A 283,775-nucleotide genomic window follows, 5' to 3' on the forward strand; every position below is an offset into this window, starting at 1 on the left:
CCACCCAGCTGCAGCTTCCCCCTTCCTGTCTGGGCATCTGCTCCCGGGCAAATGTCCCCATGACTTCTCCATGTTTACTGCTGCCCAGAAAAGCATAGCAGAGGCAGGAGGAGGAGGAGCTTCTGGATATGGGGGGGGTTGGGGGTGGAAAAGGGGGGAACCAGGCAGTACCTGAGTAGCTGTAGCAGCAGCCCCCCCTGGAAGCTGTGCATGCTGGTTGAGGCTGGCACCAGGATGGTGTTGTCTGGCAGGCACAGGGTGGGTGTGGACAGGAGCACTGTGTGCGCTACCCCAGGTGGGAGTGGGCAGGGCTCAGCTCCATTTGGAAAGCTATGGGGGCAGCCAAGGGCCAGCTGGAGGATTGGGGGGGGGGGGTGCACTGCACCACATCACACCACCCAAGTGAACTCTGCTGCACACATCCCTGGCTGCCCTCCCTCATCCCACCCCTGGTTGGCTCTTGGGACCTAGCACATGGACAGCCCCCCCCCATCTCGTCACGTGCCCAACCCCCCACATGCATCCATGTGCCCACCCCTATACACACCCTCCCTGACACATGATATACAAGAGTAAGACTTTATTTTGAGCTATTATGCAATTGCCTCTATATACACTACTTAAAAAACATAAATGAGGACAGAAAGTATTTTTTGGAAAAAAAAATTAAAATGTTATAATAGATGTACGATTTTTACTATATGATTTTTTTAAAATGTATAATTTGTTAAATTGATAACTTCTGAAAGCTTTTGTGTGTGTAGCCCCCCGACAGCTCACCAAAACTCTTAAGTGTCCCTCCAGCCAAAATAATTGCCCAACCCTGGTGTACAGACATGACATCTATGCTAGCTAATATGGTGCTTGTTGGAAGCTTGCCAATGGAACCCAGTTTCTTTAAGAAATCTGTAGTGTAAATCTGTAGTGTCTTTCAAATAGCTGGCAACTCCAAGGGCATATGGGAACACAGTAGAGTAAATGTAGCCAGAAACTACCTCTGTGATGGTGCCAGTGCTGGAGACAATGGGTGTTCTGGGTTGCCAGATTTGTGGATCTTGGGTAATGAGTAAAAGTTGCCTGGATTAAGTCCCTGGCAGGTGGAAGTATTAATCCTCTCTTGTAGTTCCATGGGGCAATGTCATTTAGAGGTCATTTAGTTCCCTTTGGTATTGTGCTGTGTGGTCCTTGGTCAGTGGTTTGTAAAACTCTACATTGGAAATCTCTCAGCTTCCTGTAGATATGCTGTTTTGTCTGTGAAAACAGTGGCATTCCCCTTATCAGCTTGCACAATAATATCAGGGTTATTTATGGGCTGAGTATGGACTCCTGTTCCACAAGACTGAGGTTGTAGTGGAAGTGGGGGGTGGGGGGTAAGGAGGGATGCTAACATGCATGTCCATGCACAACAGCTCAACAGTAGTCCTGTGCGAGCAGGCACTTATTCGATCCAGCTTTGGAGCCAGCCACTTCAGATGCCAGCAATCTGATCCAGAGCTCGGTACCGGGTTCCCGCTTCGATCCAGCCAAAGCGGCTCCGAAGCTTCGGAGCCACCTTGGAGATCCGGCCGTAGGGTATAATGGGGAATCAATGAAATATCTATAACTTGGTTGGTATATGTCTGATTTGAATGAAATTTGCAGGGTTGGTAGCCTCTGCTGAGAGCATGAAGCCTGCCAAGTTTCAAGAAGATCAGTGCAGGGGTTGGGGGGGAGCTGTCCCCCAAATTCTTGAAAGCAAAACTAGTGTCACGTGTATGTGTTACACCGCAGGGGGATGAAAACTGCTGGGGTGGTGGCCGCTGCTCAGGCCACGAAGCCTGCCAAGTGTCTAGAAGATAGGTGCAGGGGCTTGGGGGGAACTGCACCTCAAGCTGCAAACAAGCAAAACTCGTGACATGGGTGACCGGGTGTAAAGGCGCAGCAGAGTGAAAGCTGCAGGGATGCTAGCCCCTGCTGTGGCCACAAAGCCTGCCAGCTGTCAAGGAAATAGGTGCAGGGGGGTTCTGGGTTCAGGGGCCTCCCATCCATGGGAGCGTAATGGGCCTGTGGTGGCCTGGGCACCCCCATCCATGGGAATGTGATGGACCCATGGGGCCCTGCACCTCTAGCTGCTGACAGGCAAAACTCATGCCGTGGCTGCTTGTGCAACTGACTGTGTCTGTCTTGGGGCAGCTGATTGTCTGTATTGATTCTTTCCTCTCAGCCTGTGGTTTTGTAGGTGTTAATCCTTGCTAATTAACTTGTTAACACCTAATTAACACCTACAAAACCAGAGACTAAGGAGGGGAAAGAATCAATACAGACAATCAACTGCCCCAAGACAGAGACAGTCAGTTGCACAAGCACCCATGGCACGAGTTCTGCCTGTCAGCAGCTAGGGGTGCAGGGCTTCTGGGTTCTGGGGCCCTGCTCCTATCTCCTCCACAGCTGGCAAGCATCGTGGCCACCATCCCTGCAGCTTTCACTCTGCTGCGCCTTAACACACACAGTGTCACCCATGTCACGAGTTTTGCTTGTCTGCAGCTTGAGGTGCAGTTCCCCCCAAACCCCTGCACCTATCTTCTTGACACTTGGCAGGCTTCATGGCTTCACCAGGGGCCACCACCCCTGCAGTTTTCACCCCCCCGTGGTGTAACACATACACGACATGGGTTTTGGTTTCAAGAATTTGGGGTACAGTTCCCCCCCAACCCCTTCACTGATCTTCTTGAAACTTGGCAGGCTTCATGCTCTCAGCAGAGGCTACCAACCCTGCAAGATTCATTCAGATCAGACAAAAAAACCAATAAAATTATAGATGTTTCATTGATTTCCCATTATACCCTATGGCCAGATCTCCGAAGCGGCTCCAAAGCTTTTCCAAAGCGGTTCAAAAGCGCCGAACCACTTTGGAAAGCCTAACAAAGCCAGCGCTTCAATTCAGACATGCTGCTTTGGACGCCGAAGCATCCGAAGCTTCTCTGGATCCGAAGCACGGTCTGAAGCCTCGCACAGCCCTAGTCAGCAGGATAAGAGGGGACTTGTTCCCCGGTGCCCAGCATGGGGGCCAACATTTCCAACCCCCCCTGGCTGCACCTGACAGCTGGTAGGGCTGGGGACAGAGGTTTTTTCTGCTAGTCTCAAGGGCAGAGCCAGCTCGGTACTCAGCTGGAGCAGCAAAACACCACCCAAGTTCCAGTGCACCTTCCTGGGAGGAGAGAGAGCAGGGGGCTACAAAGGCACCTGGGATGCCAGAGGACAGCGACCTAACTTGAGTCGGTAGGGGATCTGGTACAGAAATTTGATAAACAGTCTAACCTAAATTGCTTAAGTCTGATATCCCATTGATTCAGATCCATCTTAGACTGGGTGCTGCCATTTTAAAACCAGTCTATATGTGCACGGAATGGGAGTAGACTGCTTTCTGATGCGCTTATACTGGTATAAGTGTAATGTCTGTACCTGGCCTTAATCTTAGGTGGCAGGAAAAAAGCCTTAACGTTTCCATTCAGCTGTGCCTTATTGAATTGTGTAGTGGGATAAAAATAGAGTGAGAGTGGTAGGATAGCTTGATGCTATCACCATGGATAATCATGTTGTTGGAGCATATAACATTAGGGTGAAAGGGGGAGCAAGAATAAACTTGATAATATCATGTTGAAGTTACAGCAGTTCATGCATTGACTCTCTAAAGGCTTATTTAAATTAGGTAATCAATCAGCTGTCCCCAGCTGGCGCACACAATAACCATCTCTGGTTGCCTGGTTTTTGTAGCTGTTGTATGTCCATAATGTCCCTCTTGCCCTGCTTCCAGCTTCTTACCACTGTTTTGCAGATCCGGTCATCATGTAGGCCAAAGATGTCATTTACATTTGGTTTAAATACAAAAAAATGAAAGAAAATATTTGTGTGGCTGTACAGCACGTGGTTGCATTTGTATTTGGAATGTGGAACATGCGGTTGATATTTTTCTTCCAAGAATAGATAAAAACAATATGACTTTTAAAAGTATGCATATTTGCTTCAGTACAACAGAACTTTTGGGTCTGGTATGTAAAATGGTAGTTTTTGACATGTATCTCCTTTATTTTAAATTCTGGAAAACTTCTGAAGTATTTCCTAAGAGGAATCAGTAGCAGCTATTTCTCCCAGGGACTTTTCTCTCTTTCCTTTAGATAATATAAAGGAACAGGTCTTCCATACACCTCCAAATCACCTGCAGATCACTCTTCAGTCTCTTGGGCTTTGATCTGACTCCTGTTGAAATTAATGGGAGATTTTCCATTGGCTTTACAAGGAGCTATTCCAGTCCCTTATAAAATTCAGTGTGTTTCTTTCTAGAGAATATAAAAGAAGTTATTGTGAGTTCAGTAAAATGCAAACATTTTTATATTGAAATGGTAATGACAAATTGGGAGAAAAATGAATAATGTTTTAGGTGCCCGATGATTTTTTTAAAAAAATCACTACAAATTTTGTATATGCAACTGCCTTTCTCATTCCCATTCCATGCCTACATACAGTTTCTATTTGCTTGTATTTGGATTCCCTGTATTATGAAGAAACAAACCAACAAACAAAACGAATAGACATTTAAAGTTTGTGTTTGACTTGCAATATGCAGATTTTGCTGTTATTTCCCAAATGTATCTTTTTTTTTTTTTTTTTTAATGGTGAAGATCTACTCATTTTGTAGCTATGTACAGTAGTCATTTGAGCCCCCGGTAATTACTGGGAACCTTGACTAGCACATACTGATTAAAAATGAGTATGGAAAAATTGAAAATATCAAACAACTCTGCTCCTAATAAACACTGTTTGGAAAATCCAAATTTGCCCCAATAGACTGCTCCTGAAAGATTATCATAATTTAGATTTTGGACTGTAGACAGAAAGTCTGCTTAGAATCTTTGTTTTAGACCATACAAAATCTTTGTATAAAAAAAGAAAATTAAAAAATGGCATAATCTGTCAACACTAAATATAACAGAGCCAACAGTGCTGACTGGAGAATGTTTTCTAATCCTCCCCAGCCCCATTTTTTAAATTACTTGCTAAAATGATCCTGTAAGAGCTGTTGATTCCTCCATCTTAAAAAGAAAAAAAGAAAAAGAAAAAAAAAAAAGTGCTGAGAAACTAGTGGCATGACACCTTTAAAAAAAAGCAACCAAAACTGCTGCTTTGTAAAATCAAGGGAGCAACTTTATAAATGTATCCCACCAGTCTCAAACAATTGGCACCATTGCTTCCTAATTCACTTCTGAGCAGCACAGCTACACTTGGCTGTTGCATGTTGGAGCACTGTAGACCTCTCCATAGGAAAAGGGAATTTTTCTTCTGCTTAATACACAGAGAAATGCCTCATTCTCTGGGATACCTGCAAACAGAGTTTAGAGTAGCAGCATTTTAGCACCAAAGTACCGTTTTAGGACGTGGAAACAATGCAGCTGTTACACCCGACAGATGCTATAAATAATTCCTGTTCCAGACAAAGTTTCTTCAGTTATTTCTATCACATAATCTCTGGGGTAGAGAAGCGAAGCCTCTACAGAAGACAGCTTGTCCATGTTGCTGACTGGATCTTGCTGCAAAAAAACCCAGAAAAATCTGCTCTTAATTTTGCTCCTTAATCTACCCATTTTTTGAGGGTTGGAAGGAACTTCAGGAGGTTGTCTAGTCTAGCGTTTCTCAACTGGTGGGTCGCGACCTAAAAGTGGGTCATGAGCAGGATCCCAGAAAAACCCATTGAAGCATGGCTTTTCCCCCTGCAAGGCTGGCAGCATTCCAGCCTGCAAGCGGCTGCTTGGGATGATTGGAGGCAGCGGGTACACATGCGTCTGCGTGCAGATGTACGTGTCCAGCATAGAGCAGGGCCAGGTAATGGGAGCAGCCCCAGCTGCTGGACACAAGTAAGTGAATGGGAAGTGAGGGATGGAAGTCCAAGGGACTGTCCAGAGGGTGGGGGGGGGGGGTGTCTGTCTGTCTGCGTGCATACCCACCTGCTGGCACTCAGGATGGTGGCAGGGCGAGGGTGGTGGGGCAGGGGACTGTGGATCAGGAGTGAGAGGCACCAGCACGGTCCAAGGGGCCAGGGGCTGTGACTGGGGGGTGAGGGACACGAGGAGGACCGGGGGGTGGGGGCAGGGGACTGTGGATTGGGCACCGGCAGGGCCAGGGAGTTGCGGGTCGGGGCAAGCCACTGATTTTGGCAAATGGGTCCCGGTACAAAAAAGGTTGAGAACCACTAATCTAGTCCAACCCCCTGCTCATAGTAGGACCATCCCCAACTAGATCATTTCAACCAGGGCTTTCCCTTTCTGGGCCTTAAAAACCTCCATGGATGGAGCTTCCATCACCTCTCTGGGTAACCTGTCCCAGTGCTTCACTACCCTCCTAGTGAGAGAGTTTTTCCCTAATATCTAACCCAAACTTCCCTTGCTGCAACTTGAGCCCATTGCTCCTTGCTCTGTCATCTGCCACCACTGAGAACAGCCCAGCTCCATCCTCTTTGGAAATACCTTTCATATAGTTAAATGCTTTTTATCTAACCCCCCTCTTGGTCTTCTCTTCTGCAGACTAAATAATCCCAGTTCCCTCAGCCTCTCCTCACAAGAGAGGCTGTCCCCCAGCTCCCGGACCATTTTCACTGCCCTCCTACTGGACTCTCTCCAGTTTGTCCACATCCTTTCTGTAGTGGGGGGCCCAAAACTGGACACAGTACTCCAGATGTGGCCTCACCAGTACCAAATGAAGGGGAAGAATCACTTCCCTCGATCTGCTGGCAATGCTCCTACCAATGCAGCCCAGTATACTATCAGCCTTCTTGGCAACAAGGCACATTGCTGGCTCATATTCAGCTTATCGTTCACTGTCACCCCCAGGTCCTTTTCTGCAGAGCTGCCGCCCAGCCAGTCAGCCCCCAGCCTGTATTGCTGCATGGGATTCTTCTGTCCTAAGTGCAGGACTTTGTACTTGTCCTTGTTGAACCTCATGAGATTCGTTTTGGCTCAATCCTTCAATTTGTCTAGGTCTCTCTGGATCCTAGCCCCACCCTTCAGTGTATCTACTATAGCCCCTATTTCCTTCTCTCCCGAAGTAATACATACTTTCTCTGGTGCAAAATCTTGTCTGCAGATGTGTGCTATGATACCAGCAGCCAATGCATCACCTAGGACATTGGTCACTGTTCGAAATCGATCCCTAGAAGGAAATAAATGTAAGGAGAGCCCGTCAGTTTTGCTGAAAGAAATATAGTAACAGATGTTAGGATGATTAACCTAATATTTCTCTGTGTGAACAGATTTTGATTATAACTTGATATAACTCTTTTTATTATTATTATAATTCCTTTCCCCCCTCAAAATCCCCTATAAAATTACACTCAACTTTTATGCTGGGTTGACCAATAATCATATCCTTTATGATCTTAACTATTGTACTTGCAGTATTTTTGTGCATGTAGTAAAAGTACCAAATAAAAAAAATGCACTAGTTTTATTTTAGTGCATTAACCCATTAGGTCCATTCCTTAGTTATTTGATTCTCCTGTTGTATCTTGTGAAGGTCTTTACAAGTAGTGATTGGCATATGTTCAAGGAACTGTTGGGGGTTTTTTCTAAATTTGAGCTTGAAAATGTGAGATTGATCTGATTATAATTCATACAATCAATCAATGTGGCAAATCACATTTTGCATTTCAATGGTACCTTTCCTATAGTGGGTATTCTAAGTAGTTTAAAGTATTTTTTACACAATACCACAAATGTTTTCACCCACTTTGGCATGCAGATACCTTTGCAGTAAATTTTGGTAGGTATTCAAAGGAGCAATAGCGGGTGATTCAGTTCTAAATTGTCTATTTACAAAAATGTTAATTACAATACTTTTGAAATCTAATCATAAAAAGATTTTATAATTATTTTAATTCAGAGAGATCGATATTAACTTTTGTGTATAGTACTACTGAGACTACTGCTACTGAAAAGCTGTCTCCAGTTTGAGTGTCCATGCTTTTAAAAAAATGTTCAAGAATTGAAGGCACAGAACAGAAAGAAAGATCTGGAATTGAAGGTTGATTTAAAAAAAAAAAAAAGAAATTAAAGGTCTGGAAAATGCATTTTGCAACAAAGATCCTTGAAATGCTTAAAGAGTAATTTGCAATGAAAGTCAGTGAGATTTTTGTAACAGTCTGTCCCCTTAAGGGAGGGGAGCCAGCCCTGTTGAGGAAGCCCAGCTGTGGGACATTTGGGTAATGAGGGAATGTCCTACTGGGAGTTTTAAAAGCTCCTGGAAGAGAAAGTGAGGAGGAGAAGGAAGCAAGCTGTGAAGGAGAGGAGAGGACAGAGTGACTTTGTTGTAGCTGTTTATGGAAGGACTGAATTCTGTTCTGAACAACTGGCTGAGGAGCTTCTAACAGGGCACATTTTCTTGGACAAGGCAGCAGGCTAAACAACTGACTTATAGACTTGTTCGTGTTATCCCGTAAGCTAAAGGAATCATTTTCAAGAAACGCCCATCACAAAGGAGATTAAGATGCATCCTTATCACAGGTTTACTTGTGCAGTCACAATCTTACACGTCCCATAGGTCCGTCTAGATAACTATCCTTTTTCACACAGTGGCAGAGAACAGGTTTGACAGATACTCGGCTGGGATGGTTTGTTCAGGGTTGATCTTGCTTTGAGGAGGGGGTTAGATTAGATGACCTCCTGAGAGGTCCCTTATATCCCATTACTATGATTTTGTAATACTACTGAATTTTTAGTCTAGCAGACAAATGCGTAATAAGATTCAACGCTTGAAAATCAAATTGAGGAAAATTTAAAAAAGAAATAATATACAATTTTTAAATATAACTAAACATTAGTACAGTTTATCAAGGGATGTGCTGGAGTCTTCATCACTCAGTCAGCCAATCTCGATTTAAAGGTCCCAAGACTTTAAAGGTCAGACTTGATGATCTACTTAGGTCCCTTCTGACCCTACATCTATGAAACTAAGAAAGATGTTTTAATTTTACCGCCAATTATTGTATTTGACGCAAAAAATATTTTGAAGAACATCTTTACCTCCTAGTATGCCAAAGGTCACCATTGTGGTCCTTTCTGGCCTTGAAAAAAAAACATGACACATTCATACTCTCTGTATACATCTGTCATGTTTCCTTTTTATTTGTCATTTTTGTAAATAGGCCCATTCTCTTCTTGTGATGCTCCATGTGGATTTGACATATATACCAAATCTCATGCTTTGGGTCAGTATTGTCCAGTGTGGCTGCACCTATACCTCAGATATCCTCATACTTTCACCTAAAAGCATAAAAGGATAAACAGGCCCAACCCTTCCTCAGTTTGTTTGCCAGTACAGATCCTAGACTGGCTGCCTATACACTTGGTCAGCAGTGGTGGGGGAGTTTTAATTAGGGTGGTTCCCGGACACTTGACAAGGTTCAGTTAAAGTACCCCCATGGCCATTTTGGGGAGGGTTTAATACAGATGACGGTGAGGCAACGCTGGAGCATTCTAATCGTAACAAAGAGAAGGCATAATTAATCGATTCGTTGATTAAAGGAGTCTGCTCTGATGCATTCTAATTAGAACCCAAACGAGCATGTCTATAGGCCTACGACTCTACAGTAATATAGAGGGCATGTCGTAGAATTCACATCAAGATATCTCAAAGAACCCCAATCCTGTAATGCACTGGTTGTCAACCAGGGATATGCGTACCCATAAGGGTACTTAAGTGTCACAGGGGGTATGCAAAACTCCGTGTGCATGAGCACAGCCACAGCGCAGCACACAGGCAGCCAGGATCTGAGCCGGGCTTTGTGGAGAGCAGCTGGGCCCAGCTAGGAAGTGTGTTGTGGGGAGAGGGAGTGGGGCTGAGGCAGGGGCTGCCCAGCTGGGGTGGGCATGGGACTAAGCCATGCTGGGGGGGCAGCTCCCGCTGCTACGTGCACCCCAGGAGGCTATGAGGGGCATGTGCCCCTGAATCTGCATGTGGGGCAGGGCGGGCTGGGGCTGGGACTGTGCTGGGCTCTTCTCAGCAGGCGGCTGGGCCAAGCTGAACTTGGGGCAGGCAGCGGTGGCACTGGGAGGTGGGCTGCAGGGGGCTCCAGTGAATTCTGAAGTTGCTGCATCTCCCTGCCATATCCCCGCTCTCACAGGCCCCTGCGGTGAGGGAGGGAGTAGGGCTGGGGCAGGTGCTGCCCAGCTAGAGCACAGCATGGGATGGAGCTGTGAGCGGCTCATCTGGGGGGGCATGGGGAGGTGCATGGCCTCGGATCTGCATGCAGGGCATGGTGGGCTGCAGGCCTCTGGGCTGGGGCCAGGGCAGCACTGGGCTGTTCCCAGTGGGAGTGTTGGGTTGGACTGTGCTAGGAGGGAGGGTCAGGGGGTTACAGCAAATTCTGGGGTGGCTGCAGCCCCTCCCCCCCCCCAACCCATAGCTCTGTCCTAGCAGTGCTGCCACCCACCCTAAGCACAGCCTGGCACAGCCCTAGCTTGCCTGCACCCTGTGCACAGATCTGGGGGCATGTGCCCCCATGCCCTCCTGGGGTGCATGCAGTGGCAGGAGCTGCCACTCCCTGCACCCCCCTGGATGAGCTGCTCACAGCTCTGTCCTGCACTAAGCCCCTACTCCAGCCCCAGCCCCACTTCCTCCCTCACAATGGGGGCCTATGGGAGCAGGGCTATGTGGGGCAAGGATACAACCACTCCAGAATTCACCATAGCCCCCTCCCAGCACTGCTGCAGCCCACCACGAGCGCAGTCCAGCCCAGTCCCCCACTGGGAAGAACCCAGTGCCTCAGCCCACAGCAGCAGCCTGCCCACCCTGCCATGCACAGATCTGGGGGTGCACACCCCCCATGCCCTCCCAGGGTGCATGCAGTGGCGGGAGCTGCCCACCCTCCCCTCATCCCCTGGACAAGCCACTTGCAGCTCTGTCCTGCGACCCGCCGCACCCTACTCCAGCTGAGCAGTGCCTGCCCCCGTCCCACTCCCTCACCACAGGGCGTTGATCTTCCCCCTCCCTTAAAAACAAGAAAAAAAAAGGAATACATGAGCTGAAACTTAGAGATAGAAGGAGCATACTTGTTTTAAAAGGTTGAAAACCCCTCCTGTAATGCAAATAACCATTTTTTGAGGACCTGTCCATGTGAATCCTAATGAGCACTAGCCTGTTTGGAGATTGTTGTGAGAAGTCTTGCTTAAACTTGGGCATTGCTGCTGAGGTTTGTCCTCTGCCCTCCAGGCATGATGCTTTCATATTATGACTTAGTTCTATTAAGATAGCGTCACCCCAGCTACTACCTATATTCATGAAAGACACGTGTCCCCGGAGGCTGGGGGCGCGCAGCAGCGGTGTTGGTGGCAGGGGCATGACACAAGCTAGCGAGGACTGCCCACAGGCAGCCACAGTGGTGTCAGTGGGAGGGGGGAGGAGGGGTTGGCGAGCGGGGACTGCCTGCAGCAAGCCACCATCTACGCTGTCCGCAATGGAGAGCGGGGACTGCCCGCAACTGTCAGCAGCCACATCGGCGGTGAGGGAGGGGGGCGGTGACTGCCCACAGAAGCCAGTGGCAGCTTCGATGGCAGCCAATCTCGGGGGGGAGGGGGGCATGTGCCCCCCCCCCCCCCATGCCACCCCTAGGTATCGCCTATGCCTATAATAGTAGTTACACAGTCAACAATAAAGGCTGCCATAAGAAGTGAAGAAGTGGTATCATAGCTGTGGCAGTCCAGGAAATGTGAGAGGCAAGGATTTTTTTGTGGGTGAGATCTTTTATTGGACCAACTATGAGGTTGGGATGGACTTAGTCTATCCCAGGAGCTGCAGTAATTAATACTACCACCATTCAACATGCTGCCAAATTTCCAGACTTGGGGTGGGCCTGCAGGCTGGTTGATGTGGCTTCCAGGCTTAGTCATTAGGCCTGTGCAAAGCGGCTAGTATTCGCTTTGGATTTGGTTTTGGCTGATTCGGGGGAGAGTGATTCAATTCAGTGATTCGAATCACTGTCCCAATTCAATTCGACTTTCTCTGAATAAGGCAGGCCAGGTCCAACGGCTGCCCCAGCTCCCAGCACTTTGTGGGGAAAGAAGCCCTGGCGCGCCAGGTACTGCTGGGTACGGGGGTGATCCCTGCTGTCCTCTACTGCTCCACGCTGCATGGGGGCTCTGCACGAGCCCCCCCACTCCCCCAGGCCCCCCACGGGTGCCCTGCCCGGGCCAGCTCCGGCTGGCCATTTAAGAAAAAAAAACCCCAACCCTGAACAACCCTCCCCCCCCCCCCCTCCCAAGACTCGCTGCTCCTGGTGGTGGCCCTCCTTTAAAGATGTATTCAATTTTTTCTCAAGTATCCTGGTTGGGCAAGAATCTGATAGGAGGTCAGTCATTGGACCTACATTTTGGCTTCCCGGGGACTGAGGGGTGGCATAATGAAGGGCTGCAGTTAAGCAGGGAATGAGTACACAGCTGGCTATTAGAAAGATAGCTTTAACTGAGCAAACAGTGCAAGGGAGCTCAATAGAAATTGCTAACACGCAGGCCACAGATGTGATCAGTGACTGACAGTGGCATATGGACGGGATGGGGGGCGGGATGGGGCCATGCTGGCTGGGCCCTCCAGGGGGTACTCGGAAGTGGTGTGGAGAAGCCTCTGGTGTTTCTAGGCTTGGACCCCCCTCCCCACTAGGCTTGGCGATTGGCTGCGGATGGGGCGGGGGGGCGGCACAAATGCAAGCATTGACCCCCGAGCACCAGAGACCCATGGTACGCCACTGGTGACTGAAATACAACAGTGACAAGTACAGCCTCTGGAATTAACATAAGCCTAATTATTATAACGTGTGCTTAAGTTTGCATTATTAGCCATTAGTGAACTGTCAAATGGAGTATGCTTTCGGGGCACACCAGAGAAGCAGTACAAGGACACCCTAAAGATATTCCTAAAGAGTTTCGGCATTGACCCGGAGTCATGGAAGCAAATCGCTCATGCCCATCCACCTTGGAGGTCATCGGTCCAGAGCGGAGCACTGGCCTTCGAGCAACGGTGCACAGCAGAGGCAGTGAGGAAGTGTGTGGCCAGGAAAACAAGGACCTCTCATGTCCAGTCCTTGTCGCTTCCCATGTCCCTGCTGCAGAAGATTGTTCAGGCCAAAGATTGGGTTTATAAGTCACCTGCGTACCTATGCAACTTAGCCTCCACCCCCACCCTCTCTCTTTCCTCTCTTTTTTCTCCTTTTTCCTTTCCTTCTCCCTTTCTCTTTTCTCCCTCCCTTTTTTTCCCTGATTCCTTTCTCTCTTCTCCCCCCAAACCCTGCTGGACACGGTCATCTTTAATTGTGAAGGACAAACAAACATTAGCCATAAGTAGTAGCATTGGGAAGTAAACCTTGGAGATCTTCAAAAGGAGACTAGACACGCACCTTGCTGGGGTTATTTGACCCCAGCAGTCTTTCCTGCCTGGAGCAGGGGGGCTGGACCCAATGATTTCATGAGGTTCCTTCCAGCCCTAAACTTCTGTGAATAAAATTTGCTGGTCGGGGGCACTAATATCAGACGAGACTGGCCACGTCCAGACTAGGTGGCCGTGTGGTACCTAGTACATGCAGCTGTTCTCCTATGATAAAAGGGAGCAGTGTGGCATGGGGAGTTTTGACCCCTGGATATTCCAGAATAAAAAAAAAAAAGCAGAGTAGTGCATGCAGAGGGAGCACACTGCTCAAAAGAAGAGCTGGCCAGCTGGAGCCATGCTCCAGCTGCCAGCCATGCTCCAAGTGGCAGGGCCCCTGCTACTGCAGCCCCAGGAGGCCCACAGGACCCCAGGTAAGGCTGCTGAGGCCAGCCCAGTGCTGGCCCCAGCCTCCTTTACCCCACCAGGGGTAACTTGCCATGCACCAGAAGGCACGTGACACAGATGTTCCCCAGGGACAACTAGCAGCAGCATGAGGTGTGCTTCAGCTTCTTGTCCCTGGGGAACCAAATGTCCATGCTCGTGTGGATGTGGCCATCAGGTTCAAACAACTGCTTTTTGAAACACCTTAATATTACTTAGAAGTAACAGCTGTAATAATGTTTTTTGTTTTGATGGGAAGAACTGACTTGTGTAGATAATGTGTTCTTGTTGACTGAAGGTGGTAGGGAGGAAATGTATAATTGCTTGTCACCAGTATTGAACAAGGATGCCAAGGATGCTCCAAAAGGCAGTTTCTGAGTGATAACTAACTTGGTCAGCAAAGGAAAGAAAGCAATTCGTACACCCAACTGAGCCACATCAGACTACATAGAGCACAAGCCCTGAAAAAAACACATTATAAAAGACAGACCTTAAATTCAATAATCCGACTATACTAGTTCATAGCTTTAGCTGATAGTAATAATTAGTGCAGCCAAACGTACTGAATATAGCTTTATAAAAGATGTTTGCAAGGGGGGATCCAAGGGAGGTGCACTGGTGCACCCCATTTAATTCTGCTACAGGCAATCCTCAACTTGTGACTTTTCAAGTTGCAATGAATGACACTTAACGACCTTTAAAATTTACATCCTGTTTCAAGGTTTCGACTTTACGAGGCTCAACACAGTTGCCAACAGGTGGTAAGTCCACTGTGGTGGAAGAGGAGCGGGGAGGGAAGGGGCATGGATGGGAAGATCAACGCCCCCGCAGTGAGGGAGGCACTGGGGCTGGGATAAGCACTGCCCAGCTGGGGCAGGGAGGGTGCAGGGAGGATGTGGGGCTGCTGTGTGCTGCCAGTCTGGAGAGGGCATGGGAGGGGTGCCCCCAATCTGCACAGGGCAGGTGGGGCTGGTGCTGGACTGGGCTGCGCTCCAGGCAAGTGGCAGAAGGTGCTGGGAGTGGGGGCTATGCCCTCCCACCGCTTGCCCAGCTGGGGTGGGGTGGGTGCTGGATGGAGCCACTGCGCTGCCTCTGGACAAGTGGTGGACAGCAGGAAGAGCTGCCCCAGTCTCCCAGATGAGCTGCGGCTTTGTCCCGCACCCCCTCACCCCGGGTGGGTGAGCAGTGGCAGGGCATGGGGAGGGTGTCTCCAGATCGGGGTGGGGCGGGTGGAAGAGTGGGGGCTATGGGAGGGCTGCAGCCACCCTAAAATTCACCATAGCCTCTTCATAACCCTTGCCACCACCAGGAGTGCAGCCTGGTGCAGCCTCCACCCTGCCCACCTTGCCCCAATCCAGGAGCACACGCCCCCAGCCCATGCCCTGCCACTGCTGTGCCTCACCCATTTGGGGTGGGGGGCAGGACAAAGCCGTAGCTTGTCTGGGACATGTGGGGAGGCCGGGGCAACTCCTACTGCTGTGTGCCACCTGTCTTGAGGCAGCACAGCAGCTCTATCCAGAGCCTGCCCCACCCGGGCTGGGTGAGCAATGGGAGGGCATAGCCCCTGCTCTCAGTGCCTTCCACTGCCCACCTGGAGTGCAGCCCCGGCCCTGCCCATGCCGCACGGATCCAGTGGCACATGGCCCCCATGCCTCCCAGACCAGTGGCACGCAACAGCAGGAGCCACCTCGCCCCCTACCTGCACCGCCCTAGCCCCTCCCTCACTGTGGGGGTGTTGATCTGCCCCCCCCATGCCCCTTCCCCCCACAACAACAGACTTACCAGCTGGACTCAGCTGTATCGAATGTCGTAAAGGAACCAATCCTCCATTTATAACATTGTTCCTATGGGAAAACTGGTTCCGAGTTACGTCTTTTTGACTTAAGATGTGGTTTTCAGGATCCAATTGCATCGTAAGCGTGAGGACTGCCTGCATACCCACAGTTTAAAAACAACTGCCTGATAGTGGCAGCAGCATTTCTGGTTAGGCAGTGCTGAGGGAATCAACTGACTTCATTGTTCATTATAATCTACCTGATCCTTCTTCCACAATTATTATCTACCTGATCCTCTTCATTCCACAGGTGTTAACGACCTTCTCTTCTTTTTGATGGTCTTGATGTTCCACCAATCAAGCTATCCTTCATTCTGCAATTCTGCTGTCTGTTAGCTGCTCCTGGTAATGAAACCCTGCAGATTGTGTTCAACTTCATTGAAAGAAGTTATAGTTGTTTTTGCTTCAATCTTAAACAGAATAATACAGCCCAGGGCCCTAGGATCAAGTTCTAGATCTGCTCATGGATATAAGTGTGAAGTTTCTTAGAAGTTGTGAGAACAAAGCGGTCTTGTTGATGAAGACTCTAAATAAGGCGAAGGGAAAACAGGACACTGTAGAGAAGTACTCCATGAGGTTGAAGGGAAGGCGGTAGAAATAACCTTCACAAGAGCATACGTTCAAACTACTGGACATCTTCTAGGTCCATAAGAGAGCTCGTTCAGTTTCATTTCCAAGATTTCAGTGAAACAAAGACATTTGACTAGAACTAGTCAAAGAACGATTATTAGACTATTAGAACAAGCCCTCTTTAAACAGAGGGCATTGCCTGAAGAGGAAAGGAGAGGAACTGCCAGTCTGTGCGCCACCTCCCCACACCTCAACTGGTGAGAAACTCTATTATGCTGTATTATGAGCTAGATGGGCATTGGAGTAAGTATTTGTTTTTGTGCGCATGGGGTGTGACGATCAAAGATGAGGCTGTATATTTGTCACTTCCCCTTTTCTGACTGGATAGTGATAAGGGAATTGTAACTACTTTGCTTTTGTGTTTAAAAGTGTAATCATTAAGGGATTTGTAGTTGTACTTTAATCTTGGGGCCAAGCTTGCAAAAGGCATCCTGTTCACAGATGGGCTGTAGTCTTGTCTCTCTAAAGGCTGAATGGTAATAAGTTTTTGGTAACAAACACAACAAAAAAGGGGGTGGAGGGTGGGGAGTAGAGTTCTGCCTATGTGGCAGAGTGGTCAGTACAGCTGTTGGGTGGGAGGAGTGACATAGCATGGAATGCCTGGAGGACTGACCAGATCTGTCATGGACATGGGCGACTAGTGTCGCCTTAGACAGGGGGGGCATGTGTCCCCCCACCTCCACGGCCAATTTTATTGACTGCAGGGCGGGGTTCTCCTGTGGCCAATCACAAGATGGCTGATTGTTGAGGCTTCTGGGAGTGGCTGCAGCTGCTTTTGGGAGCACAATGGCACTCCACTCCCTGGCCAGTGCTTGTAGGGGTGGCACCAGCACTCCCACCTGCCACCCCTGCCTATTGCCTAAATGGCAAGCACTGCCAGTCAGAGAGTGCACCAGTGCTCTCGGGGTGCACGTGCACCCTCTATGCATTGCCGCTGGTCACAGATCTGAGGAAGGTCATTGATATCCAGAAGCTTGTCCAACAGCTCACTCAAGTAGACAGTTTATCTAATAAAAGATATCACAAAAAATCCTTGCCCCTTGTTGGGTAAAGGCAGTTTTGGATTGAGGTGGGAATCGCAAGTATTCTTCTCAGAGCAGATAGAGTAGTACCAGAAGTCCTGGAAAATTTTAATCATGACTCTTTTTTTTTCTCTCTCAGGTCATTGATAAAAATGTTAAATAGGATTTGGTTCTTAGCCCTATACTATTGGGCCCCTCAAGAGACAGCTGCTCAGCACAGATTTCCTGTTTATTATTATAATGTTGTGACCTGTCGTTTACTCATTTTGCAATATATTTTGTTTGCATCCTATAGATCTTTTATGATTCTAATTTATTATGACATCTTGTGGTACTACATCAAGTAACTCAAAAACCTATTCACTTTATGGACCAAATTTTGCGTTCTCAGAGAAGGAAAAAAAATGGTGGCAAGTTAGTTTGAGAACATCCATTTTCTGTAAACATTTTGATTTATAGTATAATGCCTAGCCTTTTGCTTCTCAATCCAAAGAACCAAAGACCTTGCCTAATAATTTTGCCTACGACTGAAGTCAGGCTAACAGACCTGTTATATGGGTCATTTCAGATACGCATCTGCAAGTATTTGCACAGTGTTAACTTTTTTTTCCAGTTCTCTGGAACTTCCTGGGTGCGCTAAGACTTGTAGCAAATAAATTTGACAAGATTGCACCCTGGCTGCTCTTTTTGCGCTTCAGTATACAGGTTTCTTTTGCTTTATGCGGGTTCTGTATGTGCAAATTTGCTCTTATGTACAAGTTGTATGCACCTGCTGATATTAGAAAGCGCTGTGTAGTAACTGCTCAGCATCCACTGATCATTGCTGGAAGGGAAAGCATTTTCCCATCATACAACAGGAGTGCATCAGAACATTTTTTGTTTCCTGCTTCGTTAATGGCCAGTCTAAAAGTCAGTGCCATTGTGTAGGGTTCTCTTTTAGGATTTGCTTTTTTTCTTGATAAACTGTATCATTTCCTTTGACTCAACTGGCCAGAGATTTCTCCTTGTATTGTAGGGTGGCTTTTAAATTGTAGCAGGCTTACCTTTCAGAGCTTGGGTTGAATCCCAGGCTTGAGATCCTGCTGTTTTGATTGGTGGAGCCCATCCACCAATCAGGAGGCAGCAAGAGAAAGAACATCATGCCCCTTTCCTGAGGGGAGGGGGAGAAGAGCTCCCTGGACCTGATTGAAGACTGCAACACTGTCAGGTCCGGAAGACTTCAGGGGCGGAGCCCTGGAGCGTATAAAAGGAGCTGCATGCCCATCACAAGGGGCAAATGCATTGGGGACAGAGAAGAGAGAAGACTGGGGCTTAGAAATGCTGAGGAGAGCTGCTCAGCAGGGAAAACAGTAGCCCAGGAAGAGCCCCTGAAGACTTCTATCAGTGGGGAGCGTGGCACGGCTCCAGCGGTTAGGCTCTCGGTGCGCAGCATGGCGCACGGTGTCCAGACCCTGGGAGTTGCGGGAGGTGGCTTGGGTCTGCAACATCTGGCATGTGGCCAGAGACACGATGCACAGGCCAGTGCACGGAGCAGGATCTTTGGAGCCCCTGGGGCGGCTCAGGTCCTCAACCCCCAGAACAAGGCTGGGAGCTCGGTGCAGGAGGCGCTGCACGGAGGGTGAGAGACCTTGGGAACCGCTTGAGGTGGCTCGGGTCTACAGCTGCTGACAGAGGGCAGCAGCTCAATGCAGATGATTACTGCCCATTGGGTCCGGGAACAGACCGAGCACTGGTGCTGCACAAGGCTGTCTAGGCCTCCAACCCCTAGCACAAGGCGAAGGGCCTACTACACACAGCGGTGCCTGTGACCCTAAGCCAGGACGGTGACAGCAGAGTCAGGGAGCAGGACAACCCGGCAGGGACAGAGCTTGACCTGGAGACCAAGAGGCAACCCTCCAGGACTGCGGAGTAGTAAGTTACCCTGGAGAGAGAGTCCCCACAGGGGAGTGACCCCCCCGAGGGTTGCAAAGGGGCACCTCATGGGCCGCTCCTGGGTGATAGTGGGGGAGCTTAGGAGTCTTTGGGGTCTTCCTCCCCTTTTTCTTTTCCCCCCCATCTCCTTTCCTGTAGTGGTACCTTGGGAGTGGGGCCCCTGCCCTGGAGGGCACCCAGGTAGTCTAAGGACTGCTGATTATATTTGTGGACTGTGCCTTGCAGTTTATGTGAATAATTTGAAGTAATAGTTTGTATATGAGTAGAGTTGTAAGGTTTCCCAATCAATATATCAATATCTTTTGGTCTGATTTGTTCTATTTCTCATCTGTATTTTAAATGATAACTGGGTGTGTATATCTGTGTGTATGTGCACATATGTGTATGTGTGTATTTGTGCGTGTGTGTAGGGTTTATTGTTTTGTAAATTTGTACATATATATATATATTTATGTCCTTGCCCTTTAATGGTTTTTTTGTAATAATAAATCTGTATATAGTTAAGTAATAGATTGACTGGACCTGACTCTATAGGGGATGGAGGCTGCTGCTGGCCTGTTGTGTCCCTCCACAGCACACTGCCCTGCCAATAATTCCCTCAATTGGAGAGGGAAGTATAAACCCATGTACACCCAGGCTACAAAATCGATCCTAGGCCTGCCAGTTAGATCCAGCCCACAGAGCCGTGTCATCCTGCCCACAGGGGGTCCCCATGGATCTGAAAATTTGGTGGCAGGGGAGCAATGGCAGTATTGCAGCTCCCCTGCTGCCAAATTTCCAGACCTGTGGGGAGAGACATGGCCCAGATAGTATGCTAGTTTGGTCCACAGAGGTGGCCCAGATAGAAGTGTTGTGGGGCTGATTCTGCGGTACGGGGCTGAGCAGAGGCAGCATGGGGCCCTGGGAGATGGCATGGGGCCCTCATTTGGCAGCATGGGGCTGAGGCAGGTGGCATGGGTTTAATCCTGGCAGGCAGAATCCAATCCAGCCCACAGATCAGCCCCATGCCAGTCATCTGGTCCACAAAACCAAAAGGTTGAGCACTGATGTCCTAGTGCAGTGCTCCTTCTTGAGCCAAATGCCCCTCAGCTGAGCGTTCTTAACAGGGTTGACTGTTCCTCCTTAAATGGGCAGCCTGGCCTGTCATGTACATATTTGGAAATAACAAGAATTTTATATATAAAATTGGCATATTGTATTTGCTTCTAAATTAGACTGTATATTTTGTTTTAAACCAGTAAAAGAAGGCAGATTTAGATCTAGATCAGGAAAATCTTTTAAGAACAGCAGAACAATGGAACAAGCTGCCAAAGCAATTTATGGAATCTCCTTAGTTGCCTGTCCAGTCTTTTCTTAAAACATCCATCTGGGATTAGTTTAGTTTAGGAATGACAAATCCTGCTTCTGTGAAGGGGGTAGACTAAAACCCATAACATCTCTTCCAAGTTTGATTCTAAATGCCTGGAAACAGCCAGTACAACTTTCAATATAAATTATTATTTGTCCCACTTTTGACCATTTAAACCATTCCAGTCAGGCCATAATAAGTAATTTTAACTTATTCATGCAGCCCTTTCTACGATATTTCTCTACTAACAGCTAGGTTGAATTGTTGCTTATAAATGAACTATTCCAATCCTTAGGGTAATATCTCTTATCAGACCAGCCATGTTGGCGTGCCTTTATTGCCAAGAAGGCTAACAGCATAATGTACGTATAACAGCATATATGTGAAAAACACTTAATTTAATGATTTTCAGGAAAAATACAAAATGGCAATTTAAACCAGGCCCTAGTTATACCTTGGCTTTGGCAAGGCTTTTGATATGGTCTCCCACTACATTCTTGCAAGCAAGCTAAGGGAGTATGGGTTGGATGAATAGGCTGTAAGGTAGATAGAAAACTGGCTGGATCATTGGGCTTAGAGGGTGCTAATTAAAGGCTCTCTGTCTAGTTGGCAGCTGGTCTCAAGTTGAGTGCCCCAGGGGTCAGTCAGACCAGGGGCTGGTTTTGTGCAATATCTTCATCAAGGACCTGGAAGATGGCGTAGAGTGCACCCTCAGCAGGTTTGCAGATGACAAAAAGCTGGAGGGAGTAGTAGATACCAGGGCTGTGCGAAGTGTTGGTCCCTGACTTGATTTGGCCTGATACAGTGGCCGAACCTCTGAATCCAAATCGAATCAGGAGACCCTTTAATCTCTCCGAATCAATTAGGAGAGATTCGGAAAGATTTGGTGATTCGGACATAGACACAGCTTTAAATGTTTTTCCTGCATACCTCAAAGTAGCAGGTGGCTTGTGATGCTGGGGCGTGTGGAGTGTCCCACAGAAGCAGGGGGGGCTCCCCAGCATGCTTGGCAGCAGACCTGGAAGTGGACCAGAAGCACTTCTGGTCCACTTCTGGGTTTGCCGGAGAGCATGCAGGGGGCCCTGCTGTGCCCCTTCTCCTGGCTCAGTGACTGGTGCCTCCCAGGTCTGTGGGAGTACCCGGGGTCCCTCCATGGCCAATCGCTGAGCCAGGGGGGTGCAAGGAAGGGCCCCTGCATGCTCCCTGGTGGACCTGGAAGTGGACCAGAAGTACTTCTCATCCACTTCCAGGTACGCCGCTGAACATGCAGGGGGCCCCCCATGCTTCTGTGGGACACTCCATCCGCCCCAGCATCGCATCATTCATGAGCCATGCTGGTACCTCAAGGTATATAGAAAAAACATTTAAAGCTGTGTCTATGTCCGAATCACTGATTCTCTGAATTTCAGATTCGGCCAAATTGAATCAGGGACAGCGATCTGAATCAACGAACTGAATCACTGTCCCCAATTTAGGAATCTGAATAGGGCTCACTTTGCACACCCCTAGTAGATGCATTGGGGAGGGCAGGGCTAGGATTCAGAGAGACCTAGACAAATTGGAGGATTAGGCCAAAAGAAATCTCACGAGAGTTGATAAGGACCTGCACGAAGTCCTGCACTTATGACCGAACAATCCCATGCACCAGCACAGACTAGGGATTGACAGGGGGGTTGCAGTGGACAAGAAGCTGAATATGAGCCAACAGTATGCCCTTGTTACACAGAAGGCTTACAGCATACTGGGCTGCATTAGTAGAAGCATTGCCAGCAGATCGAGGGAAGTGATTCTTCTCTTCCATTCAATATTGGTGAGGCCACGTCTGGAGTATCATGTCCAGTTTTGGGCCCCCTCACTACAGAAAGGATGTGGACAAATTGGAGAGAGTCCAGCAGAGGATAACAAAAATGATTCAGGGGCAGGGGGACATGACTGATGAGGAGAGGCTGAGGGAACTGGGCTTATTTAGTCTGTAGAAGAGAAGACTATGGGGGGATTTAATAGCAGCCTTTAACTCCCTGAAGGGGGTTCCAAAGAGGATGGAGCTGGGCTGTTCTCAGTGGTGGCAGGTGACAGAACAAGGAGCAGTGGGCTCAAGTTGCAGCAAGGAAAGTTTAGGTTATATATAAGGAAAACTTTCTCATTATAAGAGTGGTTATGCACTGGAACAGATTAGCCAGAGAGATTGTGGACTCTCCATCCTTGAAGGTGTTTAAGACCTGACTAGACAAAGCTTTGGCTGGGATGATGTAGTTGGGGAGGATGCTGCTTTGAGCAGGGGGTTGGACTAGATGACCTCCTGAGGTTCCTTCCAACCCTAGTTTTCTATGAGTCTATGTAGTTGAGATACATTTTGTGCCTCTTGCATGATTTGTGGACCATTACAGCTATAACTTCACTATTTCAATTTCTCATTTATTATCCAGACTTGGAATTCCTGTGTATAGGCAGTTAAAGAATTTCTTTTCCAAGTCCCAGAGTGTCTTGACTAGTTTTATATTTGACATCTTGATTTTGTGCTCAATAAAGCTCCGTTGCTGTTTGACTCTTCCATTTTTTATTAATTATCCTTCTGATTAGCTTAGCTGTGTGACTGTTCTCTAGAAGACTGGTTTGCCTTCTGCTGAGATGGAGGCCATCCAAAATGCGCTGTCTCTTTCCCTGTGGAAGTTGCAGAGAATCCTGTACCTTATACTACTTGCTTAGCCTGCAGTTCAGTTCCAAAATCTTCTGCTTTTGCCCACAGGATAGCAAGGAGAAGACCTGGACTTACGAAAGTATTTTTGGAGCATGGAAGAGCCAGGTGCCTTGCTCATATCAAGTTTCACAGAGGAAAAAGCACCCTTCCGATGTCCACTATTTTCCTCCCTTCCACACGAGGCAATTTTCTTCTCAGCTTGTTTCCCCACACTCAGAAGAAGAATATTTGGCATGCTTTCAACATCAGGGGGGGCTTGGAAAATATACCTGGATAAGACGAAGCTGTGTCATCACTACCTGCATCAAAGCCTAGATCAGAGAAGTGTGTATGTGATATATTTTCAGAATCAGATACTGAGATGCAAGACCCAGCTTCAAATATATTGGCTGACTTTCATCAATACAGAGCCCTAGAGGTATGAGAAGCTTTGGTCCCTGATTCAATTCAGTGGAGATTCGGCCTGATTTGGTGGCCGAATCTCCAAATTGAATCAGGAGACCCTTTAAACTCTCCAAATCGAATCGGAACCCTCCGAATTGATTCAGAAAGATTCGGTGATTCAGACATAGAGTCATAGATGTAGGGTCAGAGGGGACCTGAGCAGATCATTTAGTCTGACCCCCTGCCCTGGGCAGGAATGAATACAGGGCTCATATGATCCCTACTAAATTTAAGCTCATATGATCCCAACTAGGTAGTTATCAAGCCTCCTTTTAAAGACCCCCAGGGTAGGAGCCAGCACCACTTCTCTTGGAAGTTGGTTCCAGCTCTTAGCCACCCTGACTGTGAAGTAACGCCTGCTGATGTCTAGCCTGAACCTATTCTCAATCAACTTGTGGCCGTTGTTCCTTGTTACTCCAGGAGGTGCTCGGGGAGCAGGGTCTCACCCATTCCCCTCTGGTCCCCCCAGGTAAGTTTATAGACGGCCACTAGATCCTCTCTCAGCCTTCTCTTGTGGAGGCTGAACAGGTCCAGGTCCCATAGCCTCTCCTCGTAGGGCCTGCCCTGCTGCCCCCTGATCATATGAGTGGGCATCCTCTGGACCTTCTCAATGCTGGCCACATCCCTCCTGAAGTGCGGCGCCCAGAACTGGATACAATATACCAACTGCGGCCTGACCAGTGTCACATAGAGGGGGAGGATCACCTCCTTGGACCTGCTCATGGTGCATCTGTGGATGCATGAAAAAGTGTGGTTAACCTTCCTGATTGCGTCCTCACATTGGCAGCTCATGTTCATCTTGGCATCAGTAATGACTCCAAGAACCTTTTCTGCCTCTGTGCATTCAAGAAGGGAGTTCCCCAGCCTGTAGGTATGCTGCTGGTTCTCCCCCCCCCCCGGTGCAGCACCTTGCACTTGTCAGTATCAGACGTAGACACAGCTTTAAATGGTTTTTCTACGTACCCCTAGGTAGCAGGTGGCTCGTGAGCACTGCGATGCTGGGGCAGATGCAGCATCCCACAGGAGCGTGGGGAGCTCCCTGGTGTACTCGGCAGCAGACCCAGAAGTGGACCAGAAGCACTTCCGGTGCACTTCTGCGTCTGCCGGGCAGTGAGCAGGGGGGTCCCCCTGTGCCCCTCCGGCTCAGTGACTGGTGCCTCCTGGGTATAGGGGGGGCACCCAGGGTCCCCCCACGGCCAATGGCTGAGCCGGAGAGGCATGGGGGTTGGGCCCCTGTGTGCTCTCCGGCGGACCTGGAAGTGGACTGGAAGTAGATTCATAGATTTCATAGACATTAGGGCTGGAAGGGATCTTAGAAGATCATCGAGTCCAGCCCCCTACCCCAGGGGCAGGAAGTCAGCAGGGGTCAAAGGATCCCAGCAAGATAAGCATCCAAATGTGTCTTGAAGGCATTCAGAGTAGGTGCTTGAACCACCTCCGGCGGCAGGCTATTCCAGTTCTTGGGGGCTCGGACAGTAAAGAAGTTTTTCCTTATGTGCAGCCTGAAACGTTCATGGAGGAGTTTGTGACCATTCAACCTCATCATCCCTTGGGGTGCTCTGGTGAACAGACGTTCCCCCAGATCCTGGTGAGCACCCCTGATAACCTCATTGGTGGCCACCAGATCACCCCTGAGCCTGCGCTTTTCCAGGCTAAAGAGCCCCAGGGCTCTCAGCCTGTTGTCGTAAGGCCTGTTTTCCTGACCTCTGATCATGCACGTGGCTCTCCTCTGCACCCTCTCAAGCTTCTCCACATCCTTTTTGAATCGTGGAGCCCAAAACTAGATGCAATATTCCAGCTGCGGCCTCGCCAAGGCCGAGTACAACGGGCTAACGACGTCCTGGGATTTGCTTGAGAAGCATCTATGGATGCAAACCAGCGTTTTGCTCTCTTTACTAGCCGCAGCATCACATTCAAGGCTCATGTTCATTTTGTGGTCAATCATGACCCCCAAGTCCCTTTAGTCCATAGTACTAGCCAACATAGCACTGCTGAGCCTATAAGGATGCTGCAGGTTTTTCTTCCCAAGGTGGAGAACCTTGTATCTTTCAGTGTTAAACACCATCAGGTTATCATCCGCCCATTTCCTGAGCCTGTCAAGGTCTGCCTGGATTGTTCTCCTGCCCTCAGATGTGAATGCTTTACCCCAGAGTTTGGTGTCATCAGTGAACTTGACCAGTCCACTATTGATACCAATGTCTACATCATTAATGAAGATGTTGAACAATATAGGTCCAAGGACAGAGCCTTGGGGAACCCCACTGGTCACAGGGCACCATGACGATTGACTTCTGTCAACCACCACCCTCTGGGTCCGACCACGGAGCCAATTCCCCAGCCAGTGGATTGTGGTGGGGCTGAGGCCGCAGTTTGCCAGTTTTGCCAAGAGGTGATCATGGGATACCAGATCGAAGGCTTTTTTAAAGTCAAGATATATGACATCAATCTGTTCTCCCTTGTCCAGGTGATAGGTCAACTGGTCTTAAAAGGAAATGAGATTGGTCAAGCAAGACCTACCCTCAACAAACCCATGCTGGCTGTCCCTCAGGATGTTGCTGTCAGCCAGTCTGTTGAGAACGGCCTCTTTGCTAATGTTTTCTAGGATCTTTCCCGGGATAGAGATCAGGCTGATGGGCCTGTAGTTTGCTGGATCCACTTTCCTCCCTTTCTTGAAGATAGGCACCACATTGGCCTTCTTCCAATCTTCGGACACTTCACCAGAGCACCAGGAGCTCTTGAAGATCCGTGCCGGGGGCTGAGCTATGATGCTCGCCAGCTCCTTGAGTACCCTGGGGTGTAAACTGTCAAGGCCGGCTGACTTGAAGGTGTCCAGCCTCTCAAGCTGTTCCTTCACAAGGTCAGCATTGATGGAGGGAAAGGAATCTCCCTCTCCCAGGCCTCCCTGCCCCATAGTGGGCAGGGGCATCCCATGGGACTGGTGAAAAACTGACTGAAAATACTTCCAGTCCACTTCGGGGTTCACCACTGAGCACATGGAGGGCCCCCCCCCGTGCTCCTGTGGGACACTCCATCCACCCTAGCATCGAGCATTCACGAGCCATGCTGGTACCTGGAGGTATGTAGAAAAAACTTTTAAAGCTGTGTCTGTGTCCAAATCACTGATTCTCCAAATCAGCAGTGAATCTTCAGATTTGGATTCAGCCGAATGAAATCGGGGACAGTGATCTGAATCAACAAATCGAATTTGTTCCTGATTCGGGCCGAATCCCCATTGAATAGGGCCCGCTTCGCACACCCCTACTGAGCACCCACAAATCCATGGAACTTTTGAAAGTCAATCCCACAGTGTTAAGTTCAGCCCTCAAAAATGGAAGCCCCCTAAATAAACAGTCCCTGAAAAATGTTCTGTGATTTCTTCAGGGTGTTGTTTCTTCAGAAGTTGGTGGCAGAACCAAGAAATCTGGAAGCTTGAGCTCCTGACTCCCATGCTTGTTTTACAAACTCTCCAATTCATGTCTATTTTTTTTTAACTACTGTCATTACTTCTGTAAAGTTAGAACATGCCGCATTTACTATTCTGAACATCAGAAACTAAAAACAGACTATGGAAAAGTACTTACAAAGCCCAGTCTACTGCAATGATCAGGGTGATTTCATCAGTTGGAAGGCCAACAGAGGTCAGTACAATGACCATTGTAATGAGTCCTGATTGGGGGATTCCTGCGGCACCTATGCTCGCTGCTGTTGCTGTTATGCTGCAAAAATAAAGGGCCACAGCGCCATCGTCATTTAAAGCTCTCAACTGGTTTTAAATGTATGGCAAGGTAAATGTTAAACATAGTTAAAGATCAGTGCATTTGTCACTCAGCCACCATCTAGGACAGAGGTGGGCAAAATGCGGGCCCCTAAAAAATTTAGAAAATTAATATTTATCTGCCCCGACTGCTTGTCACGTGGCCCTTGACAGCTTGCCAAAACTCTGTAAGTGGCCTTCCGCCCAAAATAATTGCCCACCCCTGATCTAGGAGATCTGAATGGTGACTTGGAGCGATTTGTTGGCCAGGCAGGGTTTCCCCAGGGAAATCAGTAACATTGCAGTTTGGGGACTGTAGCAAGGGATAAGGTTCAGTGTTTGCCAAGGACCAGCATCTCCCACTTAGCTGCCTACCTCAACTAGTCAGCTCTCCTTTTAGATTATAGAGATATTTTTGCTTTTGTGTCATTTCCCTCCCCCCCCCCCCCCTTTTTCTACAGGAAAGTTCCTTTGTGCTGGTTAGAGTTGAAGAAAAAAGTTATAATTAAGCAGAGTTTTAGTAAATATTTTGCTATGGTTGATATCAATGGGATATTTTGCTGTTGAGAGAGCATATGCCTACATAGTGCCTTCTGTTACAGGCAAGTGTCAGGACATTTATGTAGCTCTCAGCTAATAAACCTCTGCCTTGAATGAAAAAGTCTGCATTTTTGGAATGGAAGGTCAAGTTACTGTGGGCAGGCATGGTTGCAACCAGAGCCCCATTATAATGTGATTTACAAGGCAGTTTGAAAGAGAATAAAAACCTTTCCTCTTGCCTTTCATATGGCTTGGGTTTAGTTTGACAGCTAGAGTGAATTCTCGAGTCTCTTTTTAAAAGAGCCTGGTTATTCATGCAGAGAATGAGAGAGAGTTGCAGAACACAAGTCGCATCTGGATATTAATGGCCCCGTTATGTGGTCTGAGACCAAGAGGACTCAGTTCCATTCCCCTCGCTGCCACAGACTGCTTTAGATGCATTGCTAGTGCCAGTGTCTGGCAAGAAACTTCTCTCCTTCCCAATTTTTGGTTGCCCAGCTTTGAGATGCTTGGTGTTTCTGGGTGAGCAGGTCCTCCCCAGATGAGTAGCTGCTTTTGAGAAATTGGGCCTAGATCTGTACCTCAGTTCCATATTTGTAAATAAGGTGACATGCACCTCATAGAATTGTGCAGCAGATGAATTAATTGAGTTGTGCACGTACACTTTGATAATTAGCACATCTAGGCCCAGGTTGGATAGCATAGAAGAAATAATCATGGAGTTGAATGAGGGTATGCAGATGCTGAATACAGAATATAGCTGCCTCATTCCCTGAACAGCAATGAACCTCTCCACTGAATGATTTAATTGCTGAAGAAGAGCAAATGATCAGGTTACTGAAGAATCTTTATGCCATATGCACAAAGGGTGTCATTAAGGTTGTATGACACATAATGAAGTCCAATCAGTACGGGGTTTCTTGTGCTTGTCTTTTAGTATAAATTATTTTTGTCACTTCTCTAATGGTCCAAATTTAAAATGTGGCACAGGATTTTATACTGACATTTCCTAGCTCTATTTTATAAATTGTCAGAGGAGAACTGGAGATTTTAGGAACTGCTTATGGGATATTTAGGACACTTAGGCCCAGGCAAAGACATGAGTGGTACTGTAGCATAAGCACACTAGCTGGATATAGTTATGCTGAATTGATCAGCAGTGAAATACCAGTCTTGATACTTAAAATGCTGTTCATCAGGTTGCATTGAGAAGTCTGGGATGTGTCTCACCTTTTCCATAAGGTTTTGTTCCAGCTGTCTGCACACTTGGGAGGTAACACTGCATCAGGTTAAAAGTATTTATTTTAATGAAAATTTAGCCAGGACTTCAACAGCTTTTGTGCTGGTATAACAATTTTGGGTAGAGGTGTGGTATTTTAATGGAAATGTTTATGCCAGTACAAAGGGATTTCACATTAAGTTTGTTCCCTTTCCAGAACAGAAATGTTCTGCACCAAAATAACCATCAACACTACAGGAGAAAACAGGACAGATTTTCTGTAAATAAAAAAAAAAAAAAAGGAAGAGTTTCATTTACCTTATAGTTATAATTTGTCCCAAGTCCAAGTCGTAATCGTTAACCTGAGCAATGAAGATAGCAGCAACAGCTTCATACAGGGCAGTGCCATCCATATTGATGGTTGCACCGACAGGAAGAACAAATCGTGCCACTCTTCTGTCTATCCCATTGTTTTCCAAAAGACACTTAAGGGTGATGGGGAGGGTTGCTGAGCTGCATTGCAAAGAAATAACTGAAGATCATACATTTATCTCCAATATCACTTTTTGCACTGAACACTGCAGATGTGCGCTAAGGATTTTGCAAAGAAGGTGTGGGAGCATTTTAACCGCCTACTCCCAGCCTCTTCCCCCACCACGTGGGCTGGCAAACTGAATCACAGGTGCAGCCGTTGGGGACTGTTTAAATGCTCTGAATCAAGTAAGATTTTCCCTCTTCTCCTCTCTGCTCAGAAGCATGTCCCTTTCCCTCTCCTTCATTGGCTGCTGCTGCTGTCCCCGCTGTCCCAGGAGCAAGGGAGCTCCTGTACTACTCCAGCTATGCTGCATGGGGGCGTGGGCTCAGCCTGGGACAGCGGCAGTAGTGGGGATGTGCCACACACCGTTCTTGTCATCAGCCTTCTCTTGGTACATCGGCACTGTCCCATTTACCTTCCTCAGGGTAACCAACCTTGAGGCAAGGGAATGTTGCAGCAGGCCTGCTCTGCTCTGCTGGAGTGATCCACCTAGAGAAAGCTACCTCTGGCATTCATGGGGACTTGAAAAGCCTGGGACATCCGGCCATTTGAGAATGACCATTGCAAGCCTGAAAGTTGCTTCCTACTAAGAACTTCTACTTAGAGCTTCATTCAGTTCAATCAGTCCACAGCAATAGTCTGTAATGAGTTGAAGATTGAGTGGCTTTGACTAAAGAGAAGAGTGCCCAATGCTGTTTCCCCTACAACTTTCAGGGATAGTCTCTCTTACAAGCGCCAAGAAGAGGGCCCAAGTTGATTTGAGAAAGGCCAACAGCAGTGTGCAGTTTGGCAGTTTCTGCATTTAAGTCACAGAATCAGAAATGATCCTATCCAGGGCAGGCATGCAAAATCCTGCTTGGAGGCAAAGAAACTTGATGCCCCCCTGGTTTTCACAGCCACCAGCTGATTGCTCCATGATGGGACCTTTAGTTAATCTGGAGTAAGGTAATTGTTCCCAGAATGCCTCATTTCTAAGGGTGCAGTTTTAATTGCTTCTGTGGTGAGAGGGCTGAGGTTTCTTCTTCTCTGTCTTTTCTACCTTGGTGATTTTCCTGCATCAAGCAGCACTCCATCTGCCTTTGAATTGGATATTAACATTTCAGAACCGTTGTGTTAAGGAACCCATTGCTTTCCAATCAATGTAGTGAGACGGGTTTTTTACCTAACAGAGAGAGCTTTGTGCCCTGGATATATAAACAGGCACTCACTCTGTCAGAAAAATGTAGGCAGCTATTCATTTGCTTTGAAGCCTATAGCAAGGGCAAGGAAGCATGCAAAATTGGCCCCTGTCTGGCTAAAGGACTGTATCCTATCATTGTGCTGCTGTGCCTAAACTACTTCTCCAAAAGCTGCCATCTAAATAAATGTTTGCTGATGAGGGACAGAAAAAATGCTGCTGTCCTTCAAATCAATGCATTTTGGGGGTAAGCTATTGCTCTGCTGCCCTCCGTGAGATCCCAAGTTTGTCTTGTGTAAATTTTTCAGTTTTGCCCAGCTCCAGGTCAGATTAAAAGGGTAAAACGTGTACTGTTGTCAAATGGGATCAGTTTGCATTTGGTCCTTCTAGAAATCTCTCGAGGTGACTTGAACGTGTGTGGTGTGGAGGGGAGGCTTCCTTATATTTGCTTCTTTCCTGTTTATGACGCCTGCAATCCCAAACCATGGAAAGACTCTAATCGTCACAGCAAGCTGTGCCAAGACAATTGCTGTGCTGTGGTCTCATTCAGAATGACTGGATTACTTTAATAATGGGAAAAGTATCTTCTCTTGGAGCTCAAATTTCTAAAGGCGTTTGCATAATCATTTTTCTTTTACATTCAGATCTTGAAAAGAACACCTGATTTCACTACTTAGGAAACAACAGTGGGTTAAACTCCGGTTTAAAGCATTTATATGTAGCCTAGATTTCTATAATTAAACCAGCTGTAATTTTGGAACGTTTGGGAAATACCTGGATGACGTAGCCAAGGCAATCAGCAAGGCTTGCAGGATCCCCCGGATGAAAACAAAGGGATTTTTTCTGGTAACGATTATGAAAAGCAAAGGCAAGAGGACAAGTCCATGGATCACTAGCCCTGATACCACTGTTATGGCATACAGTCCCAATTTCTTTCCAATCACAGATGGATCTTCCATCTCCAAGATCTTTCCAGCAATGAGAAAAACAATGCCAAATGGAAAGTACCTGCAAGTAATCATAGGAAATATTCACCCATTTGGAACAGAGCCTGATACAGAAAGGATGACCTTTCATTCAGAGAAGAGATTTTTTTCAACGACGCTAGTTATCCTGAATGAGGCATTTGAGAAACCTGACTTAACACATGCCATTCCAAAGGGCCAGGACAGTGTTAAAAATTACAACAAATGGAAAATTTTGGACTATTCTTTTGGAGGCTAAAGGGGAAATGAGATCATCAATAACCTTTTTATATACTTAAGAAGTTTCAGGGGAATTTTAAACAGTGCATGTCAGTGCTTGAAAGCTTTAGAAAGCAGGCACCAGCCTCAAAGAAGCATTCTAGTTGCAAAGCTAGATATTACAAAACTCGCTTACTCTTGCTATGTATATGCGTATGTAATATATATTACATACAAAAAGTTATGTAAAGTTGTACAAGGTCAAATGCTCAAAGTTTCATAGATTTCATAGACATTAGGGCTGGAAGGGACCTCGGAAGATCATCGAGTCCAGCCCCCTGCCCAAAGGGCAGGAAATCAGCTGGGGTCATAGGATCCCAGCAAGATAAGCATCCAGTTTCAACTTGAAGGTTTTCAATGAAGGCGCTTGAACCACCTCCGGTGGCAGGCTGTTCCAGACCTTGGGGGCTCGGACAGTAAAGAAATTCTTCCTTATGTCCAGCCTGAAATGGTCTTGAAGTAGTTTGTGACCATTTGACCTCGTCATCCCTTGGGGCGCTCTGGTGAACAAACGTTCCCCTAGATACTGGTGGTCACCCCTGATAAACTTGTAGGTGGCCATCAGATCACCCCTGAGCCTGCGCTTTTCCAGGCTAAAGAGCCCCATAGCTCTCAGCCTGTCATCGTAGGGTCTGCTCCCCTGACCTCTGATCATGTGCGTGGCTCTTCTCTGGACTCTCTCAAGCTTCTCCACATCCTTTTTGAATTGTGGAGCCCAAAACTGGACGCAGTACTTCAGCTGTGGCCTCACTAAGGCCGAGTACAGGGGGAGAATGACGTCCCGGGATTTGCTTGAGAAGCATCTATGGATGCAAGCCAGCATTTTGGTCGCTTTACTAGCCACTGCATCGCATTGCAGGCTTATGTTCATCTTGTGGTCAATGATGACCCCCAAGTCTCTTTCTTCCATAGTGCTAACCAACATAGCACTGCCGAGCCTATAAGGATGCTGCAGGTTTTTCTTTCCAAGGTGGAGAACCTTGCATTTATCGACGTTGAACACCATCAGATTCTCATCCGCCCACTTGCTGAGCCTGTCCAGGTCAGTCTGGATCACCCACCTGTCTTCTGGTGTGGATGCTTTGCCCCAAAGTTTGGTGTCATCGGCGAACTTGGCCAGTCCGCTTCTGACTCCAGTGTCCACATCATTAATGAAGATGTTGAACAGTATGGGTCCAAGGATAGAGCCTTGGGGACCCCACTGGGGGTTTCTAAATTAGAAAAGGCCAGACTTGATTGCCTGCACCACCTCATTGTAGCCTCTGTATGCATGTACCTTAAGATGCAGTCTCTGACTGCATGGTCATTAGGGCTGTGCCAAGCTTTGGTCCCTGATTCAATTGGGCGGAGATTTGGCCCAATTTGGTGGCTGAATCTCCAAATCCGAATCGAATTAGAGGATCCTTTAACCTCTCCAAATCGAATCGGAACCCTCTGAATATATTTGGAGAGATTCAGAAAGATTTGGTGATTAGGACATAGAGACAGCTTTAAATGTTTTTTCTACATACCTCTAGGTAGCAGGGGCTCGTGAGTGCTGCAATGCTGGGATGTATGGAGTGTCCCACAGAAGCGCGGCGGGCTCCCCACTGCACTCAGCAGCAGACCCAGAAGTAGAGCAGAAGCACTTCCAGTCCTCTTCTGGGTCTGCCAGGGAGTACGCTGGACCCCCTGCATCCTCCAGCTCAGCAACTTGTGCCGCCTGCGTCTGGGGGGCACCCAGGGTCCCCCTGTGACCAATTGCCGAGCTGGGGGTCCAGTGTGCTCCCCAGCGGACCTGGAAGTGGACTGGAAGTACTTCTGCTTCACTTCTGGGTTCACCACTGAGCACACAGGGCCCCCCCCCCTCACTCCTGTGGGGCACTCAGTGCACCCCAGCATTGCAGTGATCATAAGCCGCACTGGTACCTGGAGGCATGTAGAAAAAAACTTTTAAAGCTGTGTCTGTGTCCTATCACTGATTCACTGAATCAGCATCAAGTTTTTTCAGATTCAGCTGAATCGAATCGGGACCGTGATCTGAATCAACTAATCGAATCACTGTCCCTGATTTCAGGCCGAATTCAAATCCAAATCAAATAGGGCCTGTTTTGCACACCCCTAATGGTCACGTATCACTTTTTTTCCCCATAGGACTTCGTTTTATTTGACATGTAGGACTTGTAGAGAGAACCAGTAGGCTGAGTTCTTGTTCAGAAACTTGAAGAGCACCAAGACACCATCTCGGAGTTCACTGACCATGCTCTGTGAGGCAGGAAACATAGGCAACTAAGGATGGTTTCGTTGGGAACAATCCTGCCTTGAACAGGGGCTGTAGTGGATGACCTCTTAATATCTCTTCTAGCCCTACTTTCCTGTAATCCTATGAACGGGGCTGAAGATTTTCTAACCTCTTCTTTTATAGTTGATTGTAGAAGAGGGGATGTTTTAGCATCCTGAACTTGAAATTCCTGGCGTTTCTTTTCTGTAGGAATATGACTGATATTGCACTCAGTGCATATAAGAAAAGACATTTACTTACCAAACAGCCATGGAGACGATCCTCATCACTGCTTCATTGAGGCACTGGCACACATTGACTAATGGAATGCCTCGCTCACCCATCTTCCCCAAAAGGAGACCTGTAATCAAGCATGTCATCTCAAGTTATTAAACAGTTGCAATGTGTTGACATGTGATATGCAAAGGACTTCAGGCCTTTGTGGCCATGGTATGAGGCTCAACACACAAACTTCCAAAAGATCCAACTTTCACTGAAATAAACTACATCTTTTTTATTATTATTTCTATTGCACTAGTTCCTGTGCTCCTCCGTGAACAGTACCTCATTGCACTTGGCACTGTACACAACAGAGCTATAGATAATTTGAGTTATCTACTAGGCTTGTGCAAAGCGGCTAGTATTTGCTTCAGATTTGGCTGATGCAGGGGACAGTGATTCGATTTGGTGATTCGAATCACTGTCCCGATTCGATTTGGCCGAATTTCCAAATCGGCCAGGCCAGGCCCATTGCTTGCCCCCTCTTTTTAAAAAAAGCAAGCCCCGGATCACCAGGTCCTACAGGCGGGGGGCAATCCCCACTGCCCCACACTGCATGGGGAGCCCCTCATGGGTCAGCTCCAGCAATTTAAGAAAAAAAAACAAAAACAAACCCCCCCCAGGACTCTCTGCTCCTGCTGGCGGGGGGGTGATCCCAGCTGCCCCGTGCCACATGGGGGGCTTTGCATGAGTCCCCAAAGCCCTGAGGCTGTACCAGTGAGTCCTGGGGCTTTTCTTGGATTTTTTTTCTTAAGAGGCCAGAGTTGGCCCATACAGGGCACCCGTGGGGGGCTGGAGGAGGTGGAGGGGTCAGGGGGCTCATGGCAGAGCCCCCCATTCAGCATTGGGCAGTGGGGGGCAGCAGGGATCGCTCCCCACCCAGCAGAACCCGGTGAGCACCAGGGCTTTTCTTTGAAGTACCGAGCTGGGGTGGGGGTGGGGAGTGGGTAGGGGTCGGGGGATTGACAGGGGTCCCCCCATGATCCCCTCCCCCAGCCCCCCTTCCCTGCCCCTAGTACTTACCAGCTCAGAGTGGGTGCAGCTCCCTGCTGCAGCCGCTGGGGACTGTCTGAATCATCAAAACTCTCCAAATCTTTTCTGGAGATTCGGAGAGCTTTGAATCGATTCGGACCTTTAGATTGGTCCCCTGATTCAATTCGGATTTGGAGATTCGGTCACCAAATCAGGTCTATTAGCTACACTTGGAATAACTCCTCTTGCCTTCACTTTTCCTGAGTGAGATTGGCCACACTGCAAACAGTATCTGAGCTGCAGTTGAGCACCCCAACATGCACCCCACCTGTGGCCCCCGCTACACTCAAGTTGGACAGCCTGGGGTTAAAGCACCACCCAACTTGAGCTAGGGATTGTTGTGTGAGAACAGTGATCAGCCTAGGGGCAACGCTGACACTAGAACCTGAGTTAACAACACCCCAGCAAAGAAAGACCAGAGTAGATAAAGTAGGCAAAATGCTTGGGGGAGGATGTTATGCACTGTGGAGAGGGTCAAATTAGTTGACCTAGTTTGGCCATCATCTCTCCCATTAGGGCCATGTGACCTTCCCCAATAAACCAGCTCCATGATTGAAACCCTTCTGAGCAGTAGTTGATGGGTATGCCTCCCACCTCCGATAACAAACTGGTAACCTTTAGGCAGTATTTCAACACTTTCTACGTTGCAACTCCTTTTACAGTGGGAGCACTTTTGTGCCACCACGCTTAGGCACTGTTCATATACATGCAGTTCAGAGAGGGGCAGGGGCCTGCAGCATGTCCTGTGGACCAAAGACATCATCCCTGTGTCCTTCACCCACAGTGAGAGCTAAGTTGGGACAGGCTACTGGAGAAAATGAAACCTGGGGCAACTGGAACTGGACAGAATGAAACCTGGGGCAACTTGGCTCTTACTTGTCATGAGGCATCTGGGACACAGGGACAGTTACTGCAGGGCAGCTGAGGTGTGGTAAAGCCCTGTCTCCTGTTAATTATGAGCACAGGGGTTGATTACAGGTTTGGAGCATGAAGGGCTCTGGGACTTGCGACCCCTACTTCTAACTGCTATGGCCCGATTTAGGATTATGACCCTTAGCTTAGGACGCAGTTTTCTAGAGCAGTGGTTTTCAACCTGTGGTCTACAGACCCCTGGGGGAACACTGACTATGTCTAAGGGATCCACAAAAAATGACTGATCAATCAAAAGTATGTGAATACTAGACCCGTGTGAAGCAGCTAGTATTCACTTTGGATTCAGATTTGGCCGATTTGGGGGACAGTGATTCATTTTGGTGATTCAAATCACTGTCCTGATTCGATTTGGCTGAATCTGATTCAGAGATTCAGCAGCAGCCGAATCTCCGAATCAGCCAGGCCCATCCCCTGCCCCTCTCCCAGCCCACCCCAGCTCTGGCAATTGTTAAAAAACAAAACAAAACCCTGACTTAGCAGGTGCTGCCAGGTGGGGGGCAATCCCCACCGCCCCCCACTACCCCGCACTGTGTGGGTGGCTCTGCATGAGCCCCCTGACCCCCCCGCTCCCCCAAGGGTGCTCCACCCAGGTCAGCTTGAGCCCTTTAAGAAAAAAAAAAAACAACCCCAAAGCCCCCCGGACTCACTGCTCCTGCCAGCGGGGGCAATCCCTGTCGCCCTGCACCATGGGGGGCTCTGCACAAGCCCCTGAAGCCCCGAGGCTGTTGCAGGAGTGGTGAGTCTCCGGGGTTTTTTTGGCTTTTTTTTTCTTAAAGGGCCAGAGTTGGCCTGGGTGGGGCACTAGTGGGGGGGGTCAGGGGGCTCATGCAGAGCCCCCCATGCAGCATGGGGCAGTGGGGATCACCCCCTGCTCAGCAGCACCCAATGGGCCGGGGCTTTTTTTTAAAGTACTGGGAGCTAGGGTGGGCGGAGGCAGCCGTGGGGGGGCTGGGGGAGCGGGGGGGGGCTTGGGGGGCTGGCAGGGGCCCCCCCATGGTCCCCCAGCACCCTCCTGGCCCCTAGTACTTACCAACTCAGAGTCAGTTGCAGCTCCTTGCTGCAGCCACCCGGGACTGCCCGAATCATCAAAGCTCTCTGAATCTTTGCCGAAGATTCGGAGAGCTTTGCATTGATTCGGACCTTTAAATCAGTTCCCTCATTCAATTCGGAGATTCGGCCACCGAATCGGGCCAAATCTCCTCCGAATCAAATCACCACCCGAAGCTTTGCACAGCCCTAGTGAATATTTACACCTACAATTCAAACAGGTTTGCACCTCTGTTCAAAATTTTTTAGGGGTCTGCAAATGAAAGATTGAAAACCACTGTCCTAGAGGCAGGTGAAGTGTGGTGGTTGTCCCCTCTCCTCACTCCCACCCCCTTTTGATCACAACAAAATGAGCTGTTCTTTGCGATATCATTGACCTTTAAAAGTTAAAGAGTGGTGATATCAATACAACTCAGAATAAAGCATAGTTAACCCTGTCCCTGTCCTAGCAGGGAAAGGACTGCACTTTGTTTCTACCATATTACTATATTTGTCTAATAGCACATGATAATGCCTGCTGTTGTATGATTATGTAAAAATGTCCCTCTCATTGCTTATATACAGGAGTAAAGAGTGCTGCAGAAGGTTTACCTTTGAATTTTCTGATGTCTGTAAACTTAAAAGCTCAGATTTATTGTTACATTAACTGAAAACCAATTATTTTTGCTAGTGAGGGAAGTTCCCAGTAAACTTTTTCTTTTTTTTTTAAGCCTGTATTTTGTTCAGTATTTGTCCACATAGTACCCACACTCTATGTGTATAGTCTTTCTCCATGTGCTTTGGACAGCTAGGATACTTGCATAGAGGTTTCTCTGTTGGAGAACCTCAGGAAGATGTCCTTGGACCTGGAGAAGAAGGGTTGTGCTAAAAGTCAGTCCTCCATCCAGTCCCTCTCAACTAGCACCGCTGTGAGCAGCAATTCTGCTCTGAGTTTGAGCTTTCCCACTGAATGCAGTTACTTTCAAGCCATGTGCCAATTGCCTCAAGAAGGGATTAAAAGGAGTATAGCCCTAAAGAAAAGACTAGAGAGAATTCTTCCTCTCCAGAGCCTTTATACTTAGCACACGAAAGCTAATGGATTAGGACTGTCACACACTCTACATGTGAAGCGCACCCAGCAGCAAAGGCCTTCTGGCATCTCTATACTGCTATAAGAATAACCACCCTACCAGCATTATTTGATTCTTTCCTCCATCTTTCTTACTATGCAGTCCACTGTTGTTGTCCTCTTTTGGCACCTATGCTTTGTTCAGCGCCAAGTGACCAGATTGTGGATCAGTGCTGCTGTCACCCTGGCTGGATCTTACAATGTCAGCTAACAAGATCTTCAGCCACTAAACCACAATACTGCAAATAGTAGACTCACTATCATCTATTTCCTCTACCTGAACAGGAGGGCTACAGCACATCCAAAAGGCAGACCCATCACAAGAGGGCTTTCACCATTTCATTGTCCGTATCTTGGACATCACACTAGAAAGCAAGGAGGGATACAGAAGATTGCTTTCTGAGCAGGAAAGGCATGCTTTCACATGGAGTGAATGCTCTGGCTTCCTCATCTCTGTCTGCTAGTCGGGTATGGAGAAGCTTACCAGTGATGGGCCTACTGGGTGCCGTGGGGATTGCTGTCCTATTCACATAAGCAACTGTCCCCAGGATTAAATCCCCTTTCCCTAAAAGGCAGAATAGATCTTCCCAACCAGGTTAGTTAGTGTGAGTACAGATTGTAGAGCAAAAGGAAGTGGAGAGTGAGGACGATCAACATAGAAAGTTGGCCTTTAAGGGCTTAAATGCCCTTTTGCACTGCTTTAATGGTGCAGCTGTTTACACTGTCGGCAGCGTAATGCGCATTAAATGACTTTGGGATGCAGCCAAATAAAACATGTCTAAGGTGTTTTAGTTTGCTACCTTACAGCTGCAGAGGGAAGCATCTTGTGCAGCCCAAGGGCTGTGCAGGCAGCCCATGCAGGCAGGCTTCACCGAAGGGGAGAAAAAGGCGGTGAGCCTGATCTTTTTTTTTCTTTCCCTCCCTGGAGCCGGCCGGCCTGCCCAAGCTGCACGCGGGCCCGGTGCTTCCCTCCGCCCTGGTGCTTCGGTCTAGGCTGACCTCCTTGTGAGGGAATTTGAATTCCCACATCCCAGGACACTGCCCTACCCAAGCTTTGCTGGCTAAGCAGCCTGAGAGCACCCATCTGGCAAAGCTAGACTATGCTACCAGCACTCTTCGTGCATTTTGCATTAGTCAGTGGAAACAACGAACAAGCCCAATTAGGAGCTGCTCCACTAGCCTGAAACTCAGTCCCATTTGGGTTGGACTATGTGCCCACACTGTACTTTCTGGAAAGCTTTTAATAGTAATTTCCATTCCAGTGCTTCTATGTGCAGAAAGTGCCTGTTGGAAGACATTGTCCCGAATCTTTAACAGGAAGGAATGCAGCTGGGTTTGGAAAAAAAGGAAAATAAAGCCCATACATGTACATTATTGTTGAGCTCCAGTTCTCTGTCACTACAGGACACTGGCTGATTTCTCTACTTGGGGCCTGAGTCCAACTAAGACATTTATGCCTCACAAAGCCAAAAGGAAGCAGAATTGCAACAAGGCAGGCATGTTTAGCACTGATTATAACTCCCCATTGAAAGAATGGAAAGTTCTGTGTCCCCTGGGTAAAATATAAAATTTAGCCCTGGAAAAGCCTAAATGTTGCTTCTCGCCTTTTAGGCCAATTGTCTAGATGTTAGGGCACTTGGAGAGTTTATAATTATAGGCCCTCAGCACCTGGGGGGCAGGGGGGGCTGGAACTTGCATCACCTGCTTGGCAGCAATGTACTGTAACCAGCAGGTTACAGGTTAGCCATTTCCCAGGCCCCTTCCAAGCACTTTCCTTGATGCTGGCTGATGGCATTGCATGAAAAAGGTCTTTCTACCAATTTAATGAGAAGAATTTGGGGGGTTAGTGACTATCAGTCTATGTGGTGTGTTCTGGAGAGATACCTTGATTTCAATCATCTTTGCATCAAATGTAGGTAAAGCCTGGTAACCCACATCATCTAGGAGCATAAGACTACCAGTATGTGTCCCAGAAGCCTGCAACACGCTCTTACTAATACCTTTTAGTGAACTTCAAGTTTCTGAATGTGGTCCCCTAGACTTTGGAGTATTTTAAATGATAACATCCCACTGCCCTGCAATCTAACAGTGGCTCCTAGGACTTCGTGCTTTGAGCCAGAGTAAGCATGGCTGCTTCTCCACTGATTTTGAAATCTAGTGTGGCAAAGAGCTTTATTATTGCTTCATTCATCACATTTTCTGGACTAATTTTCCCCATATCAGTCAGTAATGAAGACCTGGATAGAACTCAATCCCTTATCTCTTTTAAATGAGCTTCTATAATGATCAGACACTTGGTAAACACCACTGGTGCTGAGGAATGACCAAAAGGTTTATATTGACAATAAAATCGTCCCTGGGCAGATGCAGTGCATTTTTACCCCCCCCTTTGATTCCTGCTCTGCTCAAAGTATAACACCAACTCGGTGGCGTACTGTGGGTCTCCGGCACCTGGGGCCCGATGCTTCCATTGGCGCCCCCCATCTGTGGCCGATCGCCGAGCAGGGGGAAGGGGTGGGGAGTCCCCCGGCGGCTGATCGCCAAGCCCAGAACTGCCAGCAGCAAAACCGGAAGTGCCATCAGGGGACCGAGTACCCCTGGAGGCTCTGGCCAGGACCCCCCCAGGCTGACGCCCAGGGGCATGCCCCCCACATTGGTATGCCACTCAACCAACTGCCTGGCAGTAGCAGCAGCATTTCTAATCAGGCGGTGCCAAGGGAGTCAATTGACTTAATGGCTTATTATAATCTACCTGATCCTTTTTCAACTCTTCATTCCACAAGTGTTCATCGCACTCTCTTCTTTCTAATGGTCCTGATGGTCCACCAGTCAAGCTATCCTTCATGCTGCAATTCTGTTGGCTGTTGGCTGCTCCTGGTAATGAAGCTTCTGTTTCATAGTCCCTCATTTCAATGAAGTTATATTTGTTTTTGCTTCAGCCTTAAACTGAATAATATAGCCCTAGCCCACCAGCATATTAGTAAAGTTCTCCAGTACTTTGTTTTTAACCGGAGAAAAATATATGTTGTGTTGCATGTGATGAGGCACCACACTGCCCTTTTCAAAATCCTAGATCCATCCAGGGATAGTCCTACTACAGAACCTGAGGTGTCCCCAGGACAGTTGCATATAGAAAGGTGAAAAGAGGCAGCTCAATGGCTGATGGATGTGAAACCAGTCCTGGGGATATAACAAGGGCATTACAGAAGTCAAAGTCACCGTCCAGAACTTGAAATGACAGAGAAGCTTGTTGAGAGGTTTCAAGTCCATAAGATGTCCACTCCTATAACCACCATTCAGAAGAAGAAAATAACAAGTATAAAACTCCTTGCTCGTGAAGATGTTTTTCCACTGCTCGGAGATGCAGATGGACGTCCACCTCTTGCTTCTCATCAATAGAGCCTTCAGAGAGCGCAGGGTAAGAAAGGGCTGGAATTGCGTGCAGTACCTGTTACTCACAATACGTCAGGACTGCTAGGCTATGAGGGCTCCAGCTTAGGCTTCCTGAAACAAATAAAAGCCACTGGCAAACAAAGGGGGAAAATGGGTAAAGAAATGGTCTGCTTAGTTTTCAATTGTGGCAACGTAGTTCTTTTTGAGAGGAAGACTCAGAATATCAGTTACATTGGAAAATCTGCTTTGTCCTTAGTGACTCCAATGCTGTCTTTTGGTTATTGAAATATGAAGCAGAGGGATGCTGTCTGATGGAGATCTCAGGTTTGGAACAAACAAAGCCAGAGAATATAAACTGGCTCCTGTGTCTTTAATGAGAAAAAGGCTTGCCATTTTCAACTGAAGAGGTGACAGCCATCAAATGGAAGATCCTTTATCATGTTTTGGATACCACTGGATACCCTGGAAATTGTAGAAAGGAAGTTTCTTTACTTCACCATTCATATTGGCTGCCATGGTCCCCCTGCTTTACCTGTAGCAGGTTAGGATGTTACGTCTTGTGGTTGTTAATAGTTACGACTATGTAGTTTGCTAATAGTTTAGACAATGGATTTGTATAGGACGGTTTGGATAGAGATGAACCTGCCTAAGGCAGGGGGTTGGACTAGATGCCCAGTTGCAGTGCCTTTCAGCCCTACTTCTGTATAATTGTATGGCATGGTACAGGTAGTTGCATAAGATGAATCTAGAACATATAGAGAAGCTCTGGTTATTGGCTGCCCCTTTGGCATGCTTAATTTCAACTGCGCTCCTGTCTTTCTGTAAATGGAGACTTCTTTGTCCTAGAGCAGATAATCAGATTTTTCCAGAAGTATCTAGAAGTTGGTAATACACATCTGGAGTCGGGCAAGGAAAAGTCTTTTCTACTGAACACATGCAGCCTTTTAAAACACATTAGGGTGCACCTGCTGCTTGAATCTTTCCTGAACAGCTGTTACAAGTAATCCTGCCACTAAAAGCACTCAAAGTCTTTGGTATCCTCTATTTACCATCCTGGAAATGGCAGATACTATTGTCAGTGATTGCTGCAAGTTCTTTGAAGACTCAAACAACCCCTCATTAACATGCCTGACACATTTGCCGGGCAGGTGAGCGTGCAGACTATCTAGTAGCTGGTGGAAATGAACTTGTACTACTTATAACAGGGTATCAGAGTGTAGAGAGATCATCTGCATCCTTATGGGAAGACAATGAAGTGCCACCAAGATTAACTGGTCCTCTAAAGCTGCTTGTACACACCAAGCTGGAACCACTGCAGCACGTTGGAGCTCGTTGTGCTAGAGCTCAGACAGCCTCAGCTGCCTGGTTGAAGAGGCTCCCTAGTTCCACATTGGTGGACAACTGCATGCAGCTTTACAGGATCCTTTTCTTTAGTAGAGGCTTCCAGATCTGGTGCCCACTTTTATATGTGTCTGTGATGTGGCACCCCCAGCACCCATTTTCTAGTAAATGGAAAACCACTTTTTAGTTACTTAGGGTGGTGCCCCTGGGGACAAATACCAGGACAGCCATCAGCTGGCTTTTTACCTTCTAGTAACTGTGCTGCTCATAGGTGATGTGTAGAGGGGGCATGTACCCTCCCTGAGATTGGCTGCCACCCCCGCTGCTGCTGGTGTCTGTGGGCAGTTGCCGCTTCCCTACCCCCGCTGCCAACACCGCCGCAGCCACCTGTGGGCTGTCCCCACTTGGCCCGCCCTCACCACCAACGTCACTGCAGCCACCTGCAGGTGGTCCCTGCTCACCGCTGCCACGCCCATGCTCCCAACACTGCTGCTGCCGCCTGCGGGCAGTCACCATGCCCCCCAGCCTCAGGAGGCATGAGTCGTTCATGATGCTGCTTATTGATAGTTTGTCCTCAGGGATTTCCACAACTTCCCCTCCTTCCTTATTACTATAGAGAGCTGCTTTTTGGTCTTCTGTATTGACAATGCACCTGTGTGATGGCTATGCCCACTCCATCCTTTGAGGGATGTGTGTGCAAGAGTGGAGTGGGCACACCTAATGGGTACAGCTAGTCAAACAGGTGTGGTCCTATGCACACAGGCCGTGTGTGCATAGGACATCAAACATAGCCTCTGGCAGATGCTCCAAATTATATTTAGGGCCTTATTACACATTTAATTTTAGGCAGCTCCTGGAGCTCTTAACTCCTGGGTTGTCCACACATTAACACCTGAAACTAGTTTTAAGCACACTTTAGGTGGTTTAAAGTTACACCGCTCCAGCCCAGGTTTCTCTCTGCTCCATGTTACCCAGCTTGTGTTCCATTAATGCAGGGGTGGGCAATTATTTCAGGTGGAGGGCCACTTACTGAGTTTTGGCAAGCCATCATGAGCCGTATGATAGGCAGCCAGGGGTAGATAAATATTAATTTTCTAAATTTTTTAGGGGCCCTGCAGGCTGGATAGAATGGCTTGGTGGGTCGCATCCGGCTCCCAGGCTGCATTTTGCCCACCCCTACATTAATGTGTGGTTACTCTCCTCAGATGAACTGCCCAAGTTGCAGTCCTCCAGTACCCCAGGATGTATCCCCTCACCCACCCTGATGTTCTGTGTGGACAAACTTTCCAATCCCTGAATGCTACTGCTCAGGGTCGTGCAACCCCTTGCAAAGAGCCTGCAAAGCACATGCCATCTGGCCAGGTCACAGGGCATGGATGGGTCCAGGAATAGGGGTATGGTGGTGGGGAACAAGGTAGGGAGCTGCAGTGGGTCCCTATGTGACATGCACATGCACGCATTTGGGTTGTATATTGTGGGGGGTTTTATACATGGGCAAGAGGGCCCCTAGAGGTTACTGAACAGTGAAGTGTCCTCCAAGGGAGAAGGAGTTTGCAGATAGTGAAAAGGGAAGCTCAGGCAGAGGCAGGCGAGAGGGAGAATTGTGCTAGTGTCTGGGGACGCCTCTCTCCTCTTCTTCCCCTTTTTTTCCTTTTGAGGTTTTAAGGGAGTAATACTGAGGAAAAGAGTATTCGTTCTTTGGGTTTGCTGGCCAGGAGTTAGGCCTGGCAATTTAAACAGGGTTAAAACCTGAGAGTTTCTAATCCTGCAAATTTTGGGCTGGGTTGAGGTTTGCAACTTTCTGTTCCCAGTGGAGCTGTGACCCCAACTACCTGCAGCCCAAGCGGCAAGCAGGGAGCTCCCGCAGGCGGCCATGGCGCTGTCGCTGGCGGGGCTGGAGGGGGCGATGAGCACCGGCTGGTGGTCGGTGACCACCTGCAGACACCGCGGGCAGTGTTGGCGGCAGCCAGCAGTGATTGTGGACTGCCCGCAGACAGTGTCAGTAGTGAGGGGGTGGTGAGCGGTGATCGCCTGCAGGCGCCACCAGCAGTGTTGGCAGGTGAACCCCCTACATGTTGCCAGTGCTAGAGGGTGAGCCTGGTCTTTCCCCTTGTTTCTTTTGATGGTTCTTTGCTCTAGTCAAGCTGGGTGGTTGGGCTGGCTGTAGTCATTAATCAGCCTGGCTCCTTTTGGAGTTTTTCCTGCAGTTTCATTTCAGCAGGCCATATAGTCTAGCCTAGAAGTTTTGGGGTACGTGCATGCTGTCTGGAGCCACAGTCACTCCCCACAGACACACACAGCCTCTCTGTGGGAGCAAAGACTGCCATGCTACCGTTCCTCCACGAGCAATGAGGGGCCTCTTGCACTGCAGAAGGACCCGTGCTCTCTAGCAGCTTCCCCTGGCACAGTGCAACCTATAGACTATGTCTTGTAGTCAGGGCTGTCCCTATGGGGGATGAATCAGGGTGACCGCTCTCATGTCCAGGGACGGGGCCTCTCAGGCTGATTTGCCCTAGGCCCCGCACCCTGCTCAGGTCATCTCTGCTTGTAGTTAGTAGTGTTTTAAATTGCATTTGGTGTTTTCCCCTGTTTTCTGTAATAAATCTGTCTTTTGTGTTTACACTGCTTGCAAGGAGGAGGTTTTGCTTATGCAGAACACTCTAGTGATTCATTTAGTGTTTCCCAAGTGGTCTGGGTGGGGGCTCGAGCCACAGTAAAATATATTTAGTACCCCAAAATTGAACCCGGCCCTTGTTGCTGCCCACTGGTGCCCAGCAGAAGGGCACCTATGAGCTGGGGCAGTAGCTCCCCCAAAAGTGCCTTCGCTCACTGCTCCCATCTCCCAGCCACCCTGGGAAGCATGATCAGCGCCCCCCACACCCCAATCTCAAATCCCAATTTATTAAAATGTGAGATTTCTTTAAGGTACTTCCTCTTTTGTTTCTTTTAAATTCTTTCTTTACTTTTTATTTTATCCTTCAGTAGCTGACTTCCTTCATTTCACCACTCTTCCCCCACCCCCATTTCCTTTCTACCTCCCATTTCATTACCCACCCCACCCCCCTCCCATTAACTCTATGCTTCCCAGATTCATGTCTCTGCCTTGCCCCCCACATTTCATCTCTTACCCCCTCCCCTCCGCCCACCTAGAGCAGGATAAAAACCTGTCCTGGCTCACCAGCCCTGTAGGGGCAACTCACAGCTGTGCAGGTGGGGGAGACAGTCAGAGAAGATTTTTAGCCTTAAGGTATGAATGCTCAAAACTGGATTTAGCACTAAAACCGATCAACATTAGAGCAGCTCAACGTGCAACATGAACAAGGCCCTTAGTTGTTGAAGTGAGACTCCATAAAACTCATTTGAAAAGCCACAGAGGAACAGGGCGTCTATTGAGCTATGAGGTCAGCCAAAGTAAAAAGGAAGATGTAGAGTTGCTCTAACAGAGGACCTCAACCCAGGGAGTTGAGGGCTGTGGTACTGGTAGGCAGCAAAAGTGGTTCTCTCTTTTCCTTGGGTTGTCTAAGTGGCATGCTTGGAACTTGCACACAGCTAGGGATTCAGTTTCCTGGCAGTGTGGATGCGAGCACCATGCATGCAGACCGAGCACATGCAATAGGCTACTTACTAGCCAAGCACATATGCAGCTATGCGTACGCAGGTATAGTAGGGCTGTGTGAAATGTTCATGGCTGTTTCGTTTTGAAGCTGTTTCGACTTGTTTCGAGCTCGAAACAGTGAAATTGAAACAAAGCGAAGGGCTTCGAAACAGCCTCGAAACAAAATGACCAGGTCAGTCGAAATGTTTCAAATTTCAAAGCAACCAGCCAGGTGGTGGGGGACGGGGAGGGGACAGCCAGGGCTGCAGCCCCATGTGGTTCAAACTGGCAGGGGGTGCAGCCATGGCGCTCTCTGCTTCCCACTGCTGGGCTGCGCTTCGTGGGGCTGACAGAGCCAATCAGAGTGCAGAGCTGGCTCTGCCTGCCTCCTGCCACCGGGCTGCGCTCTGGCAGCTCCGCCAGCCCCATGGAGCTCAGCCCGGTGGCAGAAGGTGGGTAGAGCCGGCACCCTCTGCCACCAGACTGAGTTCCATGGGGCTGCAAGCTGCTGGGAGCTGGGCCCGGTGGCGGGAGGCACTTCCCCACACTGGGCTCAGTTCCACAGGGCTGGGGTAAATGTCTCCTGCCACCAGGCTCAGTTCCCGGCAGCTCGCAGCGCTGGGGAACTCAGCTGAGCTTCAGGAAGCACTTCCCCCAGCCAGGCTGAGTTCCCCAGTGCTGAGTCCCAGGCGGCAGGAGCAGTGACCTGTGATCCGGAAGGCAGATCCAGGCCCTCCAGCATACCCAGGAGGGCTATGGGGGCTCTGCCAGACTCCTCCCAGGGATGTGGGCCCCCAGTGTGTCTGCCGGATCCAAGGATGCTGCTCCTGCTCCCCACCTTCTACTTGTCAGCAGCCTGAGGTGCAGTTTCCTAGAAACCCCTACACCGATCTCCTTGAAACTTGGCAGGCTTCATCCCCTCAAAAGGGGCTGTCATCCCTGCAAGTTTCATCAGAATCAGGCAAGAAATGATAAAGTTATAGGCAGTTTCGTGCTTCCCCATTATAGCCTCTTGGCGAAACCTCGAAACAGCGTCGAAACGGTGAAACCATTTTGACGAAACGGAATGGAACGGGGATTTCAAAACGAAACAAAGCTCGAAATGAAACACTGTCCCGTTGAAATGGAAGTCAAAGCAGAACACTGCTGTTTCGCACAGCCCTAATGTATAGCTATCTAAGGCCCAAAGCCATGGTTAGCAACTTTTAGACATGCAAAGAGGAAAGTCCTCGCATGTTTTAGCCCCGATAACTTGCCTAAGAAGCTGCAGACTTCTTAGGCACCATTGCTACTACCATTGTCATCTATGCACACAGGATTACACATCAGAAACAGTATTGGCAAAGACCTGGTACAGTCTTAACAAGTGTGGGCCTTTTAACTGATTCTGAAGCTATGTGACAGATGTTAAATGTGGGACCTAATTTAGCAGTGGAGGGGAAGAAGGCAGGGGGCTACATTTACATTTCAAAATGGAAACTGTAAGGGGTGAGAGACTTAAATACCTGAAAAGAGACAAGAGACCAACACTGAATGTGTGAGAGTCGTGAGAGGCATGGAAAAGCGTGCCATTGTCAAGGCACCCAAGGGAGAGAAGGGGGTGTAGATCGCCTACAACCCAGGCAAAGATGAGGCCTGTGGGACCATCCTCATCACAGAAGACTTGCAGATCCCCCCCAAAAACACCTTCCAAATACCTGGCTATAAGGAGAAACTCTGCCCTCAGGATTATATAAGATCTATGCGAGGCTTTCTGTTGTCATTTTAGCTTACATTGCATTTTAAGGTAGGCTAATTTGTGTGTTATCACTGTGTCTATCTGGCTGTGTCTTAATTTAGGCAGAGCTTTTCTGTTGGTTTTTTGTCCCATGCTTGAAATTGCAAATTGCTGTGATCAATAAACACTATCTTCAGAGAAAGGACTCTTTTTGTCCAAGCATTTTATGACTTCAGTGCCACTACCTGAAGGCTGATATTAAGTCTAGTAACAACACAAGAGCCAGAAATGCCACTTAGACACCTAAAAAGTTGCCATTTAGATGACCAAAGAGAAACAGAACTCCATGCAAGTGTCCTCCTTCACATCCACCTACCCAACTGCCCCGGCTAACAAGCGTGTGCTTTGGAGTAGCCTGTAATTAGACACCATCTTAACAGTTGAAAACGTTTTTCCTAACATCCAAAGAAAATCTTTGCTGCAAATTAAACTAATTTCTTCTTGGTCTTCTTGCAGCACGCCAGACCCCAATGGAAAGTGGAGAGGATATCGCTTTCTAACGACCTTGCTCAGCTGTTTCCCTATTCCCATGTGCACTGGCGATGCATAAGGGGTGAATGCGGGTGCATGTGCACCCCCTGAGATTGGCAGTGCACCCCATGTGAGAAGCACCGCTGATGCTGCCAGCAGCGTCTGCGGGAGCTCGCTGCTCACCACCACCCACCCTTGCTGTTGACACTGCTGGCGGCGTCTGCAGGCGGTTGCTGATTGCTGGTCTGCACTCGCCCCCCACAAATGCCGACACCACCACGACCACCTGAAGGAGCTCCCCGCTTACCACCGCTGCCTAGGGGCAGTCGCTGTGCCCCCCCCAGCCTCCAAGGGCACACATTCATGCCTATATGACAGCACTTAGGCACCCAGGTGAAGTAATATAATCACTCCTACACTAGTTGGGCAACTCAAAGTTAGTGTGAAAGCACTTTGGTCGTCCACTAGGTGAAACAGGGTACGACTACACAAGACGCTTTACTGAGAAGAAGCATAGGAGGATGTCAGTCAAACACCCCATCTGGCAAACAACTAAAGGGAAAGAAGCTTCCTGTGCCCAATCCAGTACCTTCTCAGAGCGTGTTGAAAGGCTCCACTGCTTGCAGGAGGCTTCCAACAATATTTGAACACCAGGAATTACAATGAAAAAGTCGTCAGGGAACATAAATGTTGGTGATCGTCCAGAAAACATGTTCTATTATAATGAACCCTTTCAGTTTTTAAGGAGCTGCTGCAGATCTGCCTCTGTCCCATCACATCCTTTTTCTCCTTTCAAAGGTCCACTTGCCCCATCACAATCATTACATACCGGCACCGCCCTTCCTGCCTGCTGGGGCCTCTGGTACCTCGCTCTGTCACTGATGACAACTCAATTCCCTTCCCCACCTCCCAGCTTCATTTCCTTCCTGTGATCTTCAGCACCTTCCTTTGTTTCTTGCCTCCACTCCCACGGCCAGTCCGTGTGCCAAGCCCTGTCAATTCTTCCCCTTTATGATAACCAGATACACTATTTCCTTATCTCTGCTGTGCTCCGCCTTGTCCACTGGCTTCCTGGTAGGCCTGTGCGAAGTGGCTAGTATTCGCTTCAGATTCGGTTGATTCGGGGGACAGTGATTTGATTCGGTGATTTGAATCACTGTCCCAAATTGATTCAGCCGAATTTGGCTGATTCACTGCCAAATCTCCAAATCGGGCCCCATCCTCCACCCACTCTCAACAGTCGCTCTCCCAGCTCCTGTCTCAAAAAAAAAAAAAGCCCCTATTCACTGGCTGCTGCCAGGTGGGGGGGTGACCCCCGACGCCCTGCATCCCGCACCCACTGTCCCAACCCCCCCATGGCTGTCCCGCCTGCCCCAGCTCTTGGCCCTTGAAAAAAAAGCCCCAACTCACCGGGTCCTGCCAGGCAGGGGGTGATCCCCACTGCCCCATGCTGCGTGGGGGGCTCTATCACAAGCCCCCAGAAGCCCTGAGGCCACTGCAGCAGCCAGCGAGTGGGGTCTTTTTTGGTTTTGGTTTTTTTTAAGGGCCGGGAGCTGGGGCTGGGTGGGGCAGCCATGGGGGGGGGTGCTGGGAGAGCGGATGAGGGTCGGGGGCACTCAGGGGGCAGGGGGAGCAGGCAGGGGTCCCCCCCCATGGTCCCCCTCCCCTGCCCCTGACTTACCAGCATGGAGTCCAGGTCCAGCTCCCTGCGGTAGCAAGCAGGGACTGCCCGAATCGCCAAAGCTCGCCACATCTTTTCCAAATTGATTCAGAGAGCTTTGAATCAATTCAGACCTTTTAATTGGTCTCCTGATTCAATACGGATTTGGAGATTCAGCCACCGAAGCGAGCCAAATCTCCTCCGAATCGAATCGGCACCCAAAGCTTCGCATAGCTCTACTTCCTGGTCACTGCTACCTTCTTTTCTTTTGTGCCTGCCCTTTTCTTCTCCCCTTCTGGTCTATTTAAAGCACCTTTGTACCTCCTTCAACTTTCTCCCCTACTGCTCTGACCATGCCCCCTAATCCCTTAACTGCTTTCTGTTTGTTACCACATCGAGTTCAAGCTCCTTGTCTTGACCTCCACCTTCACATAATCTCCCCCAGTTTTATAATCTTCTTTTCTCCCACTCTCATCTCCTTACTTCTTCATTCTTCTTTTTTTCCTTCCCAGTTTTGCACCTATCGTCGATTTATCCCCTGCGCTTGGAACAGTCTCTAAATTCCTGTCTTCATCAATTCATCTGATCTTCACTTTCCTCCTTGATAGCTTCTTTTCAGAACCTTCCTTTCTTGTTCTGTTCACCCATAATTTTTCCCCTTCTCTGAATTGCTAGCCTTTGTCTTGTCCTAGTTCAGCGGAGGGGAGTGGTTGCTATTCCTTATTCATATGCAAATTTCCAGAGAAATGGCCGAAAATGATTTCTGTTGATAACTGTTCAGCTATAACCTAATATGTTTTCAAATGTAGCCTGTTTGCCAATTTTCCACGAGCTTCAACTAAGGAAAAATTTGAATCATACGTGCATTTGCTGTGTATTTGCTAGAAGACCCTAAAAATATTGCAGATATTTTACTGAACTTCATATAAGGTCTCTTTAAAAACAGTTGCTTATATTTACTTAGAAATGATCAGGAAATGCACTCTGCACTGAGAGAATGTGCTGAAAATTTGAAGGGGACACATTACTTTGCTCATTACCGTCAATGTAATCTGAGCAATGGCCCCATTATTGTAACCCACAAGTAAAGGGTACAAGATGCCTTTTATGCCCAATCCACAGAGGACACGAGTTGTTACAGCTCCAACTATATAGCCTGATAGCTCAAGCTGAAGCAGTTCATGCATTTAGCTTTGGAGATCTCCATATTTCCTGTGAGTAATCGCACTATCCTGCCTCCATTATTAAGTAACCAGCATAAAGTTGGGTCACTTTACAGCATGAACGCTCATTCTGTATTTAGCGAGTACCTATTGTAGCTGAGAAGATAACAATCCCCAAGACATTCATTTCATTGCTGGTACCGGGCAGGGTCTGGTAGGTCATTTCAGGAGATGGGGTGATCTCAAGAAGCACGAGCCTGTTGATTTCAGGATTTTCCCCATCTGGCACAAAGTAAACAAAACTGAGAGATTTCCCTGGGCTGTTTGGAAAGCCCGAAGTCTTCACCACGGGGACGAGAACTGTTCGATACTGGAACCAAATCAAAGAAATGCAAAGTCAATGTCCTACTGGCAAACGGCTCGATCCTGCTGCCACTGAAGTCAGCCACAAAAGTTCCACTGACTTGACTGGACAGGATCATGCCCTGAATCTGCAAGGAGGAGCTTGAGGTATGTTTTGTACGAGTCTTGATAGCAGCCACAACTATACAATAAACCAGTGAAGGTATCATGTCCTTCAAATTGCAGCCCAGGCTTTCTCACATGCGCTTTTGAGACTGCCCTTCTCGAAGGGACAGACACAGCACTTGCCACTAGTGTGTGACCCTGTAGGCCACGACAGACATTACACTTTACAACCCGATTAATGTGTTGCAACCTGTAACATGATACACATGCATGGGGTTATATCTCATGTAAGACTGTTGGATGACACAAGAGCAGATGGATTCACCTTTTGTGTTCAGCCCCGGCAGGGGCTCCCAGTGTAGACGTGTTTACCACTGCCTCTGGCTAGGAGAGTGGCCCACTTCGCTGGGCACAAAGTATCTTGCATTTTCTTCGTTGCTCTCAAGCCTCTCTTTTTCTCTCCCTTTTTCCATTCCTTTTTTCCTTTCTTCCATTTATTATGGAGCTCATCATCATCTCCTCTCATTTTCTAAGTCTATTTGTGCCTTCCTTTTCTAACTTTGTCATTTCACGCATGCTTGTCTCTCCCTCATCAGCCTCTGCCCTCAAAACCTTGCACACGCGGCCTGCTTTACAGCTTCCCAGTGCAAATCCAGCAAATGCAAAACACACACTCACCTGGAATCTGGTGGGCTGCGCAGACCCTCCGATCCTCACTGTGCTTGCTGCACAGACCCCCCCTTACAAAGCATCCAGCCATTGCCCTTCCCTCCCCCTACCAGCTTCTCTCCTTCCTTTGATTTCCACCACGAGCAGCCTTCACTCCCCCCAGCCCTCCAAACACACAGGCTCACGCTGCCATCCCCCTTCACTCACCTCTTTTCTCCCCCTTCTCCCCAGGCTTGCTCACCTTTCCCTCCCTCTGTCCCAGCATCTTGCTCTTGGTGTCCTTTGCTTGACTTTCTCCCTTTACCAGCTCCCCCTGGTGACTCCCTCTCCACACCTGGATGTGCCCTGTGCTGCCCTTCTCTGGGGAATGGTGACCATGGCAGGGAAGGGGAGGAAGGGCTGCTTGGGGGCCTTACCATCTGGTACCAGCAAGAGCTGGAGGAGGGGAGGAAGGATGGCTTGGTCTAGGCAAATGTTAACACCCAGATTTTCAAAGGCCTGGAGCCCCTTTGAGCTTTTGAAAACCCAGCCCTATGCACAGATGAAGGTGGCACGTTTTGTGGGAAAAGGGAGGAACCTTCTTGTTCTTAGCAGGCAAAATTGGGGGGTGTCACCTCCAGGCCCACTATGCAGTCATGGCCACCAAAGCCACGAGCATAGTTAGGCATGTGTGCATCTCCAACAGATGTTGCTGGCCAGAAGCTTCAGTCCCAGCACCCCACGCCCCAGGAAAGGCTCTCTTCTCCTTTTGAAGAGCCACAGTCCCTGTGAGTCTGCACGTGGTGAGTGTAGCCCCAAAAGTAGGTAGAGCCAGCAGGGAGGGAGGGAGTGGGGAGGAGGGAATCATGACCAAGCTTGCGCAGGGAAAGGTGCTGTTCTCCCCTCCTCAGGAAACCGTGAGACCCAACAAAACTGCTGGCAGCTACCCTATCCTGTGCACCATGTAGCTCTTCTGATTTCTCCCAGCAGCCCTGAGCTGGCTGAGGGGCTCGGGAGGAGGTGAACTCACCTGCTGGAATGAAGCCTCAATCAGGTTGGAAGGAAACATATTTCTGCAAGAGAGTAATGATACAGGAATTGAACAGCCTTGTGTGCCTGAAAGTCCCTGAAACTGGAAAGGCTCTGCTTGCGATTAAAGCAAATAAAGGCATAATGACTCAGGCTTCTGCAGTTCCTCTAAATCTGCTACCCCCTGTCACAGTCTGAAACAGGAAGGGAACTGAGACTGAAAAGTGACAAAGGGGCCATGGATCCAGTGGTGTAAATCCAGAGCTGCAAAGCCACAGTAGTGTGTTTTGAGGACTCAGCTGTCATAGACTTCACTTTGTGTTTTAATTTGCTATTGGACCAACCCAAGGGCAATCCCTAGGGAAGACAGCAGGGAGTCCTACAGGAGTGGGGGCTTTGGTCTCTGGCTGTGCCTGGCATCGCAAACCTCGAGGTGAGCACAAACTACTTGGCATCCCCCTTGTTGCATTAGGAGGGCTGCATGTGGCAAATCCAGTCCAGACCCTGGGAAAGGTAGATAGCGGTGGCAGGGTAGAAAGGGGGGGTCACAGCCAGAATGCCAGGAGATGCACTCATGATTCGCTCCACTTGCAGTTCTGGCAGTGACGCTCCTGTGAAATGCGGCTGGCACTCAAAGCTGCCCTCTGCAAGCGTGACTCAGGGAGCAGCAGGAGAGAGTGGGCAGCATCTCCCAGACTGGGCAGCTGGCTCAGGTGCCTGCAGAGTACTCCCACCTCTGACAGCTGATACCAGTGTGTTTTCTAAAGGGAGTTTTCTCTGACTAGCTGCCGCTTTGTAAAGGGAATGGCACAGCAGCGAGCAAACACTGGGCATCTAACCAGTCATGCCTTGGTAAGGAAATTACTTTGGAAAATCACATTTTTCAAATGCTTCATGACATGCCTCTGCATGCACACCCTCCCCCGCTGAAGTCTGCCAGCTCTGGAGGGAGAGAGCTGCATGACCCAGCAACAAGTGGGCAACAGGGCACGGCCACCAGAACAACTTCAAAGCTAAGTACGGTCAGTCAAAAAGCTAAATCAATTCAGTCTTCACAGGTTAGTCTAAGATGAGTAGATTGACCTGATAAGCAAGTGAACAGACATTTATTTTTAATTCAGGAAATGCAGCTACATGCCTGCAGTGGCCCAGACCAGAAGCCAGGGGATGCTAAATCATACCTCCCTGCTCGACTGGGTCAAGGCTAGTCCACGTATCCTACAAGAAGAGGATTGCTGGGGAGGTGCAAAGCATCCTGGGATGCTGGGGGACTGTGAGTTAACTTGAATCTGGAAGGGATTTGGGACAGAAGTTCAAAAAACCAGTTTAGCCTAAATCAGTTAAGGCTGATACTACATCCTTTCATAGTTTCATAGTTGGTAGGGTCAGAAGGGACCTTGACAGATCATCAAGTCCGACCCCCTGCCATGGCAGGAAAGAGCACTGGGGTCAAACAGGTGCTTTTTGACACCTAAATGTGATCCTTTCCCACCCTTTGGATAAATTCAGATTTATCTTAAACTGGTTTCAGCCTTTTAAAAAGTGGTTTATGTGCAATGAACTACTGTTGTGTTAAAGATTTGAACTGGTTTACAATCACTTATACCAATTTATGCATTCGATTCAGTGATTCGAATCACTGTCCTGACTCGATTCGGCTGAATCTGATTTAGAGATTCAGCTGCTGCCAAATCAGCTGAATCTTTGAATCACGCAGGCCCCAGCCCCTGCTTGCTCTCCCAGGCTGCCCCACCCACCCCTGCTCCCGACCCTTTAAAAAAAAACAAACAAAAACCCCTGAACTCATTGGGTGCTGCCAGGTGGGGGGGAATCCCTGCTGCTCCCCACTGCCCCACGCTGGTGGGGTGCTCTTCCACAAGCCCCCAGAAGCCCCGAGGCCATTGCAGCAGCTGGTGAGTCCAGGGTTGTTGGGTTTTTTAAGGGCTGGAAGCTGGGGTGGGCAGGGCAGCCATGGGGGGGGGCTGGGGGAGCGGGCAGGAATCAGGGGACTCGTGGCAGAGTCCCCCCATGTGCGTGGGGCAGTAGGGGGCAATGGGGATTGCCCCCCCACCTGGCAGCACCCGGTGAGTATGGGCTGTTTTTTAAACAACTGGGAGCTGGGGCAGCTTTGGGGTTGGGGCTAGGAGAATGGGCAGGGGTCAGGGGGCGCTCGGGGGGCCTGGCAGAGGTCCCCCCCATGGACCCCTCCCCCCTGCTCCAGTCCCTCCTCCCCCGCCCCTTACTTATCAGCATGGAGTCCGGGTCCAGCTCCCTGCTGCAGCCAGCGGGGACTGCCCAAATCGCCAAAACTCTCTGAATCTTTTCCAAATCGATTCAGAGAGCTTCGAATCAATTTGGATCTTTTAATTGGTCCCCTGATTCAATTCAGATTTGGAGAGTTGGCCATCGAATCAGGCTGAATCTCCTCTGAATCAAATCGGCACCCGAAGCTTCGCACAGCCCTAGTAATTTCTGTTCCTAGTCCAAAGGAACGCATCTGGATGGGGGGGGTGTATTAGAACCAGTTGAGGCGACCTGTGCCTGGGGTGTGGGTTCAAGTTCCTATTCCACATATTGGGCCCTTGAATGTGATCATATTGTGCCCTGCTCATGTCCCTACCAGACAGATGGGTCGTTCTTCTCACTGCTCTTTGTGATGGTTGTAATGGTAACACGATGGCATTTTTACCATTTTTTTATGTGACTTTAAAGGGTGGGAAAGGATCACATTTAGGTGTCCAGATTCAAGGCCACTAGAAGTGGCCTTAAATGGGTGGAATAGGATCTGGCACTTTGGGTCTGATTTAGTACTGGTGTGAACAAGCAAATGGGTTGAATTTGGACAGTTACCTGTTCAATTCATCTGCGATATGGGACAGTTCTGGCCATAAGCAATAACCAAGGGCAGTGTTTATACAATCAGGGCTGATACCAAAGATGCTGTAAAAGTACCTGATTAAGTCCAATAAAGCATCAGCTGAACTTAATGCTGCTTTTGCGACAGCATATTCTTCTTTTTGAGCAGCGGCACCTGGATGAATGCTAGTCACGAGAATAATCCCAACGGTCACAGCCATGAATGTTGTCCAAAGGTAATAGGTGAGTGTGATCAACCCCATCTTCCCGCAGGCATTGGAGTCCATGGTGGCCAGCCCTGACATCAGGCTGAAAAAGAAAAGAATGGGCTCAGCAAGTGCCCCCCTGGATGCATAAGAGAAGCCTGTGGCAGAGCCCCCTCAGTTCAGTCTTCACGGGGCACTGGCCTCCCACAGGCAAGGTCTGCAGGGTCTCATCACCCCAGCTCCACAGTAGCTCACCATCTCTCGAGTGCAACAAATATGACACTCCTCCAATTATGAATGACAACAGAACCATGAAAAGGGAACAGGACCATCATGTAAAACAATGCAACGCTCGCCTGTAGTGAGGTAGCAGAAACCGAGAGGTTTAGAGAAGAGCAAAAACTGACTAAGGACCTGGAGAGACATTCACAAAAGGACTTAAGAGAGGAGACGGAATAGTGCATTAGAGCAATGGCTTCAGGAATTCCCTTTTAGCTCTTCTATAACTTATGATAGGCAGACGGTCAGGCTGGGTGATGATTATCATTATTTCTGGCCTCCAAATTGTTCCTCAGGAGAGAGCAGCAGGGCATTCAGTGAAATAAAGCAATGCTTTTTAAAAATATAGGAGCAAACATGTCTGCTGAACTAACTGTCACAAGATTTTGTAGAGAACAAGGCTAGACTTCTATGCAGAATTCCAACCTATTCCTATCATGGTGGTTCTTACAGGCCCAGATGCAGCAACAGAGTTGCTCCTACACTTTAGTCTGGTGACTTGGAGTTAGACACAAGTTGCACTTCTGTCATCCGCTAAGTAAAACAGAATTCTGCCCTAAGAGCTTAGGAGAATTAGAAAGAAAGAGCTGTGAATAATAAGAGCACCCAGACTTATCTGAGATGGAGGAGAGTCATTCTGGGGGATCTACTGCAGCTCAGCTAAATGAACTGTAACTATCTTTTATGTCCACTCTTATCCCAAGGTAAGTGGAAAATAAACGGAGGCAGTTTACCCCTGAATGAAGCAGGGTTAAGTTACGGCAGTTTAGCTTCACTTAGGAGCGGAGAGAGAAAACAGCTGATATGCACTCACAAGTAGTAAGTCCTCCCCTTAATGCCCAGAGTCATTTGATTCAAACCATAAGCCAGAGTCATTTGATTCAAACCATAAGCCAGACTTCCCCTATAGATAGGTATTCCAGACTTCTCACTTGCGGGCTTTCTTGTAACTTCTTAGGAGATGCTTGATATGTCTACATGCGCCCCTACAGCACCGTTGTTACTGCACCATGCTGGCAGCTCATGGTTATTTTTAGCCCCTATGTTGCTGTAGTGATACTCTATACCGAGGGAGCACATCACTACGGTGATATAGCTGTGGTGTTATGGTTTGTACCTGCCGACTCTACGTTGCCATTGCATAATGCTTTGCTACAGCAATGTGGCATCACATATAGACACACCCACTCAGTACTGTTCCCTAGAATATTTGAGAACAAAACCATAGTCGCTCTTTAATAGAGGACTCATTCACAGTCACCCTTTCACTAACACCACTGCATCTAGCATCTATTTACCACAAGTTAAAAGTGTACACATGGGCAGTTGCCAGGGAGTAGCAGAAGCCTTGCCCACTTTTTATAGTTCAGATTTCTTGCACATGTACTATTTCCTAAGGACTAGTCCCATGGCAAATAAAACTGGCCTAAAAATTAAAAGGGTATTATATATATTGTTAAAAGGGTTAGCTGCCCAGTTGGGTATATAGCCCAACGTCCCACTACTGAGAGTTGTTTCTCTAGTTATATGCCAGCAGATTTGGCAACCAAAGGTTATTTTTTTATGACAATCTGCAAACTTTTTACTGACAACCAAACTTTTTTACTGACATATGTTTTACATAATGTAAATACAACCCTTCTGTCAGGCCCTGTATCGCATCAGATATTTGAAAGGATCAAACAAGTATTGCCTGTACATTTTGGTTTTTTATAACTTATTGAATCCAACTTACCAAATAACAACTTTAGTGTTTGAAGATGCATCCAATCTCCTACAATCAGGGGTGTGTGGTGCAGGGTGAGGGGGTGAGTGGGCAGGGCCACATCTGGGGCAGCTGCCAATGCACAGGGTAACACTGATTTCTACTGTGCTGATTGTGGCAGTGCAGTTAGCTGCTGCTGCAGCAGTGGCTGCTTTTGTGTCCCCACAAAGGTAGTGCCTGGAACTGCTGCTCCCATTGCCATCTGCCCCCAGTTTTGCTACTTTCTACAACAGACATAAAGACAGATATTTATCTTAATGCAAGTCAATGTCTTGTGTTCTTTTTCCTCTTCCTTTCAATCTCTGACAATTCCCTTATGGTTCAGTGAATGTTAAACTTTTGTTTCTTCATCTTTGTATAATAATCCTCCCACTCATTTTCTCTGTGCATTTTCTAATGACCGCTTGAGAAGCAGAAAATCTTTTTCACAGCTGGCATTTTAAAAAAAAGAAATCTAAATATTATAAACACTTGTTTAACAAATTGTCTTATGTTCAAGTATTCTGTTTTATGTCTTCTATTGTTATAGCCATAATTGTACAGAACAGTTTGACAGTTTGACATCCTCTGGCCAGGACTGCTGCACAAGTGCAAATCAAGTCAGCTGTACTGAGAAAATATTGACGTCTCGTGTTACTGATTTCTCCTCTGTAAGAAGAGCCTGGCACTATCTGTTCCTTTAAGATGGAAGCAGCCCAGGGAGTGGGCACTGCAGGCCAGGCAGGGTGCAGCAGCTGCAGGTTGCCATGACCACAGGGCAATTAAGCCAATTAACAGGCACCTGCAGGCAGCTCAGGCAGTCTGCTGATGGGAAGGTGGCAGGGCCCTGGGAGGATATGAGCCTGGGCCTTGGGCTTGGACTAGCAAACTAGTCCAGCCCTGCCAGCTGCAGGGTTAGGAGCTCCTGCCAGGAATGCTACCCAGGGTTTCTAGACTGACCGCTTTGCTGCTTGCAGGAGCAGTGAGGCTGAAGGAGCTCACAGGAAGCCCAGGCTGGGAGGTATGCTAGCACAAAGGGATGAGGGAAGGTTTTCCCTCTTAAAGGGGCAAGCTTCTTCCCTTTTTGGTGTTCCTGTTATAGCTCAGGGACTTATAGTTTGAGTTACAGTTTTACACTAGTGGTTTGGGTCGGGACTGTAGAGGTGGTACGTGGAGGTACTATTAGTGCCCAAGAGGCACACAATTGCCTTAAGCCCTACCAGGGTCAGGCTTAAGGCTTGAGCAACTGTTGAGCCCGGAGTTGGAAGAGAATAAGGCCACAGGGCCAGACAGGGGCTAGAGGTCTAGTGCCCAAGAGGGGCATGGCCAGACAGGGGGCCATGTAGTCCAGGGGACAGGGGCCTAGTGCTTGACAGGGGCATGGCCAGACAGGGGGCAGGAGGTCTGGCAGACAGGAGCCAGGGGCACGGTGCCCAAAAGGGCCAAAAATCATTACAGTAATGTGTGTGAGGCTTTGGGTATGGTGTAGGGGAGGTTTGGAGCCACCCATTTAGCCCCTAAGACTTTAGGTGCCCTACAGCTGCACAGTCATAGAGAGGTCCGGTGAGGGGCCTGGGCATAGTAGAGACCAGTATGGTGCCAAAGAACCCCGGTAGGGGTCCAGTTGGACTGGAGCCACACAAAGGCCCATGGGTAGCCTCCCTATTGCTGTTATTATTATTATTATATTTCCATCAAGGCATGGCAGGAGAGAATGGAAGGTGCCCTGGGGGTGGAGTGGGGCACAGTCACGGAGTCACCAGGGGGCATCAAGGCTGCCCATGGGATCCCAATGTACTACATCCTCTCACAAAACAGACTTTCCAAGCCCTGAAATCTGCTATGACCCCACAGAGGAGCAACAGATATAATGTCCGGACTACATGTAATGCAACCATGCTGCTGCAGTATTTTCTATAAAATCCATCCCCTGTTCCAAAGGTTCTTTGGATAAATGTGATATCTTTTATTAGACTAAGTAAATAGCTGGAAAAATTGTTCCTTACTGGCTTTCAGGCACAAACCCTTCTTCAGGTATAGGGAGAGTCTGCTGGTGCTTGTCTACTCCCTTGGGCGGAATAAACACATAACCCAATATGCAGAATGCAGATCTGTGAAATGCATGGTAAGTGGAAGTGAAACCACAGTAGCTTAGCTCCCATTTAAAGTAAAGCTTGCAAACAGGTTGTTCTCAAGCAGCTTGCATCCACCTTCCTTTAGCCTCCGGTAAGTTGTTCAAATGTCCATGGCCTGAGGAAAACATTGGTGGGAAACAACACTTTTTGGCAGTTTGTAACTGGCCAAATATGGTTGAATTTTTACCCAGAAGCCACAAGGTTAATTCCCTGCAACTATTTCAAGGTCCTGATTAAGTCATTGAGAAGTTAGTTCTTTAAACCATGGTTGGACAGTTTTTTATAAAGGAGAGCGATAGGCAACCTGAATGTAGAACTTGCTTTCTTCTTTACCGGGCACGTCTACATGGGATGCTACATCACTGTAACATTGGCGGGCACAAACCATGATGCTGTATCTATGTTGCCACAGCAACATGCTCCCTTGCTATAGCATATTGCTTACGGCGATGTAGCGGCTAAAAACAGCCATGCACTGCCGGCATGGTGCAGTGACAGCTGTTACTGCGCCATCATTTAGTACTTCCTAATGGAAATACTAAATGATGGCCCAGTAATAACAGTGCTGTAGGGGCACATGTAGACACATCCACTGACCAGGTAGACCTCTCACCTATGGACTGCTGAGTACTATAGGAAGAGTGGTGGAGACATAAAAGGGAAATATTGCATATTTAGCTTTTGCTTGGTCTCAATCCAAAGAAGCTTTTTCAAAAAGGCAGAAAAATGGGCAGTACATTCAGCTGCATTCATTCATCATACAGCAGATACAAAAGAGGTTTTGTAGTGTTATAGTAGACAAAAGATAACCTTCAAAAGCAGAAGCTGTGCTACCAACTCACACAAGATAAGTGGTTTTCTTGCAGCTCCAACTGATAGGATCACATGATTCCCTGAGAAGCTCTGTGTTCATTTTAAAAGAAAAGTTTCTTGCCCCTGCTGTTGGGGAGAAAAGCTTGGAAATGTGAACCAACAAGGCTGCAAGCCAAGAAAACAAACAAAAAGACCCCAACATTTTTGTGACATTATTTTTAAGCCAGTCTCTTGCTTTGGGGGGTCTGGACTGGATCTTTTTTAAATATTTGGGGTTGGGGCCTATACAAGGCACTGAGGCACTGGAAGGTTTTGTCCCAAAGGGTAAGGATTTTAGAAAGTTTGAAGCAACTGAAAACTGAGGGTTAGAAGGGAAACTTGCTCTGATTGTTCAGCCACCATTGCTCCTGCTACACTACAGTTATTCATGTAATTTAAAGCTCTGTTGCTTCACATACTTAAGCACTTGCATATTTTTACAAACATATGGGGCTACCCATGTGTGCAAGTATTTGTAAAATCACATGCTTAGGCATACATGTGTATCAGAAAGTCCTACTTCTGTGGATGGTCTGTCTGTGCATGTAGGGTAGTGATTCTCACCCAGGGTGCCATGGCACATTGGAGTGCTGCAAAATCTCTTTAAGGGTGCCACAAGGTGCTGTGCAATATTAGCAATGCAAACTAATACCAGCATTGCAAACATATTTATTCACAAGATAAACCCAGAGATTTCAAATAGGAATTCATAGTGTCGAAAACATTCTGACCTGCTGTGGTCTTTCTGAGCTTTTTGCAACAGAAGACTTGCTTTATTTTTTTCTGTAGTCAAAAAAAGAATGAAAACTTAGAGTTGGCATTTTCTGAGGGATGCCTTGAGTTTAACAGGGGGTGGCTTGTGTCTAATGAGGGGTCCCTTGAGTATAGCAAGGTTGAGAACCACTAATATAAGACAAAAGGAACACATGGAAATAAATTAGGTGACCAGTATTAAGCAGAACACAAGTAAACCAAAAATTTGAGATAACATCCAAAACACAGTAATATATATAGTAACATAAACAAGGATTTTCAACTGAAATAAGGAATGAATGTTTTGATAACATACTTTCTGCAAACATCTTATTGCTTAGGACACTGGTTGTCGACCGGGGGTACTTGCACCCCGAGGGGTAGTTAAAAGAGTCGTAGGCGGTATACAGAACTCTGTGTAGGTGTGTGCAACCACAGCGCAGCACGCAGACAGCTAGGAGCACAGCCCGGCCATGTGGAGGGCAGCCAAGTTCAGCTGGTAAGTTTGTTGTAGGGGGAGGGAGCGGGGCTGGGGCACAGAACTGAGCTGCACGGGGTAGCTCCTGCTACTATGTGCACTCATGGAGGGCATGGGGGGGCTTGTGCCCCCAGATCTGCATGCAGGGCAGGGCAGGCTGGGGCTGGGGTGACGCTGGGCTTCTTCCGGTGGGGGCTGGGCTGCACTTGAGGCAGACAGAGGCAGCACTGGGAGGGTGGCTGGGGGGCTACGGTGAATTCTGGAGTGGCTGCAGCCCCACCATAGCCCTACTTCCGTAGGCCCCCGTGGTGAGGGAGACAGTGGGGCTGAGGCTGAGGCTTGAGCATGGGCAGGTGCTGCCCAGCCGGGGTGGAGAGCAGAACAGAGCCTGGGTGGTGTGGGAGGGTGGCTACTCCCGCTGCTGCATGCACCCCAAGAGGTATGGGGGGGCACGTGCCCCTGCATCTTCACATGGGGCACTGCAGGCTGGGGCAGTGCCAGGCTGTTCCCAGTGGGGGCTGGGCCAGGCTGTGCTGGGAGGGGGCTGGGGGGGCTATGGTGAATTTCAGGGTGGCTGCAGCCCCTCCCATAGCCTCCTCCCAGTGTCACTGCCACCCGCCCCAAGCACAGCCCAGCCCAGCCCAGCCCGCACCAGGAAAAGCCTGATGCCACTCTGGCCTCAGCATGCACACACACATCTGGGGGCATGCACCCCCCATGCCCTCCTGGGGTGCATGCAGTGGCAGGAGCTGCCCTCACATGCCTCCCACATGAGCTGCTTGTGGCTCTGTCCTGTGCTCTGCCCCAGATAGCCCTAGCCCCAACTCCACTCCCTCCCTCAACACGGGGTGTATGGGAGTGGGGATGTGGGGGGGCTGCAGCCCCTCCAGAATTTGCTATACCCCCCAGCTGCCCTCCTAATACTGCTGCCACCCACCCCAGCCCCTGCCTGGAAGAGCCCAGTACCCCAGCCTGCAGCAGCAGCCTGCCCGCTCCCCCATGCACAGATCCAAGGATACATGACCCCCTCCCCTCTCGGGGTGCATGCTGTGGCAGAGCAACTCCCTGTCCCTGTGTCCCCTGGACAAGCCACTCACGGCTCCATCCCACGCCTCACCCCGGCTGAGCAGCCCCTGCCCTTGCCCCTGCTGCACTCCCTCCCTCACTGCAGGGCCTCAATCCCCCCGCCCCCCTTAAAAACAAGAAAAAAATATTAAGGGGTACATGTGGTGAAACTTTGAGACCAAAGGGGTATACTTGTTAAAAAAGGTTGAAAGCCCCTGGCTTAGGATAGATATCTTGCATTTGGAAACACATTTTCATGTCAGGCTACTGAACAAAACAATGACTTTTATTTTTCCATTGTGTCATTGGAAGTTGCCTTGTACCTTTGATATCATTCATGTGCATGTGTACATTGTGTCTATCACACATTACCATAGCTTTTAAAAGGAGGAACTGAAGATTAGAATATTTTTTGTTGAGTGTATGTCTTAAACAGATCAAACAATTGGATAAAAATATTCCTTTTTTTCCTCACCAGGGGGAGGGAGGGGGAGGTGAGGGTTGTTTGATAGCTGGGTTTTTCTTTATGGAAAAAGCAAATCAAAATAGTTTTAGTAAAATCTTTGTCTTTTGATACAGTTTTTGGGTAAAAAAAAAAAAAGCGTCTTATTTAAAAATACTGAAAAATTAAATTTGGGGAGATTCAGTTTTTATTGGAAAATTATATAATTGCCACAGGAAATTATTTTCCTTGATATTTTACAGTCATCTGTAATACAATCGTATAAAAAGCCCTCTGAAAGTATAGTGCTAATAGTGGTAGTATCCAGTTCTCATATAGCATTTTTCAAAGGGTGTGGCCATTATCCTCATTTTCAGATGGGGAAACTGAGGCAAGGGGTGTGATTTCCTCAAGATCCCTCATCAGGTGAGTGGCAAAGCTGGGAATTAAATCCAGACTTCTAACACTAGACCATGCTAAAGAACAGCAAATCCACTAGGCCAGGCCAACTTGAAGATACACACCATAAGACATGCAATTTAGTTATTTGCCTCTATAGCCACATGTATATTCTGGAAATCGGACAGACAGCTGCATGCTGTTAGAACGGTGATTCATATGTCTAAAGACCAGAAGGGATTACTGTGACAGTGCATCATGCAGGCCATACAGTTTCACTCAGTGGTCTCACGTACAGCCCATTACTTGTAGCTGTCCCAGGGCTGATGGTCTAGAAAAGCATTTATAATTTGGATGTAAAAACTTCAAGTGATGCTGTCTGCCAATCTCCATGGCCGGCACTGGACCTGGCCCTGCTGCCCGGGAACCCTGCCCCATCTAACCTGCACCCACTTCTGGAGGTGCCAGACAGAGCGGGCAGGGTTTCCGTGAAGACTGACCCAGGACTCACATGGGGCAGGGCATGTGGCCATGCAGATAGGAAGGGGGTGCAGGCAGATGAGGAGCAGCATCCAGGAACAAGACAGGCAGCTCTTCTCTGAACTCTCTCAAGCTTGTCCATGTCCTTGTTAAAGTGCAGTGTCCAGAACTGGACGCAGTACTCCAGCTGCAGTCACACCAGTGCTGAGTAGAGTGAAAGGATCACCTCCTTGGCTCTGCTGGAGATGCATCAATTGATGCATGCCACAGTATTATTTGCCCTACTAGCTACAGCATTGCATTCATGGCTCATGTTCATACTGTGGTCTATTATTACCCCCAGGTCCCTTTCATTCACAGTACTGGTCAGGTCGGTGTTGCCAAGCCTGTAGTTGTACAGGGGATTGTTCACCTCCAGGTGGAGCACTTTAATGCTCACTATTAGGGCTGTGCTAAGCTTTGGGTGGTGATTTGATTCGGAAGAGATTCGGCCATTTCAGTGGCCGAATCTCCAAATCGAATCGGAACCAATTTAAAGGTCCAAATTCATTCAAAGCTCTCTAAATCTTCAGAAAAAATTTGGAGAGCTTTGATGATTTGGGCAGTCTCCAGTGGCTGCAGCAGGGAGCTGCAGCTGCTCCAGAGCTGCTAAGTACTAGGGGTGGGAGAGGGGGTCTGGGGGAGGAGACCATGGAGGGGACCACTGCCAGCTCAACCAGGCCCCGCAACCCCTCCCTCCCCCAGCCCCTCCATGGCTGCCCCCCACCTGCCCCAGCTCCTGGCGCTTTAAAGAAAAGCCCCAATGCTCACTGGGTGCTGCCGGGTGGGGAGGGACGATCCCTGCTGCCCCCCACTGCTCCATGCCGCATGGGGGGCTCTGCATGAGCCCCCCACTCACTCCCTCAGCCCCCCCACGGGTGCCCCACCTGGGCCAGCTCCAACCCTTTAAGAAAAAAAAAACAAAAGTCCCTGGACTCACCACTCCTGTGGTGGCCTCGGGGCTTTGGGGGCTCATGCAGAGCCCCCCATGTGGTGCGGGGCAGTGGGGATTGCCCCCGACCGGCAGGAGTGATGAGTGCAGGGCTTTTCTTGTTTTTGGGGGGTTTTTTCTTAAAGAGCTGGAGCTGGCCTGGGTGGGGCTGGCAAATGGGGAGCTCGGGGGGGCTTGTGCACTGCCCCCCATGCAGCATGGGGTAGTGGGGGGCAGCAGGGATCGCCCACCACCTGGCAGCACTCAGTGAGCCAGGGCTTTTTTTTCCCAAAGAGCCAGGAGCTGAGGCAGACAAGGGCTGAAGGGGATGGGCCTGGCTCATTCAGAGATTCGGCTGAATCGATTTGAATCACTGAAGCAAATCACCGTCCTGCGAATCAGCTGAATATGAACCTGAAGTGAATGCTAGCCGCTTCGCACAGGCCTATTCATTATCAGTGCTTCACTATCAGTCATTTCCATGCCTGAGTTAATGTTCACCTGAATTAATGTTTATAGCTTGAGTTAAAGACAGTCTGCAGGGCTGTGAAATAGGAGCTACGTTACCAGGAGCAGCTGCCAGGCAGCAGAATTGGAGAAGAAAGACTGACTTGATTAATGGAAAATTAAGGCCATGAAAGGAGAGATGGTCTCTCCCTTCAGTGGAATAAAGAGCTTGGCTGGAATCAGGCAGGTTACAATGAGCCATGAAGACAAGCAACTCCCTGTCTGCTGCCTGAACAGAAATGCTGCTGCAGCTTGTTTTACACTTTGGGTGAAGCAGGATTTAAGGAGGGGTTGCAGCTGCACCACTCTGGATCCACCCTTGCACATAGTTATCCAGGTCTGCAGGGCTGTGTGCGCCAGGACAGAACATCAGCATGTGTGTAAGTGGCCTCTTTGAGATGTATATGACCAAAAAATGCCAAATAGGTGACCAAATCTGGACACCTAGTCATCCAGAAAAGAACAGTGCACCCAATGTGTGCACTTCGCCTTTCAGGCAGTGGATCATGCGTGCGTTTGTCTATGAATCTTGTTTCTTAAAGAGTCCAGGGCATGTCTATTAAGGAGCCCAGTATTGTTGGGTGCTCCTGAGTGTCAGAGATCACACTCCAGTCTGCTTTCGGGGAAAAGAAAAGGAAACGCATCTTTTGGATTCCTAACCTTAAAATGTCACCAAAGTGGAGCGGTTGAAAATGTTTTTGCCTTTTCAGTATTTTCTCTTGGCACGTTGAGGTTAATTTAATGATCATTCAGAGACATTACTGGGAAGGACTTGTTTCCTGTACACTTAGGAGTCATCACCATAAAAAGATAATAGAGACACTTTGAGCCTTTCTGGGCAGGATAGGATATACATTTAAATAGTATACAAATAAATAGGTATAGGAAAATAAGCATGCAAGCACCACATGCTGGATTTATGATGGCATTATTCTTTACAGTTTTTAGCTGGGGATGCCTGTTTTTCTGGCGGACCAGGTATAAATATTAGCAATCCCTTATATGCAATTATGCAGTCTAATAATCACTTGCAGAGGGAACTGCCCAACTTCTGAATGTTTTCCTCTGGCATAAGGGGTAAAGAGGACAATTTAGCTCCCAAGCATGTAGCTAAAATGATTTGCTCCACATGATTTAATAAAAGTCAACTTTTAAGTGCAAGAGTCATTCTTACCTGGAAGTAATGAGGGGAAGAATCAGCATTTTCAGCAACCTCATAAGAAGCTCTCCAGGAAAGGAAAAATACTGCTTCTCCTGAACAAAGAACAAAGGAGGCAAATAAAGCAGGAGAATCCCTGGGGAGACAGAATTAGAAAATCATGGAAAAGTAGGGCTGGAAGTGACCTCCGGAGGTCATCTAGTCCAACTGCCTGCTCAAGGCAGGATCGTCCCTACCCTAACCATCCCATACAAATCCTTGTCTAATTGTACATAATCAACCCTGTCACACAACTACAAGGCATATTGCCCAAAGACATGAAAACATGCTAACCTGTCACAGGTAAAGCAAGGGGTCAAGGACTGCCAGTATCTAGTTGCTGCAAGGGTTACTAAAATGCACGCAAGAATCTAAGGATGAGGGCCATGTAACCCCACTACCACTGGCGATGTGTAGGGGGTGCATACGAGTGCATGTGCACCCCCTGAGCTTGGCAGTTACTTATGTTACATGCTGTATATAGTGTGAACAGTGGCAGCCATGAATGTCACAAGGAAAACTCCCCATTCAGAAATCCTGACCGAGATACCAATACCTGGTTTCCCAGAAAATATGCTGTCCAAAAAATGAACACTAGAGAAATGAATGAGTAGAGAGAGGTAGTCAGCCATGGTAGCCTGAAGTGAAACAGAAGGTGGGGCAGGGTGGCACCTTAACTATTTAGTTCCTAATAATGTGCCAACCTGTCCTGCCTTCTACCCAGAGAAATTGAAACACAAAGCCAATACTCTTGTTGCATGCAACTGCTTCATCGAGCAGAAACTGCACCACAAACCAACAGTGATGCAACACTTCTGCAAAGACTGGTTGTATATTGAGACCTGTTGGAATTGGGCAGGGAGAGAGAAGGGAAAGCAAGAGAGAATGGAACTGTGAAAGAGGCCCTGGACTCTTCAGAGATTTCATATTACTTTTCAATATTAATGTTATTAAAGTTATATATGTCTGCATGAGGTTGCTACTAGTTGTATTCCTGGTTCAAGGCTTCCCATTGGTGGTAAAGATACTGGGGATAGTTGATGCAAATCCCCAATCCTGAAATAACACAGATGACAAGTCTTTTGAAGTTTCAGTCTATCTACAGACTTTCTTTAAATGATTGAGCAGTCTGATAAACCCAGTTGTCAGAGGAGGAGGTGGTGGCAGTGGTGGGAAGCCCTATCTTTTAGATCAGGGCTATCCAACAGGCAACCTATGAGCCATATGCAGTTTGGAGAGGTTAATTTGTGCCCCCCCCCCCCCAGCCACCACTCCTCCTATCACTCTGTTTTATGAAAGACCCAGTGTAAACCACTGGTGGACGCCATCTGCAAAGTTTGGGTGGCAGTGTAGGGGTGGAATGGAGCTGTGGATGTCCCCTTAAACATTGGGGTTCAAAATGGGCAACCTCCCGGCTGATTAACATTCCAATACTTTGACATCAAGGCATGGCAGACGAGTGAGGTGAGTGGCTGGACCATAGACAGGAGGCAGGACAGTGCCTGCACCAGGATTGAAAGCTTGCCCCTGTGACACTAACCTTGTTTCTTTTTATGATCAGGTCACCAAATGCTTATATGAAGGAATTGAAGTAAATGTAATTTACTTGCTTTTCAAAATGGCCTTTGATACGCTGTATCATCCCATTCTTATATATAAACTAAGTGGCTGTGCTGTAGATGATTACACAGCCAGGTGGATGGCAAATTGGCTTATGAGATGCACCCAGAGAGTGGTGGTGGACGGGCCAGTATCAACCTGAAGAGATGTGGGCAATGGAGTTCCCTAGGGTTCGGTCTTTGGACCACTTCTGTTCAATATCTTCATCGGTGACTTAGATGAGGGCGTGGAGAGCACTCTATCCAAATTCACAGATGACACCAAATTATGGGGCAAATTAAACACACTGGGGGCAGGGAACCGATTCAGGCAGATTTGGATAGGTTGGAAAAGTGGGCAGAAAAGAATAGGATGCAGTTTAACAAAGATAAGTGCCAAGTGCTGCACCTAGGGAAAAAGAATCATCAACACACTTACAGACTGGGGGATGACTTTCTAAGCAGCACGGCAGCAGAAAAGAATCTCAGAGTCATAGTTGACTCCAAGATGAACATGAGTCATCAGTGTGACAAAATGATAGTTAACGCTAACTGCACGCTGTCATGCATTTGCTGGTGCATCACAAATAGGTCTAAGGAGGTGATACTTCCCCTCTATGCAGCACTGGTGAGGCCACAGCTTGGGTACTGCATTGGACACTGCACTTCAAGAGGGATGTGGATAACTTTGAGAAGGTCCAGAGGAGGGCCACTCGTATGGTTAAAAACCTGCAGGTAAGGTCCTACGAGAAGAAACTGAGGGACTTGGACCTCTTCAGCCACCGCAAGAGAAGGCTGAGAGGTGATCTTGTGGCCATCTATAAATTCATCAAGGGGGAGCAGCAAGGAAGACGAGGTAGTCTGTTTACCAGAGCACTCCTTGTGGTAACTAGAAACAATGGCCACAAACTGAGAGAGAGCAGATTTAGACTAGACATCAGGAAGAACTTCTTCACAGTAAGGGCGACCAGAATCTGGAACGGGCTCCCAAGGGAGGTGGTGCTCTCCCCTACCTTGGGGGTCTTTAAGAGAAGACTGGACAAACACCTAGCTGGGGTCACCTGACCCTAGCGCTCTTTCCTGCCCAGGGCAGGGGGTCAGACTCGATGATCTACTGAGGTGCCTTCTGACCCTAAAAATCTATGAAATCTATGGCTGGTGCTCGTAAAGCCCCCACTGATGTGGCCTGTGGCCCCCGGATGCTTACAAGTTGGACAGCCACTTTGTTCTATATAATAGCCTAGAGATTCAAGCACTTCCCCAGAAAATGAGGCACCCAGACTTCATAGCTGCCTAAGCCCATGTCCCCTGCTTCCTTTAGATTAGGCTGGAGGAACGTCTCTCCACCCTCCTGCTGAAGTTGTATGAGGAATGTAATATTTATTAGGTGAAAAAGAAGTTAGGGTGTTCAATGTAAGAGCCCAGAGTCCTGAGTTTTGGCCTCTGTTCTGAGAAGAGTTTATATATTTTCTCTAATAAAATATTAATGAAGAATTCAAACACAGTCTTTGAGTAGGGAGCAAAACCCCAGGACTCCTGCATCCCAAGTGAGGGTGCTAATCAGTAGGCCATAGTCATGCTACCTTTCGCATGCATCACCCCCCACACACACCAGGTTGTGTAGTGTTTTTTTTGGTGTGTGTTTTGATATGGGCAAGATGGTCCCTGTTGTTCTGGCCATGTGCTCAGCACCCAGCAAGCTGGGGCCTGTATCTGGGGGAAATATGTAAAAGCCTCTGGCTTCATTGGCCAGAGGAAGCAGAGGATGCTTTTGGCAGATTGGTTGGGACAAAGATTGAAATGTGGCTCTCTGTGATTGGACAAGGCTTGGGTGATGTCACACCAGGTATATAAGAACTAGGGCTGCACATAATTTCACCTGGCATTTCGTTTTGAAGCTGTTTCGATGTGTTTTGAGTTGGAAACGTTGAAATCAAAATGAAACAAAAGCCTTTGAAACAGCTTTGAAACAAAACAAAGACACTCGAAATGTGTTGAAAGTTTCGAAACGTTTCGAGTTTCGAAGGCAGGCTTCCTGGCTTCAGCGGTGGTCCCAGCCTTCATCTGACAGGCAGATCAGGGACTTGCCTGCACCCCCGGGAGGGCTGTGGGGGCTGTGCTGGAGTCCCCCAGGGGTGCGGGCTCCTGATCTGCCTGCCAGATAAGAGAAGCTGGGTGCTGCCACCTAAGACCAACGCTGGGAAGATCACTGCTGCTGTTGGTCCCAAGCAGCAGCACCCAGCTCCTCTCATCCAGCAGACAGATTGGGGGCTCTCCCTTACCCCTGGGAGGGCAATGGGGGGCTGTGCTGGAGTCCTCCTCAGGGTGCAGGCCCCTGATCTGCCTGCCAGATGACAGACTGGTGCTGGGCACAGCCCGCACCCGGCCCCAGGAAGATTGGTCCTGCCGCTGGCCCCAGGTGGCAGCAGCCAGCTCCTGTCATCTGGCAGGCAGATTGGGGTCATGCCCCCCTGGAGGACTCCAGCACAGCCCCTGCAGCTCTCTCGGGGGTGCAGGTGAGCCCCCGATCTGCCTGCTTGCTGCATTTTATGTTTCTCCAGAATAAGCTATGGGTGAAACATCGAAACAGCATCGAAACAGCAAAACAGTTTCGACGAAACGAAATAGAACAGCGCTTTCGAAACGAAACAAAACTCGAAACAAAACACGGCTCCATCGAATCGTTGAAGTGGAATCGGAACAGTGCTGTTTCGCACAGAACCACTCTAAGGCTCCCTCTCTCTCCTGGGGCTGTGGAGAGCTGCCCAGCTACATCAGGGCCAGAAAACCTGCTCCCCACTCTTCGATGGAGAGGCAGGCAAACCCTATTTGAAGGGAAAGCCTCAGATAGAGGGTGAGAAAGTCTGTTTTGGAGTTTGAGACTCTTACTTCCTTCCTCTTTCTTGCTTGCTTGCTTTCTTTTTAAGTGGGTTAATGCCATGGGGTATTAATCCCTGAAGCAAACTTCCCAGGAATGGGTCCTGGCAGTTGCTGGCTACACTGGCCTTAAGCGGGATTAGCACCATGGTGTTGTTCACTGGAGCAGTGTGCCCAGGAATGGGTCCTGGCCATTATGGTTACAGGGGCCTGGCCTCTATTTTGTAAATGCATAGGGTGTAGTTGAGACCGTATGTCCAGGCTGCAGCCATAGGCCTGGGCCTTTTTTCTGCTGTTTCTACAGCTATGGTGTTTCAACCTAGCTGTGTAGCTGAACCCCAGCTACATGTTCAGGCCTCAGTGCAGTATAGGCCTGGCCAGTGTTTGCTTCAGGCCTGTCTGACCTCTCCTTTGACGTTTTCTTCTTGCAGTTTCTGCAGAGCTAGGTGTAGGACTAGGAATTTAGGAGCGCAGCATGCTGTCTGGAGCTACCGTTCACCGCTCAAGGCCACCACGTGGAAGTGGGAATCGCCATTCAGTGTTTCAGGGAGCAACAAGGGGCCCTTTGCAACACAGAAGTGCCCACACTCTCTAGCAGCTTCCTGCATCCGGGTGGATGCAAGGACCAGCTCAAAGGACTCTCCAGTGAAGCCCCCTCTCCAGCCCATTGCTGAAGGGCAGGTATAAGGATGTCAGGCTGCCTGGGCATGGGTGAAGCCTCTCCAAGAGGGTGCAATCTATGAACTATGCCTTGTAGTTGGTAGTGTTTTAAATTGTATTTAGTGTTTTCTTTGTTTTCTTTGCCTTTGCTTCTGTAATACATTTACCCACTGTGCTTACAGTGCTTGTGGGGGGGAGTGTTTATGTGGGACCCCCTAGTAATTTATTTAGTGTTTCCCAGGTGGTCTGGGTGGGGGCTCAAGCCAAGGTAAAATATGTTTCGACCCCAAGATTGAACCTGACCCTTGTTGCTGCCAACTGGTGCCCAGCAGAAGGATTACACTTGCATGAATCTTGCTTTCTTTTCTAGGTGCTGGCACAATATCAGTAGGAGGGGCAGAGAATGCTGCACCCCATCTCAGTCTAGCCTATAGCTGGTTGTTAGGGCAGCCCAGGAAAAATGTGATACGGGGTTCGAATCCTCTCAGGCTGAAGTGGGAATTCAACCCAAGTTTCCCATTTCCTGGGTGAGCGTTCAAACCACTAGGCTACTACATAAAAAGTGAATACTTCCTCCAGTACTTCTTCAAAGAAAATGGCAGCTGCCACTGCATGAATGCCATGTGCCCCCAGAGGCTGCAGGGGCACGGCGAGCTCCTGCAGGTGGTGGTGGTGCTGTCGGTGGTGGGAGCATGGCAGAGGCAAGTGGAGAGCTGCCACAGGCAGCTGTCGGCGGTGGGGTTGGGGGGGAAGGTGGCGCTCACACTAGTGGTCGGCGGCCACCTGCAGACACCACCAGCAGTGGCAATGGCGATCAGCAGCGATCGCGGCCCGCCCACAGATGCTGCCAGCAGTGTCGGTGGCCCCATTTTGCAGGGGGTGCACCTCCACCATTGGGGTACATGTGCACCCGTGTGCACCCCTATGTGTATCCAATGTACCCCTGCATTTTACGAGATGCCCAATTCTGCCAGTGCATATTAGGCATGTTTTGAGAGTGCTTGCGGGATCAACCCCCTGAAGGGACTTCAGCAGAGGGACACCTAGGGCATTTTTATATCTAGTCCCAATGTGGCACCGGGTGCTTTTAATTAGCAAGCCGTGCTAATTAAAAGCACCCAGCACCATGTTGGGAGCACGTGGCTTAGCCGCACAGTGCACCTCCGTGCTGAGAAAATGGTGGCGGTGCACTTTGGACTAAAGCACATTGAACGTGTTTTACTTCAAAGCACACTGCTGCCATTTTCCCAGCTCAGGGGCGTGCTGCGCCGCTGATACACGTGACACGCGAGGCTGCCAGTGTATCAAATTGCATTCTCCAGCACATTTGATTAATCGAGTCTGCTTGTACACTCGTACGCATGTTGGAACAGGCTTTTTGCATGTGTGTCAGTGCCCCAAGTTTTTGGCACCGATTTGATTTGGCATGGGCTTGGTGGCAAGCTGCTGGGTATAGATCAGCTCCACAAATGCACGTAACTAGAGATCCCGTTACCTAGTATGAAGTCAAACAGGGAAAGTTTAGGTGCCTAGGGATTAGATGGGAGCTGAGCATGACAGTTTGTATCACCTAAATTCCACCTTAGTCTTGTTTTTGGCCCTAAGGCCCAGATCAAATCCTTAGTCTTTCTATGACTCAGCTCCCCATCTGTAACAGAGCACTTCCCTACCTCCTTGGGCACTGAGGTACTCTCAAGGAACCTGAAATCACTTGAAATGCAAAGAAACCTTCCCCAGTCTTGAACTTGGTCCATAGAGGGTCACTGCTTTGGACGCACTGGTTAGTGCTACAAAGAAGCAATGTGACCAAGCAAAACAGACCGCTGTTTATTCTGATACCAGAGTCTTGACAGCTTCAGTCCAAAAGCTCCCTGAACCTTGGTGGATGCCGGGGTCAGTGAACCTGGATGCAATCAATCAGGGAATGTAGAGTTACAGGACTTTGTGCATCGAGGCCTGGGGCAGAGTGGGTGCAAGCGTACAGGTACAAGAAGACCCCAGTCGGGGACCACAGAAGAGACTCCCTGGTGGTAGGAGCCTGCTGGTTCAGTAGCTCAGCACAGACCACAAGCCAAGGGGGCGCATGGGCTTATTCAACATAGGCCTTAACAGGATCAATGAGTCACTAAGCAAATGTTCAGCAGGCAAGAAACTCAGTCAGCCACAGTGCATGGAAGCCCAGGGGCAGGGGCACTGGGGGTCAGTGCACACTGAGACTCAGCAGACATGGGGCTTGCTTCAGGTAAGTAACTAGATTATCTCTGCGATGGGCAGCCAAGCTGGGAATCCTAATTGAAGTGACAGACCTTTCCAAGTCCTGCCAGATCACGTAAGTCCGTTTCGTGACTAGCTGAAGTCTGAGCTGTGACAGCAAGACAGGCGACCTGTAGAATGACCTACATCGCAGCTAGTTAAAACATTGCCGACATGAAAGATGAGGAGCTGTGGCTTTTTCCAAGATCAACTATGTCACCTAATACATATTTTGTGTTGTTTTCAACAGTGGAGCAGATGAACCGGGCAAGAGCACAGGAAGGTTTTTCAATAACATTTTGGTTCAGTTCATTGATGGATTAGAGGCAGCAGGGGAAGGGCATGAGCGACTCCTGAGTTTTAGTCTCAGCTGTACTTATTTACTTGCTGGCTGGTCCTGGAAAAATCTTTGCTTCAGTTCCCTAATCTCTACAATAGGGATCACAACATTTATTGTCATGCTTCACAGGGCTGTTAGGAGGATTCGTTAATATCCACTCAGACTTTTAAAAAGAGATGTAAAATACTATGCAAGTGATAAGTATTATTATCCCAGTACAACCCTGCTAATTGGCATAGTAGAGAAGGTCCTGTGTGCAGAAACCAGATAGAGAAACTTAACCAAGAGCTGGGCAAGAGCGTAGAAATGGGATAGTGGAAGGCGGGGGCTCCCAATGCTTGTGTGCCCAAGGGCACATTCAAATTTAAAAGAAAAAGCAGTGGGCAAATATGAATATTAAAGTTTAGAATTTAGACTCCTGGATGTGCGCATGCACATAGTTTCATTTGGGGAGGGAGCAGTAAAGGCCACTCCATCACTGCGTCAGTTAGACTGACTCAGTCTCATTTGGGTGGCCATTGCGTACAGCCTGTGTTCAATCAGCAGTGACAGCATTTTTTGTTGGAATAATGATTTTTACTGATCCTGAAAATACTAATGGGCACCTGAATAAACCTTGGGGGGCACCATGGTACCTGTGGGCACCACGTTGGGAACCGATGGTGGAAGGTATCTCTCTCATCCTGCAGAAGCATTCTTGGGAGGTGCCATAGCAGTGGTTACACGTCTTGCTCTCTCCTTGCCCACTCAGGCCTCACATCCACCTAAACCAGGGGCGGGCAATTATTTCGGGTGGAGGGCCACTTATTGCGTTTTGGCAAGCCATTGAGGGCCACATGACAGGCAGCCAGCGGCAGATAAATATTACTTTTCTAAATGTTTTTAGGGTCCCCGTGGGCCAGATAGAATGGCCTAGTGGGCCACATCCTGCCCACGGGCCACATTTTGCCCACCCCTGACCTAAACACTGCAAAACAGCGAGTCTTTGCAGAGCTGGGCTTCATGCCATGATGGTTGGGACTGGTCACCAAACTCTGGTTTCCTCCTTGTGCAATGGGGGTATCTTGATCCATTACCAGGGATATTTCTGTGGTGGAGTAAGAGGCAGGACCTGCCTCACTGGGATTAAAGGTTAAATGCTTCTTGTAAATCAACAAGAAGCTAGACATTAAAGCTACTTGGAAGATTCATCACTAAAAACTGGTGCTTTTGTGGCAATTGTAGTTTACTCAGAATTATTTTTGCTAATACTTTGTGCTATAGTATGTTTGGGGAAAACCAAGTTGCATTAGTCTTAACAGAGCCCTATAAGGTGCTACCTCTAATACCAGTTTTGCAGGGAAGCGTGGATGAAATGCACACGTGCTTTTTTTTTCTGTACAAATTATAATGCAAGGTTTAATCAAGTGCAGATTAGCTAGTTTCCAATGCATTTCCATTTTATATAAAATAAACATGACCACCAATATACCATTTAACAATACAGAGAAATTTCACCTCTTTCCCCTCCTTCCCCTAATATTTTCTGCATGCACACCACATTTTTCCTACTTACCAGTTCTGTTAGCTCCAAAGCCCTTAACAAAAATCCCAGGAGGCATCCAGTTACCACTGAAAGCATTGATAGAGTCAACAGACCATTTTTTCTCCAGAAGATCTGTATCCAGTTCCAGATGCTCAACAAGCTAACACAAAGGGAGTTTAGCAAGATTTTTTTCATGCATTCCCACATGACGTTCGGCGTCTCCAAAAGTTCCACTCTGAGCAACGTGTCTCTTTGATAGTGCCTGTATTGCTGAGATTACTAGTCATTATTTGTCATCTTTCTTGTTCAGGAGAATAATTTCCCTTTACCAGGTTAAGAACCTGTCTCAAACCAGATCAGAGTAAGAAAGCTGCCAATCCCATAATCCCAAAAGGAAGGCCTTTGCTATAATGCTATTTGGCAATCTTTCACCTTAATGAAAAGTGACATTTTAGACAAGTTAATCTAAGATTTCTAGTCTGCTCCAAGTTGCTGAAATGCCTAGGTTAACCCCGTGATTGCTGTACTGTTCCACCAGGTATGCCGTCCTCAATGCTGTATCTGGACATGGAATCTGAGGCAGGGTACAGAAGTTACTGTTGTTGCATGGTAGGACTGTAGACAGTGCTCTGCAGCTGTAACCAAACAGCAGGGCTGTGCAAGGCTTCAGACAGAGCTTGGGATCCGGAGAAGCTTTGAACACTTTGGGGTCCAAGGCAACACATCCGGGTCGAAGCGCTGGCCTCGTTCCGCTTCCCGAAGTGCTTTGGAGCTGCCTTGGAGATCCGGCCATAGGGTATAATGGGGAAACAAAATATCTATAACTTTGTTGTTTCTTGTCCAGTTTGGATGAAACTTGCAGGGATGGTAGCCTCTGCTGAGAACATGAAACCTGGCAAGCTTCAAGACAATTGGTGCAGGAGTTTGGAGGAAACTGAACCCCAAATTCTTGAAAGCCAAACTCATGTCACGGATGTGTGTCACACCACAGGGGGGTCAAAACTGGAGGGAAGGTAGCTCTTACTGAGGCCACAAATCCTGCCAAGTTTCAAGAAGATCCATGCAGGGGTTTGGGGGGAACTGCACCTCAAGCTGTGGACAAGCAAAACTCGTGACATGGGTAACACTGTGTGTGTTAAGGCGTAGCGGGGTGACAGCTGCAGGGATGGTGGTCCCTGCTGCATCCATGAAGCCTGCCAGCTGTGGAGGAGATCGGTGCAGGGGTTCTGGGGCCCTGCACCCCTAGCTGCTGACAGGCAAAACTCGTGCCAAGGGTGCTTGTGGGACTGACTGTCTCTGTCTTGGTGCATGGGAGACACTACTGCAGGCCTGGCTGCTAAGCTACTGTGTTACCAGTTACCAATCAGTCATGATTCACTCAAGGACCAGCTCAATACACAGTACATAGCTAATGTAGCCAGTTAATTACCATCAATTAACACCTACAAAAGCACAGACTAAGGAGAGGAAATAATCAATACAGACAATCAACCATTAGGGGTAACGCCTTGCTGGACCTGGTCCTGGCCACGGGGGATGACCTGGTGAGGGGACTGCAGGTCCTTGACCACCTGGGTGATAGCGAGCATCACCTGCTGGATTTCACTATCCAACACAGGGCATCAAGGGCATACACCAAGACTAAAGCCCTTGACGTCAGAAGGGCCAACTTCCTTGAGCTTAGGAGACTAGTGGGGGAGGCACTGAGGGCCCAGAAGGTAGAGGAGATGGGAGTCCATGAGGGATTGTTGTACCTTAACGGGGCGATCCTCCAGGCCCAAAGGATAACAGTCCCTGAGAGAAGCAAGGGGGTAAGAGTGCTCAGAAACCCCCTTGGCTCAGCAAGGGCATTCAGCAATGTTTGAGGACTAAAAAGGGGGCATACAACCAGTGGAAAGGAGGAGCTAGCACCAAGGAGGAGTACTCCCCCTCAGCCCGGGAGTGTAGGAGGGCTATTAGGAAGGCCAAGGCAGAGATGGAGCTCAGGCTAGTGTCCAGGATTAAGGACAATAAAAAGTCCTTTTTCAAGTACATTGGGAGCAAGAAGAGGGCACCAGGCAATGTAGGGCCCCTGCAAGAGACAAATGGTAGTCTTGTGGCTATGCCAGATGAGAAAGCCGATATTTTTAACAGTTTCTTTGCCTCTGTTTTCTTGAACAGGGACCAGATTATCCCACCTACCAGAAGTAGGGACAATCTTGGGGATAGCTCTGTCAGGACTTCATTCAGCACAGATGTAGTTAGGGATCTTCTGGAAGGGCTAGGCATTTTTAAATATGCAGATCCAGACACCCTCCACCCAAGGGTATTGAGGGAGCTGGCAGGGGTCATCACAGAGCCCTTGACCCAGCTGTATGAGCATTCATGGTCATCTGGCCAGGTGCCAGGGGATTGGAAACTGGCTAATGTGGTCCCAATTTTCAAAAAAGGGAGGAAGGAGGACCCAAGTAACTATAGGCCTGTAAGCCTCACCTCGCTGCTCGGGAAGATCTTGGAGGGATTCATCAAAGACCACATCTGTGGGAGGCCTGCAGAGGAGATCATGCTCAGGGGCAATCAGCATGGGTTCATCAAAGGCAGGTCCTGCCTGACCAACCTGATTGTCTTTTATGACCAAGTAACTAAATCCTTGGATGCAGATGTTGCTGTAGACATAGTCTTTCAGGACTTTAAGAAGGCCTTTGACACTGTCTCTCACCCCATTCTCATCAATAAATTAAGCGACTGTGGCATTGATGCCTGCACAGTTGGATGGGTAAAAAATTGGCTGATGAGGCGCACCTAGAGAGTAGTGGTGGATGGGTTGTCCTCAACTTGGCGAGATGTAAGCAGTGGGGTACCCCAGGGCTCAGTCCTTGGGCCCTTTTAACATCTTCATCAGCGACTTGGATGAGGGGGTGGAAAGCACGCTGTCCAAGTTTGCTGATGACACTAAGATGTGGGGCCAGGTGGACACACTTGAAGGGAGAGAGAAGCTGCAAAAAGATTTAGACAGACTACCAATCTTCTTAAAACTTTGCAAGCTTTTTGGCCTCACCAGGGGCCACCACCCCTGCAGTTTTGACCCCCGTGTGTTGTAACACATAGACGTGACATGAGTGTTGCTTTCAAGAATTTGGGGTGCAGTTTCCCCCAAGCCCCTGCACCGATCTTCTTGAAACTTGGTACATGTTGTGCTCTCAGCAGTGCTACCACCCCTGCAAGTTTCATGCAAATCAGACAAAAAACAATAAAGTTATAGCTATTTCATTGATACCCCATTATACCCTATGGCTGGATCTCCGACGTGGCTCTGAAGCTTCAGAGCTGCTTCGGCCGGATTGAAGCAGAAACCTGGTCCAGAGCTCCAGATCGGATCGCTGGCATCCAAAGCGGCTGGATTCGAAGCTGGATCAGATCGCTGCTGACTCGCACAGGCCTAGTAGATGATCAGTTAGGTAATTCAGTGTGTGGAGGATGTGGTTGGGAGGGCACTGAACCTTCAAGCCAGGATGACCAGACACACTCCCCTGGAACACAAGGGACCTTGTGGGCCATGGACCTGGGCAGGGCATGTGATGTTGAATGAATCACGGGGCATCAGCCAAAATGTAAGATTCTGGAAGTGACCTAAACAGTGGAGCCCAGTGAAGTGGATACAGGGGCTCCAAGTCTGTGAAGTAAGAGTGAGAACCACACACTGGGAACCGCACCCTTGCACATCCACCACTGCTTCCATCCATCCGTCCACCCTTACAGTCTTCTACCTAACCCCTCACAGTCAGACCCTCACCCACCCAGGGACACCAAGACCCCACAGGCACCATCACAGATCATAGATGAACCCAACGTCGTTAGCCAAACCCAACAAGTGGCTGTTCGGGCAAATAAAGGATCTCATCGCCATCTGGTAAGTGCAGAACATTCAGCACCAGCTTCAGGTAGAGCATCAAATTAGGGATGTCTTCAAGCATATCACTGAGGAGATGCAGGCGAGGGGTCACAACAAAAACTGGTTGCAGTGCCTTGCCAAGACCATGTTGATGAGGAGGCATTATTACTGCATGCTTGACCCAACAACGCTGTCTGTGGGCCAAAGGCAGAGCGTGCCATTCTACAAGGACCTGTGCCACTTCCTCGCTAAGAATAAGGCAGATGCCCCCCGCCCAGAGGACCAGGGATGTTCTGGAGGAGAGTCACCTGCAGGGATCCCACTGGAGGAGGAGGAGGTGGAGGGAGACTCTGAGACACTATTCCCGACATGGGCCGTGGCTGTTCTGGACCAAGTCTTATCACACATCTCTGTGCCTCTCCCAGAGGCATGGAGTGTGTACCAGCCCTCCCAAGGATCAGTGCAGTGGCTGCTGTGCTGGTATGACCCACCAACCAGTTTTTCCAACACTTCTGACGAGGCAGGCCACGTGCAAGGATGCCATGCAACCTGTGATGGTAATATTTGCCCCAGCTCCATGTGACCATGACAGGGACTCAGGCCCTGGGGGAAACACAGAACCCCTGGAGGGGGGAGGAAGGGGCAGCACCAGGAGCCAAAGGTGTCACAGGACACCCCCTGCAGTCATAGCCATTATGGCTGAGAAGCCCCCAGAGGAGTTGGGGCTGGGAGGCCAGGAATGCTGGGGCACAGAGGTGAGGGTGAATTGCCCATTTTCCCTCCCACACCCCACCCCCCCAAGGCTGGAACCCAGCCAATGCACCAATTCCTACATCCCCATCACTCTTGGGTGCTTAAGAGAGCCTGTCTCAGTCAATGGGATCATAAATCTGCCTAATTGACACGTCCTTGCCATTTGTGTCAGGGCCATGCTGCTCTCCATGGGAGATTGGAGACTAAGCACAGATGCCTCAAGCACTTGCAGGTAAACAGCTCCCCTTCCCCTCCAAGCATTCATGAAAAGACATTGATAGGATTTATTGAGGTCAGCAGGCAAAGGGCGAACAGCAGCTTTGGCAGAGAGCACCCCCAGGTCAGGGACAGGAGATACGATGCAGCTATGTCTGACAACAGGTGGCCAAACACCTGCTGAGTGAATGAAAGGTATGTGTATGAGGTGCCAGTGAAATAAAATAAAGGCATTATAAGCTCCAGTCACAGACTGTGATCTCAGGCCATTCACCATGGACTCCTGTCACCGGGGGCCATGAGACTGGCAAGAGGAACAAACTGGGGCACGTACAGGAGAAATGGACAGGCCAGGGGGCCGTTCTTCTTACCCCTGGGCTGCCAAATCACATGACTGGGGGCTCCAGGTGGCCACCCGCTGCTTGGAGGGCACACCCCATGGTGCAGTGGAGCTGAGAGAGTTGCAGGATCAGGATAAAGAGTTAATGCACACGGTCGTGGACTGCTGGCAGTTGCTCCATATGTCCCGGTCCCCCAAGCGGTTCCAGGTCAGTCCCGAAGGGGCGCAGGAGCACTCAGAGTGGGCAGCCCACCAGCCCACTGGGCCAGGGAGTCACTGGAGCAGCTTCTGGCAGCAGAGCCTGGCAGCCCCAGTTCGCTCACGGCCCCGCATGGGAGGTCCGGGGGGAGCTCTTCCACTCCTCGTGGCTCCACTCCTGGCTCGGGTCCTGCTGCAGGAAAGCAGCACAGCTTTGGTGGGGAATAGGCAGCGTCCAGCTTGAGCGTGCTGCCCGGCATGAACCCCAGGTGTTGGTGAGGGCTGCAAGTTTGTGGTCCCCAAAGTGGAGACATGGCCATGAAAGTGGAGGGGCCATGGGTCCCGTGTGGGAGAGTGTCACAGAGCACTGAGGTGCCCTGCGCCCAAAGAGGGGAAACTGCTAGGGAGGGAGCCCTAGTGGTGACTAAGGAGCCCAGCTGTGGGTTGCCAGGGTAACCAGGAGGTCAGCTGACTGAAAGGGGCAGGGCCTGGCTCCTATATAAAGCACAGACCGGAGGCTAGAAGCAGTTCCCTGCCAGCAGCCAGAGAGGCAGGAGCTCCCTAAACCAGGGTGCGAGAAGAAGTCTGATGGCAGGTACAGCTTATGGCAGCCCTAAGATGCTTGAGCAATGTCATTATAGCCAGGCGGCTTATGTTTAAGTTATAGCCAGGAGGCTCGAGTTTGTGTTGTTGTTTGTTAAACCGGTGGCTTGGGTGAGGCTATTAGGGGTTGGAGGAGGCCTCATAAGGAACCCACAGTAGCATGGGGATCCTGGCGCCAGTACGGGTGCAGCATATGGGGTACATAGACCCCAGCCCAGAGAGGGGCATTTGAGAAGCCCCAAGTGTGGGCACCGTGAGCCCCAGATGGGCCCCTCGATAATGCTGCCCCCTAAGTGTGGGCACCGTGAGCCCCAGATAGGGGGCAACATTATCGAGGAGCCCAAGTGTGGGCACGGAGAGCCCCAGGAGGGGGCAGCACTGTAGATAAGGCCCCAGAGAAAAGGGCACAGAGCGAGATAGGGCCGGAGAGAGCCCTAGCACCAGAGGGAGCGCGCATCAAAGGAAGGAAGGCCCAGAGAGAACAGGAAGGGGCCAGATAGTGACAGAGCTGAGACAATGGCTATTCCATCGGTGAGGTGTGGACTGCGGTGTAGGGGAGGAAACGGAGCCGCAGATAGCGCCCCTTAGCTGCGGGGTAGTACAAGGGCAGCCTCCTGCTAATTAACACCAATTAATCAATTAATAGCAAGGCATGGCAGGAGAGTAAGCAGGCGGTTGCCGCGGGAACAGGTGTGCGGGACACACTAAGGTCGGCCCAGAGTGGTCACCTGTCACAGAGGGCCAGTTGTCTTTGGCATCCGCTGCAGTGATGTCTTCCAACCGAACCATTTTGAAGTGTGAGGACACTGATACACAAGATGTCAAAGGCTTCTGGAGCGTGGTAATTGCCATGCTCCAGCCGACTTAATTGAGTCTGCTCTGCTATGCTGTAATTACAGTGCATTGGAGCAGCCTCCCTGCTCGTGTATAGGCACCCTACGATTGCAATTATGACATACGAACTGAGTTCTGAAACTTCATTTCCGATTCCCTGTGGCTGTCTATATGATTTTTGTGGTGCTCTTGGGAATGCCCTCTTGAGAGATCTGTCTTCAACTGGCTGGAGAGTGATGCCAGGGGGGCTCTCTCAGAGCAGCTTTGCCATCTCATTTCTGAGACTGATCTGTGCACAACAAGTGGGTAGGCTGGGTGTGTTTGAAAGCTGTATTCCTGGGGCAGGAGCAGTATAGACATACTATGGTATAACAGGGCCTTGATAATGTCTACGATGTATATGTTATAATAATAATAATAATAATAATAGTTAGTTTTAGTATATCCCCCACACACCACACATGGGTTTAACATAAGACTCTGCAGTGTAGGAGAGAACTGCAAAAAGAACATTTCCTAATACGGTCATCCAAGGATCAGCTCAGTTATTTCGGAGTAAAAGCAAGACTTCACATATATAACATGGAGGAATGACATTAAAGACAGCACCTGCACCCTGAAAAGGCTTTCTAAAGCAATAACCCGTGGATAAGTTGCATTTATGTGAGACGTTAGATTGGCAGAAATGTGTAAGTGCTGAGTCTGAGCAAGCAGACTCCAGCCAAACCCGATAGAAGACAAATGGAATATACCAAAGTCCACGGGAGGCTTTGTTGAAGGGCAGGGGCCCTTGATATGATTTGAACTGGACACTTGTCTTCAATGCAGTGTTGACTCACATTGCAACTTGAATGTTGCCCCTAACTCAAGACCTACGCATGCACAAACTCTTATCTTGAGCAGGGTACTGGTCTGAAGTGGAACTGGCCTGTTACAGGCTATTACCCCAGGTCACTACACTTGCTAGCTGTTAATATAATTACCGCAGGGATGTGTGTCCCCACTAGTGCACAACTAATCTTTCAGGGTCTTCCCATGGCTCCCCACAACTGTCCAGACAGGACCAACAAGTTCTCTCCCAAGTCTCTGGGAAGAAAGTCACAGAATAAGTCAGCTTGACAGAATAAAAGAATTGCAGGGATGCGCCCCAGGAAGTTTATATGCTGCAGTGAATGCAGTGCCAGTGTGGACATCGCAATATGACCATTACTTCACTGCGTGGCCACTTTCTCAAGCTGGGCCAACTCAAGAGAAGCCACTGTCATGTGGCTGACTTGAGTGAACTCTGCAGTGAACATCTGCCCAGACTAAAAGGAGATATGCAAACTCCTGAGAGACAACAGTTAAGAGAACAAGTAACCAAAAGTGCTGCTGGTAAAGAACTCTTTGAAATAACCAGCGTTATTGCTTGCAACACAGCAGCGCCCAGAGGTCCCAGCCAAGGTCAGGGTCCTGTTGTGCGTAAATGTAAATACGAGCAAACGGAGACAGTCCTTGCCCCAAAAGGGAACTAAAACACAGAAGTGACTTGCCCAAAGGCATACAGGAAGTCTGTGGAAAAGCCAGGAACTGAAATTAAATCTAAATTCCAGACAACGCTTTAACCAAAGGGGTCAGGTTGGGCATTGCAAACCAGCCAAGACAATCTATTACCCAGATCACTTTGTTGCCGTCTGCTCCAAGGTTATAAGGCCAGTGTGGACAGGGAACTTCTTTGTGTGGGGTGGCTCAGCCTACTTCCCGGATTACTCCCAGCTGGAGCCTGGGACTGGCTCTACCCAGCTGGGCCTAGGCTTATTACATTTGGAAGCAAACTCTGTGAATACTGCTGGAGTTCCTAATTTTCCTAAATTTTGCTTTCAAGCGGGACAAAATCCTCCCAGAATCCTGACATACTAAAAATGAAAAACCAAACAAATGGTACAAAGGACTGGTTGCTTTTACAGGGAAGTTCTGGAGAATGACGCTCCCGTTCTGAAGACAGAAAGTTGCGTATAATTTTTTTTTATATTTTAGTCCTCATAACATCTTATGCTTGTGAAATCACTTGCCGGTTTTGACTGCAACATTCGTTATTTCATCTGAAGAAGAGAAACATAGAATATTTATTCATTAGTGATCTTACATAAATGGATATATTGTAGTTACAAATGATCTACTGTACCTACCCCTCAGTGTACACGGTCAATATATATAAGGCCATATGCAGTCACCCACATACACACCAGAAATCCCTTCTCTGCATATCTTTAGGGCAGCGGTTCTCAACCCATTTGCCATAGTGGGCCACACTTGCAGCTCTCCATGTGTTATGTGGGTCACACCCACACAACTTATTTCCATTTAACAGGATGTCACATGGGCCGCAGCAGTGTACTGATTGGGCTGCATGCGGCCCCTGGGTTGAGAACCACTGCCTTAGGCTAGATGATCAGTCAGAGGTAGGGTGAGGGCAAATGAAACAATTATACCAAATTTAATTTACACCAGTTTACTGTGGGTCATGCTGAACTGATGTAATGATTATTAGGCCTGTGTGAAGTGGCTACTATTAGCTTCGGATTTGGATTTGGCCAATTCGGGGGACAGTGATTCGATTCAGTGATTCGAATCACTGTCCCGAATCCATTCAGCTGAATCTGATTCAGAGATTTGGCTCCTGCCAAATCTCTGAACCAGTTAGGCCAAGCTTATCCCCCGCCCCTCTCCCAGCCTGGTTATGACCGCCCAGCCCAGCCCAGCTCCCCGCTCCTGGGGAAAAAAGCACCGGCTCAGTGGGTGTTGCTGGGCAGGGGGTGATCCCCCGCTGCTCTCCACTGCCCCATGCTGCGTGGGGGGCTCTGCAAGAGCCTCCCAACCTTCCCCTTGCTCCCCCAATCCCCACAGAGGTGCCCCACCTGGGCCAGCTCTGGCCCTTTAAGAAAAAAACAACCCCAAAACCCCCAAACTCACCGCCCCTGCTGGCAAGGTTGATTCCCGCTGCTCCCTGCTGCCCCGTGCTACATGGGGGCTCTGCATGAGCTCCTAAAGCCCCAAGGCCACCACAGGAGTGGTAAGTCCTGGGGGTTTTCTTGGGTTTTTTTTCTTAAAGGGCTGGAGCTGGGGGAGTGGGGGGGGGGGAGGAGGAGGGGGGCTCATGGCAAAGCCCCGCATGCAGCATGGGGCAGGGGGGGGCAGCAGGGATCACCCTCCACCCAGCAGCACCCGGTAAGCACTGGGACTTTTTTTTAAAGGGCCAGGAGCTGGGGCAGGTGGGGGCAGCCATGGGGAGACTGGTAAAGCAGGCAGGGGTCAGGGGGACTGGCAGGGTCCCCTCCCCCCCAGCCCCCCCTTTCCCTCCCCTAGTACTTACCAGCTCGGAGTCGGCTGCAGCTCTCTGCTGCAGCCACCAGGGACTGCCCGAATCATCAAAGCTCTCTGAATCTCTGCCGAAACTTCGGAGAGCTTTGAATCGATTCGGACCTTTAAATTGGTCCCCCAATTCAATTTGGATTCAGAGATTCAGCCACCGAATCAGGCCAAATCTCTTCCTAATCGAATCACTACTCGAAGCTTCGCACAGCCCTAATGATTACAACTCCTTGCTTCTTTACCAGCGTAAGTGGGGCTAAACCTCTGCTACTTTAAATCTGCTTAATTCAGCAATAAGTTATCCCACCTCCCATTTGAAAACAGTATACCTTTGGGTCTGTCCACAACTATGCTGAACCCCCCAAATAACTATCCAGGAAAGGGCAAGATGCTCAGCCAGCAGGATATCACTAGTAACATGAGCTCTTATGTCCTTTGTGGATTCATGGGAGGCAGGTTTAGGGAGCAAGCTGAAGCTAGGTACTGACGGAAAACCAAATGAAAGAGGAAATAAGGTTGGTAAAACCAGTGGAGAGCTCAGAAACCCCTGAGGAGAAAGAGATAGAGATGTCTCTAGGGAGAGGGACTGATGAGAAGTAAATTGCATAAGGCAGGAGGAAGGAGAAAGATGCTCAGCTGTCCCCTAGAACAAGGGAGAAAGGGAATAGGCCCCAGGAGATGGGATTGGATTTATCACCTGGCTGCTGAGGAGAAAAGGAGTCATGGGGAGATGCTTGAACTTACTATCTCCTGGAAAGGGGAGGTTAGCGGTCCAAGAACAGTCTTGATGTTTGATCCAGCAAGACCTAGACCAGAGATTCTCCACTAGGGTGCCATGGCACCTTGGGTGCCACCAGCTCCTTTGAAGGATGTTACAAGGTATGAGGAGATAAGTAGGTTAAGTGCAGGCTCAGGGTTAGACTTGTCCCTGCTAGGCCAATCCCCCCACCCCACCCCACTGCCTGGCCCCTCCAAAAGGAAGTAAGCACTGTAATAAATAAATTAGTTTTTGAAATTGGGTGTTATCAGCTCACAAAAGTTAGAGGGCTGCCTCAAGTCTAAAAACGTTGAGAATCAATATTCAAATCCCATCAACTATGAAGATGAAAATATACATTAAAACTCTGCCTTTTAGGTGGTTGTGAGCTCTCTTAACAAAGAGCATCCTTCAAGCATTCTGAAAGGGGTCTTGCTCCATAACCAAGCAGCAGAAATGGGGGAATTAATGTCTATAGCCCTGGTGGGAGTAGAAGAGGGTCATGACTAGTGCTGAGCATCTCCAAGGAAGCCAGAGTTAGGTTAGTGTTAGGCTGGGCTAGACAGTAAATAACAAGTATTTTACCCTTTAAAATGGAGGCAATGGGTTTAATTTTTGTACCTACCACAAATGTCAACATCATCATAAATATCAGCATCCCTAGAAGTGAAAAAGACAGGTATTGTGAGATTATGGCACTGTCAAGTGGTTCAGAAGATGGTACAAGAAACCAGAATAGTAGATTATGGCAGGGCACTTGCAGTGCCTGCCACTTTAAGGGCTGACTCAAGCAGCCAGCAGGTGCTTGATTGCAGCAGCCATTTTAAAACACTGGCTGCCTATATAAAGACAGCAGTTTGCTGCTGGCAGTCAAGGCAGAAACATTACCTGGCTGAGCTGTATGGATTATATAGCAGGTAGGAGCTAGAGGCTCTTGGTCTTGGGCATGACTTAAAACTGCACCCTGTTGGGGGAAGTGTGACCTGATGAGGCTTCTGGTGGCATGGGAGTCCCCAGGAAATGCCAGGCCAGTTACCTCCCTGGTGAAAGGTGAGGAGGGGTGCCTTAACCCCAGCCCCTGCCTTTGGGTGGGCTTTGGAGGCAACTGTGGGAGTAGCGGGGCCAGGCATTGCAAGCACAGTGCCACCTGAGCCCAGCAGGGATGTGAGATCCTGGAGACCCCAGAGGAGGTATTGTGGGGAGCATAACTGTATGGCCCTGCGCAGAATAGGGCTGAATGAGGAGTAGGCCTGAAGGGCAGTCCCAGGGGTGTGTTGAGTAAGGCCAAACCGGGAGTAAGCCAGCAGGGCAGCACAAGGGTCAGCCCCATGAATAGTTGATCACGAAGAGAAGACCGCAGGGTGGGGTGTGGTTGCATGGTTTTGGATGCCTGTGTCATAGTTTGGGCTAGAGGCTGAGTAGGGGTCTTAGCCACAAGGTTAGGGGTGAGTCCTGACCCCTGTAAGTCCTCCATGGTAAGGAGGCCAAGTGTGGGATGAAAGTAAGATGGGTAGGTTGAGTGAGTCCCTGGGAGCACCAGTTGTGGTGCAGAGTATGATTACAACATGTAGATGCAATCTGTGAGGCATGGGCTGCAGTGTAGGGGAGGTTGGAGCTGCAGATAGCACCCCCTGACATTGGGGCATGTAATGGGCAGTCTCCCGCATTTGCCATCCATTTATGGGAACAGTGAAGTCATGGCAGGAGAGATGGGGTGGATTGCCCCATAGACAGGTGAGCAGCCTGGCATGGGACTCAACCCCTAGCATGCCCCTTGTCACACAGATGATAATAATGGAACAACAGGCCCAAAAGGGGATGTGCAAGCCTCATCAGGTCAAGGCTGACTTATACCCTGGTGTAGGAGTGCATACTTTTTCTCAAATAACTGCAGATCTTCTCCTTATCCATATTAAACAACCAGTCCACTTACATATCCTATACTTTTATTCAGTCTTGATTGACCTAAGTAGTGCTGTGTCACCTATCCATGTTGATCACCCTTCCTTCATGATTCAGACTAAATGTAGGAAATACCATAGGACCTAATACAGCCCTTGGACTATCCCATTCTTCAATATTTCCTATGGTGAAAACCAACCACTGGATTCCACTCTTAGCCAATTTCTGATCTATGAGAGTGCATTACCTCTCTCACCACATTGCCTTCCTTAGTAGCTTAACTGGCAGGACTTTTGCACAAGTCCAAATAAATTATGTCAAGTGGTTCTCCTTGAGCCACTGATTTTACAGGATTGGAGTGCTTGGAATCCTCCAGCCTAGAAACTGTGTCATGGACACGCTCCCAAAGGCAACCAAGGAGCTGAGAAGCTGCAGATCGTGGTATCTACCAGGCTCTGTCCATATGACCCTGGGAATTGTAGCAGAGTCCCACTGTGAGGTTTCTCTGTTTGGGAGGGTCTCTAATCACCACAGGACACTTTTTTACATGTGCTCTGACATGTTCTCATTAGAATCCATCGATTAATCAAGTCTGCTGAAGCATTTGAATTGGAGCGCTCCAGCGTGCTGCAGCATCTTGTGTATTCACATCCACGCATTTCAAAGTGGTGGGGGGGCACTTTAACTAAAGCTCATTTAACTAAAGTGCCCCCACTACCATTTTGAAATCTGGGACACTGAATACATGAGACACTGCAGGTATTTTAATTAGAGAGGGTTGTGGGAGCCACTCTAATGTACCCCACCCCACCCCACCCTAGAGCATGTGTATAGGTGCCCATGTTGCTGTCTGTGTTACAGAAAAGTAATTCTTCAACCCACTGAAGAGAGCTGGGGAATTTGCTGTTCTTTGATAAGCTTTGATAAGTTCTTGTATAAGTTTGTTCCAGAACCTTTTCTGTCGTCTTAACTCCATGGAAGCATCACATCCTTATTACCTAGAAAGGGTAGGAGTGGGGCAGTATCTACCCTAACAACCTCAGACTAATGCAGATTACTTAATGAGTGTTTCTCATCATATATTTTTGGTATAGCACTCTCTCCCACCTCCACAATTTATCCTACCCTCTTGGTTTAGTTTATAGTTGGGAATAATGGTGCCATGCTGACTGCTGCCAGTTGACTCTGTGCAAGGATGTCCATTAAGTCAAGGTCATTGTCCATTACCAGGCATTTTGGATAATCTTAAAAGCTTGAAACAGATTTTAAGTGGAAAGAAAGCCAGTGCAAAGAGCGTCTGTACTCACAGATGCAGCAGCACTGCCCTGGGAATGTAGCCATCTGGAACAGATAGAAAAGGGTATTTAATACAAATATAAATCCTACATTCACCCAGGCAATGAAGGAATAAGGTAAGCTGGTCTCTGGGGGCTTAACCCAGCAAAACGACTATTGTCTCAGCACAGACAGTGCAGCAGTACATGGTTCCAGAGCGCTAGGGCAGGAAAGTACAATGGGCAACTAGAGCATAGATTCATAGATGTTAGGGTCGGAAGGGACCTCAATAGATCATCGAGTCCAACCCCCTGCATAGGCAGGAAAGAGTGCTGGGTCTAGATGACCCCAGCTAGATGCCTATCTAACCTCCTCTTGAAGACCTTCAGGGTAGGGGAGAGCACCACCTCCCTTGGGAGCCCGTTCCAGACCTTGGCCACTCGAACTGTGAAGAAGTTCTTCCTAATGTCCAGTCTAAATCTGCTCTCTGCTAGCTTGTGGCCGTTATTTCTTGTAACCCCCAGGGGCGCCTTGGTGAATAAATACTCACCAATTCCCTTCTGTGCCCCCGTGATGAACTTATAGGCAGCCACAAGGTCGCCTCTCAACCTTCTCTTGCGGAGGCTGAAGAGGTCCAGGTGCCCCAGTCTCTCCTCATAGGGCTTGGCCTGCAAGCCCTTAACCATACGGGTGGCCCTTCTCTGGACCCTCTCCAGGTTATCCACATCCACATACAGAACTGGATGGACTTCAGACTTACATTTCCACTGGCTGTTTCGGCAGATAATTTTCTCATGACTTGTAAACTGAATGACATCCACAATTTCTCCTCGTTTGACTGGAAGATTCTTCCCGCCTCCTCTTTTCTCAGTCGCAGCGGGATCGATCATCATGCGTGTCAAAACTCGGATTTCTCCTTCGAACTGTGATGTGAACAATAGAGTCGGCTTTGCGGGAACTCAATCATGGCATAACATCATGTAGGATACATATCCACACTCAGATCCTTGCTGGGATAGCAAAGTACTGTAGCATGGTGAAACATGCTCTAGGAGGAGACTGGGGCCTCACTGAGCTCTGACCCAAGCAGGGCACCTCTGGAAATTGGCCCAGCTCTGCAGGGCACACAGAAAATGAATGATTGCAATGACAGGAAAAGCCTTTGAACAGTCTTGTCAGGACCGTGGGAATTCAAACCCAGATCTGCACTCAGAGGCAGAAGCCTGAGCTGCAGCACCACCCAGAAGCTGCCCAAATGCCAGCCAGTGCCACAGCTCAGTCTGGGCCTTCCCATGCAGTTTGCAATGGGGAACTTGGTGACTTGGGGGGGAAACAATGGGAGCCACAAATCCTTGATGGGAGGACTATAAAACCCTCTAAGGTCCTCTAGGACCTTGTCCCAGCAAAGGTGTTGCTGTCTTGCACTCTGAGAGCAGTGACCAGAACCCAGGACTTTCTCTGCCCAGGGTAGTGCCCTCATCACTGAGTTATAGGGTCATGTTTCCTCTTGTTTGTTCTCCTTCTGCCCCCTGAATCCCACGCTGCTGGCTGCCTGGTGGGGAAGAGGGATTTTTTTTTTAAAGCAAAAGTGGGTCACATGCACTGTACTTTGTATTGAAGTCCGTGCAGTTGTTAGTGTCAATGAGGTGATCTGTCCTGTCCTCTGTAGATGCAAAAAGAATGGGAACTTAAGCAGATTTTAGGCATTTCCAAGCTCCAGTGTGGACTCCAAAAGGACTTCATGAGGAGTTGGTCACCTCAGCACATGAACTTGATACTAGCTTCTGAGTATGTGCTTCCATCCTGGTGCCTCATGAACTTTTCAGACCACAGAGAGGGACTGGTCTTTTTGATTATGTGCCTCATTTCTGCTTAAGTCCCATTAAGGCAGGGACAGGCAATTATTTCGGGCAGAGGGATGCTTACTGAGTTTTGGCAAGCCATTGAGGGTCATATGACAGGCAGCCAGGGGTAGATAAATATTAATTTTCTAAATTTTTTAGGGGCCCCATGGGCCGGATAGAATGGCTTGGTGGGCCACATCTGGCCCATGGGCTGCATTTTGCCCACCCCTGCATTAAGGGATTTATAAGAGTGATTTGCATCTCTCTGTGTCTCACTGAATTGTGAGATGGTCGGATACCAGATATCTGAGGCCGGAAGAGGCCTTTTATGATCAGTTTTGGCTTTGTGTATAGCCCAGGTCAGAGACTATTACCTACTGATTTCTGTGATTACCCACTGTGTCTTCTATGAGCTATAGCATGTCTTGTAATGGGGGGTGGGGAGGGGCTAAACCTAGGATAATTACTTCTAAGCTAATAGGGATTTGTTCCTGCATTTCTGTTGAACACTTTTTATAGAGTAGGTCTCTCTCCAGCTTTGTATTACACTCCTACAGGAAAATGAATAGCTGCATATCATGGGAGAATGCTGTTACAGCCAACCCAACCCCACTCACCTTGAATTTCTTCTGAAATTCCCTATCTGCTTTCTCTTCTTTCTTGTAGTCTTTGAGATTCTTCACATTTTCCCTTCTTTGTTTTGAAATATGGGATTTTCTGCAAAGTAATTACAAGTTACAATAACCCTGAGGTTCAGGTGACCCGGTAACCTTACCACCTGATGTCCAGCTCCTTTTAAATCACCTGGGCTAATACACTCACTGGAGAAGGTCTCCCTTCTGCCCCACTGTCAGCCTAGGACTGTTCTTGGTCCAGAGATCCAGGTCCAGGTAGATTCCAAACAGACTAAGGGCTAAGTTTCAAACTAAAGTGTTTGCAACTTGTCTTTTAGAAAATATCCAATCTCAATTTCAAAATTTCCAGCAATGGAGACTCTGGCACAGATCTTGGTAAGAAGTTCCCAAGATCAATTATGCACGCTGTTAAAAATCTGTGCCTTATGTCTGGCTGGAATCTGTCTGGTTTCAACTTGGCCTTAATGTATCTCACTATATCTTTTCTGCCAGGCTCAGGGCCATCTATTATTGCACTTCTGTTCCCCATGTACCTACTTACAGCCTGTGATCAAGTCTTTGTTAAGCTAAACACTGAGCTTCTTGAGGACAGATATAGATATATAGGCACATTCCCACTAGCTTCCATTTAGCTGGCACAGGTAACAAAAGAAAGGAAGAAATCCACCACAAATTCCTCTGATCTCTCCTCTACTGCATTTCTCCAGTCAGAGCTATCTTTCTACCTACTCAAACTAAGACAAAGACATGCAGAGCATAAGAAACAGTGTCTCTTAGAAAGACATGGGGGTATTTAGCACAGAGCACTAATCCCATAAGTTGAATTCTGAAACCACAAGTGGGGAATTCAGCCTTGTGCCATGTCTTACCCTGGCCGCAAGTCTCTATGCAAGACTACATAAGGTGTGCAGTTGCACAGCTGTGGAATTTGCTGAGGAACCCGTTCCAGCCATGGAAGTCTGCACTGTAAGCTGAAGTTACATTATAAACCAAATCACGGTTGTTTGTACAAAACACAAAACAAAAAGAGGGGTCCAGCCCCCAAATGCATGCAGGCTAATACAAGATGCAATGTGTAGATATGAGTACACCGACAGGGGAGGCTTAACACAGAAACCAAAAATGCCCTGCTAATGTGCTCGTTCCACATCTTCTCTCCAGCTGCAAAACCTCTGGTACCATTCCTGCATGGTGCAGGGCGTTGAACCAGACGATCTTTGAGGTTCCTTCCAACCCTGAGACTCTAAAAGCATTGGCAGCCCACTGAAAAATGCAGGAGAGGATCAAATAATCAGCTACATAAATCATCTGGGGCTGCTGCCCTGCCTGCATCATTCACTGATGTACTCATCTTTGATTCAATTGAACCCTTCTACTGTTAAAGGCAAATGATCCTGCCACAGAACAGCCTTTCTGCCCAGAGCTCTTACCACAACTTTTGGGGTACTTTTTGTCATAGATTACATAGCCCTGGGCACAGGATCTTTGCCAGCGGAGGCTAAGGATTTGCAAACGAGTACTGCCTCATCTTAGTTTTGCTTCACTTGAGGTCAGAGAGTTTAACCTTGAAACTACCTGGGAGCAGCTAGGCTAACACCAAGCGTGCCTGCAAACCCCACTCAGACACAATTGTGTGTGGATTGAAGGAAGTATAACCTATTAGTGACAGTGAGTGACGGCCCTCCCCCTTCCCCACCTAATCTAAGAGGATATGAATCTGCCTTCCTCAAATTGACAATCACGATTCATAGTAGAGAGGATATCTTCTACTAGACCAACAAGATTTTTTTTTAAAACTGAACCAAAACCAACCTGGATACTTTCCTTAAAATCAGAAACCCTTTGTAGAAGGGAACTTCCAGCTCCTGAGGTTTCCCAATTCATTCCCTACTAGTGTCGGGCACAAAGGTGCCCTTGCAGGACACTGCAGCTAGTCCAGGAGAGTCCTAATGTGGAGCACAGAGCTTAGAAAAGCGAGTCTCTCAGACTTAATAAATCCATGTATTACCTCAGTGTGGCGAAGTCTGAAGGAAATCTGCCAGGGGTCAGACCAGTCCTTCCACCTGCATAATTAGATGCCAGAAGAAGAGTCCACGTGAGGCTGGTATGCCAAAACCACCTGCTGAGACCCACTTAGAAGAGCTCCTGGGAGCTCAGAGCTTGAGGCTGGGTCCTACTTCTGCCACCCAGGGGTCCAGGCCCAAAGTACATTCCCCTATGTCTCAGTAATTTAGTTTTTATAAGGGACTTCCCTGTGAGGCAATGACTCCCCTGCTAGATCCACCCTGTTGTCAGCAAGGACCTCTTGATATGCACCTCAAATTTTATCCTGTCCTACTGCCTTTTGTTGGGGATGGTGCTTAGAGCTTGCTTCTGCAGCTGGCTCCTGGGATTTCCAGACCTCACTGCCATAGGACACAATGCTCTCCACTTGCTCCTGTTACCCTGGGCTACAAGTAAGGGTTTCCAGTATAAGAACAAACTGAAGCAGATCGAGTTAAACCAGATCATCCCTATTCTTATTCCAGCATAAGAGGGCTTTTTTACAATGTTGCTTGTGTCACTTAGGAAAGCTTCAGTTAAGCTGGAAAAGCCATCCTTATATCAGCATAAGTCTGCCCGTGCAGGGTTTGTACCAGTCTAACTATAAACGTGGTGCTATACAGCTTTCCCGTGTAAATGAGGCCTGCATGTTACCGCCCCTTACATCTACCCCAAATCATGCAGGAGGCTTCTGTGACCCTGTCATGGGTTTCAGATGCTGCCAAGACAGGGCAATGACTTCTCTGGTTACTATATTCTCAGAAGAGCCTCAGAAGCGGCCAGGAGAAGGGGACTGGTTGTCAGGTGCTTTCTGTATGCCATGCACAGGTGCTGCAGAAGCCCAACGGGCAGCAGGGAATGGGGCAGTCTCCACCCAAAGCTCTCTATTTGGGCCCCTCTATGGAGGCTGGGCTCTCAGAAAACCTTTGCAGGTCCAAGCGGTGTGAGCACCTGGGGCCTGGGGGGATTTTCAGGGGCTCAGGGCTACGTAGGGCATCCCCATAGTTCTCCAATGGGCACAGGGTCAGGTTCACACACTCCCTTTTCAGAGTGAAGCTGAAATGGTGGCAGGCTCTCAGCAGCTGCATTCGGAGGTTGGAGCTGCCATTGCATATTCTGTGCTGACTAATAAATGTTATAGCCCGCTCCGTACTTACCTTGTCCAGAACGGAAAGAGGCTGAGGGCTGGGAAGCAGGGAGTAATAGGAGCTGTTTGCCTTTGTTGACTGGTCCAACTGTTTCCACATCATCATATAGCTCATCTTGTTCTCTGAGGCAGGGGGAAAATTGAGATAAGAAAGCTGAGCTGTGGAGGCTACAACTGCAGTCTGAGAATAGTATTTAACATACGGTCAAAAGCCAATGATACAAGAGCGGGGAGTAGAAGGGGAGAGGAGTGTATCAGAGCTGAGAGTAGACATCCATCTGAACAGGAATAGTTTATGCCATAATGTGCTAATGAGATGGTGGCCTTGCACTGCACGTGGCAGTGTCATTGTGCAGTGTATTCTACAAAGCTCTGGCCAGCATGCACCTCACCTACGGCAGTGCACCGCAACCAGCTGTACGCTGTGCTGTGGACCGGTGCCTTGGCTACACTGAGAGATAAAAGATGATTAGTATGTAAATTATTTGGTCTGCTATGTGGGACACTGTAGGCTGGATACAGACACACTGGCCCTCCCATGAATCATAGAAAGTGAGGGTTGGAAGGGACCTCAGGAGGTCACATCTAGTCCAACCCCCTACTCGGAGCAGGACCAGCCCCAGCTAGATCATCCCAGCCAAAGCTTTGTCTAGCCTGGTTTTGAAAACCTCCCATGATCTAGCTTCCACCGCCTCTCTGGTTAACCTGTCCCAGTGTTTTACTGCCCTCCTAGTGAGAAAATGTTTCCTAATGTTTAACCTAAACTTTCCTTGCTGCAACTTGAGACCATTGCTCCTTGCTCTGTCATCTGCCACCACTGAGAACAGTCTAGCTCCATCCTCTTTCGAACCCCTCTTTTAGGTAGTTGAAGGCTGCTATTAAGTGGAAGGCTGCTACTTAATCTGGAGTTTGAAGTGCTCAGCACTGAGAAGGAATCACAACCAAAAGACCTGTTTCCCTTCTGCTCTGCACCATGCACACTCATTTAAACTAGTGCAAAGGAGATCAGAAGGACAGTGCATCAGAAGGGCAGTTGCACAAGGTGCAGCACAATGGTGAATCCAACCAAAGATGGGCATCTAAAAAAAAAAGCAGCTGAAAAATGCTGGCCTGTGTGCCTCACCCTAGTCTGTGGTAGGCAGCAAGCCATCTTGTACCTGGAGATGCAAAGGAAAAAAGGAAAGAATTGGCAAGTCAGAACTTACCCTGCTAAACTTGAGGCGTGAGGAAATGGAGCAGCTTTAGGTGGAACTCGTACAAAGGAAGCAGGATCTGGCTTCGAGTAACCTATAGTGAAGGTGGAGGATGATGGGGAAGAAGGAAAGTCAGATCACTGATTACTTTAAACCAATTTTCTGGACTTGATAGGGGAAATGCAGCTCTCTCCTCAGGACCTGCCCTGAGATTCCAAACCTGACTGTCCTGTCTGAAGAAGTCAGCCAGGGCAAGTACTGGGGCAGGCCTTGGCAGCTGGGGAAAAAATGAAACCTGGCATGGGGGATGTGCCTCATATGGTATTATGCGCTGTGATATAAATCCCAAGCCATCACACTAAGACAGGCTCAGTGTGAACAAAGAACTTCACCATAGTCTCATATAGATACTGCAATGGCATGTGCTCTCTTGCTTGTTCATTTGCTGCCTCATTGATCACCTGGCTGGTTCACCATCATCATCATCATCATTATTTTTATTGCTCTTATTACCTGGCTCATATCTCTGTCACAACTCGCAAGAGTTATTTTGTCCAAAAAAATCTCTCCAGTGCATTTTAGCAACTTTTGCAGCAACAGGACACTGATCGCTGTTGTCCTCCTGCTTTACCTGTGGCAGGTCAGGATGCTTTTGGTGTCCCTAGGCAATATGCCTTATAATCATGCAACAGGGCTCTGTGTTTTTAGGAATAAGACTGACAAGGACTTATATGAGATGGTTTGGATAGGGATGACCCTGCCTCAAAAAGGGGAATGGAATAAATGACCTCCAGAGTTCCCTTTCAGCCCTATTTTCCTGTGATTCAATGTCTCTGATGAACTACAATGACATTCCTTGGCTCAGAAAAGCATGGCAGAAGGCAGAGATTTGCACTTTACAGACTAACTAAATCAGAGTAGCCTCTTAGCATCTGATGAACTAACCTCCTGATAACAAAAGCTTATGTATCTTTGATTTAGTTAGTGTTGTCTAATTTCCAAGCAGGGCATGGGCCGCACACCAGGGCAACCTATACCCCCCCCAGGCTATACACTCCACAGATGCCCCCCACTGCTGCACTGTGCACCCGCAAACCATCCCCCACTGCTGCACTGTATGCCTGTGACCCCTGCTCCGCAGTACTGCATGCTCAGCTCCCCGCCATGCCTGTGACCTCCCTCACCTGCCCACTCATTCCCTGCTATACTGCACACCCCAGGCTCTTGCTGCCTGCCTCCCTGGATCAGGTATAGGAGCTAGCAGATGATGGAGGAAGGAAGAGCCCAGAGACTCCAGCTGCAAGAACTGTTGCAGTCAAAGTGATGGGGCAGTGGCAGCTGGGCAGAAGCCTTGGGTTGGGGCGTAGTTGCATTTTAACCCCTTGTGGGCCACCAGCTGGACAGCCCTGGTCTATAAGGTGCAAATGTACTCTGCCTTTTGCCTGGCTTTGGACTCGCACAACTACCTCCCTCCCTCAGAAAAGAGAAAAACTGACTGACAGCAAATGCAAATATCCTTGGTGCTGCAAGAGTCTATGAGGCTTGAGTTAATCCTAATTAACAAATTACTTCCAGCCCACTCATCCATTGTTAGGTTCAGTATCCATTCAACTGCAGTTGGAACCACTATTGGATATGGGGCCCTTAGACATACTTTTCCCAGCATCAAGAATGCCAAGCTAATGGAAAAGCATGAGTCAGCTCCCTCCAAAATCTTGGTGCTCTTTTTAGGTAACATTTTGATGGCTTGTTCAATCTTTCTTCAACAACCATATGGGTTATAAAGTTGAAGTAAAGTTTTGAAATGAAAGCAGGGAATCTCCTGTTCTCATTGTATTTCAGCCCTTCAGCGTGTAGTAACCAAAAGCAGTCCCTATATCTTCACTCCATATACTGCAGGCTTCCATCAGTGATATGAGAAGAGGTGAGGAGGAGCTCCTGGGAGTGTGGAAACCAAATAGCCTGGACATAGCAGTCACCAATTTTCCATTCTCCTATACATAAATACATAAATGTTAAGCATACTAAAAAATAGAGTACTAAACAAATAAATTCCAACAGATCACTTTTTCCTGTTTCCTTTCTTCACTTTTTTCTGTAGTGCCCCTCATCATGGTACAGTATTAGAGCACTTACAAAAAGTATAATAATGCCTAAATAACTCAAGTTGTCCATCAGGACCAAAGAAACAGACTTTGCAGTCCAGAAGCAGAGATGCCCAGCAAATGATCAATAGTATCTAAACAGCATGATCATATGGGTACTTTTTAACTTCTTATGGTGGTGAGTTTTTCTCTCTTATGGACTTCCTTGCTCTATTACACCAGTTCACAGAAGTAAAATGGGGACTGCACTACTGGATAGCAATTAAGACTTGCACCTCTCAGAAAGAAAAGAAACAGGGATCCACTCTCCTGCTGGCATCCTTCTTGGATGCTGTTATAGTTAGATCAGCCTCTGTTTTCTGTGCCACTATTGTGTAAAAGGCTTTGCTGATACATGATCAGATCAGCCAGGTGGGTTTTGCTGGTTTAAAAACTCCAAGCTTATATACTCTGCGAATCAAGAAAAGAGGATTATCCTCCATATGAAAGATCCCCGGATGGCAAGGGGGGCTGGATTTGCCATAAGAAAGCTTGAGTGAAATACAAAGCAAGGAAAATCAATTCCCATCGTCTTGAAGTGTTTAGGAGCGTGATTGCTAACCAGGCATTTCTTCAGCCACTACGGGCAGACTACCAAGTTGCAAGTGACCTGGGAAAGGAAGATCCTAAGGAATGGGTTGTTGTGAAAAGACTGCTCACAGTTACCAGTATCGCCTGCTGTCTTGTCACAGATAAAGAAGACCCCGAAACACTGGAGATGCACCCTCAGCCATCTATCTATTAATGCTCAATATGAATGTGCTTATTGTGAGGGGTCAGAGACTGTCAGAATTTGTATCAGCAGGGTGCACAGCTCACAGATGTATTTGGGCAAGTGATAGGAAGCAGCATGGCCTTGGAGACAACTCTGGGGCTGAGCTGTGAAAACAGCAGAAGCCAGATTTGCTTCATGTTGGCCTAAAAATGAACATCTAAACTGAAAGGAAAAGACACAGTAAGAAAAGACTCCAGTGCAAAGACTATTGTGAGTCATTACCGTGTGTGAGGACAGAGTTGGGGAGAGCGAGAGACAGCGTAAGCCTACAGAAGCCTGTATACCGCAAAGGTAGCACACGAGGTCCATTTGAATAATGCCAGTGCATCTGATATTACACCATTTTATTTTCAGTGGCACGGATGTTAAAACCACAGGAAAATATGGTCTGACTCACAGAAGGGGAGGGGAGAGGTTGGACTCTACATGAAACCTAATAAATGCACCCCTTACTATAGAGCAAGACAGGATGGAAATCTAGCTTTACAACAAGTGGAGCCAAACTAAAATTACAGGATCACTCTTATCTGAAGAATTATCTCCGCTAAATGAACTGCACTTTAAGATTAAAGATGACAAAAGCCTCCCTTCAAAATAGTAAAAGGGTTACAAAAAGCCAGTTTTTTCAGCTGAAACCTGTGAGGAGATTGGTCTAATTACAGTGAACAAGGAATAACCTATCCTTAAGGCATCTCAGACTGAAAACACCCAAGGAGTCCAGCATCACTGATGGATGAGAAGAGCCCTTCTGACTATGATGATTTATGTTGTGGACCGGAGCTCTTGCTTGATGAAGCAGAGCAGTTTAGTAATTAAGACACTGCCCTAGCACTCATGAGAGCTGTTCCTTGTGTGACCTCAGGCATATCACTCAAGTCTCTGGTCCCAGTTTCACATCTGGACAAAGAGAATGAATGTATTAAGGAATAGCATTTCTCAGCCTCACCCAGATGCTATGAACCTAACTACATTCATGAGTGCAGGCAGACAAGATTCTTTGGGTAAATGTGATATTTTATTAGACCAACTAAATACAGTAGTTGGAAAAATTGTTATTTGCAAGCTTTTGGGCGCAAACGCCCTTCTTCAGGCATAGGGTGTTGGTGCCTGAAAGTTTGCAAAGAACATTTTTTCCAACTACTGTATTTAGTCGATCTAATAAAAGATATTTTATCCAAAGAACCTTGTCTGCTTATGTCCTTAGACCAACATGGCTACAACCAACAACCCTAATTCATGAGCGCAGGATACTCAAATATTATAGTAATGGAGTCCCTGTCAATACCTGAGATAAAGTAGGCAACCATCAATCCTTCTGGATTGCAAAGTACACATGAGACATCACCAGGATCTTTGACCTGTACACCTAGGTGGGAGGATGCCCAGACTTTCCAACCATTGAGACAGCCTCCAAAGGCCAGACTGAGTCCAGATGTTTGGGAGCTCAATGGTTGTAGTTATATGTGCATCTGGAATCAAACCCAGGTTTCCCATGTTGCAAACAAGGAGTCTACCACTGAACCACAACAGCAGGCACCTTAGACAAACAGAATAACAGTTTAACATGGGTCCCAAAGTTGAACTATTCCAGCATGAGCCAGGTAAAGGGCCTGACATTTTTAAAGGCTTGGAAGAGGGGGAAGAAACCCCCTGCAAACTTGTGGAACAAATGGGTGTTGAAAAGAGAGCCAAGACCTTGGATCAATGATCTAGTGGCAAAGATAGCTTGTGTCAAAGGTGAGCACAAAAACCAAGTCCTTCTTGGACCCAATTTGGATGATCCTGGTGACTCAGATTTGCAATTCTTTCACACACGTATTAGGAGCCACATCATAAAGGACTGTCTGGGGTGGAGCCCATTCCAGATATGGCGCTGACAGTTACAGAGTTAGCTAATTCCTTAACATAAATGGTGTATGAGGCCCTCTCTCTAGCTGGTTGGAGGGGTCACTATTGCTTCCCACATAGTCAGAGCCCTTCTCTTTTTGTGTATTTTTCAAAGAAAGCAGGTCAGCTTTCACTCATTTCTGAGTTTCCTTCAGCTTCCTCACTCTCCTCAATTATTATATCAATGTTGCTCCTTCTTTTCCACCCCGTTATGTTTATAACAGCCATAGCCCCACCTTTCCCTAAAAGCCTCAACATTTCTACCTAGCGTGAAGTCATCTGTTTTAATTCAGCACCATTTCCTTCCTGAACTATGCACCATTGTACCAACTATGTACTATGCACCATTGTACCAGCTGTGCACTACACACCAAGTATGCATAACTCTGCACTGTGCACCACTTTCTTCCTAGAGCTATGCATTCTAGGACAGTTTTCTCCCCTGGCTGCATGGGAATGTCACGTGACAGACGTCCTGTACATACCATGCCGCACATCTCTCTGTGGCTCTGGTACAGAAGCATGTGCTTGGGCCTTCCTGAACCTCTCTAGATCCACTACAGGAGGGCGACTGGGTTTGACTGGTTTCGACTGCAGTGGTCTTGCTTGCGGGAGAGGCTTTTTCCTAGGAACCTTTGCGAGGTCTTTCTCAGTTACACTCCATGGAGTATCCACTGGGGCTGGGACAGCTGTCCCTGTGGTAGGAGTTTGCAAAGTACCCGAACTTACTCCTTCATTCTTAGAATATGGGATCGGTGGCCATTTGTGCTGATTCAGGCTTTTCTGAGGAAGGTTTATGTTGCCCCTTGCAGCTGTCTGTTTTGGTGGTGCGTCTTTCATTTCTGTTTTCAGACCGGCTGGGTACAAGCTGGATTCCACTACCTTCCCATTCTTTGACTTGGGCACCAGTGCAGGTTTTGCAAAAAAACGATGATCTGGTAATCTTTGTTCCAGGCCTTGGAGTCTACTCTGAGACAAGGGAGCATTTGTTAAATCCATCCTTTTTGGTTCTGCTAGTTTAGGTGATTGGTTGGTCTTGAACCCAGTTTGAAGTGCATCTCTCTGCTCCTTTGCAGATGATGCTGCTGGCTGATGCATGGACCTGTCACTCTTTTCAGAGACTTCATGCCTGTGCCCTTCAAACTTTGACCTTATATGTCTAACACCCTCTTTTCCTTCCTGGAAGAGAACAGACATTGTTAATTCCCAAACAGGTCTGTGTAACAGGACAGTGTTAGTTATTTATGGTAGAAAGGTCCATGGAGTGAAATTAGAACCACACATTTCCTATTCTGCTTGATAAATGTCTATTATTTGTATTGCCTAATTGCCAAGAGGTGAAAAAGGCCCTTCCCCAAAGAGCTCTGGAGCCTGTGAGGTGGTACAGAGCCTCAGTACTGATGGCAACGGCATCTGAAAGCACTCCCCTTTGATTCGTGCTCCACCCAAAGTTTAAAACCAACTGTCTGGCAGCAGCGGCAGCATTTCTAGCCTGGAAGTGCTGAGGGAGTCAATTGACTTCATGGCTCATTGTCATCTGCTTGATCCCTTCTCAACTCTTCATTGCACAGGTGTTAAGGACCCTCGCTTCTTTTTGATGGTCTTGATGTTCTGCCAATCAAGCAAGCCTTCACGCCGCAATTCTGCAGTCTGTTAGCTGCTCCTGGTCACATAACTCCTATTTCACAGCCCTAAGGTTTTTTTTTAACTCATTCCAATGAAGCTATATTCATTTTTTGCTTCAGTCTTAAACTGAATGACACAGTCCTGGGCCCCTAGGGTATTAGTAAAGCTCTTAGTTTATTTTTAACTAGAGAAAAATATGTGTTGTTCCATATGTGATGATGCACCTCACCATCTCCACCAGCCTTTTCAACTAGATCTGCCCATGGGATTGAACACCCTGCTTGTTCTGGAGGTGGGAGTGGGTGCAAAATTACCCTCTCCTTGACAAAATTACCATGAGAAATCAACACGGGGTCAATTCCAAGACTCATTTTTCTCAATTCTTTATCCTTTGTTCCTTCCTAAGTGTTTTCAATAGAAGGGAACCGCCTGGTCCTGGTGTTCCTCCATATTTATATCAATATGGCTAAAGTTAGAGTTAACATCTATATCCTGCACGGGGCTCGGCAGTGGGCTCCGTGCTGCTCCCGATTTCCATGGAAGACCAGAAAAATGGAACACCAAAGCCCCCTCTTGACTCTGAAATGTAAGAACGGTGACCATCATGCAGCACAATGGCTCACTAGCTTTGGAGACTCGCCCTAGTGTAGACTGAGCGTCCAATTCTGGAAGATGATATTGGCTGCTGCATGTAGTGGCTTGCCTGAGAGGTAAGCACCGCTGTTGGTGCAGATTGCTGCTCTGACCTTTACAAGTGTGATGTCCGGCACAAATGATTTGGGCTCTAAATGCTCCTAGGTGCATTTTCACAGCCACAGCCCAATAGGCATGCATGCTAATGCTAACTGGGACAAGCTTGGTTGTGCCTCGTTTGCACTTTTCTTTGAAAAGGCATGGTTGACACAAATTCCACTTCCTGATACACAGGTGCAATGTCTTGGTTAATGGTATAAGCTGACAATACAGAAGTTGCAGCCTTACATGCAAGTGCTGCTGCTAAAGTTAGAAGCTGTCCCAGTTGCATGGCTGGTATGGGAGGTCGCTGTCTTTGTGTGGGTGGAGTCTACCCTCCTTTTAAGAGTGCACATGTATTTCCTGTGGCTTTCCCATTATGCTACTCTTGCATTGTGAAATAGGTCAGACCTGCATCTCTGCACCAATGAAGAGACAGCCTCTAGAGCAGCATTTAAAAGTTGTCTGAATGTCCTAGAAACATCTGTGTTGGAAACAGCCACAGAATGGCAGTAAATAAAAAGGGTCTATATTGGTTTGGTAGTTCTGTACCAAAAGCAAGGTATGTAAGAAGAGCAGCAGAAGCAGTGTATTTGGATTTTTAGAAGTGCATTAACCATTAATCACATGGACCATATCCCGAAAAGCTATCATCTGTGGACCATGAAATACCAATTCCATTTTGTTACAAAATAGCTAATTAGCTTGATCATTTTTCTTTTCTTAATGCTCTGTTCCACTATGGTCCCAGATTTCAGTTTTATTTTGTACTTGTGAATTGTATTCATTTTACAAATGAGAAAACTAAGATGCAGAGAAGCTGAAGCAAATCTTTTTAAACCTTGGCGCTCAAATTCAGATACCTAAGGAAAGTGTGAACTCCCCAGCTCCTGCTGACACTATTGGGATCACACATGGGTGTAGCCTCCTTTCACAGCTGGAACAGGATTGCAGCAAGGGTATTGCTAAAGGCAGGCAGAGATGGAGACAGAGACCAGCATTTCCTGTCTCATGGCTGTTAAACTCAGTAGACCCAGTGGCTTTTGAACAATTGAGTAATAAAGCACTCTTTACCACATTTACAAGTTATCTTTGTTTTGTCCAGACTTCTGATTTTTTTAATATAAATGTTTGAAAACATCTTGCTGTTATTTCATTAATAAAAACCTTGATGAAACTGTTTAGGTAGGAACAAAATCTGCTTCACCTTGAGCAGAAAGAGGTAGACATGTATTGTTAGTCTGAAGTCAGGCAGAAAGGGAAGATTTGTGCTTCTCATACTAACTGCAGTGGATGCATTGCATAAGTTTTCACAGGAAGCAGGCTTACATCTGATAAAGTAAGCCTGCTGTGCTTATGCTGTGCATCTCTGATATAGTCAGTCTATAAGGTGCAAATCTACCCTGCCTTCTGCCCACGTGTCCTGACACAATTCCAACTTCGCTTTTGTTTTCATTCAAATATAGTAATCTTTTCTTTCACTGCTTTGGAATCAGAGGGGATTACCATGATACTCTAGTCTGACCTCCTGCACAAGTCAATTATACCCTCATGGTTCCTGCAGCAAGCTCAGTAACTTGTGACACAATTCTTGGAAGATATCTCATCGTGTCTGCAAGCCATGAAGTATTACTGTGTGCTGCTATTCAACTAGGTGTGCACCTATAGGTGGCTGCATTTCAATGCTGAACAAAGTGGATCCTGCATCTAGTTTATATTTTAGCCTAAAAAACAATTTGAGGTTTTTCAGAATTTCATTATGCACAGCAGTACAGACATCACATTGTCCAAAGGGTGATGCTTGCTGCGTGTTTTTTGCACCTCCGTTGCCAACTGAAGCAATCACCTGTTTGAAGCAACAGAAGCAGAGACAATCCTTCTCAGCTAATGCTATGAAGGGTTGCTACCTGGTCCCCCTGTCCCTGCATACAGCACAGCACAGGTGTGCACAGCCAGACGCGATGCATTACTCACCATTTTCCATCAGCAGTCACTTCTTCCCCTCCTCACCTTCTTTCCATAGAGAAGCAAGTACACTCAACCAAAATTACTCATAGAAGGTGCATGCAGCATGGTCACCCTCCACCCATGCAGCCTATTCTTGAAATGGAAGCTTTTTCCTGGGGTTTGGCAAACTGCTTTGTCTAATTTCAGGAAGTAGCTGTGACTTAAGTATGTAAAACAGTGAAAGGAGGAGGAGCAGCTATTTCTAAACACCTAGCTTTGGTGCCTGTGAGGAGGAGGAGAGGAGAAGTGCTGAGGTTAGGTTGGTAGCACTGAGTTTTGTAGTCCATAAGGTAGATAACACAGGCTGGAGCCTCAGATGTAAGAACACTATAAAGATAGGTCAGAGTCTGAAGACAGCTGTGTTCCTGGGGATTTTTGGTGTAGATTATATTATGGTTTTACAATAGCAGAAGTAGACAAGCTGTGGTTTTGGTCCTCAGATCATCATGAAGCCTACATTGAGCCCAAGGGATTAATGATTAGCTCCTCTCTCAGCCGTGCCCCCATCTCCATTAGCTGGGAGTTGTTCCTGTGCAGGGCTATGATACCTTGTTCTTACAACATGCTTTTCATTGACAAATCTCAGAGCACTTAGCAGAGGGGGAAAAGAGAATTTGCTTGGCCTTCTGTAACTGGTTCTTTGAGATGTTGAAGTCCACATGGATCCTGCAGGTGCATGTGTGCCTCATACCTGGAATCCACAAGCAGATCTTGGATTTTGAAAAATGCAGTGTGCCAGACAATTCGGTGCCACGGGGAGAGGCGGGTGGCAACTGGTGACAGCTCTCATCAGCGGAGAATTCACTGAGTATCCACTAACATTTGAAGTGGGATACGACCACATCGCTGCACTGCACCTCAATCCCGTGAGAGGACACAAAGGGTGAAATTACTGTGACCCTCCCTTGGATGCCTCGCCATCTGAAGTCTGACTTAGCTGCAGACTAGAGAAGGTGGGTCACAGGACACGTGCCGATGGTATCATCTCAAAAAGGCATTGTTCTTTCTCCTTGAAGACACAGGATTTGTGTGTTCCTCCAACAGATGTGATTAGTCAGAAGACTCCAAGTTTGTGTACAACAAGGGCAGTGTGATCTGTGCTGACACATGCACAAAGAGGAACCATCATTACGCTCATTGTACTTTTGGAGAAAACAAAGCACAGACAAGGGAAGCAACTTCATCAAAGTCATACAACAGCCAGCAGCCGAGTGTAACGGAGAGCCCCAGGCTCTCTCTCACTTAAAAAGGAAAAGCAGCCCAGCCATGGAGCTCTGCAGGCAGGGGGCAGCAGCTGCAGGTCTCCAGGGCAATTGGCTAATGGTTAATTAGCCAGCACCTGCAAGCAGTCAGGTGACAGGATGCAGGCAGGACCTGGGAAGCATATAAGCTCAGGGCTGGGGCCAGTATGGTAGTCTCTTTTTGGCTGTCACCAAGAAAGGAGCTCTTAGTCAAGGGAGCCCAGGATGCTGGGTTAGTGAGGTGTTGCAGGGCACTGAGTTGCCCTGCTCCTAAAGAGGGGGGGAAACTGCCGGGGAAAAAGCCCTAGCAGGGAATAAGGAGCCCAGCTGTGGGTTGCCAGGGCACCCAGAGAAGGTCAGCTGACCAGAAGGGGCAGGGCCTGGCTCCCTTATAAACCCAAGGAGCTGAGGCCAGTGGGAGTTCACTGCCAGCAGACAAGGAGGGAGGCGCTCTCTGCCATGAAAGAGAGGAAAAGCCTGAATGTCGGAGCAGCACCTGACTGCTGAGGGATGGAGTATTCCCTGGTGGCTGGACTGTTGTTATGGCTGGGTGGCTTCCATTTAAGTTACAGCCGATAAGCTTGCATTTTGTGTTGCTGTTTATTACCGGTGGTTTGCGTGAGGCTATTAGGGGTTGGAGGAGGCCTCATAGGGAACTCACAGCGGAGTGTGAGGACCCCAGCCCCAGTGTAGGCACAGAGAGCCCCAGGAGGGGATGGCATTACTGAGCAGCCCCAGTGTGGGCGCGGAGAGCCCCAGGAGAGGGCAGCATTATTGGGAAGCCCCAGTGTGGGCATGGAGAGGGCAGCATTATTAGGAAGCCCCAGTGTGGGCATGGAGAGGGCAGCATTATTGGGAAGCCCCAGTGTGGGCGCAGTGAAACCCAGAGAGGGCGCAGCACTACTGTGGAGCCCCACAGAGGGGGCAGCCTTACCGAAAGGCCCAAGAGAAGGACAGTGTTACTGCGAAGGCCCAAGAGAAGGGCGTGGAAAGAAAGGGAGAGAGACGGGACTGCGGAGAACGAGTGCCAGAGAGGGCACAGAGAGAGAGAGGGGGACAGAAGAACATCCATTACATCTGCGAGGCTTGGGGTGTGGTATTGGGGTGGTAGGAGCCACACATAGCCCATAAGCCTTGGGTGCACGATACAACCGTGACGGGAGAACCATGGCTAAGAGGACAGAAGGCAGCCTCCCTATAAAATTATTTAAGATCAAAGACATGGCGGGTGAGAATCGGAGGGTGCAAGATAACAGCTTGGCATGGTAAAGGAGGTGGCAGGGGAGAACATGGCAACCCTGACCTCCCTCCTGTCACATGAGGGTTTATACTCTTGAAGGAGTGGAAGGCTGCTACATGTTGGTATTTATGTTATAGCCCAGTGGGCTATTCAGTGGGCCTAGGCTAGAAGGCCTAGCTAGCTACATTAAAGGGGCAGAGGCCAAGGCCCCAACAGAAGAAATATATTGATAATGCCTGTGAGGCATAGGGTGTGATATAGCCAAAGTTTGAAGCCATGCACCTAGACCATAAGGTTTTAGGTGCCCAGCTGGGCACAGTGGACTACAGAGGCCCAGTACGACTGGGGCCTAGTCAATGGTCTATAGGCATCCTCCCCTTGTATTCATTTATAATCTATCAAGGTGTGGCAGGCGAGATGGGGGGAGTGCCCTAGGAGTGGAGCAGGGCATGATTGCAGAGCTACCAGGGGGTATCACGGCCTCCCCTGGGACCCCAACACATTCCACAGGGCAAGCATGGAACATGCAGCTCCTGAGCCCTCGTTCAGTGATCTGTGCAATAACCCACACTGCAGTAGTAAAGTAAGATTTACAGTCTTCTATTATTACAAAACAAACTGGGGATCATGCAATTAAAGGGTCACCCCATGCCCTGGCACTATGCAAGCTGGAACTTGCAACCCCTGTATCACCTAAAGAGATTTTGTTTTGGGCATAACTTTACTGGATCCTGCAGCTAGTCTTGCCAGTTGAGAAGCACATTCTTCCCCAGTACTAAAATCTTGGCTTAGCCTGGTATTGTCCCTGTAACTATGCAATATAGATGCTGGCTTTTTTCCTAACTTAATATCAGATATGGCAAGGGTCATATCTCTGCTTTGAGGCTCATTCATTGGTGGTTAAATGTGCAATATCCTATTGCTTTCTCTAACAATTTTTAGACAAATAGTTCAGATGCTTGATATGCTGTCTATAGACATGTGGCAGGGCACTCTTTGTGCCTGCCAATTTAAGAGCCCAGCCAAGCAGCCAGCAGGTGCTTGATTGCAGCAGCCATTTTTAGATCCCTCGCTGCCTATATAAACAGATCAGTTCACTGCTGGCTGGTAGGCAGGTAGTAACATTGCCTGGCTGCGGGGCTGCTTGGAACATCCTGGTGGTAAGGGAGGAGCTGTAGGGGATGGCTTGGAGGCTCCTGGTCCTGGGCATGACCTAAAACTGCACCCTGTCGGGAGGGGATGACCTGGTGCGGGTCTCGGTGCAGGAGCCTCCAGGAAATGCCAGGCCAGTTATCACCCTAGTGAAAGGTGGGTTGGGGTGCCTTAACCCTAGCTGCCACAACTGGGTGGTTCACCCGCTAGTAGGGTCCAGAGGGTGGACCCAAGAGAGTGGGGCTAGAGGCTCAGAGACCTGATGTAGAGTACCCTTGACTACTCAGTGCTGAGGCAAGGACCAGAACGGTCAAAAGGGGCCAAGGGCCCACCATGAGGGATGCTCAGAGCTGAGGGCCTGAGGTTCCAGCTGGCCTTGGAGGTGAGGCCAGGACCTGTGTGGCCAAAGGTCCCAGGGGGACCACACCTGAGAGGGGAAATAGTTTCAAGGAGCTAGGCAGCCGTGAATGAGGGCGGGGTAGGCTGCCTGAATGGAGGGATCTTAGAGGGGTCCTGACTGGAGGATTCTGGTGCCCAGTGTGGGGCTGGTGATGGTAACATCTGTGGATGCCATCTGTGAGGCTTGGGCTGCAGTGTAGGGGGAGGAACAGAGCTGCTGATAGTGCCCCCTGGCATTGTGGCAAGAAATGGGCAGCCTCCCACCAAATTAATATCATTAATTAGATAATAGCAAGGCATGGCAGACAAGAAGGTGGGCGGTTGGCCCAGAAAAAGTGGGGCAGGCCAAAGACTAATTGTCCCCGAGAAGGCCCCCTATTACAAGGTAGTTCATGACTGTTAGGAATACTGTCTTGTAGATGCTTAACTTTATATGCAATCACCTGTTCCAACAAAATTCGGATAGTCTTCCAAAGATTGTGCTAGCATTATCAGTTCTTTTGGAAACTTCATAATGGATGTGAAGTACATGTTTAAAGTGCATTACCCAAGTTGGTGAATTCATCCAAAGCTTGAAGCACATACCATTAATCATCCCTATTAGAGAGTATGTTGGGCTTAGCAGGAGCAGGCTGGTATATAGATCTTCTGACTTCTTTTAGACTAGTAGGCTGTCCAAAATGTGAGTATGCAGTAGGGCTGTGCGAGGCTTCAGACAGGGCTTCGGATCTGGAGAAGCTTTGGATGCTTTGGGGTCTGAAGTAGCATGCCCGGATCAAAGCGCTGGCCTTGTTAGGCTTCCTGAAGCGGGTCAGAGCTCCTGAAGAGCTTCAGGGCCACCTCGGAGATCCGGCCATAGGGTATAATGGGGAAACAATAAAATATCTATAATTTTCTTGTTTTTTGCCCAATTTGGATAAAAATTTCAGAGGTGGTAGACTCTATAGAGGGTATAAGGACTGCTAAGTTTCAAGAAGATAGGTTTAGGGGTTTGGGGGGAACTGCACCCCAAATTCTTGAAAACAAAACTTGTGTCACTTCTAGACGTTACAACATAGCGGGGTGAAAACTGCAGGGATGGTAGCCTATGCTGAGGCCACAAAGCCTGCCAAGTTTCAAGAAGATCAGTCTAGGGGTTTGGGGAGAACTACACCCCAAATTCTTGGGGCGTGGGAGACGCTACTGCAGGCCTGGCTGCTAAGCTACTGTGCTACCAGTTACCAATCAGTCATAATTCACTCAGGGACCAGCTCAATACACAGGACTTGGCTAATGTAGCCAGTTAATTGCCATCAATTAGCACCTACAAAACCAGACTAAGGAGAGGAAAGAATCAATACAGACAATCAACTGCCCCAAGACCGACATAATCAGTCCCACAAGCACCCATGGCACGAGTTTTGCCTGTCAGCAGCTAGGGGTGCAGAGCCCCAGAACCCCCTGCACCGATCTCCTCCACAGCTGGCAGGCGTCACAGCAGGGGCCACCATCCCTGCAGCTGTCACCCTGCTGTGTCTTAACACACAGAGTCACCCATGGCACAAGTTCTGCTTGTCCACAGCTTGAGGTGCAGTTCCCCCCCAAACCCCTGCACCGATCTTCTTGAAACTTGGCAGGCTTTGTGGCCTCAGTAAGAGCTACCAGCCCTGCAGTTTTGACCCCCCTGTGTTGTAACACAGCCATGGCATGAGTTTGACTTTCAAGAATTTGGGGTACAGTTACCCCCAAGCCCTTGCACCAATCTTCTTGGAACTTGGCGGGTTTTGTGCTCTCAGCAGAGGCTACCATCCTTGCAAGTTTCATCCGAATCGGACAAAAAACACCAAAGTTATAGATATTTCATTGATTCCTCCGTTATACCCTATAGCCGGATCTCCAAGGCAGCTTCGGAACCACTTCGGCCGGATCCAGGTGGAAACCCGGTCCGGAGCTCCGGATCACATCACTGCCATCTGAAGCAGCTGTATCCGAAGCCAGATCGGATCGCACAGGCCTAGTATGCAGCTACTTGGGATTCTTTATATTTGCACAAAAATATATCTATATCTATATATAAATAAATAATATATAACTCTATCTCCAGCACTGCCAAGTGGCCCCTGTGGTTCACTTGGCAGATCAAAGCATGCTAAAAACCTGTTACACAATTCACACCCTTTATCCATGCACCCATCTCCATGCCTGCTCCTGAAAAAAGTCTGAGCCAGACCCCTTTCCACCAGATGAGGTCTACCACTTCTTTCCCGTCATCATCTTCTGTTTTCCGTTAGTACCAGTACATTTTGCTTAGTCCGATTTGAATACAGTCTATGACTGTGGGGTCTGAGTGTTTGTTGATGAGCAGGTTCCTGGCTTTGCATAGTGCATACCTGAAGCAGGATATAAACTGGTCAAAGTGAGCTGCCGGGGTCCCTTGCTGTCTGGTCAGGTGCCCGTAGAGAACCGCATCCCTGGTCAGGTCTCTGAAACCTGTCACCACCAGGAGGAGTGCACAGATTTTCTTCCATACCTCTCTGGCATATGGGCAGTCCCAGAAGAGGTGGTCAATCATTTCTGCCTTCCAGTGGCAAGTCTGTCTCTGGCAGTTCGATGGACCTCTCTGCCCTGTGCTGATGACTTGGATATCTTCCTAAGAATGAGCAACCAAGGCACAGGCATCAGCAAATAAAAGTTTGTAGATAAGTTTTCAAGCACCCTGGGTTTTGCTCACAGCTATCTGAGATTAAACACCTTTCCACCAGACCAGAATTTAATCTGAATATGTATATCAAAATCCCAGAAAGTAGCAAGCAGCAAGGACACAAACAAAACACAAAGGACAAAATCCTATTTCACTTTAACTGCTCAAATAGGAGTTACCAGCCCAGGAACTGCCATTTTTTACACTTTTACACAATTTGAGATCCTATGCCACATGCAGCTTGGATGTGTAAGCATCCACGTAACTACTGAGGATGCATGGTAGCTTGCAAGCTGGCCAAGCAGGTACTCAGCCCCATATGCACTATGGTAGGCAAATTCAAGTCACAAAAACCCATTACTAGGAGGTGTTAGATGGGGCAGAAGGCCCATCTGAACTTTAGCCCCACGACCTGAGTTGGCAGGGCTCTTACCCAGGAAATAGAAAACCCAGGTTCCTCTCATACAGACGGGTTTGAACCTGGACCTTCCCAGGTTTAGTCTTCCAACCATCAGGCTGCAGGCTAGGCATTACTCCATGCCCTCTCTACCTGGCCCCCTGGGCAGCTGGGAGAGGAAACTGCATAGGGCCAGGAAAAAGCAAGCATGCTAGAAAGTGCCTGGTTTAACGAGAGAGCTGCTACTCTGGAAGGGAATAGACCCTGGATTCCAGCCTGGAGCCTGGTTCCCAATGGTGTGTAAATGTTTCTTCTGCTTTCTATCTAGTAAATATTAGATTCAACATGCAGTGGTTCAGCTTCAAGAGGTAGGCTAGCTAGCTTCTAATCCACGGGTAGGCAAAATATGGCCCGTAAGCCAGATCTGACCCATGGAGAGACTTTGTCTGGCTTGCAGCAGGTCCTTCAGTCCTGCCTGGCTCAGGTCCTGTCCAACCTGTGACACACCCTGCTTCTAGGCAGCCCAAGCAGCTGCTGCTGGCCTCAGCCCCACGGTACTGGCAGGGACCCATGTGCATAGCCCTGACCGCAGCCCACCCCACGCCTCCTCCAGACTTGCCCATCCACACTGAGCAGCGGTGGCAGCAGTGGTGGCTGGGCAGAAGCTACTGCTGGGTGTGGGCAAAAAGTGGCCTCTCACCACTGCCAGGCCCTTCTTACTACAGCCACCCTGAGCCTGCACCTGGGCTGCCTCGCGGCTCCTCTGCCCTGCCACCGCTGCCCCGCTGGGTGGCCTGGAGGAGGCAGTGGTGGCAGCAGAGAGGAGCCACAGGGCAGCCTAGGTACAGACTCCGGGCGGCTGCAGCGAGAAGGGCCTGGCAGCAGTGAAAGGGAGGTGGCCGCTTTCCTCCACACCGTTCTGCCCAGCTGCTGCCACTGCTCAGTGCGGGCAGGCCGGGGTCAGGGGTGTGCGTGCCTGCTCCGGCTGGGGTGAGCCCGGAGAGGGCATGGGGGGGCTGGGGTCAGGGCTAGGGCCGTGTGCTGTTGGCGGTGGCAGGGAGGAGCCACAGGGCACGTGGGCTCCATGCTGCTGGGGTGGGGGTGCTTACTGGCTGGCGGCAGCTCCCCAGAACCGCCTGTGTGGCCCGTGGGCCCAAATAATTGCCCGCCCCTGCCCTAATCTGCGACCTGGTGGTTAGACCCATTTCTGGGCAGTCAGCAAGATGCAGCTTCAACCTCCGTGGGGTGAGAGGGGTCTAGGACCTCCATCCCATTCCTGGGCGAGTGCCTTGAGCCCTTGGCTTCTGGGCTGCACCGTGCGCCGGCCCTGGTTTCTGCTGGACCAGAGTTTGGGGGTTTCTGCTGAGGCGTGAGCGAGGGTGTGGGGCTGCCTCCCTGCCGACGGCGCACGCGCGACAGCATCCACGCCACACTGCGCAGGGGAAACAGGTGGCTGTGTACCGGGATAACTACTGTTTGGGCACGCAGAGCATAGCAGGAGCCTGCCTTGAATGGCACGGTGCAAGGACACAGCACGACCGTGAATGTCGTCAGCCCGTCCTGGGCAGCAGCTTGAGCCGGCTGTGTTTTTCGTGCGATCTCGGGGGTTTCTTGTGCAGCGGGGCGAGCCCCCCAAACACGGAGATTTCCGAGCCGCTCCGGCGCCTGGCTGGGTGGGGGTCGCTGCACCGGTCTGTCGGTGCAAGATGGCACGAGCTCAGCCCGCCTGGCGCGGGGCCGGGGCCGGGGCGGCCGAGGGGCGCCCGCCAGCGCGGACAGGGCGGGAGCGGGAGCGGGCCGGGCAGCGGAGGAAGGGGCGGGGCGGGGCGGGGCGCGGTGCGCAGGCGCGGGGCGGGATGGCGGCGGCGGCGGCGGGCGCGGAGCCGGGCCCGGTGGTAGGGGCGGCGGCGGCGGCGGCGGCCGGGGAGGAGGAGCCGGGCCCGGGAGCGCCGTGTGCGGCCCCGCTGCGCCTGGCGCGGCTGCCGCTGGCCCGGGTGAAGGCGCTGGTGAAGGCCGACCCCGACGTGACGCTGGCCAGCCAGGAGGCTGTCTTCGTCCTGGCCCGCGCCGCGGTGAGGGGGCCGGGGCCGGGGCCGGGGGAAGCGCCGCGTTTCCTCCCTGCCCGCTGCGCTGCGCCGCGCACGTGCGGGCCCCGCTCCGGCTGTCCCCGCCCCAGGGGGAGGGTGTTGCCGCCTCCCCCGGCAGCCCGCAGCGCGCGTGGTGCTGCGCCCGCTAAAGCGGCTGTCACGGCCCCGCGCCGCGCCGCGCCGCTAGCCCGGGCCGGGGCTGGGGCCGGCAGGCTGCGAGCTTAGGTGAGCCGCTTCTCGTGGCCGGTGGCAGCGCCCGTCTCCTCCGGGTACGGATGGGCGCCCGCTGCCTCTTGCTTCGAGTGCTGCCAGGCGGGCGGGCGCGCGCACCCTCCTCACCCAGGCGGGCGCGGGGCTAGTCGCCGAGAGCTGGACGGCGCAGCCGGCCGTGCTGGTTGACACGGTGGCGACAGCCGTCCAAGAGAGGCCTGGCCTGACGTTGGTACCTTTGTGCCGTGACTAGACTAACGAGGTGGTACGTGGAGCGCACCAGGCGGACCCAGAGGTGCGCGGCTGCCAGCTGGGCTCGGCGAGTGCTGTCACGTAGCTGCCGAAAGAGCGCAGGGCTGCACCGCGCAGGCCTCCCCCACGCAGGCCTCCCCCGCAGACTGCTGCGCCCACAGGAGGCCGGAGGAGACGGGATGCCCTGGGCACTTCACCAGGGGAGGATGGGGATAGTGCAGCCCTGACTCCTGAGCCGCCTCTTCTCACCTGTAGCTCTTTGTAGGAAGTGCGCGGAGTTTGCTTGTGGGGTACGCCTGTCTCGCTGTGCTGTCCCGCACGATCGGTGGCAGGAGGCTCCCCTGTCAGACTGTGCAGGCGTTCACTAATGGAGGGATATTTCCTGTTGAGCTGGAGTGTGTTTGCCGCTTTGGGTCTGTGTTGTTGCAGCTCTTTGAACACCGATTGCTCCTGTGGCTGCTGAACAAGTTGGCTTCTTTTTCTGAGGCTTCTCTTGCTCTTTTTTTTGGCTCTTCTTTGGCTCTTTTGAGGTTTTGAAGAGGTATAGTTCATCTCCTGCTGGGCTGTCAGGTCTGGGAGCCTGCAGTACTCCACCTTGTTGTCCTCACTGAAAATACTCTGTAACTTGCTCTGCGATCTCCTCGTGCCTTTCCTTGGGCAGGGTTGGGACATAGATGGTTCTGCGCCAGTTTAGGTTCAAGTCAACCTCGGTAGTGCTGGCTGGCCGACAGAAGTCTGCAGAGTGGCTTTGCTCCCAGGTCTGCTTTTCGTCAGAGATGTCCCCAGCGTCAGGTTCTTGGGATTCACGTACTCGTGATGGTTATAGGTGCTGTCCAGGAGGCTGTCGCCTCCTTTTCTGCCTTAGACGTTATTGCAAAAAGCATTTCTCACCTGTTAATGAATATAGTGCCCTCTACTTGGGGCTGTCTTGGAAGAGCATTTGGGACCTTCAGTTAATGCAGAATGTGGGAACCCCTTTTTTTAGTTGCATAAAGTTTATATGAGTATTTTCTTTACCTGTGCTCTACACTGATTCCTAGCTGATTTCTTCTAGTTGCAGTTCCAGGTGTTAGGATCAATTAGCTGAAAGTATCCTGGAACCTAGATGGTCTTTCTGGTAACTGTTTCCTGGTACTCTGAAAGAGAACAGGTGGGCTGCTCTTGCTCTTAGTTCCAAGGCTTGCTCTTTTAGAAGCCGGTATGTGGACACTGGATGAGGTCTTCAACCATAGACCTTGTTCCCCTCAATGATAAGTCGCAGCCTGATTTTAGTGGCCTTCCAAGCACTGCATAAGATGTATTCACTTGCTACAGTTAAGAAGCTGTCTTGGTAGTGAGAGAAGGTAATTACAAGTCATTGCAATTTGTATGTTAAAAGTAGTATCAACTCTCAGAGCAGTGCTGGGTGTCTCTGACAAATGCCTTACATTGGATTGCACAGCCACGTCAACTCATCGCGTGTCATAATTAACTTTGAGTGGAGCTGTCCTTGAACAGATTGGTCACCTCTTTATGAGCTAAAGCAGGGTTGTCTGACTGGCTGCATGCGGCCTGCAAGGGGCTAACATGCAGCCTGTGGGCTCCAATGCAGCCACCACTACTGCTAGTGCTCCTGCTGCTATGGTGGCCAGGGTCTGTGGGATCCCCCTTTCTCTTCTGGCTTCTGTTTCCTTTCCTCACTCCTGGGCATGGGGCAGCACAGTGGGAGGAGGACTGGGGAGGAGTCCGGCATGCACCCGAGGGAGAGGGAAGCCTGGTTGTGTGCACACCCAAGAGAGGAGCTAGGCTATTTGGGCTCTGCATGTGGTCAGGAGAGGAGCTTGGCTGTCCACATAGTGCATGCGGTGATACATGTAGGGGTTGCTGACTGCCTTTGTGGTGAGAGGCTCCAGGAGGACCACCCCAACAGTATGCAGCCCATCCTGCCTGTGGCCTGGGAGACTGTAGCCCACTGGACCTGTGGCTCCCGCTGCCCAGAAATGGGATGGCCTTTAGCAAAGGCAGGGGTCTGTAGCCTTTTAGAGTGATGGGCCACTGGTTGTGACCTGGCTGTCGCCATGAACTATTGCTTCTTCCTGCTGCCTTGGGCCACCTCTCCCTTTTATAGTGACACCTGCCTGCTGCTGCCTCCACCATGGACCTCCAATCCCTGCCCCAGAGGTAGTGATAAGCCCAAATTCAGCGATGACAGTCAGCCGTGTGTGTCACGGGGTGTTGCTGCGGGGGGGGATCAGCTGCACGGTGCTAGGTGGAGAGGGACAATGTACTGGGCCAAGCTGTGTGCTACTGATACCTTGTGGACTGTAGGTTGCTGATCTGGGCTAAAGCATTGCTTTACATTGTTTCCTGGAATTAAAGTACCACTGGTTCATGGAAGCCCAGACTGGAGCTTCCCAAAGTAAATCCCAAACCAGTTTCGGGTCTTGGGGTATGAATGTCGAGCGTGGGCACAGAGCTGAAGACTGACTCTCAGAATCCAAAAAAAATATGTTGCATGTTTACAGCTGATGGTTTGCCAGAAACTAAAAGCAAGAGTCACGCTGTCTTCCCTCGCTGCCTAATGCATGCAGGATGCCTTTGCCGTGTTTATACTTTTCCCTGTTGTGCAGCAATTGTCTTAATAGTGTAATGATTTTGTCAGACAGTCTTGGAGCTGTTCAAGGCAAAGGGAGCCTCTTGATAGGGGTTACAATTTCCTCCTGAAATTCTGCCTGACTCTGTTTTCTCTGGCTGCTTATAACAAAATGGACTTACATCTTTCAGTCTTCGTGACAAACTCTTTCTTCCATCCTACAGGAATTGTTTGTTGAAACCATAGCTAAAGATGCTTATGTATATGCCCAGCAAGGAAAAAGGAAAACTCTTCAGAGAAAAGACTTGGGTAGGAAGAATATTCCTGTGCTAACCTTTGTCAGTAAAGCTGCTAGAATAAATGTTTTCCATCTGTTTCTATTTGTGAAGTGACATTTGTAGGTGCAGATTTAAAACTTTACCCTCTTGTTCCCAGAGATGAAAGGAAAACTATTTCGTAAACTACACAGTACAACCTTTTACTTACAGCCTCCAAAATGAGTGAATTTATATGACTAGTTGCTGTAGAAGCTTAATGTCATTTATTTAAAATACTTCTGCATCTAGTATATTTATTCAGTTCCTAGATGAGTTTTTTCCCCCCATTAACCATGGAGGCGGGGAGCCCTGCTGTCTTAGATTTGAGTGGAAGGTGGCAAGGGGGCAGGCAGCTGCTTCAGGTTTGGTGCTGACCCAGGGTCAAGTGCAGAGCCACAGCTGCTGCCTGCCCCCTGGCTCCCCCACTGCCTCTGCCCCCCGTCTGCTCTCCCTGCCTTCTCCCCCCCACCTCTTCTGCTGCTTACCCACTAGCTCTGGCATGGCTCCAACCCTGCTTCAGCCTGGGGCACAGAGTGGCTGGGTTAGGGCTGGAGCAGCCATGCTCCATGCCCTGGCTGGAGCTGAACTAGAGGCAAGGGGCAGAGGCTGCAGGGGAGGGGGAGGCAGGCACAAGTGGGTGCAGGGGTGGGGGGCATAAGTTACTGGGGGGCAAGGTGGGCACTGCCTGCCTCCTTATTGCTTATCCACCCCTCCTCCCCCACCACTGCTTTCCCTGCTGCAGTGGTGGGAGGGATGAATTAAAGATGACCTTCCAATAATTAGATTCTGTGCATGGAAAATTATAAGAGATTTCTGCATTTTCCATGTATAGAATCTAATTATTTGGGGCAGGGGGGGGGGGTTATCTTAAATTTAGAGTCATCTTGGATTTGGGTAAATACAGTAATTTGGTATCCTCCTGCCTACGCTACGCAGCACCATCTGCTTTAGAGAAGGTTGCTGGAATCCCTGTTCTGGGTACTTATGGAGCAAAGTATTGTTAACGATTGTTGGGATTCTTAATATCTTTCTATCTATGTAGACTTCCTTTTTTACCTGTTCATATAGCAGATATTATGTGTCTGGATAATGTCAAGATGTGACTGCATGAGATTAGAGCTTTGTGTGACCGCATGTACCAAAGTTATTAATTCTGGTTGATTTAGGCCCAAATCATAGTGTTTGTTAAATGAAAAGGTTAAAAACCCCAAGCTTAATACAAATGGTTCTATGAACAGTTAAAAATTGAATGAAAAGGTATTTTGGGAAGGGGGACTTTTACCCCATTGTCAGATTGGTATGGGCTTGGAGGCTTTTTTTTCTTCCTCTGAAGTGGGAGAGCGTGGCTCTCTTCCTCGGATCCAGAGATGTGGGTTTTCCAGAAAATTTTGAATTGGAAAATTTTGTAGAAAATTTTCCAATGTCCTAAATAGAGTGTGATCTGATTTAGCATGTTTATTTGACTTACATTTAGTAAACAAAACTAAAAAAGTACCCCATGTTAATTTTATGTCCCAATAGCCACAAGTATTTGAACTGAAATAGCTGATAAGGAAAAAAATGAAATACAGCACACTTAATGTGGTTTAAATGTTATATTCAAACAAAGCCAAAGCTTTATGAGGAAAGAAATTATTTTAATTGGAATACTTGTAAAAATGCAAAGACAATACACAATAGCATACACTTCCCTTACATTGTTTATTTAAATTTAAGAAAAAAACCGAAGGCACTGAAAGCTGTTGACACACTAATTTTAGCACACCCAGAGAACTGTGCATGATGTGCTGTGCTTTGATTTTGATTTGACCTGCACAGCCAATTAGGTGAATTCATAACTTGATTTTTGGTTTGGATTATTATGCGAGTGTATTTATCCTCCTGTTTACAAATCAGTAAAACATATATATACTCTCTCGCACAGTCCCTAGGGATAATCGGCTGAAAAACATTACTTACAACTTTGAAACTGCCAAGCTTGCCTAATATTGTATTGGCATCCATTCATTGTTACTAATGAATTTTATGAAACAATGAATTTTTAGAAATGGAAAATTTCCCACGGAAAAATAAAGCATTAGAAAATTTTCTGGCCCACATCTCTGCTCAGATCTCTCAAGTGCATTTTAATAACACTTGGAGAAGCGAGACATTGATCACCATTGCCCCCTGCTTACCTGTGACAAGTTAGGGTGCTGCGCCTTGTAGTTGTGCAGCAGGGTTGCTTGTGTAGTTTTAGTAATAGGTTAGACAAGGTTTTGTATGGGATGGTTTGGATAGAGATGATCCTGCTGCAAGGGGATGGACTAGATGACCTCCGGAGCTCTACTTTTCTATGATTTACTTTTTTCTATTTGTATTATATGATTTACTTTTTTCTATTTGTATTAAATGTTTTCCATCACTTTGTTTTGTAGATAATGCCATTGAAGCCATTGATGAGTTTGCTTTTCTGGAAGGTGAGTTGCTGTATGCCTTCATTCTATTTTTTCTTTGTGCTTGTACATACATTGTCTCCATATTTAGAAAGGAAGAATCTAAAATCAATCTTTTAAGATGTTTCTGCCATGGGCTTTTGTAGCTAATGGCTCACCTGGTAACGTTGCACTCAGCATTAGAAACTGTGGTTAAGCTTTGATAAGTTACAGCGTTTGCCCTTGGCAGCTTGCAAAATAGTTTCAGTTGTTTTTATATCTGTACTTCTTTCTGACCCTAGTGATTTTCCCCTCTGAATTTTTAGGCACTTTGGACTGACCTGACCAGGAAAGGAGTTATATGAAGAAAAGGACTGGGAACAGCTGCTGGGAAGATGCATGGGATGAGATTTTCAAAACAGTCAATGGGAATGGGACTCATCTACTTAGTTTAAATAATGTTGTCTGTGTTTTACAGACTGCTTTGAGTGTCTCAATCATAATGTTTTGTATAAAGTTTAAGTTGTTATAGTTCTTTATTTTAAATACATATTTTTCATAAATACTTTGTATGTCAGTGTACTGTGTCCTCCAGGTCACATTTCAGAGCTCATCTCAAACTTGGTGTATAACACAGCAATAGCTCAGTATAGCAATGCTGTATTTGCATCTATTCTAAAATTCTCCATTGATAAAAAAGCTTTGAGGATGGATTGAACCTGCCTCTGAGGTCTGATTATAGTTTTTATTTTTATGGAAATGTATTTCTTTTCTGTATGTTTGTCTCTTGGCCAAACAGAATTCAACATTTCTTGACTAATAAATATGCTGCCCTGAGCCTTTTCTGGGGAGGGCGGCATGTATAGTTTCTTTTCTTTCTGTGCGTGTGGGCAGGGAGGGGGCATTCTTGCATGCAGGAGAGGAAATGCTGGCCTTGCAATCAGTTTTTTATATCGCTAGCTTGGCAAATCTAGTCAGTACTGTGGAGATACCAGTTGAGGCTCCATAGTTAAAGTTGGGTTAAGTTTTTTTTCCTCTTATAGCTGGGATGCAAGCTCCTACATATGGAAAATAGAACATTATTCTTCCCAAAATTGCATCGTCACAATCCCTTGATTCAAGGATGACTTCTACCGTAGTTCATTGATGGGTCTTGAGGTTACCTGAGTCCAAGTCTTGAGCCACAGATCTGCCTGCAGAGTTTACGGGTTTTCTCAGGGAAAAGTAGTCCGTAAGCCTGGATTTCTCTCTCTTCCTTCCTCTAGTCTTTCTTCTCTGCTTCCAGGGCAAGACGCTTTACCTCAAAGCAGGCCGCCATTTGATTGGGGTTGTGACATGATTGGAATCAGTTTAGCCATAGTATTAATTTTCTAGGAATTCACAAGGATCTCCATAGATAAGAAGCTAAAGCATAAATTAAAAATGTGTCCTTTGATAAAAGTAGAACGTGCCATCTCTTTTTCACCCTGGGCATCTTAATAAAGGAAGACCGTGGAGTTTTCAGACTTTCAGTATAGTTAAAATGCCCTGTAACCTTATACATAGGTGGCATATGGTAGTTTTTTCCTTGATCTACTAATGCATGGTTTTTTTCCCTTTTATCCTTCCAAAGTGAAAGTTCTTCTATTTTACTACAGATAATTCAGTGAAGAATGAAACTTTCATAATGGTTTGATATCTTTCATTGTGACAGCCCCCTTGTGAGAGGAAGCTGCTAGATATCACTCAGCATGCGGCTTCCTGCTGATGGACAGCACAAGGTGTGCACGTTCTCCCTGAGGTTATCTTGCTCTGGCTGTTGAGATTGATGGGAGATGCTAGCCATTTTGAAAAAGGTCTCTTGCCTTTGACAACATTCAGGCAGTGTTGACCTCGGTTTCACTGAAAGCAAAAAGAGATGGCAATCATTTGGAAAGAGGATAATTCTTTGTGAGCTTCTCTTATGATGTATTAGTTTTATGGAACAAAGGTCAAAATAATGCCATTATCATATTTAATTTCAAGAGAAGCTTATAGCAGCAAATTTTTCTCTGCTGGTATACAGGGGAATGCAAGAAAGTGCAGTGATGCGGGAAGAATTTGGAAGACATGGAAAAAGGAAGAAAATGCGGTGTATGTTTAGCTGCTTTAGCAAAATAATGCAGCTATAAAATCAGCTAACTGGCCTGTATGTTCTGACTGCTTTGAGCTGATACCCTCTAGCTGATTTGCCCATATGCTGTATCAGTGAATCTCATTGGAATTTAAAATTGGAATTTAACATTATTAATGACTGAAAGTATATCTCCAAAACAGTTCTTTATATAGACCGTTGAATCAAAAAAAAAAAAATAAAAATCCCTGACATAGTATCAAGATAGGATTAAAATTTAGAGCACGTACAGGAGTTAAGGGTGAAATGCTGGAATAACATCCAAATTAAGTGTTTTAAAATGGACTTTAACAATTAAAGTTAAAACAAATGTAAACATTTTAAAAATGTAGAAATGAAATGCATGCAATTTTAACTAGCAGTTTGTCCTTTTTCAGTGAGTTTTCTGCCTCATTTAAAAACAAAGACAGTTGTTTCCTTAGAGCCAAGCTCAACATTGATATAAATGGCATGCGTTATTTGGTGGTGCTGAGCTAGATGTAAAGTAAATGCAACTCGAGTTGTGCAGCTTGACTAGATGTGCCGTCTGTACATCAGGGGTGTGCAAAATGTGGGTATCTTACTTGCGTTTGGTGTTATGTGGGGAGCAGTTCAGGCCTGTTGTGAAACAAATGCAACCTGCAGTGAAGTCAGGAGAGGCTGAAAAAGGGTCCACATGTAAGTGAAAGTCTGGGGTGTGAGATGCCTTAAAATTTATCTTAAATGTTCCTGTCAGTTGCTTTTCCTGCTACATCTCCCTTGACCCTCTGACCCATTTGAGGCCTGTTCTAGCATCAGAAATGTGGTTTGTCTCTTCAACTTCCTTTAACTTCAGCAATTGTTGCACTGATAGGAGTTGAGCCCTTTGGTCATAAGCTGCATTTGTTCGCCTATGTCTTGAATGTCAAATCAGTGCCAGGGACTCTAGACTGCCTGCTGGCTCAGTCCCATGTTGGTGCTGGATCTGGCACAGACCTTTCCATGAGGATCAAACCTACTTTCTTCTAATTACATTTGACCAACTTGACACTGAGATCTTAACAATAATGCCCTCATAATGAAAACCTAATAAGGCAGGCGTTCATAATATGCCTTAGGGCTAACAGAAAATTCCCAAGTTAGTGCCTGTTGAAAATACCTCTTCACCTCAGAAATCCCAGCCCAAATCCTAATTTATGTGTGTAGCCTCTTGAGAATCAGTCAACCTTTATGTCTCTCTGTATAGAATGGGCCTAGTAATAACCTGGAAGCGTATAGCACTTTTTACCCCCATATCTCAAAGCTCATAAAAAGATGACTAAGCATGACTAGCCCCATTTTTCAGGCAACCTGATTAAGTAAGTACATTTGAATCTGTGTTCCTAATGTACCATGTTTGTTTTAGAGGTCCAGACGTCTGTTCCTAGCTAGATTTCTGTACTCTTCCGTGACTGCCTTTTTTTTTTTACCTTCCTTACATATTCTGTAGTGGGAGTAAAAATACTTGCCTTGTACTGAAATTAGAAATATGTGGTCTTCCTAAATAAGAGGGCGACGCAAAGAGAATGAAGGTCATATAGCAGACGAGGTGAGAACAGAATTGAAGATCTTTTGGCTCCCAACCTAGTTGATCTTCCCCCACAAAAAGAAGCCATTACAGTAGGAAAGCCTGTCCATGTCAGTCTACTTTATCAGATTCATGTCTATGTCTTTATCAGTCTACATATCTATGACAATCCACTTAATCAGCTTGACAAGGGAGAATACAAGTGAATTCAGTTCAGGCCTACATCTAGAAATGAGCTCTGGAGGCCTCCGCTTGTGAATACCCTGTTTGAGACACTAGGGTCTGATAGTTTTAGAGCTATTGAGCACCCCCAAATGAAGTCCATGAAATGTGCACGTGCTTAGACCCTTCAAATGTTAGGCCCTGGTCTCAAGTTCGGTATTTGTAGATTATACCCATGTCATTGAGGGCAAAACTGAACTTCCTGTGTTTACAGCTGGCTACCTGAAAATGGAGGCATCCAAAATTAGTGGAGACTTGCAAAAGTAGGTTGTACTGTGCTGCTAAGTTAGCTCTACAGACATGTAGCATGCAACTATTCGTAGCTGCACGCTTCTGACCAAATTGCTGCTATGGATGCTTACGTGATTTTCAAACACGGGTGTTTCTGTTGAATTGAAATAATTTCCTTTAAATAAAGGAAAGCTGCTGCTCCTGGGAAGGATGATTTTCCTGTCCAAGTCAGGCTCAAAATCTTTGGCTATGAAACAGTTGAAACAAAAGTTGTAAACATATTTGTATCTTATGGATGGTGCACTCTGGTTGCACTCTGCTTTCTGTTAAGAATGGATTCACTGATTTTGCCCTACATGAACAAACATGACATTCACCTCCAGGCCTTTCAGTTTTTTAGTCCGGAAAACATCTGTTTCAAAGAAAAAGGTTTCATAAAGTTCTGAGTGACTAAGAACTAGGGTCGTAACAACAGAAGTCTTCTGGTAAACTTAACTAGAATGAGTTATGGCAAATTTACTGTGAGAAGGTGTTAAGATGATATACTGGCCAGCAAACAAATGTGGTCTGTGTACCACTGTTTAAATTCAAACAGTTCTGATCTGCACGGCACCAGGGGTCTCATTTGTCAAGGGAGAATTTACAGCCTCCCACTTGTGTACAAGTGTTCGTGTGAAACTCAGTGTTTCAGTTCTCTCCTAATGACCTTTTTCTTTCTCTCCTTGTCATATGCCTGCACAATAATGCGCCCCTTCACAATAAGGAGGCTGCAATCAGCACACATGCCCTAATCAGATTTCCAGAAACCCGGTTCAACTAATTGTGAGCAGAGAAAGCAGACATCAGGATCTCCTTATAATCATCTTGCTAACAAGAGATCCTTCATCCCAGCACCTTTCTGTAAGGCCTTGTTCAACCTACATCTGACCCACTACGTGGATTAGCTGTGTTAGTCTGAAGTCAAGCAGTAGGAAGGGCAGGGTGGCACCTTAGAGGCTCGATAATTCATAGAGACCTAAGCTGTCCAAGGAGGCAAGCGTGCTTCATCAGATGCTAAGAGTGCACGCCCATGAAAGCTCATGCCTCCCTGAATCAACTGGTCTTTTCCAGTTGCAGTATCAGCCCCCCTTTTTCAATGCATTTTCTCCTTGCTCACTACTCTGTGCCCTGTGCTATGCACTTTCAGTTCTGTGCCCCCAGCCCTTCTTCCTTCTCTGCGCTCACAGCTCTCTCAGAGACGTAAGTACTGTAGTTGGTTCTGCTTCCTGGGTGGTGGCAGTGCATGGCATAGGAGCAGTGGCCAGAGCTTTGCTGCTGTGGGGGGAGATGTTACCTCCTTTTTCTGCTTCCAGCGTGTGTTGAGTGGCCATTTAAACACTAATGCAAAAAAAGGTGACATCTTCCCCTGCAGCAGTGAGCCCTTTGCTACTGCTCCTGCACCATGTGCCACCTCTGCCCAGGGTCCTGTGTGCTGCTGCTGTTGCTCTACCCTCTCCACTGCCAAAGCTGGAGCTGCTGCAGGGAAGGTGCAGGCTTTATGGGAGGGTACAAGGGATGGCAGGGCGAGGCACCCTCCCCCACTTAGGCAGCACTCCAGATTTGTGCCCCACGCAAGCATCCCTTGTTACACTACCGATCTGCCGTCTCTGCTCATTGCCCCTGTACTGTGATCACTCACTCAACAGCTTGTGCAGCGGATGCCACTATGTTAAAGTTTCTTGTTCTAGTCTATTGAGAGAGAGTCAGTTAGCCGTGTTATTCTGAAGTTAGGCCAACAGCAAGGAAGGGTGGCACCTTAGAGACTAATTTGCTCACAAAATATTTAAATTGCTTTTTTACTTTCTATTTAGTACCCCTACTCTCTGCAAATCCATCTGTAGCATCTGACAAAGCAGGCTGCTCCCTGTGAAAGCTTATGCCTCTCTGAATAAGTTAGTCTCCAAGGGCCTTGGTACGTGCTCAGTTTGTGCCATTCCAAATCCATGGCACATTGGGATGTAACAGGAGCAGGGCACATTCATGTTTGAGTGTGAGCTTGCACTGCTTGTGCTCCACCACTGCGGGGATGCTGAGCAGATATTTTGGCCCCCCAGGATGGCAACGTTTTTGGGCAGTGCCAAAACCCCCCACAACCTCGACTTGTAAGATGTTGGCGTGCCAGGGGCAGACGGCAGGGCAGCTGTGACCCAATCCTTGTTGTGACAGCACAGCCTCGGCCTCTTCCTCAAGGCATGCATGCCAAGCAAAATGTCTTTGCGTGCCATGCTCCGGCACTTGTGCCAGGGGTTGCCTAACCCTGTTCGAGCCAGTCTTGCTGCTGGGATTTCTGAGAACTGCCCCGAGGAAAGCACCAATTGCTTGCCTGACTGACGTCACTCCCAGCCTGCCCCAGCTAGCGGGGAAGCTAAGGTTGGGGATGGGGGCTGGTGAGCTTGTGGGGGAAACTGAGGCATGGGGGGTAAGGGGAAGCAGATGTGCACAGGCCCTTCCACTCCTTCCCTGGATGTCCTGGTAAAATCTTAGCCTGCGTAAAATGTAAGAAGGACCAATGGGCCAGTTCACAGCCTGTTCGAATGACGGTTAATTATTGCCTCCAAGCTGGGAATGGAAAGTCAATCCCTCCCTCCCAACCTCATCCCATCCCTGTTTCCTGTCATCAAACTGTGTCCCTTGGGCACTACACCAGTTTCTCTGGGGAGTTTCCGGGGATGCCTTTCTGCCAGGGTTTTCATATCGTTTCACTCTGAAGAGTAGAGCTCAAACTGAACGAGAGATTGGCCTTGGAGCAGGAGAGAAAGCAGGGAGTGGTGCATCCTGGGATGCTGAAGGAGAGTGAGGTCTTGAGTGTGCATCTGCTCACACTCTGAAGTGTCACAAATGCATCTGGGACAGCATAAAATGAGCGTGCACCAAGGCCATAAGGTGCCACCCTGCCCTGCCTTCATGCCAGTCAATCCTGACCTTTTCCAGCTCTGCGTGCTCTCCGTCCTGTTCCTATAGCCCTTGTGTAACAGCGTGAGCCTCTGCCACCTGCACATGTGGCTTTCTTGCAATTAGGAAGAAAAGTGCTTTTTGCAGTCAAGTTAGTTCAGTTGAATTAGCTAAACTTAAATGAAGAAATCATTTATGCTTTTTTACACCATTTAGCTAAACTTAAATGAAGAAATCCCTTTTTTGTAGGCTGGACAAGGCGTAAGGGCTCATTCTAGGGAGTTATGTTGCAACCCCAAGAAGCCAAGGGTCTTCTCCATGGCTCAGGAATTAATTACTCAATTTTAATTGATAAAGAAAGCAAGCTCTTTCTAGTTCAAGGTTTTTGGTCAAAGGAAAAAGAGGCTGAAAGGAAGGCCTGGGTATCTGAGATCTGCACTTCCATTTCTATATCAAAGACTAGTTTTAGTGTGAAGTCTGGTGTTGAAAAGTGGCAAAAGAAGATTATCTCTAGATAAAAGGTCATTGACTGCAGTGGATAAGGCAAGAACTTGAGAGGCCCTTTCAAATTAGGCAACTTAAAGGTAACTCCAAGCTACCCAGAGTTTAATAAAGTTAAAAGTGGTGGTGAGAACAAAGACTCCCTAGGGAGAAATCCCCCAGCCTGAGGAAAAAAGCCTGTCATTTCAAAGAAAGGCTTTGAAGTTTGGCTGGAACCAGCTCCCCTAGACAAGCAGTTAATGAGATTCCACTAGGACATGGGTCACTTTGGTGTTTCTTTAGATCACCGTCTTGGGAACATTTGTCAACACTAGAGAAATCCATTTGATTCAGAGGCGAGCACCTTCGTGCGTGCTCAAGGTATAAATAGCTGAGACAGCAATACTGGAGACTATTCAGTATCTTCAAGGGTGCAGCTATGCGGCTTCTTGCCCCAACTACAATGCTTGTGATTGGCCTCTTCTGCGCTCCCAGCTTTGTCAGTAAGTTCCGTTTCTCTTCTTATCCTCTGGTTTTTAGCACCTTTGGCTCTGATCTTTGGAAACAAAGTACCGGTACTGGTGAATTAACACGATTGGTTGCTATAGCTGATATCGGATGCATCCTTTATTGGGCGATGACGTCTTCTACTTGGCTGCTCCATCTTCTATAGAGCACTGAGCTGATTCTTAGCACTCAGCAAATAACTTTGGGCTGGTTTATATGAGGAAGCCACTGTGCTGGAAGTTGGAATGGGAATTTACAGTGCACTTGCTGGTCCATGCTAACCCTCTGTGTGAATGTTCTCAGTACACAGTAAGCCCCTTTTAAATTCACCTATACATAGCAGTAACTGCTCGGTGTAGACAAGCCTTTAGTCCCCTCATGGCAAGAAAGAAAGCAAGGAAGCAGCCTGAGTTTTAAAGTGGGGCTATCCTGAATTTTGCATGTTGTGGCTGCAGGTGCAGGAGCCGTCAGCAGACACAGTGAGCAAAGGAACTTGTTTGCAGACAGAGGTTGCTGTAGGAGGCAGAGCCATTACCTCTACATTGGACATGGTAAGTGAATATCTTCTAAGAAATTTGATTCTTTCAATTTTTTTCACTTACTTTGCATCACTGATGCCCCTCTGGGCATTTTCTTGAGGCTCACAAGACATCATCATCGTCTTTTTATCCCCCAAGCAGTTAAAGACAAAAGTCAAATAAATGTGACAGAGCCTCAGCAGGCTCTCTGCCTAATCTGCCACTGGCAAGCAGTATTGCAACAATATCCTCAATTTGATGAATACCAAGGGTACCTTTAACAACATGCTAACTAGTGTGGTTTTCAAGACTCGAGGTTTTTAAGACCTGTGTACACAAAGCTTTGGTTGGGATGATCTAATTGGGGCTGGTCTTGCTCTGAGCAGAGGGTTGGACTAGATGCGACCTCCTGAAGTCTCTTCCAACTCTAATTTTCTATGATTCTAGTGGGAAAACTGGTTAATTAGACAGTACAGTGTATTTGAATTAAATAGTCTTCAATTTTTTAAACTAATATATTGAACTTTGTTTCCAGGAAATTGTTTTCCTTCTGTTGAATATGCATTATTTCATGGATACAACAGTCCACATTGCCTCAGTTCTAAGATTTTAATTTGGAAGTGGCAGTGAGACAAGGCAAATTTATTTTGCTCTGCACACGGATGAGGAAGTCTTTCTAACCTTTTGGTACTGAAAAATGGCTGTAACTTTTGAAAATAACAGATAGTTTTGTTTTATTCTGCAGTTATCACAGTACAGTGGTAAAGGACTTCATAAATGAGCCTTGACTATAAAATTCACTATAAATTAGCATTATGTAGTGATTTGTCTTCATGGATAAAACCCTTGAGACTCTCATCTTTGCCATAATGTGACTTTGGGCAAATAACTTTGGGTAAATAACTTACTCTCCATGGCATGCACCCCAGTACTAGAGAGAATGGAGAAAAAATGAATAGCAGAGAGGACAATTTGCAAGCCCACTCCACATTTTTACAGTGCAAAGAAATCTCTCCTGTCTTAGGTAAAGTCTATGGCTGCATACAGACGAGCGAGGCTGTGCGGTACGTGGCATTGCTATTTTCCATGCTTTCAGGTTGTTGTTTCTTTGACCCCCAAACAGCCACCGCTAGTTGCCTCCAGAGAAAAAAATGTCCATGCTTGTGTGGACATAGCCTAAAAACAAAATTATTTCTTGTTGCAGCTCTATCTGGATGGGTCTGGAAATGTTCCTTTAGCACAGTACTGTTATACAGGCAGTCCTCGGACTTACAACACGATTGATTCCTGAAAAACCACGTCTTAAGTTGAAACGTTGTGACTCGGAACCAATTTTCTCATAAGAAACAATGTTATAAATGGGGGATTGGTTCCTGAACCAAGGCTTGATACCGTATTTTCACCAAAAATAGCCCAGAATTTTGTACCCGATCAATTATAGATGAATAATATAGCTACATTAATGTATTTATATTGTAAAAAGCAATCATATTGATTTGGAAGGACGTCTTTGAGGTGACTTTGCTGGACTTTTTGAAAGGCTCTCGATTGGACTTTTTGAAGGGCTCTTGGCTGGAGTCTTCTCAGGAGTCTTGGCTGTACGTTTTTCTGGAGTCTTGTCTGCTTTCTTAAACAAAGTGTCCGAGGAAGTTTGGACAGATGTTCTCCAGGGAGTTAAGCGATGCAGCGAACTCGTTCGCTGGCATGGCATTGCATCGGATCAAACGTTGTGAGTCGAAACTGGTGTTGTAAAGTTGAAATGGGGTATCGATTCATAAAGTTGTAAGTGCGAAATGTTGTAACTCAAAATGATGCAAGTCGAGGAGTGCCTGTAGTCCTTATGCCACATGCTGGGCATGTCTACACAAGATGCTAACTGCTTAGTAGCCGAATAATACTGTGCAGTAGCACGTCACAGCCCCAACAGTGCTAATACACTACTGCACGGTATTATTAAGCTACTGCACGGCAGTGTCACTTAAAAGGTGTTCACTGGAGCTACTGCACAGTCACTCCAATTACTGCGCATTTGTATGGTACTTGATTACACTCAAGTACTAAATAAATGTGCAGTAACCACTACACACAGTAGCATTTCATGTAGACATGCCCATCATGTGAATATGGAAACACCTGATGTCTTGTCTATGGGGAAGTTGCTGTGAAGTAAGAGTATGAACTTGAAGAGTGAGACAACTGCTTTGCACTAACGGCACTAATTCAGCAAATGGATACTTACTCTACTTTGCATCCAATCTTAAATGAAACTGGTGCAATGAATGCCATGTCCACACAGGAAAACTAAGGCAAATTAAAACAAGTTAATTGAAGATGTGAAGCCAATATTTGGGTTTTTATAGCATAATTAAACCACTGTATAGACGTTCTCATTGAGGAAGAAAGTGGCTGTTTGGACTAAGAACTAGTGTTGACAAGCCCTTAGAATATAGATAAGGGTTTTGGAGAGTAATGGCCAATTTTCAGGAATATTTCTGGGAAGCTGATCGTCATCGGCTTTCTGCCGACTAGGAATACTTAGCCTGTCTGGCTGACACTCCCTCTGGTGGTGTGAAAGCTGGCTTGACTGTTCCTGTCTCCTTGTGATTGAAAGAGTTTACTGTACTTAGACCATAGGCAGACATACATGTCTCTCCACAACGCGGGGAAGAGGGACAGCCAGCCAGTGGCTGCTCTTCTGTGCATTTGGCTTTTCTTAGAAAGCAATGAAGCAATCCTCTCCGGAGCTCCTAGGCCCTCTCCCAATGCAAATAACTAATAATAATATTCTACGTTCTGTAAGGAGTCTCATTTCATCTTTCTTGTGTTTCAGACATCTCTGGAAGTCCTGTAAGTATGGATGTTGGGATGTGCAGGTCCCATTGCATATCCCAAAGGATAAACTCGTATCAACCTGGACTTCGAGGCCTCTCCAAACATTCCTCCATGTTGGACTTCCTTAGAAATAAGAAGGTGAGAAATGTGCATCCTAAAGACATGCATGAACTCATTGAAGTTGTTTGATCCTGAAGTATAATAAGCATCTCTTGTAGCATATTGTCCTGCCACAGCCTACCAACAAGAGCAGTAATTGGGTTATAAGAAAGGAGAGTCTCCCTGGCTGTCAAAAAGCACCTGGGGAAAAAAACAGTCAGAGCTTGGTTGTGTACAGAGGTGTTACTCACATTTTATAATATCTTGACTGGATGCTGTATGACAGTGGTTCTTAACCTGTGGTCTACGGATCCTGGGGGGCCCACAGACTAGGTTTAAAGGGTCCGTGAAAGATGATTATGATCAATCAAAAGTATGGGAGTACCCCGACATACAATTCAAAGGGGTCCACACCTCCATTTGAATTTTTTTAGGGGTCTGCAAATGAAAAGAGATTGAAAACTGCTGCAGTGTGATGATGTCTGAGATCATTTAAAATACCCTTCTGCAGCCCAGTGCTGATGATGGCACTTTAGGCCATGCTGGTGCTGCACTAGGTTTTCATTAATGAGAATTAATTTTCTCTTACTACTTTGTGGAGAAGGGAAGAGGCCCAGCACGTATTCCTGCCTGTCTGAGCAAAACTAGTGGTCAGAGAGCCAGTTTATTTTTTGGAGCATACTGCTGTCCTCTCATGGGATCTTTGATACAGATACTCTAAACCCATTTGTGAAAAATAGCCTTTGACACTTCAGCTAAGAAAGAGAGTCCTTTATTAACAAGCTAGAGAGAGGTGGTACCTCTGAGGACCTCTCTACACACAAGTTTTATTGATTTAATTATATGAATATCCTCCCCACTGGGAAAGATGCTGCTTTACTGGTATAAATGTGTTTTATCCTAGCATAGCTGTTTCTGTATGAGAAAGGAAATGTGCTTAGATAAGGTACCCTGATATCTGTGTAACAGTGTAATGCAGCAGCTACTACACTTGTAACAGCTTAGCAGTTGGCCATTACCCGTATAACCTGTGGAGTCCTCCAGGTACCAGAAGTTTTTCATAGATGTTAGGGTCAGAAGGGACCTCAATGGATCATCGAGTCCAACCCCCTGCATAGGCAGGAAAGAGTGCTGGGTCTAGATGACCCCAGCTAGATGCCTATCTAGTTCAGGTAGACCAGTGTTAACATTCATTACGAAGCGAGTGCTATCACTTCTTTTCGTGGCCCATGGGAGGAGCAAGAGAGCCTTGCCAGAGCCCTTCCACAATCTTTGTGAGGGAGGCTTATGGGGAGTCACCATCAACCACCTGTTCTACCATTCACCATAGTCCTACCATACATCTAGAAGGAGGTTTTTGTCTTTCCAAAGATATGTTTAGGATGATTTATCAACTGGTTGCTAGAGAATTAGTTGGAATAAATAGTTGTATTATAAATGTAATTTTAAAAGGCCAAAAGCACCAGAGCAGCTAGGTGAAGAAAGTACTGTATTGGTCCAAGCTAGTTCCAGAATGGAAGATGAGTTTTGAATGGAGCCAGGTTCTCCAGTGACCTGATTTCAAGGGGGAATTTCTCTGTTTCCTTGTAACTGGTCTGTGCAGCTGCAGGATAGACAGATCGAGTCGCCTCTGTTGAGTGGAGCAGCCCGTTCCTGCCCTTTGGATTCCCTTTGTGAACCTACGAGGGTTCATGTGGAGAGACTGCTGCTGTTCGAAGGGTTCCGGGAAGTGGAAGTGATTGAGACCTGTCAGTGTAACACAAGCCCAAAGGAGTGTCTTCGGCTGCCAGCCCTGAAAACCTTCTTTCCAGACTCCCCCTTGGAGTTCACTGTGGATGTTGGAAAATGCTCCAACCCTTCCCATGTAGAAGGTATGGAAATGGTGGGGATGCTCGTCTGGTGGGGCAGCGGGAGTAGATGGGCTGAGGAGGATCCCCCTGGGTTATGATAAGCATCTCAAATGCCACGGGTGACCCAGGAACTTCATGTTTGACTCTTGATTAAAGAAGATTATTTTTCATATTGTTTTTCATATTGTCTGAAATTATAATGCTACAGACACATTGTGCTAAGCGTGGTTAGATGGATGAAGTATGGAGACTGAATCCAAGGACATGTGGGTTCTAGCTCCATTTCTCCTGCTGACTCGGGTGACATTCAATTCACTATGTAACTGCCTGCACCTGTTTGCATCTCTGCTCCCATCTTTCCTACCTGTGCAGGATAGCGTGAAGATCATGTACTGCTTGTATGAGACTTTGAAAATAAAGCCTATAACAGATGGGGCTTTTGGTGTTTGACAATAGATTGGAGTTATTTTGAGACCAGGGGATAAGCACAGTACAGTAGATGGATGATCCTGCTAGACTAATCAAAAGTGAAAGAGTTACTATTGAAGTCCACTTTGCCCCCATTCGGTTTACACAGCTCTTTGAAGTTAAAAGGGTGCAGTTTACCTCGCATTGCATGTGAAGGGACATTAAAATGGGGATTTTCAGTGGTAAAAGCACGACCTTCTGTTGCTGGACCTAAACAAGCCACTCATGTAATAGCAAGCAGTAACATGCTCACGAATGGGGTCGTTTGGGAAGCAGAGTTTCCATTCTGCAGGAATAGTGACATTTCAATACTTCCTGCCAGACTGAATCTGAGTGAAAAGTAGAAATGTCCAAGTTTACAGTGAAATAAAAATTACAAAATATTTTCATAGTTCCATAGTTGGTAGGGTCGGACAGGACCTGAGCAGATCATCAAGTCCGACCCTCTGCCATGGCAGGAAAAAGTACTGGGGTTTCTTTTCATAAACAACTAAAGAACCTTATCAAAACCTTTCATTTTAATAAGGTTGAAATGGTTTAATATTCAGCATTTGCACTTTTTTGGTTATGTCGCGATTATTTTGCAGTCTGATATTACAACATCAAAGTCAAAAGGACAACATTGAAATGAAATGTTTCAACTTTATCAAAAGGAATCGTTTGATCCTTACTGAAATGAGCCAGTATATTCATTTCCCATTGAAATAATTTGAAAATCAGCATTTCCCAACAAATGTTCCACCAGAGAATTTTTGACCACTTCTGCTGGTCCATAAATTTCCATTATGCACCAAAAACTAAAGAGGGCGACAGAACCACTCTGCTAAGGTAGATTATGCATGCACCAGGAGCACAGAAATTAGTGCTAATGGCCAGGATGAAAAGAAACAAATCGGGTGCTATTGTGAATGTTTGTACAGCGGGGTATAGATTTTGGATTCCTGCAGCAGTCCAGCGTGTCTGTTGTCTGGCAGCAGGACGTGGCTAAAGAACAACTAAATGTTGTGGGACTAAATCAGAATGGAAGCGTTTTTCCTGCAAATGGGACAGTTGCATGGCACGACTTAGCTCAGGGGATACCAGATGTGGACGTGCAAATCTCACCTATTCTGTCTTCTGTTTTCTCAGAAGTGACCAGTGATTTTAAGTGCCAATTTGGGAGAGTCAATGGGATTAATTTTTTAGAAAGTGCTGAATGCTCATCCTCAGAAAACCCAGCCCTTTCCATGAATCTGGTGTTAAGCACCTACAATTGCAGGTCATTTTTGAGAAGAGGTCTAGGACACCTTTCCTTTTTATTTTTCAGCTGATCTGAGATACTCACTTTTGAAATTGCAGTGAATTCTTACACCCATTTCACAGCTTGGGAAACACAGTCTGAATGACTTGCTTAAAAAACTATGAAGATGAAAATTAGGCCTTATCTTGCAAGCCAAAAATAGAATTTTTGACTCCTTCATCTCATGATTATCTGATATATGATCACAAGCAAGCCATTCAGCTACCTGCTCTCTTTTCCTTCATGTGTAAAAGAGACGCTTAATCCTTAAGGGACGGGGGGACCAAGTGACAAGCAGGGGTGTAGATAGGAGCCAGGACACTAAGGTGCCTGTCCTTATATTCAGCCAACACATTGAGGGAGACATAGTGTTGTGTATTTAAAAAGTTGTAATTTGCTAGGACAATATATAGATTAATCTTGTTGATTAAAGTCATTTCATATGATTGTAGCGCGCAGAAAAGAAAAGGAAGGTAGACGGTTGGAAAAACTCTAGTCTTTGGGTCTCACATGAAAAAAAAGAGAGGAAAGAGGATCAGCTGATGGATACTTTACTATTTAGTTGCTTCAGATCCCATATTTCAATTAATTTCAACAGGGTTGCACATTTGCAGAGAGGGTAGGGGTTTGCTGGCTCAAAAAGTCACAGGGGTTTCTTACCACAGTCCTGCACTATACCCCATTTACACTCCCCTTCGATACAGCAGGTGCAGTGTCAATATTCGAGTCACCTCTGGCGACAGTAAAATTGCCACTGGCATAATTAAATGCAGACTCGGTGGGGATTCTGCACTGAATAAATGAAGCGTGGCTGCTAGAGAGAAGTAAAAAAGGTGGAGCTGGTTTGAACCGTATGAATGCCACTAACAGAAATAAAACCCCCCAGTTTCTCTGAGGTGAGGGACTGCTACAAGATGCCAACTTTTTGCTCTCAGGTAGACAGAGAGCTGTGACAAGTCTCTCCGAGCTTCTCCTTCCCCAGGGGAAAAAGCCGCAGCCTAACAACTGTGTAAAGGAGCGGGGACACTTCTGTTCCTCTTCTTCACAGGGGAACTAAGCTAGAAAATAATCTTGAGAGGAGGAATTAATAAGGAAGAATATCTTAGACAGGACAGGAGCAGATGGCTCAGTGGATGTGTGTTTTGACAGCATTTGGGAAGCCTGCATGAGACCAGAAATCTCACACTGAGGATGTATGATGGCTGGGTGTTCATTACCAAGGGGGCAGTTGTGTTATAAAGAAACCTTGATGGTGCGTGGATGGGAGTCTGATTGTCTAGGAGTAAGGAATCAGCAGGAGGTATACGCGGATGTGGTCTGCTTCTCTCCAGTCCCAGGAAGGATGCGAGAGTAGGTGTCTATGTTGAGCCAGTGTCTACTTCAATATACTCCTGTTAGCAGCAGGAGGTGGGAGAGGAAGAGATAAAACAGACTTTATGGAAGATTGTAATTCATGTAACACCTTACAAGAAAGAACAAATCCCTTTGTTAAAACTCACCTGGCTATTCATAGTGGCACTTCACTACCATTTCAGATCGTGTGGCATGCCAACATCCCTGGCAGACTTCCTGTTAGGAATGCTGAATTTCCCTTTGTTGTGTCAGCCTCCTAGATGTTGCAGGTTTTGACCAGGTTTTTTGCTCCCCATCTTGTGCTAGCATTATCTGCAAGCTGCATCACTGTTGCTTTTACACCTGCCTATAGGAAAGCGGTTCCTCCACTTAGCACTGCCAGAGGATCTGCAAAGCTGCTTCACATAGCATAGCCCTCTAGGCTACCATCGGGCTGGTCTTGCTTGGTGGGGGAGCACCGTAGTGGTGACTGCCTTTGGAAGTAATGTTACAGCATTATGGAAAGGCAAGACATTGTCAATGAAATAACCACCGAGACCTAAATTGAAAGCATCACAGTAAGGTGGGGCTGCCCAATTCAACACGCTGCCCAATTCAACACGGGGAACATGGACTTGAGCTAATCAAATCCAAGAGGAGATGCTGAGAAATTGAGCATAACACAGCACTACACGGTTCCCCAAAAATGCAAAATCCTTTTTCTTTGGAAAAAGCTTTGGCTTCCTGCACTATGAAACAAGCTATGTAAATGCAAACTTTATGCTTCTGTAGATTTGTTAGTAATTCTGCCATAAATCTATTACTTTCCAAGAGGGTTTTTTTATTATTATTTTTAGCTACACATTGGGTCTAGGGCTTGCTAGTCTTCCTCAGACATAACCCCTTCTAACATTAGAAAATGGACTTTGGGATTCATTCCTTTAGGAATCAAAGTATATCCATTGGGTGTATAATTTCTTCATCTGGCAAAATAACCTTGCCCGTGCCATGAAATTTCTGAGAGAAACAATAAAACCCAGAAGAGTAGTTCTGAGTTGGCATAAAGAAATGTGTCCAAGGCTGCAAGCAGGGGGAAGAGCTCCTGGAATAGCAAGTGAGCACTTTTCATAACTCATGTTGTGTGTTATAAGCCTGATCATGCAGCTGCTCTGTACATAGACATCCTAGTGAGGATACCCAGCGGGAATGCTGCACGTGCAATGACCACTGGAACAGGAGCCAAATGAAACTTCACTCCCTTTCTCTTCCAGATGGACTCTTCTGTGCCCCCACAAAGTTTGACTCTGTTTTGATCAAAAGCCCAAATGGTGCTGAGGTGGTTCAAACTCTGGAGAACTGTGAAATGAAAGAACCCTGCTATCGAATTTCCTACGTGGAATACTATTATGAAATTATATACAACTCAGCGGGAGACAGAGAGGAGCGGCTTAAGGTTAGTCCAGTGCATGCAGCTTTAGGAGTCCTGGGGCTTGTCTAAAATCAAGAGTTGTATTGTTTAAATTATACCATTATAGTTAAACTAGTACACCTGCTCCTGTGTGAATGCTGCTATATTGGTAGAAAGGCTATTTCTTTATAGTAAGGGTTGCTTATATAGTTATAAGCAACTTATATAGTTGCTTATACCAGTACGGTTATAAGCAACTTTATATTAGTATAACTACATCCAGGCCGTGTCTACACAAGATGCTACTGCACAGTAGCGTCAGAAAAAAACCGTGCGGGGACGTTACTGTACAGTAACACTGGTTACTGTGCAGTCATTTAGGACTTGCTTATGTAAGTACTAAATGCGCAGTAACAACTGCGCAGTCCGCCGCTCATTTAGACGCGGCCACTCAGTACGGGTTGCACAGAACAAAAAAAAATTGTCGCAAAGTCACATGCCCAACTGAAGTAATTAGATTTGTACAAGGCAAAAAGTTTCCTCTTCTGGGAGGAAAAATCAGTGGAATGTTTCTTAGTTTATTCATGATCTGAAAACAGGTTAAAATGAGCCCTTATGTATACACAACAACAGGAAGCAGCACTGCTCAAAAGGAGGACTTGCTGGAATGCTGTTCCCCTTTGGGTGTGTATCAATAGGATGTCACAAGTGATTTTCCTGTCTTTGTTTTGCAAATCTTTCCAGGAAATTGATGTGGGACGGTGCTTGGGGAGCTGCTCCATAGGGAATCGCTGCTTGCTTAGGTAAGCACAGCTGTTAGGACACATCTTCCTCCCCCTTCCATGTGAAACCCCTGGAGAATGCAGATGTTCCAGAAGCTGAAACAAATTTTGCCCAGGCTTACATCCATGTAGCTTCCTTATCCTGAGTGCAGTTGCATGAATGTGAATCCAGTGTACAAGCTGTCTCCAAGGGCTCTTTGTCATTGTCATTTACCTTCCAATGAATATAACTTTATTCATTGTGCTTCCACTGGCTGAATTGGTAGGGTAACAGGTCAATATATTTTATGTTGAGTTCTCTTTTCTTTTACTAATTCACATCTCATGACAAAGTTTCTTGTATATCAAACTAGTGATGTGATTACAGCAAAGACAAGTGCAGACTTTGAAGATTGTGGTAGGAGTTGGACTGTGAGCTTTATGGCTGGGAAACTTCTGTTGCAGAAGTGGTTGCAGAATAAAAACTTGGAGTATTTAAGATGATAGGAAATGAGGACTGGAAGGGACCTCATGAGGTCACCTAGGCCAGCCTCCTGTTCAGCAGAGGATCATCCCTTACTAAAACCATCCCACACTTCAGTGTCTGTCTAACCGATTCTTGAAAATTTCCGGAGATGGAGATTTCACAGCTTCTCTAGGTAGCCTGTTCCCATGCTTGACTATCCTCCTAGGAAGTTCTTCCTAATCTCCAGCCAAAATTGCCTCTGCTGCAGTTTGAGGCTGTTGCTCCCAGTCTGGTTCCCTACAGCCACCAAGAAAAGTCTATCTCCATCCTCTTTACAATCGACCTTCGGGTATTTGAAGCCTGTTATCAGATCCCCCTTCAATCTTCTCTTCTCCAGACTAAACAGTTCTAGTTCTTTCAGCCTTTCCTCATAAGTCATGTTTCCTGGCCTCTAACTATTTTTGTTGCTCTCCCATGGACTCTTTGCAATCTGATCACATCCTTCTTGAAGTTGGGGGGTCCAAAACCAGGCACAGTACTCCAGGTGAGGCCTCACCAGTGCTGAATACTGTGAAAGAATCACTTCCCTTGATTTTCACTCCTGTTAATACAACCCAGTATTAAAAGCTGTTGGCTTTTTTTTAGCAAGAAGAACATACTACTGCCTCAAGCTTAGCTTATGGTCCATTTTAACTTGTAACACTGTAACTTGCCTATGGCTAAGAGGTTTTTATACCATTAGATAGCCAATAAACCACATGAATTAGATGCCAAAATGAATGAGAATTTTACTGAAGATCCTAACAGCAATTACAGGAAGATGGACCTACTATGTGGCCCAAATTCAAATAGTCCTCTCTGCCCAAGTAGGGCAAGAAATGGGGATGTGCCATGCTTGTTGCATTTTTCTCTGCCTTCTACCTTACTCCATACATGGTCCTTTGTAGGGCTCCAAATTCACACCTGATTTGAATGGTAGTGGGCTGGCAGCAAAGTTTTACTGAAGATGATCTTTGACTTTCAAATTCATGTTCTTCTTTAGTTGGCCACTGCCTGGATTTGGGCATCTTCTCCATATATTACAATCTCTCTTGCTTCTTTTAGATGTTTTCAAGATAATTGGAGGAGATGGACAGGGGATAAGACTGTTTTGTCAGAGCTTGTTTTTAAAGCTTAGGGTGGTCAGAACTAGTTTGGAGCTGGGAAGGGCTTGAGTCTCTTATTGCCCGTTGACAATAAGGTTGTGGTTTGTATTTTAGCTTTGCGCTGAGCCTGGAGAATTTTGGTAGGTATAAATGGAAGCAGATATAATAATAAATAAATGAATAGTCCCCATTTTATAAATTAAGTGGCTTACCAATGGTCACAGAGGGAATCTGCGATAAAGCAGAGAACAGAACGTAGGTTTTCAGACACTCCAAGGACATCCTTCCCAATTCTGGGTTCAGTCGTCGTCTTTATACTGTTCATTTACATACATAAAACTATGAGCCGTTTGGAACAAAGACCATCTTTTTGTCCAGGCCTAGCCCGCTAGGATCCTGGTCTGTGATTAGGCACTTGGGCAGAGGGACAGTGTGTGGGGTCTAGTGGCCAGAGCGCTGGCCTGGAGCCTAAATGATCTACCTTCTCTTCCTGCCTCTTGGATGATTTGAGACAAATCACTTTGCCTTCCTATTCCTCTGTTTCCACATTGGTAATAAAGGTAAAATAATACTTTCTTTGTAAAGTGCTTTGAAATATACTGCTGGAAAGCCCTCCATGACAGCTGGGTATTGCTATTAGATATTACCAATGTAATAATAAATTAACCATGGGCTGTGAACCCAGTTATATTGTAGAGACCAGATCATGTATCAATTCATCTTTGTCGTATAAACAGGATAGGAACTATAAACCCAAGGCAGATGAGAGTGGTCCATCTTTTGCCTCTCTGGGTAGTTAACATTTTTGTTTTTTCAACTGCAGGGATTCACATAGTGGAGAGAAGTGCCTGGTTTGGGCTGAAGGCACCTCCAGTCGCTGTGTGCCTGATCAGTACAACACTCACACATTCAAGAGCCGCAGCGGCCCCATCCGCACTGTGTTTGCTATCGAGAAGTGTAAATGTAAGAATTAGAAACTTTGGGGACTGCGGATTCAGAACATACAGGGGGACGCAGGGAGCAGAGAATGAAGATCATTGACTCATAGAATCAAATGTCCAGCCATGCCCCATTGCCCCTGAAGCAGCCTCTGGCAGACTTTCTGTACTATATGTAAATGAAATAAGGCTATTTTATAAATAAAAGTCATTTTAAACAGCAGCAGTGTGGAAATTAATTGTTTCCAAAGTATTTTAAAGCTTTTAAACAAACCCTATGGTCTATGATTGGTTTCTAGGACACCTTCATAGCTCGTACAGACTCCACAGTCAAGATATGGCCATGTAAGAGCCAGATCCCCAAAAAGTTTAAGATGGACTTGTCTATGCTTCCATGTTCTTGTCACGTTACGCATTTTGCTGCATGACAGATATTCCTATCCAAATGTCCTGTGACAAATAAGCAAAAGGCATCACAGCAAAGTGGTCCACTGAAATGGTCTTCCCAGCTTCCATGGCAATAAGGATTGATCCATCCGATTCTGCTACTTACATCATCTTTGCAGACGTGCACTTTCATACCAGTACAGATATAAGTAAGAGCACCGGCAAGGCCCATAACGCATGCAAAATGTGGAGGGTGAATGGGGAGGGAGAGGCCAAGTAAGTGGGTGAAGCAAGGGAAGTGGGTACCACAAGGAGCAGGAGCGGAGAAAAGTGCAATGAGTGGATGCCCATCCAAATGCTTCCCTGCCCTGTAATGTAGGATTTGAACAGTCCCAGGCCTCCACTTTTCTGGAAGACAAACTTGCTGGCCCTGTAAATGAGGACTTGAGCACAGAAAGGCAGAAGGAGAGGACTGAAGGGACTGAATAATTTCCTTCTGCCAATTAACTAAAACCTGCTCAAATTGTATGCAACTAACCCCCTGTGTATTCTGGATAATTAGCCCATTTACCTTTGCTACCTCCAGTTATAATAAATTATAGACACGAGTTTGCCAAGGAGATGTCAGCATTTATTATAATCCTGTTAGACCTCAGTCTTTTGTGCTCTGCAGCCAGGAGAGGTGGGGACATACAAAACTAGAAACTGCCTGGCCACAGGAGAGCGTCACTTCTGTTCAGTCGGTCTGGTTTTGATGTGGGAGAGGGATAGAAGAAATATTCTGCCCCTGCCCACTCCTGTGAAAGGAGCCCAGCCAGCGTGTAAGGAGAGGAGGAAGAAAGGCGGCCTGCTGCTCACTTCCACTAGCGAGATGGCCGAAGTTCTGAGGATCTGCAGAGCAACCACGTGTGCAACCAAACTCAGCAGCTTTCCTCAGTGAAGAGAGAGCATTGTCATTTCAGGTGATAGGCAGAACATTGGACGACTCTCCTCTCTCTTTGATTATCCTCTACTTTAAACCAGGGGGGTCAAAGATACTGGATCCAGTCCACAGAGCCCCATCATCTGGCTCCCAGTGCTGCCCCTAGGTCCTGAGTTGGCCCACACACTACACATGATGAGTACAGGGCCCAGGTCATGCCCTGCACATTGCACCTGCCCTGGCAGGCCTGGGGCTCACATCGCACATGGCCCCCACCAGCCAGTGTGTGTCCTGGACTGGCCAGAGCAAGGACCAGATGTGCTGGATCTGGCATGCGCTGGGGTGGGAGCGGGGGGAAAGGGTGGTGGGCGGACACACAACAGGTCTATGGGTCCAATCCAGCCAGTGGGCCAAATACACACCATTCATTGGGTCTATGGACCAGCCCTGCACCACTCATTCACCCCAAAGGCCTGGATGAGTTTGACACCCCTACTTTAAACTATAATGCAGTCTTCAGGGCAGTTCCCAATTGTGACTGAGGTTGCGTATGAAACAAGCTGGCAGGGGCTGCCCAGTCATACCCAGCCGTCTAGAACTGTTCTCATCATTTAATGCAATATATTACATAAACCAGACAAGTTAATTCTTATGCAGGAGGTAATTCCCTATTAAATAAATAATATCACTTATAATCCCAGTAACTGGTGGTTGAACAAGAGAGTATCTTTTAGAAACAGACATCCATTAAGAATTTAAAGTCTCAGAAAAATCATATATTTACCACTTCTTTAAGTAAGGCTAGTTACTTACAGTCTTAATTTCTATCTTGTTTGTATAGTTTCAGCCATTGCAACCATTTGCATTAAATGGCCTTCTAGCATCAGGTATTTTCTCACTATGCAGCTATTCATAGGTGGTGTTCAAATCATTGTTTTACCTCTGCTAAGCTAAATTGGTTGAGGCTCTTATTTTCTCATTTTTGTAGCTCTTCTCTCAACCCTCTGTTGTTTTCCAAAAGTGTGGACACTGAAACCGGATAAAGTCATTGAGAAGTGGTGTCATTGCTAACGACCACTACTACTCCAACATGTCCAAGGATCATATAAATCGCTGTGACACAGTATTGCAATGGAAGTTCATGTTCATTTGGTTTTGACCCATAAATCTTTTTCAAAATTACTGTTTTCCACAGAACAGTCACTTGTCCTGGAGTAATGACCTATTTTTTTCCCTAAATTTCTGACATTACAGCAGACTGTATGAAAAAAAACAGATTGCTTGACTTCACTAAGAGATCGAGCTTGATAAAAATGTTGATTAGCGCTGAGAACTACCTTGTGATGGACGTCATTCACAGATAATTCAGTTCCCTATGAACAAGCATGCTTGAGATCTATCAGGCAGGTTTTTTTTTATTCATCTGTGATATGTACTAGGTTTTGTTTCTCAGAATGTAATATAGTGCTAAATCAAACACAAAGTATAATCAGATTATATTATGTCAACACAACACAACCTTTATCACAAGATCTGTGGTTTTATGATTTTGCCCTTTGGCAAGATGTATTTTCCGTGAAACCACAGTGAGTGGCATTACTTTTATTTCTCTTTCATACCAGCCTGACCATTATTTTTGCAAGGGTTGTTGCCAGTATAACTTGATCTGTAAACACAATTATCCTACTTACACTATCCAAATATTAGATTATTGGTATTAGTTCAGTCATAAGGAATTTTTAGTTTTTCAAGAGTTATTTAAGCTAATGTCTATTGTCCAGAGCGTTGCTCAGCTAACTCCTTGAAAACTCTGGGTTGCAAGCTATGTATGTAAGTATATAGGTAGGTATGCATGCATGCATGTATGTATGTATGTATATAAACAGCATTTACTATAATTTATATAAACTGTGGTAGATGCTGCTTGTTACTTTTAAAATAAAGCATATATGACTCTTGAAAGGTAAGCTTTAAATTTCCATTCTGTGAAAACTAAAGCACCTAGGCTGAAAATTCACTATATACAAATATCAGTGCTACCAAAATTTGATCACACAAATATTTGACGACAGTGACAGCAAGAGAGGTGTGAACATATCTGAAATGAACTCAATTGCAATTGAAGTAAATATTTTCAGAACATGTTTTTTCACAATGACTTCCAGCTGCTCCCTATGTTATGTTAATGTACTTTATATATAACGAAGGGTAGAAAAACAATTTAGGTACATTAAGAACTGACCCTAATCTTTGCCCATTCTTTGAAACACAGAATCTTGCAGTGAAGTCCGATGCTCATCGAATTTGACTTCTTTTTGTGATCCATTGTAACTCCTTTTACTTTTCTGGCTCCTTCTGCCTTTCCTAATGAGGCCTTCCATAATTTAAGCACCTTGTGTCACTTCACACAACAGGAATTGACTGGGACCTCTGTGTACTATAGTGTCAGAAACAACAAAGAATACAAGTTAAGTCCTGATCCCGCAAATACTTAAACACATAATTTATTTTACATGTATGAGCAGTTCCATTGACAATGGACATAGTTACTCATGAACATCCATGCTTGCAGATGCAGTCCTACACCAAAGCTCATGAGCCTGCAACCTGGAAAATACCTTAAACATGCACATTGCCACTGCTGGATACAGACATGTTGCCCTATCTTATTGCAAAGTCGGATCTAACTTGCTGCCCATAATCACCTGTTGGTCTATTTTTTGCATTTGTTCTTCCCAAGCATCTCCCTCCTATTAAATATTTGTTTTGGATATTTCCTTTCCAGGTCCCCAAATGTTTTAAGATGGCTGCATAAAGTTAGGCTCCTGACAAAAGAGGGCAGATTTGACACGGAATTAAGTTATACCGGTGAGTGTGTGAAAATCAGGTTTCTTTTACGTAGACTACTTGACAACAACTTAGGAGTCTGATTTCAGGTGTACAGATCTGACACATCTGGCCCAAATGTATTAACCTGCACGTCAGCCTTTGAATCTTACTTTCTTTAATCCTGCCTATATTATTAACCTAAGCAGTGTTTCAAAACTTCCACAAAAATGTTCAGCCCAGCAAAATTTCTTTAAGCCGCCCTTATTTCTTAGTTTTCCTCTATCACCATCCTAGCTTGCACAAGGCTGGAAAGAAGCAGATGCTTGTGGTCATTAGCATTTTAGGTTCTGTTCCCTGTCTTCTAGCAAGGGATTTATACATTTGAGTTTGGTAGAAATCCTCCAGTGCAACTCTCCTTAATCCTTTATTCATGTGTCTGTGTGCTGATGGGCTACTTCTAGTGAAAGCTTACTAATGGGTGCAAGACAGTACTTCCTTTAACACAGCAGGGGCCACACACACCAGCTGTGTGTTGTAGACCTCTGGCTAGGATCCTGATGCAGAGCCTGCTGTTAAACTGTCCAGTGTGTCTGCATTTATTAGTAACAGATGGCATAAAAATGAGTAGGACTATATCAAAAATCACCCCAAGTATACCAGTTCATAGGGCTAGCATGATTAAGGCAGATTTGCTAAAGCTGCAAGGGAGCAGTGTGGCTAGGATCACGTCCAGACACCTCTTATTCTCCAGCCTGAATGATTGTGTATTGACTTATAACTGAATCAACTGCGTTCAGACTCTTACACAAGTCCACATGGTGGAACTTCAAAATCCCAGACTCAGATTTCCAAAAAACATGTGACCGTGTCAAACAGAAAAGTTACAAAGCAACACAGGAATGGTCAGACCAGATCTGATCCGAAGTCCATGTAGTCCTGTATCCCATCCCTGGTAGCGACAAGTCCCAGCTACTTCAGGGGAAGATGTCAGAACCCCACAAAGCCATACATGGGGCAATCTGCCCTCCACGCAGGTCTTGTCCTGGTCTCTAAATATTGGCGTTAGCTCTAAGATACGAGGATTTATATCCATTCCAAAAACTGTTGTTCTATTTCATCAGAACTCAGGATATCCATAGTACCAATATAAATAACTGGTCCCTTTATTAATCTTATTAAATGTTTTGTAGCAATAAGTTCTGTAGTTCAATCCACATGTTGTGCAAAGTATTTCTTTCCATCCGTTTTGAATTTCCCACCTTTCTAATTTCATGGGATGTCCTGATATCCTTTGGTATTGTGTTACACTGAGATAGAACAGATGCTCTAGATCTATCTTCTTTGGACTATTCATATTTTTACAATGTTTTCTGATTCACCTGCTATAACAATCTCAATCTTACTGGCCTCTCTTTATATGAGAGGTTTTCTCCTCTCTTGGTCATTCAGATAGCTTTCACAGAACTCTCTCCAGTTCTGCGAGCCCCTTTTTCAAATGGCGTGACGAGTACAGCACTTGATCTTCACAGGAGTTCAAATGAAGTCACCCCTGTTTTATATAAACACCAGAAAATCCCAAATTAAGGGTCTGTTTCATGTACAACCACCATACAAGTGTAACACAGCGCTGGTTGAGCACACGGTACGTAGCCGTATCGTTCTTTTGGGAGTAAACAATATTTTCCAGAATTGCAGGACTCAAGTCATTTTAAGTCTTATTAGATTCCTTATCTGAAATTGTACAACTGGAAATAAGGATGCAAAGTAACTCACTGGGCATTTACCAATGAGCATGCACATGCAGGGGCATGTGTTCCCCGCAGGACAAATACCAGTGGCACATATTTGTCCCCCAGCATGCCCCTGCATGCGCACGCCAGATGGGATGGGGAGACAGAGGCCAGCACCTAGACTGGCCCCAGCAGCCTTATCTGGGGTCTTGGCGACCTCCCAGGGCAGCACCAGTGCTGAGCTGGCTGCTCGGAGCTTGGCTGGCAGCCAAGCACGACTCAGGCTGGAAAGGCTCCCTTTCTGGCAGGGCATACTGCTGTCACATGTGCTGAACTGCTTTTTTTAGTGGCAGGGGATTTTTTTTATATGGGGATCTCCCGGTGTCAAAAACCCCCCATCACGCTGCAAATTAGCAGCACGGAGACCATGCACACACGTGCCATGTGCAACTTGTGGTGCTGCAAATTGCCCGTGTGCGCTCGTGGGATGCGCCCACTGTGTCCATTGTGCTCTGTCCCCCAGCATCAGTTATTGCCATGTCACTGCTGCTAATGCTTCGGCCACAATGTGTAGGAGTCCTGTGAGTAAATTAAAAGTAAGCTAGCTCTGAATACTGCGCCCCAGAATGCGTCTTCTTTTGCAGCCAGGGGTGGATGCGACAGAGTCAACAGCTTTTCCTTCTCACCCTTCTTTGCTTCAGCACATTTCTTCAGACTCCTTAGGAAGCAGGATTTGAAGGTATCAGGTCCACAGCTCTAACAAGGGTTCCTGAGATCCTTTCTTAACACACCCCAGGGAGAGGAACTGTGGCCCCGTGCCACTCACCTGGCCCAAGGACTGACCTTCACTACTCATCCAGCTTGTGGGGTTTGATGAGTTCGACCCCCCCCCGCTCTAGAGGAATGGCCAAGAAAACACACTTCCACGGCAGGAGTAGGTCTCCACCCCCGGACCAACCTGCTGGGCCTTCTTCCCATGACACACACTGACACTGGAATAGTTAAGCCCCCGTCTGCCAATATACCCCTGTAACAAGAATGGCTGAATGAACTCCCCTCTACGTCCAGCTCGGCAAATGTCCCTCTTGACAAGAACAGCTATGTAATGCCTCTGCCCTGCAAAGACTATCATGACAAATTACCAGTGACAAGAATGGCTGACCTGCATACGCCACCTGCAATAAACTCCTACGAAAGAAATGAAAAGCCTCCTAAACATGGTTTTATGACAGAAATGAATGAGTTCATCCTGCAACATCCATTTTTCAGAGCAATGGTTAAGACCCCCCAACACAACTGCGGAGAAAAAGGATCCCCTCCCCTCCAACTGATGTCCATTGACAAGAAAGGATGTGCCCCCCGTAACACCGAGCCCTCCGCTGACAACAAGACAGGAGTGGACTCTCTGGGTAACACATATTCTTCCAGCCTCCACTCCTGCAATGCACACTTCTGTGACAGGTATGGCTTTTTTCTCTTTCTGGCCTTCACACCCTGTGCAACAACGTGCAATAACAGCTGTCTTCCCCCAGTGTATCCTTGTGATGGAAACGGCTGAATCCCCTCAGGCCCCACTGCACAGCTGGGTTGGCGATGGCTAAGCTCTCAGTAGAATAGCAGAGGGAGAATAGCAGGTAGAAGCTCTCAGTAGAATAGCAGAGAATAGCAGAGGGATCCTCCTTTGCAATCAGGGGGTACCCTGATTGCAAAGGGGGATCTCTCTGCTATTCAACCCTGTGACGTGAATATCTGAGACACCTCCTCCCAACAGACCCCTCTACTAGGAATGGCTGAATTGCCCCCAGGACACCTCTGTGATAGACATTTTTTTAAGTCTCCATACCTATATGACAAGAATACCCAAGAATACCTGATACCCCTGTAACATGCACTGCTGAGCTGCATCCTCCAATGCATCCCTGTGACAGGAGTGGCTGAGCCACTTCATCCCTGACACGGTGTCGCAGGCATATAAAGCTACAAACCACTTTGTCCACGCAGTATTAAGCCATGGAAGTAATGTTAGGAGTCTAAGTGTCCATAAGCAGCTAGTGTTCCAGCCACCCATCCACCATGCACAAAACAGGTCTAGACCCAGGGCTCCCAAACTGTACTATGTGGACCCCTGGGGGTACACGAGACATCTCTGGGGGGGGGTACGTGGGAGAAATTGTATAATGGCAGCTTTAATTTTCATTATAATAATTGACACTTAAGGGGTTAAAATATAAGGATTGCTGGTAGGGGTACATGGGCAGCTGGTAAATCTGGAAAGGGGTGTGCAATAAGGAAAAGTTTGGGAGCCTCTGGTCTAGACACCAGAGGGGGTCATAACCTTGGGGTTTGCAGGTGGCTGGCCTATTGCACCTTTCCCAGGGTGCAGGTGTTTATTTGCTATTGGGTGGTAAGCTGCTGTCTCTCACCTTTCTTTACCCTTGAGTTATGCAATTGTGACATACCTTTCTTGGCTTCCTTCATGCCTTTGGGCATTGCACTAGAAAAGTGTCCATGTGGACAGTGGTTGCTATCTCCAGGGTGCACCTTTTCCTACCTGCTGGATGAGCAGCATAGCTCCATCCTTTCCTCCCACTCTTTGTTCAGAACGGTTTAATTCTTGAATGCAAATGTTCTCCTGTTTGCCTCATTAATGCCACCATTCGAAGGCAGTTAGTCTCCTACAGAGAGCAAACTCAGCTCAGTCAGTGTCTTACTAAAGAGGACATTCATGTTTACTATGAAGAAAAGTCCAGGTGTCCCTTCCTGCTTGCTGCCCCTTCCTTCCACGCCCTGCCTCCCCTGCCCCCATTCTGCTGTCAAAGAAGAAGAGTACACAACTGGGCTTTCCGCTCCTTACAGCTTGTGTACTAGGGCTAATTGCTGAAAGGCACTCAGTAGCCCAGTTTTGCACCTTGTTAGCATGGCAATTAGCTCTCTTTACCCATCCTGATTGCTCTTTTGCATATTTGGTTTAATTCATCTTTTCCCGGAGTTATAAATGTGGCCCCGGGGAGACACTGACAGTTGTGCAAGGAAGCCTAGAAGGAGACAGTCATGCTACGAGTCCTTCTGCTCCTGCTGCTCCTGATCAGGAAGCAGGGCTGCTCACCCAGACCCCACCGTGTCCTGCCAGACGAAGATGCAGGAGACAGGAGAGCCGAGGCTATCAAGAGGCTTCTGGAGTTATTTGGCCTAGAAGACCCTCCCCGTTCCCCCCACCATTTCAAACAGCCTCCCCAGTACATGGTGGACTTGTATAACACGGTAGCAGATGCTGATGGTGTCACCAAGAACCCTGACATCCTAGAGGGAAACACCGTCCGCAGCTTCTTGGATAAAAGTAAGACCCCTGGCAACCTCTGTCTCTGCTCTTATCTGTTAAGAGTTTTGGGGTGTAATTTTCCAGTGCCCTGAATGCTTGCTTGGCTGCTGGAAGCCAAGGGGAGGCCCCGAGAAGGCAATGCTCCTGGTGTCAGTGCGCACAGCCTCCCAGAGCCTGTGCGGCATTAGAAAGCCTTTGCTGCTGTGTTTTGAATGTGCCCACAAGACGCTGTTGCTTAATGTGACACTTTGCTCCAGTTCACAGTGATAATATGCATTTCCTGTTCATCCTGTCAAGCGTGGCTAAGAATGAGAAGGTCCTTACTGCCGAGCTGCATCTTTTCAGAATGAGGGCCAGGGTGGCTGATGGTCCTGCCTATAAGAGACATCACTTTTGCCAGGTAAGGAGAATGAAAGCGTGCATGTGTGTCTGCTTAGAAACTGCACTAGACAAAGTCTGCTCTAAGTGAAACCGCTATGCATTTGAATTTACTTTACCTTTACTAAGAGTTTGATTAGGCTTCTGGCTTGTATCCTGAACTTGCCGAAGCTGATTACTTATTGACTTACGTTCAATTGACACAAACCGATTTTAAAATAATTTTAGCATGTCCATACGAAGAACTCTACCACTTCAACTGAACCAGTTTCTAATAAAATCCATGCAGCTTGGAGTGGACCTTAGGCTGATGGCTAATTTCCCCCTCTTTGCTCCTTTGCAACAGAGGTTTTTCTTAACCAACAGAGTTTGGTGCTAACTGTCTTTTACTCTCCCAACAGGTGAGTGTCTATCAAGTCCTGGACAAGAGCAAACTAGATTCCTCTGAAGGGAAGAAGCTGTTGTCAGCCAGGCTTATCTCTCTGCAAGGCTCAGGCTGGGAGGTGTTTGCCATCACACAAGCTGTAAGTGTCTACAGTCTAAATTAAAATGAGTAGAGGGAGGAAGGACAGAATCTCTGTTGTATCACCAAACCACAGCGCATAGCCCTTTAAATTAAAGGACTCCCCATACTTGCCCTATAGATCCCTTGGCCCAGGGGGGTGATTGTTGAGTGGAGGGATTGTTTGTCAAAACTTCGGTGTGCAGACAGGTGATAAAGTGACTTCTCACTGCCTGAACCTCTTGAGATGTCCCTGTGAGCCAAGCTCCTTTTCTGCTGTCCTAACACTTAAGCTCTGCAGACTGACCTTTCCCAAAGTAAGGCTATGCAGCAAATATATATATTTCAGAAATATTTATGTTTCTGCTGCATATTTGCAAGGTGGTGCCCCAGCACTGTATGGATATACGTGGGATAATATCTGAAGCAGAGTGTACATTTTTGGGGTGATACCAAATGCAGTGCGTTTTTAGGAACCTTGCTAAAAAGCACTTTAAATATCATGAACCAGTTGTGTAAATGCAAACTTTAAAGGAAAAAGAAGAAAAGTATTTTCCAGAACTATTATAAAAATGTAAGAAATAAACTGTAGAGAAAATGCCACAAGGGGTGGCCAGTTGTACATCTGCTTACCTCTGTTAAGGTGTTTGAAGGACCACAAAGCTCTAAATTAGAGTTTAGGTATAGCTGCAGGGTGGGAGCTAGTGATGGGCTGCAGGGATTAGGATTAGGGATTTATTTCACTTCCATTTCTATTGCATTTTAATTATCATTATAGTCACACTTGATATGAAGTTTACATTTATAAGTGGTTTATGAAGGATAATAAATGATTAACAGATAAGGTCTGTTGCAGGTGCCTGTAATCACTGCAGTACAAGGTTTACTGGATGATAAACTTGGTTACAGACAGTCCACTGATCTGCTGGTTTCTATATCAAGAGATTAGCCACTTATTAAAATCTCTCTTGTTTTAGTCAGGTACATAACTGCAGCTCATCATAAAAGGAGCCCTACTATTAAGCATTGCTTGTGATTGCTGATGTCTACTGCAGGGGTGTCTAGAGGTCACATCGGGAATCGGGGCCCCATTTGTCTGGTGTTGCACAAATACACACCAACAAACAGCCTCTGATCAAAGTGCTTTTAGTTAATGTTTCCTAAATTGAGTGATAGTCCAGGGGGTCACACAATGACAGACATCAGGCTTTTTCATCATTTTGGTGAAAGACAAGAGGTGAGGAGGGGAAGGCTGATGTGCTGCAGATAAAGTCTGGCTTTCCTAAGTGGCCAGAGTGTTTATGAGAGACCCCAGCCTTACACTTGGCAGTACATAACTCATCTCTGTCACTATGAAGCATCCAACTAAAGGCATAAGTGCATTGCATGCTGCTGATGGCAGGGTCATGGCATTAGATCATCATAGGGCCCTGGGGCAAGAACTGTCACTTTATTACATGGGTGTATAGCACCTAGCACACTGGGTCCTGCTCCCTGATTCAGCTCGTGGACATTAGCACCATTGTGACTGTTCTTGTCACAGTCAGAGGGTCTGAGAGTAAAGGGCACCCCCTTGGTCCACTGAGAAGTGACTTTAAGTAGCATGGATGAGGGCTGGCCTTCTATGAGCTCCCCAGAAGGAAATGACTGCGATGGGGACAGGAAGGATGATTTCCACTTGTCGTCTTGTGCAGCCAGGATTCAGGATGTGGGGGGTGGGGGGTGGACCACTCATACTCAGCACCTTCATCTGTCTTGGCATCAATAAGCCACAATAATACAATACAATACAATACAATACAATACAATACAATACAATACAATACAATACAATAATGTTGTATGCATAGCCTTCGCCAGAGCAGGGTTGGCCTTATTAACTCTTGTACTGGACGGGCAGTTGGAGATGTGGATTTCTTTCAGAACTGACTTGTTTTCAGTGGTTTGGAAGAAAAGTAGGTAATCCCATTGAAATAACCCCTTTCAGTATACTGAACCTCATGATGCCACCCTTGGAGCAGGGAGCTGCCTTTTTAACACCTCTGAGACAACTCTGAACATATTTGGGTTTGCAGGTTCGTGACTGGACTGAAGATGAAAGCAGCAACCAAGGCCTCCTGGTCAGTGTTCGTGGCTTAGGAGGGGCTTCCGTGGATGCCCCCCACATGGTGCGCTTTGCTTCAGGAAGAGATCACCATGAAAGCAAGAAGCCGATGCTTGTTCTGTTTACTGATGATGGGAGACGAGGAGCTTCTGTGCCAGCCAACATCTTCCCAGGTGAGGCCGGCTCCCCTGCGCTCTACAGGGATGACACAGTCACTGCAATCTTGAGACAGTTAAAGTGTGACTCTCGCCCAAAAGGGACTGTGATCAGTTCCTTCCTTGCTACTTTACCGACGAAAATAAGGTTCACTGCTTTGTAAGAGCCTAGAATATAACTATAGGGTCGGAAGCTGGTCTCTACCTCCTGTTTTACCTTTCCAGTTTTACTTTTTATGTTGATTACTGGTGCAGACGCATGAATCAGAGAGAACGCAGCGTGACTGATCCCAGAGTGAGTTTGCAGGGCTTGCAGCTGGGCTTATATCAAAACGATGGAAACTCAGTGTAGGGTCAGTGGAAGTCTTCCTCCTTTCTGATGCCATGGGGATAAAGCCCATTCTCAGAGAAGAACGACTGTAATTCTCTAGCCGTTGCAGTTTTCCTTTCTGTGAAATGGGCACAAAAACTGCCCTCTCCCCCCTGCCAATCTCTCTGGAAAACACCATGGGAGCTTCAGGTGAAAGAGGATTATTTACCAAGTGTAACTGTTGAAGTTCCTTGGCTTTAGGCTGTTCTAGGAAACAGGAATAAGACAATCACTCTGTCAAATTAACAACTGCGAAACTGAAAACAAATGAAAGAAGTGGTTTTTCTTCCAACCTGTGGAAGCGATCGACCTGCAGAACAGTCCGTGCTGCCCTGGGGGTGGGCACGAACAGCTACAGTTGTGTTAAAATGGCATAATTTAACATCATGCTTTAGGTTATAAACTGGTCTCCCAAGCGTTTAGGACCCTTCTCCTTACACAAAACATTGCACTGTTTAGCTATATGTTTAATGAGGCTGGCTTCTTGCAGGTATTGTCCCCATGTAGGACTGGAGAGACCCAATATTCTGGCCTGGTAAAGCCAACCCCTTGCTACTTCACTCTCACTCTTACTTCAGTTCATATGTTCAATTTAATGACATTGTTCTCATCTTATTGCTTCTGCCTAGATGTAAACCCTCAGACTCCCGTCCCCGCTGCTGAGCCGATGGCACCAAAACTGAATGGCCCGAGGATCACCCGCTCGCTGGATCCAGTCCTGCCTTGCCAGAGACACCCCCTCTCAGTAGACTTTGAGGAAATTGGCTGGTCTGGATGGATCATTTCACCACGAGGGTACAACGCATATCACTGTAAAGGCTCTTGTCCCTTTCCTTTGGGTGAGAACATGAGACCAACAAACCATGCTACAGTCCAGTCCATTATCAATGCTCTCAAACTGAGCGAGGGGGTGAACAGCCCCTGCTGTGTCCCAGACAAACTCTTCTCAATCAACCTCCTCTATTTTGATGATGATGAGAATGTTGTCCTTAAACAATACGATGACATGGTGGCTGGGAGCTGTGGCTGTCACTGAAGCTGGTTCTCGAAGGAGAAGCAGGGATGGGCCAGTGCGGCAAGGAAACTCCCTAAAATGCAAAGAGGGCTGCTTCCAGGAACCCTCCTGAGAGTCTCTCACCCGCCTGGGGCTGTGCTGTGCTTCTCTGCTCAGGTTAGCGGGCAAAATGCCTGCATTTTCAAGTCTCTGTCCTGTATCCATCTCTCTAGCCACCCTCACCTGGATCAAAGGGGCAATTACACTGAATGCCTACATGACCTAGGAAATGCTTTGATTAATGAAAAGCAACCTGTGGCAGAGTCCCCTTTGGCAGCCCAGATTCCCTAGAGTTGTCGTAAAGAGCATACCAACATGGTTAAATCTGGGAACTATTGTGAAAGCCTTGGGCTCTGTGCATTTTAAAGAAACCAAAATGAAATGATAGAATAGAGCTTTCCAGTCCCAGGCAAGAGGAAAGCCAAGTCCCACAGCGTGGTGTGGAGACAGCTCCTAGGAATCATTGTCCGTGGAAAGGCCTCCCTGTCGATTGTACGATATGTATATAGCAGAAGCACTAATATATGATGGAAAAACTCCTGTACAGTATGCCTGTAAATGTCTGTACATATGACCTTTTGTTATCTGTAAAATGATTTCAGAGTCCCTATTAAATGTAGGAGAGAAATGCTTGTGATGAGGCTTCCTTTGCTAGTGCTGAAAGAGCTTCACTGTTGTTATGGGCTCTTGAATCTGGGAGAGAGCCATGCTCCTCTCTAGTACACAGTGCAGCACTGCCTTTCTGAGGCCCCTGGGTGACATCTGTATGGGCACAGCCCCTACCTTCCTATGCACTTACTGCTCCCAGTAATGCCAAATGTCATGAAACCATCATAAGACTTGGGATTGCAAAGTCAAAATAATTCTGACTTGCGATCTCCCAATCCAACCCTCAGATCTCCAGTTTTTGCTAGTTAGTAAATGGAGGAAGGGGGGGGAGTGTAGGGGGGAGATCAAAGCCTCCACAGTGAGGGAAGGAGGGAGGAAGTGGGCAGGGGCAGGGGGGAATGGGGCACTGGGGCCAGGACAGGTTGTCCAGAGGTGCAAGGGTGGCGGGGCGCAGCTTCCTGCAGTAGCGTGCACCCCCAGGGCAGGCATGGGGTCACAGGCGGGCTGGGTCTCTGCCCCCTGCTGCCTTGCCTGGGGAGCTCAGGGGGGCCCAAGCAACAACACCTATGTGTTACTTCACTCTCGCCTCCAGCAGTTTCCTAATACTATGTATGACACTTGGTCAACTATCTGTTGACATTTGGACAAGTTTAGAAGGTCACTGTAGCAATTATTCTAGTGACTTCGAGCTCTGTCTGATGAATTTCTGGTTTCAGGAGGTGGCAACACTGTCTCACTGCAGTGATCGGACATAATTTTTACTTCCAAAAGGAGCAAGGGCCCCTGGAAATGGGTCCATGGGCCAGCCTAGCTTAGCCAACATGACAGATCGCTCCTTTTCACAAAAAGCAGCCAAATCTGTGTTTGCTGTAGTGTTCAGACAGGACAGAGAAATTAAGATAAGCCAATCCACAGATTCAGCCCTTGTGTTAAGTGTCAATCCTGGACTCTTCAGACCTGAGTCAACTTGTCTTGGCTTCTTCAATTGATTCTTCAAGTCCTTACAGCACGTCGTGAAACAGCAGTGAAGGATTTCGGACCAGTCCCTGGTGGCTGCTCTATCTTAGAAAGCATTTGATGGGACTCGCTGGGCTCCCCCACCATCCAGATCATAATATTGTACAAAGCCCTTTAGCTCTAGATGTAATGTCCCTTGATCACCAAATCCTGCGTGTGTGTGATTTTGAAAACTGGTCTTCTGCCACTGCCAGTAACCAGGGCTAATCCCGTCCCAATCCTCTTTCAAACACAGGTTCAAAATAGCAGTTGCTTAGCCTTGGGAATGCAGATGAGACTGAACTGATTCCTCTGCTCAGATGCTCTTTGCCTGCTAATCACCAAATGTATATCCACAGTCAGTTGTGATGGCAAGATAGCCCCCTTCCCCACCCCAGCCCTGGCTGACTGCTGGATAAGGCAGCTGTGACAAGGAGTTTAGATTAGATGAGATCAGATCCTGGGCCTTGTCAGTTTACCTAAACTATTGGGGATGAATTTTATGTCACTTTTTGTGCCCAAATGGCAGTTACCCAGCTATGTGACATTTTTGGCACTTACACACAGGTGAGGGATTATCAAGTCCTCTCTCCAGAGCTCCTTTTGAAGCTGAGATACTGCCCCTTGCATTTAACAGTCAGCAGATAAAATAGTTGGAACACAGCAGAAAAGCTGGGAGAAAAAGTCCAGGCTAAAATCCAACGCCTATTCCCCTCCAGAACAATATTCATCTCACTGGGCACGTTTACACTTTAATGTGCAGTAGCCCAGTTTACTCTGCATTAAAGCATCACATAAAAAATGCAAATATGCTAATGCATAATAAAATAGGCTTTTGCTGCTGTGCATTAGGGCAGCCTAATGCGCATTTATTTAGTACCTCACATTGGAGGTACTAAATTTAATGCACATTAAGAAAAACACATTAATGCACATGTAGATATGCCCACTGAGCCACACAGTCTTTCGCATACACTCTTCCTCCTGTCCCCACATGTCTGCTTATCTTGGCTACCCAGGGGGCCAGTTTCAAAAGGAGGGCTGGGGAAGGGACTTGATAATGCTTTACTGATGTGTTGGTTAGAGCATTGTATTGGGAAAGTGAAATACAGATTCAAAACCCCCACTGGAGGAATGACCTCACCACCTAACTTTGGAGCTGAAACATGGAAGACTCCTGCTCCTTCTCTAGTGTCTAACACCCATGAATCATGAACTTTTGTATAAAACTTAATGCAATTTTATACAGGTACAAAATTTAATGCAATTTAATTCAATGTAATTTAATTGGGTAATTCCATGATTTACATGCATACGCTGGCCACTTGTACACCAGCCAGCATGTATCCTCTTGTGCATGTTAAGTGTACACACATATGCTTACACATCCATACTGCACAGGTAATCGAGGGAACCGGAATCACAAACTGGACATAACTGTGTCCTTTCTTTACTAGTGTGTACTTTGCTTGCAAGTTATATGAGTCACTAGATTCCCCAAGGGTGCAAGCTATCCAAACTGCTACTGCCAAGGAGCATGGTGAGGGCGAGTATAGGGGAATGGGACGTAATGACTGCACTGCTGCCGCTCCATCTTTCTAAGGTGCTAGGTAGAGTGCCAAGCACACTGTGATCCCTAAACAAGCCTCAGATACTAAGCCTCACAGGCACTGGTAGATCCTGGTAGCAGGGTATTTTACTAGGGCTGGCAGAAAGAAGAGATGTCTAATGCCCTATGGACAGTGGTTAAACAGTTGATGTTTATCATAAAACAAGCAATCCTCTAAAGGAGTAAGGCTCCTCTGGCCTGGAGAAGCTTGGCTGCTTCTCCAGGCCAGGCTCTGCTAGCAATACAAAAACGTACCTGTCTCCAGGCCAGGAACCTTCTGCGGAGGGTCTCACCAGGGCCCCTACATTGACTTCTGCTCATTTCTCACAGACTGATCCTAGATTTCCCTACAGAACAAATCCTGTGATCTGCCAGCCACATCCTCTTCATGCACAGCTCCTTGGTCCCTGTGGCAGCCTGCTCAGTACACACCTCACAGGCAGGTTCCCTTGCTACACCTGGATTGCCATGCAGCTGCCATTTCCCCAAGTGTGTTTAGTTTTGGGATCAGGCTCTTTCCACAGTTTCTGCCCCTTCCCCTCCTGCTAGGGGACAGGGGTTGACCTGAGTGTCCAGCCCTAAGTGTCTGAGGTCAGCGGAGAAGGGCTCGAGGGGCGTGCTGATTTGCTGCTTAGCAAATTTATCACATGGATTTTGAGCACCATTGTGCAGTATCTAAACCCCTTTGGCTGTATCCAGATGAGCATAGCTGTGTGGTATGTGGTACCGCAGGCCTGTCTGTGGTGCCACACACCACACATTCAGGCGTTTCCCACACTGAGAGATCCCAAGGTTGAAAAAACTTGCTCAGACAAAAAGCCGGGTGGCGCACATGGAGGCAGTGTGCACTGCCCAAAACCATACCTTGGCCAACTGGAGCTGTGCTCGGCTGCCGGCCAGGCTCCCAGCTGCAGGAGTGACACAGCTGCAGCGTCCCTGGCCCCCAGGACCCCAGGTAAGGTTGCTGGGGCTAGCTGCTGGTTGTTGACCCCAACCTCCCCTACCCCACCCAGGGTAATCTGCCATGTGCCAGAGGGCATATGGCACAGGTATTCCCCAGGGACAGCTAGCAGTGGCACAAGGTGTGCTGCTGGTAGTTGTCCCTGGGGAACCAAAAGCCTGTGCTCATCTGGACGTGGCCTTTGAATGCAAGTTTGATTCCGTGTCTAACTTGCACCCGTTCAGTGTGGCATCCTGTCCCCTCTCCTGGAGCCTTTATAGGGGTGGCAACCTGCAGCATGCATGCCACCAGTGGCACAGGCAACTTCTGTGTGTGACACTTGGCAGATTGGGGAGTGGACAGGTAGCACAGTGGCAGATAGAGCAGAAAACAGAGCAGCAGATCAGGCAGGAGAAGGGGACTGGAGTGACACTCAGGGAAGGCCTGGGGCTAATTTGTGGCATACCTGCCAAAAAAGTTGACTCCCACTGATGTAGGTTAATGAGTCTGAAGCTTTGGATTACAGAACTTGGTCTTTTGGCTTGGGCAGTAGGAGACCGTTTTTCCAGGTCTGGTCCCTGCTGCAGATCCACCCATGGGTAGGCTACATTGATGCACTTGCTCTCAGGCCACTGAACCCAACCCTGGGGTTAACACTAATGGGTTGTCAAGATGGATTCAGGTCACATCTGCTTTGCCCTCTCCTTCCTCCTGATTGTGATGTGAGAAACCTGCCCCAGTAGGTTTGTCAGCAAATGGGTTGTGCCTGAGAAATCGGGAGATTTGATCTAAAAAGCCTGAGCAGTTTAGCCTTGTATTAAAGGCTATATATGGTGTAGAGGGTCATGTGGGTCTCACTAGCTTGGCAGCAGCTCGGGGGGGAACTGGTCATTCAGACTATCACAGTTCCTGCTTTGACTCAGAGGACAACAAATACTGCAGTCCTAGAAAGAGGCATTTTATTTGTCCTTCCCACCAGCTCACATTCACTAGCCAGTGCAATGTATGGATGGAGCACTCCTCACCCCTCTCTCATACCTCCTGGCCCAGCTGCTCAGGCAGGAGGGGAGGGTACAGTGGCCACGTCTACATGAGCGGTGGACTGTGCAGTTGTTACTATGCAGTCGTTTAGTATTTGCTTAACCAAGTACTAAATGACTGCACAGTAACCAGCATTACTGCCCAGTATTGTCACTGCACAGGTTTTTTTAGATGCTCTTGTGCAGTAGCTCATTACTACTGTGCAGGAGCGTCACCATCACAGTTTGTGCCTGGCAACACTACGGCACCATAGCATCTCGTGTAGACATACCCACTGAGTACTAAATCCAGGCATTCAAACTCTTGAGTCAGGCTCCCTGCAGTCATGAGACTGGCATAAAAATGATGGACTCTGTTTTTAAAAGCTGCATGCTGTTTTTCTTTTTCACTTCTCTTCTGTGTTTGGTGCACGCAACCAAAGGGGTGTGCAGGGGTTCCCACGCAAGGGGCAGCCTCGGGCATTTGCCTCTCCTGCCTTCCTGTCTCTGCACACATGCAAGTCTGGCACACCTGCTTTGACTAGTGCTTTGCCCTGTGGGTAACTCTGTGATGTAAGACACTGCCCTGTGCAAGAGAGCAAATTTGGCCCACAGAAAACATCAAAAACTTGGATGAGCAGGTATTGATTTTTCTCCCAGTAAAAGTAAGCATAAATTAGTTGAGTGTTGTGTTCTATGCACAACAGCTATAGCCTTATGATGAACTATCTGATTTGCAATGTTAATATTTATTATATATCCTTTACTTGCTTCAAGGAAGTCCCCAGTAGGTTCAGTGGTGGAATCCTTGTCCTCCCCACGGGGGACCACAGTTCAGTACAAAAATACAGCCATGGAGGCACCAAACGTCTGCACCTAGTCTGATCTTTGAATTCTGTCTCAGTGGCCTAAAGCTGGGATAGAAACTCTGGATGGCCTCCACTCCTCCAAAAACTTTGGCGTAGATATGTGTATTGAAGGTCTGGGTGGCCTGTTATGCACATGCCATGATCTGGAAGGATCAATGGTTGCCAAACTTGCTTCAGTCCCAAGCCTGTTTTCTTCAGATGTCACTTGATGTTCTGAACTTGATGATCTTTATAAAAAATGACAAGTTTGAGTCCTTTGGTTGCAGTAATTTAGGAGCTAGTATAAGGGCACTGACTTTCTGAGTTACCCATTAACTCCTTGGCTATTCAAATAATACTGCTCACAACCACTGCATTTCAAGCTCTCATAATTCTTCAAAGGTTTGTCTTTTAAACTGAAATGTTCTGTATGTGACCACTGCCTTGGTTTCCCCGAGCCTTGTAACCCAGGAGCTCTTGCCCCTTTATCAGTAGCTCCCTGGTAATGTGGTGTCCTGGACTGAACACAGTGTACCACATAGGTCACTGAAGAGTGGCAGCCATGTCTCTGCTTCATTCTTGCAAACTGCCAAAGCTGCATTGGATTTTTGTAACCACAGAGCGCTGGAAACTTGCTGCTCACACTCATTCGTTCCTGCATCACAGACTTCTCCTCAGTGAGAGTGCACGCCTTTGTGGATGAAGAGGTCAGGCCTAGTCAGGGGTTTGGAATGATTTTGAATATCTGCAATAATATTTGCAATCACTGGGTGCATCTGTACATGAATTAAAGCGAGCAATAAACTCTGGAGCTGTTTGAACTAGAGGAAACTGCTTGCAGGTGCAGTGTCTATATGTGTGCCTGGGACAGCAGCAATTTGAACTGGGGCGGAGCAGGCCCCCAGCTGCATAGGCCAACTGGGTGCAATTTACACCGCTGGTCAGCATCTACATGTGTGTTGCAATGCAGCAAATTACTCGGTCATAAGATAGTACTGACCTCAACGGTTCTATCTTATGCCAGAGTTAGTTTACTGCGCCCCAATACCAGCACACATGTAGACAGTGATGCTTTCCTGCAGAGCTAATTAGTCTACTCTCCAGAAAAGTGCACATGTAGATGCACCCACTGGGGGATCAGGCGACTTGGTTAAGGGTGGAGTAATCAGATCACATAGTGGTCTGATTGGTGGGTGCCCATTCTGGGGTCGAAGAGCCACGTGTGTGGCCAAGTGGGTGGGTAGAACGGTTAGGTTCATCACTTGGTGAGTGGGAAGTGAAGTTGAGTAGGCTGGTTCCAGTGTGGCCAGGCTGATGGGTGAGGCTGTGTGGTCTGCTGGGTAATAACCAGGTCACATGGCTCTGGAGGTATGGGTAAAAGTGCTGGATGGCACAACTTCATGGAGGAGGGAAGGTACATTGCCTGGACAGGCGGAGTAATGAGTTTCAGTGGCATGGCTGTGCTATTCAGTGGTGGATGTGGGTATCAGCACAACAGCACTCAGCCAATTTCTTCATGGCTCTCTCCTTAAAGCAAATTTTCTTGCCAAGCTTGGCTGAGAGGCTAGTCTCATTCTCATGGGCTTTCAGCTTGGCATAGTAATCAGAGAACTTGTTGTAGAGAATGGAAATGGGCATCCCATTGAGAATGATGCCAAAGGAGATGCATCCAAATGCCACCATCCTGCCCAGCACTGTGTCGGGCACGGTGTCTCCATAGCCCACTGTGGAGAGGCTGACCTGAAAGAGGGTTGAGAGAGAAAGAATAAAATCCCATCAACTCATGTCCTAGCAGGCTGCTCCTGGCCTGATTGCCCACTGAGCCAGGTCCTTACTACCAAAAAAGGTCCTTGTCCTCACTCTCATAGTCTGACCTGTCTCTCCCATTTGAAAGCTGGGTAATAGCTCTCCTGGGTACCCAGACCCCACTTATACACGCCTGATATCACTCCACATGTCTTCCATGTGCCCAAGTTGGGGATCAGCTTGACTGTCCACCCCACTGTATCAGCTCTCATGCCCAGACAGAGTTAGCTTGTGTTCTTTCCCCTCATGGCCACAACTGCACGTGACTCTCTCCACTCCCACGACCTGTGCACTACACTACATGCTTTCCTCAACTCCAGGGGTGGCCATGTGATAACAATCCTCTTCTCTTCTCCAAACTCATGGGTATGCCATCACTGCAGACGTTGCTTCTAAGCCCCTGCTATTAAAATACAGAACAATCTCATCCGGGTTTGGTGGATCTGGACCAACTAAGGGTGTGAGGTAGAACCTAGGTTTCATTTTAATTTGGATTGCTAGCCTGTCCACTTTGCAGTGAGCTGCAAGCTAAACTCCTCCTATGCTGATTTGATGGGATGAGCATGAGTTCTTGAGGTGATGTGACGGTGAAAAAACTAAATGTGATTTGAGGGGATATCAGATGAGGTATTTCCAGTAAAGATAAGGAAGTATCCAGTGAAGTAGAAGTCAGGGTCAGGAGGGGAGATGTAATTGTTCTCAGTGCCGTAGCAAGGGGAAGGAGGAGGGGAGCAAGGAGACCGCCCTGGGCGCTGAAGTGAAAGGGTGCCAATGGGCACTGCCCAGCCAGGGCAGGACACAGGATGGAGCTGCAAGTGGCTCATTTGGGGGGCACAGGGATGGGAGGAGGGTGGCTCCTGCTGCTGCATGCACTCCCAGGCAAGCATGGGGGGGCATGTGCCCCGCCGGATCTGTGCGCAGGTTGGGGGCGAGCTGCCACTGCAGGCTTTGCTCTGGGCGCCAAACTTCCTCACTATAGTGCTGATTGTTCTGTATAAATACAATTTGGGAAGCGGGGTGGTGTGATGAACACCAAGAAAGGAAGTGAACTATTTAAGCTTAAGGACAATGTTGGCTCAAGAACAAATGAATATAAACTGGCCATGGACATATTTAAACTGGATATCAGAAGATTCCTAACAAGCAGAGCAGTGAGGTTCTGGAACAGCCTCAAATAGGAGTAGTGAGGGCAAAAAAACACAACTATTTTTATGATGGAGCATGCTTTTACCAAGGCCAGACTAAAGAGATTGTGAAGCTGGCTTTCTGGCCGCAGGCTAACAATTGTGCTAGAATGGCGGTGTTGTTCTGGCCGTTAACTCTTATTAGACTGAAGGGAAGAGGCAGGAAAAATAAAAATCCATGAGTGGGTGCAGATGATGATGAGTGATGGCCTCTCTAGCCTGGCCTGGCCAGTTCAGGATATCAGTACAGGTAAGGACAGTGCAGCCCAGCTGTCTGAAGGTCCGTGCACACTATATTCCCCAGTCGATGGGTGGTGGAGCTCACACCCTTTCGTGTGAGCTCACCCCTTAAGCCAGTGCTTCCCAACCTTTTTCTCAGCATGACCCCATTTAAACATTGGAAATTTTTTGCCACCCCAAAGTGATGCAGACAAGATCAATGCCCCCACCCCCAGCATGTGGCACGGCCAGAGTGGAGCCCATCGGAGTGGGGAGGAAGGATGCAGGCTTCCTGCTGAAGACTTCCTGCCATGCTGCCCTTCCTCCAGGGGCCTCTGCAGCCCACTGAGCAGGAGGGCAGCAAGCCAAGCCCTGAGCCCACAGTGGGCCTGCATCCGCCCCTGCCCCATACACAAATCTAGGGGGGCCAGGCCCCTGCCATGCTTCCTTCCCCAGGAGTGTGTGCAGCAGCAGGGAGCCAGCACCACTGCTGTCCCCCAGACAAGTCATCCCTGGTTCCTTCCTGCTCCCCCAGCTGGGCCCCATATTCTCACCCCAGGCTCCATGCACTGGCCTGACTGGGCAGCACCCCCAGCCACAACCCTGCCCCATTCCCTCCCTCGCCATACGGTCCTCAATCTGCCCTCTCCCACCCCACTACACTTATCTGGAGGGCGCTGCAAGATGCTACCTGGCTGCCATGGGCATGTGTGCGCGCACATGCACGTGGCACCCCTTCCTGACTGCCCCCCTCCCAGGCTAGAAGTCTGCCAGCCTGCAAGGGGAAACCCACCGTTCCTGCTTTTTTCTGTGATTTTCATCATAAACAGTTGTCACTGTTGAGTGTCTTTGCGACCCCATTTTTTAGTGTTGCAACCCCAATTGTGGACATGACCCTAAGGTTGGGAACCACTGACTTAAGCCAAGCTCCAACAAATGACCCTCTGGCTAAGTCCTGAACACCTGGAATGTGAACTTTCACTCCTTGCTCACACCCGTGCATTGAAATGTTACCTTTCCTACCTCTTCCCTTCAGTCTAATAAGAGTCTGGGGCGTAGCTGGCCAGGACAACACCACCGTTCTAGCAGAATTGTTAGCCTGTGGCCAGAAAGCCTTGGTAAATGTGAGCAAGAGCACCTGCATGCAGCAGGGAGAGGTTGGGGACTTGACAGTCCTGAGCCCTCTAATGGCAATCCATAGCTCTGCAAGTGAGGGGGTAAAAACCTCAGGGTAGACTTGGACCCAGAGCTGATGGGTCAGAAGGCTTATGACAAGACTGAGGCTACAGTCGAGCAGAGATTAGGGCTGTGGAGTTCATGCCACCTGTCAATGAGAGGATGCATGGCTCATGAGGGTGGTGCTGCTACCAGTGCTTCCATACACCACGCTGGTCTTCATACTGGTCCTCATAGCAGACTGTCTGCAGGATCCAAAGGGACATGTGTATCTTCTTCTAGGGCTCGAGCTTGGCAAAGCCAGCTAGAACCACCCTGTACAAGGCTTAACTGACCAAGGGCTGGGGGTTTCCAGATATGCTGCTCTTTCTCTGGGCAAAGTAATGAGCCAGGGTCTATAAGCTGGCAGTAACAGGAGGGTTCAAGGTGACATGCTTTATCTGGTACCTTGATGGAGGCCTGCTTCAGCATGGCAGGTGTACACTGTGCCCAGAACACACTTGTCGGCCTGGGACCCTCCATGGTCCGACCAGATCCTGGAGCAGTTCCACAACCCCTATGAGCTGAAAGACAAGGCCCAGAAACCCTAATGAACTATTGCAAGATGCAAGTAGTAGTGAGGGTGAGAGACAGACTGTTGCTGGTGAGCGTGTTCCCCATTGGGCATGTCTATACATGCATTAATGTGCCATAATTATTATGGCGCATTAAGTTGAGGACCTGTAACAACAGATACTAAGTTAATGCACCATAATTGGTGCTACTGCAGTAGCGCTGGTGCACATCTTTTAGGTGATGCTAATGTGCAGTAGGATTAGTCTACTGAGCTTTCAGCATCTTGTGTAGAAATGCCCAGTGATAGCTCCTAGGCCCGGTGGAAAAGCATGTGTCACAAGGGCCTACAGAAAGAACAGAGGGATCTCAACCGGCAGATATCCACTGAGTAATCCCAGTGCGGGAAGTGCAGCCCAGAGTGGGAGTTGGCAGCCCTCCAGACCTGCCTGGGATACAGACAACTGATCACTACTCTGGAACTGCACAAACCAGAGAAGTCTTGGGGAAAGTGATCTGGCTCCTCTGGTTGCTGACGGGGGGATGAACCTGAATGGGGAGGCTGTGCTGTTTGGCTACTTGACAAAAAAGCAAAGGACCCTGATGGGCCACTTTGACCACTTCGTTTTCTGCTTCAAAAATGCTCTGCGGAAAAACCTAAGAACTTGCTGCCGTACGAGCATCTGAGCCTCCCAGTAGAGGACTGCGTAAGACTGGGGGTGAACAAACTGCAACTGTACTTCCAAAAACCAGAGGAAGACAAAGGGGAGAGAAAAAGAGGCAGTAGAAACCTGGAAGAGGAAACATGGCACATGGTTTTTCATGACATGAACACAGAAGACGACTGCTGAAGACCAGTGGTGCCATGAATCTGGACTGGGAAGGGAAAGAGGAGGGTTTGGTGTCGGTTGGGATGTGGTTGTGGGGACTGGGGATGGGGCTAAGTAGATGCAGCGAGTGGAAATGTAAATGTAACTGGCAGTGATGTTTTGTGTGAACTGTTTGGTCATGATGTTGAACTGTACAACCAAATAACTGTCTATATATACATGTGACTTTAGTTCTGATTTAAAAAAAGAACATCAGCCCAATGATTTTATCTGTAATTGTGTCCTGTTACTCCAGCACCATCTGAGCCTGTTGCTACAGTAATCGAGCGACAACACCAGAAGCTTTGAGGGCCCCAGTCAGTTCCTTTACTTGAAGTGCATCCAGACATTTCAACTCTGATTTCTCATGGCTCTGGCTATTGTCTTGTTTAGCCACTTAAACCAAGGCCATGTTGGTGTGAGACTCCCACTGCCTGATCTAGTGATGTCTACCTGCTGTTTGCAGTGGTTTAAACACCAGCACAGAGGGCATATGGGTGCAGAGGGAATCAGTCCCCTCATCTCAAGCTTATGCTGATTTTACAAACTTTTTTTTCCAGAAGTTTGAGCTAAACCTTTATCATCATCCACTAGATTTGGAGAGCTTAGGGCCCAGGCCTGTACAGGAAGAGCTTCACAGGTCAGATCCCTGGACTAAGAAAGGGGTACACAGATAAGGGACTGATTTTCAGGGAGCAAAATCTGGGACAAAAATGCTACACAAGTTCTGGAACAAGAAGTAGTCAACCCCTCTTTCCAGTTCATTACCAGTTGCCCCAGTGCAGCTCTTTGCACGGCTGATTAACAACATGGAGAGATAGAGTTAATTAGTTGGCTCAGGCCCACCATACTGTGAATGCAATATGAGGCAATATCCAGGACCAACATTTTTCAAATTTGGGACTTAAGATGGGAGCATGTGAACAGGAACCTGAACACATTGAGGTAGAGGAGGATCCTGCTGTGCCTGTGATTTTTTCCAGCAGCTCAGCCACAAATAGCATAGGGTTGAACACTGAGCTCTATCCTCTTGCTGTTGTGTGCGTCTTCCAAAGAAATGGGATTTAATTTTATCGAGTCAGAACCGTCTCTGACTGACTATTCCTTTAGGAAATTCCGATATCATCTGTAGCGAGTGCAAAGCTGCGGGTTTTTAGCAGGCTCCATACAACTAATGGGAAAGAGAACAGGGGGAGCTACTGAAATGAAGAAAACTCAGTCATAAACAGTAAGTGCCTACACAGGGAACATGGCTTCAATAATGGGCTCTTCACCCAAGCAAAGGCAGAACAAGAGCCAATGTCTGGAAGCTGAAGCCAGATGAATACGGACTGCAAATGAGGAACAATTTACAACAGAGAGGACAATTAGCCATAATTAAGAACAACTTCCCACTGTTGTGGCGGATTCTTTGTCTGTGTGAGCTGAATATTGAATCTCTCTCTAAAAGAGCGCTCTAGTTTAAACAGGGATTAATTCAGGGTGGTTGTGTGGCCTGGGCCATGCAGGAGGTCAAACTAGATAAACACAGTGGTCCCTTCTGCCCTTATAACCTATTGATTAAAAACCCTGCTTAGTGCTGGAGTCTCAAATGCTTTGTTTCTTTTCTTGGAATCACAACTTGTATTGTCAATACAAAAGCTTCACCCTCTGCCACTCTCTGCCCTCTCACCTGAACTCAGGCCAGAATAGTGCAACTCAGTGTATTCATCTTGAGCCCAGCTCAGTTCAATGACCCCCCTTCCCTGTGCAGGTCCATTCCCCCCTTGCTGTTCCTGTGACGTAGGGACCTGCGCTATAGATCCACCCCGCATGCTCCATGCCCCATTTCCCACTAGCAGGCTCCATGTGTCTCTCTCTGCCTCCTGATTTTGGATCCTGATTGGTGTGTTGTCTCTTTACGCTCCGCTTGGCCAAGCCAGGTTCATGTACTTTCTGTCCCCCAGGGATAAGATCCAGCCTTACTAATGTCCCTTGCTTCATGAGACCAGGCCTGAAGCTACATCACCTCCCTCCCCTGATCTCTATGCCTTCCTGCCATGAGTTCAAGACTTTTTCTGTGCGAGTCTCCTGCACCCTCCACTGGCCACAGACATGTCTCTCCCTCCAACATGATCCCAGCCACCCCATCTCTCCCTGAGCCTGGGCCACATTAGCACTCAGTGTCCTGCTGCCCTGGGGAATGGCACCTTTTAGTTCTGGCTTCAGATGCTCACTGTTCCCAAATCCTGAGGATTTATCACCCAACACCATTAACAAGAACACACAGTGCTTGGTGTGTTCAGTTTGTACAGACAATCCTTCCTGGCCTGGTACCTGAGATCCACACCCTGGATTACCTTGTCAGACCTCTCAGGTGCATGCATCCGAGCCCTGTGATTCAAAGGCTCTTTCTGTTATAAAATGTTTGCCTTCAACAAAGTAGTGCACTAATGCCCAGCTCTCACACAGCAGTTTTTGTAAAGTGCTTATCCCCATTTTACGGATGAGTAAACAGAGGAGCAGAGGTGAAGCAACTTGATCCAGATCACAAGGTTCTTATTCCATCACAGCCTGGGTAGAGGTTAATCCTGCCCAGGTGAGATGTATAGTCTGAAGTTCTTGCTGCCCTTGTGTCTCTTGAACTGCTGTGACACAGGGCCCTCTGTGCCCCCACCTCGATGACCTTACACTACATTTCTTGACCAGAGACCCCCGATCAACTGCTTTGCTTCTGGGCTTTGGGAATCTGCCAGCTATCTAATGGGTTCAGCATGTTACGCTGCCATCTTCAGTTGCAAGTTTGACTTCCGTTGTCAGAGTCCAGCCAGTAGGGTGGTAAATATTCCCCTAGCACTGAGCTCAGGCCAGCAGAATGATTTGACTACCCACATGTACCCCCGACCCAAACAAAACACTTCCCTTAATAAGGAATAGCTGCACCTTACCGCTGCCCACCACCAGGCATCAGGGATGCTGGTGAAGTTGGTGCCTGGGACATCATGTTCCACCGAGTGCATCAAAGCAGAGAATGTGAAAACACCCATGGCAATGAAGAGGAGGAGGCAGCACACCTGTTGATAGCATTGGCGGATGGTGAAACCAAAGGCTCGGAGGCCGGTGGAGTGGCGAGCCAGTTTGAGGATGCGGAAGATCCTCAGGAGTTTGATGAGTTTGAGGACTTTCCCCAGCTTGCTCACACTCTTCATTCTGTGCAGTTCCTCATGGTAGAGAATATCCCCTTCAGTTAAATATTCAAAGAGAATCTGGATGTAGAAGGGCAGGATGGCCAGCATGTCGACTACATTAAATGCAGCTCGCAAGAACTTCTGAAAGCTGGATGTTGATATGAGCCTCATGAGATACTCAGAAGTGAAGAAGACAGCACAGATAGCCTCCAGCTGCTCCATACATGCCTTTCCGGTTTTGTGTTGCATCTCCTCCACTGTGCTGAGTGTCATGCTCACAATGGAGATCAGCACAAAGAAGCTGGACATGATGGCAATGATCTTGGCAGGGATGGAAGAATAAGGATTCTCAATGAGGTTCCAAACAGCTTTCCGAAACCCTCCCAGACACTTGCCCTCAAATTCTTCCTCCCGCTCTGCGGGCTCAAGCTCTGCCTCCAGCTCCCTCTGTACTTTCAGATACTCATTGAGCTCAGACTGCTTCTCCTCAAATAGGATCCGGCAGCACTGCTGGGAGTATCGCAGATGAATGCCCCAATATTCAATTTCTTCCACAAAGTTTGCAGGGCACAGCTCATCCATTATCCAAAGGACCCCGCTCTGGTAAAAATGGAAGATGTAATAAAAAACGAAGGGGTCACGATCAAAGTAGTATTCATTCCTCTGCACTGAGTAGTCATCACAGAGCTGCAGTTTTTTCATGGGGTCTGTGTAGATTGCCAGCTTCCCAATTCTGGTGATGGGGTAACGAGCAGCCACTTTGCAAGCAATCCGAAAAGATGTGCCCCCAACATTGATGTTGAGGAAGTATCGGTTCTGTTGCGGAGGAGCGTTGCTCTTCTCCTGGTTCCCGTCAGTCACATTTTGCATGGAGCTCCACTGCTTAATCAAGCTGCCTTGTGCAAAAGGGAAAACAGTTACCTCTTTCTCTGGAGTTGGACAGCAATCTTGGCGGCTCCCTATCTTCAGGTTGTCATAAAGACTTGCACGCCTCATCCCCAGCTGTCTTATGGCACCTGACATTTCACACCAGAGACCCACAAAATTATGGCCTCTGGCTTGATGGCTCTGGCTTCGTGTTTCCCTTACATATGTTGACTAAGAAAAGCTCCCTAAGCTTGTGAAGAGGCTATTGAGAGTGCTCCACCCTCAGTGCCAAAGGCTACAGGCTGTGCTGGAGCTCTGTGTACTGCTGGGCTCACAAAGCTGATAGCTTATGAGATTTACTGACTGGAATTAAGCTGTGGAGGTCAGAGGTAGCTAAGTTCTAGCTCCTTAAAACATTAGTAAGATTGAAGTGTTAGCCCTTTTATGTAAGGAGCTATATCCAGGTATACATTTCTTTCAGTCCTCCTTTTATCCTCTTCATTTTAGTTGGTTGCTTCTAGCTCCTTTCCAGATAAGGGTACAAGTATTTATCATTTCTGTATTTGAATCAGGAAAAAAAAAGCACATCATGGGAATTCATTTTCATTCAATCCCTGCTAATGTCTGAATTGCTAAGGAGGTAACAAAAACAAATGTCAACTCTAACATTGTTATCTCCAGCTCAGGTGCTGCTTTAAGATTTGTTCATTCATTACCTATTTGTGCATTAAAACTCTCCTTGTCTCAGTGGAGCTCCATGCAAAATGTGACTGATGGGAACCATTACTTTTCTGCAGCATTGAAACAAGATAAACTTTCACAGACTGAACAAAGCTGAAGATCTGTTGGCTCCTAGCCCAGTCTATGCAAGACAAAACCTCTCTCAACTTGTACAGTCTAGTAAGAAAGTATTGAGGGCTTCTATCATTCTCCTCACATTGCTCAACAGCCTACAGGACGGCAGAATGATCATCAGCAGCTGACCCTTTGCCCCATTTTGTAGATCAATGGTTGTTAACAAGGGATACGTGTACCCCTAGGAGTATTTAAAAGGGTCATAAGGGGTACGTAGAACTGCGTGCATGCACACAGCCACAGAGCAGCGTGTGGGCAGCCTGGAGTGCAGCCAGGCCATGTGGAGAACAGCTGGGTGCAGCTGTTAAGTTCTTGGGGGAGAAAGTGGGGCTGGGGCTTTCCAGCTAGGCAGCGTGTAGGACTGAGCCATGGGTGGGGGGGTGGCTCCACCGCTGCACAAACCCTGGGACGACACAGGGGGCCTGTGCCACCACATCTGTGTGCAGAGCGGGCTGGGGCCAGGGCCACACTGGGCTCTTCCTGGCAGGGGGTGCTGGCCCGGGCTGCACTCGGGGTGGGCAGCAGCAGTGCTGGGAGGGAAGGTGGGGCTACAGCAAATTTTGGGGAGGCCGCAGAACTGCTCACGGCTCTGTCCTGTGCTCTGCCCCAGTCCTACTCCCTCCTTCACCGTGGTGCCTTGATCTGCTCTCCCCGCCCCCGCTTAAAAACAAGAAAAAAATATAAAGGGGTACATGAGCTGAAACTTTGAGACAGAAGGTATACCCTTGTTAAAAATGTGGAAAACCCATTGTAGATAACTTTGCAGTGAATTAGTTAATATATGTAACCTGCTTTGAGATTCTAGTGGAAGAGGCTAGAGCAAAAACAAAGCCCTGCTTCTGATCTCACATGTTCTGTGGCCCCTTTCTATAATTGTCTCTATATTCCTTTTTACATAGAGCCTACTGGGTAATTTTACTACTATTGAGCACTGAGGAACCCTGAACTGACTGCTGAGACCCCAATACAGGACTAGCAGATGCATCTATCAAGTGTGTATGTTAGTGTTGCTTAAGACTGCACGATGATGCCAAATTAAGTGATAGGCGACTTGCTTGGCACACAGGTTCACCCAAGACCTACTCCAAAGTTTAGGGGAATCCAGTGCCACCCTGATATGGTAAACTTCCTGTCGCCAGCAGCAGCAGCAGCATCATGCCTCCTATGATGCTCTGTGCAAGCTGCTTCCTACAGTGTAACTTTATCCATGTTACAATTCAGGTAGGCTAATCAATACTGCTGAGTGATGGTATGAGCATTTCCCTAGTCATACAGACACAGTGACAGTTCCCAGTTTTGGAGGTAGCCTGGCCAGATGAGTACAGTGTACTTGAGGAACACTGCCAGACAGCAACCTTACTATGTAGGCACAACTCCACAAGCTTAAGGAGACAGAATACATAAAAGGTGGAACCTGACCCTACACATCTTAACTTATGCTTTATTTTTTTAGAAATCAGAAAAGCCAAATGTTTCCCTGCATCCAGGTAAGCAATGACATCATTCTCCTGTTAACCATCTAAGATCCTGTACAACCCAAAGTCAAAAGGCTGCACAGTGCACCTTGGGCTGAGCCATCCTGTCGTGATTAGTGTTGGATGCTCGTACTTGTGTTTGGATTCCACATCAGGAAGGCCAGGAGCCATGTCTTCTTGGATTCAATACACTGCTGAGCACAGTGACTACATTGTCACAAGACATGACCTGAGAAATAAAAATCCAAACAGCCACAAACAGTTCTTTAAAAGTTTTATTCTCCCATAAACTGTAACATTTTCATATATCTGTCAGTCATCCAGAAGCAGAGTGCTCCACCCTCACAGATTCAGCGTCTCATTCTGTGCTATCCCAAAGCTGGGAAGAAGTGGAATTTTAAATAATTCATAACTCTTACAAACCCTCTCCCCTGTGCTACAAATGCACAGGTGCTTGCTGTACAAAACCCAAAGGAGTCCTGCACTCTGAGACTGCTGGCTGGAGTGTTTGCCCTCTAAGTAGAATTCTCAGCTTACATTCAGCAAACATGGAAACAGAGGTAACTACTGGTTTAAATGGGGGAAAAGAGTGCACATCCCTTCCCCTCTGCTAGTAGTTCCCTCTACAGTAGCAATGCCTTATACACACGTACACAAACTGAAAAGCCAATGGTCTACTGCATGAACTGATTTCATGAAGGTAGCAACTGGTTATGACACCAAAATTAAGAGCTAAAAGCAATGAAATGCAAAACTGACTCCTGCAGTTTTTGGTTTTGACAAGATTTGCTCAGATGCTCTTCCAACTACATTAAACAGGCAACTTCTAGGAAACCCAGCGTTAAGGTGGGAACATTAGGCTGAATACTACAAGAAGCAGAGAACACTTCTTACATAGACTTCAGTGGGAATGAAGAGCACTTGGGTCCCAAATGCCACATCATGTGCCTAGAAGCTAAAGCTCAACCCGTCATCAGTGAAAAGCCTAGAGGTACAGGAAGCATGTCAGTTTTTCAACTCCTTGATGGGTTAATGCCAGCAGGTAATACTTTGAAGACTTGTAGTACAGTAAAATTATATCATGACTATAATCTCTGGTGAGAAGCAGCATGTGAAATATCCTCTCTAGGGTAATCATTACAGCATCCCAAGAATTGCCATCACCTTCATGGGACATTTGATTTCACAGCACCAGAAGGGTCATTTCTGATTCTCCAATGCCAATTTCTTACAGTATATATATTTGTGCTGGGGGAACATCCTTAATTATTTTAGTGCAACTGTCACCCAATCAAACCCCTGAGACCTTGTCAAGATCCATCTGAACAGCATCTGCAGGGAGTGCGAAGATGATTGAGCCAACCTGCAGGCAGGAACTTCCTGAAAAAAAGCAGAAAAACAAAAAAGTGTGATTATTGACAATCCTCTGTGCCAGGGGTTTGGATTTCATTTCAGTTTTAAAGCTGTGGGGGGAAAACAAACCACTCTAAAGAGGCCAAAAGATTAGCAAAGTATCCCAGCATTCAGGAGTTTGAAGCTTCCCCTGGATTCAACACCCACACACATCTGCCCCAACACCGACACACATCTGCCCAGTTATCAAATAGCCACTGAAAGAAGAGACAGTAGGCTTCTCAGAACAGAAGAGTTTGGAGGTAGGACAGCAGTCAAAACCACTTCCATACCACAAAAAATTTGGCAGTGGGGAGGGACCCCATCCTTACTCTTACTCAGAGATTAGCACTGTGCATGCATGCATGAAAGCGTGTGTGTTGAGGGAAAATGCTCTCCTGCACACAGAGAACACAACTCACTGGGGCACAGGCAGCTGAGAAGTGCATTTACAGGAAAGACATGGGGATAACCTCCCAGAGAGAAGAGCTGGTGGTGAGCTGGGATGGGACAAGGAGCATCTTCTCCCCTGCAGAAAAAAGGTGCTCAGGAAGGGGTGGGCTCTCTCCCCCTCCGAGTAGCTGCACCGAGTGGTTCGGATCCAGTGTAGGGGTAAGAAACCTACCCATCAGGGAAATGTAGTTGAGGGTCTTCTGGCAGGCATGAGCTGTTCCTTGGAAGTTTTTTCAAGGCTGATACTGGTGAAGCTGCTCTTTTTTCTGGATCGTCGCCATGCAGTGATGCAGCCTATACCCACCAGAACACTCAGGAGCACTGCACAGTAAAGAGCAGAAAACTGCTTCAATATCACCTTATATTAGACAGTAAATGCAATTCAGCTGCTCCAGCCCAGTGCCCATGAGAAAGGCCAGTCAAAAACCTTTAAGGATAAGCAGCAGGCTGAGTGCCTTGGAGGAGTGGAAGGGAAAGGAAGTTAGTGCCTGTCCCATGCTGGGTGATTCCGTTTCAGGCAGCAGGTGGCACAACATGGCTTAGATGGCTGTGGGGCTACAACATGATGCAAGAAGAAGGAGTTTGGGAACCCTAGAACAGGACAAGGCTCCGGTAAGCTATTACTGAACAAACAGCATCTGAATCACTCTGACCTGAGCCCCATTTCACTTAACTCCACTAAGCAAAAGCCAAGATGAGCTGTAGCTTTGGAGTCTCACATACCAATGGTAGCTATCACCCACAAGGGAGCTTGATGCAGAAGTGATCCTGGGGTCTCAGATGGAGTCTCTGAAATGAAAGCACAGGACAGTCAGTCATTGGATATTTAAACGATCTTTGTCACCTTGAGCTTGAAGCCAACTCTGAGAGGAGTGTAGAACTGTCTGAGCAAGATCATGAGCTCTACTGTTCATTCCTGCTGGATCCCACCACCACAGGGAGATCTTTCAAGCAAGATTTGCCCCTGCTGTTTCTGTGCAAAAAACCCACACGCACCAGGAAAAAGGGACTCACAGGATGGCGAAGGGGGAAAACAGAGCTAACATGGCGCTGGGGGAAACTGAAGAACTACTGAAGAACTTCCTCTGTCCAACCCAAGAAAGTCTTGGGCCTCAAACGCGCCATGGAAATGCACAATTGACTCACATCTGGTTAAATGGTCATTCAGGAGCAGAATGCACCTCTGTAAAGGACCAATACTCAAAGCATCCCACTCCTCATTGCATCTCCACCCACTCACCCACCTACACTCCCAGCCCTCCAGCTTCAGCATCTGCCTGTTGGCGCTCTTGCCCCCTCAGCCTGTGACCATCTCAGTCCATTCACATCTCTGACCTGTGCTGGCCGTGCTGGGCCCCACAGAGGACAGGGCCTCATGGAGCTGGCAGGCTTCGGCAGATTCATCCGTGCCATCAGGACAGTCCCTGTGGCCGTTGCAGAGGTGCCCCCGGGGCAGGCACAGACTGGCAGTCCTGCACTGCCACAGGTGGGGCCCGCACGGAAGCCCGGGGGTGCTGCTGCAGGTGCTCTCGTCACTGCCGTCCGCGCAGTTGCGCTCCCCGTCGCACGTCTGCTGCAGCGGCACGCAGCCCCCCTGGAGACAGCGAAACTCGTCCGCGCCGCACGGTGGGGCCTCTGCGACCAGGGGAGAGCAGGGAAATGAGGGGGACTAGGGTGAGGCCAGAGCTCCCCGGGCCCCTCTCAGGCCGTGCTGGGGGAGCAGGGCAGTAGTGGCAGACGCCTGCCCCAGGGGACCTTACGCAGCAGCTTTTAAATGGCCTCTGTCACCTGGAGGCAGCGCCGAGAGGAGTTCAGAACTGTTGGCAAAAAACTGAGCTCTCCTGTTCACTCCTGCCGAATCCCATCACCACAGGGTATTATTACTTCCAAGCAAGATCTGCCCCTGCTACTGCTGGGTAAAAAGCCCACATGCACAAGGGAAAAGAGACTCACAGGATGGCCAAGGGGGAAAACAGAACTAACACGGCATTGGGGGAAACTGAAGAACTGTGCGCTTGACAAACTTTCGAAATTCCTCTCTCCAAGAGGTAGCTGGGAACGTCTGCACGCCAGAAGTTTGCACAGACACCGCTTCCTCTGCTAGAAGGGCCAGGAAATGTCAGGAAGGGACAGTTTCAAGCAGCTTCCTCTGCCCAACTCAAGTCTTGGGCCTCAAACGCGCCATGGAAATGCACAATTGACTCACGTCTGGTTAAACGGTCATTCAGGAGCAAAATGCACCTCTGTGAAGGACCAATACTCAAAGCATCCCAACTCCTTATTGCATCTCCACCCACTCACCCACCTACAACTATACACTCCCATCCCTTCATCTGCTTGCTGGCGCTCTTGCCCCCCACCCAGCCTTTGACCATCTCAGTCCAGTCACATCTCTGACCTGTGCTGGCCGTGCTGGGCACCGTGGAGGACAGGGCCTCGTGGAGCTGGCAGGCTTCGGCAGATTCATCCGTGCCATCAGGACAGTCCCGGCGGCCGTCACAGAGGTGCCCCCGGGGCAGGCACAGCCTGGAGGTCCTGCACTGCCAGAGGTGGGGCCCACACGGGAGCCCAGGGGTGCTGCAGGTGCTCTCGTCACTGCCGTCTGTGCAGTCGCGCTCCCCGTCGCACATCTGCTGCAGCGGCACGCAGCCCCCCTCGACACAGCGGAACTCGCCCGCGCTGCACAGTGGGGCCTCTGCGACCGGGGGAGAGCAGGGAGATGAGGGGGACTAGGGTGAGGCCAGAGCTCCCCGGGCCCCTCTCAGGCCGTGCTGGGGGAGCAGGGCCGTAGTGGCAGACGCCTGCCCCAGGGGACTCTACGCAGCAGCTTTTAAATGGCCTCTGTCACCTGGAGGCAGCGCCGAGAGGGGTTCAGAACTGCTGGCAAAAAACCGAGCTCTCCTGTTCACTCCTGCTGAATCCCATCACCACAGGGTATTATTACTTCCAAGCAAGATCTGCCCCTGCTACTGCTGGGTAAAAAGCCCACATGCACAAGGGAACAGAGACTCACAGGATGGCCAAGGGGGAAAACAGAACTAACACGGCATTGGGGGAAACTGAAGAACTGTGTGCGCTTGACAAACTTTCGAAATTCCTCTCTCCAAGAGGTAGCTGGGAACGTCTGCACGCCAGAAGTCTGCACAGACACCGCTTCCTCTGCTAAAAGGGCCAGGAAGTGTCAGGAAGGGACAGTTTCAAGCAGCTTCCTCTGCCCAACCCAAGTCTTGGGCCTCAAACGCGCCATGGAAATGCACAATTGACTCACGTCTGGTTAAATGGTCTTTCAGGAGCAGAATGCACCTCTGTAAAGGACCAATACTCAAAGCATCCCACTCCTTATTGCATCTCCACCCACTCGCCCACCTACAACTATACACTCCCATCCCTTCATCTGCTTGCTGGCGCTCTTGCCCCCCACCCAGCTTTTGACCATCTCAGTCCAGTCACATCTCTGACCTGTGCTGGCCGTGCTGGGCCCCGCGGAGGACAGGGCCTCGTGGAGCTGGCAGGCTTCGGCAGATTCATCTGTGCCATCAGGACAGTCCCTGCGGCCATTGCAGAGGTGCCCCCGGGGCAGGCACAGCCTGGAGGTCCTGCACTGCCACAGGTGGGGCCCGCACGGGAGCCCAGAGGTGCTGCAGGTGCTCTCGTCGCTGCCGTCTGTGCAGTCGCGCTCCCCGTCGCACGTCTGCTGCAGCGGCACGCAGCCCCCCTGGACACAGCGGAACTCGCCCGCGCCGCACGGTGGGGCCTCTGCGACCGGGGGAGAGCAGGGAGATGAGGGGGACTAGGGTGAGGCCAGAGCTCCCCGGGCCCCTCTCAGGCCGTGCTGGGGGAGCAGGGCAGTAGTGGCAGACGCCTGCCCCAGGGGACCTTACGCAGCAGCTTTTAAATGGCCTCTGTCACCTGGAGGCAGCGCCGAGAGGAGTTCAGAACTGTCGGCAAAAAACTGAGCTCTCCTGTTCACTCCTGCCGAATCCCATCACCACAGGGTATTATTACTTCCAAGCAAGATCTGCCCCTGCTACTGCTGGGTAAAAAGCCCACATGCACAAGGGAAAAGAGATGAACAGGATGGCCAAGGGGGAAAACAGAACTAACACGGCATTGGGGGAAACTGAAGCACTGTGTGCGCTTGACAAACTTTCGAAATTCCTCTCTCCAAGAGGTAGCTGGGAACGTCTGCACGCCAGAAGTTTGCACAGACACCGCTTCCTCTGCTAGAAGGGCCAGGAAATGTCAGGAAGGGACAGTTTCAAGCAGCTTCCTCTGCCCAACCCAAGTCTTGGGCCTCAAACGCGCCATGGAAATGCACAATTGACTCACGTCTGGTTAAACGGTCATTCAGGAGCAGAATGCACCTCTGTGAAGGACCAATACTCAAAGCATCCCAACTCCTTATTGCATCTCCACCCACTCACCCACCTACAACTATACACTCCCAGCTCTTCATCCGCCTGCTGGCGCTCTTGCCCCCCACCCAGCCTTTGACCATCTCAGTCCAGTCACATCTCTGACCTGTGCTGGCCGTGCTGGGCACCGCGGAGGACAGGGCCTCGTGGAGCTGGCAGGCTTCGGCAGATTCATCCGTGCCATTGGGACAGTCCCAGCGGCCGTCGCAGAGGTGCCCCCGGGGCAGGCACAGCCTGGAGGTCCTGCACTGCCACAGGTGGGGCCCGCACGGGAGCCCGGGGGTGCTGCAGGTGCTCTCATCGCTGCCGTCTGTGCAGTCGCGCTCCCCGTCGCACGTCTGCTGCAGCGGCACGCAGCCCCCCTGGACACAGTGGAACTCGCCCGCGCCGCACGGTGGGGCCTCTGCGACCGGGGGAGAGCAGGGTGGTGAGGGGAGCCCCCCGGGCCGCGCTGAGGGCCCTCCCCCGGGGCAGCCCCGTCCGCTCCCCCGCACCTGCGGTGGGCGCCGCGCAGTCCTGCTCGTCCTCCCCGTGCTCGCAGTCGTCGTGGCCGTCGCAGAGAAAGGTGCGCGGGAAGCAGTAGTCGCCGGGCGCGCAGCGGAACTCGTGCTCGGGGCACGGCGCGGGCCCTGCGCGGACGCGGCTGTCAGCGGGGCCTGCGCGACCCGCCCCCACCCCTCCCCCCGCCACGCGGCCAGCGCACCAATGAGGAGCGGGGGTGTGCGAGGGGGCCGGGAACACGCGGCGCGCAGCCAATAGGCGCTGCCGAGGGCGTGTCCCGCCTGCGCCGCTCTACAGCCCTTGCGCCCGGCTCGAGCGACCCACCCCAACCCCGACCTTGTTCGGGCGTCTGGAGGCGCGCGGGCACCAGCAACCCCGCCAGCAACAGCAGCAGCAACCGCCGACCCGCCATCTGCCCCCGACCACGATGCAGCAGACGGCGAGAAGAGCGCGCGGTGGTGCGTGCAGGCGCAGAAGACTGGGGGGCGGGACCGCGGGACGCACGCGCACGTCGCGCCCGCGAAGTCCGAAGGGGAGTGCGCATGCGCCGAGAGGCTGTTGGCGACCCTCGGTGCCCCAGCCGCCCGGGGCTGGTGCGCATGTGCTGCGGCTACACACGTGTCACCTCCCTTGACCCCGACTCGGCTTGTCACGCTGCAGTCCCGTGCACTTCTCCCTGCTCCGGGACTTCTGCTCGCCTGGGACTTATGCCAAATTTTTCCAGCAAGAACCAAAGCCAAGTACGAACAGCCACCTCCTTCCCCAGAAGCGTTGCCGAGCCGTGGACGGGCGAGGTTATGTTCCTACTCTGCAAAATTCAATTTTCTACAGATATCCCTGGTGACGGATGTAGAACAAGGAATAGCGGCCTCAAGTTGCAGCAGCAGAAGTTTAGGGTAGAAATGTGGAAAAGCTCTTTCACCAGGAGGGTGGTAAAGCACTGGAACAGGCTGCCCAGAGAGGCGGCGGGCTCTCCATCCCTGGAGGTTTTTAAGACCCTGGTGGAGAAAGCCTCAGCTGGGATGATCTAGTTGGGGCTGGTCCTGCTTTGAGCAGAGGGCTAGACTCACTAGAGCAGTGTTTCTCAACCTCCGGGTCACAAGAATACTTGAAAGGGTCGCAAGCAAACTTGAAAAATGGATCAACAAACTTTAAACACAGATTCTCCTTTAAAGGAGAAAAACGTAGGAAACCATGGCTCTCCCCGTGCAGGGTGGCGGAGTCCCAGCCTGCAAGGAGTGATTGGGGCCCCCCGCCCCACACACTGGCGCCTGGGGGGCAGCAGGTCAGGAACGAGGGGCACGGGCTGGCTGTTGATGTTTACAAATAGGTCCTGGTGCAAAAAAAAACAAGGTTGAGAACTGCTGCACTAGATGACCTCCTGAGGTCCCTTCCAACCCTAATTTTCTATGATTGGAAAGTTTTCTTTCGCAAAAACTTCTTTCAATTGCAGAGGCTGTAGATGGGTGGCTTAAAAAAATCCTACCATATGGGGGAGGGGGGGCGGGAATCATCTACTACAGTATTGTAGTTCCGTGCAGGATACATTTATCCATGTCCTTGAGCCTTCGTTGGGAATGGTGGCATATGAATCTGATAAATAATTGCCTCAAGTGGAAACATAAATGCAATGGGATAAAGTTACAAGCAAAAACTGAGATAAATGTCTAGAAAACATTGAAGATGGTCTGAAGGACTAAGAAAAAGGTGTGGCAGTCTTTCAAGAAAACAAAATCCCATGCTAAAGCTGATGTAATTTGCCCTGACAATTTTATGAGACCCGGAATAGTGGTGTAACCATGACAGCCTAGGGAACAGGCAAAGAAAATTTGTTCAGCGACATCTTTTATTGGCCCAACTATATACATGGGAGAGATGTTAGACAGTCTTTCAGGGTCCTTTTTTAAGTCTGAGAAGGAAGCAGATACAGCCCAAGCTAACTACAAGGTAAAAAAATTAACTTATAATGATTTTATAACTTGATTTTTATAGAGTATGAATTTTATGACTGAGAACCAAGTATTCAGCTACAGCTGGATTTAGAAATGGCAAAGTTAATCATTCACTTTGCTATAAGGGCTAGATGCTACTGGACTTACTCAGCCTCAGATTAGACACATTTTAAAAATACTGTTATTTTGCTACTTTAGCTACATCTTAACTGCTGGCACTTTTACGGGACCTAGCTAAGGTGCATTAGCAGTGTCCAGCTGTAAAACACTACTGAAGACAAGAAAAAGTAGCTTCATTGCAGTCCAAGTCAAGCTTGGCTGACCTTGCCTAGCTATATGGCCTTGTTTTCAGTAGGTTTCTGCAGTGAGATTGCTCATTATCTTGCTGTAAGCATACCTCTTGGCAGTGACCATAGCTTTAGTCAAACTAATTCCATTTTATTTGAGGTGGGGGTTGGCAATCTTTTAAGGCTACAGGCTGGATTGAGCCAGTTCAGGTGGAACCCAGGTGCTGTCACTTTTCCCCAGGGCAGGGCAGGGCAGGGCAAGACTGGGTGCAGGGGAAAGGGATTGCTGAGGAAGCACCCCCTGTTTCCCCCCAACACCAATGCCACCAAAACCCCATGGCTCAGCAGGGGCCATGTTTTGCTTTAAGTTTTGATGCAAATTACTATCCCCTATTAGTGTCCTTTGCATGCAAAGCAGAAATCACAATACTTGTTTTCTGAGTGATTAAATGACCGATTGCAGGTTCTCTTTCTGGTATGTTTTCACTGCAGAGTTAAGTCACAGCCCATTTTTGCCCTAACTCCCCTCCCATCTGTGCATACAACTCTCTCTCACATATAATGATGTACTTTCAACCTGACTAACTGACCTAGCTGGGGCAGAAGAATAGAAGGTAGGTATTATTTTCACTTGGACTTGTTATTCACCAATCTCACAAGAATGAAGCCTAAACTGCTCAAATGCCACAGCCCTCTAATCCTTCCTGCAATTACCCATCATGTATCCAGAAGGACAAACAAATTCTTAAAATTCACTGGGGAAAAAGAAAAAAAAAACAGTAGAGCTCATCTTACTGAGCTGCACAAGGATATAAACTCAGAAGACCTAGTCAGTCTGCAGTCCCTTACACACATGTGGGCACACCCCCCCCCCACCCATGCGTGTTGCCCAGGGATTTGAGTATTGCATTACCTGCAGGCTAGGTTAACCCACCTACTCTTCAAGGAAACTCTGGAATTAGGAGCAATCTGTATGTCCCAAAGGCATAAAAAATTGTCAGTAAAGCCTGACATGGCCAGGAGAGGAAATAAATGGATTCCTTGGGGAACGAACAACAGTCAATATCACACTTAATGCACGTTATCTCTCAGACAATCAGTCGAAAAGGTAAACGATACCATATGGAGTGGCACACTTTATACTAACTATTCAAAGTTCTTCACTTCCTGTTAGAATAATTATTCAATTAGAATTGCCCATTTCTAACGTGATATTTGAGCTGGAGTTTATTTCTAGTAATTTGGACAAATGTCTCTTTGGCTGGAGATGCTTGGAAATTGCTACAGTCTCAATAGCCAACATCTGTGATCAGGAATTTGAAGTTATAATCCCCATCCCGGCTATGGCACCACTTACAAAACCATGCCCTGTAGCAGCAATGGAGAGTACTCCTTTAGTAATAACTCACATGGAAGTATCATCAATTCTACTCTGTACAACAACTGTGTATTGGAGTCTCTCTCCAGGAGCTGCTAGGTTTGTGAGCTCTTCAGATCTCTAGCCAAAGTTGTGTACCTTAGAGCACTGATTCTCAACCAGGGTGCTGAAGCACTGCAGGGTGCCATGAGATCTTTTTGAGGGTGCCACAGGGTGCCATGCAATATTAGAACTGCTAGGTGTGCAAAAACAACACAAGATTCACAAAATAAATCCAGAGATTTCAAATAGGAATCCAGTATCAAAACCATTCTGACCTGTTGTGGTATTTGAGTTCTTTGCAACAGAAGAATTGCTTTATTATTTCTCCATAGTCAAGAAAACAAATGAAAGCTAAGAGATGGGATTTTCCAAGGGGTGCCCCACTGATGTGGAGCTTAGAAAGTTAGACCCTCTTTTTTTTCTTTTTAACGGAAAATGAGGGGGGTGGGGAAAATAATCATTCCCAAAACTCATTTAGGTGGAAAGAGTTCTCTAAAATAACAAAAGTAGACATTACAGATAAATATTTATTTACCAGACACCAACAAAACTCTCTCAGACAGGTAAGTTCTCAATAATATTACCAAAGCTAACTTTGCTCACTTTTCAGGCAGACTGTTTCTTTTAAATCAATCCTGAGAAGTACCGTCATATTGAGACTTCTCTTCGTACTTGTTTAGTTTACAGATAAGATTCATCCGTTGACAATTCTCACTTCTTCAGTGGAACTCCTGGTGTCACTGCCTTTTTCTCGGTTGTTGCTACTGCAGAGTCCGAGCTGGGAAGGAGGAGAGACTAGGCTTCAGGAATCATTAACTCTTTTGGATATTAGCTGTTTTGGAGGTGTTTTCACTGCAGAGTTAAGGCAGATCCCATTGCTGTCCTCCCATTCGCACATATAACTCGCTCAGAGCTACTGATAAGGCAGAGGTTTTAAGGAATCCAGCTCCAGCCCTAATCATGCTGATTTCTCAAGAGAAGATGCACAGAGGCATTTATTCAGCATTCTATTACTAGCACCTGTGTGCTTCCTTGTAGTACTCCACACTAATTTTCAACCAAGTTTGACACTGCTTAGCTAGCAAAGTCACAGCCAGATCTTGTATGGTCGTAGGTCATAAGATAAATAGGACCTACCTGCCAGCTTGAGCACCTGATGCAAGGATTTTCTGTGGTGACATAACAACAATTGGAGGATAGGTCTCTCTGCGTCCATCCCGGGTACAGTAGTAGTTATCTGCAAATTTGTGACTGGGACCCAAGGGAAGTTGAGGTGGTGGCTGAGTTCTAAGAAGACAGTTTAAAAAACTTCAAAGCATACAAGATATTAAGCAAAAAACAGATTCTTACTATTACTGCATCACTACTAATACTCAGAACTAGAAACCTGACTTTAGAGCACCTTTTAATGAAACTAAAGGCTCACAGAGCACAGCGAGATATTCTGGACTTCTGAAATACAGAGGGGCTCTCAGCACCCATGCTCCAAGGTCTATGGAGTGTGTTAAAAAGATTCAGTATTGCTCAGCTGCAAATTAGTAAAAAAGGATATGTAGAGAGAGCTCGTGGCCTGGCACTGGGCTACACTAACACACCCACAGGAAGAACTAGGATGCTCTAAAGAGACAGAGTTTCTGGTTGTAACTGTGTTGGTCTAAGGACATAGACAGGCAAGGTTCTTTGGGTAGATGTGATTCCTTGTATTAGACCAGCTGAGTAGTTGGAAAAAGTTCTTAGCAAGCTTTTGGGCGCAGTCACCCATCTTCAGGCACAGGAAGTCTCTGCTGTTCTGAGACTCCAATGAGAGAAAAGTGTGGCCGGATTGTCAGTGATAATGTAAATAGGTAGAAAATCGAAAGACAAAAGGTGAAGCAGAGGGTGGGGAAGAGAGCAGGGGGAAAAACGCTAAGGGGAGACATTACAGTGATAGAATACAAGGTAGAAAAGAGGCTAATCAGTTAAAAAGAAAATAGTTGGAGATCAGGAAAACAGGAATGAGACAAACTACAAGTGTGAGAGGATGTAGTGAAAATATAAATAGGGAAGAAGGAGAAACAAGGTAAAGTGGGGGGGAGAGGAGGCAGGGGAAAAACAGGCCAAATGGAAACATTACAGTGGTATTAATACAAGATTCACAGATTGTAAGGCTGGAAGGGACCTCAGATCATTGGGTCCAGCCCCCTGCACCAGGCAGGAAAAGTGACAGGTGGGGTCAGGTGACCCCAGCAAGGTGACTGTTGAGTCTCCTCTTGAAGATATCCAGGGTAGGTGATTGCATGACCTCTAGAGGGAGTTTATTCCAGTCTGGACAGCCTGACTGTGAAGAAGCATTTCACAATCTTGAGCCTGAAATGGTCTTCCAGGAGTTTGTGGCCATTACTCCTGGTTCTCCCCAAGGGCGCCCTGGTGAACAGCTGTTCATTGAGCCCCTGATGTACTCCCCTGACGTAGCATTACACTGCTACCAAGTCCCCTCTCAGCCTTCTCTTTTTCAGGCTGAAGAGTCCCAGGTCCCTCAGCCTTTTTGCGTTCGGCTTGCTGTGCAAGACTCTAATCATACAGGTGGCCCTTCTCTTGACTCTCAAGTTTTACCACGTCCTTGTTCTGCGCCCAGAACTGGATGCAGTACTGCTGCTGCGGTCTCACTGGTGCCGAGTACAGTGGAAGAATCACCTCATTGGTCTTGCTGGAGATTCATCAATCGATGCATGCCAGAGTATTATCTGTCCTGCTGACAACAGAGTTGCACTGCCGCACATTCATACTGTGGTCACTTATAACCCCCAGGTCTCTTTCATCTGTGGTGTTGGTCAGATTGGTGTTTCCAAGCCTGCAGGTGTGCGAGGGATTGTTCGTCCCCTGGTGGAGCACTTTACGTTTCTCAAGGTTGAACTTCATTTAGTTCTGACTTGCCTAACCTGCCAGCCTCTTTAGTTTCATAGTTGGTAGGGTTGGAAGGGACCTGAGCAGATCATCACGTCCGACCCCCTGCCATGGCAGGAAAGAGTACTGGGGTCAAATGACCCCGGTAAGATGTTCATCTAGCCTTCTCTTAAAGACCCCCAGGGTAGGAGCGAGCACCACTTCTCTTGGAAGTTGGTTCCAGGTCCTAGCCGCCCTGACAGTGAAGTAGTGCCTCCTGATGTCTAGTCTGAATCTACCCTCTGCTAGCTTGTGACCATTATTTCTAGTCATGACCATTATTTCTAGTCACTCCTGGTAGTGCTCGGGGGAACAGGGACTCCCTCAACTCCTGCTGGTTACCTCTGACTAGTTTCTAAACGGCCACTAGATCCCCCGTCAGCCTTCTCTTGTGGAGGCTGAACAGGTTCAGGTCCTGTAGCCTCTCTTCATAGGGTCTGCCCTGCTGACCCCTGATCATGCGGGTGGCCCTCCTCTGGACCCTCTCCATGCTGTCCACATCCCTCCTGAAGTGCAGAGCCCAGAACTGGATGCAGTACTCCAACTGTGGCCTGACCAGCATTGCATAGAGGGGGAGGATCACCTCCTTGGACCTGTTTGAGATGCATCTGTGGACGCATGACAAGGAACGGTTGGCCTTCCTGACCGTGTCGCCACACTGTCAGCCCATGTTCATTTTGGCATCAATAATGACTCCAAGATCCTTTCCTGCCTCTGCACTGACGAGAAGGGATTTCCCCAGCCTGTAGGTATGCTGCTGGTTCCCCCCCCCCCCGTGCAGCACCTTGCACTTGTCAGTGTTGAAACCCATCCTGTTCTCGTCCGCCCACCCCTCCCTGTAGCCTGTCTAAGTCCGATTGCAGTCTATTCCTCCCTTCTAGCGTGCCCACTTCCCCCACATCTTAGTGTCATCTGCAAATTTGAACAGGGTGCTTTTTACCCCCTCGTCCAAGTCGCTGAGGAAGATATTGAATAGTGCAGACCTGAGGACCGAGCCCTGGGGGACTCCACTGCCCACATCCCTCCAGGTTGAATAGGACCCATCCACCACCACTCTGGGTGCAGCCCTCCAGCCAGTTAGCGACCCATTTGACTGTGTAGGTGTCGACGCCACAGTCCCCTAGTTTTTAATGAGAATGGGGTGAGAGACAGTGTCAAAGGCCTTCCTAAAGTCCAGAAAGACTACGTCCACTGCTACCCGTGTCTAAGGATTGTGTGACCTGGTCGTAGAAGGCCACCAGGTTGGTCTGACAGGACCTGCCTCGAATGAACCCACTGGCCCTCTTCCAGTCCTCAGGGACCTCTCCGGAGCACCACGAGTTTTGGGACAGTTTCACCAGGCGACGACTTGGGCCAGCTCCTTCCGCACCCGCAGACGGAGTTCATCCGGTCCTGCTCACTTATATATGTCTACTTTTTTTAATTGATCACACATCAGTTCTTCGGCAACAGTAAGAAGGCGGCCACGTCTACCCTGCTCATTCTGTACCCTATCTAGCATGATTTTCCCTGGGGCTTGTTGAAACACAGAGGCAAAGCTATCATTCAGGAGTTCAGTTTTCTCCTGGGTACCGGTACCTAGCTGTCTTGAGTTGCTGCGCAGCGGCCCCACACTCCCATTTGCTCTCTTGTTCCCTGCATACCTAACGTCCCCATGTACCTACCCAATGTCTCCCTTTAGCTGGTTTTCCCTCCTGCTCTCTTCCCCCTCCCCGTCCCCTGTCTGCGTCACCTCTTGTCTTGCTAATTTCCACCAATTTACATCCTCCCTGACATCCTGCCAAGACCTCAGCATCTCTCCTCCCTTGGAGATCTCAGACCAGCAGAGACTCCCGTGCCTGACAGGGCAGCTGCACCCCAAAGCTGGACAAGACCTTGCTACTCAGCTGGGCTGACAAGACATCACATCCGCCCAGAAAACCCGAGACGGGGCTGTCTCGGCTCCGCCCGCGGGCGCTGGGGGTGGCGGCGGGCGGAAGACACCGCCGGCTGCCCCGGCCCGGCCCGGCCCGGCGGGACGCACCTCCTGGAGATCTCCGTGTAGCGGAGGTTGAGCTTGGTCTGCAGGTCCCGCTGCAAAGCAAGGGGACAGCGTCTCAGGCGGGGCCGCGCCCAGACCCCCCCACCCCGGGCCGCCGCCGCTGCCCCGCCCCGCTCACCCCCAACAGCCAGTTGCGGATCCAGCGGATGATGGGGGTGGCGGACACCATCTTGGGCGCGGTGCAGGCTGGGAAGCAGGAGGCCGGCGCGGTGCAGGGCGAGAGGCGCGCGGTGCATGCCGGGCCCGGCCTATATAAGCGCGCGCGGGGAGCGCCCGCCCTCTCCCAATTGCTGCCGCCGCCATCATGGATACGAGTCGCGTGCAGCCCATCAAGCTCGCCCGGGTGCGGGGCCGGCGGGTGCGGGGCCGGGGCGGCCGGGGGGGGGGCACTCACTCACTGACGCGTGTGTGTGTCCGCAGGTGACCAAGGTGCTGGGCCGGACCGGCTCGCAGGGCCAGTGCACGCAGGTGAGCGCCGGGGGTGCCGGCCCGGCGGGGGGAGCAGGGCGGCGGGCGGGCGGGCGGGGGCCTCCGGCCTCCCCGCGCCGCAGGAGCCGCCGCAAGCCCGCCCCGCGCTCGGGGTTTCCCTTCAGGCAGAGCCGCTTTCGGGAAATGCACTTGAATCCCGGCGGCCGGGCTTTTGTTTGAATCGTTATGGCTGGGCCTGAGCGCTGCGTCGTCTCTGCGTGGTTGAGGGACCTCCTTCCTCCGTTCCTGACCTCCTTTCTCTGGAGGGATCCATTGTTTTATTTTACTTTGACTTCCCCGTTCCTTACTTTTTAAGGGGAGGCGCTGAGACTTGACGGCTGGCATTGGGGGCGCACCGACGGGCTTTCTCGGCCAATACCGATAGCCGACGATGATTACCCAGCCACGGCAACTAATGCACTATTTCTAAATATTGGTTATTGGATCAGCAAGACATCTTAAATTTCTGACATAAGCCTCTTATCGTTGGTTTTGTGTTTATAATACACACGCGCACGCCTCCTCTGCTCCAGCCCTCGGCGAGGAAGGCAGTGACCCCTTGCTCCCACGCACGCACGCCGCTGCCTTGCTCGCTCGCTCGCGGCTCCTACGCGCAGCCGCGCTCCCCGCGGTGCTGGTGTCCCTGGCGAGCAGGGCAACCCTCGCGTGGACAGCGGTGCTGGGTGTGTTTGGAGCCCCAGAGCACACGGCTGCCTCGCCACAGCCAGCGGGCCCTGCACAGCCCAGCTGCCACGGCCACCAGGGAGAAGCCACTTTCGCACAGCACCTGGTGCCCAGAGAAGCGAAGTGTCCCTTGCATGGTGCCTTACCCCACCTGTGTGCAATCCAACCCATCTGTGGCCACCCCAGCGCTCGGGCCCCTGCTGTGTGCACAGCAGGACCCAGGAACCGTCCCTTTGGTCACTTTGTTGCTGAGCGTGGGGCTCTGTGACTACTCCCTGACACCCTTCCCCCTCCCACTGCTTGCTGCGGTGGCCTCTGGCGGATGGTGGGGCACAGGGACAGGAGTACACTCATCGGGATGCTCCTGGCCTGCGGCCGTAAATATCAGCTATAATGACCAAAAAAGCCAATAGCCGCTAACATCACTTCTTTTATTGGTGTCGACCCGATAGCCAACCATTGTATCAGTGCACCTCTAGTTGCCATGAATAGCGGGTTTGTTAGGAGTAGGATGTAGTGATCTGGAGCAGCAGTTTCAGAGGGTGAGTGGTATGGTGAAGTACACTTGTTTAGACTTTTCTGTTGGGTCACTGGTAGGTTCGTGTTGAATTTATGGATGACACCAGCCGATCCATTATCCGGAACGTGAAAGGACCCGTCCGCGAGGGGGATGTCCTAACGCTGCTGGAATCCGAACGTGAAGCAAGGAGGTTGCGTTGATCAGCATGGTAACTCATTTATTTCACTTTCAGGTTTTAAAGAGATCTTTTTGCATGATCTTCATTTGAGCCTCTTAAGCACAGAGCTGGGGTATCTGCCTGGACTGTAGAGCAGTGATTCTTAACCAGGGTGCTGTGACATCTTGGGGTGCCATGAGATCCTTTAAAGCAGTGGTTCTCGACCTTTTTTGTACCAGGATCCATTTGTCAATATTGATGGCCAGTCCCAACCCATTGTGTGGGGCATGGTGGGGTGTATGGGGGGGGGGCCCTGAGCATCCCCTTGCAGGTTGAAACACCTGACAGTCTGCAAGGGAAAAGCCAGGGTTTCCCATACTTTTCTTTAAGGGAGAATCCATTTTTTTTTTTTAAGTTCATATATTCGGATGACCCACTTTATTGGATCGCGTCCCATAGGCTGAGGTCCCTAAACACACTGCTTTAAAGGATGCCTCAAGGTGTGAGGACATGAGCAGATAAGCATAGGCTCAGGCTTGTCCCTGTGTGGATCATCCCCTCCTCTTACTGCCTCGTCCTTTCTGCAAGGAAATAAGCACTGTAGCGCATACATTTTAGTTTCTGAAATTGTGCCACCACTCAGTTCACGAAAGTCCAGGGAGGGCTTCCTTGAGACCCGCTGATTTAGAGTGATCTGTGGTTATGTGAGACCCTGACTGAAGGTTAGGGATCTTAACTCTGAATCTGAGTCTTATATGGAAAAACAAGTATAGAATGTAAGGTTTGACATTTAGGCCTTGGCAACTTGGATGAGTGTTCAGCATAGAATTATTTTTGGTAAACTAGCTATTCCTGCATCAGAAAATAAGATTTTAATATTGCCATGACTTTTTCCATGGGCTGACCTACATTACAAATATTTCCTGTTTGGGCTTAGTAGCAAAGAATTAAATTAGCAGTCATGAGAATGACCACGACTCTTTTTCAGAGTATACCAAGTGAAAAGTTTTGGTTTAGTTTGGAAAAGTTTAGCATCTGACTGTCTTAACTGCTGTTTAGACACAGTAATATTGTCTAGTGAGTGAATTTGATGTTTGCCTCTGCATGGCTGAGCACAGTGGTTTAGTTTTGTTTTACACACTTTGCCTAGAGATGCTCTGCAGTCTTTCACTGCTATTTTCAAGGCAAGAGTTTGGGAAACAAAACACAGGTTTTGATTTCAAATCCAATCGTGTCAAGCATTCAGTCCAAGCTGAAATTCAGGTCCAAAGCCATAGTAATTTACATAGTATACAGATGTCTTTGGACTGACTCTTCTAGAAATAACCTTATCTATGTAAAATAGTCTAGTCTTGGGAGGCAGGCCCTGGCCTCTGCTGGTGAGGTGGGGGCCAGTGGGTGGAAGCTGTCCTGCCTACCCAGGGTCTGTGGGACCAAGCTCTATTTCCCCAGTGCTGCCAGGTACACTGGGTGGAAGCAGCACTGCCTCCCTGACCACCCAGCACTGAATGGTGTCCAGCTGGGACCTGCCTCATGGTGCCAGATTGGAGATGGGGCTGCTTCTGCCCAGTGTCCTCCACAGTACCTGGCAGATGCAGTCCAGCCCTGCAGACCCTGGACTCCTGTTGCTGCTCATGTGCCAGCTCTGCTGCGGAAAGTGAGTGCGTGTGGCCCTCAACAACTTGCCAAAACTCATGAAGTGGCCCTCCAGCCCAAATAATTGCCTACCCCTGGGTTAGGCAGTTAGTACTTCTGAAAATGGCTCAGAATATTTCCATTGATAAAGTGCAGCTCATCTTTAGTTGTATATGTGGTCCTGAAGTTTGAGGCTCCACTAGAAACCTATGATGATTATAGGCAAACAGGTAAGGTGCTAATTCCTACTAGTTACACTGCATAAGCTGCAGTATCACCAATAATATTTTCAAGCTCTCTCTCACTGGGTAGGAGTAAAATGACATGCTTTAGTTGCTTTTCTAGTATTTTATTGCCTTGGAAATGGTTTCCTGATGCATATATGAGATTAACTAAAATATGCATGATTTATTTCAGATGACTAATCCTGGTGCATCTACCTTTCATTCTACACGGCTGTAATGAAGTAGCAGTGAACATCTGTGCTGCCAGACGTGCATGAAGAGGGGCATTGCATTTCAGTGACTAAAATAAAGGATTTTTTTTTTCCAGTACCACATTGCCTTTTTCATGTAAGATAAGATGTGTGTACTTCTGCTGGCTTCATTGGCCAGAATAATTCCAGGGAGAAAGCACTGAGCTATTAAGTTCCTTACTTTGATTTAAAAGTTGTTAAAACTGCTTGTAACTGAAGGATTTTGTATCGTTCTGCAAGCAAGTGCATGCCTGTACTTCAGAGAGCTGAAAAGTATTTGGTACATCTTAGGTCCTGGAGAGACAAATGAGAACGTACAAGAACAACCACTTGGTGGATCATATTGTAGGTCTGTCATACCCAGGATCCTGTCTCATAGACACTGGTAGAATGACAAGGGTGTGACCCTTCCCACTTGCAGCCTCCAGCATTTAGGGTCTAGGAAGTTCTGATTCAGAAGCTGTACCCCTAACTCCTGTGTTCAATGGCTACTGATGCACCTTTCCTCTAAGAATTTGTCTGATCCCTTTTTGAATCTGGAAAAAATGGCCCACTCCTAATGTGCATCAATTTTTTTTGTATTACAATGTATATTGCACTGCAATTGGGAATGGAGAGATGAATGGCTAGCCTAGGATTGCTTGCATACTATGTATATGTTGCTCTGTCCTACTGGGGAGTGGGGAGCATTTGCCTCTTGCAGCTGGCTACTTTGGGATGGATATGAATAGAAGGAACTTTATTGTACTGTACAATATCCTTCATATTGGCAGACTTCTGTATAACTTGTCCATAATTTTGTCTGAGCCTCATTCCTATACTACCCCTGAAGGTAATTATGCTTGTATAAACATTTCCTTTCCCCATGGACTGTAGTGTTATCTTGAGCACAAGGTAGTGAAGCCAGGGCCCATAACTGATGTGTGAAAGTCCTATGCTTGAAGGGACAGGCCTTTCATTCTCATAAATAAATTAGGAGGCTGTGACAGATATTTACATGGTCTGGTGGGTGACAAATTGGCTTGGTGGTCACACCCAGAGTGGTAGATGGGTTGGTATCTACCTGGAAGAATGTGGGTAGTGGGGTCCCACAGCGTTTGGTCCTTAGACCTGTGCTCTTCAATATGTTCATCAGTGACTTGCATGTGGATGTGAAGTGTACACTGTCCAAGTTTGTGGATGATACTAAATTGTGGGGTGGAGTGCACACTCCAGGGGGTAGGGAACAATTGCAGGCAGACCTGGACAGGTTAGAAAAGTGTGTAGTACACAATAGGATGCAATACACAAAGGACAAGTACAGAGTGCTGCACCTAGGGTGCAAAAATATTTCGCACACCTGGCTGGGAAGTGACCCTCTCAGCAGCACAGAAGCAGAAAGGGATCTCAGTCCTAGTGGACTCCAAGATGAACATGAGTCAGTGTGATGAAATCATCAGCAAAGTTAACTGTACTTTACCGGGGGTTTAGGTTGTAGCCATGTTGGTCTAAGGATATAGGCAGACAAGGTTCCTTGGGTGAATTTGGTATCTTTTATTAGACCAACCCAAATAGTTGGAGAATAGTTATTAAGCAAGCTTTTGGGTTCAAAAACCCTTCGTCAGGCTAAGGATGCTGCAGCAGTTGCTGCGTGCTCTTCCTGGATGGAATGAAAAGTAAACAAGCCAGGGGCTTGCCCTCCTCTGGACCCCCTCAAGTCTATCAACATCCTTCCTGAAGTGCAGCGCCCAAAACTGGACGCAGTACTCCAACTGCAGTCTGACCAATGCTGCATAGAGGGGAAGTATCACCTTTTCATTCCATCCAGGAAGAGCATGCAGCAACTGCTGCAGCGTCCTTAGCCTGACGAAGGGTTTTTGAACCCGAAAGCTTGCTTAATAACTATTCTCCAACCATTTGGGTTTGTCTAATAAAAGATACCAAATTCACCCAAGGAACCTTGTCTGCCTGTACTTTACCATGCATCAGCAGATGCGTGACAAATAGATCCAAGGAGGTGATACCTCCCCTCTATGCAGCATTGGTCAGACTGCAGTTGGAGTACTGCGTCCAGTTTTGGGCGCTGCACTTCAGGAAGGATGTTGATAGACTTGAGGGGGTCCAGAGGAGGGCTACTCATATGGTTAGGGGCTTACAGGACAAGCCCTACAAGGAGAGACTAAGGGACTTGGACCTCTTCAGCCTCGGCAAGAGAAGGCTGAGAGGTGATTCTGTGGCTGCCTACAAATTCATTACGGGGACACTGCAAGGGAGCGGAGATGCCCTGTTCGCTATAGGGTGCCTCTTGGGGCAATAAGGAACAATGGTCACAAACTGACAGCAGATTTAGGCTAGATATCAGGAAAAACTTCCTGGTAAGGGTGGCCAATATTTGGAATGGGCTTTCAAGGGAGGTGGTGCTGTCCCCTACCTTGGGGATCTTTAAGAGAAGGCTGGATAGGCATCTGGCTGAGCTCATCTGACCCCAATGCTCTTTCCTGCCTAGGCAGGGGGTCGGACTCGATGATCTGTTGAGGTCCCTTCTGACCCTAGCATCTATGAATCTATGGCACAAGAGACTGTTTTGTACAATATGGACCAGGACACTCATCAAACTGCCTTCCTCAATGTAACTTCCCAGAAGCTGAAATGCTTCAGTCAGTGCTTAGTAACCTTAGAGGAAAACAAATGTGTAGACGAGGACAGGGGACTGCTCATGGTAATGCTACTTAAATATTTAATTTTAGATTTTATTTATATTTTTAAAAATAAACATCAATATTAAAATACCGATTGACAAATAAACCAGCAAACTAAGGCATTCTAATATGAAGTACATATAAAGCAAGTGTAAGCAGATAGGTTTTACTAGACTTGCTGTGAGCATCCTACATGGACTTCAGTGCGTAGCTGAAATGGGTTTGCTGCGGTGATAGCAGTTTTGCCCATAGCAAACTTAACAGAATAGCAATTCTTAAATTCTCTACTATGGCTCAGGTGAGGTCTATGCTAAAAAAGACCTGGGAGGGAGTGAAGAATTTGTTCCACAGTGGTAACATAGAACAGGCAGTGTTTACAAATGCAGCCATAAGCTTTCAGGTGCTCTTGGAGCTACAGCACAAGCATTTGCTAGCCCCAGAGCTGCTGTGCAGGTTCTCTCATGCTCTTTGCTAGTTACTGATCAGTGCCCCCTCCCAGTACAGTGATGACTGCTCTCCAACACACAGGCTTTTTTTATTTTGTTACCAACTAGTTTGATTTTTGTAGTCTAGGGGGAGGTCCCTTTATGTGTTAGTGAAACCTCAGAGTGAGCTCCCTAGTCATACACGCTGCAAGGTAAGTGTTCTACAATGCTTTTCATGTGGGGAAACCCTGAAGAGCTGCTTAGTAGGCCTGTGCGAAGCGGCTAGTATCTGATTTGGGTTCGGATTTGGCCCATTTGGGGGATAGTGATTTGATTTGGCTGAATCTGATTTAGCCAGGCCCATCCCATCCTGGCAATGGCTGCCCCACCGGCCCAGCTCTGGGCACTTGTTAAAAAAAAGCCCCGGTGCTCACCGGGTGCTGCCTCCCACTGGACCATGCTGCATAGGGGGCTCTGCATGAGCCCCACCATGGTTGCCCTGCCTGGGCCAGCTCTGGCCCTTTAAGAAAAAAAATGAGAAAAGGGCCTGGAGCTGACTCTGGCAGGGGCAGCCCTGGGGGGGGGTCCTCTCCCCCAGTCCCCCCTCCTCCGCCCTTATTTTAAATTGATTTGATTTGGATTTGGAGATTCAGCCACCAAATCAGGCCGAATCGCCACCAAATCGAATCACCACCCGAAACTTCGCGCAGCCCTACTGCTTAGTGACAGACGGCTCTAAGCAGGCTCCCTCGGAGTCAGAGGGCACATCCCAATGCGTGCACACATGCAGTTTGCGGCACCTTAAACCCATCTGAGGTGCTGTAAACTGCATGTGGCATACATACAACCATTTGCTGCACTGTTAATTTGCAGCATGGCAAGTTTGGGGCAGGGTTTGACACCAGGAGATTCCCCATGTCAACCTGCTGCTAAAAAAGGCGCAGAGATTGGAGTCTGGTCACTGCTGCCCCAAAAGGCCCTCAGGACCCCAGGTAAGGCTGCTGGGGCCAGCACAGGTGCTGGCCCCAGCCTCCCCTACCCCCTGGATAATTTGCCCTGCACCATCCCCATGTGCAAGGGCATGCACAGGGGCACAAATTTGTGCTGCTGTTATTTTTGCCAATGGCAAGCTTCTGCCTGTGGGGAGACACCCATAGACTGCAAGCTCATCCCTCAGACCAAGGGATGGGTTTCTCTGGATTGTGAATGCAAAGTTGCAGATGAGATGTGCAACCACGAAATGCAACAGCCGCTGCTTGGGGAGGTTGAATGAAAGCTCCAGGAAAGAGCTTGGTTTATCAGAAGGGTTTGGTGCCTTCACCAGTAAAAGAAACAAGGGTTAGATAGAGCAAGGAGGATGGGGAGACTCTAGGACTGCTTGCCCTCTTTTCTTTAGGCAGGTCTGGCTGAGCGCACCTTGCTAGAACAGTCTGGCTCAGCCACTTCCTGGTTCAGGGATCCTAGTCCCAGGCCATTGTCCCACTTGAAGTACCTGTGAAGTGTACAAGATAAAATGTGCTAACACACCTTCCCCCAGCCAACCTCCAGTGCTATGTATGCTTGTAAGATAATAGCAGCTCATTCAAGTTAACTGCCAAACATCCAGGGATAAGCCTGTCAGGCTTTGTGCTCTCCCTGGCCACTGAGAAGCAATGCAGCTCAGAAGTGCTATGTAGGTAAAGGGCTGTGTCACTCCTCTTCTGAACCAGGGACTGCTCAGATCAGTCAGAACGACCTCAGATGAGAGGCCTGTTTACAGCCTTCTAGGTTAACTGAGCACTAATATTTGAAAGTTCTTCATTGAAGTGTCCAGCAAATCCCCTTCTTTATATCCATCCCCTTGGTCAGACCTCATTCCTCTTCCCACATGACTTTGGCTGCCTGTTTGGTTGCTACTTCTGATTTTTGCTTTCCAACGTAACAGCTCCACCTGTTTCTACCACCTTACTCCCTCGGCAGAAGTCAGGAAGGTGTTCAAAGAGCAAGATGGGGAGGAGTTCATGAACTATACCAGCTTTCAATGTTAATGGCTGTGAAGCTAGAGAGGGGCAAAGCAGTCAAGGTTTGAAAGGTAATCTCCCTCTCCAACTCCTACAGCAGAGAGGGATCCATTCTCAAGCAGGGAAGGTACTGAAGCTCCAAAAGACATGGCTGGCTAGTTTAAGTGATTTCACAGCAATCTGGTTGGCCATTTCTCTCTCTTCCTTATCCTGAGGATCTCGCCTCACTCCTACAGCAAAAAGAAAAGTTATTTATCCTGTCTGACTAATTAAATTAACTGCCTGCCCAAATTCTTTTTTGACTAAACTTTTTCATGAAGCATGTGTGCATCTTTCAGAAAACTGGATTTTGGTGAGAAACTGCACAGTAGAAAGCCAGAGCACTTCTCCTTAGTGATGCTCACACGGTGCCTGATGGAAGCTGTAGCTCTGTCCCATTCTCCTCTATAAGCTGGGCTCCTGACTTGGAGAATACCTCGGGGGAGACAATCTCCACCCCAGACCCCAAGAGCAGAGCACAGTGCACTATGGAAGATACAGTCTTACCAGGCATTTCTGGCTGGAAAAGGAGGTGATCACAAGAAATCCAAACTCCAACTCCCATGTGAACTGCAGCTGCATTTCGACAGCTATTTTTGGCCCAATTGTACTCCAACTCCTATCAAGGAATTTAATTTTTTTTCTGTGGAAAATTCAGACCCGGATGGCTTCCCACTCCTCCTCTGTTTACAGGGACAAAAGACCCTTGTTGGCCAACTCATTACAGAGTACTCCTGGGTATGCTCTGTAAGGGAACATACCCTCTGCAGCTTCAAGGGTAGGTAGGGGCTGGGAAGAGAAGAGATGCTAGAAGCGATCTGTATCTGTATCTCTTTGCTGCAAGCAATTTCACTCTACAAGCAGATGCCTTGTTACTTTATGGGATGCTGCTGGCTCACGCAAGCTGTTTCTTTTCAGTAGAGGAGAGTTCACTGAAGTGGAGGGCCGACCCCCTGTCATATTTGGCAGGAATGAAAACACTTGTGGGACTTTAGGGGTAATTTAATATATGGACGTAATGAACTGGGCTTGAGCTCTTGGATGGAATATGAATATGGTGGAGGTTCTGATCCCAGGCGGTGAGACATGCATGTCCGGTGAAGCTAGGCTCCCTGGTTGGGAGGGCTGATCTAATGCTGCTTCCTTGGGATGGTAGGGCTCTTCCCCTGCTGCAGACACAAAGAGAAGAAGATTCACTAAACTTCTACATGAAACCAAGACCTTTCACAAAAAAGAAGGGAGATTCCAGCCTAGTTAAGGGATTTGAACACTCATCTTAGCTGAGTGCCTAGATCACCAGGGTACTTGTTATTCTGGAGTCTAAGTGAAAGGTCCACCTCAATCCCAGAAAAGGTTATTGCATGAATGCTTTTGTCCAAGCCTGTACTCTTCTGTAAAGACTACCATCAGTTTTGATAAGTCAGTATTTTTCAATTTAAAAATATTTTGTCAAAAAAAAACCCAACAAAAAAAAAAAAAATCCAACAAACCAAACTGGCCCTTGTGCCAAACGCCGAGCAACATCAACCTGCAATCAATTCACCTTCCTTATGCATATGGTGTTGCATTAGGCTCTGCTGAAAACTGGGAGGGTGTTTGCGCACACAGCTCCCTGGGCTGGCACAAACCCTTATTTCTCCCAGCAGACTAATGCCATCTCTGATCAAACAAAGACATCTGCTTCTAACTCAAAAGCTTGGGGAACATGTGTACAGGCAAACCCACACCTTCTGTCATCTGCTGAGGTTCCTCTAACAGCTAGTATATTCCCCAGGTACACTTTCTGTCCTGCCAGCAGAGCCGATGAGGTGGAGCCGGGCAGCTCTGGCAAGAGCTGTGTGGAGCTATCAGAACCTGCATGGGGATGCACATGCTTTGGCAGCTTAATGTAGAAGCTCCTGTCTGCAAGCAGAAGCCCTGCAGTGTAGATGAAACCATTGCAGGACATTGTTACTGGGGTAACAGTGAAAAATGTCTTTTCCAAATTAACCCTCTTTTAGGTCTGAAATGCTCCCATTTGACACACACTGTAGAATGGACAGCTGGAGCACATGGGGGAAATCCCCTATTTTGCTCTCCCCCTTCACAATTACTAATAAAGTTAATACAGGGAAGTCTCTTCCTCAGCTAGAGCAGGTTGGTCCCCACAAAACCTTTCCAGGAACTCTGCCAGGCTCTGGTTTAAGTGATTCCAAGGCTGGGGCTTTCTCTGCTCCCTTTGGAAGCTCTACTCTGACCCCCAACAGGAAATATTGGCTTGTCTCGTTCCTAATTTCTCCCCTGGCCAGTTCTATCTGGTTCTCTCTCATTATTCCTTTCCAAGCCTAGCCTGAGCCATCCCTCCTTTTGACAAACTGGCAGAATAAAGCCAATCTCATCTTCCTTCCACTCCCCATACTGTTGTGCCAGGTTGTCACGAGCGTTCTGGTATGAAGAGAGCCTGTGCTGGGACTTGCATTGACATACCTCCTGCACAGACGGCCAAAGAGTTCAGCAACCAATTTTGTTTTGGGGTTTTTTTAAGCCAGACAAGGAAATCTGTGGCTTTCAGCAGGTCCCAATGGGCAAAGTGACCTGTCTCTTGTGCAGCCTCTGGAAGAATCTGAATGTGGCAAAAGATGCAATTGTTTTCACTGGGGCAGCACGAGGTTACTCACGGGAGACTGTGCCTTTGAGCTGTTGAGGTGGGCGTACATTAACACTGCAATGTTGCTGTGCCCGGCCTCCAGTGCAATTGCTACTGCATTGTTACCATCCTAGGAAATAAAAGAAAGAGGTTCAGGAGACACCCGAGCTTTCAGAGTAGGTCACCTGGTGCAACTGTCAGCAAAGCAGGTTTAATTAATGCAATCCCATCTTCTTGCAACTAGTCTGAGCTCTTTAAGCCCATGAGTAAGTATCACACACCACTTGGGCTATGACACTGAGAACATTACTTAAGTTTTTGGGGAGTATCTAAAGGGACAGAATAGAAGTGATAAGCTTATACACAGCTTATAGACTCTGTTCTTTTACAGAGACGGTCAGGACAGATCCACTTTTCACCTCCCCTCTTACTGGCTGTGAAGTGCAGATGGAAAAGACACTGGATGATGCCTGCCAGCCACATTCCTTCTGCCTCCACACAGCTGTTGGCTTCATCCAGGCCATTCTCCCTTGTCAATGGCTTTTTGTCTGAAGGGGTTTGTGTTTTGATGGACATTGGAAACACACATTTGGAAATGTCATTTTGAATACATGCAAATCAAGGGTGTGTGCTGTGCACTATTTCTAGCTCAGAAAATTCCACTTAGCCAATCAGGCAGCAGAAATAATTTAATGGGCAGCCACAAATAAGGAACAATTCGTCCCAATCAATAGTTTGTGCAAATAAGGGGTCTGACCTTATCACCAAGAACAAACATATTCATAAAAATCCTGGTCTATTTGCAGATAATTTGCAGGGTGAAAATGCTCACATCTGTGCATCAAGGAAACCTTGGGTTTGCAAAGAGGGCCATGCTGAAGAGACTGGCACATGTAGCAAAGGACAGCAGTGGAGAAACCAAGATGCGCAGAGCAGGCAGCAGAGTGAGGGGTGAAAACAGTGTGGGGCTCAGAGGAGAGGGAATAGGAGAGGACAGACTGGAAAATACTGACAGTAAAACCAAAGAGCCTGAGAAAGTACAAGGGGGCTGTGTGCGTGAGCATATGAGAGGGCAGTAGGGGGCATGCACGATAGCATCTTTTATCAACAGCAGCTCTGTCAGGTAGAGAAGACTTTATGGGGGTGGGGGGCAGCAGCTCTGGAAACAGGGCAGAGAAGATGCAGGGAGAAGCTGCAGCCTCGGGCCAGAAGTGGCACTCACGTTATCCACAATGGAGAGGTCACAGGCCGGCTGTGCCAGGAGCAGTCTCACGGTTTCCACCCGCCCGTGCTCGCAGGCACACATCAGCGCCGTGGACCCTTCCTCATCCTGCAAGTTCACATCGGCACCGCAGGCCAGCAAGGCTTCCACCATCTCCTGCCTGCCGTGGCTGACAGCAAGCATTAGTGCCGTCTGACCAGCCTGGAACCGAGAGAAGAGAGAGGAGGCTACAAAGGGGACCTGGCACCTTCCAATCCAACAGGGAGAAGGCATGGCTGCTTCTGCCAGTGCAGAAGACTGCTCCAAGACAAATAGTTGTTCCAAGGACATAAGACAGGAAGGTCTAACAGAACAGCAGGGAGTGTTGGGGAGGGGACAGGCCCACTCAGCCAAGGCTGATGAATACCAAGGGAGAAGGACTCTTTCCACTCCTCTTCCAAAAGACCTGCTAGGCTCCACCTAGCTCATAAACCTGCTCATCTCCCCCCTTCTCCTCAGCTGAGTTCCCTCTTTGCCCCAGTGCACTGAAATGGAGCAGTGTTACATGGCAGGATATGTTAAAAACTGCCAGAAGCAGAGTCCAGGGGAGCTCTGTGCTGGACACATGCAGGGTCAGGCCAGCAGCCAGGCCCAGTATTTGTGGCCCTTTCAGTAACTCTGCAGTCCAGCTGTTTTGCCTGTAGTCTAGCCCTGTTCCCACAAACTCCTCTGGGAGGTAGGAATCCACATGGCAGGCCTGCAGTCAGCCCTCCTCCTGTCGGGAGATAGGGTGCAATTGGGTAAAAAAAAAAAAAAAGTAGGGACAGAAGCAGAGAAGGAACTCCTAAAGATAAGGCCTACAAACCAGAGGCAGGAGCAAAGCCACATGATATCGATAAACTGTCCCACAGGAGTAGTCCTTTTCAATACTTGTGGTTTGAGAAGCAGCCTGGGAGCTCCCTCAGGAGGAACTGGTTGGGGATTTGCAGTATCAGAGATGTGACTGTTCTGTGGTGAATGGCCCCAGAAATACCCACCTGGCTTGCTTTAGCATTGACATTCCCCATACTAAAGAGTCTCCTGACAACATTCATGTCTTCTTCATGCTCCACAGCTGCCAGAGCTGCCAGCATGAGGGCCGTGTATCCAGCTTTATTCTGGTGGTCAACGTTACAGACTCCTGCAGAAAGACAAGATGATTAGAGTGGCCCCAGCTGGCAGGACAGAGCACTGGGCACCCAGCCTTCCCGTGGGCCTCGTTCCCAAGCCAGGGAGCAGCTGCTGGCTAATGGCAAGTTGTGGGATCCAGCGGCAGGGACAGGAGTGACATAGCGAGGGACCGCTGCACACTGTATGCAATGCACCCAGGCTGGCACAGTAGAGCAAATCACGATGACCCAGCGGGGCAGATTTTGTTTACCAGCAGACAGGCAGGAGGGGACCAGACGATATCTGAGTGTGTAGCATGGAAGAGCTAGGCTGCTAGGAGGGGCTCATGGGACAAAGAGGAAGCCTGAGAGCAGAGAGGTGAGGCAGCTGCTGGCAAAGGAGCCAAATCCTGTGCTCCTCTCTCTTAGGTAGGACCTAAAAATGAATTTCCCCTCCTCAGGGCTTCAAGGGGCTCAACATGACTTGGCCACATGGTCAAAGCCATAAAGCTGGTGTCTTTGTTGCACTCACCAGTGTCCAGCAGCAGCCGCACGATCTGAAAGTTGGAGTGGGAGACACTGTAGTGGAGGGCCGTGTTGCCATTCCCGTCGGAGAGGTTGACGACATGGGTGAGCAGTGCTGGCGAGACTTCTGTGAAGGCCATGAGGTGGTTGGCAACCATCTCCGAGACAGAGGATTTCTGGCTGGACACTCGGAACCACTCCTGCAGAATGAGGCTACTGCTGGACAGCTGGGGAACAAAGAGGGCAGCGCTGAAGCCATCAAGTGCTTCTCTCTAGGGAAGCACGCTCCTTGGATGCAGCCCTTGAGCAGTCATGGCTTCCGCTGCTAAATCTCTCAGACCTGCTGGAAAGAGCTCCCCAGAGAATCTGTGGCCCAAGGCTGTGCCACATCCAGCCAAACCCTCCCACTGCAGCACGGTCAGCAGTGCAATTTATTGCACCTTTTACCCTCAGTTACCTGACACAGCCCCAGGCAGCACCAAGGTCAGGGGGCACTGCCTGTAGGATGGGCCAGCACTAAACCTTCTTGCCTTCTGTCAGCAGCCTTATGCAGCTGGGCTTAGGCATGGGTGCAGAGAAGCATGCGGAGAGGATGGTGTGCAGGGTAAGTCTGTGACAACACTTTACCTTCCCTGGACACTCCATTGCTGACCCAAGGATTGCTGTTCTCAGGCAGCAACATTTTAAAACCCAGTTTCAATAGGAAATCACATGTCCTTTCACAGCTGTGCATGTCCTTTGACAGCATCTGATGGTGTGAGCTTCAGCCCATGAATGCTTGTGCTCTATATATTTTATTTTGTTAGTCTACAGGGTGCAAATCTACCCTGCCAGATTTTAGACTAACATAGCTAACTACCTCTCTATGCATCTTGGGCTCTGGAAGAGAAGATAGGTCAGAGAGGAGCCTTAAGCTCACATACTGGGTGGTCCTGAATAATGCCACAGTCCTCAGATCACTTACTTCCCCAGGTGCTATTCCTCAGTGTCTGCGGTGGCAAGATGAGCCCCACAAGACTCAAGACTACCAAGTCTGAAACAGAGGGAAGGGACTTTCCGTGAGAAGAGCAAGGGATATTCATGGGGAAGCTCAGGGCTTCAGCGTGCGGGAGAATGACTCGTTTCCATTCTCCTGGCTTCCAGGCCACCTCCTAGCAGCTGCGGGCGCTGCAGATAGGGGCTCCAGCAGAGCAAACTGCTGCTCCTGGGACTGCAATGGAAAAGGAGTTGGTGGATCCAAGTTTGGTTGGTTGTAGGACTTTGAAGAAGACTGTTTGGGAGAATACCCTACATCAGGGGCGCTCAAATCCCAAGCCGCAGGCCAGATGTGGCCTGCAAAGCCATGTCATCTGGTTTGTGGGGAATTTGGTGGTAGGGTAGTGGTGGCAGCTACCTCTGCTCCCTTGCTGCCAAATTTCTAAACTCGTGGGGAGCCTTGCAGGCCAGATAACATGGCCTTACATGCTGTATCAGGCACGTAGGGACCAATTCCAGTGTACTGGGATCGGTGGAGACAGAACAGGACTAAACAGGGTGCACAGGGCCCAATCCTGATGAGGCAACACAGGGCCTCGTTCTGGCACTCGGGGCCTGATTCGGTTCACGAACTGGCCCCTCACCATTAATCCAAACCGTGGCCCCAAAAGGCAGAGCACTACAGCTGTATATGGCTGCAGCTCTCGCCACAGAGAATATGAGCACACATTGCAGATCCTAAATGACCTGCCACAGACCCAAAAACCTTTCAACGTCCTGGCCCTGCAGACAAAGCACATGGTGCCCAAAAGTATAGGACTGATACCCCCCATCCCGCGGCCTGTGGAATTATCCCAGCTGCTTCACCTTTCAGCACCCCCTTTTACTCACCACCTCCTTGCTCTTCGCAGAACTGGGATGGCTGAGATGGCTCTTTACAATCCCGCAGGCCTCTCTCATTCTCGGGCTCAGTTCAAACCTGTTAAAAGCAGGTTGGAGCAGGAGCTGTATACATCTGGCCCACAGAACCACGGAGATATGTCCAGGAGAGGACACAGCTGCGAACAAAACAACCCTCAGCTTGCTAACAGGTGTGTGTACTAACATGAGGCCACTTTCCATCCATTCCTCAAGCAGCATAAAAGCAGAGTAACTTGGTGTTTGCTGTGAGCAACCGGGACCGTAGGGGCTGCTTTTAGATTTCTAGCAAAACAGGCCGGAGGGTTATTCAGCAATAAATGCCAAGGATTGTGGGGAAAGTAGACATGGTGCTGTGGTGGTGGTACCAGGGTCTGAGTGGGAGAAGGTTGGGGAGCACCTTATCCTCACAACCAGTAATTAACTTATTCTCTCCTCATCCTGCAAACTGGACCCTGAGCCACAGAGAGGGGACAAGCGACTGCCCAGCTGCACAGCAATCACACAGCAGAGCCTGGCACTCAATTTAGATTTCCTGAGTCCTAAATGGAGGACCTTGGTTTCAGCTCATCCTCCCCTTTGGCAGGTTGGATAACTCATACCCAGTTATTGGTTGGATAACTCATACCCAGTTATTGGTCAAGGAATGTGGAAGCATCAGGTTGGAGACAAGTGTTAGCAACAGCAATGGAAGGGCAGGCTACAAAGGCAGAGCTCCACGCTGAGTCCCAATGTTCCCCTGAGGTTTGCCAAGCAGAAAGCCCCCATCGTCCCTGTTCTGTGCAGCCCTCGAGGCTTTGAGAACTCCAGCACTCAGTGGGAGGACTGAGGCCAAAGGTAGCTGCCTGTGGCAGTTTAACTTCCCAGAAGCAACTTGATTTCAGGAATGGAAATGGTCCTAAAAACAACCATAATTTAGGAATGTAAGGGCTGCCTGGCTACCTGCCCTTCTCCCACAGAGACCAGTGTCGGATACTTCAAGAAAGATGCGAGTATGCAATTAGAAAAGTTTCCTCTGAGCTCATTCGTTAGGTGTTGGTTTATGTCCCAACAGCACAAGGGATTGTATCTCATCCCAGCTCTGCAGGTATTTTAATCACAGCTGTGCTGATGTTGTCTATTAACATTAAAGGGGGTGTCAAAATAGGGGATGTACTTGGTGCTGATCAGCTATTACATCTGAAAATCATACCTTCTTTGGCTGTCAAATAGTTTATATGGGGGCATCAAAGTCATTTGGCCCTGCAGGATAAATGAGAGGCATAGGGCTGGACTGTGAGCTGGACTGGGCATTTGTTGGTCTTAGGTGTATAGAGCTGGTCTGGTGCCTGATGTATGAGGTGCACAGGGTTGGACCCAGCTTGTTCTGTACATGGCACACAGGGCTGGTAAGGGGCACGCACTGCATGTGGCACCTGCACCAGACCAGTCCTAAGACAACAGTGTGCCCTTGTTGCCAGGACGGCATACTGGACTGCACTGGTAGGAGTGTTGCCAGTAGGTCAAGGGAAGTGATTACTCCCTTCTATTCAGCCCTGGTGAGGCCACATCTGGAGTACTGGGTCCAGTTTTGGGCCCCCCCACTACAGAAAGGATGTGGACAAATTGCAGAGAGTCCAGTAGAGGGCAGTGAAAATGGAGAGGGGACTGATACTCATGACTTGTTAGGAGAGGCTGAGGGAACTAGGCTTATTTAGTCTGCAGAAGAGAAGACTACAAGGAGCGACCATCTCAAGCTGCAGCAAAGGAAGTTTAGGTTAGATATTAGGAAGACATTCTCTCACTAGGAGGGTAGTAAAACACTGGGACAGGTTACCTAGAGAGGCTGTGGACTCTCCATGTTTGGAGCTTTTTAGGACCTGGCTAGACAAAGCTTTGGCTGGGATGATGTAGTTGGGGCTGGTCCTGCTTTGAGCAGGGGGTTGGACTAGATGTGACCTCCTGAGGTTCCTTCCAGCCCTAATTTGCTATGATTTTCAGTGGGCATGTTTTCATTTTCCATAGAACTATTGCATATGGTTTTGGATCCTACTAAGCTCTTGCACTCAGTGATGCCCCATGGCAGAGAGTACAATAGGTGAAGCCTGTGCTGTACATAAAAGTATTTCCCTATATTAGCTTATATTCCTTGATGTCATTCTTGTTTCTGGAGGGAGTAGGGCTCAGCCTATCTTTCCTGCATAACTCCTTATTCCCTCTAACTTTTTCATGTGGTCTCTTATTTATTTCCTGCTCACTTTATGCTGCCATTTAGCTAAAGTGGTTTTCCAGCTGTATGCAACTGGAGGCCTGCACTGGACAACACGTGCTGCACCTGGTAAAATACAGCAGGCTTCTCTTGTGAGCAGGCTCCTCTGGCTGTGCCACACACAATCTTCAGTCACAGGGGGAGCAACTCTTTCCTCTGGCTCTAGAAGCCACAATTGGAGGTCTTAGCAAACTTCTGAAGATTGAAGGACACAGTGGAAGCAGAAGAATGGCAAGAGACCAGTGTGGTTGCACAAGAAACTTCTACGATTCCTCCAAAGCAAAAGAAAAGCATAGAGTCAATGGGAAGATGGGCAGGTCACCAAGAAAGCTTACCAGGAAATAGCAAGAACCTGCAGGGACAAAATCAGGGAGGCAAAGATAAAGAATGAACAGCACCAGGCAAGGGAGGTTAAAGACAACAAGAGCTTCTATACATATACTGGCCAGAAAAAAAAAAAGACCAAGGTGACCAGGGAGCCAGCGAACAGGGACTGCCAACAGAGAAGCAGTTTGCAGGCAGATGCTGGAGGCTGGGCCAGAGCCTGTAAGGGGTGAAGGTCCCTTCAATATGTGGGGGACATCACAGCCGAAGAGGGTAGGGGTCAGCCAGCATGCAGGCTGTTATAAGATCAGAATGGGGCCAGAGTGAGAGCTGGGCCCAATGAGAGGGAGCCCAAGGACAGCATCTTAATGAGGGAGCAAGCCCAGGGCAGGTAGGCCTGCCTGGTCCTAGATAAGACCTAAAACTGCACCCTGCCAGGGAAGGGTGGTCTGGTAGGGTTGTCCATGGCAGGATAGTCCCCCAAGAATGCTACGCCAGTTACCTCCCGAGTGACAGGCATGCCTATGGGAGAGGCACCTGAGCCTGTGGGGATGTAAGACCCTGGTAGCAGTGGGGACCAGGTATGTCTATGGAAAGGCACGAGCCCGTGGGGGTGTAATACCCTGAGGCCCCAACATAGGGGCACAGTGTAGGCCCCAGCGAGCAGGGCAGAGTAGCTACCCCTGGAAAAGGGGTGCAGTGTTGAGGCCCCAAAAAAGGAGGCATGTGTTGAGGCCCCAGGAAGGGAGCAGTTAGGCCCAGGTAAGTCGTTGGATGCCTGAGGCCGGAAGTAGGCCTGAGGCACAGAGGACAAGCAGTTGACCCTAATTAGAGGGTGCAAATGAAGAGTAACCCAGCAAGGGGCTTGGGTCAGAACTCCGCCCAGGGTGAGGTGAATTGGCTGGTCACTACTTAGATGAGGGTCATGGGAGAGGTCCGAAAGGCTGCGCCAGAGCCAGTCAAAGGGTGCAAACAGGCAAGCCTGAAGGCCTATGGGAACCACTCAAGGGAGCAAAGCAGGTTGAATGTGGCCCTACCTATGCGGAGCAGAGAGTAAGAGGCCCAGTGAGAGTGGGTGGAGTGCTAGAGGCCCAGTGACAGCGAGTGGTGTGAATGAGGCCTGTTGGGGTGGAATGATAGGATGAACGTGCGAGGCCTAGCAAGGGCTGAGTTTGGCTCAGCCTCAAACTGGAGCAAACAGCAACTCAAGGATGACATCTGTAAGGCATGGGGCATGATAAGGCGAGGTTGGAGTCATGTGTACATCCCTAGACAGCGGGGTCTTAAATGGGCAGCCTCCCAATTTATTGCAACCATTATAGTAACAACAAGGCATGGCAGGAAAGACCGGGCAGACTGCCAAAGACAGGCGGGTGGCTTGGCCGGTACTGTGACCAGGCCTGGGAGTTTGCCCCGTCACAAGTACCTATACATGTGCTCCTTCACATTCTAATTAGACCACGTTGGAACAGACTTAATTAATCGAGTCTTGCTGCAGCGTCACATGTATTAAGCCCCCCCATGTTTTAAATGGCTGCGGAGAGCTTTAACTTAACCTCATAGAATGAGGTTTAGATAAAGTGTCCTGTGGCCATTTTAAATGTGCAGGGGCTTAAAACACATTATGTTGGGACATTTTAATTAGAGTGGCTGCCTGGGAACCGTTGTAATTAACACCCCCCCCCCCCCCCCCCCAGCATGTGCACAGGCAACCCTTTTGATGGATCTGAATCAATTTAAGTCAGCAGGGTCTGTGAACTTCATCCCTGGGTACTGAAAGAACTGGCAGATTAGATCTCAAGAGCCTTCTGTGGAGAGGTGCCTTTCCAGGGGTGGCCAGTTTGGGGAGGAGATGAGCAGCCCTCAGTGCTGGAAGAACAGGTTAGGGATTACTTAGAAGAGCTAGATGCGTACAAGTCCATGGGTCTGGATGGGATGCACCCGAGGATGCTGAGGGAGTTGGCTGATGTGATTGCAGAGCCACTGGCTATCATCTTTGGAAACTCATGCCAATCAGGAGAGGTCCCAGATGATTGGAAAAGGGCAAACATAGTGCCCATATTTAAGAAAGGGAAGAAGGAGGATCCAGGGAACAACAGACAAGTCAGCCTCACCTCAGTCCCTGGAGCAGATCCTCAAGGAATCCATTTCTAAAAACTTCGAAGAGAAAAAGGTGATTAGGAACAATCAGCATGGATTCATCAAGGGCAAGTCATGCCTGATCAACCTTATTGCCTTCTATGACAAGGGGACTGGCTCTGCGGATGCGGTGAGACCGTGTACCTTGATTTTAGCAAGGCTTTTGATACGGTCTCCCACAGCATTCTTGCAGGCAAGCTAAGGAAGTATGGTGGATAGAAAATCCACTGTAAGGTGGATAGAAAACTGGCTAGAGCATTGGGTTCAGAGAGTACAGTAGACTCCCGACTTACGTGTAATATTGCATTCCTGAGAAACCTCACGTATGTTGAATTCACATGACTCGAGATGAATTTTCCCATAGGAAATAATAGAAAAGTGAGGGGTCGCATTCCTTAGACCTCACATTTATGACACCAAAGGTACCAAAATAAAACCTTTTTCAACCAATACTTTATTTATTATGTTACAAAAACATATTGTAAACATATTTATTCAGTTACATTATAAGAAATGCACACAAAAATACAAAATGGACATACAACCATCTTCAATCCATCCATCAATGGGGAGCCGAGTCTTCATCCAGGCCGAACACATCAAAAGATGGCGGTGATATCTCTCCCCCAGAAGTGGAGGGCTGAGAGTCGGTTGATTGAGTCGAGATAGTGCTGTTCCGCTTCCTGAAGAACTTGTCCAAGGAAGACTGCACCGAGCAGCACCACTTCTCCCTGTAAAGCTCTGTGTAGCAGGCATTAGCTTCCTTCATCAGTCTGGCAACCTTAGCATTTCTTTCATGATTGGGGTTGTTTGCATCAAAGAAGACTAGGTAACCATCCAAAAGTTTGAATGCATGAGCCATGCCTTTCATCACGAGAACTCGGGGAAAGGCCCTTTCATATTCTTCCATGGGCTCTTCCTCTTCGTGGCGCTCCTTATCCAGCTCAAGAAGATCGTCATTTGAGAGTTCCTCCCTATGGGAATCGAGCAGCTCAAGCGTGTTTTCCTCGCTGACCTGCTCAAAGCCTGCACTCTTAGCCATCTCGACGATCTCATCTCTTGCATCACTGATAAATTCGTCAGCAGCAAAGCCTCGGAAATCATTTACAACAGCAGGCCAGATGTTTTTCCAGACACCATTAAGGCACTGCTGTGTAACATCATTTCAGGTGTCTTCGATGATGTCTATGGCCACCTTGATGTTAAAGTTCTTCCAAAATTCTTTGACATTTGCCTTTTCTTTTGACCCTGTCTCATTGATAAGCTTCATGAAGGTTTTCTGTAGACAACAGCTCTTGAAAGCTCAAATAACGCCCTGATCCATGGGCTGGATGAGCGACGTTGTGTTCAGTGGCAAGAACACCACCTTAATGTTCTCACTGGGGTTGCCAAGGCTTGGGAGGGTGTCCTGGAGCATTATCAAGAAGCAGTAAAATTTTGAAAAGCAGATTTTGCCTGTCACAATAAGCCCTCAATTCCAAATGCAGCCAACTGGAAAAATAATCCAGTAATCCATCCTTTTCGGCTGGCTTTTCAATAAATAGGCAGGTGTCCCTCTGCATAACCCTTAAGTGCCCAAGGGTTTTCAGCACGGTAAACCATCAACAGTTTGAGCTTGAAGTCGCCAGCTGCATTCGCTCCAAGCAGCAGTGTGCAGCAATCCTTCATAGCCTTAAACCCTAGGGCAGTTTTATCCTCCTCGACTGAGATAAATGTTTGACTCAGCATCCGTTTCCAGAAGAGTCCAGTTTCGTCCAAGTTGAAAACTTGCCTCAGATCGTAGCTTCCCTCCTCAATAGCAGCCTGTAGGATTGAAGGAAATTTATCTGCAGCGCTTTTATCAGCAGCTGCTGCTTCGCCCATCGTTTTGAGATTATGAAATCCATGGCGTGCTTTAAATCTATCACACCATCCAGCACTTGCATTAAATAGCTTGGCTTCAGGATCTTCACGTTTTAACACTTCATAAACGCTGCGTGCCTTTGTTTGAATCACCTGGGTCGAAAGCGGCACGTGTTCTTGATTCTGGTGCTCAATCCATGTTGTCAACATGCGTTCCATTTTCTCCATGATAGCCGACCTTGTTAATGAAACACGGGCAGTAGATAAACGTGTAGCAATCTTACAGGACACCTTAATTTTCTCTGCATTGTCCCTAATTGTATGGATAGTTGACTCACTGAGCCCTGTAGCACACCTAATTTCCTTTGTCTTCTCACCTCTTTCGTATCTCTTCACAACTTCAAGTTTTTCTTCCAAAGTTATAGCTTTTCTTCTCCTTGTAGAGGCAGAAGCACTTGCAGAATCGCTATTAGAAGCACTCATCTTGAACACTTAATGAAGTGTAAGGGGTTAAGAGAGCTCTTAACTGAGAGCGTTAAGAGGAGACGCTGCTACCACAATGATGACACTGAGACTGAGCGAGCCTCCAGAATCCTGCTTGGGACCCCAAGCTGCGTGTAACTCTGTTTGACTCAGTCTGCGCATCTCGCAAGGCATTCACATATATATGCGTATATACGCAAATGACGCACATCTTGGGGTGTATTTTTCTGCTTGGGTGTTAATATTAATTCGCATAAACGCAAGACACGGGTAAGTCGAATACATGTAAAATGGGGGTCTACTGTAGTAATCGATGGCTCGTGTCTAGCTGGCAGCTGGTAACAAGTGGAGTGACCCAGGGGACGGTCCTGGGGCTGGTTTTGTTCAATGCCTTCATCAAATATGTGGAAGATGGCATAGAGTGCACCTTCAGCAAGTCTGCAGATGTCACCAAGCTGGAGGAAGTAGTAGATACACTGGAGGGTAGGGCTAGGATTCAGAGTGACTTGGACAAATTGGAGGATTGAGCCAAAAGAAATCTCATGAGGTTCAACAAGGACCAGTGCAAAGTTCTGCACTTAGGATTAAACAATCCCATGCACCGGTACAAGCTGGGGGCTGACTGGCTGGGCAGCAGCTCTGCAGAAAAGGACCTGAGGGTTACAGTGGACAACAAGCTGAATATGAGCCAGGAGGGCAATAAAAATAGTGAGGGGGCTGGGGGACATGACTGATAAGGAAAGACTGAGGGAACAGGGCTTATTTAGTCTAGAGAAAAGGAGACTGAGAGGGGACTTAATAGAAGCCTTCAGCTACCTGAAGGGCAGTTCCAAAGAGGATGGAGCTGGACAGTTCTCAGTGGTGGCAGATGACAGAACAAGGAGCAGTGGACTCAAGTTGCAGCAAGGGAAGTTTAGGTTAGATACTAGGAAGAATTTTCTCACTAGGAGGGTAGTAAAACACTTGAGCAGGTTACCCAGAGAGGTGGTAGAAGCTCCATCCTTGGAGGTTTTCAAAACCTGGCTAGACAAAGCTTTGGCTGGGATGATCTAGTTGGGGCTGGTCCTGCTCTGAGCAGGGGTTTGACTAGATGTGACTTCCTGAGGTCCCTTCCAACCTTAACTTCCTATTGATTCTATGAAGCCCCTGAAATCCCTTCAGCCCTCTTTCTGGGCAATCACCCCTTCAGTCACCCACCAGGCACCATGCTTTGATGTCTTTTTACTTTTACAGGAGGGAGGCTGCTCCAGGGCTTCCTAAGTTGCTCCCTCAAATAATCACCAGGTGCCTGTGGTCCCTGCTTTATGGGCAAATTGCATAGCTCCATTCCATCCCTACACCATGTCCCATGCCTCGCAGATGGCATCCTCATCAATGTTCTCTTCCATTTAGCCCTTCCCCTGGGGCTCCTGGACCCTTGCTGGTCCCACACTCTCAGCCCAATCTGGGCTCCAGACCCCTCCCTGGGACCCTAGAAACCTCCTCTTCCCCTTAATTCCTCCCCAACCTCTGAACTACTTTAGGTGTTACCCTCCATGTTGACCTTCCGGAGCTGCAGCCATCCTGCTAAGGTGGTGTTCTCTCAGCAGGCTCCAAGCTGTTACTACTGGCTCATCTCAGTGGAGACCCATAGGGGTCTGTTCTGGGGCCAGGTGCCATTCAACATGTTTATCTGCAGATGACACAAAAAGCTGGGAAGAACTGAGAACAAGCTGGAGAATAGGAGCCCAATTCAGAAGGATCTTGTTAGACTGGAGAGCTGGGCTAGAGCCAACAGGATGAAATTCAAGGGTGACAAATGCAAGGTGTTATACCTCAGGAAGAATAATCAAAACCACAAATACAAAATGGGAGACAACTGGCTCAATGGCAGCACCATGAGAAGGATCTAGACTTTTTGGTGGATCACAGACTCAGCATGATTCTGCAGATTGATGCTACTCAAAAGGTAAATATGGTTTTGGGCTCCACCTATATAAGCACTAGGTACAAGACATGGGAGGTGATAGTACCTCTTTACTTGACACTCATCTACAGTACCGTGGGCAGTTTTGGGCTCTACATTTTAAAAAGGACTTGGAGAAGTTAGGGAGGGTCCAGTGGTAGGCAACAAAAATGATAAAGGACTTGGAAGGCTAGTCATACAAGGAGAGGTTGAAAGAAATAGGGATGTCCAGGTTGTTGAAAAGGCAAGTAAAAGGAGATGTGATCGCAGCCTTCAAATATCTGAAAGAAGAGGGAGAATCTCTTTTCTCCACTGCTGCAAAGAGCAGGACATGGACTAATGGCCTGAAGCTGCCACCAAGTAGGTTTAGACTGGATATGAGGAAAAGACTTCTTTGCCTTTAGAACAGTGAGGCAGTAAAACAGGCTGCCTAGGGAAGTTGTGGAATCTGTCCTTGGAGACAAGCCAGAGGTTGGAAAAGCATTGGTCATATATGTGCTAGGAGCAGCTATGCTTGAAGTACTCTGTAAAGAACAGGACTTAGAAGCTCAGGAGCCCTCATCACCAGATCGTTGAGAAATAACGAGTAGACGTCTGTAGCGTAAAGCAGGAGGAAATTGGAGATGACAAGATGATAATGCTCGGCTGTAGGAGAAAGAAGCAGAGCTCCACAACTGGCTTAGTTATGAAAGATTAAAGGAGATGGCATAAGATTATGCAGGCGATACAGAAAGGGGAGACAGCCCGACTTGGACTAACTACCCCATTTGCCAAACATGCCAGAGGCTCTGTCTGGCAGCCCCACCCCAGCTGATGAACCAGCTAGCTATTGTTCAGGCTTCCTAATGGGCTGGTGGGGAGACCAGCCTCATCTAGTCCACCTGTGGCAGCAGACCGGAGACCAGGTAACAGTTCTGCCTGAAGGTCTGCTGTGGCAAGTGTCCTTGGATCCTGTGCTATCTGGTTTTCTGGCTTCTGACACTGCTTAGCTCTGCCCTGCATCTGGATTCTAGCTTTTGGGAACTCCACTTGGCTTTGGCAACTTGGTCCCTGGCTCCAAAACCCTGACTTGCCCTGTGACTTGGATTCTGCTTCTGGAGTTCCCCCTTGGATGTGGCACCTTTGACTCCAGCACCTGTCTCTACCCATCCCCTGGTGGCCTACTCCTTAAGCAACACTGCCTATGCCTTAGGCATCTTGAGTGGAGGCTGTTCCCTGGTTGCAGATTAGCATGGAGTGTTTAGCATTTTGCATGGTTCTGGGCTTTGCTGGTTGCCACATGAGGCTGGGAATGTTTTCCCTCCTCCTGTTGTTACAGGTATCTGTTTTGGGGTTTTTTTTTTTGGTCTTCCTCAGAAGCATTTGGTTGGCTGCAGCCAAGGCTTAGGATTTTGACTGGGATGTGCCAATGCTCCTGCTGCAGCTAAAACCCAAAGGTTTCTGACTAGGGGTCTTGCCCCTCCACGCAGGGTCAGATCAAACACTACATCAGGGAGGAATTTTGCCCCATGGTCAGAATGGTACAGACTCTTGCAGGTTTTACCTTCCTATGTGGTTAGGGAGGGGGAGAGGCATGGCTCTTTTCTTGGCTCTCTGGAGCACATTTTAACAACCTTTGCAGCAGCAAGCACTGACCATCGTTGTCCCCATGCTTTACCTCTGGCAAGTTAGGGTGTCATGCCTTGCAGCCATGTGACAGGATTGATTGTGTTAGGTTAGACCAGGATCTGTACAGGTTGGTTTGGACAAGCATGATCCTGCCTCAGGCAGGCAGAGGGTTGGACTTGATGACCTCCAGAGGTCTCTTCCAGCCCTACTTCTCTCTGATTCTCTGAAGGAGGCTTTCTGCTGTGCCTGCCCCAGTCACACATTTCAAAACAGGCAGATGGTTACAATAAAGTACTCTTGGTTCCCACCAGCACGGTGTCCTCGCAGTGAAGTGCCTCTGCACAGCTGTCAAACTTCCACAGCTTTTATGGATGTACTTCTCAGAGTGCCCTGCAGATAGCATCCTTTCCAAAGTGACTAGATGGGCCCCAAGACATGGGAATTACTCAGGATTTTGCTCAAATTACCTAAAAGGTTCATCTACCAACTATCCCAGCAAGGTGGCTGCCAACACCCCCAGGGGAAGGTCATAATGGGAATAAAATGAAACTTTTAGCAACTCTAGATTGAGTGACTGTATTAGAAATGGCTCCAACAGCCTCTGCTGGCAGCCTCTTGTTGGGAAATGCTGGCTTGCCTCGGGTACAAGATGCTCTACATGTCTGACTTGCACCTGTCATTTCAGCTGAGATTAGAGCTAGTCACAATTTTCCTACGTGAACTTTTTCTCCTGCTGAAAGACGAGGTTCAAATGTTTTACCAAAACTGTCAAATTTTGGCACAATTTTAGACGCAAAGAATTACAATTAGAACCTCGTGGCTCTGCTTCTTTTTCATTCTGGACAGCGGGGAGTAATTTTCTGTGAATAGGTTACATTTCTTTCGAAATTTTCTGAAGAAGTAAAGTTTAACTTTTCAATCAGCTCCAGCCAGTCTGCAGCTGAGGTTTCCCCTGGCACACCAGAGAGGCAGAGGGCAACACACCCAGCACTTGCTATTGCTCCTGGCTCCAAATGCTTCTGTGGAATAGGTCTAAATGAGAGTCTACTTGCTTCACACTCTACCAGGTCCAAGGGACTTTGACAGTGAAGGTGGGCAGGGCTCTGACATAAATGTACCTTTTGGCCAAGCCTGGTTGTGGTGGGTGCCAAGCAGAAATTGAGCCCTGAGGGGACCCCCCCGCACTTACTTCTCCTTCACCTCTGGGGGTTCTGGGGCTGGTATATGCTCTTCCCTGTGTTCATGCTGCTCTTCTCTCTTTCTCTGTTCTGTGTCTACTTCAGGATTCTCCAAGTCGCTCTCATTCTCGCCCACATTCACATCCTCATCTGAGGAATCAGTGCCACCCTCAGCATCGCTGTCGGAGCTGTTGGGTGAAATCTTCTCAGAAGAGCTGTCTCCATCCTCCTCCTCGCTGGACGTACTCTCATACCTGCCGAGTGAGAGAGAGCAGATTAGGGTTCTGCCAACACAACACTCCCGAGGCAACCATGTTGCGCCGAATGAGATCTGGAACAATACTGCCCTCTGCCCCCAGCATGCACGAGAAAGCAAAGTCTTTCTGCCCCGCTGCTGCACTTTACAAAGGGGTGGCTTCAGGTTTTACAGAAACATAGGGTTGAATCTTTTGCCCTAGCAAAAAGTGGGAAGGGTACATACTCCCCGTTCAGCACCCCCACAAACTGTAGGCTCTTCCTGCCACCCTCAGCCTCGTTCTTTGGTAGCCCATCTCGCTTCTTCATGATGGACTTCAGGGATCCTGTGAAGAAACAGAGAAGGAAAGGTCACATAGCAGAAAGCCCCACCCCAGCACAGAAAGACAGGGTGGGAGACAGGACCCAAGCCTTGCAGACATCCAACTGCAGACGCACACTGTCTATTGGAGGGGAGGCTGGCTTTGCCAGCAGGACTGAAATGGAGCAGGGTTGCTGGCCCCGGACACACAGGAATGGTAATGAAGATAGGAGGAAGCAGGTGGCAGTGGGCTGTGGCAGCTTGCCAGAGGCAGGCTAACTTGGGCCAGGATGGCTTCCTCTCCAGCTCATCATGTAATTGCTGAGCTCTGAGATGCTCCTGTAAGCCCAGCCCTGAAAGCCTGGGGTTTGTAGCCATCCAGACTTCTGCAGTCATCACACTTAGAGCACGAGCCCGCTGTAGCAGAAAACTGGCCACTCTGTCCACCTCTACTCCCTGAGGACATCCCACGTTTCAGGAGAGTAACTCTCAGGGACACTGTCCAGAGTGTGGCAGGGACAGGAACAAACCCACGTGCCTTGAGCTCCAATTCCAACTAGCTGCTTGCTCGAGTGGGAGGTGTTAAATACCCACCATCCTTGCCCTCACATACACACTGCTTGAAATCCCTGTCTCTGAACCCCAGGAACACACAGTCCTGCCCTCCTGACTCAGTGGGCTCCACCCTTCATGCAGCACGCAAGCCCTGCCCTCCCACTCCTGCAGCATACAGCCTCATCCACCCCGACAAAACTCTCCACTGATTTGTTTTTCCAATGTGAGAGCATAAACTGGAAAGTGGTTACTAAGCCGTGTCATCCCTCTCCATGCCCGATTGATGCAGCTTCCTCTCTGCTTGGCAGTAGGGCTCTCGAGTCTCCCCCACCCCGCCAACGGTGAACAGCAGTGCTGAAGGTAACAGAGCAGCATGGGTGTCACCTGTTGGATGGGAGAGGAGACTCGAGCTCTGGACTGCTTGGGGCTGTGCTGTGGTTCAGACTGGCTAACACCCCGGGTTCAGGATTTCTTGCAAATTAACACAAGGAAAAAGATTTCTGTGGAATTGTTCTCTCAGGGACTGAGTTCTGTCTCTGGCTCAGATGTTCATGGTAAGGGACTTACCAGTGCCAGTACTCAGAGGAGCTCTGCTGTCATTCTCCCAAGTCACTTCCAGTGCCGTGGGGACACATTCCTGCACCCCTGTCTTGGAGTCCTTGAGGCTCAAACACGGACTTTGTTTCTTTTCTGATGGCCCTTTTTCTCCTGGGGCCCCAGCTGCTTTACTGCCACCAGCAGCTCCAGGCTCAGTGACATTCACCTGGTTTCCAGTTTCTCCTGCATCTTTCTGTCTTTGTGTAGACTTGTCAGCAGCTGCCTGTAGACCTGCCTCTGCCACTGCTGCAATACTTGGCACAGTGCTCCCCGCCTCTAAATTGGCTTGAGTGGCTTTCTCTTCACAGGTAGCTGCTGAATCTGGACCTACCGCAACTTCTTTACCTTTCAAATCATAGTTGATTCCAATGCCCAACATGTGAGGCGAGCAATCGACTCCCTCATCTATCATTTCCAGGGGACTGCCCACTGCCTGGTTCTGCATTGGCACGACTGCCTCTACATATGCTTCTGCCAGTTGAGGCTTGGCCATTACTTCCTTATCTATCAACTTTCCTGGCCTTCTGGAACAAACCTCTACCCTCAACTCCTCCAGCTCCTTAGTTGCTTCTTTCAAATGTCCTTCCATCATGTTGATTACCTCCTTCTGGTGGCTAACCGTGTGCTGCAGCAGCTCGATTTCCTTCTCCGATTCGGTAGAAAGCCCTAATAAGGACTCCATGACCCACACTGCAGCATCCCTGGTCTCGGTCTCCTGGCCGACTGCTACCTCTCGGCACAGCTTCTGCGATTGGTAGTAGAACACGACGTCGTTCATGTCCATTTCCTCACCCACGCCTACTGACTTACACGCTCTGTCACTAGGTCTGGCAGGGCGAGTCCCCGTTCTGCCGGCTCTCACATTACGCTCTGAAGTGGATAGTTTCTCAGTGAGTTTCCTCAACTCCGTAATTTTACTTGCTCGAGCTTTGCCCAGCTCAGCCTCACCTTCCAGCTCTGCCTGTGCTTCCTGGCTCACTGGGGGCTGCTCCTCACTTGCAGTGGGAGACTGGGGGGGGAAGGTAAAAGCAGAAGTCTCACTTGTTTCAGGCGAAGCTTTCTCCTGTAAACCCGCCAGCAGCTTCTCCTTCTCCTGCTTCAGTTTAGCGATCTTCATCTCTAGGACTGGGATGGTCTTGACTTGTTCCTCCAGATCCTTCAGCTGCTTGAGGGCAGCAGCCATCTGCTCCCGCACGTGCTGCAGATGTGTGGCACTGAGATTGGTGGCTGGTGTAGTCCACCCTGAGCTAAAAGGGCTCATTCTCATAGAACCTGTAAGCGACGGACTAAGTGTGGCTTGGCTGTCCCCATTTCCATTCGAAGGCACAGAGGAGCATGAGCGGCTCTGGGTAACTGAGGCAGCACTGGAGATGGAGTTGCTTGTTTTAGAGGGGCTGCTGGGTGGCTTGGGTATTTGTGCATTCCCACTACTCAGCAAATTCAGCTGCTCTTGCTCTAGTCTCCTACTTGTCTCTAGCAAGGTTTTTTCCACACGGGGATTTCTCAATAGAGATTTGGGGGATGGAGGTGGGAGGAGGTTTATAACAGGAGTTGGAGACACTGGGTTGGAAACTTGTTTGCTCAGGGCTTCTCTTGTTTCTGAGGAGTTGGACTGTGTTCTTGCGTGTGGAGATAACAAGAGGGTGGTCCTTCCATCCTCGCTGGCTGTGGATGCCAGTGATTCAGTAGAGGTCCATCCACTAGCATGGCTTCCGGGACTTCTGAGGCAGCTGAGCTGCTGCTTGGGTCCTTTCGCTTTCCGATGCAACTTCTTCAGAGTTTGCCCACTCTGAATGTCATCTACATATTTCAGGAAATCTAGATCTAATGTGAAGCCATATGCCGTTTCCACAGAATAGGAGCTCTTCTCTCTGTCATCCTGGTCTCTATATAGGAAAGGGCCACCTAAGTCTGTAAGGAAAACCAAAGAGAAGTACAGAGTCAAGACAGTAAAGAGTGCAGCAAACGCATCTCGGATGCTTGCTTAACTCCTGCTGTTCGTTGCAGGGCATGGGCTTGATGCCAGACCAATTAAGTAGGTAGAAGGAAAGGCCCTGGTACTCCCCTGCCTTGCTGCAGACAGGAAGCAGGGATCTGGCCTCCTTGTATTGCTTGGAGCCCCTTGTAAAGCATGAGTCTGTCTCTGCGATACTAGGTGAGTTTCAAACCCAAATTTGAAAACGAGGATTCATTAAAATTTTTAAGGCGGTGATAAAAATGCATTTACAGTCACTGCAGACAGAGCTATGAGATGGTGATAAAAGGGTCTGGTCACATCGCAGTGGAAAGGATTCCATTGACTGCAGAAAAGGTAGGTGCCTGAATGCAATGACGTGGCCTAACTCAGGGGTTAAACTATGAGGAGCAAGGAGGTGGGCACCACAGTTCCCCTTTCCCTACTTGGGGAACTAAGAGCTCTGTCCTTGCTGCACTACCTATACTCGTAGCCACCCGGTCTAGGGGTGTTACCCAGCGGAGCAGCACAATCCTTCATCCAGAATCAGGAGACATAATTGTCAGGTGCAACCAAGGTTCGAATTGTGGGGGAGACTGGGGGGGCTGAGACCCCCATAAGAGACGAGAACCCCTCTTGAGCTAGTGAGGACCCCTTCACCCCGCCTGTGCCAGCCCTGCCCCACAACAGTCATATGTCACTGCACACCTGGCCTACCCCACGTCTTTCTAAACAGCCCAGGTGGCGATGGCAGCTCCTTCTGGCTGCCACCACCACCGGCTCCAGCTCCACAGTACTGGCAGGGGACCCATACACACAGCCCCAACCCCAGCCAATTTTCTTTCAGGCTCCCCGAGAATTGAAGCGTAATTCAAACCCTGGGTGATGCCCGGGGCTAGTTGGGAACTTGCTGTCCGAAATGATTTTCTGACAGAAAATGAAGTTTCTGCAATACTGCAATTTCCGAAGGGGGAAAAAAATCTCCATTTTGTTGAACATTTTTGATTTTCTATCTGGAAAAAAATTAAATACTTGTTTAGCATTGGTGTGGCCCAAACTGGATCACTGTTCTGTTGAACTGACTTATTGACCCAATTCTAAATGAAATGTTAAACTAAAATTTCTTCCCCATTTTTGCACTGTTTTGGGGGGTTTTTTGCCAGAGGAGAGTAGGGATAGGGTTGGGAGGGGAACTGCAGTTTGATTCCCCATTCTTTGCTCAGGGTCAAGCTTCCTGGAGGACTACATCTCCCATCATGCAAATCTTTGTAATGCCTCCTGGTAAGCACAGACCGGTCCACAGGGGGCATCAGGCTCCTGAACTGCAATCCCCACCAGGTGTTGGTTGCTCTGTGTTAGATGTATTGACATTTTATTAATAAAAGTTTTCAGGATTTCCATTCTGAGAAAAAGTTCACATTTTTTTTTGCCCCAATTTAAGATGAGCCAAATGCTGAAACAGATGGAAATTCTGAATTTTGCTCAGCTCTAGTGACAGCCACAGGTGGGTCAGCCTGAGGCTCTAGAAATGCTCATCGCTCAGAGGGGGCTGCCGTCCGCACTATTTACACGGGTCGCCGTAGCTGATTGCCACCCCACAATCTCCTTAATGCCATACCAGGAGTGCCCTATCCCAGCATTTTGTGTTTTCTGTTAGGAACTGCCTGCATGTCCTTACCTGGGAGGTTCTGGTTCAGGTGTGCAGGCTGTGCCATCTTCTAGGGGATCACAAAGCCATAGACCAGCAGACTGTGAATCTGAAGAGACAAGATATTGTAGAGTGAATTGCCTCCTCATATAGGGACCTGCCCCCATAAATGCACACAGCACAGCCTGGAGGGAGTCCCATCTATTAACAACCATGCATCCTCCAGGCTTTGCACCCAAACAATAAAGGAAAACCCCAGTTCCAAGGAGAATACTTTAGCCATGAATATGACATACCCCTATCAGTTAAAATCCTCCTCTCTTTGAGCTGTCTGTACTTAGACAAAAGATTTTGTCCTGCTGCGAAGTGGGCCCAACAGAGCGCCCAAAGCAGCTGCCAGGAGCTAGAACGATTAGACACGGCCCACTTTGTCTCCCTTTCCCTACCTAGATTTGGCAGTGTTTGCACTGGTTTCTGCTCTCAGAGGCTGTAGATAGCATGCCTCAAAGCCAGCACAACACGCCCCAATCCTGGATATGCTAAAGTGCACCTTTGAGACACATTGCCAGGGGGTTCTCACATCTTCAGGGGTGCCCTTCAGCCCCAAACCCCTCTGTGTCTGCAGCTTGGCCACTGAGAGCAGACTGAAACACTCCAAAGGTCATCTTCCTGCCCTGCGGTGTCTCAGCTTTCCCCGCCTCACCTAGGTCTTGCCAGCTCTTAGCAGAGGGGAGTTTGTCAGCTAGAAGAATCGCACCCTTGTCCGGTCACATGCTCAGAAATGACAGATTCCCCCTTCTTTGGAAGAGGCCTGCCTATGTGGTCAAATGCTCGGAAATCCCCCTTACCACTGACAGCAGTAAGTTATACAAGATAACAAAAAGATTTATTATAAAAACAAGAGCAAACATAAATCTGTAACCATTATGCTGAGATACAGAGATATAAGAATAAGCACATGAAAGAAAATATCAGAACAATAATCTGATCCTGTCCTGCATCTAAAAAACCACACGAACGCAGTTCCTACTCAGCTCAACAAGTTAGAAAGCAGCTCCTGCCTCCGTCCTTCCTATCAGGGCTCCCTGTAACTTCTCCTGCCGGCCCATGCCACCCAGCCCACTGGCTCAGGGTCTAAAGGCATTCCCCATACCTGGGAAAAAAGACAAACTTCTGCTCTCATGGCAAGGTTTCAGTATGGTTCCTTATTTATCCATTTGCATACATTAGCCATTGGATTCTCAGGGACAACCATATATATAACCTCCTGCCCTGCAAGTGTATATGTGTTTACCAGACCAGAAGATGTTCCTGCTCCAAATATGACTAGGAGAATACTTGCATCCTTTTAGACCTAAAAGATTACTAGTCCAATATCCTAAAGATACTACCTCTCACTTAATTTCCCCACTGTGAGCTGTGCTTTCCCTGAATAGATCAAAAAGCCAGGTGCTGTTCTCTCTACAGGCCTCTCCTTTTACAATTTAAGTTGGTCATTGTCTGGAAAGGGCCGGACTCAAGTGCCCCAGACCCCTTCCACAACGGTCTATTTGATTAGCCATTAAGCATACCCATGTCAGATGCTAATTAGTCAAGGAATGCTTAAATTAAATCACTGCCCTACTAAATTGTTTTGACCAAAATAGGAAACATAACAAGTACACCCACACCATATTCATATATGTATGAATACCATAATTCATACATATATAACAGATGACACATGCCACTCACAGAGATGACACATGCCAGTCATTAAAACAAACTCAAGAAAATATGCATGACATTCACCCAAACCCTCAACATATTGGAGATTTGTGACAGTTCTGCGAGTTATTTCACCTAGCAGCTACAGTCCGTTCACCAGTGGCAATGAGGAAACCTCACATAAAACTTGGAAAGGAAAATGTAACGTGAAAGACCAAAAGAAGAGCTCCAGCCAAACATCTCCAGACATTATCTGCAGCGTGGACACAAACTAATTACACTGGGGCAAGGGCAGTTCCTGGCGATATCTCCCTCCTTTCCATTTGTAGCTTCTAAAGTGTATTTCAGTGAAGGAAAGTATAATCCTTTCACACGTGGGGAAACTGAGGCAGAGAAGCAACTTGTCTCAGATTATACAACAGCAGAGCTGTGAACAGAGACCAGCCTTTTGATTCTCAGCTAGCACGTGAAACATTAAACCACGCTGTCATAATTAACAAGGCCTGCAGCAGAGGCGTTTGCATGTAAGCAGGGCCTGGGACTGTCTATCCGGAGGGTAGTTGGGGATGTGACTCAGACCCTGAATTGAGCTCACGGCTCTTCCTAGGAAGGTGTTGATCTAAGCCTGTTCGTTCCAGCTGCAGGCTAGCTTCCCCGGCAGGAACAAGCTTTTACAATCAAGCTGTTTGTAAATTTATGGCATGTTTTTAAGCCTTCTCTGGAACATCTGAATGCTTTTTGGCCTCGTCTCAATTTAGAGGCAAGCGTTATGAATGCCAGCTCTAAAGCATTCAAGTCGCAAGCCCCTCCCCAAAATCAGGATTTTGCTTTGAAATCAGGAGATTGTAAAACATTGCAATCGCAGCCTTTTTGTTCTCTTGATTCTTGAATTATTAGAGGCACGTTTTCTAACTTCCTTCAAGGAGCACAAAGCCCGGCCACTGAGGCCCGGATTTCCCTCTGCCTTGACATCTTGCCTGCAGCTCGAGTGAAAGTTTCACGTCTCCTCGGGAGTCTGATCCAAATCCACCCCTGACTAAACATGTTTCTCTCCTAATCCTCCCTGCAGAGCTCGCTCTCTCTCCTCTTCTGACAATGGGCAGCCTTCACTGATTTTAATCCACCCAGGAAAGTATGTAGCTCTCTCCTATTCTTTCAATGAGAAGCCCTCACCCAGCTGGACCTGGTGGCAGGGCAAGCAGCGGGGTTAACCCAGCTGTCACGCGCCCCCCTTCCCCTGCCTCAAAACAGGCCTCCATCACAGGGGATTTGGTGGTGGGCCCTGCCTCCACATTCCTGGCTCCTCTACCAGCCCTGCAGGCCAATTAAAACAGCTCCATGGGCCAGATCCAGCCTGCAGGCCATATCTTTGATGCTCCAACCATATAGTGATGCAGCTCACTCTGCGGGAGACCTCAAAAAGGAAGAGGAGGGCCCAATCACCTTTTCATTCAATAGCCTAGTGCAGGGGTGGCCAACCTGCGGCTCTTCAGAAGTCAATTCGAGTCCCCTTGAATCTTTGCACAAGCACCTGACGTGATGCATCGGCTGTGCAAGGTGGTCACCGTGTGCTGGTGCAAAGATTCAAAGATATTAACTTCTGAAGAGCTGCACGCGGCTCCGGAGCCGAGGCTGGCCGCCCCTGGAGCGGTCCGGCACTTCCTCGGAGCGTGGGAGACCTGGGTTCTAGATCCTCCTTCAGCCAAGTCTTATCAGAGGATCTTACCTAGATTCATCCCAGTTGTTAAATCTCGCTCGCTTGGCAGCCAGTGGTGATGAGGCCAGAATAAAAGCATACAACTGGGAGTGCAACTCTGCCCAATGGGGAAGGCACTGCCCTGGGAGGAACCAGGGGAAATCTAATTTCCCAATGCATTCACTTTTAATTACTTTCCAAAGATGGCTTGGCATATGCCATGATAACAGCTGGCTCTTAGTTGCAATAAGATAAAGAGAGGTGAGATTTCCTGAATTCCTGACATGCTCAATGTGCAAAATATAAACGGAGGGGGGCAAGTCTCAGAAAGCGGCAAGGAGCCTCCCCCCAGGTGCTATGGCGGTGCTCGGTGCTTTCCATTACCAGGTCCGAGTCTCGACACACTCAGCAGTTCCTGGTTATCTCTCTAGCCAGGGGACTGGTCACATGCAGCTCTCAGCTAAACCACTGTTGTATGAATCATGCCCGCTAAAATTAGCTCCTTGCAGACAGAGTAATTCCATACTAGGAGCAGAGAGACAGAGAGAGCGCGCGTTACTCCAGCTCACTTCACTGATAGCATGCGAGGTGCCAGGGATAAGGCCTAGTCTCATCCCTGCCAGAGGACTGCATTAGAAAGGGGAGGGGACAGACATCAGTGATGCAAAAGGTGTCAAGTCGGGCATCTGACAAGCTTGGGCTGTAAGAGGACCAAGTATTTTCTTATCTCTTCTCTAGCCAGGCACCAAGGTGACAAGGACAGAAAAGCACAAGGAGAGGGAGAAAGGAGAAACAGAAAAGCAAATGGCTCACAGAGGGGTGCAGAAGTGAACAAGCCCAGTGCTTCCTTTAATCCCATGACAGCCTGTTAGGAAGTGCCCCAGAAAGACTTGAGATAACTTGGTCAACCTCCTTCAGGGAAACCTCCCTCCTCATCTAGCAGAATAATGTTGTAGCCGTGATGGTCCAGAAAATATGCTAGAGGCACAGATATGGGGAAGGGGAGGCAGGGGTGATAAAAGATATTACCCTCCCCCCCCAATAAATAAAAATCCTTGTCTAGAGCAATCAGGCCCATTCTCACAAGGCAAGAATGACACAAGAAGAGTAGCTAAACGCAGAGACAGCTGTAAATAGCAAGATAAAGCCTAGAGATCTGTCTGAATCATGCCCTGCTAATAGTTACCTGAGACCATAACAATCTTGCTTCCAAACAGAGCTGGAAGAATAACGAATTTTCTCTTCAACGGCTGAATTGGAAAAAAATCTGGTTTTGGTTGAACTAAAAATAATGTTCTTAAAGGTTTCAATGAAATGAAAAAAAAAATCCCCATGTTTCACGTCAACACAAAATATTTAATTTAATCCACAACAAAATATTTTGCTCAGTATACTGGTTTTCCATTATTTAGCTCTTTCAAACCAGTAAAAAGGTTTGTAAACGAGAGTCTGGAGTCAGATAGAGGGCAGGGTAGATGTACCCCTTACAGACTAAGCCAGAGATGTAGGTATGTATCTCTCTCTCTCTATATATATGATTTTGTAAACTCAGGCATTTTAAAATGCCAATTTTTTCTTTTGAAAACTCGCCCTCAGTTACGCCCATTCTCTCTAAAACTCCACTATAATCAAAAGGATGTCATCCAGCTCCCGGCAGGAGTGTGAGGCTGTCTCACGACCGGCCTGCTTGCTGCCAGAAACCAAGTGACAATCCCCACACAAGGCTGCCGTGCCAGGACAGACCTCCCAAGCGCTCGGCAGGGACTGTACATTAGCCCCATTTGTCTCTCCTCTTTCAGTCTGGTTCTGATCTCTGTGCTCTTATGACCATGCAAACACATCCTGTTTAATATCCCGGTGGTAAATATGACTCACGTGATGTCCAACTGTGCGGCATTTCATCTACCGCAAGTGCTTGTGGCCACCAGCGCTACCCAAGGGCTGCTCCCTGGGAAGGCAGGCTGCAGCAGGTCAGCGCTTTGCATTGTGTCAAGCCGTGCTGAGAAAAATCTCAGAAATGAAATCCTGGGGCCAGGGCTGGGGCAGCTCACAGGAGCCTCCTGGCCTGTTGTCAGGCAGCTGCAGGGTGGGGGGGCAGGGGTGGATGTGAGGACTGGCCAAGTGAGTTAAGCGTCTCCCCAGGGAAGGGAGGGAGAGGAGCAGAACTATGCCATGCAATCCCCTCCTGCTGACCACCCCTCCTCGAGCAGAGGGGCTGCTGCACAATGGCTTTGCAGGACTGCACGCAGAGGCTTGCCATAGCCAGGTTACCTGCAGATCAAATACCCCCCCCAGGGTTGCCTTCCAGCATGAGCATTACAGCACCAATCTTCAAGGAAGCAAAATGCTGGTCATACGAGACTAATCTTTCTCTGTGGGCAGAGGGAACATGTGCTGGGGGCTCTGCTGAGCCCAGCCCTCTGGGGTTTATCTGGCTGCAGTTTCCCAAAGACACCAGTCATCTTCCCTGATGTTCAGACCTTGGGGCAAGTAGGAGTCAAACCTATGGAGCACAATCAGCAGCCGAGGCCCTTCCTCCTTACCAAACAGCAGGGCCATAGAGAGTATGCAGGTAAAGGGTAGGGGGTGCAGGAAGGGCAGACAGCAAGCATAGCAAAACTCAGCAGACCTTTCAGGAATGAGTCTGAGAATACCATGAACGAGGGGGAAAAAATCTATTTATGGAAGTTTTCCAAGACATGACTGCATTAGCTGGGGAGCAGATGCAATTGTTCACATCTGACCTGCTGGAACATCTGCCTGCATCTGCTGGCCTCTTGCACCGGCACTGCAGGAACAATGATACTTACTTTTATGGGAAATAGCTTAAACAAACACATTCCCAGTTTGGGAAGTAAAAAGGGAAGGGAGTCTGCAATTCCCAGAACCAGTGCCAGGTCCAAGCTGCCAGCACTGCAGGCCTAAAGGGCTTGTGATAAGCTCCGGCTCCAAAACAATTCTTATCTGACGTGATCAATCATATCAAGCGGCTCAGCCATTTACAACAGGGGTGAACTTTGTGGCTCAGACCTCTTTTTAGAGTAGGACAAGTTGTCTCTCACAGAGTACCAAACACCCCAGTACAACATAAATACCTCCAACACAGTTTTGCAGCCAGCTTTCCACTGGGTCATTTCCCCGCTCATTCCCAGGCGCTTCATGAAATAAGCAGGAGTCATAGTCCTGTACCTGGATTTTGATACCCTCAAAATTCACTGGAGCTGGATGTGGAGTTTAGTGTGAAATTCATATCTGGGTATGGATTTCCCAAAGTTTTGGGTTGTTCATCTTGGGTTTCTAGTTTCAGCCTTTTGCCAGAAAGAGATAGGTGTGATGTAGCAATGCAGCACAACGGCCTCTGCATCAGTCTCCACATACCTACAGCATCCTAACAGGGAGAGGCAGGAGGCTAGGAATTGTCTGCAGGGAAGAGGGAAGGGGCATTGAAAAGGAACTGGAGAAAACACTTAGAAATCCTCCTGCAGGCTATACTACCGACGAGATGACAGGCAGATGTTCTTAAAGATCTATACAACTGCCGGGGGACATCTGCTCTCATAATACTCTGCAACTCATTTGAAATAATAACAATACAGGTTTCCCTCGATTTATGCCGGTTTGATTCATGCAAATTCGCTCTTATGAAATGACCCTTTTTATACCCAAAATTAATTATATGCGAGGTAAATTCGCTGTTGTGTGATCAGCATAGGTGCACTCCCCCTCCCCCAAGCGGGTAATTCTGTGAGTTTGTGAGGTGGGGAGAAAGGGCTGTAAGCAGAGAGAGAGGGTGAAGGGAGGGGAAAGAGCCGTGGGGCCGGGGCCCCACTCACCGCAGCCCCTGCTGCAGCTGCTCTGGGAGTGGCCGATGCCAGCAGCTTGCAGCTGCTGGGCTGCACCATGCCCTGAACCCCCCGGGGCTTTGCTTCTCCAGAGGCACTGTGCCCTGAACCTCCCAGCATGGCGTAGGCCAGCAGCTGCAAGTAAGTGGCATCCACCACTCCCAGTGCTGCAGTAGGGGCAGGCAGCAGCTTGCAGCAGGACGAGAGCAGGCTGGGGCTGGCAGCAGCACCAGGTTCTTCCCGGCGCTCGGGATGGGCTGCAGCAATTGGAGGGGGGCTGCTGCCACCCCAAAATTCACCCTCGCCCCCCAAAAACCTGACCTCCCAGCGCTGCTGCCAAGCTCTGGGAAAAGCCTGCAGTGGCCGCCGGCCCCAGCCTACTCTCATCTTGCCGCAGGCTGCTGCCTGCCCCTGCTGCAGCCCTGGGAGTGATGGGCGCTGCCTGCTTGCAGCCGCCGGCCTGCGCGGCGCCAGGGGTTCAGGGCATGGTGCAGCCCAGAGGCTGCAGGCAGCTGGTGTTGGCTGCTCCCAAGGCCGCTTTAGCAGGGGCTGTGGTGAGTGGGGAGAAGAGGCGTGAGTGGGGCTGCTACCCACCCCGAGCACCATGAAGAGTCACGAGCTGCACCATGCCCCTCTCCCTGCCCCTTCCCTACTCCCAGCCTCACTGCCTCCTTCCCTCGCCGCCGTGGGAATGCATCCCTATCTGTTTTACTGTAAACTGGGTTCGCTTTATGCAAATTCGCTTTATGCACTGTTCCCTGGGAATGCATCTACCGCATAAATTGAGGGAAACCTGTAATAAAAGAAGAGAGAGGGTGAGCAGTGTTTTCTCTCCAATAACCACAGCTCAGACTCCCGCTGGATGCCACTGGCTCAGTGACTGCTTGTGGCAGGGAGCTCCACAGGCCAGGTGTAGAAAATTATTTCCTTTGAGCAGTTTTGAATTTGCTGGCTTGCAGTTTCTTTGGATAGCTCCCGACTCTTATACCACACGACAAACAGAACTGACCTTCTCTGGATTGTTCACTGTTGTCTTTGCCCCTCTTAATCCCCCCAACGCTCAGCAGGCCTCCTTCACGGAAGCCTCTCCAGGTTCCTTATTGTTCTTACTGTCTTCCTTATTGTCACTTGCCTTTAAACTGCCACAATTTCTGCCTCCGGAGGGGAGGGTACTGAATGCAGAGTACCCACACCAGAGCACTCCACTCATTCATGCATCAGCACTGACCACTCTAGTGCCACCATCCACTTGAAAACTAGGAACATAAATATAGTTCAAATCATTGCTTCCCAGCTGCATTTCTGTACGTGTACAGCCAGCACCGAGCTCTGCTGGCCAGTGCTGCCCGTTCTCCTAGCCGTGAATGAGGCAGTGGGGGTCAGAGTCCTCTGCAGAAGGCTAGTGTAATGCTGATCAAGGCTAGTGTCTGTGCTAAACCTCTGGTCCTGGGGGTCCATAGACTATGTCTAAGGGATCTGTGAAAAATGATAATGTTCAAAAGTATGTGAATACCCATGCTTACAATTCAAAGGGGTCCACACCTTCATTCAAAATATTTTAGAGGGTCCACAAATGAAAAAAGGTTGACAGACACCATGCTAGAAGTATCCACTTTTATGAACAATAAGAATCTCTATTGGGTAGCGTCAAAAAACCTCAGCCGCGTTAGAGACTCTTTTGTGTGCCTGGGTCAAGGAGGTCAGTGCTACAGATGGACAGACCAAATGGCTGAAACAATTAGTGTTGGTGAGGAAGGATCAAGCACAGGGCAACAAAAGTGACACAACCTGTTAGTATATGACGGGCGTGCCACACCATCAGCCTTACCAGATGGCAGTCTCCTACAACACTCATGGAACAGGTGTGTTTTGAGACAGCTGAGCGGAGCAACTCTGCCTTTAATCAAAGTGCTGGACCTTTATTCGGTGACCCCAGTTCTCAAGTGCCACTAGCCACTGCAGCATGTGAATGCAAGCTGATATCCAACGGTACTGACTATGTAAACTGGGTACAGTCGTGCCCACACCTCAGCTCATCCACAGATATAAATGCATGGTCTGCACATGGAGTGCTAACTGTTTTCATCTGCCTTTGATACTGGGCCAGGGCAGCGGTGTTATTGCTGCTAATCAGAACTATCATCTCTCATCCCTAAAGCATGAGCCAGGATTGCTGCCTGCAGGAAGTATTTCCTAGATTTCCAGATCAGGCGCCTTCGGTGGGCGTATGCCGCACAGCTGTCAAGTAGGAGGCTAACAACAGGGGAGGGTTTGCTTTCCGGAACAGTGGCTGTTTCAGAGTCACATCTGCTTGGGAGAAGCAGCAGAGGAGCTTTGTACCAACTCACACCGATGGCATAACATTTTCCCCCAGACATGCTTGCAATCTACTGCCCTGTTTGAAGCCCTATAATTACATGCTTAATAACAGACACTAAACAACAACCAAATGGGGCCTGCCACTTCCTTGAGGATTCAGTCACATTCACATAGAGCTGTTCAGTTAAAGCCTTGCTTGCAGGATGCATCTGCCTGGAGAGTGAATGATACATAATGGTCCCAGGAGGGAAGGCTTGTAAACAAGCAAGATTACAGGCATTCATTCACAAGGCAGATTACAGTTTACTGGCAGTCACATTAAGCAGCTTGCTAGGGCTGCGCAGCACCAAGGTCTCTTCCAGGCTATGCTTTAGCTCTTGAAGCCCTTTACACCACTAGTTCCTTCCCAAGAGCTCTGCAAAAACCCCAGCAAGACTTAACAGCATCAGTGTGGCACACAGCTGAAGGCAGGCTGGACTCCACCACTCTGCTCAAGTCCACAAGTGCATCCATCATGGAGCTGGCTGGCTATAACAAACATAAAAGGCCCTAAAGCCCTTGCTGGTCTCTCACCGTACAGACAGCAACACCTCACAACACATTACTCCTTTGAATGACAAAGTCACCGGTACTCTTCAGGGGTATGGCCCCCTGCTTTCCATGCCCAGAAGAGATCCTCATTCCTGCATGGAAGAGGGAGTGTTGCTGCTCTGTGGTGTCCCTCCCCTTATTCTCCAGGCCTGGACCCAACACAGAAGCTTTCAAGGGACTAATGATCTGTGTATGGGGATGGGAAAGGAAAGAGAAGGTTAAAGCAAGGGCTGGCAAAGTGCTTTGCCTCCTAACACAGGTGGGGGTGCCACAAACTTCTCTGTAGGATATCCCCATTGGAGGAGGATTATAAGAATAATAGGTATTTTCCCAACCTATAGGATGCAAAGCTATTTCCTGTGAACTACAGCTTGGAGTGCTTTGGCAGCTGGTGCCAATTCACCGAGTAGCAGATGCTGCACCTGTAGTTGGCATTGGCTCTAATGACAAACTTCTTCCAGGTGCAATCCCCTATGAGCTCCTGCCTCTAGAAGCAAAGGTCATCACCTTCTAGACTATGGTTTGGCAAGTCCATGAGGAGACTGGATTTATCCCACAGTGGCATGCAGCAGCATGCGGGGAATGGAAGGGGTGGACAGGAAATTGGTGGCACAAAAAAAGTAAAACAGCAGTCCGCAGGAAAGAACAGGGAGGGCCGGGGCACTGTGGAAGGGATTGGTGCTCTGTGGCAGTGGCTGGGTCTCAAGCAGCAGCCCGCCATTCATACAAGATTGCCAACCACTGTATTCTAGACAATGCACCTGTATTAGTGCTCTCGGCCATTGGCACTGCACCACCCAGTGCTCTCATGAGGTCCAGTGAGACTGTCCGTGACCTGGATCAGACTCTCCCAGCTGACAAAGCTGGAAGACATGCCCATTGGATGAGGAGCACTACAGTTATCACCTAAAAAGGATGGGGCACTGCAGCACAGGAGCTCCAACTTCTTCCCTTAGATTGTGTTTGGGATTGCTCTACTCCTGCCAGTCACATATCACCCAGATTTTTCTATTGTGAATGCCGTGATGTTATCCACTCCGTTTGCTGTTCTCTGAGGGGCCAATCCAGAGCCACCAAAGACAACAGGAGTCTTTTTATTAAACTTCAGCAAGAGGTGGATAAGACCCTGAACAACATTTCACCAGTAAGACCCTGTGCAACATCTCACCAATGTTCATCCTCCTGCCAGGTCAACAGCGTTGACCACAGCTTTGTGACCCCAAGTACAGCTACACAACGCAGCACTGTATCCTTAACCAATTAATTGCCTTGGATGCAGTGCCATACCAACATGGCTCTTCTGCTGTTCTGGGACCTGAGCTTCATGGTGCCCTCTAGTCACAAACGGTTGTGCCCCGGTGCCCTCTTATGAGATTTAGAGAGATATGCTGGACCTGCATCACCAGCATTTCTGGTTTTAAGTGTGATCCATGTCAAGGCCCTTTCCTACGCTATTGAGCCACAGGGGTAAATATTACTGTTAAGAGTTGGGTTAGAGCCCACTGAAACTGGAAGGCATGAAAGCTGACCTTCCATTCAGGATAAATGGAGGAGCCGGAAATGTCCCTTGTTTTGTGCACTGCTTAACAACAAAGGCTGCTTTCTAAAACATGGGCCTACAAGGCAAGCCTGAGCCATGTAGGCCAAGGGGTTTTTTGGGCACTAACTAGTGGAACTGTGCATTTAATTCTTCCACTTAAAAGTCAACATCCCGGTTTATTATTCACTGCATGGCTTCCACTGACTTGGAATAAAATCAAGGCTATTCCTGCAGGGCAGCATCTGAGGAGGGCAGCACTTCATTTGATGCTCCACAGTTTGGAGACCTTCCAGTTTGTTCTTCATTTCTCCTATGTGTAATGGGTGACTACCACCCCTGTGGAAGAATGGATGCAGTTTGCAGCAGTCCATGTTTTGGCATGGAGGCTGAGCTCTTCTGGACGCTTTACTTGACTGTCTTCCTACCCCTCTGCCATTTGTCTTAGGGCAACAGTCCTGAGGCTTCGAGAGTTTCTTGGTGCTAACAGAAGGGGTTTCCAAACTTAACATGGCATGCTGGGAGTTTTTGGAGTTGTTCATACATACGCAATTCTGGATTCATTTATCACATGGTTGTATTCTCAAATTGTTGCTGTTTCTTTCTCAGAGACAGGGAGACAGATGGTCAACAATGACTTCAGCCCTTTTATGACCATTCCCACAGATGTAGTCAATTCCCAGCGGACAGTTTTGCTAAGTGCTCTGTCTGCCCATACCGGCAGGCATAATTCAGCAGCTGAGATGCTTACAACCAAGGTCCTTGTTAGCCTTTGGATTACACCATTCCTAGCTTTTATCTTGGCAGGGACTCATGGATTCATAGATGCTAGGGTCAGAAGGGATCTCAACAGATCATCAAGTCCGACCCCATGCATAGGCAGGAAAGAGTGCTAGGGTCAGATGAGCCCAGCCAGATGCCTATCCAGCCTTCTCTTAAAGACCTCCAAGGTATGAGAGAGCACCACCTCCCTTGGAAGCCCATTCCAAGTTTTGGCCACCCTTGCCAGGAAGTTTTTCCTGATATCCAGCCTAAATCTGCTCTCTCTCAGTTTATGACCACTGTTCCTTGTTATCCCAAGAGGTGCCCTGGTCAACAGAGCATCTCCGATCCCTTGCTGCGTCCCCCTAATGAATTTGTAGGCAGTCACAAGATTACCTCTCAGCCTTCTCTTGCGGAGGCTGAAGAGGTCCAGGTCCCTCAGTCTCTCCTCGTAGGGCTCGTCCTGTAAGCTCCTGACCATACAAGTGGCCCTCCTCTGGACCCTCTCAAGTCTACCAACATCCTTCTTGAAGTATGGTGCCCAAAACTGGACGCAGTACTCCAACTGTGGTCTGACCAATGCTGCATAGAGGGGAAGCATCACATCCTTAGATCTTTTTGTCATGCATCTGCTGATGCATGATAAAGTGTGGTTAACTTTGCTGATAATTTCATCACGCTGATGACTCATGTTCATCTTGGAGTCCGCTATGACTCTGAGATCCCTTTCCGCTTCTGTGCTGCTAAGAGGGTCACTTCCCAGCCAGTAGGTGTGCTGAATATTTGTGAAGATCCAGGGACCTTCATCCGTGGCACATAAATCTATGATCCACAATCTTTTTTAAAAAATTCAGGAAGTCCTCATATCTAAGTACAGCACCAAAAAGGCAACAGAACTTATGGCAACATGATTTATACAACGTAATTTATGAGGATGGGGTGAAAGAACTAGGATTATTTAGTCTGGAAACTGAGGGGGACGGGACTTGATAACAGCCTTCAAATACTGAAGGATGGTTATATGGAGGATGGAGATAGACTATTCTTGATGGCCACATGGCACAGAACAAGGAGCAAAGGTTTTGAAATTGAATTGGAGAAAACTTAGATTGGATGTTAAGAACTCTCTCACAAGGGCATGGTTAAGCATCTGGAGTACTATGTCCAGTTTTGGGTCCCCCACTACAGAAAGGATGTGGATAAATTGGAGAGAGTCCAGGAGAGGGCAAAAACAATGGTTATGGGGCTGGGGGACATGACGTATGAGGAGGGGCTGAGGGCACTGGGCTTATTTAGTCCAGAGAAGAGAAGAGGGGGTCACGCTAGATGATCTGTTCAGGTCCCGCCTGACCCTAGCTACTATGAGACTGTGAAACTATGAAAGACTGAGAGGGGATTTAACAGCAACCTTCAACTCCCTGAAGGGTGGTTAAGGGGAGGATGAAACTTGACTGTTCTCAGTGGTGACGGATGAACATGGAACAATGGTCAAGTTGCAGCAAGGGAAATTTACATTAGATATTAAGAAAAGGGAAGTAAAGTACTGGAACAGGTTAACCAGAGAGGCTGTGGAATCTCCATCCATGGAGTTTTTTTAGACCAGGCTAGACAAAGGTTTGGCTGGGATGATCTAGTTGGGGGTGGACCTACTTTGAGCAGGGGGTTGGGCTAGATGACCTCCTGAGGTCCCTGCCAACCCTCATTTTCTATGATTCTGTGATTAAGCATTGGAACAGGCTACCCAGACAGGTTGTAAAATCTCCATCCTTGGACTTTTTGAGAGCAGGTTAGACAGACACTTGACTGGGATGGTTTAATTAGGGATGATCCTGTCTTGAGCAGGGAGTTGGGCTAGATAACCCTCCTGGGGTCTCCTCCAACCTTATTATTCTATAATGCTATGAGTCAGGCACTTCTTCACATGGGGTTTCTGATGTGGAAGGCAGACAGCTATATTTCAAGATCCAGTTGGAATCAACAATTTAAAGTAGTTTGATATTTTTAGACCTTCTGTGAGTATGCATCCCATTTGGGTAAAAGTACTGGCTTAGGAGGTGAGCGTGAGATGATCTACGCCTGTGGTTGGCAATACAGGTGCACCAACACATTGGTCCAATATTGGATCAAAACCAATATAAAGTAAATTGTCTGTATCAGAAATTGCCTGTGCGTGTGCACAGTTGCAGGAGCACTGCCAGGCAGCTTGAAAAGCTGTGTGCAGCTGGTAAGTCTGGTGTAGGGGAGGAGGGAGGGAGGTAAGTCTGGAGAGGGAAGGACATAGGGGGCCCTGGGGTAAGGGAGGAGCATAATCCACAGGCTAACCAGGGATCAAGGTTAACCGGGGATCAAGGCCCCTGCAGTGAGGGAGGAGTGGGGCTGGGAATGGGGCTGGGGCACGGGATAAAGCAAGCGCTGCCCAGCTGGGGCAGGGCGCAGGACAGAGCCGCGGCTCGTCCGGGGGGCACGGGGAGGGAGGGGGTGGCTCCCACCACTGCCCCTGCTGCTTATCTGGGAGGGCCTTTGGGGGTGGGGATAAGTGTCCTCCAATCCGCATGGGGTGGGCTAGGGCTGGGGCTGCACCAAGCTCTACCTGGCAGGGAGGGGTTGCGCGCAGGGTGGGCACCAGCAGTGCTGGGAGGGAGGTTGGGAGTGTTATGGCGAATTTTGGGGTGGCTGCAGCCCCCCCATACCTCCCTCCAGTGCCACCACCACCGGCCCCAAGTGCAGCTTTGCGCCACCAGAAAGAGCCTGCTCCGCCCCTCCCCGTGCAGATCCAGGGGCACGTGTCCCCCCATGCCCTCCCAGATGAGCAGCGGGAGCAGTGGCAGAAGTTGCCAGGCGAGCAGCGCACAGTGGTGGGAGCCGCCCTCCCCTCCCCACAGCCCTGAATGAGCCACGGCTCCATCCTGCACCCCCGCCCCAGCTGAGCAGTGTTTGCCCCAGCCCCACTCCTCCAGCACTGCGGGGCTTTGATCTGCCCCCCATGTCCCTTCCCTCCCCCCTCCCCTTCCACAACAGACTTACCAGCTGCATGCAGCTCTTCAAGCTGCCAGGCTGGTATCAGAAATTGGATCGGTATCAGCCGATATACTTCCTTAAAAACTGGCTTTCAGTATCGGCCCCAAAAATCTGTATTGGTGCACCCCTAGTTGGAAACCTACCATCATGAGCCATATCCGGCCCAGGGAGTTTCAGTGGCATAGTGGGCTTTGCCCATGCTGTGCCATAATTGGGTAGCTGGGGGAAGCAGCAGTGGTGGCTGGGCCCTAGTGCCAGCCTACCTCAGACTGAGCTGGGTCATTCTGGCGTGGTGCTGGAAAACGTTGCTTACCCCTGATCTATGCACCCAGATTTCCGTGACTGGGTCAGCAGAATGTTCCAATATTAAAATCGAGGATTGATGGTGCCAAGGTAGTTCCCTTCAGGAATTTGTTGAACAGATGTTATCTGCTCCTCTTTTCATTAGATGTCTGTACAACTCAGATTCTGGTGACCCTTAGAGAGAAAGAGTTTTTTCTTATGTCTAGCCTAAATTTACTCTCTATCAGTTTATGCCCATTGGTCCTCATCATCCCTTGAGATGCCTTTCTGAAGAGTTGCTCCCCTAGATCTTGATGCTTACCCCGATGTACTTGTAGGCAGCTACCAAGTCACCTCTCAGCCTTCTCTTGCTCAGACTGAACAGGCCCAGTTCCTGGAGTCTCTCCCCATAGGGCCTATCCTCCATGCCTTTAACCATATGAGTGGGCCCTTCTTTGTACCCTCTCAAGCTGATCCATATCCTTCTTGAAGCGCGGTGCCCAGAACTGGACACAGTACCCCAGCTGAGGCCTCACCAGTGCCGAGCAGCAAGGGAGGAGCACCTCTCTGGATCTATTGGCCACACATCGGCTGATACACGCCAGAGTCCTATTTGTCCTTTTGGCGACTTCATTGTACTGCTGGCTCATGTTCACCTTCCGGTCAAACGTGACCCCTAGGTCTTGTTCAGATGCTGTGCCAGCCAGTGGACCACCACCCAGCATGAATTATGAGGAAGGTTCCTCCTACCCAGATGAAGGACCTTGAACTTCTCCCTGTTAAACCTCATCTGATTCCATTCCACCCATGAACCCAGTCTGTCAAGGTCGTCCTGGATCTTTACCCTATCCTCTGATGTGCCCATGTTGCCCCACAGCTTGGTATCATCCTCAGACTTAATCATTGAGCTTGCCATCCCCTTGTTCAAGTCATTAATAAATATACTAAAGAGCACAGGTCCAAGCACCAATCCCTGGGGGACACCACTGAAGACAGCTCTCCAGGATGAGTCCATCCCATCTATTACAACTCTCTGCGAGTGGCCTCTAAGCCAGTTGTCCACCACCTCACTGTAGACTGGTCCAGCCCAGTACCCTCCAGTTTGTATGAGAGAATCTCGTGGAAAATGGAATCAAAAGCTTTACTGAAGTCTAAGTAAATGACGTTAACTCATGTCCCTCGTCCAGACAGCTAGTTACCTGGTCACAGACGGACACTAGGTTTGTCAGGCATGATCTGCCCTCGACAAAGCTGTGCTGGTTGCTTCTTAACACCCCATCAATTACCAGCTTGTAATTGATGGCCTCCTTAACAAATTTTTCAAAGTTTTTATGTAGGATCAAAGTCAGGCTGACCGGTCTGTAGTTTGCAGGGTCATCCCTTTTCCCTTTCTTAAAGATGGGCACCACATTGGCCCTCTTCCAGTCATCCAGGACTACTCCTGAGTTCCACAACTCTTCAAACAACTTGGCCAGTGGAGCTGCTACGAGCTCAGCCAGTTCCTTCAGGACTTTCGGTGCAGGCTGTCTGGCCCAGCAGACTTGAAAACATCCAAGTGCTGTAGGACATCCTTTACCTGTTCAGGACTGATTTCATGTAATCTATTGTCTTCCCCATGTTCCCTGGGCCTCTGGTCAGGTGAGCAGCCCCCAGTTGATTTCAGGAATAATGATGCAAAGGATGTATTTAGGAGTTCTGCCTTTCGCAGGCATCAACTGTGGGCTACCCCTGACTATTCAGTAGGGGTCCCACAGTGGATAGCGATTTTTTCTTGCTCCCTATGTATCTGTAGAAGGACTTTTTGTTGCCTTTTATGCCAGTTGCCAGCTTGATTTCCATGCCTACCTTAGCTTTCCGCGTCTTGTATCTGCAGGCCCTGGCGATACAGGTGTATTCCTCTCTGGTTGCTGAGCCATTCTTCCATTGCTTATACGCTTCTTCTTTCATTTTCAATAGCTCCCTAATATCTCTGTTGAGCCAAGAGGGTCTCTTGGCTCCTTTCCCACTTTTTGTCCACATGGGGATGGCCTGTTTTTGAGCCATTGAGAATTGCCTCAAGGAAGCACCACCGTTCCTGGACTCCCAATCATCCAGCTGCTGGTTGCAAAGGGCCTCTCCAACTAGCCTCTTGAGTTTACCAAAATCTGCCTTCCTGAAATCTAGGACTTCTGTTCTTCTGACTGATTTCCCAGTCTTACAGTGGATGGTGAACCTTATCAGGTTGTGATTGCTGTCACCCAGAGTACTGCCAATCCTCAAAACACCTATGATGTCCTCCCCCTTGGTCAGCACTAAGTCCAGAGTGGACTTACCCCTAGTAGGCCCTCCCACAACCTGTGTCAGAAACAGATTGCCTATTGTTGCCAAGAAGTTGGCTGACCTGTTGGAAGTGGCTGAGTGGTCCTCCCAACAGATGTCAGGGTAGTTGAAGTTACCCATGACAGTCATGTCTCTAGTGCTAGCTGCCTCAGTCAGCTCTCTGGAGAACACCTGATTGCTCTCCTCTTCTTGGGAGGGAGCCCTGTAGTAGACTCCCCCCATCAGGTCTCCCTCTTCTGATTCCCCTTGTATCTTGACCCAGAGGGTCTCAAGGGACCCTTTCCTGCTGTCAGACGTGACCTGCAGGGAGGGGTACCCGCTCTTTCACATAGAGGGCCACACTTTCTCCCTTCTTCCCAACCAGATTCTTCCTATATAGCCTATACCCCTCAATATTCATGATCGGTGAATGTAGCTGTTCGTGTGCTGCAAAACACCGTGCCTCCTATTTCAATGCTTTCAGAAGCAGATGATTCCAAGAAATGGTATCGTATGCTGTAGCCTGTACACAAAAGCCACTGCAACTTTGAGCCCATGTTTGTAGCCAGATTCCATGCGTCTCAGTGTGTGAGGGAGGACCAAGTGCTGCCGAAGAAGCACGTCTTAGATGTCATTCTTAGAGATGCTAAGACAGTTCTTTGGCTAAGTGCCGGCTGAGACGGGGCTTTGATTCTCAGCAACTTGGAGGACTCCTGCTGCGCTCAGGGACATGGGTCTTTTTGGTGACAAAAGGTGCGGTCTTTGATGTAATTCTGACTCCACAGAACTTTCCTAATGGAAACCATCCAGAAGACACCAAATTTGGCTACCTACTTGCGTCATGAAGGGGCACAATTATTTTTAGTTTGGTGCAGACAAACTCTGACATGAAAACTTATGAGCCAAGAGGACTCTTCACCCCTTTCTGACCTCTAGATTCAGAAGTTCAAACTCAACAGCTACAACTCCGGTTTTCGGAGCCAGTTCTGTAAACAACCTTTTCAGAGCAGACACGGGCTTGCCAAAAGCAGCCAACAAGGAAACTCAGCATTTGCCCTGGATTCTTACCCAAGTGCTGCCCGGAAATGCAACATCCTTCAGCACAACGCTGTTTTCTTTTCCACCACCCAACACTTCAACTTCACTCTGGGCACCCCTTTCCCTCTCAGTGACAGATGTGCTGCTACAGATACGTCAGCTCTATTTAATTATTGCTTTCTGCAGTCAGCTCTAAGCAGCCTGAGGAGTCCACAAATCTTTTCATGCTTTTTTTTCCCCTCCTAAAAAATCTCAGGATTTTAGGCATATTGGACTAGATGTTGTGCTCCATTATATCCAGAGCAAACCCAGTGAAATTAAACTGGTTGCTCTGGATTTCTCCTTTTATAACTAAAAACAAGTCCGACGACACACAGAGGTATGACTCTGAAGCGTACCAGAGCTTGCACAATAAAACAGAGCTGAATAAGCTTCCCATTCTGCAGGTGCCAGGCAGACTTACCCATTCAAATACTCCACAGCTCAAGGGAAAATGCATTGAGCCAGGAGCTAAGAGATCCTGCATCTGAGTGCTCTAACTAGAGGCAGCGGTTAACATTTCTATCAACTTCCTCCTGCGAAGAGCAGAACACTCCTTCCGCCAGGTAATTAAGCCTCAGACTCCGAACAGAAAAGCTTCTCAGGGGCTTTTACATGCACAGAATAAATCAAACCAAAGGAAGGGCAACAGCAACAGAAAGAGGGCCCCTGGCCGTCTTTCTCATCAGAATTAGTTATGCTGCTTCCTGAGGGAAGGGAAACATTGGGAGCAGCTCCCATCCGCTAGGAGACATGGCATTGTCCTGCGAGGGAAGCATGCCAGAAAAAGCCTTCCGTGCTCTCTCTCAGACTTCCTGAGGGTTTCAGCCTTCAAAAAGCCTGATTGGGAGTCTAGAGTTCAGCCACCAAGCAGTTGAAAACATGCTGGCTCTCCTGATCTCCCATTTGCCCCTCCAGCCGGAGCCCGCAGAACCAGCTGTGGACAGCGGACTTCACCCTCCTCCAAGTCCAGCCCCATTTAATAGTAATTTGCAGGCACAGACTAGGTGCCTAAAGTGCCTGGGCTGCCTAGCAGATGGAGCTACCCAGAGAAGTCCTGGTTGAATCCATTTCATTTAAGGGGAGGATCCTGATGAGCACATGGAGCCCCTGCTGCCCCTATCAGGGTCATAGTCATGCAAAGGCAATCCTGGACAGCCTGGCTTGCGTAAAAAATGGAACCAAATTATCTTGCTGGGATCCTATGATCCCTGCTGACTTCCTGCCCCTGGGGCAGGGGGCTGGACTTGATGATCCTCCGGGGTCCCCTCCAGCCCTAGTGTCTATGAATCTAGGTAATATTACCCATTTAAATGCATCTATGCATATGTACAGGCTAAATTACATTTAGCTCGACCTAACTAGGGTTCTGGTTCTCAGGAATCAGAGGTCGATGCATTAGAGGTTTTCACCAGTTTAGTTAGCTCCACTTCAAATTCAGCTTAGCATGATGTGGCTTTCCTACCATAGTCCAGGTCACAGTGGCTGGGCAAGGAAGTTGAAGGCTAAAGGGAGTCCAGTGAGGAGGGCTGGCTGGAAGACTTGGCCGTTCAAATACTCATTGTAGAGACATCACTGTTAAATCATGGCCACCTTGCCATAGCTTGCTTTTCTCTCTGACCCATTCCTGAATGTGCTCTCCAGTTAAATAGGGCAAAAAAAAAAAAGTCACTGGAAGGGGAAGGGGACAGAGATGTAGCAGGGCAGCTCCAAGCTCAGTGCAGCACCATGCTGACTGCAGTGGTGCGATCAGCTGCTGCGGTGGTAGTGGCTATTCTTGTGCCTCCCCTCCTCCCACAGCCCCCAAAGGCAGTACCCAGGGGTGCTGCCCTGGCAAATGTCCCTAGGCAGGGTACTAGCTTGCCTTCTTGCCAGCTTTTCCAGTAAGGGGACATAGTACCTGGTACAAACACTCCTGTGTTCCCTCTGGCCCCATAGGCACATGAGTCATTGTGCAAAGAGTAGGCTAAAGAGCACTTCCTCCCCAGGCAGACAATCCCTAGCCCTGAGCAGAGCTGGTTAAACAGTAACCAGCACAGCTGAGGAAGTGGAAGCAGGATTCCTGTTCACATGGCAGCAGTTCTGCCAGAGTCCCTCCAAACCCACGCAGGGATGCCAGGCTCTGCAGCTGCCGACGGAGGCGTCACCTCGGCTAACCCAGCTCTTGCTGTTTCTGTCAGTATTGCAGCACTGCCCACAGCTGCACCTCATGGCACAAGCACATTGCTTGCAGCCTAGATCACTAGCCACAGAGTCGTGGCAGAGACAGGAGGAGAACAAGTCTTTGCCCTGTGTTTTGTCCACAGCCAGTCTCTGTGCAACTCAAGAGACCCTGAGCTTGACTTTCCTAACGCTGAGTTTATAAAGACAAAATACAACCAAATCTACAGTGAAAGGTAAAGTCATTTGTTTAAGTCTCATACTATGACTGCTCTTAGTCCAGAGGTATCTCCCCAAGGACAAGTGCATCTCACTGTCAGAGTGCAGCAGGAATAGGATACCCTATACTAGAGGATGCTGCTGCGCCCAAGACAAAAGACTGCCCAATTCAAAGCCTTCCTTCAACCTGTAAGCAGTTAAAGGGTCAGATTTTTGAGTACCCAACCACTGGTCCTAAACAGGAGCAACATGGCTTTGACAATCCAGCCTTTACTCTTTTCCATTGAATCAACCAGCAAATGTTCTGGATCTTCCCACTTCCCCAAGCTGCATCTGAACAACCCCTCATTTTGGAAAAATTCTCTGGCCTCCTCGGAGCTCAGCACATCCCTTCCCCATGCCTGTAGACGAGCAGTCCACTCTCACTTACCTGATGCTCAGGCATTTCTGCCATACAGAGCCACCTCTGTGCCTTTTTTTTTTTTTTGTTTGGTACTCCCTACTGGACCCTCATTACAGTGAAAACCACTATTTTATTTTCAAATTTGGAGTCAGATAAGTCTGAAAGTAGAGCCCCCTCCACAAATTCCCAAGACCTAGACAGTTGCTCTGCTTCTCTGATTTTGTGCTCGTTGTCACAGTTAGTAGAAAAGGAGACAGGGTACATCAGCTGCCCAAATACCCTGTTCTCCATCAGTGGCTCTGAATTGATGCTGCCCATCCCTGGAATTTGGGAGGACAATCGATCACGTTCTCCCCAGTTTTCCACTCCTTGCTTTCAGTGCCAAGGATCAGCTGGTTCCTGAACTGTCAGCTTTGGTCTATTCATTTGATTATAAAGCAAAGTAAAAAGTGATTATCTGTATGATACTCACAGTTTAAGCCAGGTCCACACAGCAACACTGGGCATCCTCATAGGCTAGGAGGCTTTGAATTCAACAGAGCTTAGCTCCAATAAACACTTCCCTCATGAGTCACATTCCCAAACTATGCACAATGTCAGGAAACATCAGGGATGCCAGACCTTTGGAATGCACGAGTGGAACGAGAGCCTGGGCAGGGCTGCACATTTTGTGCAGGATTAAAAAGGGCACTGCTCAGCAGCAGGTGTGTGCATGGCTGCGGGTTCCCAATTCTCAGCAATCCAGCAAAGGGTACTGAGTGCAGCTTGTATAAGCCACTCCAAGTAATCAGGTCTGTGATCTTCAATGGTATGTCTCTGAATGTTCCTGGCAGGATTCTTAAACTGCCATAAAACAGGGCCTACATCCCCTGCAGTATGCAACACTAGATAATATGGCAAACCGTCTGGATTTGCACAACCCTGCAAACACCTTCCACATCTGGGGCAGGAACAGAGCCGCAGCAGGCCAGCAGCTGTCCAGATGGCCAGCTGAGGGCTGGGAGGTATCCAAGGGAAGGGAGGCAAGGAGGATACCAGCTCTCCAGAGTTCCCATATTCTGCTGGAGCAGTACCCTCCACAAAGACAGTTTGCAGACACCTGCTCAGACACAAACCACCTCGAGACATGTATGGAAACGCGCTGCTAGTCTCACCCAGCCAGCTAAGGGTGGGAGGAGGCAGATGGGAAGTCAACAGCATTTGTGCAGCCTTCCTGGCAGAGGGAGGCTTGAGCCCAGAGCAAAGGAACACACCCATTTCAACGAGATCCTCCCCTTTGCCTCAGCCTCAACTGGTTGCAAGCCCTTTTCCATGACAGTCATGTTCTCAAGGATCAAAGTGCAAAAAATCAAGGGATTGTCACCTACTTGAAATGGCTTATTCAAGCAGCACTTAGTCCCCTTTGCTGGATTGCTCAGTACTGGGAACCCACAAACCATGCACACACCTGCTGCTGAGCAGTGCCCTTTTTAATCCTGCACATCAAGGATCAAAGTGCAAAAACCAAGGGAAGATCACCTGCTTCCAAACACGCAACTACACCACTTAGTCTAGTCCTGCAACAAGACTGTTTCAGAAGCAGAAGCTCTCTCAGCTTTGCTGCCCATGTACAAACTGCAAGGCAAAGAAAATAAATAAATCTAATTTAAAAGGGAATTACTCAGAATGAGATAAACCAGCAGCCTGTGGGTAAGGAAATGTAAACCCAATCTAGGCAATGGTAGTGAAAGAGTTAACTCCTTGAGCAGACCGAAGACTGCAGTCCCTGCTTCTAAGCAAGATAACTTAGATAGAAACTGTCAGCTGAAGACCTGCCAACCTCTTACACCACTGGTTTGTGTTGGTTTCCTACTGGAGCCAAATTTTGACTCCACAAAGCCACCTATTGTCCTTAAAAAAACAAAAAAGAAAAGAAAAAGCAAAGATCAGGTAAATGCCAAGTTGACTGACGGAAACTGTTCCTGGAAGCCCTCTGTTTAAACCCCTGGTTGGGACGACTGTGAAGGTTGGCTTGTTTGCAGCGGGTGACCTTCCCATAGTCCATAGGCACCACTGGGACCACTGTCATCACTCACCACTCAGGCTCTGTTTGATGTGTGGTTGGCTGCATATGAGTATACTGCCTGTAGGGCTTTCCGCTGTCCCTTAGTAGAGCTAAAGGACAATCTTTAGCAGCAGGAGTCAATGGTGTGTTCACACACATGCTCACACACACAGGCCAGTGCTGTGTTGCTCTGGTTACTGCTACTGATAACGATAATGCTGAGTGGAAAGTGCCTCCCCCTTACATAGTTTATGATTTAACAACAACCACATAGTTGCAGTAAAGAGACAAGAGTCCGGATAATATCTGAGGAGCGTAACAAGTCAACACAAGGCTTTGGAGGGGGTGTTTCACAGGCAGAGGAATTCATCACAAATCCTTTCTACATGGGCCAAGAGTGGCATAGGATGAGCAGACAGCTCTTGCCTAAGGAGAGAGTTGCAAAAGGCAAAGTACAGTAATCTGCCACCCTGCAGCTCAAAAGTAGACTTAAGAGGCAGGGTGGATGCTGTCAATGCAGGGGGCATCACTAAGCTGGCAGAGTGATGAGCAGGGTGGAGAGCTACAGCCGCAGTGGGTACATTTAAAGGGGAGTGGGATTTGGGGTGCAATGAGCACCATCTTGACCATGACAGCTAAGGATGTGCTAGGGTTTGGTGCATATGGTAGAAAGATAAAGGTCTCATTCAACAGATGAGCAGCACTACGTCCTACTCAGCAAGTATGACTGCTATGTTTGATTCAGGCCGTCTCATGAAGTGGCACAGTATGGCTTGGTTTGTGAGAGGGAGGCTAGCAGACAGAAGAAGGAGATGCTCTTAGGACACAATTCTCTCTTTCAGTGCACTGCGATGGTTGGTACATTGAATTAAAACTCAAAACATTTTGGATGTTTTGGCTTTTCAAATTGCAGGGGTGGTTTTGCACATGGGTTTTCCCAAATTGCAGATCTGCTTAAGCCACTGCCCCAACTGGCCAGAGGTGCATTTGTTCGCCTTCAGCTCCCCACTCAGTTGTAGCCTGGGAATGTTTCTCCAATCTAGTCTGGAATGCCCCAAGCACTGAAGCTGGAGTAGGAAAAGTGACCAGGGAGGCACATGTTGAAGACTTCAACTGATTATTTTTCTATGCCAAATGACTTATGTCATCAAAAATGCAAGGGGAACAGAATCCAGACCAACCCAGGCCAACAAAAGCTAATTTATCTCTGAAAAGCACATTTCCCCCTAGGCTGTGGAAAGGCGATAAGCTCTGAAGACCCAGTGCTGAGACTGTTCCAGAGTCAAAGGGAAACCACTGAGCAAGCAGGCCGCTTCCTCTCTAACAAGCAGGCAGGAATCCTGGATGAGAATTGCCAAAGTGATGCTGGGAATTCCAGATCCTTGGGAACAAGGATGGCAGCAAGCAAAAGCTTAGGACAGGGAAGGTAGGTACCATACAATGACCAGCTTGGGCCTGGTTTCAGAAGTGTGAGTTACCCATAATTCCAGCTGAAGTCTGAAGGTAGTGCAAGTGCCCATCTACCTGCACAAAGTTGGGGTCCCGGCCTCACACACTGGGTACTCAGTACCAGCAGCCACTTTTGGGAATGTTGGGCCTAAGGAGAGTGAATGAATGCTCTTTGATGCCGGCAATTAGATTTGGTTCAAAATTGAATTCATGTAACCAGAGGCCTCTCTGAGACTCAGGATGTTGCCACCTGAAAGCATCTCATGTGAGACTCTATAAAGTTTGTTGTATCCCCTTTTCACTCCCCTCATCCAAGAGGAACCAACACTGTGGGCAGTTCCTATGAGCTCTCTTGTCCTCTGTGCTAGGTAGACACGGGGGAACCGTTGGTCACATGCAGACGAGTGACCCAACACTTCACTGAACACTCACCTTAGTATTTGCTGAAACCCTGGAAGCTGGTATTGAGGTAACTGTCCACCTGACTTGTTCCTTGTTCTTAAAGCCTGTATCTTTGACTCCACTTCTCTTCTCCAGAAGCTGTTAAAGAAAAGGACCAGTGCAGAGCATGACCCTCCATTGGCCAGTCTTTCACTGAACGCAACTGGTCTGAGTGATGTCCACAGGCCACCTCAAAGACAACCTCCCGATACACAGTCCAGGCATCTTCTGTTAGAACTGGACTGATTCGAAAGTTCACTCTGGAGCCAGAAGGCCCAGGAGGAGGGGTGGGGTAACACTGACTCAGTGAGGTTACAGCTGGAGGGAAGGAGAAAAGCCTGAATATCCTCAGTAACCTAATTCAAGGGTGGAGTCATTATTTTGTACTTACTGTCATCATCTAACCCTCTTCCGAGGAACTGAGGCCGAACTAGGGCCCACTTATGCTTTGCAAAAAGGCATTGCTGCAAAGGATTTACATGAACATCTTAGGCTTACAACACCTAGAAGAGGTCCTGGGCCAGATCTTCATGGAGGACAAGGACTCAGCTTCATTGATTTCAGTGCAGGCACACGATTACCATCAGCCTGGGGATCTGGTTTTACATTTCTAGTTTTGTGTTTAGCTTTGTGCAACATCCAATAGAATAGAACACACAACTGCTGAGACCATTAATCAGCACCAGCAACTAGCCAGGAGAAAAGCACCTTCACCCTCTCCCACAATACTTTCTCCATTCTTTCACAGACATAGAAATGAAGGGGGCTTTCAACATGTCCTGAAGGGCCAAGCATAGGTGGATTAATGCATGGACCAGCTGGGCCTGGGCCTAGGGGCCCCTGCCTCAGTGCAGACCAAATCAGTGGCCAGGCATGCACAACACAGTGGGCCATGGCTGCTGGGTGCTGTTTGCTGGGCACCTGCTGCAGCCAGACTGAGCCGCAACAGGGCAAGGGGCCATCCCCAGAGCTCGGCATGTGCCACAGGTGCCCGGCAGGCAGTGGCTCCACACCCCTGGCACTGGCTCCAGCGCGGACCTGCGGGCGGCCACAGCTCCCAGCCCAGGCCTGGAAGGCAGCATGTCCCACTCCGACCACTGCTCCTGCTGTGCCAGTCGGGGACAGAGCCCATGACTGCAGAGCAGGGCACAGGTTGGGGGTGGGGACTGGGCCATGGGGTGCGGGGTCCACCCCAGGCCCAGGACCCCAATGAATCTTAATCCACCCCTGCAGCGAGGCTGCGTTGGACTGGGGGGTGGGGAGTGGCAGAAGGTGTTAGAAACAAAATGAGTATGTTTTACAGAAAAGTAAACATGCATTTTTAGCCAAGATGACTTCTGATTCTCATTCCACCATATGCTGCAATGCACGTACACACAATCCATGTAAAAGGGGCATGCACTGGTTTATGTATGTACATATATCTGTTACACCCCTGTCAGTGCAGCTCGCCAAGTATGTACGTACACCCCCAGGGCATTTGCACATATGCATGTTTGTGTACACATGCACCCTGTGTGTACAGGAACACACACACGAGAATACTCTCTCAAGGTACCAGTGATGTTTACATTTGTCTTTTTTTTTTCTTTCTGTAGGGATTAACATTCATCAGACTTTACAAAACCTCATAATTTAGCTCTACAACCAAAAGAAATTCTGCAAGTTCAAACAGGTTCCTAGGCCACTGTTTCCAGTGAGCAGGTTTTCACCACATACTGGAAAGAGTGCAGTAACAACCCCCCACCCCTACAGGCGCACATACATACACTTCCCAGCAGAACTGAATGCTGCTGTGGGACTTCATAGTCAAAGCCCAGCTGTTAACTCACGCTAGACACAACTGGAACTGCAGTCCACAGGCACTATTGTGAAATGAATCAGGATTAATCCCACTAAGGTCAATGAAGATCAATCCGCATAAAATTGATTAAAAGGGGATCAAAATCAGGCTCAGTAATTGTGAATTGATACCACAGTTGGTTTAGGCTTCATATGAAAGGGGTGAGGCAAGTACTCTGTTTGCTTAGACAGTGAAAGAGTTTTGCACTTCAGTAATAATAATAAAAAGCCTAGCTCAAGCAACAATCAAAGCCCTTGTTCCCAAGTCATATTACTGAGCACTTTACATTTCTAAACCTCTGGGAGCACCTTAGCTAATCTATCACCTTTGCCAGTAAAACCTCTTCTTTGCCCTATTGCACCCTCTGCTCACACTTCAATTTTTCCTACCCTGCTGATCTGTCGAGTCACTGATAAGGGCCTCACCAGTGTGCCCATGTGCCTGCTGCAAATCCAGTGTCCCTGGATAGATCCTTCCAGGCAGAGGAGTGAATGCATTCAGAGCCCAGGCGCTTTGGCAGCACTCCTGTGGTCCCTGCCGTAGCATCATGGGCTCAGACTGCTGCAGCTCACAACTGGCTGTAGCAGGCCCAGCCGCCCCCTCCCTGCTCCCCAGGGCCATTCCCGGAGCCATTCACTCTCCACCTTCCCCTACATACACCACCGGGCACAGGACTGCACCTGCCATGGCAAAGACTCCAGGTGGGAGCTGGGGGGCATTCTGGCACCCCCTTTAAGTCAGTGCCAAGAGCTGGTGCCTCACTGCCACTGCAGTTATGCTGCTGCTTGCAGGGTCTTCGCACTGGACAGCACCTTGCATTGTAGCGCTGCATTGTTCAGACTAAACACAGCTGGTGTTTTTATGACAGCTGGATTTACTCCAGGAAGAATGACCAGCCTGAGAAATTGAATCCGAGGCCCAGGAGGATTCAGTGGGATGCAGGCACCTGTCACGATTCACAAGTTAACTGACAGGATCAGAGCATTAGTACAGGGGAATGGAGGCTGGTCCACCCCTGCACAACTCAGGCTCAGTGACAAGAGCTGAAGTTCATCTGACTCTGTCCCCTACAGCAGCGGCTCTCAACCTTGCAAAACTCGAGGCACCGCTTGGAAAATACATCTCTCACAGGCTTCATTTGTTTCTTTAACTACAAAAAAACAGAGCGATTCTTCCCCTGCAAAGACCTCGGAGAGACCACGGCGGGTCGGGAGGTCTGCAAACTAGGAACTCCTCTGTGAGCTCTCCAGGTCTAATCCCGCCGCCCGTGTCTGCAACCTGACAGCTCTACCCTCGCTTCTCGCGGCCGCGCCCCGGCGGAGAATCGCTGCCCTGGAGGGGAAAGCTCTGAAGAAAATCAAAGCAATATCCTACTGCAACCCTTTACCTCCCACGCAGCTCAGGGAGCTCGCTCCCCAACCCCTTCTTCCACTCACGCGCCCCTCGGGGTCCAGCCCCGTGTCCCTCCTGAAGTCCGGAAAGCGAGGTCCATCCAGCACGGGCGCCAGACCCTGCGGGGCAGCGGCAGTTGCGGCGGCGCAGGTCGGAGGGCATCGGGCTCAAGGCAAGCAAGTGCTGCGCGGTCCCAGCCAGCCCCCGCCGTCTATGCGGCATCCCCATCCCACCGGGGGGGGGGGGGGGGCCGCCAGGCGCCCCGTGTCCCTTACCTTCAGCCAAGCACCAGCCCAGACTCTGCCCGCAGGCGCCCGGGGCGGGGGCGCTGGGATCGGCGCGCAGACCCCGCTCCGCGCCCCTGCCCCGGCAAGGCGCCTCTCCGCCGCGCGCAACCCGAGCGCCCTGCCCCAGGGGCGAGCCCGGCAGGCGGGGCGGAGTCGGCGGCTCCCGGCATCCCGTAAGGACCGGGCGGGGGCAGCCCTGCGGGGTCCGCTCCCGGGAAGCGGCGGCGCCGCGACGGGGACCCGCGGGCGGGCACCGGTGCCGAGCAGGGGGCAGCTCCGGGCAGAGGCGGGGCCGGTTCCCCGCAGCCCCCGGCCCGTCCTACCTGCGAGCTCAGCCCCGGCGCGGCCGCATCGCCCACTGCCGCCCGGGCGCTCCGCGCTGCGCCCGCACCTGGCCAATGGCTCGCGGGGGCGGGGGCCGCGCGCGGCCCAGGTGAGCCCTGTGCTGGGAGCCGCACGCAAGCGCTGCCTCCGGCCTCAGGAGCCTCTTCCCTTGGGAACTGCTCTGCCTGCACCCCGGCTGGCGCGCGGTCCAATAAAAGCTGGCATCGCCCTAGGAAACCCGCACCTCTTGCATAACTGCTGGCCCGTCAGGGCTACAACATCACTCTTCAAAAAATAACATTAAATGCAAATGTTCCGTGTTCCAAGCCAAACGAGCCCAAACCAATACCAAATCCAAGAGTCAGTCCAGAACCAGAAGTGGCCCTGCTACCTGCAAACATCCTCCACCCGTGCCTGGGGCTTCAGGTGCTTCCAAATCCTTTGGCGGGCATCCTGCTTGCAGCCCGGAGGCTGGGGGTTCGGATGGCTCCGAGCTTCACTTGCCCTCAGCCTTACAGCCACAGGGACAAGCGGGGGAGCAGCCTGTCCTTTCCATACAGTGGACATAAAGCCAAGGGTAACCATGCATTACCTATGTGGGTGCTATCCCATGCCAGCAGAGCGCTCTTCTCCAGGTGCAACTAGGAAGCCTTTGTGGTGATCACGGTATTTCCCCTGCCAGGTAAGCATAGGGCTATGCTTGATCTAAGCCGACAAGAGGACAACCTCTTATACTATCCTAAAATATAGGGAGCCCCGCAGAGAGCAGGCCCCAGTGCTGGGCTCTGGACACTGTGTGGCACTGCACACAGACAGCCACCCCGCCGTGGCTTGCCCCACACCTATTGCCAGCAGAGCTGTGTTGATCCAGGTCTGACTTTTCCCCACCCAAACCCCATCTCTTGTGCTCACAGGCGACTGGGGGGGCACAAGCACCCCCTGGGATTGGCCCCTGACCAGTTGTGCTTATATAATTAGTCCAAGTTTGGTCCCTTCAGGAACATGGTAATTCATTCACTGGCAGATGTGTCTAATTGGGGAGGGATTGCTGAAACACCTACAAATATAGCTACATTGGTGGGCGGTGGTGTAGCCCTCTGTGCAATGAAAGCTCTGCTTGTGTCATTTTGAGCTAGAAATAACCTGTTCATGGCTCCTGGGGTCTAGCTGTGCTAGGTGACAATAAGATCCCACTGCTTCTATTTCTTGCCAAGGTTCAAGCTGATCATCTTTGCTTTTAACTATTTCACGTGTCCCTTTCTTGTTCTGTTCCCAGACTTTTACTCCTGGAGTGAAATGGGGTGGTTATGGTACCACAGGAACATACACACACAGGACTGCAAGCACGTGTAGGTCACTGAGTTCAACCCCCTGTCTTGCAGGTGCCGTGTTACACTGAGCAAGCCCAGCACTGAGTACCTGGGTTTTTTGTCCCCAGCTGCTCCTGCCGGGAGGTTGTTGCAATACTTTGCTGCTCTGGGGATAAAACATCCTTTTATTTCCAGTTGAAATGGATTCGTTGTCAGTTCATAAACATCTGTTCTTGAGCCAACATTGTCCTTTAGCTTAAATCACACTTTTCCCTTCCTGGTGTTTACTACCCTTCCCAACCCGTCATGTAGTTATATAGACAGCAATTACATCCCTCTTCTACCTTTGCTTTGCTAGACTAAACAAGCCAAACTCCTGTAGTCTCTTCTTGTATGAGACACTCTTTGTTCTCCAGATTTTCTAGGACTCTTTCTCTGAACCTGTTCCAGTCTGAATTCATCTTTCTTGGTGACCAGCACTATATACAGAAGATGACTCATTAGGGCCTTCTCCATCTTTACTGAAAATACATCTTTTGTTACATCCTGTGGTTACGTTTGCCTTTTTCATGCCTGTATCACTTTGATGGGTCCAATCGTCTTGCAATAAACTTACACTCCCAAATCCTTCTCTTCCTCAGTCATGTTCAATTGTTGATGAGCACTGACCTTCTGGCAGAAATCTGTGTTGTTATTTAAGTGCATCACTTTGCGCCCAGTACTACTGAAGTTCATCCTCTTCTGTTACTCTGGTTCTCAAGGTCAACCAGCAAGTCTTTCTCTAGGCGATCATGATCATCCTTCTTTATTGACAAAACTCCCACCTCTGAAATCAAAAAAATTCAGCAGCACATTCCTACCTTTTATGCCAAGTTTTTTAACGCAAATATTAAATTAAAAGGGCCCTAAAATGAATCCTTCAGGAACTCCCTCCAGCTTGACAATCCCCACTTTCAATTTCAACTCCACCCATTGCTGTCTCTTTTTTAGCCAACCCTTTATCCACATTACAATTCTTGTACTAATCCATGTCTTGTCCAAGTAAACTAAGAATTTCTCAGTTGGCCCAATACCAAATGCTTTACTGAAGTCCAAATAGATGAGATATACTGCTTTTCTTTTGTCTAGAAAATCAATTATCATATTAAAGAAAAGCTATCAGGGTTGTCTGGCACAAAAAACCCATGTTGCCTTTTATCCCACTTTTCATCTATCTCTGTGCTTTAATTATTTTCCTTTCAGAATTTGGTCTAAGGCTTTGCATACCATTGAGCTCAGAGGCCTGTAGTCGCCTGCCTTCCATTTTTCTCTTAAATACAGCAATTGCATTTGCTATTTTTCACACATAAGCTATTACCCCCAACTTTACGAGTTTATTAAAATGCTTGCTGTGGGACTGTGTTTTCATATGTCAGTTCTTTCAGAATTGTGGGACAGAGATTATTTGACCTGAGTGATTTTTACTGGCTGAGCTTTGCAATCTTGAAGTAATTTGCATTTCCATACCCTTATTCCCATTCTCCCACTGACCTTTGTACTCATCAAGGTTATAAACCTTATTGAAACCTGAAGAGAAGGATTCATTTAATTCTGGGGATAAATCTAGATTGTCTTTAATTTCTACCCCATTCTTATTGCATAGAACGGGGGCTGCTATGTGCTCTTTATTTAAAAGGCTGAAGAACCTATTGTTATTTTTTAATATATATATTTTTATATATTTTATATATAATGTTATTTTTATATATATTTTATAATATACCTGTGATTTAGGAGCACTAATGCAATTCGCACTTATCAGTACTCCCGCTCCTAAGTCACTTAGAGTTCAATGCCAATGTTCATTGCCGGGATTCTGGAGCCAACACGCAGTCTCTTTGTGATTCCCATAGCTTCAAAGTATAGACGATCCTGTTCATGCCCCATGTTAGTTAGAGCACCCTTAAGACTGTCCTGATTATAGCTAAACTGCCTGTATCCTATTAAAGTTTGGTAGTCATCTGAAAATAGCTACAGCACATACTGTAGCCATGACCCTTCTTTTGCCCTTCCCACCTCAGCGTGCTCCCCTACAGTTTGGTTTTGCCCTGAGGGCCGACATTGAGAACTTCTGTTAACTCTGCACCTCCAGCAGAACCCCATTGCACTCAGATCACATTTATGGAGCATACAGGAGTCACAGGAGATAGAGCAGCCCAGGACAACAGACCTGTCTACAGAATTTTGAAGCTGCTCCTGTTTCTCCTCCTGCTGTGCAGAACAGATCTGGGTCATAGGAAAAGACTAGGCAGAGCACATATTTCAGTGAGAGTTATGTTTATTAGGAATTGGCAGCCTGAGCTCACTGCAGATTGCTTATGCTGTGCTGCACCTGCAGAGGTCTGTAGCCTGACAGCTCTCTGGGGCCTTGTTATCCCATGTCTTGTGCCTTGCATCCTCTCCGAAGATACCCATGCAAAGAGCCTGCAAAATGCTGCCTTTCTGATGCAGTTACATTTTACACTCACTTTTTGCAGTTGTAAATGGCCACAGATAGGCTCAGAAGGGGACAGTTGGGGCCTGTGTTCTCTGTCTGGTCCAATCTTCCTATAGGAAAGCACTGTGTATGCTCAGCTGGTGGATAAATAAACCATCCCAAGCAGACTTCCCTTGCCAGCATGCTTGCTGGTCCCCTGATGAGTTGTATGAGGGATAAGCCTAAGCAGGATGTTTCCACACATGCTTGTATGTCTGCAGGCTTGGGGTGGGGGACAGGAAGTTTGTTTCCTGGTACCCAGTATCCTCACTTGAAGCCTTCCTGTCAGGGGGTGTTAGCATCCGCAACAGAACAAAGCAAACCATCACAGTATTATATTGGAAAAGCCATATAATCCCAGGTTCACCAGCAATTCCCTATGTATTACCCTTCTATGAGGCCTTGCATCACAGACCAGATCTTCGATGTTAGAATCATATGCAAAAAGTACCATGACCATTCAAAAGAGCTCCATCATAATTTCATAGACTTTAAAAAAAGCTTTTGACTTGTGGTGCAAAGCACTTTGGCCACCAATGAAGAAGCATAACATCAGTCCCACACTGATAAGTTTTATAGATGAACTCTGCAACAATACAAGTAGTGGAGTCATGAATGACTGGTGCCTCCCAAGACTGGTGGGGCACAATTTGTGGGCGGCAGCATCGGTGGCAGGGTGGTGAGCGGCAAACGCCCGCAGAAGCCGGTGGCGGCCAAGCTCAGGTGGGACATGTGCCCCCCCCAAGCCTCCCCTACACCTCACCTATGAGTGGAGTCCTGCTTGACAACAACACTGTGGAGTGGTTTGCAACATCAGAAGGAGTAAGCCAATGTTGTCTTCTCTCCCCATGCTTATTTAATTTATACCTGGGACAAATCATATCAGATGCCTTAAAGAACTTCCCTGGAACAATATCAGTTGGAAGATGAGAAATGAACAACCTTCACTTTGCTGATCGCATTGATCTAATAGCTGGAACTTCAAAAGAGCTTAAGGAAATAACAGAAAGGCTGCATAAGGCTACAAAGAGATATGGAATGGAAATTAGTGAGAAGAGCAAAGTAATGATAACATCAGCCAATAGCAATGATGATGCATCAGTAAAAACTGGTAATAAGAAGCTAGAAAAAGTAGCACACTTTAAATACCTTGGAGCAACGCTCACAAAAGATGCTACATCAGAAAAAGAAGTAAAAACAAGAATAGCAATCGCCATTGAACAACTAGCAAAACTGAAGATAATCTGGACTAGCATCAACATCATAATGAAAACGAAGCTCCACCTACTATATGCTGTTGTTATTTCAACAACTCTCTATGGCTGCGAGACATATTAATAGGGTGTATCTGTACTGAAGTCAGTGGGTGATTTCAACTCATGTAGACATATTGGGGCTAACTCTAAACCAGGGGTGTTACACATATGGTAGATGGGACTGTTGCATCCAGTCTGCCAGTAGTCTGAACTGGACTACTAGAAGTGCACGTCCTTGGCTCTAAACTGCCCTATATCCACTGCTCAAATGCAGCTCTGTGCAGTTGCATGACCCTGGGTCTTTGCCACTGCCCAGCCAGAGCTCTGCACCATCTCGTGCCCTCCAGCTGTGCACTGCCCGAATGCAGCTGCATGTAGTCAGTCGCACATGCTGCCGCCCAGTCCCAGACCCACCCTGCTGTCCCAAAGGCAGCCCCATGAATCCTGCCCAGGAGGGTTCTCTGCAATCCAGATCCAGCCCAGGGTCCAGAGTGAGTTTGGCATCCCTGCTCTAAACCACTTAGCTCAGGTTCTAATACCAACATAACCAGAGCAAGAGGGAACACAGCATGGACTACAAAACCTGGCCAAGAAACTGAGAGAATAGCTGGTTAGCTAGCCTATACTGAGCTTCCTACTACCATGACTTATGCCGACATTATACCCAGTTAGTACATGGTGACATTAGTACCCAAGCCAGCTAGTCTAAAGTTAGCTTGGGTATGTCTAGATGAGCTGCAGTCACATCTCAGGACTGCAGCAGAGATTTGCCCTAATTCTTTATGCTGGTTTGGCTGGACCTATTGACTACTTGCTTGTACCTTCCCTTTGTAACCCTACACCATGTTATTTTGGTGTCAAATGTGGTATAACACACAGTAAACTATGGAGGATCAGCTTTTCCACTGGTGTCTCTCCATTAACGATAGCACATTTACCCCAGCTGAGGATCTGGCCTTTAGCTCCAGGTGGACTGTGCCCTTACCACTCCTGGATTGCCCTGCTCACACCTGCAGGTCTTTGTCTTTGTTCTTTTTCCTCTTTTCCATCTTCCAGCTCCTGTGCTTGAACTGAAGATAGGTTTGCTCTGAGCACTGAGATGAGCAAAGCTCAAGCTCTGTCTGGCCTCCTAATAAGTGTGGAGGTAGGGCTGGCACCTAGCATGGACCAGTGTGTTGCATCTGATCTTGTCTTCCTGAAGAGTTTGGAAGGAGAAGTGAACAAAAACTTCTCATTTACAAGTGCTGACATCTACCTATGACAGCTGCTCTGGCATTGTTGTAGCAAACAGAGGGGCTGAGAGCAAAATCAGGCTTGTTAGTACTCCAGAGGTAGTTGTGAGAAACCCATTTTCCACTCCCTCTTCAATCTGAAGGAAGATGGTCTGCTTTAATATTGCCTCATGAGCTGGGCAGAAATTCTAGCACCAGGGCCACATATGTAGGAATGTAGAGGAATAGGTTCTGGGCAAGGTAGAATGGGCCAACAAGTTATTATGCAAACCCAGGGGACCTGCTAGGTGAACAAGGTCCATGCACTGGGTGCTGTCACCAAGGACATGCTTCAGGAGCCCAAAATTCAACCCTGAAAGGCAGGAAGGCCTAAGACTCAAGGGATGTACTTGGGGAGGGGAGTCTGAGGTGGAGCTAGAACTGTACCCAACAAGGCCCTCTCTTCTGAAACTGGACCTCGTCAGGCAACGCAGAAGCACACCTGGAGCAGCAGAGCTCAGTGTCAGAGCCTGTAACAGCTAGAATTCGGTGATGGGTTTCACTGTAGTGAGCCGAGGCTCTGATCATGGCTCTTGTTTTTTGTGAATGACTCTTTGCTTTGGGTTGAGACCCCACTGTGAGGTGCTGGAACCAGTGGAAACTTAAAGCTTCCAGAACATGTTGTTATGCTGCCCTTTCCACTTCCTTGGCTCTCCTTCTCCTCCCCCAGCCCTGTTCCCCAGGTGAGAATTCCTTTTCTCTCCTGCTTGTTGCTGGATGGGAGCACCAGTCAGGGGCAGCAGTAAGCAGCCACAATGAATGTTAAATGGGTGCAATGGGATTATGTTACTAACCTCCTGACTCTGAGACTCAGTCTAAGTATGCATTAATGTAGCACTTAGAAGAAATATTGAGCAGATGGAGACAGTGGGACAGGTCCAGGGTGCTGGTGCCCATGCCAGACCTGGTGGGGAGCCAAGCACACTGTCTCATTTTCACTCTCCTACTCCCCAGACGTATTTCAGACACACTTTGTGCCAACAGCCCTTACTCCAGAACTTTCTCAAAGCCCCAAGGACATTTATTTGCCAGTGCCCAAGCACAGCTGTCAAACTGCCCTGTGTCATTTTGTTACCTTCCCTAGAGTTTCCCATCAACACTAATCAGTTGCAGGTGGTATTTCTTGCTGGCACAGTAGATTGAGTTCAGCCTTTTATCTTAGTCAATATTTAGATCACTTGGCAAGGCACCACACGGCACCTTACAAATGGGAAAAGCAGGAGGCGGCTTTTTTTTCCCCCTTTGGCAGTTTCCATTTCGGCCTTATCAAGAGTTTGGAGAGAGCGTATCTGAGAAAAAAGCCATCTGCACTTTTGAGTTTCAGGGATTTACCTTGGCCAGTCTCCAGCCCCAAAGTCAGCATTGCTGTGCCTGCTACATCAGGCAGGGAGACTTCCTGCTATTGATTTGCCCTAAACACTCTCTAATGCTTTGAGGGGAATGCTTATCCTTGAAACATTGAAGGGAAACACTGCATCATAGGGGATTTAGTGCTAGCATGCTACATAATCCAAAAGGAGCAGGTGAATTAGCCCTAGAGGCAGGCATAGTTCCTACTGATGCAGGTCCTGAGCCTTGGCTGTGTTATAAACACCCCCTCACCGGTTGCCCATGCACAAGCGGGACTCCATCTCTTAAGCCAGTTCTCATTATTTGACTTGCCTAAGCATTTTTGGCTGAGATTTCTCATTTGAGGCTTTCAGATGCGACCAGATAGAGACAAAAAAGGCCCTTCAGATCCTCTGAGGCATCTCCCTAGGCTGGGGCAAAGTTATTCTGCAGAACAATTGTGAGAACTGCATTCAGTTCAGTTTTAAAAGCCTCAAGCAACAGGGCTTCTGCCCTTCCCCTTGGGAGGCAATTTACCTTGTTTCATATGCCTCCCTGCCAAAATGCTTTTTTTTTATGGTCACCCTGAAAGTTCCCTTTCTGAGGGTCTCCTAGTCCTGACCTGTGAGTTTCCAGGTGTCAGAGGGGCTTTTTGATTACACTTAGCATGTTGTAGCAGGTTGCTGCTTACAGGCTATTAACATACAACATTAAGTATATCTTAACCATGTAGGGTCCTTGGAGTTCATTTTGCCTGGGCCGCATGGTGAGTTAGTTTTGCACGTCAAAAAAAGATCACGGATCCTCCCAAGTCATAAGACCAGCATGGTTAAGAAACATCATTTGCTGTAGCCAGTAACACACAAGGGAATGATACAGTTAGCATCATGTTTTTGACTCCTCAGTCTGAATTAGCAGGTGCCCATTTACAGCTATGTTGACTTTTTAAAGAAAAATACATTTTAAAACTTGCAATAAAATCATGAAATTTGGCAACAGCACAAGTTTTTATTGCCTACCTTTAACCCCTACTCTAGGTTTTGTAGCCTCTCCCTGCAGAATAAAGTCTGAGTATACCTAACTAACCCTCCTGGGCAGCCTTAGGGGTCATGCTCTGGAGCTGCCTTATAGTTAGCCATGGCAGGATTTGATTTTTGTCAGTCAATGTTGATAAATGGTGATTTCACCTCACACACTCAAACTGATAAAAAAATATTTCCACTGTAAATATTCAAAATTTATAGACATGGGATGTAAGGAAAATGATGGCTGATGGAGGGTGTGATGACAGGGGGAGCAGTTTTACAGAATCGTGCTGACTGTAGCTTGGACTGCAACTCCTAGAAACCCCAGGGGACTGGGAACAAAGGACGAAAAAGTGACAAAGCGGATGAGGGAGCTACAGGGGAGCAGAGCCGGGACTAATGGCAGTTAAACTGCGCTATAATAATAGTATACTGACATTAATAAATTGTCTGCCCCCCACGCCCCTAATTTCATGCAACCCTGAAAATGTAACTCAATAAAATTTAAATAAATGCTTAAAAATAAACATTGATATCATCAGACAGGATTATTAAAAAATCAAAATCAAATTCTGCCAAGCCGACTTATATTCCGTGCGATATCCCTTCCTTGTTAGAATCTGATAATGGTCAGGCCTTCTGCTCCCTTCCTGTCCCTGAACTTTCCTTGTTTTTTCACAAAGGAAATTCCCTTTTGATAACATTATGGTTGTTACAAACCTGGCACAGTTAGGGGAACCCTAAATCCCCACACCTGACTCACCCCGTGACCCTCTTCTGCTTGAAATTACAGCAAAGTAGATTTAGATTGGATATCAGTAATAACTTTTTTCCTGTTAAAACAGTGAGGTGGTGGAACAGACTGCCCAGGGAAGTCATGGAATTGCCTTCATTGGAGGTTTTTAAGAAAAGGTTGGATAACCTTTGGTTTTGGAATGGTCTAAGCTTAGCATTTCCATGCTTGGACTCCATTCCTAGTTGTCACGAAGGCTTAGCAAGACCCTCTTTGATAAACGCCTTCTCCCTTTATTCATAGTTCATGCTGCAGGCTTCTTGTGTGACTTTGGACAAGTCACTTAGCACCTCTGTGCTTCAGATCCCCATTTATACAATGGGGATAACTGCATTGTCCTTTGGCACTGGGTAGGGGGAAGCTTACCTGAGTGGTATACAGATACAAGGGTGATGAGTTCATATAAGTCCTCCTGGTTTGCTATCCCTTAGGCTGCACAGCATAACTCAGAGCTAGGTCAGTCTTTACTATGCAAAATAAGAGGCTGAATTTTCTGAGTCTTCTTGTGTACTAGTGAACTATCAGCATGCTCCCCTTGTGCCAAAGCCACTTGAGTCCCAACTGGGAAAAAAATACCCATGCCTGGCAATTCCACTCTGTTGATATGCTGGATAGAGTTTGGAGAAGACTAATTCAAGGAAGCACCTTTCAAAGCTTAGCCTGCTTAAGTTATCTATGGGTAACAGTTGACTTCATCACAATCTGTATGTACAAACATAGGGGAAAGATTCTGGATAGTAATGGGCTCTTCAGCTTGGCAAACAGCAGCATAGCAAGACCCAGTGGCTGGAAGCTGAAGAGAGATGCATTCAAACCAGAAATAAGACACAGACTTTTAATAGAGAGGGAAAAATAGCCATTGGAAGAACCAACATAGAGGTGTGGTGGATTCTTCATTCATAGATTCATAGATACTAGGGTGAAGGGACCTCAGCCGAATATCGAGTCCGACCCCCTGCCCCAGGCAAGAAAGAACACATTGTTCAAGACCTTTAAAAAAAAGACAGGGCATCTCTTTCTAAAAGGTCAGCTCTAGGTCAACTACCAGTTGTTGAGCCTGATGCAGGAATGAGTGGGTGGGTGAAACCACAGGGCCTGCACTAGGCAGAAAGTCAGTCCGGATCCTCAGAACAGTCCCTCCTTTCCAGCCTTAAAATCTAAGAAAGCTGTATGTGAAGAACCTTTCAGCACTGCAGCATTTTCTGTTCTAGCTTCAAAATTTGTCTATGCCAAGCATTTTTGAAGGCATCAGAAAACTCCTTTTGCCTGGAGCAAGGACAGCTCCTAGCTGTGGCAGAAGCCCTACTCTTAACGGAGAGGATGACATGTTGTCCCACTTGCCCCAAAAGATAGCTGGCAGAGGATGCAGCCAGACATTACCTTACAGCAGCGATTCTCAATCAGGGTCCCATGGACCCTGAGGTGCTGTGAGATCCTGTTAAGGTTGCCACAGCATTAGCACAGTTAGATGTGAAAACACCTACACATGATTGACAAGACATACCCAGAAACTTCAACTAGGAATCCATAGCGTCGAAAACGTTCTGACCTGCTGAGGTCCTCCTGAGTCGTTTGCAGAAGAAGAATTGCTCTATTATTTTTCCATAGTAAAAAAAATGAGTAAAAGCTGAGTGCTGGCATTTTCTGAGAAGGGCTTTAAGTCGAAAGGGGCTGGGAATTGCTGTTCTACAGCAAACAAGTTAATTATGCTGCTGCACTTCCTAACACCTTGTAAGCTGGGCTTTAGGCTCCCACTCTGACTAATGTATGAAGAGAAATAAGTGCACATTCTTGCGTATTGGCAAGCAAATAGCACCTACATCAAAGTGAAAAGATGACTGAATAAAAGGACTTGTGGGAACTTATCTGCTCTGGCTTTTATCTGCATTACTCACCCAAGTTGACTCTTGTTCATTCCAGCAACAAAGCTTGCTTTGCACTCAGCAGTAGGCTAAAGGTGGTTCCCATTCATTTACTGCCACACAGACAGCAAGAAATCAATCATAAATTCTTCAGTGTGGTACAACAACTCCCAGTGAGACACGGGATAGTGTCACATGAACAAAAGATCTGCAATTGAAGCCCTCCTTCAGACCTCCTTTGGGCATTAAATCATCCTCGGTTGCAATGGCTTTAACCTAAGTCTTATTGTTGTGAGTCTTGAAAGATCCTTCTTGTTTTGTAGTTGGGAATTATTAGGCTGACTTACTTGCTTCTGTAGGCACCAGAGTTGTGTACTCAGGTGGATGAGTATGATCTGCTAAACCAGGGCGGCCCAACTGGTGGCCTGCAAAGGGTTAAACTGTGTTGCCTCTGGACTCTCACTCAGCTGCTGTGCTGCTCCCCACATAGATCTGGGTGCAATGGCAGCAAGAGTCTCCAGGCTCCCCTCCCTCCTCTGGCCTACCTCTGGCTCCTCCCCAGGTGCACCATGTGCCAGGTCACAGACGCACAGTGCAGTAAGATGTGTGTATGTGTGTGTGTGTGTGTGCGGAGGTGGCATACCTGTGAGGAGCGTCAGCCCAAGGGGGCTGTGACTTGTCCTGGTGCAGCCCATGGGGTGTGTGGCGAATCCTAAAATGATAGACATATGAGGGCTCAGCTTAGGCATCTTTCTTTGCTTCTCTTTCCTTCTCCTCTCTGTTTGCTCTGTTCTGTTCAAGCTCTTATATTGCACCCATAACCCTAGTTTCAGTCCTCCTTTGAGGTTTGGTGACTTGTCCTTTCTCTTTAGTACCGACTGTGTTATGAACACTGGAGATGGATTCCCCAGTTCGAAGTCCTGGTGCTTCCCCTGGTATCTGAAGTTATGCACTGTCTCCTACTTGGCACCAATTTTCCTGTCTCAGACATAACTGTGCTATTCTAGCTTGCCCTTCCCCACCTCTCCTGCTATGGATATACATCAGCTCAGTGGCCGTGTGGAGGTGAGGTTCTGACAACTGGTGGCATACGGCTCTTCCCATACTTTGTTCTAATTTTCATACTGTTTGTCATGGTTTGATCCTGCCCAACTGAGGAAACTCACTGACAGTCTTCTGGAGCTTAGGGCACAACTTCCACCTACGCAGAGGATGAAAACAGATGACCTCTAAGAAAGATCTTTCCATTATTAGGCTCATTCAATTTTAATCCCAAGAAAAAAACACCAGCCAAGTCCAGACAAAGTTAGAGCATCCTTCTGCTCAATTATTTTCAAGCCTCTTTTACCCTGGGTCTCAGAACGGTGCCCTTCAGCACTATACAGTGCCAGCAGCAACATTTTCTATATCCGTTCCTGGAAAGAACCGGAGAGTTATTCCCAGCCATCTCATTTCAGCCTATCTATCAACCATTTATCTCAGCTATGATTTCATGTTTGACTCCCCCACACCCTGCCTTGTTGTTATTTAGGATCTGAGAAGAGTCTTTGGGTTTGTACTATCAGCATCGCAACTCCCTTTTGACATTTCAGACAAAGATGAAAACAGTCATGTGTCTGCACACAGAGCAGCCCTTCTCCTCCATCCTAGCCAGGAGTAGCCAAGTCCCCTCTCAGCTGAAGGCCTCAATTATTGAGCTGGGAAGCTTAGTAGAGGGGTCAATAAAATGGCAGTGGGAACTTCCCTGCAGAAATTTCATAGAAAAATTAATCAAAGAGTCTTTCTACGCATTTGGCTGAATACAGGGCTGCTGTTCTGGTTAGACAATCATGCTATTGAGTCCACAAGGGTAGAAGTGGGACTGACAATTCCTTATTTCCTTCTCTTACCCCTTTGCAAACTAAGTCAATAGATCTCTGGCACCCTTAACTCAGATATTTAATCTTATCATTGTGACCATGTGGACTGTTTCCTTTCGATTTATGGATTTCAGTAGGATCACGCATACATTCACAAAATAATAGCAAAGCCAAAATGTTTTCTGAATATTATATGTTTATAATAATTCCTCTGGATATGGGAGAGAAACTAGAGAGTCCAGTGCTGTTTATCACCTTTCTTCAAAGGCTTCCATGCCCTTTTCAAGAGAAAAGGGCATCTGGCTCCACAGGTGACCTGGATGTTCTGGATTTTGTCCTGTCCACCCTAAATGTAGGCCTCTTTACCACTGCCAGTATGTGGAGCCATGCTAACATAACCTGCTTCACAGGGACAGAGCGGGAAGAAGCTCATATTCACCCATGGGTTATACTGATTTATGATTTTTACTCCCTCCAGCTAACATCTGAAACAGCACATTTAAAGAAGCGAGGTAGGCAGACACCCTAAACAGCAGGCGATGACCCACAGACCTACATCCAGGGCTTTGTGCTCTAGGTCAAACGCAGGCCCCATGAATCCCCATCTAGCTGCCATTTGGCACAAGTGTATGCTACTATATCGGGTAATTTTGGAGAAACAGAACTTGTGTGTGAAACAGCATTGCCTTTGTCTGACTACAGGGCTGGGGCAGGTTGACCTCAGGCTGGCTCCTTGGGATAGCATCCTTTTTAGGAAGTGCTATTTTTGGAGCTTTTTACCATCTCTCCGGTACCTAAGGGCTTGGGTTTGTTTCTATAACACTGCCTGCTGCCACACAGATTGTCAGCAGCAGGCAATTGAACCTCAGCCCCTGACTCTAAAATCATGAGACTCTCCCATTTGAAAGCTTCTTTTAGTCAAGGCTTCAGCAGGCCCCTCAAACTTTATAAGTGGCCCAGACATCACCAGGGTGGATCTAGGGTTTTGAAAAGGGTGGGGGGGGTACAGGCAGGGGCAGATCCACAGAGTGCAGTGCTACAGTTGCACCCCGCTTTGATTTTTGGTCCACCCAAAGGTTAAAAATAAGTGCCTGGCAGCGGTACTAGCATTTCTATTTAGGCAGCAGGGAGGCACATGACTTCATGACTTATTATAAATGACTTGCTTCTTTCTAAACTGTTCAGTCCACAGGTGTTAATGACCCTCTCCTTTTCAATGGTGTTAACTGTTCTGGGTAATGTAGCTCCTATTTCACAGCCCTGAAAATCGTTTTTAACTCCAGCGAAAAACATTAACTCAGGTGAATATTAGCTTAGGTATGGAAATAACTTTCAGTGAAGCACTGGATGCACTGTCAAGATACTCAAAAGAGCTAGATTTTGTTTTATGGATCAGGAAGAGAGATGTACACTTCATTGTAATGACTACAGGACTAGTGAAATAACATGTTTTGATTATTTTTGCCTGCCTTGCTGTATTTTTATATCTAATAGATGAAACAGCAAATTAATGCACATTCCAATAAAGTTATTTTTGTTATTGCTTCAATCCTAAACTGCATCATGCAACCCCTAGCACCTTAGCAAAACTTCTAGTTTCTTTTTAACTGGAGGAAAGTATGCATTGAGTTATGTGATAATACACTACACCATCAACACCCCCTTTTTCAAAATCCTAGATCTGCCCATGCATGCAGGTGGTCAGATGCATCATCCCATAACACAATGCATATTTTTCTCCAATTAAATAGAAACGACTAGCTTTACTATTATGCATTAGGACTATATTATTCAGTTAATGATCCAAACAAAACCAAATATAACTAGTCTGTGGGGGTCTGACTACCAGCTCCAGGGTGGGGCAGTGGGCACTGGGGGGTACCGTCTGGCCACAGAGAGGACTGCTCTCTGCATCATCACACAGGTCCCCCAGACACTCCACTATGGCCCCAAAGTGTCCTTCACTGTCCTTCATTCCTTGCTTGGAAAGAGGGGCAGGAAGAGAGAGGCAGCAGATTAAGAGTCCCAGAGTAATGGCTGGAGGACATCGCAATGCCAGAGCCACTGCTACTGCCAGTTCTTCCTCTGCTTGCACTTGTGAGATGTCTGTCCAGGCAGAATTGCTCACTGTCAAAATTTCCACCCAGGTCCTGATAATGTGCTGTGGAGACTGTGGCTTGCAGATTCCCTCCAGTGATGGCCAGGTGAGTGAGTGTCTGTGATGTGAGTGGTGTCTCCTGGTGGTGTCCCTCAGGGAGCAGGCACGAGAGTTACAGGAGGAGGTAGCAAGGCTCTGAAGCAGCCTTCTCCATGAGGACTTCATCGATTCCATGATGGAGGAGACCTCTAGGACTGTGGAGGAAGGACTGCTAGAGGCAGCGCTAGAGAAGGAGGAGGATGTGAACACCCAGAGAGGTAGAAGCTAGAAGCTTGTGACCTCTGACAGCAAGCAGAAGTTATCTCCACCAGCAGTGGTTTGCCTGAAGAACAGATATGGAGCCCGAGCAACAAAGGAGGAGCATGTTGCATTGGTGGAAGAGGCTGAGCCAGACCTGCCCGAGGTTGGCAGGATCGAGACCACTGCCACTAAGAAAAAGCGACGAGTGGTGGTGGTTGGGGACTCCCTTCTGCTGGGGATGGAAGTACCTATCTGCTGGCCTGACCTGTTCTCTCTGGAGGTCTGCTATTTGCCCAGTCTGGATCTGACTCATCTGTCCATCTAACTACTACCTTATGCTGCATGTCCATGTGGCATTGATGATACTGTGAGGGGTGACCCTGAACAGATCAAAAATGACTACAGGACTGTGGGTGCAAGGGTGAAGGACATGGGCTCAGGTGGTGTTCTCCTTGATTCTTCCTGTCAAGGTGAAGGGTGTGGGCAGGAGTGGACGCAGTCTTAGATTCATAGATCGGAAGGGGCTGGAAGGGACCTCGCAAGATGGTGTTGCCTGCAGATGAAGGCTGCACAGATGACGGCTGCGCAGATGGTGTCACCAGCAGCGATTCGGTCTCTTGGACCACAGGATGTTGCTCCAAGGATTGCTAGGAAGAGAGAAGCTCCACCTGACAAGCTTGCTAATCTAGTGAGGAGGACTTTAAACTAGGTTACTGAGGGATGAAGCCCTGATGTAAGTGGGGAAGTAGGTAGCCTGAGGGAAGCACAAGCAGGAGTGGGCAATAAGCAATTGCCTTCTCATTCTTCCTGAGAAAGTATGGCAATCAGCTAATTACCTCAGTCCATGAATGCATGGAGACTGGGAAACAAGCAGAAGGAATTAGAAGTCCTCATATAGTCCCAGAACTGTAATGTGATTGAAATAACAGAGATTGGTGGGATAGCTCAATTGACCGGAGCACTATCATGGATGGGTATAAATTATTCAGGAAAGACAGACAGGGGAGAAGAGGAGGAGGAGTTGTACTTTTTGTAGCAAAGCTGTATGATTGCTCAAAGCTCCAGTATGAAACTGGAGATAGGCCTGTTGAAAGCCTCTGGGTTAGGGTCAGAGGGGAGAGCAACAAGGGTGATGCTGTGATAGGGGTGTGCTACACACCACCAGACCAGGAGGATGAGGCTTTCTTCAAACAGCTAGTGATACACCACACACGCAACAAGCTTTGATAAGTTGAGTTGAAGACATGGCATCACAAGAATTGTCAAGCTTTCCTTGTGAAAACCAGTGGAGAAGGGACCTGTTCCAGGCAATAGCTGTGAAGCTGAACTACAAGTACAACCTGTCACTACCACCACGTTTCAAACAACCGACTGCCTCCTTGCTTAGTGCTGATCACATCTTTTATTCCAATCAGGTGCCTTTGCTGAGCTTTGACCCTCAGCTACTGAAAGCAATCCTGGGATGGGGCAAAGAGCATGACAAAGAACATGCTGCTTATATGAACCTCAGTAGAGTGCCGGGTGCCTGTGCCTGTGTTCTTGGACTCTGTCTGTGACTGGTTTCCACATGTTTACACGCTGGCAAGACACTACCCCACCCTTCCAGTGAACTCGGTGGACATTGAACATGCCATCTCAGTGTATGGACAAGTGTTCACCTTGCAGAGACAGAGGAAGTCAGTGGCAACTGCCGGTGGATGTTGCAAGCTAGTGTTTAACAGCTAACATGAATTGCTTGACTCAAGGTTAGCACTGCTAAAGTCCTTTTTACAACATTAATATAAATCATGGTGATGGTATAAGTTATACTTCATGGTGTGTATATCTTTAATTTCATAAGACATTCCAGTTTAGAATTGAATTGAATGCAAAGTCTTACTCCAGACACAGCTGTATTTGGGAGCCAGGCCTGATGCAGCTGTGCCCATAGTTATGTCAGCAGAGTCCCCTAGTGGAGACAGAGCAAATCCCTGCAGAAAGAGTTTGCCTGACAGCAGGTCCACAACCAACATGTTAAACTGAGGAATGCGCTCTTCCCTTGGCAGAGCTGCATCGGCGGCTGGGGTATGCTGCCAGAGCTATGTTGGCCAGGCTGTGATTTACTCATGCTCCTAGATGACACAGAGCTGTCAGCTGAATTCTGTGGTGTAGACAGAGCCACTCTCCAGAGCTGTCAAGGACACCAAGGCTATGGCCTGCCCAGGCACCTCAGGCTTTAATGTACTACACTGCTATATGGATGCCCCCAGGGATGACTTTGAGGATTCCTTAAGTAAATAATTGCCTGTGGACACAGAAGACTGGGTTGGATGGCCCAGGAAGCCCCTTCTAGTTCTGTGTCTGGTCCCTGACTCCTGCATGGGGGTCCTGTGTTGGTCACAGCTTCCGTGTGGGTGCATGTAAGGGGCAGCTGTATTTCAAGTCCTTCCATGCAAAGGCTTTTAGCCATTTGGAGAAGGCTGGATCTACTTAAAAGCAAAGAAACAAACCAAACCCAAACAACTGAACAAACCAAGAGTTCTCAAAGAGCAGAGTTAAGTATAACCAAGGGAGTTTGCCCAAATGGAGACTGGATGAGCAGTTGTTATTTGTGTGGCATGTGCCATGTTTGTATTCTTCCTAGAGGAGCAAGAACATTTCATCTGCACCAAGTGTGAGCTGGTGTCCTTGTCGGACAAGATGGAAGGGCTGGAAGCACAGGTATTCACATTGTGATATCAAGGAAAATGAAGACTTTTTGGATTGCAGTCATGAGAAACTGGCACAGGAGATGCCAAAGAGTATGGAAGAGTAGTGGCAGCATGTGACTACTAGGAGGGTCCCCAGAATACAAGAGGAAGAGACTGAAGTCAGTAACCACTCTCAAGCACTCTGCAGTGGAACAGCTGGGGAAAGTGCAGAGGTGAGGACTGGCCTGTAGCAGAGCACAGGGTGCTCTATTACTTGCAGGGGTCTGAGCAGCAGCAGTAAGGCAATCTGCAGCTGCAAGCAATCCCAATCAGGCACCAATGCCTGATTCGGGAACTGGGCTCCCTATAAGGGCTGGGCCCTGACCATTAAGCTGGTAGTTTTGCCACCAGCAGCTGGAGGAACAACATCTGGCTGAGCTGCTGCTCAAGGAACAACCTTGGACGTGAAGGCCGGGGCTATGGGGAAGGAGGAGGCCCCATGGTCCTGGGTGTGACAGAAAACTGCACCCTGCTGGGGGCGGGTAGCTCCCCTGAAATGCCAGGCCAGTTACCTCCCTGGTGAAAGGCGAGTATGGGACACCTTCTAACCCCAGCCCCACATACCTGGTGGGTGAGGTGAAGCAGGGGGAGCCCAGACTCATTAAGAGTGCTGGGGCAGGGTCCAGATCAGTGGAGCGACCTGTGGCACCACCCAGACTCTGCAGTGGAGGTTTGAGGTGGCATACAGGAGCTAAAGTAAAGCTTCAGGGGAGTGGGGCCCTGAGCCTTGGGGAGCTATTAAGGAAGCTCCCGGGGCTAGGGATAAAGGGAGAGCCCAGGGAGGCCCAGCGTATGGGGCTTGGAGCCCAGTGTGTGGGGTCTGGGGCCCAGTGTATGTGTGTAAAGAGTGGGGCTTGGAGGCCCAGAGTAGGTGTAAAGAGAAAACCCAGAGCGAGGGCTCTGGGACCATGAGCTCCAGTGGGGAGTGAGAGTCCCGGTGAGACTGGAGCTGGGGACCCAATGTGAGCCACTGGAGGAAGAAACATCTGCAAGGCATGGGCCATGATAAGGGAAGGTAGGAGTCGTGGGAAATGCCCTTAACATCAGGCAAGTAAATGGGCAGCCTCCCACCTGAGTAACATCCTACTTATTATCATCAAGGCATGGCAGATGAGCTAGGTGGGTGGTTTGCCCGGAAGCAAGTGGATGGGCCAACAATTTGACTGGGCCTAGTACATCCACTTGTTACAAGGACCAGCGGTCTGAAAAACAGGATATGTAGGATCCCAGGAATATGGACTCCAAGACCACTGCACTAGGAAGGCAGAAGAGAGTGGTCATGGTTGGTGACTCCCTTCTGTCGGCGACAGAAGCATCATTTTATCATCCTGATTTGGGGTCCCAGGAGATGTGCTGTTTGCATGGAGTCCATATTCAGCATGTCAGAGGAAGATTGCCAGGGCTTATCTGTCCCTCAGACTGCTACCCTTTTCTGCTTTGTAGGTACTGATACTGCCAGGAATGACACTGAGCCGATTGGAGGAGAGACTCTTGGCTGCAGGATTAAGAACAAGGTGCTTGGCAGAAGGATTAAGGAGTTTGAAGCACAAGTAATGTTCCCATCAACCTTCCTGGTGAAAGATAAGGGCCTAGGCAGGGACCAGCACATCACAGAGGCAAACATGTGGCTGAGATGCTGCTGTCAATGTGAAGGCTTTGGATTCCTTGACAATGGGCAGATATTCCAAGGAGGAGGACTTCTGTCAAAAGATGGGATCCATCTGACCAGAACTGGGAAGAACATCTTTGGACATTGTCTGGCAAATCGACTAAGGACAGCTTTATATTCAGTTCCATGGAAGATGGTGAAGAAGCTCCTTCAGCCACAGTGCAAACAATCCAGAGGGGAGAGGACCAGAAGAACCCCAATTCAGAGGAAGGGTGAGAAAGAGGGAAACAAATGTGTGAAAAATCAAATACCAACATTTGGAAAACAGGTAACAGCAGGGAATATAATGTCATGAGTGTTGATATAAGCAGGGGTTTTCAAACTTTTTTTAACATGTGTACCCCTTTTTGGCTCAAAGTTTCAGCTCATGTACCCCTTTATATTTTTTTCTTGGTTTTAAGGGGTGGGGGGCCTCAGTTCAAGGCCTCTGTGGTGAGGGAGGGAGTGGGGTTGGGGCAGAGGCAGGTGCTACACAGCTGAGGCGGAGTGCAGGACAGAGCTGTGCAGAGAAGGGGGCAGTTCCTGCTGCTGCGCATACCCCAGTGGAGGTCTGGGGGGCACATGCTCCCCAGATCTGTGCACGGGGCAGAGGCAGCTGCTGCTGCAGGCTGGACTCTGCATCCCACTGCCCCAGGAGCCATGCAATGCCATGTGCCTGCTGTGGCCAGGCAGGCAGAGGACAGACAGACACATGCAGATGCAGACACAAACACATGCACACACATGCAGACAGACACACGGAGATGCAGACACACACACACCAGCAGGTAAGTGTGCGGGGGGAAGGAGCAAGATGGGGGAGAGGAAAGGGGCTGGGGGCCCAGATCAAGAATGGGGGAGGAGGAGGCACACTGCGGTGCCTCCCTGCTCCCCACCTCAGCTCACTCTCTATGCCTGCTCCCAGGAGCAGGGCTCAGGGGATGAGAGCAGCAGTGCCGCTCTGCAGGCCTTACATGTGCCACCTGGACGGGTGGATGGATGGACGGGCGGATGGACGGGGGGGGGCTCACACACAGTGGCTGGCAATGCCCCATGCTGCCGTTGCCACGCTCTGAACCACTTTCCCGCGGCCAGTCATACGTGCAGCTCCGCAGGCTGGTGACAGGCAACGCGTGAGGTGCAAGGTGCATCAGCAGCCTATGGAGCTGCACGTGCGACCAGCTGTAGGACAGCAGTGCAGGGTGCAGCAGTGGCGGTGGCGGTGCAGCAGTGGTGACCACCATGTCTGCGCCCCACCTCCCCAACTCAGGCCAGCCGTTTGGGCAGTATGAGTGTGGCCTTCAAAGGGGCACCGCTGCCCTCATCCCCCGGCCCTGCTCCTGGGAGTGGGCACAGAGAGCGAGCTGAGGTGGGGGGGCGGGGTGGTGCTGCAGTGTGTTGCATAGGGCTAGTGGTGCCCAGCGTGCCCCTCCCCTTCCACCTCCCCCAGGTAAGAAGTAAAGTATGGAAAGGCGTTGGGGGGAGATGCTGTTCCCACCTGCCCGCCTGCCCACACGTACCCACTATGGATTTTCTAAGGACCCCTGGGGGGTATGTGTACCCCCGGTTGACAACCCCTGATATAAGAAAAAGCAGGAAGGGGCAGGGGGTACAGTGTTCAATAAATACAGGCATACATGAATGAGAAGAACTAAACAAAACCTTGTATTGTGGAGCAGTTGGTTAGCTTCTGCAGCCCCTTTGTCTAACTAATTAACTGGATACTACTTAACTGAGGGAAAGTCTCCCAATTAACAAATTCTTCAGTCTCCTTGCTTAGGGAGCTTCTCCAAAGTATAATTTCTATCAATACAGGGGGGGTTATGTGATGTCACTGGCCTCAGGGGAACCTTATTTCATACTTCCTCCCAAGTAAACATTAAGCTATTGGGGCATTTATACACATGCTCCAGTAGTGTGTGTGTGTGGGGGGGGCTCTAATTAGAGCGGCTTTGAGAGCCACTGTAAATAAAGCACCTGGAGTGCCTCATGTATCAACATCCCCACACTTAAAAATGATGTCAGGTTGCTGTAACTAAAGCTTGTTTGAGGAGCTTTAGTTAAAGTGCCCCCGCCACCACTGATATACGAGATGCTGGAGTCTGCTGGAGTGCGGTAATTACCAAGCTCCAGCAGACTCGATAATTGAGACTGCTCCAATACGCTGTAATTACAGCATGCTGGAGCAGCCTTGCAGCTCATGTATAAGTGCCCTTGATGCCTAGTCCTTGAACACAATGATCCAACCAGTTAGGTATCCATGTTACAGTACTTTATTCTAGTCTTTATTTCTTTACCTTGTTAATGAAGATGTCACGATAGACCACTGTAACAGGGTGCCATCGCCAGGGGTGGCCATAAGCCCCTGGAGGCCCACAAAAGTCTCTTTTTGCCCTGCTCGATATGGGAACATGCTTGCCCTGCTCACCTGCCATGTCTTGATATCCTTTACAGTTATAAAAGGGAGGCTGCCCCAGGGCTTCCCAGATCTGGTCTTGCTATAAGGAGCATGTGGTGGTTGTGGTCCTTTGTCTTAAGGGCTAACTGCATGGCTCCATACTTCCCCTACACCATGTCCCATGCGTCACAGATTTTGAGTCACCAATTGGATGGGACACTTGTCTCTTCATCTTCAGGCCACTCCAGGTCTTCCTTCCTGTGTTGGGTTTTTAGCTTTCCCGGCTTCTGCCCCTCTACTCTGGCTAGTCCCACAGCCCAAGCCTACTGCGCTAAGCCTGGCTTCTGAGCCCCAGCCCTCACTGTACCTTGGACCTGCCTCCAGCAGGGCACAAGACAATCACATGCCCCTAGGACACTAACGGGACCTCTGAACCACCCCTCTAGTTCTAAACCCAAGCCACTGGTATTAACACAAAAATTGAAGGTCATTTGCCTGCTTAACAAGAGCCTCTCTCTCTCTCTCTCTCTCTCTCCGGATAGCTCTTTCTTGTTCCCAGCAAATGGCAGCTTCTGGGCACTGATGTATACTGTGCACATCAGGCTTTAAACTATGTAACTACTTAGACATTGTGCAAGACCAATTGCTGTGGCCCTCATGCTCCTCACAGGAAGATAGGCAGCTTTGCAGCATCATTGCAACCTCTGGTCTGCAGCCTCCGTAGGCATTAATCATCACTGCTCGAGATTTCAGTTTGGCTTCCCAGCCCACTGTGTAAGTTATAGCAGCCCCAAGGCTGCTCCAGTTTCTAACCTCTGTCACATGTGAGAAGCAGAGAAAAAACAGGGTACGTTGTACTCCAGCCATGCTCCCTGCCCCTTTTCCCAGCTTGCTCTAACATGCAAGAGACCATCACAGGGATGGGACACAGAGGTAATGTAGGACTGCTTAAGCAAGTCTACACCCGGACAGGAGCCTCACAATGCAGGATGTTGCTGTCATTTAGGCAGTTCACCTGCACGATCAGAGTGGCATTAAAGGTCATTCACAGACCTCATAATTGGTCAAAAGGACACTGTGCATGGCAGTATGCCATGGGTACCATATGCGGTTCAGGCTGCCCTGTTTGTATTTAACATCTGGCCTCAAAGGCAGCCTAATGTTTCAATCCCAGCTCTGAAATGCTGCCGCTGCTGCTGTACAGAAACAGCAAGGGAGAATAAAAGATATAAAATGTGCAAGACATGCATAAGCAGGGACCTGCAGGGACGGACCTCTTATGCCCAAGACCTTGTCTAACCTCCCTCCCAACTATATACCTGGTCTCATAAAAATATCACAGAAATTCTTAAAAATAAAAATATCCCATAAAAATATCCCAGAACTCTTGCCACTCATGTAAACTGAATGTAAATTGGCCAAGGCCGGCAGGGGGCGGCATGAACCCACAGAACCGACTCAGCCGCTTCCTGCGTCCCACTGGGATGCTGGACTGCGCTAAAACAGAAGAATGTGGAAGCTAGCAAAAAATTGTGAATGAAGAAACAGATTTCAAAACCACCACTGGTTCCTGGCAGGACAGCTGGTGGGGACTGGCCCTGACATACTATGGGCACAGTGGGTGGACACACACATCACCTGGTATCTCATTTGTGCCACCATAAACATTATAACAAAAAGATGATTTTTTTTGCACCCTTTTGCAGTCCAAGCCCAGAGACGAAAGGGAAGCGCTGGGGGATCAAGCAGAGAGCAGAGTGGGAATAGCAAGGCAGTCGGAGATCAAGCTGAGCCCTGGTGAACAGGAACAGGAAATGCACCAGGTGAGAGCGATGATTCTGATCTACATAGTAAGCAGCAGTCCCAGCATGCTGCAGAGTGCTTTGTAGCCTTCACAGCAGAGATGAGTATTAAGGAGTGGCTTCAAGGAAGATGAAATGAATGGCTTTGGGGATTGTATGGAGATCTGCCGGGCACCACATGTAGTGTGGGAGAAAGTACCTGGCTGCTTGTGGGAGAAGGTGACAAGGAGTGCCTGTTTGCCCTGCAAGCTCCTTTACCGTCCGAGTGCAGGACAAGCCAGAAAATGACTGCCCAGATCATGCAGCAGGTCAATGGCAGAAAATGGGACAGAACCCAGGTCCCTTCAGCCTTACCCCATTGCCTTGGGTATTAGGCCTCACTGACTCTTAGAGACATCACAGTACATCACATCTGGACATGGAGCTGTGAATACTGTGTTTTTTATTTCAGGTAGTTGTAGTTCCATTTTAAATCTATAGGGTCCGGGTAGAGGTGGTCAGGGGTGGGCAATTATTTCAGGTGGAGGGCCGCTTACTGAGGTTTGGCAAGCCATCATGACAGGCAGCCAGGGGCAGATAAATATTAATTTTCTACATTTTTAGGGGCCCCATGGGCTGGAGAGAATGGCCTGGCGGGCCGCATCTGGCCCACCCCTGATCCAGGATGTTGCAGTGGTACCATCTCACCCTTCTTCAGTTCTTCCGCCCAGTAGCAAAGCTGTGAGAGAAGTTGCAGCCAAGAGCAGTTCTTTCCTGGCTTTGTTGCTGCTGCCCAATTGAGGACTTTTGATCTTCATTTGCCATATCACCTACCATGGCTGCAGGGCCAGGGAAGAGTTAACCTGGCTCTTGATGCAGACACCTTCTCTCACAGGAGCCTCACGCCCACAGTCCATTCTGCATCCCTCTCCCCCTTTTCAAAATCTTAAATCTGCTGGTGGTCCAGGGGGCAGTCCCTGTGGTTTTTGACACACTCACAGGCCCCATTTAGCACCTAGTCCTTTTCCTGTCATTTTCACTAGTGTAAGATGGGTGTAAAAGGCTTCTAAACCAGAATGGTCACTTTTTATGCTCATAGCACCCTGCTGTGAATGATGATAAATGAATCAGGAAAAGGCTGTAATATCAGGTTGTGGGCTAAAACTTGGGGCCTCAGCTCTACTAGCACAGGTCTTCATCTTGACCTGCTGCCCTATGGCTGATCCAGGATGGCCTGAAGCCTCCAGAAGGACCTTAACCTCTATCCACTCTCCATCACCACAGTGCTGGTTAGGGCCCTATAAACCCCCAAATAAACCCTTGAACAGGAACAGGAAGGATCTGGGCAACAGGGCTCAACTGGATCTCAGACTGTTTTGCTATTCTCAATGGCTTGTGCTCTGACCCCGCTCTCTGCTTGATCTCCTAGCTGCCAATGACCCAACATGACAATCTCAGATCAGGCCTAGTTTCACCTTTTAGAAAGAGCAAGTATCTCATAAGAGAATGGGTCAAGGTTTCAGGACCTTTTAAAAACATTTAAAAATGCCAGAACCCCAAGGACTCCGCTCTGAGCAGGCCTTCAGACATCAATCTCAACTATAATAGCCACAACAGAAAGGCTAATGTTTGCAGATGACTACATTACGTACTACAACTCTGACACCCCTGCCCCCCATAAGGGGTGATCAGGTCATAGGTGGTCCCCAAGCAGGGCACCCAATGTTGGGCAGTTACGAGTGTCAGCAAAGACCAGGGCAGTTATCAGTGCAAGTCCAGGATACCGAGTTGAAGGTCAAGACAAGATCGTGGTCAGGTTAAGCAGTTGATCCAGGCTGGGAGGTCCAAGACAGGAACTGAAGCAATCAGGAACAGGAGCAATCAGGAATAGGCAGGAGGGTCCCAGACAGAGGTTCAGACAATGGAGTCAGGTTTAGGAGTGCCAATGAAACCAGAGGTGTAGCAGGCTGGTCTGTCAGAATCACAAAGAATTAGGGTTGGAAGGGGCCTCAGGAGATTATCTAGTTCAAACCTCTGCTCAAAGCAGGACCATCCCCAACTAGATCATCCTAGCCAAAGCTTTGTCTAGCCAGGTTTTGAAAACCTCCAAGGATGGAGCTTCCACCGCCTTTCTGAGTAACTGGTTCCAGTGCTTTACCACCCTCCTAATGAGAAAGTTTTTCCTAATGTCTAACCTAAACTTCCCTTGCTGCAACTTGAGACCGTTGCTCCTTGTTCTGTCATCTGCCACCACTGAGAACAGTCTAACTCCATCCTCTTTGGAACCCCCTTCAGGTAATTGAAGGCTTTTATTAAATCCCCCCACAGTTTTCTCTTCTCTAGACTAAATAAGCCCATTACCCTCAGGCTCTCCTCAGAAGTCATGTGCCCCAGCCCCTGAACCATTTTCATTGCCCTCCGCTGGACTTTCTCCAATTTGCCCAGAACCTTTCTGCAGTGGGGGTGGGGGGCAAAACTGAACGCAGTGCTCCAGATGTGGCTTCACCAGTGTTGAAAAGAGGGAAATAATCACTTCCCTTGATCTGCTGGCAACACTCCCAGTATGCTGTTATCCTTCTTGGCAGCAAGGGCACATTATTGGTTCCTATTCAGTTTATGAGGTCCTTTTCTGAAGAACTGCTACCCCTGCCTGTACTGCTATGTGGGATTGTTCTGTCCTAAGTGCAGGACTTTGCACTTGTCCTTGTTGAACCTCATGAGATTTCCTTTGGTTCAATCCTCCAATTTGTCTAGGTCTCCCTGAATCTTAGCCCTACCCTCCAGTGTATCTACTACCCCCCCACCCCCGCCAGCTTGGTGTCATCTGCAAACTTGCTGAGGGTGCACTCTATGCCATCTTCCAGGTCGTTAGTGAAGATATTGAACAAAACTGGCCCCAGAACCAACCCCTGGGGCACTCCGCTTGATACCAGCTGCCAATTAGACATCGAGCCATTGACTACTACCTTCTGAGCTCGATGCTCCAGCCAATTTTCTGTTCACCTGACAGTCCATTCATCCAGCCCATACTTCCTTAGCTTGCCTGTGAGAATGTTGTGGGAGACTATATCAAAAGCCTTGCTAAAATCAAGGTATATCACATCCACTGGTCTCTCTGCATCCACAGAGCTAGTCACCTCATCAGAGAAGGCAATCGAGTTGGTCTGGCATGACTTGCCCTTGGTGAATCCATGCTGATTGTTCCTAATCACCTTCTTCTCCTCCAAGTGCTTAGACATGGATTCCTTGAGGAATTCCTTGGCTCCATGTTTTTTCCAGGGACTGAGGTGAGGCTGACTAGTCTGTAGTTCCCTGCATTCTCCTTTTACCCTCTCTTAAATATGGGTAGGCACTATACTTGGCCTTTTCCAATCATCCGGGACCTCTCTTGATCACCATGAGTTTTCAAAGATGAATCCCTCAGCACCCTTGGGTGCATCCCATCTGGCCCCGTGGACTTGTGCACGTCCAACTTTTCTAAACAGTCCCTAACCTTTTCTTCTGACACTGTTGACTGCTCACCTCCTCCCCAAACTGTGCTGCCAGGTGCAGTAGTCTGGGAGCTGCCCTTGCCTGTGAAGACGGAGCTGAAAAAGGCATTGAGCACTTCAGCCTTTTCTGCATCCTCTGTCACAGGGTTGCCTCCACCCTTCTGTAAGGGATCCACACTTTCCCTGATCCTCCACTTGCTACTGGCATACTTGTAGAAACCTTTCTTGTTACCCTTCACGTCCCTGGCGAGCTGCAACTCCAGTTGTACTTCTTGACTTGCACCCTCCATGCCCAAGCAATGCTCTTATACTCCTCCCTAGTTGTTTGTTCAAGTTTCCACTTCTTATAAGCTTCCTTTTTTGTGATTTAGTTTACTGAAGAGTTCTCTGCTAAGTCAAGCTGGAGGTTTTTAAGGCCCAGCTTGACAAAGCCCTGGCTGGGATGGTCTAGTTGGGGCTGGTCCTGCTTTGAGCAGGGGGTTGGACTAGATGTGACCTCCTGAGGTCCCTTCCAACCCTCATTTTCTATGAGTTATGGGTTTGTCTCATCCAGCTAGCTCTGGTTCCCTACTCCTACAGCCCATTGGCTCTCTCTGCTTTGCTCCAATGAGGAGTGAAAAGCCTTTGAATAACACTGGATGATGTGATTTTTGTCACATGTTATATGCCAAAAGCCCTAATTTAGTACCAGCTAACAACTCTAGGGCAGGAAGGAAGAGATGAACTTGGGGGGGGGGGGGGGGGGCAGGTGAGAGGAAAGTGTGTGTGTTGCATGTGAGTGTGCATGTGCATGTGACTATTTCCCTTGAGTTATGAAACTATGAAGGCTCACATGTTCAAAGATTTCTCTTCAGCCCTGATCGAAGGGACCGCACCCTGAGCATGCTGCTGTGGGACACGTCACTAATGCTCTTCTGGACTCCACTGCATCAGTGTGTAAATTAATAATCAGTTCTCACTCTGCCTAGTTACTTAAGAAGATTTTTGCACTTTAAAAATTCATTGTGGTAAATGATTGATGGCAGGTCCCATGGGTGCCCTACATTGAGCAGCAGCGCTCAGTATTGGCAGGTTCACTCTCCTCAACTAGTTTGGGGACTGGGCTACATTAAACCTTCTCCCTCTCACTGGCCCCCTCTTAAAACAATTGCACAACCCAGTGGGAACCCAGGGCAGCATAATTCCCATCAGACAGAAAATCTGCAAAAACCTGCAACAAAGACAATTTTATATGTCAGTCTTTCAGAGTTTTTCTTGTAGTGTAATCCCCCTCATTTTCTATTTCTC

General features: G+C 48.3%; 10 protein-coding genes across 20 annotated transcripts; 4 read left to right on the top strand and 6 right to left on the bottom strand.

The window, feature by feature from the left end:
• Window positions 1-2,921: 2,921 nt before the first annotated feature.
• LOC102563985 (excitatory amino acid transporter 5) lies at window positions 2,922-78,226 on the bottom strand. Its single transcript, XM_014599802.3, has 12 exons — window positions 78,050-78,226; window positions 68,743-68,822; window positions 57,355-57,567; window positions 54,404-54,446; window positions 52,405-52,627; window positions 34,720-34,819; window positions 31,729-31,962; window positions 29,561-29,755; window positions 27,311-27,445; window positions 7,086-7,179; window positions 5,401-5,564; window positions 2,922-4,316 (listed from the first exon to the last, which is right to left on the bottom strand). Exons 1-11 carry the CDS (start codon window positions 78,224-78,226, stop codon window positions 5,430-5,432), a joined length of 1,629 nt encoding a protein of 542 aa, XP_014455288.1. The 3' UTR covers window positions 2,922-4,316; window positions 5,401-5,429.
• A 7,011-nt stretch (window positions 78,227-85,237) lies between these two features.
• Window positions 85,238-108,290, bottom strand: PRAM1 (PML-RARA regulated adaptor molecule 1). 2 transcript variants are annotated; one of them, XM_014599803.3, is made up of 10 exons: window positions 108,120-108,290; window positions 104,273-104,966; window positions 98,994-99,075; window positions 97,799-97,911; window positions 96,607-96,661; window positions 94,581-94,680; window positions 92,880-93,042; window positions 92,152-92,185; window positions 89,568-89,602; window positions 85,246-86,915 (listed from the first exon to the last, which is right to left on the bottom strand). In XM_014599803.3, exons 1-10 carry the CDS (start codon window positions 108,120-108,122, stop codon window positions 86,878-86,880), a joined length of 1,317 nt encoding a protein of 438 aa, XP_014455289.2. In that variant the 5' UTR covers window positions 108,123-108,290; the 3' UTR covers window positions 85,246-86,877. The 2 variants fall into 2 exon arrangements, with proteins under 2 accessions (XP_014455290.2, XP_014455289.2); XM_014599804.3 differs by lacking the exon at window positions 104,273-104,966 and having other exon boundaries at window positions 85,238-86,915.
• Window positions 108,291-117,117: 8,827 nt separating this feature from the next.
• Window positions 117,118-123,981, top strand: POLE4 (DNA polymerase epsilon 4, accessory subunit). Its single transcript, XM_014599783.3, has 4 exons — window positions 117,118-117,333; window positions 120,607-120,691; window positions 123,117-123,158; window positions 123,440-123,981. Exons 1-4 carry the CDS (start codon window positions 117,118-117,120, stop codon window positions 123,451-123,453), a joined length of 357 nt encoding a protein of 118 aa, XP_014455269.2. The 3' UTR covers window positions 123,454-123,981.
• A 9,828-nt stretch (window positions 123,982-133,809) lies between these two features.
• On the top strand, window positions 133,810-144,470 carry LOC109284075 (uncharacterized). The gene is made up of 5 exons (XM_019491215.2): window positions 133,810-134,649; window positions 136,214-136,481; window positions 140,811-140,992; window positions 141,692-141,750; window positions 144,143-144,470. The coding sequence occupies exons 1-5, from the start codon at window positions 134,533-134,535 to the stop codon at window positions 144,291-144,293; spliced, it is 777 nt and encodes a 258-aa protein (XP_019346760.2). The 5' UTR covers window positions 133,810-134,532; the 3' UTR covers window positions 144,294-144,470.
• An 8,706-nt stretch (window positions 144,471-153,176) lies between these two features.
• Window positions 153,177-158,605, top strand: LOC102574161 (bone morphogenetic protein 2). Its single transcript, XM_059719922.1, has 5 exons — window positions 153,177-153,462; window positions 153,702-153,844; window positions 154,224-154,346; window positions 156,400-156,579; window positions 157,597-158,605. The coding sequence occupies exons 1-5, from the start codon at window positions 153,177-153,179 to the stop codon at window positions 157,987-157,989; spliced, it is 1,125 nt and encodes a 374-aa protein (XP_059575905.1). The 3' UTR covers window positions 157,990-158,605.
• A 6,890-nt stretch (window positions 158,606-165,495) lies between these two features.
• LOC102574396 (potassium voltage-gated channel subfamily V member 2) lies at window positions 165,496-174,153 on the bottom strand. Its single transcript, XM_006275884.4, has 2 exons — window positions 172,762-174,153; window positions 165,496-165,768 (listed from the first exon to the last, which is right to left on the bottom strand). The coding sequence occupies exons 1-2, from the start codon at window positions 174,022-174,024 to the stop codon at window positions 165,496-165,498; spliced, it is 1,536 nt and encodes a 511-aa protein (XP_006275946.4). The 5' UTR covers window positions 174,025-174,153.
• Window positions 174,154-176,455: 2,302 nt separating this feature from the next.
• On the bottom strand, window positions 176,456-183,611 carry CD320 (CD320 molecule). 3 transcript variants are annotated; one of them, XM_059719584.1, is made up of 9 exons: window positions 183,296-183,611; window positions 182,953-183,087; window positions 182,565-182,861; window positions 181,503-181,799; window positions 180,442-180,738; window positions 179,379-179,678; window positions 178,767-178,832; window positions 178,216-178,364; window positions 176,456-177,578 (listed from the first exon to the last, which is right to left on the bottom strand). In XM_059719584.1, the coding sequence occupies exons 1-8, from the start codon at window positions 183,558-183,560 to the stop codon at window positions 178,219-178,221; spliced, it is 1,803 nt and encodes a 600-aa protein (XP_059575567.1). In that variant the 5' UTR covers window positions 183,561-183,611; the 3' UTR covers window positions 176,456-177,578; window positions 178,216-178,218. The 3 variants fall into 3 exon arrangements, with proteins under 3 accessions (XP_059575567.1, XP_059575569.1, XP_059575568.1); XM_059719586.1 differs by lacking the exon at window positions 182,565-182,861 and having other exon boundaries at window positions 183,296-183,606; XM_059719585.1 differs by lacking the exon at window positions 180,442-180,738 and having other exon boundaries at window positions 183,296-183,600.
• Window positions 183,612-187,127: 3,516 nt separating this feature from the next.
• On the bottom strand, window positions 187,128-191,807 carry NDUFA7 (NADH:ubiquinone oxidoreductase subunit A7). The gene is made up of 4 exons (XM_014599835.3): window positions 191,700-191,807; window positions 191,564-191,613; window positions 187,756-187,905; window positions 187,128-187,396 (listed from the first exon to the last, which is right to left on the bottom strand). The coding sequence occupies exons 1-4, from the start codon at window positions 191,748-191,750 to the stop codon at window positions 187,330-187,332; spliced, it is 318 nt and encodes a 105-aa protein (XP_014455321.1). The 5' UTR covers window positions 191,751-191,807; the 3' UTR covers window positions 187,128-187,329.
• A 15-nt stretch (window positions 191,808-191,822) lies between these two features.
• On the top strand, window positions 191,823-195,599 carry RPS28 (ribosomal protein S28). Its single transcript, XM_014599836.3, has 4 exons — window positions 191,823-191,924; window positions 192,002-192,049; window positions 193,331-193,461; window positions 195,463-195,599. The coding sequence occupies exons 1-3, from the start codon at window positions 191,886-191,888 to the stop codon at window positions 193,451-193,453; spliced, it is 210 nt and encodes a 69-aa protein (XP_014455322.1). The 5' UTR covers window positions 191,823-191,885; the 3' UTR covers window positions 193,454-193,461; window positions 195,463-195,599.
• A 2,629-nt stretch (window positions 195,600-198,228) lies between these two features.
• KANK3 (KN motif and ankyrin repeat domains 3) lies at window positions 198,229-254,887 on the bottom strand. 8 transcript variants are annotated; one of them, XM_014599858.3, is made up of 11 exons: window positions 254,488-254,623; window positions 225,163-225,241; window positions 221,501-223,441; window positions 220,304-220,403; window positions 219,834-220,076; window positions 208,029-208,116; window positions 206,170-206,389; window positions 205,527-205,669; window positions 204,511-204,711; window positions 203,320-203,418; window positions 198,229-201,828 (listed from the first exon to the last, which is right to left on the bottom strand). In XM_014599858.3, the coding sequence occupies exons 2-11, from the start codon at window positions 225,197-225,199 to the stop codon at window positions 201,793-201,795; spliced, it is 3,108 nt and encodes a 1,035-aa protein (XP_014455344.1). In that variant the 5' UTR covers window positions 225,200-225,241; window positions 254,488-254,623; the 3' UTR covers window positions 198,229-201,792. The 8 variants fall into 8 exon arrangements, with proteins under 8 accessions (XP_014455344.1, XP_014455341.1, XP_059575563.1 ...); XM_014599855.3 differs by having other exon boundaries at window positions 198,229-201,831; window positions 254,488-254,622; XM_059719580.1 differs by lacking the exons at window positions 198,229-201,828; window positions 254,488-254,623 and adding exons at window positions 201,878-202,579; window positions 254,823-254,887.
• Window positions 254,888-283,775: the final 28,888 nt, after the last annotated feature.

The sequence above is a fragment of the Alligator mississippiensis genome, chromosome 16 (assembly GCF_030867095.1).
Source record: "Alligator mississippiensis isolate rAllMis1 chromosome 16, rAllMis1, whole genome shotgun sequence".
NCBI classification, from domain to species: domain Eukaryota; kingdom Metazoa; phylum Chordata; order Crocodylia; family Alligatoridae; genus Alligator; species Alligator mississippiensis.

Coding starts and splice junctions, on each gene's coding strand:
- LOC102563985 (XM_014599802.3), bottom strand. CDS start 78,226: ATGTGGGAATGCATGAAAAAAATCTTGCTAAACTCCCTTTGTGTTAGC. Junction 54,447..57,354: donor GCTTTATTGGACTTAATCAG/GTACTTTTACAG, acceptor ACTCTCTTGCAG/AAATATGTTTCCTTCCAACC. Junction 52,628..54,403: donor TTGAGGCTTCATTCCAGCAG/GTGAGTTCACCT, acceptor ATTTGGTTCCAG/TATCGAACAGTTCTCGTCCC.
- PRAM1 (XM_014599803.3), bottom strand. Junction 94,681..96,606: donor TCAGACTTCGCCACACTGAG/GTAATACATGGA, acceptor ATTACTTTGCAG/AAAATCCCATATTTCAAAAC. Junction 93,043..94,580: donor AATTTCAGAAGAAATTCAAG/GTGAGTGGGGTT, acceptor TTCACATCACAG/TTCGAAGGAGAAATCCGAGT.
- POLE4 (XM_014599783.3), top strand. CDS start 117,118: ATGGCGGCGGCGGCGGCGGGCGCGGAGCCGGGCCCGGTGGTAGGGGCG. Junction 117,334..120,606: donor TCGTCCTGGCCCGCGCCGCG/GTGAGGGGGCCG, acceptor TCCATCCTACAG/GAATTGTTTGTTGAAACCAT. Junction 120,692..123,116: donor TCTTCAGAGAAAAGACTTGG/GTAGGAAGAATA, acceptor TTTGTTTTGTAG/ATAATGCCATTGAAGCCATT.
- LOC109284075 (XM_019491215.2), top strand. CDS start 134,533: ATGGATGTTGGGATGTGCAGGTCCCATTGCATATCCCAAAGGATAAAC. Junction 140,993..141,691: donor ACAGAGAGGAGCGGCTTAAG/GTTAGTCCAGTG, acceptor AAATCTTTCCAG/GAAATTGATGTGGGACGGTG. Junction 141,751..144,142: donor GGGAATCGCTGCTTGCTTAG/GTAAGCACAGCT, acceptor TTTCAACTGCAG/GGATTCACATAGTGGAGAGA.
- LOC102574161 (XM_059719922.1), top strand. CDS start 153,177: ATGCTACGAGTCCTTCTGCTCCTGCTGCTCCTGATCAGGAAGCAGGGC. Junction 153,463..153,701: donor CCGCAGCTTCTTGGATAAAA/GTAAGACCCCTG, acceptor ACTTTGCTCCAG/TTCACAGTGATAATATGCAT. Junction 153,845..154,223: donor AGAGACATCACTTTTGCCAG/GTAAGGAGAATG, acceptor CTCTCCCAACAG/GTGAGTGTCTATCAAGTCCT.
- LOC102574396 (XM_006275884.4), bottom strand. CDS start 174,024: ATGTCAGGTGCCATAAGACAGCTGGGGATGAGGCGTGCAAGTCTTTAT. Junction 165,769..172,761: donor ATGCCTGGTGGTGGGCAGCG/GTAAGGTGCAGC, acceptor ACCCTCTTTCAG/GTCAGCCTCTCCACAGTGGG.
- CD320 (XM_059719584.1), bottom strand. CDS start 183,560: ATGCGCACCAGCCCCGGGCGGCTGGGGCACCGAGGGTCGCCAACAGCC. Junction 182,862..182,952: donor CTGCGCGGCGCCCACCGCAG/GTGCGGGGGAGC, acceptor CCCCGGTCGCAG/AGGCCCCACCGTGCGGCGCG. Junction 179,679..180,441: donor GCCCAGCACGGCCAGCACAG/GTCAGAGATGTG, acceptor CCCTGGTCGCAG/AGGCCCCACCGTGCGGCGCG.
- NDUFA7 (XM_014599835.3), bottom strand. CDS start 191,750: ATGGTGTCCGCCACCCCCATCATCCGCTGGATCCGCAACTGGCTGTTG. Junction 187,906..191,563: donor TACACGGAGATCTCCAGGAG/GTGCGTCCCGCC, acceptor CTGTCTTCTTAG/AACTCAGCCACCACCTCAAC. Junction 187,397..187,755: donor TCAGGTGCTCAAGCTGGCAG/GTAGGTCCTATT, acceptor CCTCCTTCCCAG/CTCGGACTCTGCAGTAGCAA.
- RPS28 (XM_014599836.3), top strand. CDS start 191,886: ATGGATACGAGTCGCGTGCAGCCCATCAAGCTCGCCCGG. Junction 191,925..192,001: donor AGCCCATCAAGCTCGCCCGG/GTGCGGGGCCGG, acceptor GTGTGTCCGCAG/GTGACCAAGGTGCTGGGCCG. Junction 192,050..193,330: donor CGCAGGGCCAGTGCACGCAG/GTGAGCGCCGGG, acceptor GGTCACTGGTAG/GTTCGTGTTGAATTTATGGA.
- KANK3 (XM_059719580.1), bottom strand. CDS start 225,199: ATGGCACAGCCTGCACACCTGAACCAGAACCTCCCAG. Junction 220,077..220,303: donor GTGGGGGTGCTGAACGGGGA/GTATGTACCCTT, acceptor CTCACTCGGCAG/GTATGAGAGTACGTCCAGCG. Junction 204,712..205,526: donor TCAATGCTAAAGCAAGCCAG/GTGGGTATTTCT, acceptor TCTCGGTTCCAG/GCTGGTCAGACGGCACTAAT.